The sequence below is a fragment of the Elephas maximus genome, chromosome 21 (genome assembly GCF_024166365.1).
Source record: "Elephas maximus indicus isolate mEleMax1 chromosome 21, mEleMax1 primary haplotype, whole genome shotgun sequence".
NCBI classification, from domain to species: Eukaryota; Metazoa; Chordata; class Mammalia; order Proboscidea; family Elephantidae; genus Elephas; species Elephas maximus.
The window spans coordinates 5,265,490-5,553,847 of NC_064839.1; the positions used below are offsets into that span (position 1 = coordinate 5,265,490).

At 42.4% G+C, this 288,358-nt stretch overlaps 3 protein-coding genes and 1 long non-coding RNA gene across 5 annotated transcripts; 1 reads left to right on the top strand and 3 right to left on the bottom strand.

Annotated features, from left to right (window-relative positions):
- Positions 1-47,200: 47,200 nt before the first annotated feature.
- Positions 47,201-65,115, top strand: LOC126065188 (uncharacterized). Its single transcript, XM_049865018.1, has 3 exons — positions 47,201-51,981; positions 55,063-55,572; positions 62,718-65,115. Exon 3 carries the CDS (start codon positions 63,882-63,884, stop codon positions 64,800-64,802), a length of 921 nt encoding a protein of 306 aa, XP_049720975.1. The 5' UTR covers positions 47,201-51,981; positions 55,063-55,572; positions 62,718-63,881; the 3' UTR covers positions 64,803-65,115.
- Positions 52,076-54,847, bottom strand: LOC126065189 (uncharacterized). The gene is made up of 3 exons (XR_007514751.1): positions 54,777-54,847; positions 53,390-53,921; positions 52,076-52,136 (listed from the first exon to the last, which is right to left on the bottom strand). It is a non-coding gene; the product is annotated as an uncharacterized LOC126065189 (long non-coding RNA).
- Positions 65,116-65,179: 64 nt separating the features above from the next.
- Positions 65,180-163,479, bottom strand: LOC126065066 (bromodomain-containing protein 7-like). Its single transcript, XM_049864734.1, is given in 18 exon segments — positions 65,180-65,883; positions 66,053-66,196; positions 66,705-66,816; positions 68,814-68,870; positions 70,150-70,261; positions 72,323-72,458; positions 72,856-72,894; positions 72,897-72,962; positions 99,607-99,682; positions 100,365-100,488; positions 101,485-101,660; positions 107,768-107,878; positions 118,297-118,441; positions 124,435-124,492; positions 125,602-125,731; positions 162,562-162,836; positions 162,880-163,067; positions 163,166-163,479. Coding segments are annotated over 18 exon segments (2,451 nt in total). The 3' UTR covers positions 65,180-65,695.
- A 36,303-nt stretch (positions 163,480-199,782) lies between these two features.
- TENT4B (terminal nucleotidyltransferase 4B) lies at positions 199,783-258,313 on the bottom strand. 2 transcript variants are annotated; one of them, XM_049864049.1, is made up of 12 exons: positions 257,673-258,313; positions 217,697-217,820; positions 214,392-214,438; positions 212,875-212,995; positions 211,684-211,791; positions 209,119-209,247; positions 208,130-208,343; positions 206,721-206,847; positions 206,518-206,621; positions 206,227-206,273; positions 204,027-204,191; positions 199,783-202,827 (listed from the first exon to the last, which is right to left on the bottom strand). In XM_049864049.1, exons 1-12 carry the CDS (start codon positions 258,275-258,277, stop codon positions 202,651-202,653), a joined length of 1,968 nt encoding a protein of 655 aa, XP_049720006.1. In that variant the 5' UTR covers positions 258,278-258,313; the 3' UTR covers positions 199,783-202,650. The 2 variants fall into 2 exon arrangements, with proteins under 2 accessions (XP_049720006.1, XP_049720004.1); XM_049864047.1 differs by having other exon boundaries at positions 206,227-206,414.
- Between the last annotated feature and the right edge of the window lie 30,045 nt (positions 258,314-288,358).

A 288,358-nucleotide genomic window follows, 5' to 3' on the forward strand; every position in this document is an offset into this window, starting at 1 on the left:
ACACTAAACACTAAACCCCAACCCCTAGCCCTAACCCGTAGCCCTAACCTTACCCCAACCCTAACCCTAAACCCTAACCCAAAAAAAACCCTAAACCTAACCCTGACACTAACTCCTAACCCTGACCCTGACCATAAACCCTAACCCTGACCATGACCCTAAACCTGACCCTGACCCTAAACACTGACCCTGACACTAAACACTTACCCTGACCCTAAACTCTAACACCAAACTCTAAAACCTAACCTTAACCCCTAAACCCGATCCCTAACCATAACCCTAACACTAAACTAAACCCTAAACCCTAACCCAGACCCTAACCTGTGTAGGGACTGAGGAGGTGGGAGGGACTAGGCTGGGCCCTGTGAAGGGAGTCAGGAGGTGGGAGAGACCATGCAGGGCCCTGTATAGGGAGTGAGAGACCAGGCAGGGCACTGTACAGGGAGCAAGATGGTGGGACAAAACAGACAGAAACCTGTGTAGGGAGTGAAGAGCTGAGAGACCAGAGACCTTTGTACGAATTGAGGAGGTGGGTGAGACCAGGCAGGGCCCTGTGTAGGGACTGAGGAGGTGGGAGATACCAGGCGGGGCCCTGAGTAGGGAGTGAGGAGATGGAAGAGACCAGGCAAGGACAGGTGTAGGAAGTGAGGAGGCGGGAGGGACCAGGAAGGGCCCTGTGTAGGGAGTGAGGATGTGGAAGAGAACAGGCAGAGAACTGTGCAGGGAGTAAGGAGGTGGGACAGACCAGGCAGAGACCTTTACAAGGATGGAGGAGGTGGGAGAAAACAGGCAGGGCCCTGAGTAGGGAGTGAGGAGGCGGGAGAGGCCAGGCAGGGACCTGTGTAGGGAGTTAGGCATTAGGAGAGACCAGGCACAGCCCTGTGTAGGGAGTGAGGAGGTGGGAGAGACCAGGCATAGACCTGCATAGGGAGTGACGAGGTGAGAGAGACCAGATAGGATGCTGTGTAAAGAGTGAGGATGTAGGAGAGACTAGGCAGGGCCCTGTGTAGGAGGTGAGGAGGTAGGAGAGACCAAGAAGGGAGCTGTGTAAAGAGTGAGGATGTAGGAGAGGCCAGGCAGAGACCTGTGTAGGTAGTGAGGAGATGCGAGAGAATAGGCAGAAACCTGTGTAGGGAGTGAGAAGATGGTAGACAGCAGGCAGGGCCCTGTGTAGGGAGTGAAAAGGTGTGAGAACCATTTAGAGACCTGCATAGGGAATGAGGAGTTGGGAGAGACCAGGCAGGGCCCTCTGTAGGGAGTGACTTGGCCAGAGATCAGGAATGTCCCTGTGTGGAGTAATGATATGGGAGAGACCAGGCAGGGCCCTGTGCAGGGAGTTAGGATGTGGGAGAGACCAGGAAGGTCCCTGTGTAGGGAGTGAGGATGTGGGAGACAAAAGGCAGAAACCTGTGTAGGGAGTAAGGAGGTGGGACAGAACAGATAGAGACCTTTATAGGGATTGAAGAGGTGGGAGAGACCAGGCAGGGCAGTGTGTAGGGGGTGAGGAGGTGGGAGAAACAAGGCAGGGCCCTGTGTAGGGAGTGAGGAGGTGGGAGAAAGCAGGCAGACACCTGTGTAGGGAGTGAGGAGCTGTGTACGGAGAGTGAGGAGGTTGGAGGGAATAGGCAGGGCCCTGCGTAGGCAGTAAGGAGGTGAGAGAGGCCAGTCAGGGCCCTGTATAAGGATTGAAGAGGTGGCAGATGATGCAGGGCCCTGTTTAGGGAGTGAGGAGGTGGGAGAGAACAGACAGAGACATATGTAGGGAGTAAGCAGATTTTTTTAAGCAGAAGGGAGACACCAGGCAGTGCCCTCTGTAGGGAGTGAGGAGGAGGGACAGACCAGGCAGGGCCCTGTGTAGGGAGCAAGGAGGTAGAAGAGAACTGGCAGGGCCCTGGGTAAGCAGTGAGGAGGTGGGAGAAACCAGGCAGACACCTGTGTAGGGAGTGAGGAGCTGGGGGCGACCTGTGTATGGAGTGAGGAGGTTGGAGAGAACAGGCAGAGCCCTGTGTAGGCAGTCAGGAGGTGAGAGAGGCCAGTCAGGGCCCTGTATAAGGATTGAAGAGGTGGCAGATGAGGCAGGACCCTGTTTAGGGAGTGAGGAGGTGGGAGAGGAGGCAGGGCCATGTACAGGGACTGAGGATATGGAAGATAAAAGGCAGAGACCTGTGTAGGGAGCGAGGAGGTGGCAGAGACCAGGCAGGGTCCTGTGTAGGTCCTGAGGAGGTGGAGAGACCAGGCAAGGTCCTGTGTAGGGAGAGAGGATGCAGGAGAGAACAGGCAGAGACTTGTGTAGGGATTGAGGAGGTGGGAGAGACCGGGCAAAGATCTGTAAAGGGATTGAGGAGGTGGGAAAGACCTGGCAGGGCCCTGTGTAGGGAGTGAGTATCTTGGAGAGAAGAGGCAGAGACCTGTGTAGGGATTGAGAAGGTGGAGAGACAAGGCAGGGCCCTGTGTAGGCAGTAAGGAGGTGAGAGAGGCCAGTCAGGGCGCTGTATAAGGACTGATGAGGCAGGGCCCTGTGTAGGGAGTGAGGAGGTGAGAGAGACCAACCAGATACTTCAGTAGGGAGTCAGGAGGTGGGAGAGATCAGGCAGAGCCCTGTGTAGGAAGTGAGGAGGTGGGAGAGACCATGCAGGTAGCTGTATAGGGAGGGAGCAGGTGGGAGAGACAAGGCAGGGCCCTGTGTAGTGAGTGAGGATGTGGGAGAGACCAGGCAGGTCTCTGTGGAGGGAGTAAGGAGCTGGAGAGACAAGGCAGTGGCTTGTTTAGGGAGTGAGCAGGTGCTAGAGAACATCGGGGCCCTGTGTAGTGAGTGAGGAGGAGGGAGAAAACAGGCTAACACCTGTGTATGTAGTAAGGAGGTGGGAAAGACCACCCAGAGACCTGTGTAGGAATTGAGGAATGGGAGAGAACACGCAGGGACTGTGTAGGGAGTGAGGAGGTAGGAGAGACCAGGCAGGGCCCTGTGTAGGGAGCGAAGAGGCGGGAGAACCAGGCAGAGTCCTGCACAGGGAGTGAGAAGGTGGGAGAGACGAGGAGGAGCCCTGCTTAGGGAGAGAGGAGGTGGGATTGACTAGGCAGGACCCTGTGTAGGGTGTGAGGAGGCGGGAGGTTCCGGGCAGGGCCCGAGTAAGGATTGAGGAAGTGGGAGAGAACAGGCAGGGCCCTGTGTAGGGATTGAAGAGGTGGGAGAGAACAGGCAGAGACCCTTGTAGGGACTGAGGAGGTGGGAGAAACCATGCAGAGACCTGTGTAGAGATGGAGAAGGTGGGAGGGACCAGTTAGGGCCCTGTGTATGTAGTCAGGATGTGAGAGAGAGGAGGCAGGGCCCTGTGTGCATTGAGGATGTGGGAGAGGCCAGACAGGGCTCTGTTTAGGGAGTGAGGAGGTGGGAGAGGCCAGGCAGGGACCTGTGTAGGGAGTTAGGCTTTAGGACAGACCAGGCAGAGCCCTGTGTAGGGTTTGAGGAGGTTGGAAAGACCAGGCAGAGCCCTGTGTATAGAGAAGATGGGAGACACCAGACAGCGCCCTGTGTAGGGAGTGAAGAAGAGGGAGAACCAGGCAGAGTCCTGCTTAGGGAGTGAGGAGATGGGAGAGACCAGGCAGAGCCCCGTATAGGGAGTGAGGATGTGGGAGAGATCAGGCAGGGCCCTGTGTAAGGAGTGATGAGGTGGGAGAGACCAAGCAGGACCCTGTGCAGGGTGTGAGGGAGAGGGAGCATCCAGAAAGGGCCCTGTGCAGGGAGTGAGGTGTTGGGAGAGACCACACAGGTCCTGTGTAGGGAGTGAGAATGTGCCAGAGACCAGGCAGGGCCCTGGGTAGGGAGTGAGGAGATGAGAGAGACCATAAGGGCCCTGTTTAGGGAGTGAGGAGGTGGGAGAGGCAAGGCAGAGCCCTGTGTAGGGAGTTAGGCATTAGGAGAGACCAGGCAGGGCTGTGTCTAGGGAGTGAGGAGGTGAGAGAGACCAGGCAGAGACCTGCACAGGGAGTGAGGAGGTGAGAGAGACCAAGTAGAATGCTGTGTAAAGAGTGAGGATGTAGGAGAGACTAGGCAGGGCCCTGTTTGGGAGTAAGGAGGTGGAGAGACCAGGCAGGGTCCTGTGTAGGGAGTGAGGAGGTGGGAGAGATCATCAGGGCCCTGTAAAGGGAGTGAGGAGGTGGGAGAGACCACCCAGATACCTGTATAGGGACGGACGAGGTGGGAGAGAACAGACAGAGTCCTGTGTAGGGAGTGAGGAGGTGGGAGAGACCAGGCAGGGCCCAGTGAAGAGAGTGAGGAGGTGGGAGGTAAGAGCCAGAAAACAGTGTAGGGAGTGAGGAGCTGGGAGAGATAAGGCTGGACCCTGTGTAGGGAGTGAGGATGAGGAACAAGCCAGGCAGGGTCCTGTGTAGGCAGTAAAGAGTTGAAAAGACCAGTCAGGGCCCTGTGTAAGGAATGAGGAGGTGGGATAGAACAAGCAGGGCCCTTAAAGGAGTGAGAATTTGGGAGAGACCAGGCAGGGCCCTGTGCTAGGGGCAAGGAGGTGGGAGGGAGCAGTCAGAGTCCTGTGCAGTGAGTGAGGAGGTGGGAGAGACCAGGCAGGGCCCTGTCTACAGAGTGAGTAGGTGGGAGAGAACAGGCAGGGCTCTGTGTAAATAGTGATGAGTTGGGATAGACCTGACAGGGCCCTATGTAGGGAGTGAGGAGGTTGGAGAGACCAAGCAGGGACCTGTGTAGGGAGTGAGGAAGTGGGAGAGGCCAGGCAGAGACCTGTGTAGGGAGTGAGGAGGTGGGAGAGAATAGGCAGAAACCTGTGTAGGGAGTGAGATGAGAAGATGGTAGACAGCAGGCAGGGCCCTGTGTAGGGTGTGAAGAGGTGGGAGAACCATTCAGAGACCTGCATAGGGAGTGAGGATTTCGGAGGACCAGCAGGTCTCTCTCTAGGGAATGAGTTGGTCAGAGATCAGACATGTCCCTGTATGGAGTAAGGATATGGGAGAGACCAGGCAGGGCCCTGTGCAGGGAGTTAGGAGGTGGGAGAGAACAGGCAGAGAAGAGTGTACGGAGTGAGGAGGTGGGACAGACCAGGCAGGGTCCTGTGTAGGGAGTAAGGAGGTGATAGAGACCAGGCAGGACCCTGTGGAGAGAGTGAGGAGGTGGGAGAGACCAGGCAGGGCCCTGTGGAGGGAGTAAGGAGGTGGAGAGACCAGGCAGTGGCTTGTTTAGGGAGTGACCAGGTGCGAGAGAACATCAGGGCCCTTTGTAGTAAGTGAGGAGGAGGGAGAAAACAGGCTAACACCTGTGTATGTAGTAAGGAGGTGGGAAAGACTACCCAGAGACCTGGGTAGGGATTGAGGACTGGGAGAGAACAGGCAGAGAACTGTGTAGGGATTGAGGACTGGGAGAGAACAGGCAGAGAACTGTGTAGGGAGTGAGGAGGTAAGAGAGACCAGGCAGGGCCCTGTGTAGGGAGCGAAGAGGTGGGAGAACCAGGCAGAGTCCTGCATAGGGAGTGAGAAGGTGGGAGAGGAGAGGCAGAGCCCTGGGTAGGGAGTGAGGAGGTGGGATTGACTAGGAAGGACCCTGTGTAGGGTGTGAGGAGGTGGAAGATTCCAGGCAGGGCCCTTTGTAGGGAGTAAGGTGTTGGGAGAGACCGGGCAGAGTCCTGTGTAGGGAGTGAGGATGTGGGAGACACCAGGCAGGGCCCTGTGTAGGGCCTGAAAAAAAAAAGGGGGGGGGGCCTGAGGAGGTTAGAAATACCAGGCAGGGCCCTGAGTAGGGAGAGAGGAGGTGGGAGAGAACACACAGGGCCTTGTATACAGAGTGAGGAGTTGGGAAAGACCAATCAGATACTTGAGTAGGGAGTCAGGAGGTGGGAAATATCAGGCAGAGCCCTGTGTAGGAAGTGAGGAGGTGGGAGAGACCATGCAGGGAGCTGTATAGGGAGGGAGCATGTGGGAGAGACAAGGCAGAGTCCTGTGTAGCGAGTAAGGAGGCAATTGAGACCAGGGAGGGCCCTGTGTAGGGAGTGAGGAGGTGGGAGAGGCCAGGCAGGCCCTGTGTAGGGAGTGAGGATGTGGGAGAGAACAGACAGGGCCCTGTGGAGGGAGTCAAGAAGTGGAGAGACCAGGCAGTGGCTTGTTTAGGGAGTTGGCAGGTGCAAGAGAACTCAGGACCCTGTGTAGAGAGTCAGGAGGAGGGAGAAAACAGGCGAACATCTGTGTATGTAGTAAAGAGGTGGGAAAGACCACCCAGAGACCTGTGTAGGGATTGAGGAATGGGAGAGAACAGGCGGAGAACTGTGTAGGGAGTGAGGAGGTAGGAGAGACCAGGCAGGGCCCTGTGCAGGGAGTGAGGAGGTGGGATTGACTAGGCAGGACCCTGTGTAGGGTGTGAGGAGGCGGGAGACTCCAGGCAGAACCCTTTGTAGGGAGTGAGATGTTGGGAGAGACCAGGCAGAGTCCTGTGTAGGGAGTGAGGATGTGGGAGACACCAGGAAGGGCCCTGTGTAGGGCCTGAAAAGGAGGTTACAAATACCAGGCAGGGCCCTGAGTAGGGAGTGAGGAGGTGGAAGAGAACAGACAGAGCCCTGTCTAGGGATTGAAGAGGTGGGAGAGAACAGGGAGAGACCCTTGAAGGGAATGAAGAGGTGGGAGAAACCATGCAGAGACCTGTGTAGGGATGGAGAAGGTGGGAGGGACCAGTTAGGGCCCTGTGTATGTAGTCAGGATGTGAGAGAGAGGAGGCAGAGCCCTGTGTGCACTGAGGATGTGGGAGAGGCCAGACAGGGCTGTGTCTAGGGAGTGAGGAGGTGGGAGAGGCCAGGCAGGGTCCTGTTCAGGGAGTGAGGAGGTGTCAGAGATCATCAGGGCCCTGTAAAGGGAGTGAGGAGGTGGGAGAGACCACCAAGATACCTGTGTAGGGACTGAGGAGATGGGAGAGAACAGGCACAGCCATGTGTAGGGAGTGAGGAGGTGGAAGAGACCAGCCAGGGCCCAGTGAAGGGAGTGAGGAGGTGGGAAGTAAGAGACAGAAAACAGTGTAGGAAGTGAGGAGGTGGGAGAGATAAGGCTGGACCCTGGGTAGGGAGTGAGGATGAGGGAGAACCCAGGCAGGGCCCTGAGTAAAGAGTTGAAGAGACCAGGCAGGGCCGTGTTTAGGGAGTCAGGAGGTGGGAGAGACCATCATGGCCCTGTTTAGAGAGTGAGGAGGTGGGAGAGACTCCCAGGGCAATGTGCAGGGAGTGAGGAGGTGGGATCGAACAGGCAGGGCCCTTGTAAGGAGTGAGATTTTGGGAGAGACCAGGCAGGGCCCTGTGCTAGGAGAGAGGAGGTGGGATGGAGCAGTCAGAGTCCTGTGCAGTGAGTGAGGAGATGGCAGAGACCAGGCAGGGCCCTGTGTACAGAGTGAGCAGGTGGGAGAGAACAGGCAGGGCTCTGTGTAAGGAGTGATGAGTTGGGAGAGACCAGGCAAGGCCCTGTGTAGGGAGTGAGGAGGTGGGAGAGACCGTGAAGAGACCTGTGTAGGCATGGAGAAGGTGGGAGGGACCATGAAATGTCCTGTGTATGTAGTCAGGATGTGAGAGAGAGGAGGCAGAGCCTTGTGTGCATTGAGGATGTGGGAGAGGCCAGGCAGGGCTCTGTCTAGGGAGTGAGGAGGTGGGAGAGGCCAGGCTGGGCCCTGTGTAAGAAGTGAGTAGGTGGGAGAGTACAAGCAGGGCTCTGTGTAAGGACTGATGAGTTGGGAGTGACCAGACAGGGCCCTGTGTAGGGAGTGAGGAGGTGGGAGAGAATAGGCAGAAACCTATGTAGGGAGTGAGAAGATGGTAGACAGCAGGTGGGGCCCTGTGTAGGGAGTGAAGAGGTGGGAGAACCATTCAGAGACCTGCATGGGGAGTGAGGAGTTGGGAGAGACCAGGCAGGGCCCTCTGTAGGGAGTGAGTTGGCCAGAGAACAGGCATGTCCCTGAATGGGGTAAGGATATGGGAGAAACCAGGCAGGGCCCTGTGCAGGGAGTTAGGAGGTGGGAGAGAACAGGCAGAGAAGAGTGTATGGAGTGAGGAGGTGGGACAGACCAGGCAGAGCCCTGTGTAGGGAGTGAGGAGGTAGGAAAGACCAAGCAGGGCCCTGTGTATAGAGAAGATGGGAGACACCAGACAGGGCCCTGTGTAGGGAGTTAAGAAGAGGGAGAACCAGGCAGAGTCCTGCTTAGCGAGTGAGCATGTGGGAGAGATCAGGCAGGGCCCTGTGTAAGGAGTGATGAGGTGGGAGAGACCAAGCAGAACCCTGTGCAGGGTGTGAGGGAGAGGGAGCATCCAGGCAGGGCCCTGTGTAGGGAGTGAGGTGTTGGGAGAGACCACGCAGGTCCTGTGTAGGGAGTGAGAATGTGCCAGAGACCAGGCAAGGCCCTGGGTAGGGAGTGAGGAGATGAGTAAGACCAGGCAGGGCCCTGTGTAGGGAGGGAGGAGGTTGGAAATACCAGGCAAGACCCTGTGTAGGGAGTGAGGAGGTGGGAGAGAACATGCAGAGACCCTTGTAGGGAATGGGGAGGTGGGAGAAACCATGCAGTGCCCTATGCAGGGACGGAGGAGGTGGGAGAGACCAGGCAGGGCCCTGTGTAGTTAGTCAGGTTGTAAGAGAGACCAGGCAGGGCCCTGTATAGGGATTGAGAGACCAGGCAGGGCCCTGTGTAGGAACTGAGGTGGTGGGAGAGAACAGACAGAGACCTATGCATTGAGTGAAGAGGAGAGACCAGACAGAGACCTTTGTAGGGATTGAGGAGGTGGGAGAGACCAGGCAGGGCCTGTGTAGGACGTGAGGAGGTTGGAGATACCAGGCAGAGCCCTGAGTAAGGAGTGAGAAATGGGAGAGACCAGGCAGGGGCAGGTGTAGGGAGTGAGGAGTATGGAGAGACCAGGAAGGTCCCTGTGTAGGAAGTGAGGATGTGGGAGATAAACGGCAGAAACCTGTGTAGGGAGTAAGGAGGTGGGACAGAACAGGCAGAGACCTTGATAGGGATTGAAGAGGTGGGAGAGACCAGGCAGGGCAGTGTGTAGGGGGTGAGGAGCTGGAAGATACCAGGCAGGGCCCTGTGTAGGGAGTGAGGAGGTGGGCAAAACCAGGCAGACAGCTGTGTAGGGAGTGAGGAGCTGGGAGTGACCTGTGTATGGAGTGAGGAGGTTGGAGAGAACAGGCAGAGCCCTGTGTAGGCAGTCAGGAGGTGAGAGAGGCCAGTTCAGGCCCTGTATAAGGACTGAAGAGGTGGCAGATGAGGCAGGGCGCTTTTTAGGGAGTGAGGAGGTGGGAGAGACCAGGCAGGGCCCTGTCTAGGGAATGAGGAGTTGGAAGAGACCAGGCAGAGACCTGTGTACTGAGTCAGGAGGTGGGAAAGAACAGGCAGGACTCTGTTTAGCATGTGAGAGGGTGAGAGAGAATAGGCAGAAACTTGTGTAGGGAGTGAGAAGATGGAAGGCAGCAGGCAGGGCCCTGTGTAGGGAGTGAAGAGGTGGGAGAACCATTCAGAGACCTGAATAGGAAGCAAGGAGTTGGGAGAAACCAGGCAGGGCTCTGTGTAGGGAGTGAGGAGGCAAGAGATCAGGCAAGTCCCTTTGTATGGAGTAAGGATGTGGGAGAGACCAGGCAGGGCCCTGTGCAGGGAGAGAGGAGGTAGGAGAGAACAGGCAGAGAACTGTGTAGGGAGTGAGGAGGTAGGAGAGACCAGGCAGGGCCTGGTGTAGGGAGTGAGGAGGTAGGAGAGAACAGGCAGGACCTGGTGTAGGGAGTGAGGAGGTAGGAGAGAACAGGCAGGGCCTGGTGTAGGGAGTGAGGAGGTAGGAGAGAACAGGCAGGGCCTGGTGTAGGGAGTGAGGAGGTAGGAGAGAACAGGCAGGGCCTGGTGTAGGGAGTGAGGAGGTAAGAGAGACCAGGCAGGGCCTGGTGTAGGGAGTGAGGAGGTAGGAGAGACCAGGCAGGGCCCTGTGCAGGGAGTGAGGAGGTAGGAGAGAACAGGCAGGGCCCGGTGTAGGGAGTGAGGAGGTAGGAGAGAACAGGCAGGGCCCGGTGTAGGGAGTGAGGAGGTAGGAGAGACCAGGCAGGGCCTGGTGTAGGGAGTGAGGAGGTAGGAGAGACCAGGCAGGGCCTGGTGTAGGGAGTGAGGAGGTAGGAGAGACCAGGCAGGGCCTGGTGTAGGGAGTGAGGAAGTGGGAAAGAACAGGCAGAAACCTGTGTATGGAGTGAGAAGACGGGAGACACTAGACAGGGCCCTGTGTAGGGAGTGAAGAGGTGGGAGAGACAAGGCAGGGCTCTGTGTAAGGAGTATGAGGTGGGAGCGACTAGGCAGGACCCTGCTAGGGCGTATTGATATTGTAAGGGTTAGGTTTAGGGTTAGGGTAGGGGTAAGGTTAGGGTTAAGGCTAGGTTTACTGTAAAGGGTAGGGCCAGGTTAGGGTTAGGATTAGGTTTAGAGTTAGAGTTAGTGCTAGGGTTTAGGGTTAGGTTCAGGTTTAGACTTATTGTTAGGTTTAGGGTTAGGGTAGAGTTAAGGTTAGGGTTAAGTTTAGGGTTAGGGTAAGGGTTAGGTTTAGGTCAGGGTTAGGTTTAGGATGAGGGATAGGGTTAGGATTAGGGAAAGGGTTAGGGGTTCGTGTGAGGGTTAGTGTTACATTTACAGTTAAGTTGATGTTTTAGAGTGTTACTGTCAGGGTTAGAGTTAGAGTTAGGGTTAGGTTTAGGGTTAGGGCGAGAGTTAGGGCATAGTTTAGGGTTAGGTTTAGTTTTAGGGTTAGGGTTAGGCTCTGGTTTAGGGTGAAGTTTAGGTTAAGGATGAGGGTTAGGGTTAGGGTTCGTGGTTTGGGTTAAGGTTAGGTTTAGGGTTAGGGTTAGGATTAGTGTTCCGTTTAGGGTTAGGGTTAGGGTGAAGTTTAGTTAAGGGTGAGGGTTGAGCTTAGGGTTAGCATTAGGGGTTAGGGTTAGGGTTAAGGTTAGGATTAAGTTTAGGCTTAAGTTTAAGTTTAGAGTTAGGGTTAGTGTAAGTGTTAGGGTTAAGTCATGGTTAGTTTTAGGACTGGGTTAAGGTTAGAGATAGGGTTAGGTTAAGGGTTGGGATTCGGTTTAGATGTTCGGGTGAGGGTTAGTGCTAGGTTTCCATTTATGCTGAGTGTGTAGGGTAAGTTTTAGGGTTAAGATTAGGGTTAGAGTTAGAGTTAGGTTCAGGGTTAGGATTAAGTTTAGGGTTAGGGTTAGGTTTATGGTTAGGGTTAGGGTTAGGGGGAGATTTTGTGTTATGTTTAGTTTTAGGGTTAGGGTTAGGGTGAAGTTTATGTTAAGCGTGAGGTTAAGGGTTAGGGGTTAGGGTACAAGTTAGGGTCAGGGTTAGGGTTAAGTTTAGGGTTAGGGTTAGGTTTATGGTTAGGATTAGGGATAGGGTCAGGGTTGGGGGAGATTTAGTGTTATGTTTAGTTTTAGGATTAGGGTTACAATGAATTTTATGTTAAGCGAGAGGGTTAGGGTTAGGGATTAGGGTTCAGGTTTGAATCAGGGTTAGGGTTAGGTTTCAGGTTTAGGTTTAGGGTTAGGGTTAAGTTTAATGTTAGTGTTAGTTTTGCTTAGGGTTAGGGTTTGAATGAAGTTAGGGTAGGCTTAGCGTTATGGTTAGGGTGAAATTTTGGTTCAGAGTGATGGTTCGGCTTCGGGTTAGGGTTAGGGTTAGGGTCAGTGGTTAGGGTTAGGTTTAGGGTTAAGGTTAGGTTTAGGCTAAGGATTAGGGTTAGAGTTAGGGTTAGGGTTTAGTGTTTCAGTTAGGTTTAGGGTAGGGTTATAATTAGGGTTAAGTTTAGGGTTAGGGTAAGATTTGGAGTTACATTTACAGTTAAGGTGAGGGTTTTGGGTAAGTGTTACGGTTAAGGTTAGGGTTAGAGTTAGTGTTAGGGGTTAGGGTTAGGTTTAAGTTTATGGTAGGCTTAAAGATAGGGTTAAGCTTAGGTTAGGATTAGGGTCAGGGTTAGGATTAGAATTAGGTTTAGGGCGAGGGTTAGGGTCAGAGTTATTGTAAGGGTTAGGTTTAGGGTTGCAGGTGGGCCAAGGTTAAGGTCAGGGTTAGGTTTAGGGGTAGGGTTAGGGTTAAAGTTAGGGTTAGCTTTAGGTTAGGGATAGGGTGAAGTTCAGCATAGGGTGAGGGTTAGGGTTGTGGCTAAGGTTTGGGTTTGTTTTCAGGTTTGTGTTAAGGTTATGTTTAGGGTTAAGTTTAGGGGTTGTGTTTAGTTTTAGTGTTAGTGTTAGATTTTAGGTTAGTGTTTAGTGTTATGGTTAGGGTTAGGGTTATGGTTGTGTTAGGCATTGTGGTTGGGGTGAGGGTTAGGTTTAGGGTTAGGGTTGGGTACGTTTAGGATTATGGATATGGTAAGGTGTTAGAGGTTAGAGGTGTAGTTTAGGGTTTGGATTTGGGTTTGTGTGAGGGTTCCGGTTAGGCTTTGTGGTTCTGGTCATGGTTAGGTTTTGTTTAGGGTTAGGGTTAGGTTTATGATTAGGTTTCGGTTAGTGTTAGAGTTAGGGTTAAGGTTTTTGTTAGGCTTTGGTGTTGGGGTTAGGGTTTGGGTTAGGGTTAGGTTTATTGTTAGGGTCCGGGGTTTCAGGTTAGTGTTAGGGTTAGGGTTACAGATAGCAATAGGGTTAGGGTTGTGGGATAAGGTTAGGGTTTAGGGTGAGGGTTACCGTTAGTTTTATAGTTAAGGTGAGGCTTTAGGGTAAGTGTTATGATTAGGGTTAGAGTTAGAGTTAGGGTTAGGTTTACGGTTAGGGTTAGGTGTAGGGTAAGATTTAGGTTTAGGTCCAAGTTGAGGGTTAGAGTTAGTGTTCTATTTAGGGTCAAGGTTAGAGTTAGGGTTAGGGTTAGGATGAGGGATAGGTTTAGAGTTATGGAAAGGGTTAGGGGTTCGTGTGAGGGTTAGTGTTAGGTTTACATTAAGCTGATGTTTTAGGGTGTTACGGTTAGGGTTAGAGTTAGGGTTAGGTTTAGGTTTAGTGTGAGGTCTAGAGTTAGGGGAGAGTTAAGGGTTAGGTTTAGTTTTAGGGTTAGGGTTAGGCTTAGGTTTAAGTTGAAGTTTAGGTTAAGGATGAGGGTTTGGTTTAGGATTAGGCGTTTGGGTTAAGGTTAGGGTTCGGTTTAGGGTTAGGCTTAGTGATAGGGTTAGGTGTTTGGGTTAATGTTAGGGTCAGGTTTAAGGTTAGGCCTAGGGCTAGGGCTAGGGTGAAGTTTATGGGTGAGGGTTGTGCTTAGGTTTAGCATTAGGGGTTACGGTTAGGGTTAAAGTTAGGAGTAAGTGTAGGGTTAAAGTTAGTTTTAGAGTGAGGGTTAGGGTTGGTTTTTGGGTTAAGTCATGATTAGGGTTAGGGCTAGGTTAAGGTTAGAGATAGGGTTAGGTTAAGGGTTGGGTTAGGTTTAGATGTTAGGGTGAGGGTTAGTGCTAGGTTTCCATTTAAGCTGAGAGTGTAGGGTAAGTTTTAGGGTTAGGATTAGAGTTAGAGTTAGGGTCATGGTTAGGGTTAAGTTTAGGGTTAGGGTTAGGTTTATGGTTAGGATTAGGGTTAGGGTCAGGGTTAGGGGGAGATTTAGTGTTATTTATTTATTTATTTTAGTTTTAGCGTTAGGGTTTGAGTGAAGTTTATGTTAAGCGAGAGGGTTAGGGTTAGGGGTTAGGGTTCAAGTTAGGGTCAGGGTTAGGGTTAGGGTTAGGGTTAGGTTTAGGTTTGGGGTTAGGGTTAGGTTTATTGTTAGTGTTAGTTTTGCTTAGGGTTAGGGTTTGAATGAATTTAGTGTTGGTTTAGGGTTATGGTTAGGGTGAAATTTTGGTTAAGGGTGAGGGTTCGACTTAGGGTTAGGGTTAGAGTTAGGGTCAGTGGTTAGGGTTAAGTTTAGGTTTAGGGTTAGAGTTAGGTTTAGGGTTAGTTTTAGTTTTGGTTAGGATTAGGCTTTGAATGAAGTTAGGGTAGGTTTAGGGTTATGGTTAGGGTGAAATTTTGTTTAAGGGTGAGGGTTCGGTTTAGGGTTAGGGTTAGGTTTAGAGTTAGGATTAGTGGTTAGGGTTAGGTTTAGGGTTAAGGTTACGTTTAGGCTAAGGATTAGGGTTAGAGTTAGGGTTAGGTGTTAGTGTTTCAGTTAGGTTTAGCATAGGGTTATATTTAGGGTTAAGTTTCGGTTTAGGGTAAGAGTTAGAGTTAACATTTACAGTTAAGGTGAGGGTTTTGGGTAAGTGTTATGGTTAGGGTTAGGGTTAGGGCTACGGTTAGGGTTAGAGTTCGGGTTGGGGTTAGGGTTAGGTTTAATTTCATGGTAGGGTAAATTTAGGGTGATGGTTAGTTTAGGGTTAGGGTCAGGGTTAGGATTAGGTTTAGGGCGAGGGGTAGGGTCAGAGTTATTGTAAGGGTTAGATTTAGGGTTTCAGGTTTGCCAAGGTTAAGGTTAGGGTTAGGTTTAGGGGTAGAGTTAGGGTTAAAGTTAGCATTAGCTTTAGGTTAGGGATAGGGTGAAGTTTAAGGTAGAGTGAGGGTTGGGGTTAGGGCTAGGGTTAGGGTTAGGGTTAGGGTTAGGGTTAGGGTTAGGGTTAGGGTTGTGGCTAAGATTTTCTTTAGTTTCTGGTTACTTGAAGTTTATGTTTAGGGTTCGGGTTAAGTTTACGGGTTCTGCTTTGTTTTAGGGTTTGGGTTAGATTTTAGGTTAAGGTTAAGTTTAGTGTTACGGTTAGGGTTAGGGTTACGGTTTGTATTAGGCGTTGTTGGGGTGAGGGTTAAGTTTAGGGTTAGTTTTGGGTAGGGTTAGGATTATGATTATGGTAAGGTGTTAGGAGTTAGAGGTGTAGTTTAGGGTTAGGGTTTGGGTGAGTGTTCTGGTTAGGCATTGTGGTTCTGGTCATGGTTAGGTTTGGTTTAGGGTTAGGGTTAAGTTTATGATTAGGTTTCGGGTTAATGTTAGAGTTAGGGTTAAGTTTTGGGTTAGGCTTTGGTGTAAGGGGTTAGGGTTTGTGTTAGGGTTAGGGTTATCGTTAGTGCTCTGGGGTTTCAGGTTAGTGTTAGTGTTAGGGTGAGGGATTGCTTTAGGGTTATGGTTGGGGAAACGGTTAGGGCTTAGGGTGAAGGTTACAGTTAGTTTTACAGTTAAGGTGAGGGTTTAGGGTAAGTGTTCTGACTAGCGTTAGACATAGAGTTAGGGCTAGGTTTATGGTTAGGTTTAGGTGTAGGGTAAGATTTAGGTTTAGGTTCAGGTTTAGGGTTAGAGTTAGTGTTCTATTTAGGGTCCAGGTTAGAGTTAGGGTTAGGATTAGGCCTAGGGTTAGGATTAGGTTAAGGGTATGGTTCAGGTCTATTGGAAGGCTTAGGTTTAGAGTTACAGGTGGACTAGCGTTATGGTTAGAGTTAGGTTTAAGGTTAGGGTTTGGGTTAGGTTGGGGTTAGGGTTTGGATGAAGTTTAGGATAGGGTGAGGGTTATTTTTATGGTTTGGGCTAGAGTTTGGGTTTGTGTTCAGGTTAGTGTTAAGGTTTGGTTTAGGGTTTAGGTTAGTGTTAGGGGTTAGTTAAGGGCTAGGATTAGGTTTAGGTTTAGGGTTAGTGTGAAGTTTAGGTTAAGGGTGAGGGTTAGGACAAGGTTTACGATTAGGGTTAGGATTATAGTTAGTGTTAGAGGCTAGGTTTAGGGTGTTAGGGTTAGGTTTATGGTTAGGGTAGGGTTAAGTTTAGGGTTAGGGTTAGGGTAGGGATAACTTTAGGTTTAGGGTTGGGGATACAGTTCGGGGTTAGGGTGAGGGTTGGGGTTATGGGGAGGGTTAGGTTTATAGTTAAGTTGAGGGTTTAGGGTAATTGTTATGCTTAGTGTTAGAGTTAGGGTTAGGGTGAAGTTTCAGTTAATAGTGAGGGTTACCTCTAAGGTTAGAGTTAGGGTAATGTTAGTGTTAGCGTTAGGGTTAGGTAGGGGTAAGGTTAGGGTTAAGGCTAGGTTTACGGTAAAGGGTAGGGCTAGTTTAGGTTTAGGGTTAGGTTTAGAGTTAGAGTTAGTGCTAGGGTTTACTGTTAGGGTTAGGGTCAGGTTGAGAGTTATTGTTAGGTTTAGGATTAGGGTTAGGGTAGAGTTAAGGTTAAGGTTAAGTTTAGGGTTAGGGTAAGGGTTAGGTTTAGGTCAGGGTTACGGTTAGGATGAGGGATAGGGTTAAAGTTAGGGAAAGGGTTGGGGGTTCGTGTGAGGGTTAGTGTTAGCTTTACATTCAGCTGATGTTTTAGGGTGTTATGGTTAGGGTTAGGGTTAGCATTAGGGTTATGGTTAGGGTTAGGTTTAGGGTTAGGGCTAGAGTTGGGGATAGTTTAGGGTTAGGTTTTGTTTTAGGGTTAGGGTTAGGCTTAGGTTTACGGTGAAGTTTAGGTTAAGGATGATGGTTAGGGTTAGGGTTTGGTGGTTGTGTTAAGTTTAGGGTTAGGTTTAGGGTTAAGCTTAGTGTTAGGGTTAAGTTTAGCTGTTTGTGTTAATGTTAGGGTCAGGTTTAGGGTTAGGTTTAGGGTTAAGGTTAGTGTTCAGTTTAGGGTTAGGGTTAGGGTGATGTTTAAGTTAAGGGTGAGGTTTGAGCTTAGGGTTAGCATTAGGGGTGAGGGTTAGGGATAAGGTTAGGATTAAGTTTAGGGTTAAGGTTAGGTTTAGAGTTAGGGTTAGTGTTAGGTTTAAGTCATGGTTAGGTTTAGGGCTAGGTTAAGGTTAGAGATAGGGTTAGGTTAAGGGTTGGGGTTAGGTTGAGATGTTAGGGTGAAGGTTACTGCTAGGTTTCCATTTAAGCTGAGTGTGTAGGGTAATTTTAGGGTTAGGATTAGGCTAGAGTTAGAGTTAGGGTCAGGGTTAGAGTCAAGTTTATGGTTAGGGTTAGGTTTTTGGTTAAGATTAGGGTTAGGGTCAGGGTTAAGGTGAGATTTAGTGTTATGTTTAGTTTTAGGGTTAGGGTGAAGTTTATGTTAAGGGAGAGGATTAGGTTAGGGGTTAGGGTTCAGGTTAGCGTCAGGGTTAGGGTTAGGTTTATGTTTAAGGTTAGGGTTAGGTGTAAGGTAAGATTTAGATTTAGGTCCAAGTCGAGGGTTAGAGTTAGTGTTCTATTTAGGGTCAAGGTTAGAGTTAGGGTTAGGGTTAGGTTTAGGTCTAGGGTTAGGATTAGGATTAGGTCTAGTGTTAGAATTAGGATTAAGTTTAGTGTTAGTTTCAGGGCTATTGTAAGTGTTCGGTCTAGGGTTACAGATGGACTAGCGTTATTCTTAGAGTTAGGTTTAAGGTTAGGGTTTGGCTTAGGTTTAGGTTTAAGGTTAAAGTTAGGGTTAGGGTTTGGATGAAGTTTAGGATAGGGTGAGGGTTATTTTTATAGTTAGGGCTAGAGTTTGGGTTTGTGTTCAGTTTAGTGTTAAGGTTAGGTTTAGGGTTCGGGTTCGGGTTAGGGGTTATGTTTAGGGTTAGTGTTAGGTTAGGTTTAGGGTTAGTGTGACGTTTAGGTTAAGGGTGAGGGTTATGATAAGGGTTAGGATTATAGATGGTGTTAGACGTTAGGTTCAGGGTGTTAGGGTTAGGTTTATGGTTAGGGTAGGGTTAAATTTAGGGTTAATATTAGGGTTAGGGTTAGTTTAGGGTTATTGTTCGTATTAGGGTTAGGGTTAGGGATAAGGTTGGGGATACCGTTAGGTTTAGGGTTGGGGATATGGTTAAGGGTTAGGGTGAGGGTTAGGCTTAGGTTTACAGTTAAGGTGAGGGTTTAGGGTAATTGTTATGTTTAGAGTTAGAGTTAGGCTTAGAGTTAGGGTGAAGTTCAGTTAATAGTCAGAGTTAGGGTTAAGGTTAGAGTAGGGTTAAAGTTAGTGTTAGGGTTAGGAATAGGGTTCAGGTAGGGGTAAGGTTAGGGTTAAGGCTAGGTTTACAGTAAAGGGTAAGGCTAGGTTAGGGTTAGGTTTAGTGTTAGAGTTAGTGCTACGGTTCAGGATTACGGTTAGGGCAGGTTTAGAGTTATTGTTAGAGTTAGGGTTAGAGTTAGGTTAGAGTTAAGGTTAGGGTTAAGTTTAGGGTTAGAGTAAGGGTTAGGTTTAGGTCAGGGTTAGGGCTAGGATGAGGGTATAGGTTTAGGTTTAGGGAAAGGGTTAGGGGTTCGTGTGAGGGTTAGTGTTAGGTTTACAGTTAAGCGGATGTTTTAGGGTGTTACAGTTAGGGTTAGGGCTAGAGTTAGGTTTAGGTTTAGGGTTAGGCTAGAGTTAGGGGATAGCTTAGGGTTAGGTTTAGTTTTAGGGTTAGGGTTAGGCTAAGGTTTAGGGTGAAGTTTAGGTTAAGGATGAGGGTTATGGTTAAGGTTAAGTGTTTGGGTTAAGGTTAGGGTTTGGTTTAGGGTTAGGCTTAGTGTTAGGTTTAGGGTTAGGTGTTTGGGTTAATGTTAGGGTCAAGTTTAGGGTTAGGTTTAGGGTTAGGGTTCGGTTTAGCGTTAGGGCTAGGGCTAGGGTGAAGTTTAAGTTAAGGGTGAGGGTTGAGCTTAGGGTTAGCGTTAGCCGTTAGGGTTAGTGTTAAGGTAAGGATTAAGTTGAGGGTTAAGGTGAGGTTTAGAGTTAGGGTTAGGGTTATTGTTAGGGTTAAGTCATGGTTAGGTTTTGGGCTAGGTGAATGTTAGAGATAGGGTTTGGTTAAGGGTTGGGGTTAGGTTTAGATGTTAGTGTGAGGGTTAGTGCTAGGTTTCCATTTAAGCTGAGTGTGTAGGGTAAGTTTTAAGGTTAGGATTAGAGTTAGAGTTAGTGTCAGGTTTAGGGTTAAGTTTATGGTTAGGGTTATGTCTATGGTTAGGATAAGGGTTAGGGTCAGGGTTGGGGGAGATTTAGTGTTATGTTTAGTTTTAGGGTTAGGGTTAGGGTGAAGTTTATTTTAAGCGAGAGGGTTAGGGTTAGGGGTTAGGGTTCAGGTTAGGGTCAGGGTTAAGTTTAGGGTTAGGTTTAGGGTTAGGGTTAGGTTTAGTGTTAGTATTAGTTTTGCTTAGGGTTAGGGTTTGAATGAAGTTAGGGTAGGTTTAGGGTTTTGGCTAGTGTGAAATTTTGGTTAAGGGTGAGAGTTCAGCTTCGGGTTAGGGTTAGGGGTTAGTGTTTCAGTTAGGTTTAGAGTGGAGTTATAATTAGGGTTAAGTTTAGGGTTAGGGTAAGAGTTAGAGTTACGTTTACAGTTAAGGTGAGGGTTTTGGGTATTGTTATGGTTAGGGTTAGTGTTAGTGTTAGGGTAGGTTTGATTTTATTGTAGGCTTAAAGTTAGGGTTAAGGTTCGGTTGGGGTTAGGGTCAGGGTTAGGATTAGAATTAGGTTTAGGGCGAGGGTTAGGGTCAGAGTTATTGTAAGGGTTAGGTTTAGGGTTACAGGTGGGACAAGGTTAAGGTTAGGGTGAGGTTTAGAGGTAGGGTTAGGGTTAAAGTTAGGGTTAGCTTTAGGTTAGGGATAGGGTGAAGTTTAAGACAGGGTGACGGTTAGGGTTAGGGTTATGGCTGAGGTTTGGGTTTGTTTTCAGGTTAGTGTTAAGGTTATGTTTAGGGTTAGGGTTAAGTTTAGGGGTTGTGTTTAGTTTTAGGGTTAGTGTTAGATTTTAGGTTAGGGTTAAATTTAGTGTTACAATTAGGGTTAGGGTTATAGTTGTGTTAGGCGTTGTGGTTGGGGTGAGGGTTAGGTTTAGGGTTAGTGTTGGGTAGGGTTAGGATTATGGTTATGGTAAGGTGTTAGGGGTTAGAGCTGTAGTTTATGGTTAGGGTTTGGGGGAGGGTTGCGGTTAGGCATTGTGGTTCTGGTCATAGTTAGGTTTGGTTTAGGGTTAGGGTTAGGTTTATGATTAGGTTTCGGGTTAGTGTTAGAGTTAGGGTTAAGGTTTGGGTTAGGCTTTGGTGTTGCGGTTAGGGTTTGGGTTAGGGTTAGGGTTATCGTTAGGGCTCAGGGGTTTCAGGTTAGGGTTTGGGTTAGGGATAGCTTTAGGGTTTTGGTTGTGGGAAATGGTTAGGGGTTAGGGTGAGGGTTACGGTTAGTTTTACAGTTATGTGCGGGTTTAGGGTAAGTGTTATGACTAGGGTTAGACATAGAGTTAGGGCTTGTTTTACAGTTAGGGTTAGGTGTAGGGTAAGATTTAGGATTAGGTTCAGGTTTAGGGTTAGAGTTAGTGTTCTTTTACGGTCAAGGTTAGAGTTCGGGTTAGGATTAGGTCTAGGGTTAGGATGAGGTTAAGGGTAAGGTTCAGGTCTATTGGAAGGCTTAGGTTTAGAGTTAAAGGTGGACTAGCATTATGGTTTGAGTTACGTTTAAGTTTAGGGTTTGAATTAGCTTTAGGTTTGGGGTTAAGGTTAGGGTTAGGGTTTGGATGAAGTTTAGGATATGGTGAGGGTTAGTGTTATGTTAGGTTTAGGGTTCAGGTTAGTGTTAGGGGTTAGTTAAGGGTTAGGGTTAGGTTTAGATTTAGTGTTAGTGTGATGTTTAGGTTAAGGGTGAGGGTTAGGATAAGGTTTACGATTAGGGTTAGGATGATAGTGTTAGAGGCTAGGTTTAGGGTGTTAGGGTTAGGTTTATGGTAGGGTAGGGTTAAGTTTAGGGTTAGGGTTGGGGTTAGGGTTAGGGTTAGGGATAGCTTTAGGTTTAGGACTAGGGATACGGTTCGGGGTTAGGGTGTGGGTTGGGGTTAGGGTGAGGGTTAGGTTTACAGTTAAGGTGAGGGTTTAGGGTAAATGTTATGCTTAGTGTCAGTTAGGGTTAGGGTTAGGGGAAGTTTCAGTTAATAGTGAGGGTTACTGCTCAGTTTAGAGTTTGGGTACAGTTAGTGTTAGGGTTAGGGTTAGGTTCGGGGTCAGGTTAGGGTTAAGGCTAGGTTTACAGTAAAGGGTAGGGCTAGGTTGGGGTTAGGGTTAGGTTTAGAGTTAGAGTGAGTGCTAGAGTTTACTGTTAGGGTTAGGGTCAGGTTTAGAGTTATTGTTAGTGTTAGGGTTAGGGTTAGGGTTAGGGTAGAGTTAAGGTTAAGGTTAAGTTAAGGGTTCGGGTTAGGGTTAGGTGTTTGGGTTAAGGTTAGGTTTAGGTTTAGGGTTAGACTTAGTGTTAGGTTTAGGGTTAGTTGTTTGGTCAATGTTACGGTCAGGTTTAGGGTTAGGTTTAGGGTTAGGGTTTGATTTAGGGTTGCGGTAGGGCTAGGGTGAAGTTTAAGTTAAGGGTGAGGGTTGAGCTTAGGGTTAGCGTTAGCGGTTAGGGTTAAGGTTAGGATCAAGTTTAGGTTTAAGGTTAGGTTTAGAGTTAGGATTAGGGTTAGTGTTAGGGTTAAGTCATGGTTAGGTTTAGGGCTAGGTTAAGGTTAGAGATAGGGTTCGGTTAAGGGTTGGGGTTAGGTTTAGATGTTAGTGTGAGAGTTAGTGCTAGGTTTCCATTTAAGCTGAGTGTGTAGGGTAAGTTTTCGGGTTAGGATTCGGGTTAGAGTTAGAGTTAGGTTCAGGGTTAGGGTTAAGTTTAGGGTTAGGTTTAGGTTTATGGTTGGGGTCAGGATTGGGGGAGATTTAGTGTTATGTTTAGTTTTAGGGTTAGGGTTAGGGTGAAGTTTGTTTCAGCGAGACGGTTAGGGTGAGGGGTTAGGGTTCAGGTTAGGGTCAGGGTTAAGTTTAGGGTTAGATTTAGGTTTAGGGTTAGGGTTAGGTTTAGTGTTAGTGTTAGTTTTGCTTAGGTTTAGGGTTTGAATGAAGTAGGGTAGGTTTAGGGTTATGGTTAGGGTGAAATTTTGGTTAAAGGTGAGGTTTCGGTTTAGGGTTAGGGTTAGAGTTAGGGTTAGTGGTTAGGGTTAGGCATAGGGTTAAGGTTAGTTTTAGGCTAAGGGTTAGTTTTAGAGTTAGGGTTAGGGGTTAGTGTTTTGGTTAGGTTTAGGGTAGGGTTATAATTAGGGTTAAGTTTACGGTTAGGGTAAGAGTTAGAGTTACGTGTACAGTTGAGGTGAGGGTTTTGCGTAAGTGTTAGGGTTAGGGCTTGGTTAGGGTTAGAGTTAGGTTTAAGGGTTAGGGTTAGGTTTAAGTTTATGGTAGGCTTAAAGTTAAGGTTAAGGTTCGGTTAGGGAAAGGGTCAGGGTTATAATTAGGATTAGGATTAGGGTGAGGGTTTGGGTCAGCGTTATTTTAAGCGTTAGGTTTAGGGTTACAGGTTTGCTCAGGTTAAGGTTAGGGTTAGATTTATGAGTAGGGTTAGGGTTAAAGTTAGGGTTAGATTTAGGCTTGGGGATATGGTTAAGGGCTAGGGTGACAGTTAGGGTTAGGTTTACAGTTAAGGTGAGGGTTTAGGTTAATTGTTATGGTTAGGGTTAGAGTTAGAGTTAGGGTTAGGGTTAGGATGAAGTTTCAATTAATAGTGAGGGTTAGGCTTAAGGATAGAGTTAGGGTTAAGGTCAGTGTTAGGGATAGGTTAGGTTTAGGGATAGGGTATGGTTATGGTTAGGGTTAAGGCTAGGTTTAAGGTAAAGGTTAGGGTTAGGGTTAGAGTTAGTGCTAGGGTTTAGGGTAAGGGTTAGGGTCAGGTTTAGAGTTATTGCTGGGTTTAGGGTTAGGGTTAGGGTAGAGTTACAGTTAGGGTTAAGTTTAATATTAGGGTAAGGGTTAGGTTTAGGTCAGGGTTAGGGTTAGTATTAGGGATAGAGTTACGGTTGTGGAAAGGGTTAGGGGTTCCTGTGAGGGTTAGTGTTAGGTTCACAGTTAAGCTGATGTTTTAGAGTATTACGGTTAGGGTTAGGGTTAGATTTAGGGTTAGTTCTAGGTTTCAGTTTAGGGCTAGAGTCAGGGGATAGTTTATGGTTAATTAATTTTAGGATTAGGGTTAGGTTTAGGTTTAGGGTGAATTTTAGGTTAAGGATGAGTGTTAAGTTTAGTGTTAGGGTTAGGTGTTTGGGTTAATGTTAGGGTCAGGATTAGGGTTAGGTTTAGGGTTAGGCTTAGGGTTGAGTTCAGCGTTAGGTTTAGGGTGAAGTTTAAGTCAAGGGTGAGGGTTGAACTTAGGGTTAGTGTTAGGGGTTAGGGTTAGGGTTAAACGTAGGATTAGGTTTAGGGTTAAGGTTAGGTTTAGGGTTAGGGTTATGGTAAGTGTTAGGGTTAAGTCATGGTTAGGTTTAGGGGTATGTTCAGGTGAGAGATAGGGTTAGGCTAAGGGTTGGGGTTAGGTTTAGATGTTAGGGTGAAGGTTAGTTGTAGGTTTCCATTTAAGCTGAGTGTGTAGGGTTAGGTTTAGGGTTGGAGATACTTTTAAGGTTTAGGGTGAGGGTTAGGCTTCGGTTTACAGTTAAGGTTGAGGGTTGAGGGTGATTGTTACGGTTAGGGTTAGAGTTAGAGTTAGGCTTAGGGTTAGGGTGAAGTTTCAGTTAATAGTCAGTTATAGGGTAAATATTAGAGTAGGGTTAAGGTTAGTGTTAGTGTTAGGTATAGGGTTAGGGTTCAGGTAGGGGTAAGGCTAGGTTTAAGGCTAGGTTTATGGTAAAGGGTAGGGCTAGGTTAGGATTAGGTTTAGAGTTAAAGTTAGTGCTAGGGTTTAGGGTTAGGGTTAGGGTCAGGTTTAGAGTTATTGTTAGGGTTAGGGTTATGGTAGAGTTAAGGTTAGGGTTAAGTTTAGGGTTAGAGTAAAGGTCAGGTTTAGGTCAGGGTTAGGGCTAGGATGAGGGATGGGTTTAGGGTAAGGGAAAAGGTTAGGGGTTCATGTGAGGGTTATTGTTAGGTTTACAGCTAAGCTGATGTTTTAGGGTGTTATGGTTAGGGTTAGAGTTAGAGTTAGTTTTAGGCTTAGGCTAGAGTTAGGGTAGAGTTTAGGGTTAGGTTTAGTTTTAGGGTTAGGGTCAGGCTTAGGTTTAGGGTGAAGTTTAGGTTAAGGATGAGCGTTAGGGTTAGGTGTTTGGGTTAAGGTTAGTGTTAGGGTTAGGGTTAGGCTTAGTGTTAGGGTTAGGTGTTTGGGTGAATGGTAGGGTCAGGTTTAGGGTTAGAGTTAGTGTTCGGTTTAGTGTTAGGGTTAGGTTGAAGTTTAAGTGAAGGGTGATGGTTGAGCTTAGGGTTAGCTTTAGGGGTTAAGGTTATGATTAAGTTAGCGTTAAGGTTAGGTTTAGCGTTAGGGTTAGGGTAAGTGTTTGGGTTACATCATGTTTAGGTTTAGGGGTATTTTCATGTTAAAGACAGGGTTAGGTTAAGGGTTGGTGTTAGGTTTAGATGTTAGGGTGAGGGGTAGTGCTAGGTTTCCATTTAAGCTGAGTGTGTAGGGTAAGTTTTAGGGTTAGAGTTGTAGTTAGGGTCAGGGTTAGGGTAAAGTTTAGGGTTAGGGTTAAGTTTATGATTAGGAATAGGGTTAGGGTCAGGGTTGGGGGAGATTTAGGTTTATGTTTAGTTCTAGGGTTAGGGTTAGGGTGAAGTTTATGTTAAGCGTGACGGTTAGGGTTAGTGGTTAGGGTTCAGTATAGGGTCAGGATTAGGGTTAGGTTTAGGTTTAGGGTTAGGGTTAGGTTTAGTGTTAGTGTTAATTTTGCTTAGGTTTAGGCTTTGAATGAAGTAGGGTAGGTTTAGGGTTATGGTTAGGGTTAGGGTTTGGATGAAGTTTAGGATATGGTAAGGGTTAGTGTTACTGTTAGTTTTAGGGTTCAGGTTAGTGTTAGGGGTTAGTTAAGGGTTAGGTTTAGGTTTAGTGTTAGTGTGATGTTTAGATTAAGGGTGAAGGTTCGGATAAATTTTACGATTAGTGTTAGGATTATAGTTAGTGTCAGAGGCTAGGTTTAGGGTGTTAGGATTAGGTTTATGGTAGGGTAGGGTGAAGTTTAGAGTTAGGGTTAGGGTTAGGGTTAGGGATAGCTTTAGTTTTAGGGTTGGGAATACGGTTCGGGGTTAGGGTGAGGGTTGGGGTTAGAGTGAAGTTTAGATTTACAGTTAAGGTGAGGGTTTAGGGTCATTGTTATGCTTAGTGTTAGAGTTTGGGTTAGGGTTAGGGGAAGTTTCAGTTAATAGTGAGGATTACTGCTAAATTTAGAGTTAGGGTAAGGTTAGTGTTAGGCTTAGGGTTAGGGTCGGGGTCAGGTTCGGGTCAAGGCTAGGTTGACGGTAAAGGGTAGAGGTAGGTTGGGGTTAGGGCTGGGTTTAGAGTTAGAATTAGTGCTAGGGTTTACTGTTAGGGTTAGGGTCAGGTTTAGAGTTATTGTTAGGGTTAGGGCTAGGGTAGAGTTAATTTTTAAGTTAAGTTTAGGGTTAGGGTAAGGGTTAGGTTTAGGTCAGGGTTAGGGTTAGGATGAAGGATAGGGTTAAAGTTAGGGAAAGGGTTAGGGGTTCATGTGAGGGTTAGTGTTAGGTTTACAGTTAAGCTGATGTTTTAGGGTGTTACTTTTAGTGTTAGTTTTAGAGTTAGGGTTACGGTTAGGGTTAGGTTTAGAGTTAGGGCTAGAGTTAGGGGATAGTTAAGCATGAGGCTTAGTTTTAGGGTTACGGTTATGCTTAGGCTTAGGTTTAGGGTGAAGTTTAGTTTAAGGATGAGGGTTAGGGTTAGGGTTAGGTGTTTGGGTTAAGGTTAGGGTTAGGTTTAGGATTAGACTTCATGTTAGGTTTAGGGTTAGTTGTTTGGGTCAATGTTAGGGCCAGGTTTAGGTTTAGGGTTAGGGTTCGGTTTAGGGTTAGTGCTAGGGCTAGGGTGAAGTTGAAATTAAGGGTGAGGGTTGAGCTTAGGGTTAGCATTAGCAGTTAGGGTTAGCGTTAAGGTTAGGGTTAAGTTTAGGGTTAAGGTTAGGTTTAGATTTAGGATTAGGGTTAGTGTTAGGGTTAAGTCATGGTTAGGTTTAGGGTTAGGTTAAGGTTAGAGATAGGGTTAGGTTAAGGGTTGGGGTTAGGTGTAGATGTTAGTGTGAGGGTTAGTGCTAGGTTTCCATTTAAGCTGAGTGTGTAGGGTAAGTTTTCGGGTTAGGATTAGGGTTAGAGTTAGGCTCAGGGTTAGGGTTAAGTTTAAGGTTAGGGTTAGGGTGAAGTTTATTTAAGCGAGACAGTTAGGGTTAGGAGTTAGTTTTCAGGTTAAGGTCAGGGTTAAGTTTAGGGTTAGGGTTAGGTTTCGTGTTAGTTTTGCTTAGGGTTAGTGTTTGAATGAAGTTAGGGTAGCTTTAGGGTTATGATTAGGGTGAAATTTTACTTAAGGGTGAGGGTTCGGCTTAGGGTTAGGGTTAGGGGTTAGTGTTTCAGTTAGGTTTAGGGTAGAGTTAAAATTAGGGTTAAGTTTAGGGTTAGGGTAAGAGTTAGAGTTACGTTTACAGTTAAGGTGAGGGTTTTGGGTAAGTGTTACGGTTAGGGTTAGGGTTAGTGTTAGGGTTAGGTTTAATTTTATTGTAGGCTTAAAATTAGGTTTAAGGTTAGGTTAGGGTTAGGGTCAGGGTTAGGATTAGAATTAGGTTTAGGGCGAGGGTTAGGGTCGGAGTTATTGTAAGGGTTAGGTTTAGGATTACATGTGGGCCAAGGTTAAGGTTAGGGTTAGGTTTATGGGTAGGGTTAGGGTTAAAGTTAGGGTTCGCTTTAGGTTAGGGATAGGGTGAAGTTTAAGATAGGTTGATGGTTAGGATTAGGGTTATGGCTAAGGTTTGGGTTAGTTTTCAGGTTAGTGTTAAGGTTATGTTTAGGGTTAGGGTTAAGTTTAGGGTTTGTGTTTTGTTTTACGGTTAGTGTTAGATTTTAGGTTAGGGTTAAGTTTAGTGTTACGGTTAGGGTTAGGGTTATGGTTGTGTTAGGCGTTGTGGATGGGGTGAGGGTTGGGTTTAAGGTTAGGTTTGGGTAGGGTTAGGATTATGGTTATGGTAAGGTGTTAGGGGTTAGAGCTGTAGTTTAGGGTTAGGGTTTGGGGGAGGGTTCCGGTTAGGCATTGTGGTTCTGGTCATGGTTAGGTTTGGTTTAGGTTTTGGGTTAGGTTTATGATTAGGTTTCGGGTTAGTGTTAGAGTTAGGGTTAAGGTTTGGGTTAGGCTTTGGTGTTGGTTGGGTTAGGGTTATCGTTAGGGCTCAGGGGTTTCAGATTAGGGTTAGGGTTCGGGATAGCATTAGGTTTAGGTTTTGTGGGATATGGTTAGGGGTTAGGGTGAGGGTTATGGTTAGTTTTACAGTTAAGGTGAGGGTTTAGGGTAAGTGTTACGATTAGGGTTAGAGTTAGAGTTAGGGTTAGGTTTAGGGTTAGGGTTAGGTGTATGCTAAGATTTAGGTTAAGGTCCAAGTTGAGGTTTAGAGTTAATGTTCTATTTAGGGTCAAGGTTAGAGTTAGCGTTAGGGTTAGGATTAGGTCTAGGGTTAGGATTAGGATTAAGTTTAGGGTTAGGTTCAGGACTATTGTAAGTGTTCGGTCTAGGCTTACAGATGGACTAGAATTCTTGGTAGAATTAGGTTTAAGGTTCAAGTTTGGGTTAGGTTTAGGTTAAGGTTAGAGTTAGGGTTTGGATGAAGTTTAGGATAGGTTGCGGGTTATTTTTATGGTTAGGGCTAGAGTTTGGGTTTGTGTTCAGGTTAGTGTTAAGGTTAGGTTAAGGGTTTGGGTTAGGGTTAGGGGTTATGTTTAGGGTTAGCGTTAGGTTAGGTTTAGGGTGAGTGTGAAGTTTAGGTTAAGGGTGAGAGTTATGATAAGGGTTAGGATTATAGATGGTATTAGACTTTAGCTTTAGGGTGTTAGGGTTAGTTTTATGGTTAGGGTAGGGTTAAGTTTAGGGTTAACATTAGGGTTAGGGTTAGATTAAGGTTACTGTTTGTATTAGGGTTAGAGTTAGGAATAAAGTTTGGCATAGCGTTAGGTTTAGGGTTGGGGATACGGTTAAGGGTTAGGGTGAGGGTTAGACTTATTTTTATAGTTAAAGTGAGGTTTTAGGATAATTGTTATGGTTAGGGTTAGAGTTAGAGCTAGGCTTAGTGTTAGGGTGAAGTTTCAGTTAATAGTCAGGGATAGGGTAAATATTAGAGTAGGGTTAAGGTCAGTGTTAGGGTTAGGTATAGGGTTAGGGTTCGGGTAGGGGTAAGGCTAGGTTTAAGGCTAGGTTTACAGTAAAGGGTAGGGCTAGGTTAGGGTTAGTTTTAGAGTTAGAGTTAGTGCTAGGGCTTACTGTTAGGGTTAGGGTCAGGTTTAGAGTTATTGTTAGGGTTAGGGCTCGGGTAGAGTTAAGGTTAAGGTTAAGTTTAGGGTTAGAGTAAGGGTTAGGTTTAGGTCAGGGTTAGGGCTAGGATGAGGGCTAGGGTTAGGATTAGGGAAAGGGTTAGGGGTTCGTGTGAGGGTTAGTGCTAGGTTTATAGTTAAGCTGATGTTTTAGGGTGTTACGGTTATGGTTAGAGTTAGAGTTAGTTTTAGGCTTGGGCTAGACTTAGGGTATAGTTTAGGGTTAGGTATAGTTTAAGGTTAGGGTCAGGCTTAGGTTTAGGGTGAAGTTTAGGTTAAGGATGAGGGTTAAGTTTAGGGTTAGGCTTAGTGTTAGAGGTAGGTGTTTCGGTGAATGGTAGGATCAATTCAAGTTTAGTGTTAGTGTTCCGTTTAGGGTTAGGGTTAGGGTGAAGTTTAAGTTAAGGGTGAGGGTTGAGCTTAGAGTTAGCGTTAGGGGTTAGGGTTAGGGTTAAGGTTAGGATTAAGTTTAGGGTTAAGGTTAGGTTTAGAGTTAGGTTTAGGGTAAGTGTTCGGTTAAGTCATGTTTAGGTTTAGGGGTAGGTTCAGGTTAAAGACAGGGTTAGGTTAAGGGTTGGTGTGAGGTTTAGATGTTAGGGTGAGGGTTAGTGCTAGGTTTCCATTTAAGCTGAGTGTGTAGGGTCAGTTTTAGGGTTAGAGTTGGAGTTAGGGGCAGGGTTAGGGTTAAGTTTAGGGTTAGGGTTAGGTTTATGGTTAGGAATAGGGTTAGGGTCAGGGTTGGGGGAGATTTAGTGTTACGTTTAGTTTTAGGGTTAGGGTGAAGTTTATGTTAAACGTGACGGTTATGATTAGTGGTTAGGGTTCAGTTTAGGGTCAGGATTAGGGTTTGGTTTAGGTTTAGGGTTAGGATTAGGTTTAGTGTTAGTGTTAGTTTTGCTTAGGTTTAGGGTTTGAATGAAGTAGGGTAGGTTTAGGGTTATGGTTAGAGTGAAATTTTGGTTAAGGGTGCGGGTTCAGTTTAGGGTTAGGGTTAGCGTTAGGGTTAGGCTTAGGGTTAAGGTTAATTTTAGGCTAAGGATTAGGGTTAGAGTTAGGGTTAGGGGTTAGTGTTTTGGTTAGGTTTAGGGTAGGGTTATAATTAGGGTTAAGTTTAGGGTTAGGCTAAGAGTTAGAGTTACGTTTACAGTTAAGGTGAGGGTTTTGCATAAGTGTTACAGTTAGGGTTAGGGTTAGGTTTAGGGTTAGGGTTAGAGTTAGGTTTAGGGGTTAGGGTTAGGTTTAAGTTTATGGTAGGCTTAAAGTTAGGGTTAAGGTTAGGTTAGGGTAAGGGTCAGGGTTATAATTAGGATTAGGCTTAGGGCGAAGGTTTGGGTCAGAGTTATTGTAAGGGTTAGGTTTAGGGTTACAGGTTTGCTCAGGATAAGGTTAGGATTAGGTTTATGGGTAGGGTTAGGGTTAAAGTTAGGGTTAGGTTTAGGGCTGGGGATATGGTTAAGGGCTAGGGTGACCGTTGGGTTTAGGTTTACAGTTAAGGTGAGGGTTTAGGTTAATTATTATGGTTAGGGTTAGCATTAGATTTAGGGTTAGGGTTAGGATGAAGTTTCAGTTAATAGTGAGGGTTAGGGTTAAGGTTAGAGTTAGGGTTAAGGTCAGTGTTAGGGTTAGGTTAAGTTTAGGGTTAGGGGAGGGTTAAGGTTAGGGTTAAGGCTAGGTTTAAGGTCAAGGTTAGGGTTAGGGTTAGAGTTAGAGTTAGTGCTAGGGTTTAGGGTTAGGGTTAGGGTCAGGTTTAGAGTTATTGCTAGGTTTAGGTTGAGGGTTAGAGTAGAGTTAGAGTTAGGGTTAAGTTTAGAATTAGGGTAAGGGTTAGGTTTAGGTCTGGGTTAGGGTTAAGATTAGGCATAGGGTTACGGTTGTGGAAAGGGTTAGGGGTTCCTCTGAGGGTTAGTGTTAGGTTCACAGTTAAGCTGATGTTTTAGAGTATTACGGTTAGGGTTAGGGTTAGATTTAGGGTTAGTTCTAGGTTTCGGTTTAGGGCTAGAGTCAGGGGATAGTTTATGGTTAATTAATTTTAGGATTAGGGTTAGGTTTAGGTTTAGGGTGAATTTTAGGTTAAGGATGAGTGTTAAGTTTAGTGTTAGGGTTAGGTGTTTGGGTTAATGTTAGGGTCAGGATTAGGGTTAGGTTTAGGGTTAGGCTTAGGGTTGAGTTCAGGGTTAGGTTTAGGGTGAAGTTTAAGTCAAGGGTGAGGGTTTAACTTAGGGTTAGTGTTAGGGGTTAGGGTTAAACGTAGGATTAGGTTTAGGGTTAAGGTTAGGTTTAGGGTTAGGGTAAGTGTTAGGGTTAAGTCATGGTTAGGTTTAGGGGTATGTTAAGGTGAGAGATAGGGTTAGGCTAAGGGTTGGGGTTAGGTTTAGATGTTAGGGTGAAGGTTAGTTGTAGGTTTCCATTTAAGCTGAGTGTGTAGGGTTAGGTTTAGGGTTGGGGATACTTTTAAGGGTTAGAGTGAGGATTAGGCTTCGGTTTACAGTTAAGGTGAGGGTTGAGGGTGATTGTTACGGTTAGGGTTAGAGTTAGAGTTAGGCTTAGGGTTAGGGTGAAGTTTCAGTTAATAGTCAGGGATAGGGTAAATATTAGAGTAGGGTTAAGGTTAGTGTTAGGGTTAGGTATAGGGTTAGGGTTTGGGTAGGGATAAGGCTAGGTTTAAGGCTAGGTTTGCGGTAAAGGGTAGGGCTAGGTTAGGGTTAGATTTAGAGTTAGAGTTAGTGCTGGGGATTAGGGTTAGGGTCAGGTTTAGAGTTATTGTTAGGGTTAGGGTTATGGTAGAGTTAAGGTTAGGGTTAAGTTTAGGGTTAGAGTAAAGGTTAGGTTTAGGTCAGGGTTAGGGCTAGGATGAGGGATAGGCTTAGGGTTAGGGAAAGGATTAGGGATTCGTGTGAGGGTTAGTGTTAGGTTTACAGTTAATCTGATGTTTTAGGGTGTTACGGTTAGGGTTAGGGTTAGAGTTAGAGTTAGTTTTAGACTTAGGCTGGACTTAGGGTATAGTTTAGGGTTAGGTTTAGTTTTAGGGTTAGGGTCAGGCTGAGGTTTAGGGTGAAGTTTAGGTTAAGGATGAGGGTTAGGGTTAGGTGTTTGGGTTAAGGTTAGTGTTAGGGTTAGGCTTAGTGTTAGGGTTAGGTGTTTGGGTGAATGGTAGGGTCAGGTTTAGGGTTAGGGTTAGTGTTCAGTTTAGTATTAGGGTTAAGTTGATGTTTAAGTTAAGGGTGAGTGTTGAGCTTAGGGTTAGCACTCGAGGTTAGGTTTAGGGTTAAGGTTAGGATTAAGTTTAGGGTTAAGGTTAGGTTTAGAGGTAGGGTTAGGGTAAGTGTTTGGATTAAGTCATTTTTAAGTTTAGGGGTAGGTTCAGGTTAAAGACAGGGTTAGGTTAGTGGTTGGTGTTAGGTTTAGATGTTAGGGTGAGGGTTAGTGCTAGGTTTCCATTTAAGCTGAGTATGTGGGGTAAGTTTGAGGGTTACGATTAGGGTTAGAGTTAGATTTAGGGTCAGGGTTAGGGTTAGGGTGTGGGGCAGATTTAGTGTTATGTTTAGTTTTAGGGTTAGGGTGAAATTTATGTTAAGCGTGAGGGTTAGGATTAAGGTTAGGGGTTAGGGTTCAGGTTAGGGTATGGTCAGGGTTAGGGTTAGGTTTACGTTTAGGGCTAGTTTTAGTGTGAGGTTGAGGATTAGTTTTAGTTTTGCTTAGGGTTAGGGTTTGAATGAAGTTAGAGTAGTTTTAGGGTTATGGTTAGGGTGAGATGTTGGTTAAGGGTGAGGGTTCGGTTTAGGGTTATGGTTAGAGTTAGTGTTAGTGGTTAGGATTAGGTTAAGGGTTAAGTTTAGGTTTAGGCTAAGGATTAGGGTTAGAGTTAGGGTTAGGTGTTAGTGTTTTGGTTAGGTTTAAGGAAGGGTTCTATTTAGCATTAAGTTTAGGGTTAGGGTAATTTTTAGAGTTACATTTACAGTGAAGGTGAGGGTTTTGGGTAAGTGTTACAGTTAGGGTTAGGGTTTGGGTTAGGGCTAGGGTTAGGGTTAGAGTTAGGGTTAGGTGTTAGGGTTAGGTTTAAGTTTATGGTAGGTTTAAAGTTAGGGTTAAGGTTACGTTAGGGTCAGGGTTAGTATTAGGATTAGGTTTAGGGCGAGGTTCAGGGTCAGAGTTATTGTAAGAGTTAGGTTTAGGGTTATGGATAGGGTGAAATTTTGGTTAAGGGTGAGGGTTCGGTTTAGGGTTAAGGTTAGAGTTAGTGTTAGTGGTTAGGGTTAGGTTTAGTGTTAAGGTTAGGTTTAGGCTAAGGATTAGGTTTCGAGTTAGGGTTAGGGTTTAGTGTTTCGGTTAGGTTTAGGGTAGGGTTATATTTAGGGTTAGGGTAAGAGTTAGAGTTCCGTTTACAGTTAAGGTGAGGGTTTTGGGTAAGTGTTACGGTTAGGGTTAGTGTTAGGTTTAGGGCTAGGGTTAGGGTTAGAGTTAGGGTTAGGGGTTATGGTTAGGTTTAAGTTTATGGTAGGTTTAAGGTTAGGATTAAGGTTAGGTTAGGTTTAGGGTCAGGGTTAAGAATAGGATTAGGTTTAGGGCGAGGGTTAGGGTCAGAGTTATTGTAAGGGTTAGGTTTAGGGTTACAGGTGGGCCAAGGTTAAGGTTAGGGTTCGGTTTAGGGGTAGGATTAAGGTTAAAGTTAGGATTAGCTTTAGGTTACGGATAGGGTGAAGTTTAAGATAGGGTGAGGGTTAGGGTTAGGGTTATGGCTAAGGTTTGGGTTAGTTTTCAGGTTATGTTTAGCGTTAGGGTTAAGGTTACGGGTTCTGTTTAATTTTAGGGTTAGGGTTAGATTTTAAGTTAGGGTTAAGTTTAGTGTTACGGTTAGGGTTAGGGTTACAGTTTGTGTTAGGTGTTGCGGTTGGGTGAGGGTTAGGTTTAGGGTTAGGGTTGGGTAGGGTTAGGATTATGGTTATGGTAAGGTGTTCGGGGTTAGAGGTGTAGTTTAGTGTTAGGCTTTGAGTGAGGGTTCCAGTTAGGCATTGTGGTTTTGGTCATTGTTATGTTTGGTTTAGGGTTCAATATGTGATTAGGTTTAGAGAGTTAGGGTTAAGGTTTGGGTTAGGCTTTGGTGTTCGGGTTTAGGGTTTGGGTTAGGGTTATCGTTAGGTCTTAGGGGTTCAGGTTAGTGTTAGGGTTAGGTTTAGGGACAGCATCAGGGTTAGGGTTGGGGCATACGGTTAGGGGTTAGGGTGAGTGTTACGGTTAGTTTTGAATTTAAGGTGAGGATTTAGAGTAAGTGGTATGATTAGGTCAAAATTAGAGTTAGGGTTAGGTTTAGGGTTAGGGTTAGGTGTAGGGTAAGATTTAGGTTTATTTTCATGTTTAGGGTTAGATATAGTGTTCTATTTAGGGTCCAGGTTAGAGTTAGGTTTAGGATTAGGTCTAGGGTTAGGATTAGGATTAGTTTTAGGGTTAGGTTCAGTGCTATTGTAAGCGTTAGGTATAGGGTTACAGGTGGCATAGCGTTATGGTTAGAGTTAGGTTTAAGGTTAGGGTTTGGCTTAGGTTTAGGTTTAGGGTTAAGGTTAGGGTTTGGATGAAGTTGAGGATAGGGTGAGGGTTATTTTTAGGGTTAGGGCTAGAGTTTGGGTTTGTGTTCAGATTAGTGTTAAGGTCAGGTTTAGGGTTCGGGTTAGGGTTTATGTTTAGGGTTAGGGTTAGTTTTAGGTTTAGGGTTAGTGTGAAGTTTAGGTTAAGGTTGAAGGTTAGGATAAGGGTTAGGATTAGGGTTAGGATTATAGTTAGTGTTAGAGGTTAGGTTTATTTAGGGTGTTTAGGGTTAGGTTTATGGTTAGGATAGGGTTAAGTTTAGGGTTAAGTTAGGGTTAGGGTTAGATTAAGGTAACTGTGCGTGTTAGGGTTAGGGATAAGTTTAGGGATAGCGTTAGGTTTAGGGTTGGGGATACGGTTAGGGGGTAGGGTGAAGGTTAGAGTAAGGGTTAGGGTTAGGGTGAGCATTTAGGGTAAGTGTTATGGTTAGAGTTAGGTTTAGGGTTAGAGTTATGGTTAGAGTGAAGTTTCAGTTAATAGTGAGGGTTAGGGTAAGAGTTAGGATTAAGTTTAGAGTTAGGGTTAAGGTTAGAGTTAGGGTTAGGTTAAGGGTTAGGGTTAGGGTAGGGGTAAGGTTAGGGTTAAGGCCAGGTTTACATTTTAGGGTAGGGCTGGTTTAGGGTTTAGAGTTAGGGTTAGTGCTAGGGTTTAGGGTTAGGGTTATGGTCAGGTTTAGAGTTACTGTTAGTTTTAGGGTTAGGGTTAGGGTAGAGTTAAGTTTAGGGTTAAGTTTAGGGTTAGTGTAAGGGTTAGGTTTAGGTCAGGGTTAGGGTTAGAATGAGGGATAGCGTTAGGGTTAGGGAAATGGTTAGGGGTTCGTGTGAGGGTTAGTGTTAGGTTCACAGTTAAGCTGATGTTTTAGGGTTAGGGTTAGGGTTAGGGTTAGTGTGAAGTTTAGGTTAAGGTTGAAGTTTAGGATAAGGGTTAGGAGTAGGGTTAGTATTATAGTTAGTGTAAGAGGTTAGGTTTAGCATGTTAGGTTTAGGTTTATGGTTAGGGTATTTTCCAGGTTAGGGTTAATGTTTGGGTTAGGGTTAGATTAGGGTTACTGTTCGTGTTAGGGTTAGGGATAAGGTTAGGGATAGCATTAGGTTTAGGGTTTGGATTATGGTTAGGGTTTCAGGTGAGGGTTAGGGTTAGGTTTACAGTTAAGGTGAGGGTTTAGGGTAAGTGTTAAGTTTACAGTTAGAGTTAGGGTTAGGGTTCGGGTGAAGTTTCAGTTAATAGTGAGGGTTAGGATAAGTGTTAGGGTTAGAGTTAGGGTTAAGGTTAGTGTTAGGGCTAGGTTTAGGGTTAGAGTAAGGGTAACTTTAGGGTTAAATCTAAATTTATGGTAAAGGTTTGGGCTAGGTTAGTGTTAGGGTTATGTTTAGAGTTATTGTTAGGTTTAGGGCTAGGGTTAGGGTTAAGGTTAGGATTAAGTTTAGGGTTAGGGTAAGGGTTAGGTTTAGGTTTAGGGTTAGGGTTATGGTTAAGGTTAGGGTTGAGGCATTCATGTGGGGAAAGACATGAGTTTGCCAGGCTTTCACTACAAACTGCTTTTACCCTCGTCCTCACTGTGCGCAAAAAACTGACACTGACGTGTATTCAAGTGGGGAAAGACATGGCTTTGCTAGGATTTCACTATGCACTGTGTTTTCCCTGGGCATCACTGTGCTCACAGTATCTCTTCAGGGCAACACTCAATAGGATTTACTCTGCCAGGAGAAATTACTGCTTTGCAGTTTGTGCTAGGAAACCTTGCCTTCGCAAGTGAGAGTTGACCGAGTTCAAGCAGGAAGGATAATACAAAAGGCCTGTTTCTCCCTGGGTTCCTTTGCAGTCTCTTCAAGCTAAAACTATATAGTTTTCCTCTGGAAGGATAAATCCACTGCAATGTAGTTTTTCAGAAGAAGCCTTGCCTTTCTTAGAGCAAATGAGGATTTCGTTGCAGGAGAGATGAGGTAAAGAAAAGTTTCTCTGGTACTGCCTGCTTTGCTCAGAGGAATGGATGAAGTCAGGGAGTTTTCCCTTTCACTGAGAAACATGCAGGCTGCTGTTGCCTCTGCGCTGTCTTATTCGGAAAACAGTCTGTAGTTACACACTTTGAACTGTGGAAAGGCACAGGGGTTTGTTAGGATTTCACAAGGCGCTTTGTTTTCCCTGGGCAAAAACAAGCTTTCACAATAGCTTAAGGCTAACACTGCATACTCCCTCCACTTCCAGAACACTGCTACCGCAAGGGAGTTTTCCGGAAAAAACCTTCCCTTCGTGAACAACATGTTTGTCGAGCTTATTGCAGGAAAGGGAAACCAAATGACAGTTTTCTCATTCTAACTGCTTTCCTCAGAGGAATGGATGAAGTCAGAGTGTTCTTTCTTTCACTGAGATACACAAAATCTGATGTTGCCTCTGAGCTCCGTTCTTGGCAAATAACTGAAATTGACATGCATTCAAGTGGGGAAAGGCATGGGTTTGCTAGGATTTCACTATGCACTGTGTTTTCCCTGGGCCTCACTGTGCTCACAGTATCTCTTCAGTGGAACACTACACAGGAATTACTCTGCCAGGAAAGAGGTCGCTGCTTTGCAGTTTGTGTTAGGAAACCTTGCCTTCCCAAGTGCAAATTGACCCAGTTCAGGCAGGAAAGAGAATACAAAAGGCCTTTTCTCCCTGGGTGTTTTCACAATCTCTTAAAGCTAAGACTATGTAGTTGCTCCTCTGGAAGGATAAATCCACTGTGATGTAGTTTTTCAGAAGAAGCCTTGCGTTTGCAAGAGCAAATGAGGATTTCATTGCAGGAAAGAGGAAGGAAAAAAAGTTTCTCTCCTTATGCCTGCTTTGCTCAGAGGACTGGATGAAGTCAGGGAGTTCTCCCTTTCACTGAGAAACACACAGGCTGCTGTTGCCTGTGCGCTCTCTTATTTGGAAAAGAGTCTGTAGTTACACACTTTGAACTGTGGAAAGGCACCGGGGTTTGTTAGGATTTCACCAGGTGCTTTGTTTTCCCTGGGCAAAAACGAGCCTTCACAATAGCTTAACGCTAACAGTGTATACTCGTTCCACTTCCAGAACAGGGCTATGGCAAGGGAGTTCTCCAGAGGAAACCTTCCGTTCGCGAAGGGCAGATTTGCCGAGCTCATTGCACAAAAGCAAAACCAAATGACGGTTTTCTCATTCTAACTTCTTTCGTCAGAGGTATGAATGAAGTCAGAGTGTTCTTTCTTTCACTGAGATACACAAAATCTGATGTTGCCTCTGAGCTCCGCTCTTGGCAAGTAACTGACACTGACATGCACTCAAGTGGGGAAAGACATGGGTTTGCTAGGATTTTACTATGCACTGTGTTTTCCCTGAGCCTCACTGTGGTCACAGTATCTCTTCAGGGCAACACTACATAGGATTTACTCTGCCAGGAGAGAGGTTACTGCTTTGCAGTTTGTGCTAGGAAACCTTGCCTTCGCCAGTGCGAATGATACTCATTCCACTTCCAGAACAGGGCTACCACAAGGGAGTTCTCCGGAGGAAACCTTCCCTTCACGAAGGGTAGATTTGCTTAGCTTATTGCATGAAAGCGAAACCAAATGAAGGTTTACTCATTATAACTGCTTTCGTTAGAGGAATGATTGAAGTCAGAGTGTTCTTTCTTTCACTGGGAAACACAAAATGTGATGTTGCCTCTAAGCTCTGTTCCCTTCAAATAACTGAAAGTGAGATGCATTCAAGTGGCGAAAGACATGGATCTGTTAGGTTTTCACTATGCACTGTGTTTTCCCTAGGCCTCACTGTGTTCGCAGTATCTGTTCAGGGCAACACTACATAGTATTTACTGTGCAAGAAGAGAGGTTACTGCTTTGCAGTTTGTGTTAGGAAACCTTGCGTTTTCACATGCAAACTTAAGGAGTTCAGGCAGGAAAGAGAATACAAAAGGCCTTTCCCTCCCTGGGTGCTTTCACAATCTCTTAAAGCTAATACTATGTAGTTGCTCCTCTGGAAGGATAAATCTACTGCGATGTAGTTTTTCAGAAGAAGCCTTGCATTTGTAAGAGCAAATTTTGAATTCATTGCAGGAATGAAAGGAAAAAACAGTTTCTCTCATTACGCTTTGCTCAGAGGACTGGATGAAGTCAGGGAGTTCTCCCTTTCACTGAGAAACATGCAGGCTGCTGTTGCCTCTGCACTCTCTTATTTGGGAGTCTGTAGTTACACACTTTGAACTGTGAAAAGGCACTGGGGTTTGTTAGGATTTCATGAGGCAATTTGTTTCCCTGGGTAAAAATGTGCCTTCACAATATCTGAAGGCTAACACTTTATTCTTGTTCCACTTCAAGAAAAGGGCTACCACAATGGAGTTTTTCTGAGGAAACCTTGCATTTGCAAGGGCCAGATTTTCTGAGCTCTTTTGCGAGAAACAGAAAGCAAATGGCGTTTTTCTCATTCTGACTGCTTTGGTGAGAGGACTGGATGAAGTCAGAGAGTTCTTTCTTCAGCTGTGAAACATACAGGGTGATGTTGCCCCTGTGCTCTCTTACTTGCAGAAGAGTGTGTAGTTACACACTTTGAGCTGTGGAAAGGCTCTTGGGTTTGTTAGGATTTCACCATAGATTTTTTTCCCCTGGGCAATGAACTGCTTTCACAATCTCTGAACGCTGACACTAAATACTTTTTCCACTTCAGCTACGGGGGTACCACAATGGAGTTTTCCTGAGGAAAGTTTGCTTTTGCAAGGGCCAGATTTTCTGAGCTCATTGCAGGAAAGAGAAAAGAATAGACAGTCTCTCACAATACCTGCTTTTCTGAGAGGAGTGGCTGACGTCATGGAATTCTTTCTCTCACTGAGAAATATGTGGACTGATGTTGCCTGTGCGCTCTCTTATTTGGAAAAAAGTGTACAGTTATATACTTTGAACTGTGGAAAGACACTTGGGTTTGTTAGGATTTCACCATGCACTTTGTTTTTCCTGGGCAGCAACGTGCTTTCACAGTCTCTTAAAGGTAACTCTACTTTCTCGTTCCACTTCCAGAACTGGGTACCACAATGTAGCTTTCCTGAGGAAACCTTGCGTTTGCTAGGGCCAGACTTGTGAAGCTCATTGCAGGAAAGAGAAACCAAATAATGATTTTCTCCTTCCGACTGCTTTTGCCAGAGGTCTGGATGAAGTCAGAAAATTGTTTGTTTCACTGAGAAACACAAAAGCTGATGTTGCCTCTTAGCTGTGTTCTTTGCGAATAATCTAAATTGACACGCATTCAAGTGGGGAAAGACAGGGGGTTGCTAGGATTTTCCCTGGGCCTTCAGTGTACTCTCATTATATCTTCACCGCAATACTACCTATTAGTTTCTCTGCAAGGAGAGAGGTTACTGGTTTGCACTTTGTGCTAGGAAACCTTGCTTTTGCAAGTGCAAATATATGAAGTTCAGGCAGGAAAGAGAATACAGAAAGCCTTTGTCTCTCTGGGCTTCAGGGTGCTTTCACAATCTCTTAACGCTAACACTATGAAGTTACTTCTTTGCAAGGATAACACTACCATGTGTAGTTTTTCAGAAGAAACCTTGTATTCGCAAGAGCCAATTACCGAGTTCGTTGCAGGAAAGAGTAATGAAAAGACAGTTTCTGTCATTATGCCTGCTTTGCTCAGAGCACTGGATGAAGTCAGGGAGTTCTTCCTTTCACTGAGAAACATGCAGGCTGATGTTGCCTGTGCGCTCTCTTAGTTGGAACAGATTCGAGTTACACACTTTAAACTGTGGAAAGGCACTTGGGTCTGTTAGGATTTCACCATGCACATAGTTTTTCCTGGGCATCAACCTGCTTTCACAATCTCTTAGCCATAACACTACATACTTGTTCCTCTTCAAGAACAGTGCTAGAGCAGTGTAGTTTCCTCGAGGAAACCCTGTGTTTGCAAGGGCCAGATCTGAAGTAGTGAAAATGCATTTTCTTTAGTGTTTTAATATTAGGGAGAATATATTTTCTCATTTGTTTTAATATAACTGTATAAGCTGTAATTAATCTCCAGTCCTTGGAAAATGGTGCAGGCTCTGTTCAAAATACAGCTGAACAGCCTCTTCCGCTCTTAAACATAAACACCCTAATACCTTACAACATATTTTCCCCTATTCGAAATAGGCGATTGAGAGCTTGACATGGCTAACGCCTTTATGATGCTCTAAGTAATCTCTAAACGTTTTTTTAATTGCACCAGCTGCACCGGTCTCCTCCAAAGGGGTGCGGAGCTATCTCAGCTCCTGTGGCCTTGGTCTCTCTTCCCCTTTGTTTGTTCTCTTGAGAAATGGCCTTAGGCCTGGAAACCAACAAGAAGGCTTTCTTTCTTGCTCCCTATCTCAGCCATGGTGGACTTGGCAAAGCAGCCCACTAGCCAAGAAGTGCTTATGAGAGCTTTTCAGCCTGTTATAAATATGCTGATTAGAGTCCAAGGTGCCTGACATGTTTAGTTTAATAATGATTTTGTATAATTCTTTTATGATGTATAAGACAGTCTGTGGACTATGTGCTGAAAACCTTAGGTAAGCCTGATCTTTCCTGTATTAAACCCTCCCGTAAACCCTTTAGGACAGACAGAATTTGGGAGACATTCAACCCCCTCTGTCTCTTGAATACCAGTAGTCAATAAAGCCGTCTTACTGTTCACCTCTTCCTGCCTCAGTAGTGGCTTTGCGGCAGGTGGCTTGAACCCGGGATTTGCAATAAGAAATTCTGGTGCCCAACGTGGGGCTGTTTTTGCTGCTTGAGATGTGGCTGCCCCAGACAAGGCTCAGACTGGCGAATTAACACTTAAGTGGCCCCTGGAGGGTTTTTTTTCCTCCGAAGGGAAATATTGCCTGATCCCTATTCTCGCCTCGGCACTGCTGGTCCCTAACAGCAGAGAAACCAGGTAAGCAGGGAACAAGACAGTCTAAGGGAAAAACCCCGGGGCGAGTCTACGATTCCTATCCCTGTTGCACTCAGGGCCAGGGCAGATAGAGCAACCCCAGCAGGGGCTTAGACTCTTGGTTTCTGAAGCTAGTGTTGCTTCAGATGACTGACCCTCTGAGTAGGCTCACATAAGGGACTCCTGGTGGTTCTAGAGTCTTGGTTTTGGGTTTTGGTGTGTAAACAAGGCAGTCAAGATTGCCTCTGTCATCCTAGGGATTGTCTGAGAGGTTGAGGCTGCCAAGGGTGAGCATGAGTCTGGCCAAGTAGCTGAGTGTGTATATGTGTGATCTGTGTGCATACCAGTAGAATTGTCCATGTGAAACTGAAGAGATCTCGTGTCATCTTTGTCGTTATGCTAACCCCTATTTATACAAAACCTGTTGTCAAATTCGTGAATATTTTTAGTCCCAGTTCTTTGATTGTGACAATTGGTCCAATAGGTCATCGGAAGTCTACTATGCCCAAGGCGCCTTAGACCAGCTTCTAAGAGATAAGGGGGCTTCTGGCTGAATTAAGCTTAATTAGAAAAAAGTAGACTTCCAGGTAGACCATGCAATTCACCATGATCAGGTTCAAAAGAGAAGAATCGACCCATCAATAACTACTAAACATTTGCAAAGAACCCAACATCGGGCAGGCGGGGGCGGGGGGTGGACTCATAAATCCCTCCTGAGGTGCATCCTAACAATCTAGAAAAGGTAGAACCATGAACTCGTGATTAATAATAAAAATAATAAACTTTTTATACAATAATGTTTGACATAAATATCAGCTAAAAAATCAGGAACATTGGCCACAGTATGGTTCCTTGATTTTTGGTATTTTTTTTAGCTTAATTTATTTTGTAAAAGACAAAAAATGAGCTGAAGTTCCCTATGTTCAAGCTTTCATATCACTACATCAATATAAGCCCCTCTAACCAAGTTCTTTTTCAAGGTGAAGAGGAGCCAAAAGTGCTTCCCGATTCTTCCAGAAAGGACCCCTTGCTGGAAGGATGGACTCTGGTTTCGGCTACGGCTCCCCCTCCTCCTTATTGTGGCAGTGATGCCACTGCTGGGAGAGGATGGGGCAGAGGAGGAGAATACACACTTTCCACCAGAGTTGGGACTGGACTCTAGTATGGGTCCATCTTGGGGAACAAAAGGGAGAGACACGGAAGAGACGGACAGTGGAGATGCGGCTTCCGGTATGGTTTCCCCTTCTTGTACCCGACAGGGTACAGTTTTCGGTGAGGGAGCCCCCAAAAACCAGGCAGGGCAATATCCCTTGAGAAAAGTTCCAGCCAGAGTAAACACTGAGGGGCGACCACAAAGACAGATGCTAGTTGCCTTTAAGGTCTTCAGTAGTAAAGACCAACCAACAAAAACAAAAAGATTGGATGAGAAGGTGATGGGGTGGGGGGGGGTAGGGCTAGAGGAGAAGAGAATGAGTGAGAGAGAGAGAGACATGTATAACTGGAGAGAATTCTAAAAAGTAAGGGTGTGAGAAGAGAGACAGAGAATGTGAAGAACAGTGTGGAACCAAGAACAAAGGAATACTGATTTGTACAAGATCTGAGGAAAATTAACCAAATAGTAGAAAATGTACATCCAGGAGTCCCAGATCCCTACAACCTCCTTGTCACCATACCCAGCCAATATAAATGGTTTTCAGTGCTAGATCTGAAAGATGCATTCTTTCACATCCTCTTACATCCTGGGTCTCAACAACTATTTGCTTTTGAATGGGCTGATGCAGCTACTGGGGCGAAAGAACATCTTACATGACAAGTTCTCATCCAGGCACTTAAAAATTCTCCCACTATTTTTAGAAAAATTTGACAAGAGATTTCAGGTTATAAAAGCTGAATAGAGGTTTGATTTTATAATATGTTCATGAAATTTTGGTGGCTAGTAAAACTAAAGAAGACTCTAACCAAAATACTGTATTAGTTTCAAATCACTTGGCAGAGTGCAAGTACTGGGTATCAGAGAAAAAGACACAAATTTTTCTCCCACAAGTTTAATATTTGAGACTCCAGATTTCTCAGTGAGACCTTCTCCCAGATTGAAAGGAAGCAATCATGATGGTGACAGCCCAAAAGCCACAGCTAAGAGGATTCCTGAGGATGGCTGGGTTTTGTCAAATCTGAATCCTCAGGTTTAGAGTCTTGGCAAAACACTTTTATGAAGCCCTGAAAGGGGGAAGAAAGAGAATGCTAACAAGCTTTTAAAATATCAAACGTACTTTGATGACGGCCCCAGCTTTGGCACTGGTTGATTTACAAGTCTTTTGAACTGTTTGCACAGGAGAAAGAGATCGCTATGAGAGTTCTGACGCAGACTTTGGGCTTCGCCAGGCGCCCCGTGACATACTTCTCAAAGCAATTAGACACCATGACTAGGAGATGGAGACCGCGTTTTGGGGCAGTGGCCGCAACCTGCGACTTACTCCAACCTCCGACTTACTCCAGAAGCTGAAAAATTCACACTCGGCCAAAAAAAAAAAAAGACTGTGAATACCCCAACACCCCAACACAGTTCTTCCTCTCTTAAAACAAAAGGGGTGGAGGGCTTCTGGCTTAAGGCGCGCCCTTGAGGCTCCGAGAGCGGGGCGGGAGCGACAGAGCAGCAGTCCTCGGCGGGCCTTGTCTGCTTCTCCGGCGGTGGCGAGAAGCGCCCTGGGAGGGAGCCGAGAAATGGCCCCCCGGAGGTGGACAGTGGGCTGCGACAGCGGCGACCGGCTAGAGCGCCAAGAGCTGCTGCTGCGCCATGGTGAGCTGCTGGCGCTGCGTGGCCACCTAAAGAAAGCGCTAGAGACATAGCGGCACTGTGCTGTGGCCCCTCTGACAGGCCGAGCACCTCCGCACCTTGATAGACCCACTAGTTGGAGCGCGCCCCGCCTGGGCGCCCACACTGGTGCCGCCGAGCTCCTGAACTGCCTGGGCTGCCCGGCTTCCTGATTGAACTGGTGACCATGCTCTGTGGCCACAGCTACTGCCGCCTCTGCTGGGCCCGCCTGCTGGCTGCTGTCGCAAGACCAGCGTCCTCCTCAACCACCTAATAGAAAAGTAGTTTCCCAGCCCGAGAGAGATGGCCTGGGCGGCCGGCCGGTTTAAAGAGCTACTACAACAGGGGCTCTACTGAAAGGGCCTGACCACCAAGTATTTCTCCAGTGCCTCGCCCTTAATAAAGATTTTACAGCTGGAAGCTCAATAAAAGTTAATAATAATAGAAAAAAGATTTTAAAGCTGTAAAACTAAGATTTAAAAGGATTTTATGTGATTTATTAACCCCTAAAAAAAAAAAAAAAAAAAAGAGGCCTGATAAGTCTTCCTAGTGTTCATTGCCATCTATTAAAAACCTTTTGTTTATAACACAGTATCAGCTCTGCATGAAAGCACGCATTATGGGAGGGACGTGAATTCTGGAATGAATTCAGCAAATAGCCACAGGACCAAAGATCCTCAAGACAGTATGTGAGGTCACTAAAAGATGACTGTTGTGTGTTAAAAACAAACCAAAGACAGTGCCACACCCAGGGGAGCAGAAGATCCAACACAGAGGAACAAACATGGGAGAAGATTGGCAAGTGGATTTTACGGTGATGCTTCGAGCACCTGGAAACTTCAGGTATATATTAGTGTTCGTAGACACGTACTCTGGGTGGGTAGAGAATTTTCCTTGCCAGACTGAACATGCTCGACAAATGACTAAGGCATTACTTAGATTATTCCCCGATTTGGTTTGCCACTCTCAATTCAGAGTGATAATTGGGGAGCTTTTGTGGCCCAAGTAAATCAAAAACTTAACAAGGCCTTAGACATCAACTGGAAGCTGCACTCGGCGTGGAGGCCACAACCTACTGGAAAGACTGAAAAGACGAGCCATACTTTAAAAGGGATGTTGCTAAACTTTGCCAAAAAACCCACTCCACTTGGTTACAGGTATTACCAATTGCCCTGCCTAGGATTCGGGAGGCCCCTCGAAGTGGGCTTAAGTCCTTATGAACTTACACATGGGAGGCCATTCCTGAAACAGTCAACTTTTCCCACCTCCGTCATGATGGAAGTCGAAAAGAGAAATTGGGTCCGGTCCTTAGGAGTAGTTGTTAAGTACTATTAACAAATATGCTTCTTCTCGTTTGTCCTTCCCCTCCGATGTGCCTCTTCGTAGGTTCAAGCCAGGAGATTGGGTCTTGTTAAAGGTTTGGAAGGATCAACATCCAGAAGATCAACTGGCCCCCATCTGGCTGGGACCATATGAAGTCCTTCTAACTACTCACCCCTCTCTGAAACTGGCCGGAGTAACTGCATGGGTGCATCATACTACAGTAAAACCGGCCCCGCCTCCTCGAGAAGAACCTAGCAAAAAGACTGAAGAATCCTCATATACCTGCACCCCAGTTCAAGACCTAAAGTACAGATTCTCAAAGATTTAAACATGACTCTAATCCTTATTCTTTTTCTATTCCAGTTCGGACTTGCCTCAGCCACGGAAGAGTCAAGCCAGGGTCCTACTATTCTCCAGTCGAGAGGCACCTTGACTTTACAAGTGGGACACACCCTGACTCTCCCTTGTATTAGCTCTTCTTTAACCCCTGTAGGTCCTATTAAGAGGATTCGGGAATCTCCAGGGGAAGAGCAGTCTGTAGTTTGGAGATCGACTGGAGATTTCCTCAAGTTTCCCTTATGGCTGATACTACTCAGTTTAAAAATCGTGATATTTCTATTATTATTCAGCATGTTACTCTGTCTAATGCAGGGACATATTTCTGTGTAAAATATAAGAAAGGATCCCCCATGGATATTGAAATCTGCTGGGGACAGGGGACTCATGTGATTATTATTGGGAAAAAAGAATCATCTCACCTCCCAGATGGCTGGGACTGGTCATCTAATGGTCTAGTTACCATGTCCACCAAGCTGTGGCTAAGGGAGGGAATCTCAGCAGTTGCTGGGTGTGCCACCATTTGTCAGCATCTAGTGCCCCCCTAAGTCCTGTGACTGCTCCAGTTTTCAGCTACGATAAAATTATGTCTGAGGGTGTGTTAACGGATCATGCTCCCTGAGCACGCACCTATAAGGGCAAGATTAGTGCAGTATCCTTTTTCTGTCCCTTGCTTCTTCCTCTCTAATCTGTATAACCATAGTGAAAAAGGAAATTGGGGATTGAAGTCCCAAGTACCCTGAGTACAAATAGATCAACAAATTTTCAGAAAATTTCATCTTCTCTCTTCATGCAATGGCTCTCTTGTCAACCACTATTTGTTACATTTTAATTCAAGCATTCCAGATGTCCCGAATGAAGTTTTGTCTTTTTGTGCCCCACTAGGTTATACTTTTCTATGTGGGGGCAAGCCATACCCCAATAGCGAGTCACCCAACTCATTTGACTCGCCCTGGACTTGGGCCATCCAGTGCTTAAATGGGATCCACTTCATTGGCCAGTGCACCTTAGGGTTCCTAGTCTTTCCCACCCAAGTCCATTCCACCACCAGCATTCCACATCCATCAAGGAAAAAGCGATATGTTTTCTCCGTAAATCCTGTTACATTAAAAACCCAGGATGATGGATATAACCCAGTGTAAGTGGTTTCTGAGGACCATAATTCCCGGACTAGGAATGTATCATATGGAAATGTCTATTGAAAACCTTTCAGATCCAACCCATTTATTAGCCCTGGGTACTGACAGAGCCCTAAAGGCCCAACAAGCCTCCTTAAATTCCCTGGCAGGCGTGGTCTTAGACAACAGGATTGCATTGGGCTTCTTGTTGGCAAAATCAGGGGGTGTTTGTGCCATAATTAAGAAGACTCGTTGTACCTGGATTAACACTTCAGGGGAAGTGGACGTTGAATTAAAAGTGTTGCATAAAATTGCTGAGTGGACAGATGCCCCAGCACGGCCCAGTGGACCATGGGATTGGATTTTGAATCTGTTCCCATCCATAAGACCCTGGTTGGTCCCTCTTGTCACCTTGGGAATTATAATTTTAATAGTGTGTATTTGTGTTCCATGTTTTCTAAAAATCTTTCTCAAAGGAACTAGGACCACCTTAAAGGCGGGGAATATATTTACCCTAGTTGGCCGAGAGAATTCTCCAGTCAACCAAGGAGATGCTCACCATTTGGTTCACTTAGATGCTATTGCCTCTCATGCTAACTCTACTTCTAACCCCCACCCTAAATAAATATTCCCCGACTTCATGCCCCTCTTCAGCAGGAAGCAGCCAGATTGAGCGACGCCCTGTTTCCCAAGATTGTGAAACTTTCAGAAAAAGGGGGGATTGAAGTAGTGAAAATGCATTTTCTTTAGTGTTTTAATATTAGGGAGAATATATTTTCTCATTTGTTTTAATATAGCTGTATAAGCTGTAATTAATCCCTAGTCCTTGGAAAATGATTCAGGCTCTGTTCAAAATATAGCTGAGCAGCCTGTTCTGCTCTTAAAAATAACAAACACCCTAATATCTTACAACATATTTTCCCCTATTCGAAATAGGTGATTGAGAGCTTGACATGAGTAACACAATAATGATGCTCTAAGTAATCTCCAAATGTTTTTTTTAATTGTGCCAGGTGCACCAGTTTCTTCCAAAGAGGTGAGGAGCTATCTCAGCTCCTGTGGCCTTGGTCTCTCTTCTCCTTTGTTTTCTTGAGAAATGGCCTTCGGCCTGGAAGCCAACAAGAAGGCTTTCGTTCTTGCTCCCTATCTCAGGCCACAGTGGACTTGGCAAAACAGCCCCACTAGCCGAGAGGTGCTTATGAGAGCTTTTTCAGCCTGTTATAAATATGCTGATTAGAGTCCAAGGTGCCTGACATTTTTTATCTTTAGTTTAATACAGAGTTTTTATAGTTGTTTTGTGACCTATAAGGCCATCTGTGGACTACATGCTCAAAACATTCGGTAACCCTCCCATCAACCCTTTAGGGCAGACAGAATTTGGGGGGAATTTAACCCCCTCTGTACCTTGAATACAGGTATTCAATAAAGCCTTTTTACTGCTTACCTCCTCCTGTCTCAGTATTGGCTTTGCAGCAGGTGGCTCGAACCCACAATTTGCGGTAACAAATTTGTCGAGCTCATTGCAGGGAAGAGAAACCAAATGATGGTTTTCTCATTCTGACTGCTTTCGTCAAAGGACTGGAGGAAGTCAGAGAGTGCTTTCTTTCACTGATAAACATGCAGGCTGATGTTGCCTCTGTGCTCTCTTACCTGGAACAGAGTGTGTAGTTACACACTTTGAACTGAGGAAAGGCAATTGGCTTTGTTAGGATTTCACTATGCACTTTGTTTTCCCTGGGCAACAATGTGCTTTCACAATCCCTTAGCGCTAACACTACATACCTGTCCCCATTCAAGAACAGCGCTACTGCAATGGAGTTTTCCTGGGGAAACCTTGCATTTGCAAGGATCAAATTTGCTGAGCTCATTGCAGGGAAGAGAAACCAAATGCCGGTTTTCTCATTCTGACTGCTTTCGTCAGAGGACTGGATGAAATCAGGGAGTTCTTCCTTTCACTGAGAAACATGCAGGGTGATGTTGCCTCTGAGCTTTCCTATTTGGAAAAGAGTGTGTAGTTACACACTTCGAACTGCGGAAAGGCACTTGGGCTTGTTAGGATTTCACCAGGCACGTTGTTTTCCCTGGACAACAATGTGCTTTCACCATCCCTTAACCCCAGCACTGCATACTTGTTCCTCTTCAAGTACAGGGCTACCTCAGTGGAGTTTTCCTGAGGAAACCTTGCATTTGCTAGGGCCAGATTTGCCGAGCTCATTGCAGGAAAGAGAAACCAAATGACGGTTTTCTCATTCTGACTGCTTTCGTCAGCGGACTGGATGAAGTCAGAGAGTTCCTTCTTTCACTGAGAAACATGCAAGCTGATGTCGCCTCTGAGCTTTGCTCTTTGGAAATAATGTAAAGTGACATGCATTCAAACTGCGGAAAGACACGGGTTTGCTAGGACTTCACTATGCACTGTGTTTTCCTTGGGCCTCAGTGTGTTTTCAGTATCTCTTCACGGTAACACTACGTAGCTGTTTCTCTGCAAGGAGAGAGGTTACTGTTTTGCAGTTTGGCTTAGGAAACCTTGCGTTTGCAAGTGCGAAGTTACCGAGTTCTTGCAGGAAAGAGAATACAAAAGACAGTTTTCTCCCTGGCCTTCAGAGTGCTTTTACGGTCGCTGAAGCCTAACACTAGGAGCTTGTTACTCTGCAGGAACACCACCACCGCGGTGACGTGATGAGGAAACCACGCATTTGCAAGAGCCAAAGTTACCGAGCTCCTTGCAGGAAAAGAAACCAATGGATATTTTCTCTCCTTCTGCCTGAGTTTTTCAGAAGACTGGATGAAATCAGAGAGTACTTTCTCTTACTGGGAAACATGCACACTGATGTTGCCTCTGCATTCTCTTAGGTGGAAAGAATGGGATGTTACGCCCATTGAGCTAAAGTCAGACACTTGAGTTTTCTAGGGTTTCAACGTGCACTTTGTTTCATCCGGGTGTGGATGTGCTTTCCCAATCTCTTGACGCTAACAGCACGTAGTTGTTCCTCTGAAGGTTACAGGGGCTATCGTCATGCAGTTCTTCTGAGGAGACCTTGTGTTCGCAAGAGCCTAAGTTACCGAGTTCACTGCATGAAAGAGAAACCCAAAGAGTGCTTCTCTCTTTCTGCCTGCTTTTGTCAGAGAACTGGTTGGAATCAGGGAGCTCTTTCTCTTCCTGAAAGTCATGCAGTCTGATGTTGCCTCCGCATTCTCTTAGATGAAAGAGAATAGAAAGTGAATCCCATGGAAGTGCGTGCAGACACTTGGGCTTTCTAGGATTTCAGTACGCACTTTGTTTTACCTGGGTGTGAATGTGCATTAATGATCTCTTAATTAGGACACTCTGCAGTTTGTTCTGTGCAAGTATTTGGGCTATAGGGATGCAGCTTGGCTGAGTAAAGCTTGTGTTTGCAAGAATCAAAGTTACTGAATTCATTGCATGAAAGAGAAATGAAAATACAGTTTCTCTCATCCCAGTTGATTAAGTCAGGATGTTTGATTAAGTCAGAGGATTTTCTCTCATATTGAAAAACATGCAAGATAATGTTTCCTCTGCAGTCTCTTAGTTGGTAAAGAATATAAACTTACTCTTTTAAATACGTGCAGACACTAGGCTTGTCTAGGTTTTCAACATGCACTTTGTTTTATCCGGGCGTGAATGTGCATTAAAAATCTCTGAAGGAGAACACCATGCAGTTTGTTCTGTGCTATAGCAATGTAGTTTTGCCGAGTAAACCTTGTGTTTGCAAGAGGCAGAGTTATCAAATTCATTGCCTGAAAGAGAAACCAATATACAGTTTCTTTCATTCTTCCTGATTAAGTCAGAGAATTTGATGGTCAGAAAGTTTATTTTCTTACTGAAAAACATGCAAGGTAATGTTGCCTCTGCATTCTCTTAGTTGGAAAATGTAAAGCTACACCCACTGAAATACGTGCAGGCAGTTGGGTTTTGTAGGATTTCACTATGCACTTTGTTTTACCTTGGCGTGAATGTGCAGTCACAATCTCTTAACGAGAACACCATGCAGTTTGTTCTGTGCAAATATTCAGGCTATAGCGGTGGAGTTTTGCTAAGCAAAAGTTGTGTTTGCAAGATCTAAAGTTCCTGGATAAATTGCCTATAGGGAAACGAAAATACAGTTCCTCTCATCCAATTTGATATAAGTCAGGAGGTTTGATTAAGTCACAGGATGTCCCTCATATTGAAAAACATGCAAGCCAATGTTATGTGTGCAGCCTCTTAGTTGGAAAATGAAAAAGTTACTCTCATTCAAATACGTACAGACACGTGGGTTTTATAGGATTTCAATATGCACTTTGATTAGATCAGAGGCTTTTTTTTCTCTTATTGAAAAAACCTGCAAGCTAATGCTGTATCTGCAGAGTCTTAGTTGCAAAAGCATGTAAAGTTACTCCCATTCAAATGTGTGCAGTCCCTTGTTTTCTTGGATTCTGCTTGATTAAGTTTGGCCTATTTGATTAGTTCAAAGGGTTTTTTTTCTCTTATTAGAAAATCTGCAACCTAATGTTTACTCAGCAAAACTACATCACTATAGCCACGTACTTGCCCAGGAAAGACGACATTCTGTCCTCAAGAGAGTTTTAATGCACATTCACATCCGAGAAAAACAACAAGTGTATATTGAAAACATATAAAACCCAAGTCCTTGCACATATTTGAATGGGAGTGTCTTTATTTTCTTTTCCAACTAAGAGACTGCAGAGGCGACGTTAGCTTGCATAGTTTTCTATGAGAGAAAAAACCCTCTGACTTAATCGAATCCTCTGACTTAAGTAGAATGAGAGAAACTGTATTTTGGTTTCTCTTTCATGCAACGAATTTGGCAACTTTCCCTCTTGCGAACACGAAGGTTACTCAACAGCAATTAACAGTAGCCACAAAGCAGTTAAGTAAAATGATAAGAAATGGTAGTTAAGCAAGAACTTTTTATTTATATCATTAACATAATTTCAGTTTTTTGATTTATAATTTAAGATACTGTGACCTTTAATGCATGTACTTTGAATTTCTCTAATTTTGATGAACTGCTGTAACATTGTAGGAAGGAACTGCCATTACATTTTTAACAAAAGCAGGTACGTAATGACATCCATACCAATTTCTCCTTGAGTTTCTGGATAAAAAGTCTCACAGGTTGTGTACTCAGCTGACTCAACTGGAATGTCCCAATATTCTGTACACTTCTTTTATGTGCTTCCCCTCTCTCTGGATCTGTGGAGTTTGTCCCAGGCAGCAATACTGAATCCATTAAAAAAAAAAAAAAAGACTAGAGCATGCTATGATTTCAACCTACCAAAACCATCAAGGAATGTCTGGATACTTAAAAACAAAAAACTCAAACCAGTTGCTGCCCAGTGGATTCCGACTCATGGTGACCCCATGTGTTACAGAGTAGAACTCTGCTCCATGGCCTTTTCTTGGCAAAGGGTGAGTCTTTATGGAAGCAGATCTCCAGGCCTTCCTTTCCTGGGATCTGGGCGAGGTGGGGTTCGAACCACCAAACTTTAGGCTAGTCATCAAGTGCAAACCACTTACATAGGTCTTGCTAATGTATTATATGAGAAGCAAAGAACGAAACACATGGAAACCCTAGAAAATGCACTGTTCTGTGCTCGCTATTGGAGGAAAGTGTCTGATAGGAGCTGCAGCCCAGCTCCTTCTCCTGCAGTCTGGGCAGTGAAAAGTGAGTGTCTTCCTCATTGCCCACTCAGAGCCGGTTTCGTCCTGAAGCGGCGGCGGACCCCTCCCTGGGGCGGAAGGTCCTGGGGGAAGGAAAGCTCCTGCTCTCACCATGGGAGGGCACCCAGGTCAGTTCGGCCAAGCATCGGGCTGTTCCCAGGCTGGGGGTGCTGGGTGGGTTTGCAAGCGCCCTCTCGCGGCCAGCCACCACCTCACTGAAATTCAGCGTCAGGTGATTCTAAGCCATGGAAGTTGAAACTGAAGTGGGGTCACCATCTGGCGCCTTGATGGGAACAGTGGAGACAAGAAGGCAGGAGCTAAATATTCAAAAGCCCACTAAGAGCTAGAACAACCTGGAGCGAGGAAACAGGCAGACAGCGGAGGGGCCCAGAGAGGTTGGGCATTCTTTGGCCTGGACTTTGACCTGTGAGTTCCACACACCCACCCCCCTACCTCACCTGATTAGGGTAAATGAGGAAATATTTAAGGGGTGCCAAGAAACTCGGTGGTCAGGATTAATGGCACTTTAATGAAATGTACTTTAAAAAACAATCTATGAGGACAAAATATCAAAATTTTAGAGATATCCGGCCAGCCAACGCCTCCTGTCCAGCCCTCCTCTGGTCCACCGGGTCAACTGGTGCCTTTGAGGGTCAGCCTGAGCTCAGTCGCTACACCCAGGTTCCCCGGGCTTCCCCAAAACGTCTGCAACTCCACCCGCCCCCTCACTTTGCACCTTGGTTCTGTGTCTTGCACCTCCTGCCCCTGCTCTCTCGTCCTGTTTGCCCTCCACTCAGCATATGCATGAACAAACTTCCCCAAAACCCCACAACTGGCTCAGCCTGCACCACCTTCCCTTTCCCCCTGCGCCTCCTCCCATCTCCATCCGCACCCTATCGCTGCCAGCGCCCCCTTCCGTCCGCACCTCCTCCCTGTTCTGTCCTCACCCCACGGACCCTCTCACTCCTGCCTCTGTGCCCAGCGTGTGATCTTAGGCAGAGGTTCGGCGACCACCACATAGCTGGAGAAGGCTGGACCTCTTCTGGCTTGGAGTCTGAGCTGCCTCCCCACCAGGCCAGGTAAAGTTTAAAGGGAGTCAATAAGCTCGGTCCACCCATTTTTTTTTACCCATTCCAGGCAGAATGGCTCCTGTATGCTTTTGTGGCATTTTGTTGCTGAGCTCCAGTTATGGAATGGAGTTTTTCGGACTTTTTGTACAAAAAAAAAAAAAAACTGTCTTGGAAGAAGTACAGCCAGAATGCTACTTAGAAGCAAGGATGGTGAGACTTGTTTCCAGTATGCTGGACATGCTATCAGGAAGTACTAGTCCCTGGAGAAGAACATCATGCTTGGTAAAGTAAAGGGTCAGCTAAAAACAGGAAGGCCCCCCTCACCTGGTGGCTGCAACAGTGGGTTCCAACATAACGATTATGAGGATGGCACATGACCCAGCAGTGGTTTTGTTGTACATAGGGTGGCTATGAGCTGAAACCAACTCTACTGCACCTAACAATGTTTATATAAATGGAATCATACCACTTGAATCTCTTTGATTGTGTGGAGCACATGTCAGTAGTATCTTCCTTTGGTGGCTGAGAAGTTTGCTTGCTGAAAGTGCAGAGTACTTGAAGCATTTACTGATGAAGAACGAAGACCACAGCCTTCAGTATGCATTACATCTCAACAAAAAGAAAAATAAGTCCTCACAACTGGACCAATACACAGCACCATGACAAAAAAAAATATATATATATATATTTTATCATGATAACCGGGGAAAATATTGAAGCTGTCAAGGGTTTCATTTTACTCAGATCCACAATCAACACCATGTAAGCAGCAGTCAAGAAATCAAAGGAGGCATTGCATTGGGCAGATTTGCTGCAAAAGTCCTCTTTAAAGTGTTGAAAAGCGAAGGAGAGCTTGAAGACTAAGGTGCGCCTGACCCAAGCCATGGTGTTTTCAATTGCCTCCTATGCATGTGAAAGCTGGACGATGAGTAAAGAAGACTGAAGAATTGCCACCTTTGAATTGTGGTGTTGGAGAAGAATGTTGAATATACCACAGACTGCCAAAAGAACAAACAAATCTGTCTTGGAAGAAGTACAACCAGAATGCTCCTTAGAAAGGAGGATGGGGAGACTAGTCTCATATACTTTGGACATGTTGTCAGGAGGGATCCTGAAGTAGTGAAAATGTTTTTTCTTGAGTGTTTTAATATTAGGGAGAATATATTTTCTCATTTGTTTTAATATAGCTGTATAAAAAAAATAAGCTGTGATTAATCTCTAGTCCTTGGAAAATGGTGCAGACTCTGTTCAAAATATAGCTGAGCAGCCTGTTCTGCTCTTAAACATAACGAACACCCTAATAACTTACAACGTATTTTCCCTTATTTGAAATAGGCGATTGAGAGCTTGACATGGCTAACGCCATAATGATGCTCTAAGTAATCTCTAAACATTTTTTAATTGCACCAGCTACACCGATCCCCTCCAAAGGGGTGCGGAGCTATCTCAGCTCCTATGGCCTTGATGTCTCCTTTCTTTGTTCTCTTGAGAAATGGCCTTCAGCCTGCAAACCAGCAAGAATGTTTGCTTTCTTGCTCCCTATCTCAGCCACGGTGGACTTGGCAAAACAGGCCCCACTAGCGGAGAGATTCTTAGGAGAGTTTTTCAGCCTGTTATAAATATACTGATGAGAGTCCAAGGTGCCTGACATCTTTATCTTTAGTTTAATAAAGAGTTTTTGTAGTTCTTTAGTGATGTATAAGACCATCTGTGGACTATGTGCTCAAAACATTAGGTAACCCTGATCTTTCCCGTATAAAACCCTCCCATCAACCCTTTAGGGCAGACAGAATTTGGGAGAAATTCAACCCCCTCTGTCTCTTGAATACTGGTATTCAATAAAGCCTTCTTACCTCCCTCCTGTCTCAGTATTGGCCTTGCGGCAGGCGGCTCGAACCCGCAATTTGCGGTAACAATCCGTCCCTGGAGAAGGACATCATGCTTGGTAGAGGGTCAGCAGCAAAAAAGAGGAAAACCCTCAATGAGATGTATTCATGCAGTGGCTGTAACAATGGGCTTAAGCACAACAAGGATTTGTGAGGATGGCGCCTGTAGTGTCCCCTTCTGTTGTACATGGGGTGGGTATGAGTGGACCCTGCTTGGTGCCAACTAATAACAACATTGTTTATCACTCACCAGGTGGGTTGGTGTATTTTTGCTTCCAGTTCTGGCTGTTTTGAATGATGCCCTGGAACCCGGCGCCTACCCACAACCTCCGACCCCACTCACCCTGGGTCTACTCACAAGCCTTCAGACCCCGCCCATCCGGCGCCTATGCTCGACCTCTGACTTTGCGCACCGGACGCCTAGGGGTCTTGGAACTCATCGCGCCCCTCTCGCTGGAGGGGCTCCCTGCGTGGCCGGAAGGGGAACGTCCGCCCTACTCTCGGAAGGGGCTGTGGGTGGCTGTTCCGTGAGACCGCACATGGGCGGTAACGTGCCACAATGGACCCCAAGCTCAGGGTAGCCCCTCTCGCTTCTGCTCCGTGAAAACCTGGGTGACAACGCAGAGACGGAACCGCCGTGGGAGCAATCTGTCTGCAACGTGGCGCCCAGGCCAGGGAGTGCCGCCCAGTGTAATCAGCTCGCTGTGCAGTTCCCAGCCCAGGAGGCCACACGCGGCCACCCATCGGGCCACCGCCCTCCCAGGTGGGTACCGCGACCCCAGGTGGAAGCCACGCACAGGTGGCCTGAGAAACGGGCAGGGTCCTGAGGACGCTGGGCGGCCGCCCATCCAGGTGAGCAGACAGCCCCTGGGGAGTAGGCACCTGTGGCTCGAGGGGCTTGGAACATGGAGACGGAGATGTCCGCGCTGGCCCACCACATCCATTGATGTCTTTGTGTGGTAGCCTAAGCTCACTAGCCACCCCCGGGCCCCTGGGAGTCTGCTGCAGCCCCACTTCTGCCGGCCCCTCGGTTTGCACCCTGGTTCTGTGTCTCGCAGCTCCTGCACCTGCTGTGTCCTGTTGTTTGCCCTCTGCTAAGGGTTCTCATGAACAAGCTTTCCTGAAGCCCCACACCTGGCTCAGCCTGCACTCGCTTCCGGCCCTGAGTTTGTGTCCAGCATGTGACCTTATCCAGACAGTTTTGCCACCAGTATATTAAAGAGCAAGTTGGTATCTTGGCGCTAACAGGCACCTAGAACTTTCATGCTTTCTTTTTCTTCCTATGTCAGATTTCAGGCTGGAACTCTAGTATAATTGCCTGTGCTGGAGATGTTGACTTCAACAAGAGGTGGTAGGTGGAAATGGAAAGGGAGACATTTTACCATTTAAGGTATGGATATTAATATTAACGTGTCCCCCCTCTGCCCCTCTTGAGAGTGTCTCATCTACCACCGCACTAATTGATTCTTGTGATTTTGGCCTCCAAAAATAAAGCCACTGGGGAAGGTTTACACATTCAGTTTCAATAGGAGGGACAGAAATAGGCATGGTCTGCACAGAGCTTTGTGTCGACCACCCCCACCCCCCAGAGAGAAGCAGGGAGTTCCCGGGTGGTGCAAATGGTGATGCGCTCAGCTGCTAAATGAGAAGTTGGCAGTCAAATTCATCCAGAGGTGTCTTGGAAGAAAAACCTGGTGATGTACGTCTGAAAAATCAGTCATGGAAAACCCTATGGAGCACAGTTCTGCTTTGACACACATGGAGTGGCCATAAGATGGAGTGGACTCCACAGTGACTGATTTAGAGGGAAGCAAGCCCATTGGGGAAACCCTAGTGGTGTAGTGTTTAAGTGCTATGGCTGCTAACCAGAAGATCGGCAGTTGGAATCCACCAAGCGCTCCTTGGAAACTTTATGGGGCAATTCTACTCTGTCTTATAGGGTCGCTATGAGTTGGAATCGACTGGATGGCAACGGGTTTGGGTTTTTGTTTTTTTTTTTTTTTTGAGCCCATTGGAGGGGATATCTGCCCTGAGACCAGTAATCTCTGTACTTTCGTGGGAAAGCCATTAGCAAGAATGAACATGGCCGATGAGTTCAGAACACAGCATCTCCTTGAAGCCCTTTAGTGGGAAGTGTGCTGTCACTTGTGTGCATAGCAAAAAGTGTGTCAAGGCTGGAAGGAACTCACCTTGTTTCAGGCCTAACTTTACCAGTTTCCATTGAGTGAAGCCAGCAAGGAAGCAGGGGCCAGAAAGGGAAGGTGCAGTGTTTGAAGCAGAACACAGCACAGCATATATCCTCTGAGAAGAGGAAGGTGGATGATGTCTGGAGTGTTAAGATTAAGGCTAGAATCAGGGTTAGGGTCAAGGCCATGTCAGGGTGAGAGTCAATGCCAGGGTTAGGGTTTTACCATTGGGATAAGGGTCAGAGTTGTAGGGTCAGGGTGAAGGTACAAGGTAAAACTCCACTCAGTTCTCTTTGTGAGTATGTGTTGGCAGTGTTCTCACCTTCCTGTGTTTGGGGGGCTTCTCCCTTGAGGACTGAAAAAGAAACCAGTTGTTGACAGTGCCGAATTAAGGGGTGGGCTATATAGGCAGCTGCCTGGGGTGAGAGGCTTCATGGGATACCAAATCAATATGTATCAAAAATGACTTTGAGTAAAATATTATCAAAGCAAGTATATATCAAATAGTTATCCTAAGTTGATATAGATGTTCCCAAAGTGCGTGTTGCTGCGCAGTGGCATAAATAGGTTGCACAAAACCCTGCTGCCTAAATGGCCTGGTGGTGTCAGTCCTCCGCTAACTTTATAAAGGGGAGGAGAGAGAATCAAGGTCAACATCAGCCCCAGGCTGATTCATATGAGGTGGAGGCAGACACACCTCCTCTTTCTGCCATCTTTACCAATTCTGACACCAGCCCTCCCTCCCGCGGCACTCTCTACTTCTCCGCTGGGTTCGAGAATTCATTGCAGTGGCCACACGGAGCTCATAGGCAGTACTGACAATTATGGGATTTATTAGGTAAGTAACAGGTTACAGTCCAGGCTCAGGAACACTCAGCGTACAGTTCTTCCATCAGGACAGCCTCTTTTCAGCTGTGCTGGCCGGCATACCTCTCTCTGGCCCTTGGCCTCTGCCTCGCTCAAGCAAGTGTTACAAAGCTCCTTTAGCCCCTGCCAATCAGTCCCCAGAGGCACCCCAGGCACTCAGCTTTCTTTTTCCATGGGCTGGGAAGCTCACTGCATGGTCTCCTGTCAGTCTCTTCTGCTACCTCTTCTCACTGTAACTCAGGGTTACAGCTTGCTCTCTCTCTCTGGTTCCAGGAGCTTCTCAGTGCAGGTATCCTAGGTCCAAAGGCCACACTCTGCACTCCTGGCTGTTCTTCCCTGGTAGTTGTACAATCCTCCCTTTCCCACCGCCAAGGTGGCTTATTTCAAGCCTAGCAGGATGGCAAAGCTGACCAGCCCTCTTGGTGGGCTACAATCACTTGGGTGGGGATTTGTCCTCGTGAAGTCATTGGACAAACACTCTGATATTTAAACAAATTAAATTTATTGAAGGAATGAGTTGTGGGAGAGCATGAATTCAGCTGGCTTACAGGCCTTTCAGGCAAAACAAAGAGATAGTTAACAAAACAAGGAGATGGCTTCGCATCAAAGCAATGGCAGGAAAGGAGGTGAGATTTGCAAGGTTGGCAATTAACTGTGAAACTTTATCGGTTTTTAGTCTCACATAAATATCTCATACTTGATACAATTTAACTAAGGAAGTATTTCTAAAGTAAAAAACAAACAATTTTGACATGAAAATTTAGTGATATGGAAGTTTAGTGATGTGTTTGCAGCTGGTCCAGCTTAACTGGAAGCTTTGAATACAGAACTGATCTTTAGTTAGGAAAGTCTAAATAAATTCTGCTTATTTAGCTGACAGGAAAGAAATAATGCTTAGGTGTTTGCTGGGGAACTTAAGTTCCAAAGGACAAGCTCCATTCCTGGCTCTTCTTGATGGTAGTGAAGCCTCCCTTCTGACGTGGTATTATATTAGCTCCCTTTAAGCATAGCTGGATGGCAAAACTGACCAGTCCCCTCATTATGGTTCCATAAATCTTCCTTTGCATGGTCCCACCCCCCACCCCTGCAAGGGTTCCATGCACCTTATTTGCATTATTAGCAAGCTGTCCAATCTTGGTGGGCCACAGGCACCTTATTTGCATAGTCCCACCCAATCATTTTATGAGGGCTAGGAGACCATGGCTAGAAGGACCATATATTAGTAATTCACTACACTGTACCTGCTTATTTAAACTAATTACTATTTTAATATATTGCAAAAAGTTCACCACTATGCTAGTATGAAAACTTCCGTTTCTTCACCATTTATCGTGATGCTGTTTATGGGCCCGGTTTTGAAGATTTTTGTTTTCTTCGTATGAGTATATGTGCACATTATGAACAGATGCTGTCTTAGTTACCTAGTGCTGGTATAACAGAAATACCACAAGTGGATGGCTTCAACAGAGTTTTCTCTCATAGTCTAGTAGGCTAGAAGTCCAGATTCAGGGCATCAGCCCCAGGGGAAGGCTTTCTCTCTCTGTTGGCTGTGGAGGATGGTCCTTGTCATCAATCTGGCACTGGACTAGGAGCTTCTCAGCACAGAGACCCCGGGTCCAGAGGACACGCTCTGCTCCTGGCACTACTTTCTTGGTGTATGAGGTCCCCCGTCTCTCTGCTTGCTTCTGTCTTTTATATTTCAAAAGAAATTGACTTAAAACCCAACCTAATCTTGTAAATTGAGTCTTGCCCCATTAACATCATACAAGTAGGATTTACAACCCATAGGACAATTGCATCAGATGACAAAATGGTGGATAATCACACAATACTGGGAATCATGGACTGGCCAAGTTGACACAGATTTTGGGGGACACAATCAATCCATAAGAGATGCTAATAACTGTAATTCTAATCTAACACCCTGGCAACTCTGTATATGTCTACGAGGTCCAGTTGGTTGATTGTGGCATTTAGATCTTCCGTGTCTTTACTGAGCTTCTTTCTGGATGTCCTCTCCTTCACCGAAAGTCTCCTACTATTATTGTGGAGCCGTCCATCTCACTTTTCAATGCTGATAGAGTTTATGTATCTTGCAGCCCTGTCATTGGGTGCCTAAAAATTTAATATGGTTATATCTTCTTGGTGTATTGTCCCTTTAATCATTATATAGTGTCCTTCCTTATCTTTTCTGATGGCTTTAACTTTAAAGTCCATTTTGTCAGAAATTAATATTGCCACTCCTGCTCTTTTTTGATTGTTGTTTGCTTGATATATTTTTTTCCATCCTTTGAGTTTTAGTTTGTTTGTGTCTCTAAGTCTAAGGTGTGTCTCTTGTAGGCAGCATATAGATGGATCTTGTTTTTTAATCCATTCTGCCACTCTCTGCCTCTCTATTGGTGCATTTAGTCCTTTTACATTCAGGGTAATTATGGATAGGTATGAATTTTGTGCTATCATTCTGATGCCTTTTTTTGTGTGTTGACAGTTTCTTTTTCCCACTTGATTTTATGTGCTGAGTAGATTTTCTTTATATATTGTCCTTTCCTCATATTTGTTGTCGTTGATTTTGTGTCTGCTGAGTCTATTTTTCCCTTGTATTTTATTTTGATGAGTAGGATAGTTTGTCTCCTTTGTGGTTACCTTATTTACCCCCGTTTTTCTAAATTTGTAACTTTTATTTCTTTGTATCACCGTATCTTCCTCTCCATATGGAAGGTGTATGATTACATTTCTTAGTCCCTCTTTATTATTTTAATGTCGTCTTCTTTTATATAATAACATTGCCATTACCCTGTGCTGGGCTTTTTTTTTTTTTTTTTAACTTGCTTGTTTCTTTTTATTTTGATTTCTCTGTCTGGGTTGACTTCTGGTTGCTCTGACCACTGTTCTAGTCTTGGGTCGATACCTCATACTATTGATTTCCTAACCAACAATCTCCCTTTAGTATTTCTTGTAGTTTTGGTTTGGTTTTTACGAATTCCCTAAATTTGGGTTTATCTGGAAATGTCTTAATTTCACCTTCATATTTAAGAGACAGTTTTCATGGATATATGATTCTTGGCAGGCATTTTTTTTCCTTCAATTTTTTAAATATGTCATCCCATTGCCTTCTTGCCTGCATGGTTTCTGCCGAGTAGTCTGAGCTTATTCTTATTGGCTCTCCTTTGTAAGTGACTTTCTTTTATCCCTCGCTGCTCTTATAATTGTCTCTTTATCTTTGGTTTTGGCAAGCGTGATTATGTCTTGGTGACTTTCTTTTAACATTTACCTTACGTGGAGTTCGATGAGCATCTTGGATAGATACCTCCTCATCTTTCACAATATCAGGGAAGTTTTCTGCCAACAAATCTTCAACAACTTTCTCTGTATTTTCTGTTATCCCTCCCTGTTCTGGTACTCCAATCACTTGTAGGTTATTTCTCTTTGATAGAGTCCCACAGGGCTCTTAAGCTTTCTTTTTTTTTTAATTTTTATCTGATTTTTCTTCAAATATATTAGTGCCAAGTGATTTATCTTTGAGTTCAGAAATTCTAGCTTCTACTTGCTCACTTGTGCTCCTCTATTATCTAATTCTATAATTTTGTTAATCTGAATTTCTGATTGCTGTCTGTCTATGGATTTTTCCAGCTTATTAAACTTTTCATTATGTTCCTGAATAATCTTTCTAATTTCTTCAGTTGCTTTATTTGTGTGTTTCTTGGCTTGTTCTGCGTATTGCCTCATTTCCTTCCTGATGTCTTGAAGGGTTCTATATATTAAACTTTTGTATTCTGCATCTGGTAATTCCAGGAATGCACTTTCATCTAGAAGATCCCTGGATTCTTTGTTTTGAGAGCCTGTTCAGGTGATCATGGTCTGTTTCTTTATGTGACTGTTTTCTCCAAGCCATCTATAAGTTATTGTATTAGTTTATGCTTGCTTACTGTGTTTTAGCTGCTTGCCTTGTTTTGTTTTGGTATACCCCTATGGGTACCTTGAGTGAGCTGGCTTGATTATTTTCGCCTTTGGAGCTGTGGTGTCCTGTCCCCAGCTGGCTAGAGCTGTTTTCAGGTATATCAGTCTAGGAGTCCATTCAGTTTTCTTGTATGAATTCAGCTCAGGTTTCCAGGTAGCTGATTTCAAGTGTGTGGTACAGGCTCTGTCCTACAGTCTTAGAGTGGCAGCGGTGATTGGCGTCTCTAGTGGTTTCTGATTATAGCAGGGGGTCATGCTCTGAACAAAGCAGGGGGCTGAGAACCGACCCCCAAGTGTCTCTGAGGAAAATACATCTCTGTTCCCTAGAGTGTGCTGGTGGGTGGGTTCTGTAGAGGGACCATGGGCACCCAATGTTTTTGGTTGTAAGGACTGGGAGGTACCAGTTATCTTTGGACCCCTGTCGTGGGTGGCTGGGTGACCTGAGTGGAGCTACTAGTCCTTAGGTCCCTGATGTGGGTAGGTGAGGACCTTGTTTAGTAGGCAAAGCAATGTCAAACGTCAAACACCCATCTCTCCACCGCACAGCTGAAATGATTGGACTTTGCCTACAAGGGCCTATTCTCCTGAAATAGGCCCACACAGGTCCATGCAGAAGGGAAAGGTATTCAAGGTCCACAGATGCTTTATGCCTGGACAGGGACCGCTTGTGTCCTGAGCTCCCCCGGTTAATGGAGCTAGCAAATTATCTTTTCCCCCCAATTGCAAAGCTTTTCCTTCCCCAAGGCCGGGAAGATGGCTCTACGTGCTCACCAGGGTCTATCTGCGGCACAGGGATTCCAGCTGCTGAAGCTGGCTTGGGGGTGGGGGTGGGGGTGGGGGACGCAGTAAAATATACACAAGTACTTAGCTTTCGCCAAGTATGCACCGTTCTCCTCAGGTTCCAGAGGTGTGAGTGGGCTGTGTGGCTGCTTCTCCCTGAGGAAACTGCAGCCGAACGCGAGTACCTGCCCACCGCCACCGCTGTCGCCCTGGGAATGGTGCCTGAGGGCTCTCCGAGATTCAGGTCTGGCAACTCCTCTCCACTTCTGAACGGCCTCTTCTTCCCCCTGCCCCTCAGTTCTTGTCTAAGCCTGCCTTTGATGCTCAGGGCTCCCAGCTTGTCACAAATATACTCGTTTCACTTGGTTTTTAGGGTCTTTGTTGTAAAGAGGGCTCGACGGAAGCGTCTGCCTATTCTGCCATCTTGGCTCCGCCTCCTAGGCATAGGTTTTTAAAAGATTATTAGGTCATCTTTAACTCTCCTGAGACAATCAGTTTTCCTTCACTCTATTTGTTCTTATTAATTTTCAAATTCCAAACAGTCACACTGACAATCACAATGAAAGAGGTTCCTGCTTGGGCGTTTTATAGGTGGGCTCTACACAATCCTAGCAGGGTCTGTTACTTAATTTGTTTACCAGTCTAGGCTATATACATCTCAGATTTTTATCCCTGTTTTTTATTTTAGACTACACAGTTTATATACTGAACCAGACTCAGCAGTCCAATTACTGGTTATAGAAGGGGACCACGTGTCTCCTGGTCTCCTACTTAATTAAACTGGCTGGGCACTTGACCTTTGTATTCCAGATAAAAGTAGATCAGGATTACTTCAGTGGGTAAGGCTGAGACACAGGTGACCTTTGGGAAACAGTATATTGAAATGTAAACGTTCCTTTAAGCTCAGTAACTGACCTACTCAAGGATGTTTTACTTTATCTTACTTGGTTTATCCCTTTTCTACAGTGTCAAACAACCCTCTCAAAAAAGGCAGAAAAAAAAAAAGATAAGTTAATGCCATGAAACAGTTTTTGCTTTTTTTTGACCACCTAATCCTATACAAGGACATCATTTCCATCAGGTACTTAAGGGGCTGAACCATAGTAGTAAACTCTAAAATTACTTTAAATATGTTCCTTTGTTCTTCAAGGTGTAGTGGAGAAATCTCACTGGATAGGGACATTTAAAAAAAGTTTCTTAGTTACGGTCAGTGAACCCTAAGGCTCATCACTACTCGGAAAGCACTTGGCCAGGCCGGGTCTGCTCCCACTTTCTGCTGGGTATGGCAATAGCCCGAGCCACACACTGCTTCCTCACGGAGGCCCTTACTGCTGGGTATGGCAATAGCCCGAGCCACACACACTGCTTCCTCACGGAGGCCCTTACTGCTGGGTATGGCAATAGCCAGAGCCACACTGCTTCCTCATGGAGGCCCTTACTGCTGGGTATGGCAAGAGCCCGAGCCACACTGCTTCCTCACGGAGGCCCTTACTGCTGGGTATGGCAATGGCCAGAGCCACACTGCTTCCTCACGGAGGCCCTTACTGCTGGGTATGGCAATGGCCAGAGCCACACTGCTTCCTCACGGAGGCCCTTACTGCTGGGTATGGCAATGGCCAGAGCCACACTGCTTCCTCACGGAGGCCCTTACTGCTGGGTATGGCAATGGCCAGAGCCACACTGCTTCCTCACGGAGGCCCTTACTGCTGGGTATGGCAAGGGCCAGAGCCACACTGCTTCCTCACGGAGGCCCTTACTGCTGGGTATGGCAAGAGCCCGAGCCACACTGCTTCCTCACGGAGGCCCTTACTGCTGGGTATGGCAAGAGCCAGAGCCACACTGCTTCCTCACGGAGGCCCTTACTGCTGGGTATGGCAAGAGCCAGAGCCACACTGCTTCCTCACGGAGGCCCTTACTGCTGGGTATGGCAAGAGCCCGAGCCACACTGCTTCCTCACGGAGGCCCTTACTGCTGGGTATGGCAAGAGCCCGAGCCACACTGCTTCCTCACGGAGGCCCTTACTGCTCGGTATGGCAGTAGCCCGAGCCACACACACTGCTTCCTCACGGAGGCCCTTACTGCTGGGTATGGCAAGGGCCAGAGCCACACTGCTTCCTCATGGAGGCCCTTACTGCTGGGTATGGCAATAGCCCGAGCCACACTGCTTCCTCACGGAGGCCCTTACTGCTGGGTATGGCAATAGCCCGAGCCACACTGCTTCCTCACGGAGGCCCTTACTGCTGGGTATGGCAATAGCCCGAGCCACACTGCTTCCTCACGGAGGCCCTTACTGCTGGGTATGGCAATAGCCAGAGCCACACTGCTTCCTCACGGAGGCCCTTACTGGGATGAACCACCAACATGAGATCTGTTAAGTTAGGTTATAATTCTTTAAGCAGTGTAGCAAATGTGGGATTTCAGTTATTTTGGGGACTTCTTTAATTAATGGTTCCCAAAAAAAGCAAGTGTCTTTTTTTTGTTTGTTTTTAGCTTCTCTCAATTTTATCACTATAGCCTCAGATTCAGCCCAGGCAAAGGTCATGGGGCTAACTTAGCAGACACGTACAATGTAACTCAGAGTCCCAGATTCAGCTTTATTACTTAATAGAAGTCCAATCTCTGGAACATTAAAATTATTCCAAAGTTTGATTAAAAACGCATTTTACAAATATTTAATATCCTCTAAAAAGCATTTCCAAGTTAAGAATGAAAAAAATATATGTATGTACATTATATATAATCAAATCCAGTTAGCTTCAAATCCCATCAGGTCCACTTTCGGCAACATCAGTCTTGTTAAGGTCTTCAAAATCTTAAAGAAAATGACATACTGACTGACTTCCACTTTATTCAGCATTTTTTTTTCTTTTAATTAAAAAAGGGAAGTGAAGTTAAAGCTAGCGTCCAGAAGAATAAGTGCTAATCAAGCCCTTAACACTGAATGTGGCTGTCACTGTAGCTATTGTTGTGAAGGTGGTAAATCTATTAATTCTTTAGACAAGATGGAAAGAAAACACAAAGTAGTTAATACATTAAAAGCACACAAAGACAAAACCTTTTCCACTGCTCTCTGAAGGGGGAAGGCTGACGTTCCTTCTACTCACAACAGTGCTCCACTCCCAGAAAGACAGGGCACATACCTTCTGTTAAATCTACAAAGTTGTTTTCTACGCTGGGGGAAGGAATGGAAATCCCCACTGCTTTTCGAACTCCATACATGCTGACAATATCACCAGGAGTAACTTGCTATGCAAGTTCTTTAAGATTATTGGTCATCTGTTCAGCTAAAAAGAAAAAATACCAAAATAAAAAAAGTACCGAAATGATTCTTTCAGATGATTTTTAAAAAATCAAAAGAATGGTAAACGTATAAATGCATTCTACATTTTTCACTACCTGGAGGTTTTCACTTTAAGCACCCCCAACTCTCCTTGTACCTAAGGTGCCACATACCGAGGTGCATTTCTCTGTATGAGGGACCCAAGAGACAGATCATGTTGGGAGGGGGTCTCGTGCTCAGACGTTCATTCTGGGCTTCCTGGAGCTCCCTAAGCAATTTCGTGGTCTCGTCAAGTTTCCTCTGGAACACTTCAGCTTCTGTGTGGTAAGCAAAAGAACACACTAAGGAAAACATGGACATACTTATGTTTGAGCCTGTGCAGTACACTGAGTCCTAGTCTCTGGGGCTTTGCTATTTATTGACAGGTCTTTTCTCCTCAAAGGAGTTGTTGCCACAGGCCCTCGAGTTGATTCTGACTCACAGCGACCCAGTGACAGAGCAGAACTGCCCCATAGGGTTTTCTTGGCTGTAAGCTTTAAGGAAGCAGATCACCAGGTCTCCCTCCCATGGAGCATCTGGGTGGGTTCGAGCTGCCAACCTTTTGGTTAGCAGCCAAGCGCTTAACTGTTGCGCCACCAGAGTTCTTTCTCAAAGGAGAAATCCCCCTTTGAAATAACTACCATGGGTATGCTTTACTATTCATTTAAGCATTAACCAAGATTTTGCTGTAATGAATGGCTACATCAGTCTATACTAATGTGACATTAAGCCTTGACTCCCTGTGTTGTGTGGCGTTTCCATCAAACCCCTTGGAGAAGCTCTCACCTTCGGAGTAAAAAACATCAACTGGCATGCCAAAGTTTGTGACTGCTTTCAGTGCTATGAGCCTGTCCTGGTTACTGTAGTCCAAATGCCCTGCCAGCTCTGTTTCTGTAACCTGCTTTAAAAAAAATAATAATTTGAACTTGCAAAGACACTACTAACTAGAAATTAGTAAGACAGGCAAAGTTATCCCGCCTATTTACTTTGGAGTCATAATTTGGATGCCTACAAAAAAATATCTACCCAGAATACCCTTTTAAAATGTTATTTCAAATCCTGGCAAAAAAGTATCCTTCCATAAACCCATACTTCTCTGTGAAGTAATGATACCTTGTATGTAATTTGCATCATTTGTTTTCTATGGCAACCATACAAAGAGAAAGATCAACACAAGCCTTGTTGCTGCCTGAACTGTGAAGAGCATTTGGTGATTCTGACAATGCCCTGTTTCTGAGACGACAAAGTCCTATGTTTCAGCCCACCCATTTGTGTTCTGTAGTAAATCTTTACCATACGATGCTTCCTGGACGGCCTCTAGGCCCCAAAGCTAGGCTGTCAGTGTTGCATGGGAGAAACAAAATCCTAAAAAGGGTGGAGTTTTATTTTTGGAACCACAGGACTCAGTTTCCACAACTGCAACACTGCCTTTTAGGAACAGATGAACCCAGATAAACAACACAAAATTAACGCCTCCAATGTATATACTATGGTATTGCTCTCCAAGCAGAATCAATCTGAACACCTGATTTCTTACCTACATATGGGCTACAAGTATGTGGTAAGGAAAAGCTGTATAACTGTACAACTTGGCACCAGCATATATTTATGGTTTGCAATTTCAGCTGGGCCCTGAACCCTACGCTACGCTCTTTTACTTCTGACCCAACTTCCTATTCTCAAACGTTCTTTCACTCTTGCCCCCTCACTAAGCACATGACCTTGCTTTGCTGCCTCTTTCTTAGAAAATGACATGGTTGTGTAAATTCCTTTACCTGATCTCCTATCTCCAATTTCTCTTTCCCCTCAGTTAAAGCACTTAAGTCTCTCCAACCTTAAATGCCTCTCTAACCCAGTTTTCCTCCATTCATTTTGCTCCCTGAAATGACACTTGCTGGTCTTCTTTTAACTGGGTTTCTATGCAGCATCTGACACTGCTCAACTGTCTCTCCTCCTGGCTATCATTCTTTCATGGTTCTCCAGACTGAACTACTGGTCTCCTCCAAAGTCTGTCCTCTTGACCTTTCCCCAGTCCATATGTCTCCCTGACAGTCTCCGTGCTAATGACTGAAATAAAATTCCACTTTTAAGTCGACAACTTCCAGGTCCACATCCACAACCCAGATCCTGGAGATACTTCTCAAATCCCACTTACCACATCTGAAACAGAATGTACTTTCTTTCCCTACCACCAGGTGTGCTCTTTCTCCTGTACTCCCTATATAAGCTAATGATACTATTATTTAACCCCACGTACCAGGTCCTGTCAAGTTCTACTGTAGTTCCGAAATCTTCTTCTCTTCTTTTACGCTGTCATGCTAGTCATTTTTTTTTTTTTTTTTGCTTAGACAAGTCCCAGAGCTTCTCACTAGTCCTCCTTCCTCCAGACTCTCTCCTCCACAGTTTATCATAGCACCGTATCTTCTAGGATAAAATCCTAACTTCTTAGCACTGCAAACAAGACTCTTCATCATTTGGTCCTCATTACCTTTCCTTCTTCCTCTCCAAAGGCAGCCCTTGGCCACCCACTTCCTGAGCTCTATGCACACCCTGCTCTCTGATATACTATGTCACGACACACGCAGCTCTGCCACTTGAAATGTCTGGCCCTATCTGATTGGATAATGCCTACTCCTCCTTCAAGACCCCGTCCATAAGGCATCTCCTCTGTGAAGAACCTATGTAACGTCAGGTGTTTCTCCAACCTGTGTTTCCACAGGAGATACACTACACTTGCATGATATCCTTATTTCCAGGCTTGTCTACTGCACTAGCAGCTACTGAGATCCCCAGGAGCAAAAACACGTGCCTTTTATCTCTGGAGGTACGCAATAAATATTTTTCTTTTATAACTTATTCTCTATTTACATTTTGTATGAAGAATAACATAATCACCTCCATGTCATTTGTTGTGTCAAATGTCCTGGTCTGTCCTTCATCTTCAGGTGATGACTAGAAGTATAAAGAAAAACAACACCTTATTAAAACATACGAAAAGAAAATAGGCAAATACCAAATTTCATGGTAAGAGAAAAGGAACACGAATATAAATTATTGGAAAATGAGTTAAAGACAATTACTGGCATTTTGACAGTGTTTTGAGTCAGGGGTACCTATTTTACTGATATTTTTATTTGTGATCAAAAGTTACACACATTTTTAAAAGGTATCTGATAACTAATAAAATGGAGTCTGTTTTCAACAAGTGCAGTGCATCTGCTACGACAGGATGGAAGGAACTCTAGAGACTGCTCTGCATTAACAGAGGCAATACTCTCTGAAAAAAGATGATCATTCTAAAATATTCGATACTACAAAGAATGTGAAGTTTTCCATAATCCTGTTCTTCAAAAATAATGGATATAATAAACAATAGACATATGTATCATGGACATCAATCAATAATGATCCTTTTGTCTTTTTTGGAAAGGTGTACTGTGATTTATTTAACCAATTCCGAATTTTTTTTAATTATAAACAAACGTTACAAGGATATCCTTATATATATATCTCCTATTCTTATTCTCTAGGACAAATTCCAAGAAGAGAAAATGCTTGCTCAAAGGGCAGAGAAACTTTTATTACCCAAATGAAGGATATTCAGTTTTGGTTAAAGACAATTAACTCAGATTGTTGGGCAGGATGTATTTTTGAACTGACGTCTAGGTTCACACAGTTTAGGGGAAGAAAGCAGGTGCGTGTGCTAAGATTTCACAGCAGTTATCACTGAATTCTTAGGTCCTGACTTCAGCTCTGCTGATAGATCACCCAAGGAATGACAACCATACGTGCAGCTGTGGGGAGGACACAGCCACTACAGCCACTATTAAGAGTTATGACCTGTTCTAAGATGTATCAATGGGTCTCAACCCACCTGGAGCAAAGGAGAATGAAGAACACCAAAGACACAAGGTAATTATGAGCCCAAGAGATAGAAAGGACCACATAAACCAGACACTGCATCAACCTGAAGCCAGAAGAAGTAGATGGTTCCCAGTTACAACCGATGACTGCCCTGACAGGGAGCGCAATGGAGAACCCCTGAGGAAGCAGGAGAGCAGTGGAATGCAGACCCCCAATTCTCATAAGGAGACTAGACTTAATGGTCTGACTGAGACCAGGGGAACAGAGTTCAGCTGTTATATGGTTAATCCCATAGTTGCATAACACTGAGTGACTGATGTTTAACAGCCAATAAAAAATTAGCCTGTTTCTTTAGCAGGGCTCTTACCATCTCCAACTCTTGAAGGGTTCTAGAATGCCCTCCTTTTGTTAAAGCATCCAATAAACTATCTTCCATAACATATGGATAATCTTGACAGGCGGCCAAAAACTCATGGATGCTGAAAGAGAGTGATGGCAAAGTCACTTTCATATAAATCATCTCCATTGGGTTAATCTTTCTACATAGTCAAATATTTTCATTGGATGTTCTTAGTTTATACACCATAATATAAAACTTTTTGTCTAGGTATGACATTTTACTTATTTACCAGTGATAACTTATCACCCTGAGAGAATTACACAGTATCAAGAACACAGTGAAAGCGAAACGTTCCTCGGGATTCTCCAAAGAAAACTAATGATGAAAGGGTCCAAAGCTCAGTCCCCAGAGCTGCTCACCCCTTTACGTTTCCTACCCACAGTGATCTCATTTCCCTCAGTCCTTCCGTTGTGTACTAAAAGACCCTCCAAGGGACACCTCCAGTTTGGACGATACATCTTTGACAGCTCCATTTGGATGTCTAGTAGGCATCTCAAACTTAAAATGTCCTAAGCTGACTTATTGGATCTTCTTCCCAAAGCAGCTCCTTCCAAAATCTTCCCCTTCTAATAGCAGCTTCATCTTTCTAGGCTGAAACTCCTGGAGTCATCTTTGGCCTCTCTCTTTTACACCCCACTTCAACCAGTGAGGAAATTCTATTGGATCTACTGGCTTCTCAACACTTCAGGTGCTACTCCCACAGTCCCTGCCGTCTAGATGATGACAGCAGTCTCCCTGATTTGCAGACTCCTCTTCACACAACAGCCAGAATGATTCTTTTTAAATTATAAGCCAGATTGATTCACTACTCTGTTCAAAATCCACCAGTAGGTTCCCATCTCAGAAGAAAACGCCAAGTCCTCACAACTATCTACCCCAACTGTTACTTCTCTGTAACTTTTACCTTCACTTGCTCTGCTCCTTACAGATCCATCTCCTTGCTGTTCCTTGAAAGTGTCAGGCAGGCTCCCACCTCAGGGCTTTTGCATTGCTTGTTTCCTCACCTTCAGTTTTTGCTCAACTTTCACCTTCTTGGCAAAGTTTTCCCTGACCACCCTACTTAAAATCACACCCCTCTCCCAATCACGGTGCTCCCTTATCTTCCTTTGCTGCTTTACCTTTCTCCAAAGTACTCATTACCACCCGAGAGGAGGACTTTGTCAGTGTCGCTCCCTTGTGGAACCGCCAGCGTCTAGAAGAATGCCCAGCAGCGTGGACACACAATGCCTATTTGTGGAACTCACAGACAAATACTGGGGAACGAATTTGTTCACGCTAGTGAGAACACGTCTGAAGGATATAAATTCCTCGATCTTCAACCACACTCCATCTGACTTAGGGGCCCCTGTCTGGTTCTAATCTAATCAAAACAAAACACTACACATATATGAAAGTGACCAGATTTCCCCTTTGTCAGAAAACCGGGGAATGATTATAGACTAAAATTCTCTCTTGCACATAATGAAGTTGACAAACTACCAGTGCAGTGCCAAGAAGGAATAACCCAAGCTCAATGTCCCACTCTGAGCCAGAGGCCTGACAAAATCAGGCTGATACCTCACTCTGCTGATGGGACGCAAAGTGTCCAGCATTCTAAACTGGAACACAGAAAGAATCTTCCCCCAGAAACACGTAATAAGGGATGGTTGAGTGTGAGTGCACCAGTCTGTTTGGCATGTAATGGGCCAGAAAAACTTATATGTGAGTTGCCTTAGGAATCGAGTCATCCACCACATCCTACCTCATATCAAAAGTGACCGATTTTGGGAACACAACTCATTGACACAGAAATGTTACAGCAGATCGGATGATACTTTGACATTTTGAAATAACAGGCTCCTGAGCACTAGTATAAACTGAAGTATGCAGCATCTTTAAAAAAATATTTTTGTAAGAATTAAAATACTACAGATGCCAACATCAGAACATACTGGGGAGATATGCTCTCTCTTTATTATACTCAGTTTCTACTAAAGAGTAATGATAACTAAGGATCTATTTAACACCTGTCAGTTTTGGAGGGAAAAAACTGAACACATCTTCCGCCACTTGGATAACTCTGTAAGTCTATCCACAAATCACATACATACATTGTTATTTTAGAAGAATGTGGTACTCAGAATATTAACTGGAGACTCACCCAAAACCACTCAGAAGATCACAGTCTTCACCATAGGTTGAGTAGATTAAATCAGAATCATCCTTGCTGATATTTGCAAATGTGGAGTCATAATGTGGGGCGTAAGAACTATAGGGTCCATAATTTAAGTATAACACTGTTGATAAAAAATTAAATACTACAACACAATTCAACTTAGACATCCATCTATTTTCTTGCTTTATTAAAAGATCATTGTATTCCAACTTTACTACTTCATCAACTGGTACACATAACTAAGACATTTCCCCAGCTACTTGTGAAGTCACAACTCAAGGGAATTTTTCCCCGCAGAGGGGAGAGAGGAGAAAAAAAAATGGCCAATGTTGACTCATTTTGAAAACTAATGCCCAATTTTTCAGTTTCTTAAAAAAAAAAAAAAAAAAAAGGTTAACTGATGTTGTGAAAACACCACCAAGAAATCTAGTGGATGATGCAATGAAAGGTGACTATGCTTCCTTTCCCTAGCTCCTGGAAATAGAGACGAAACATGAACTACTAGGCCCAAACCTTACCTGGAGTTACTGTATTCCTTTTATCCTCTTTGAACCCTGCAAAGTATTCACTCCAGACTGAAGTCTTCCAGTGCTCGTTCCCAGTTTTACAGGGCAGTAACCTGGATCTAGAGCATAAGACCACACACAGTGAAGGAGGCATGGTGGTGTAACCATGTGCTACTCTGCAGAGTGCTTTCACCTACACTGCGTCATATCACCCACATGACCCGGGGAAGCGGCTGGCAGCCATTACTATATCCATTTTTAAGATAAGAAAATCTGAGCTTAGAAAGGCAGGAATATAGCTAAGACCAAAGTCATTACACTCCACTGGTTCCTGGAATTCCTTAAAACCATGTGGCACTGAAGACTTTTGTAGAATGAGGCTGAATTTCCAGGGATAGATTTTCTCTTGCCTTTAGCGATAATTAACCTTGATTTAAAATTTAAACTCAATTGAGGACATTCTCTAAAATTATTAAGATATGTTTTTCCTTGATCAAGAATTGGCTGCACTTACTGAGACTTCACGTAAAAAATAAGTGTTTTATTAAAAAGAAAATTTAAAAGCTAGGCTTTCTAAAGGTAAGATGATGGAAGGAAATCAGTAGAAAAGGTTAGTAAAAGCCTGAATAAGGGAAAATACCTGGATGAGAAGTAACAAGAATTCAAAATACATTAAGGATAAATTAGTATCTATTAGAGGCATACTTTAAAGCAATGAGGAATAGCCTCTAAAAATGTGATCTCTGCAGACCAGGAATGTATTTCTATAATAATAGTGGGAATATGTGAAATAAGCAGAACTGAGGTGGGCACCTCAGAGGAAGGAAAAGGATGCTACCAGGAAAAAAACATCTCTAGCAATATCCAACAGAAGGCATGTTTTCTCTCCTGAAGGTAAGTCCTGCTTTTTGTAACATGATCACCCCTAGAGCAGAAATACTATCATAGATAATCAGTGTGATGAAACAGTTTGTAAGAAACATCAAACATCTAAATCAGATTTTTCTTTCCTGGTAAGCAGTCTAGAATTTGATTTCTTAATGGTACAGCTCCACCAGAAGATGAACAAGGATTCTCCCACCTTAACGTAGTAAATGGCCCACAAGGGGAATGGCTGTGAGTGTGAGGAGTCAAGTCAGCTTTGGCCACATCCAACCATGCTTAGAGGAGCTGGACACTCAGGCCAAGAGCAGAGACCAGACCCTGGGTACTGAGAAAGAGCAGAAACTAGGGTGTCTCCTAAATCAAGTTAGTTGCATCACCTATCACCAAATTTTCATCACAGCTATACTAGAAAAAGCAATGTTCTTGATCCTATAGCATTTTCTTTGAAAGTGAGAAAGACTTGAAGCACTTATTAATGATCAAAGACTACACCCTATAATGTGGATTATACCTCAACATAAAACAAAAATCTTCACAACTGAACCAATAACATGTAAATGGAGAACATCATGTAAATGGAGAAAATACTGAAGTTGTCAAGGATCTCATCTCACTTGAATCTACAATAAACACCCATGGAAGCAGCAGTCAAGCAAATCAAACGACCTATTGCATTGGGCAAATCTGCCGCAGAAGGCCTCTTTAAAGTGTTAAAAAGAAAAGATATCACTTTGAGGACTAAGATGTACCTGACCCAAGCCATACTATTTTCAGTCACCCCATATGCATGCACAAGTTGGAGGAAAGATTGAAGAATTATGGTGCTAGCGAAGAATACTGAATATACCATGAACTGCCAGAAGAAAAACAAGTCTGTCTTGGAAGAAGTACAGCCAGAATCCTTCTTGGAGTGGAGGATGGTGAGACTTTGTCTTGTCTTACATACTTTGGACATGTTATTATGAGGAACCAGTCCCTGAAGGACATCATGCTTGGTAAAGTAGAAGGTCAGCAAAAAAAGAGGAAGACCCTCAACAAGATGTACTGACACAGTGGTTGCAACACAGCTTGGTTGGAGATACCGTGAGTGACGTCCCCAGGTCTGTGCCACCTTCACTGAGGGGCTCCCTCAGTGCCATTTTATTTATTTACTGATAAATTGTTTTCTCTTTTTTTTTTTTGGTCTTTCTTTTCCTTCTGTTTTGTTTTTTTTTTTGTTGTTGTTGTTGTTATTCTCTTCTTCCTCAACCTGCCTTGCTTTCCTCTCCCAACCACCCAGCCCAGCAAGCAGACCCCATATTCTTGGCAGGCTGTACTGTACCGCTCAGCTGGAGAGCCTCTTGCACACGGCCTCCCCGGGTCTGCACTGTTTCCACAGACGAGCTCCTTCAGCAAGGTATTTTATATTTTTCTTTATCTTGCCCCTTCTCCTTTTACTTCTCCCTCCCATCTAGGCCCTTTGCTGCTTCTGCCCCTTCCTGATGGGCCTTGCCGTGCCACCTGATAGGAGAGACATCAGTACGCTGCCACCCTAATTCTGCCCCACCCCCAATGGACATCACAACTACACTTGTTTTTATTCTTTTTATTTTCTTAATTGATTATCGTTTTCTTCTCTCTCTCCCGTATCTTTTCCTTTCTCCTGTCCACCTAGCCCCGTGTGCCACTCACACTTCTTCTCAATAGGTCAAGCCACACCGCTTGGCTAGAGAGCCACTAGCACACAGCCTTTCCAAGTCTGCCCCACCCCCACCCGCCAAATCCTACCGCACCAACATTTTATTTACTTTTTCATTATTTTTTTTACTTCATTTTTTGCCCTTTTTTTCCCCTTCTTTCTCTTCTTTCATCCAGCCATTTAGCTCTGCACATTTCAGGTTCTCCTTAACCTCCTACTATCTGCACCGTGCGCCAAGTGCCATGCTAATACTAATTAGTGCAATACTAATGGCAGATAAAAGACTTTAAAACAAAATCCACCATAAAAGGCACAGAAGAACACTACATAATGATTAAAGGGACAATCCACCATGAAGACACAACCATAATAAATATTCTACACACCGAATAACAGGGCTCCAAAATACATAAAACAAACTCTAACAGCACTGAAAAGAGAAACAGATAGTTCCACAATAATAGGAGACTTAAATGCACTACTCTCAGTAAAGGACAGAACATCCAGAAAAAAACTGAACAAAGATACAGATGCTCTAAGGCCACTATCAACCAACTTGACCCCACAGACATATCCAGAACACTCTATCCAACAGCAGCAAAGTACACATCCTTTTCCAACACACATGGAACATTCTCTAGATTAGACCACAAAGTAACCCTCAACAAAATCCAAAACACTGAGATAATACAAAGTATCTTCTCTGATCACAATGCCATCGAAGTAGAAATTAACAGGAAGCGCAAGGAAAAAAAATCAGATACATGGAAACTGAGTAACACCCTGCTTAAAAATCACTGGATAATAGAAGAAATCAAAGACAGAATAAAAAAATTCCTACAATCAAATATGAGAATGAAAACATATCATACCAAAGCCTTTGGGACACAGCACAGATAGTGCTCAGAGGTCAATTTATAGCAATAGATGCACATATCAAAAAAAGGACAAAATCAAAACATTAGCTACACAACTCAAACAAAAAGGAAGAGGACAACAAAAGAAGCCCACAGCCACCAGAAGAAAGGAAATAATAATAAAGATCAGAGCAGAAATAAATAAACAATAGAAAAACAATAAAAAGAAACAACAAAACCAAAAGTTGGCTCTTAGAAAAAATCAACAACATTGACAAACCATTGGCCAAAATGACAAAAAAAAAAAAAAAAAAAAAACAGGAGATGATGCAAATAACCCAAAAAAGAAATGAAATGAGGGACAGTACAATGGACCCAACTGAAATAAAAAGGATTATAACAAAGTACTATGAAAAACTATACTCTAACAAATATGAAAACCTAGAGGAAATGGACAAATTTCTACAAACACACTATCTACCCAAACTAACACAAACTGAAGTTGAAAATCTGAATAGGCCCATAAGAAGAGAAAAGGTAATAAAAAAGTAATTAAAAAAAAAAAAAAAACTCCCAACAACAACAACAAAAAATGCTGGCCCATATGGCTTCATTGGAGAATTCTACCAAACACTCACAAAAGAGCTTAACACCAGTTCTACTTAAACTATTCAGAACACAGAAATGGAAGGGATACTTTGGAATTCATTCTATGAAGCCAGCATAACCCTATTAACAAAAGCAAAGACACCACAAGAAAGAAAATGATAGACCAATATCTCTCATGAATACAGATGCAAAAATTCTACAAGAAAATTCTAGCCAGTAGGAGGCGGAGCCAAGATGGCAGAATAGACAGATGCTTCCATCGAGCCCTCTTTACAACAAAGACCCGAAAAAACAAGTGAAACGAGTATATTTGTGACAAGCTGGGAGCCCTGAGCATCAATGGCAAGCTTAGACAAGAACTGAGGGGCACAGGAAGGAAGAAATCGTTCAGAAGCAGAGAAGAGTTGCCGGACCTGAATAGCAAGGAGCCCTCGGCACCATTCCTGGAGCAGCGGCGGCGGGCTGGTCCTAGCATTCAGCCGCAGTTTCCTCAGGAAGAAGCAGCCAGCCACGCAGCCCACTCACACCTCCGGAACCTGAGGAGAAGGGCGCTCTCGGCAAAAGCTAAGTACTTGAGTATATTTTACCGCGCCACCTCCCCACCCCCAAGCCAGCTTCAGCAGCTAAATCCCTAGGCCTGAGGTAGACTCTGCTGAGCACCTGGAGCCATCCTCCTGGCCTTGGGGAAGGAAAAAATTTGTAACTGGGGTGAAAAGATAATTTGCTAGCTCCATTAACTGGGGGAGCTCAGGACACAAGTGGCTCCTGTTCAGGCATAAACCGTCCATGCACCTTGAGCACCTTTCCCGTCTACATGGACCTGTGTGGACCTATTTCGGGAGAATAGGCCTTTGTTGCCAAACTCCATCCATTTCAGCTGTGTGGTGGAGAGGTGGATGTTTGATGTTTGACATTGCTTTGCCTATTAAACAAGGTCCTCACCTACCCACATCAGGGACCTAAGGACTGCTGGCTCCACTTGGGTCGCCCAGCTACCCACAACAGGGGTTCAGGGATAACTGGTACCTCCCAGTCCTTACAACAAACACTTTGGGTGCCCATGCTCCCTCTGCAGAGCCCACCCACCAGCATGCTTTAGGGAACAGAGACGCATTTTCCTCAGAGACACATGAGGTCGGTTCTCAGCCCCCTGCCTTCTTCAGAGCTCGACCCCCTGCTGCAATCAGATACGGATATATACGCCAATCACCCCTGCCACTCTAAGACTGTAGGACAGAGCCTGTACCACACACTTGAAATCAGCTACCTGGAAACCTGAGCTGAATTCATACAAGAAAACTGAATGGACTCCTAGACTGATATACCTGAAAACAGCTCTAGCCAGCTGGGGACAGGACACCACAGCTCCAAAGGCGAAAATAATCAAGCCAGCTCACTCAAGGTACCCATAGGGGTATACCAAAACAAAACAAGGCAAGCAGCTAAAACACAGTAAGCAAGCATAAACTAATACAATAACTTATAGATGGCTTGGAGAAAACAGTCAATATCAAGTCACATAAAGAAACAGACCATGATCACCTGAACAGGCTCTCAAAACAAAGAATCCAGGGATCTTCTAGATGAAAGTGCATTCCTGGAATTACCAGATGCAGAATACAAAAGTTTAATATACAGAACCCTTCAAGACATTAGGAAGGAAATGAGGCAATACACAGAACAAGCCAAGGAACACACAAATAAAGCAACTGAAGAAATCAGAAAGATTATTCAGGAACATAATGAAAAGTTTAATAAGCTGGAAAAATCCATAGACAGCAATCAGAAATTCAGAAGATTAACAATAAAATTACAGAATTAGATAACTCAATAGAAAGTCAGAGGAGCAGAAGTGAGCAAGTAGAAGCTAGAATTTCTGAACTCGAAGATAAATCACTTGGCACTAATATATTTGAAGAAAAATCTGATAAAAGAATTAAAAAAAAGAAACCTTAAGAATCACGTGGGACTCTATCAAGAGAAGTAATCTACAAGTGATTGGAGTACCAGAACAGGGAGGGATAACAGAAAATACAAAGAAGATTGTTGAGGATTTGTTGGCAGAAAACTTCCTTGATATTGTGAAAGATGAGAAGATATCTATCCAAGATGCTCATCGAACTCCACATAAGGTAAATGTTAAAAGAAAGTCACCAAGACATAGTATAATCAAGCTTGCCAAAACCAAATATAAAGAGACAATTATAAGAACAGTGAGGAATAAAAGAAGTCACCTACGAGGGACAGCCAATAAGAATAAGCTCAGACTACTCGGCAGAAACCATGCAGGCAAGAAGGCAATGGGATGACATATTTAAAAAATTGAAGGAAAAAAAATGCCTGCCAAGAATCATATATCCATGAAAACTGTCTCTTAAATATGAAGGTGAAATTAAGACATTTCCAGATAAACCCAAATTTAGGGAATTCGTAAAAACCAAACCAAAACTACAAGAAATACTAAAGGGAGATTGTTGGTTAGGAAATCAATAGTATGAGGTATCGACCCAAGACTAGAACAGTGGTCAGAGCAACCAGAAGTCAACCCAGACAGAGAAATCAAAATAAAAAGAAACAAGCAAGTTAAAAAAAAAAAAAAAAAGCCCAGCACAGGGTAATGGCAATGTTATTATATAAAAGAAGACGACATTAAAATAATAAAGAGGGACTAAGAAATGTAATCATACACCTTCCATATGGAGAGGAAGATACGGTGATACAAAGAAATAAAAGTTACAAATTTAGAAAAACGGGGGTAAATAAGGTAACCACAAAGGAGACAAACTATCCTACTCATCAAAATAAAATACAAGGGAAAAATAGACTCAGCAGACACAAAATCAACGACAACAAATATGAGGAAAGGACAATATATAAAGAAAATCTACTCAGCACATAAAATCAAGTGGGAAAAAGAAACTGTCAACACACAAAAAAAGGCATCAGAATGATAGCACAAAATTCATACCTATCCATAATTACCCTGAATGTAAAAGGACTAAATGCACCAATAGAGAGGCAGAGAGTGGCAGAATGGATTAAAAAACAAGATCCATCTATATGCTGCCTACAAGAGACACACCTTAGACTTAGAGACACAAACAAACTAAAACTCAAAGGATGGAAAAAAATATATCAAGCAAACAACAATCAAAAAAGAGCAGGAGTGGCAATATTAATTTCTGACAAAATGGACTTTAAAGTTAAAGCCATCAGAAAAGATAAGGAAGGACACTATATAATGATTAAAGGGACAATACACCAAGAAGATATAACCATATTAAATTTTTAGGCACCCAATGACAGGGCTGCAAGATACATAAACTCTATCAGCATTGAAAAGTGAGATGGACGGCTCCACAATAATAGTAGGAGACTTTCGGTGAAGGAGAGGACATCCAGAAAGAAGCTCAGTAAAGACACGGAAGATCTAAATGCCACAATCAACCAACTGGACCTCGTAGACATATACAGAGTTGCCAGGGTGTTAGATTAGAATTACAGTTATTAGCATCTCTTATGGATTGATTGTGTCCCCCAAAATCTGTGTCAACTTGGCCAGTCCATGATTCCCAGTATTGTGTGATTATCCACCATTTTGTCATCTGATGCAATTGTCCTATGGGTTGTAAATCCTACTTGTATGATGTTAATGGGGCAAGACTCAATTTACAAGATTAGGTTGGGTTTTAAGTCAATTTCTTTTGAAATATAAAAGACAGAAGCAAGCAGAGAGACGGGGGACCTCATACACCAAGAAAGTAGTGCCAGGAGCAGAGCGTGTCCTCTGGACCCGGGGTCTCTGTGCTGAGAAGCTCCTAGTCCAGTGCCAGATTGATGACAAGGACCATCCTCCACAGCCAACAGAGAGAGAAAGCCTTCCCCTGGGGCTGATGCCCTGAATCTGGACTTCTAGCCTACTAGACTATGAGAGAAAACTCTGTTGAAGCCATCCACTTGTGGTATTTCTGTTATACCAGCACTAGGTAACTAAGACAGCATCTGTTCATAATGTGCACATATACTCATACGAAGAAAACAAAAATCTTCAAAACCGGGCCCATAAACAGCATCACGATAAATGGTGAAGAAACGGAAGTTTTCATACTAGCATAGTGGTGAACTTTTTGCAATATATTAAAATAGTAATTAGTTTAAATAAGCAGGTACAGTGTAGTGAATTACTAATATATGGTCCTTCTAGCCATGGTCTCCTAGCCCTCATAAAATGATTGGGTGGGACTATGCAAATAAGGTGCCTGTGGCCCACCAAGATTGGACAGCTTGCTAATAATGCAAATAAGGTGCATGGAACCCTTGCAGGGGTGGGGGGTGGGACCATGCAAAGGAAGATTTATGGAACCATAATGAGGGGACTGGTCAGTTTTGCCATCCAGCTATGCTTAAAGGGAGCTAATATAATACCACGTCAGAAGGGAGGCTTCACTACCATCAAGAAGAGCCAGGAATGGAGCTTGTCCTTTGGAACTTAAGTTCCCCAGCAAACACCTAAGCATTATTTCTTTCCTGTCAGCTAAATAAGCAGAATTTATTTAGACTTTCCTAACTAAAGATCAGTTCTGTATTCAAAGCTTCCAGTTAAGCTGGACCAGCTGCAAACACATCACTAAACTTCCATATCACTAAATTTTCATGTCAAAATTGTTTGTTTTTTACTTTAGAAATACTTCCTTAGTTAAATTGTATCAAGTATGAGATATTTATGTGAGACTAAAAACCGATAAAGTTTCACAGTTAATTGCCAACCTTGCAAATCTCACCTCCTTTCCTGCCATTGCTTTGATGCGAAGCCATCTCCTTGTTTTGTTAACTATCTCTTTGTTTTGCCTGAAAGGCCTGTAAGCCAGCTGAATTCATGCTCTCCCACAACTCATTCCTTCAATAAATTTAATTTGTTTAAATATCAGAGTGTTTGTCCAATGACTTCACGAGGACAAATCCCCACCCAAGTGATTGTAGCCCACCAAGAGGGCTGGTCAGCTTTGCCATCCTGCTAGGCTTGAAATAAGCCACCTTGGCGGTGGGAAAGGGAGGATTGTACAACTACCAGGGAAGAACAGCCAGGAGTGCAGAGTGTGGCCTTTGGACCTAGGATACCTGCACTGAGAAGCTCCTGGAACCAGAGAGAGAGAGCAAGCTGTAACCCTGAGTTACAGTGAGAAGAGGTAGCAGAAGAGACTGGCAGGAGACCATGCAGTGAGCTTCCCAGCCCATGGAAAAAGAAAGCTGAGTGCCTGGGGTGCCTCTGGGGACTGATTGGCAGGGGCTAAAGGAGCTTTGTAACACTTGCTTGAGCGAGGCAGAGGCCAAGGGCCAGAGAGAGGTATGCCGGCCAGCACAGCTGAAAAGAGGCTGTCCTGATGGAAGAACTGTACGCTGAGTGTTCCTGAGCCTGGACTGTAACCTGTTACTTACCTAATAAATCCCATAATTGTCAGTACTGCCTATGAGCTCCGTGTGGCCACTGCAATGAATTCTCGAACCCAGCGGAGAAGTAGAGAGTGCCGCGGGAGGGAGGGCTGGTGTCAGAATTGGTAAAGATGGCAGAAAGAGGAGGTGTGTCTGCCTCCACCTCATATGAATCAGCCTGGGGCTGATGTTGACCTTGATTCTCTCTCCTCCCCTTTATAAAGTTAGCGGAGGACTGACACCACCAGGCCATTTAGGCAGCAGGGTTTTGTGCAACCTATTTATGCCACTGCGCAGCAACACGCACTTTGGGAACATCTATATCAACTTAGGATAACTATTTGATATATACTTGCTTTGATAATATTTTACTCAAAGTCATTTTTGATACATATTGATTTGGTATCCCATGAAGCCTCTCACCCCAGGCAGCTGCCTATATAGCCCACCCCTTAATTCGGCACTGTCAACAACTGGTTTCTTTTTCAGTCCTCAAGGGAGAAGCCCCCCAAACACAGGAAGGTGAGAACACTGCCAACACATACTCACAAAGAGAACTGAGTGGAGTTTTACCTTGTACCTTCACCCTGACCCTACAACTCTGACCCTTATCCCAATGGTAAAACCCTAACCCTGGCATTGACTCTCACCCTGACATGGCCTTGACCCTAACCCTGATTCTAGCCTTAATCTTAACACTCCAGACATCATCCACCTTCCTCTTCTCAGAGGATATATGCTGTGCTGTGTTCTGCTTCAAACACTGCACCTTCCCTTTCTGGCCCCTGCTTCCTTGCTGGCTTCACTCAATGGAAACTGGTAAAGTTAGGCCTGAAACAAGGTGAGTTCCTTCCAGCCTTGACACACTTTTTGCTATGCACACAAGTGACAGCACACTTCCCACTAAAGGGCTTCAAGGAGATGCTGTGTTCTGAACTCATCGGCCATGTTCATTCTTGCTAATGGCTTTCCCACGAAAGTACAGAGATTACTGGTCTCAGGGCAGATATCCCCTCCAATGGGCTCAAAAAAAAAAAAAAAAAAAAACCCAAACCCGTTGCCATCCAGTCGATTCCAACTCATAGCGACCCTATAAGACAGAGTAGAATTGCCCCATAAAGTTTCCAAGGAGCGCTTGGTGGATTCCAACTGCCGATCTTCTGGTTAGCAGCCATAGCACTTAAACACTACACCACTAGGGTTTCCCCAATGGGCTTGCTTCCCTCTAAATCAGTCACTGTGGAGTCCACTCCATCTTATGGCCACTCCATGTGTGTCAAAGCAGAACTGTGCTCCATAGGGTTTTCCATGACTGATTTTTCAGACGTACATCACCAGGTTTTTCTTCCAAGACACCTCTGGATGAATTTGACTGCCAACTTCTCATTTAGCAGCTGAGCGCATCACCATTTGCACCACCCGGGAACTCCCTGCTTCTCTCTGGGGGGTGGGGGTGGTCGACACAAAGCTCTGTGCAGACCATGCCTATTTCTGTCCCTCCTATTGAAACTGAATGTGTAAACCTTCCCCAGTGGCTTTATTTTTGGAGGCCAAAATCACAAGAATCAATTAGTGCGGTGGTAGATGAGACACTCTCAAGAGGGGCAGAGGGGGGACACGTTAATATTAATATCCATACCTTAAATGGTAAAATGTCTCCCTTTCCATTTCCACCTACCACCTCTTGTTGAAGTCAACATCTCCAGCACAGGCAATTATACTAGAGTTCCAGCCTGAAATCTGACATAGGAAGAAAAAGAAAGCATGAAAGTTCTAGGTGCCTGTTAGCGCCAAGATACCAACTTGCTCTTTAATATACTGGTGGCAAAACTGTCTGGATAAGGTCACATGCTGGACACAAACTCAGGGCCGGAAGCGAGTGCAGGCTGAGCCAGGTGTGGGGCTTCAGGAAAGCTTGTTCATGAGAACCCTTAGCAGAGGGCAAACAACAGGACACAGCAGGTGCAGGAGCTGCGAGACACAGAACCAGGGTGCAAACCGAGGGGCCGGCAGAAGTGGGGCTGCAGCAGACTCCCAGGGGCCCGGGGGTGGCTAGTGAGCTTAGGCTACCACACAAAGACATCAATGGATGTGGTGGGCCAGCGCGGACATCTCCGTCTCCATGTTCCAAGCCCCTCGAGCCACAGGTGCCTACTCCCCAGGGGCTGTCTGCTCACCTGGATGGGCGGCCGCCCAGCGTCCTCAGGACCCTGCCCGTTTCTCAGGCCACCTGTGCGTGGCTTCCACCTGGGGTCGCGGTACCCACCTGGGAGGGCGGTGGCCCGATGGGTGGCCGCGTGTGGCCTCCTGGGCTGGGAACTGCACAGCGAGCTGATTACACTGGGCGGCACTCCCTGGCCTGGGCGCCACGTTGCAGACAGATTGCTCCCACGGCGGTTCCGTCTCTGCGTTGTCACCCAGGTTTTCACGGAGCAGAAGCGAGAGGGGCTACCCTGAGCTTGGGGTCCATTGTGGCACGTTACCGCCCATGTGCGGTCTCACGGAACAGCCACCCACAGCCCCTTCCGAGAGTAGGGCGGACGTTCCCCTTCCGGCCACGCAGGGAGCCCCTCCAGCGAGAGGGGCGCGATGAGTTCCAAGACCCCTAAGCGTCCGGTGCGCAAAGTCAGAGGTCGAGCATAGGCGCCGGATGGGCGGGGTCTGAAGGCTTGTGAGTAGACCCAGGGTGAGTGGGGTCGGAGGTTGTGGGTAGGCGCCGGGTTCCAGGGCATCATTCAAAACAGCCAGAACTGGAAGCAAAAATACACCAACCCACCTGGTGAGTGATAAACAATGTTGTTATTAGTTGGCACCAAGCAGGGTCCACTCATACCCACCCCATGTACAACAGAAGGAGACACTACAGGCGCCATCCTCACAAATCCTTGTTGTGCTTAAGCCCATTGTTACAGCCACTGCATGAATACATCTCATTGAGGGTTTTCCTCTTTTTTGCTGCTGACCCTCTACCAAGCATGATGTCCTTCTCCAGGGACGGATTGTTACCGCAAATTGCGGGTTCGAGCCGCCTGCCGCAAGGCCAATACTGAGACAGGAGGGAGGTAAGAAGGCTTTATTGAATACCAGTATTCAAGAGACAGAGGGGGTTGAATTTCTCCCAAATTCTGTCTGCCCTAAAGGGTTGATGGGAGGGTTTTATACGGGAAAGATCAGGGTTACCTAATGTTTTGAGCACATAGTCCACAGATGGTCTTATACATCACTAAAGAACTACAAAAACTCTTTATTAAACTAAAGATAAAGATGTCAGGCACCTTGGACTCTCATCAGTATATTTATAACAGGCTGAAAAACTCTCCTAAGAATCTCTCCGCTAGTGGGGCCTGTTTTGCCAAGTCCACCGTGGCTGAGATAGGGAGCAAGAAAGCAAACATTCTTGCTGGTTTGCAGGCTGAAGGCCATTTCTCAAGAGAACAAAGAAAGGAGACATCAAGGCCATAGGAGCTGAGATAGCTCCGCACCCCTTTGGAGGGGATCGGTGTAGCTGGTGCAATTAAAAAATGTTTAGAGATTACTTAGAGCATCATTATGGCGTTAGCCATGTCAAGCTCTCAATCGCCTATTTCAAATAAGGGAAAATACGTTGTAAGTTATTAGGGTGTTCGTTATGTTTAAGAGCAGAACAGGCTGCTCAGCTATATTTTGAACAGAGTCTGCACCATTTTCCAAGGACTAGAGATTAATCACAGCTTATTTTTTTTATACAGCTATATTAAAACAAATGAGAAAATATATTCTCCCTAATATTAAAACACTCAAGAAAAAACATTTTCACTACTTCAGGATCCCTCCTGACAACATGTCCAAAGTATATGAGACTAGTCTCCCCATCCTCCTTTCTAAGGAGCATTCTGGTTGTACTTCTTCCAAGACAGATTTGTTTGTTCTTTTGGCAGTCTGTGGTATATTCAACATTCTTCTCCAACACCACAATTCAAAGGTGGCAATTCTTCAGTCTTCTTTACTCATCGTCCAGCTTTCACATGCATAGGAGGCAATTGAAAACACCATGGCTTGGGTCAGGCGCACCTTAGTCTTCAAGCTCTCCTTCGCTTTTCAACACTTTAAAGAGGACTTTTGCAGCAAATCTGCCCAATGCAATGCCTCCTTTGATTTCTTGACTGCTGCTTACATGGTGTTGATTGTGGATCTGAGTAAAATGAAACCCTTGACAGCTTCAATATTTTCCCCGGTTATCATGATAAAATATATATATATATATTTTTTTTTGTCATGGTGCTGTGTATTGGTCCAGTTGTGAGGACTTATTTTTCTTTTTGTTGAGATGTAATGCATACTGAAGGCTGTGGTCTTCGTTCTTCATCAGTAAATGCTTCAAGTACTCTGCACTTTCAGCAAGCAAACTTCTCAGCCACCAAAGGAAGATACTACTGACATGTGCTCCACACAATCAAAGAGATTCAAGTGGTATGATTCCATTTATATAAACATTGTTAGGTGCAGTAGAGTTGGTTTCAGCTCATAGCCACCCTATGTACAACAAAACCACTGCTGGGTCATGTGCCATCCTCATAATCGTTATGTTGGAACCCACTGTTGCAGCCACCAGGTGAGGGGGGCCTTCCTGTTTTTAGCTGACCCTTTACTTTACCAAGCATGATGTTCTTCTCCAGGGACTAGTACTTCCTGATAGCATGTCCAGCATACTGGAAACAAGTCTCACCATCCTTGCTTCTAAGTAGCATTCTGGCTGTACTTCTTCCAAGACAGTTTTTTTTTTTTTTTGTACAAAAAGTCCGAAAAACTCCATTCCATAACTGGAGCTCAGCAACAAAATGCCACAAAAGCATACAGGAGCCATTCTGCCTGGAATGGGTAAAAAAAAATGGGTGGACCGAGCTTATTGACTCCCTTTAAACTTTACCTGGCCTGGTGGGGAGGCAGCTCAGACTCCAAGCCAGAAGAGGTCCAGCCTTCTCCAGCTATGTGGTGGTCGCCGAACCTCTGCCTAAGATCACACGCTGGGCACAGAGGCAGGAGTGAGAGGGTCCGTGGGGTGAGGACAGAACAGGGAGGAGGTGCGGACGGAAGGGGGCGCTGGCAGCGATAGGGTGCGGATGGAGATGGGAGGAGGCGCAGGGGGAAAGGGAAGGTGGTGCAGGCTGAGCCAGTTGTGGGGTTTTGGGGAAGTTTGTTCATGCATATGCTGAGTGGAGGGCAAACAGGACGAGAGAGCAGGGGCAGGAGGTGCAAGACACAGAACCAAGGTGCAAAGTGAGGGGGCGGGTGGAGTTGCAGACGTTTTGGGGAAGCCCGGGGAACCTGGGTGTAGCGACTGAGCTCAGGCTGACCCTCAAAGGCACCAGTTGACCCGGTGGACCAGAGGAGGGCTGGACAGGAGGCGTTGGCTGGCCGGATATCTCTAAAATTTTGATATTTTGTCCTCATAGATTGTTTTTTAAAGTACATTTCATTAAAGTGCCATTAATCCTGACCACCGAGTTTCTTGGCACCCCTTAAATATTTCCTCATTTACCCTAATCAGGTGAGGTAGGGGGGTGGGTGTGTGGAACTCACAGGTCAAAGTCCAGGCCAAAGAATGCCCAACCTCTCTGGGCCCCTCCGCTGTCTGCCTGTTTCCTCGCTCCAGGTTGTTCTAGCTCTTAGTGGGCTTTTGAATATTTAGCTCCTGCCTTCTTGTCTCCACTGTTCCCATCAAGGCGCCAGATGGTGACCCCACTTCAGTTTCAACTTCCATGGCTTAGAATCACCTGACGCTGAATTTCAGTGATGTGGTGGCTGGCCGCGAGAGGGCGCTTGCAAACCCACCCAGCACCCCCAGCCTGGGAACAGCCCGATGCTTGGCCGAACTGACCTGGGTGCCCTCCCATGGTGAGAGCAGGAGCTTTCCTTCCCCCAGGACCTTCCGCCCCAGGGAGGGGTCCGCCGCCGCTTCAGGACGAAACCGGCTCTGAGTGGGCAATGAGGAAGACACTCACTTTTCACTGCCCAGACTGCAGGAGAAGGAGCTGGGCTGCAGCTCCTATCAGACACTTTCCTCCAATAGCGAGCACAGAACAGTGCATTTTCTAGGGTTTCCATGTGTTTCGTTCTTTGCTTCTCATATAATACATTAGCAAGACCTATGTAAGTGGTTTGCACTTGATGACTAGCCTAAAGTTTGGTGGTTCGAACCCCACCTCGCCCAGATCCCAGGAAAGGAAGGCCTGGAGATCTGCTTCCATAAAGACTCACCCTTTGCCAAGAAAAGGCCATGGAGCAGAGTTCTACTCTGTAACACATGGGGTCACCATGAGTCGGAATCCACTGGGCAGCAACTGGTTTGAGTTTTTTGTTTTTAAGTATCCAGACATTCCTTGATGGTTTTGGTAGGTTGAAATCATAGCATGCTCTAGTCTTTTTTTTTTTTTTTAATGGATTCAGTATTGCTGCCTGGGACAAACTCCACAGATCCAGAGAGAGGGGAAGCACATAAAAGAAGTGTACAGAATATTGGGACATTCCAGTTGAGTCAGCTGAGTACACAACCTGTGAGACTTTTTATCCAGAAACTCAAGGAGAAATTGGTATGGATGTCATTACGTACCTGCTTTTGTTAAAAATGTAATGGCAGTTCCTTCCTACAATGTTACAGCAGTTCATCAAAATTAGAGAAATTCAAAGTACATGCATTAAAGGTCACAGTATCTTAAATTATAAATCAAAAAACTGAAATTATGTTAATGATATAAATAAAAAGTTCTTGCTTAACTACCATTTCTTATCATTTTACTTAACTGCTTTGTGGCTACTGTTAATTGCTGTTGAGTAACCTTCGTGTTCGCAAGAGGGAAAGTTGCCAAATTCGTTGCATGAAAGAGAAACCAAAATACAGTTTCTCTCATTCTACTTAAGTCAGAGGATTCGATTAAGTCAGAGGGTTTTTTCTCTCATAGAAAACTATGCAAGCTAACGTCGCCTCTGCAGTCTCTTAGTTGGAAAAGAAAATAAAGACACTCCCATTCAAATATGTGCAAGGACTTGGGTTTTATATGTTTTCAATATACACTTGTTGTTTTTCTCGGATGTGAATGTGCATTAAAACTCTCTTGAGGACAGAATGTCGTCTTTCCTGGGCAAGTACGTGGCTATAGTGATGTAGTTTTGCTGAGTAAACATTAGGTTGCAGATTTTCTAATAAGAGAAAAAAAACCCTTTGAACTAATCAAATAGGCCAAACTTAATCAAGCAGAATCCAAGAAAACAAGGGACTGCACACATTTGAATGGGAGTAACTTTACATGCTTTTGCAACTAAGACTCTGCAGATACAGCATTAGCTTGCAGGTTTTTTCAATAAGAGAAAAAAAAGCCTCTGATCTAATCAAAGTGCATATTGAAATCCTATAAAACCCACGTGTCTGTACGTATTTGAATGAGAGTAACTTTTTCATTTTCCAACTAAGAGGCTGCACACATAACATTGGCTTGCATGTTTTTCAATATGAGGGACATCCTGTGACTTAATCAAACCTCCTGACTTATATCAAATTGGATGAGAGGAACTGTATTTTCGTTTCCCTATAGGCAATTTATCCAGGAACTTTAGATCTTGCAAACACAACTTTTGCTTAGCAAAACTCCACCGCTATAGCCTGAATATTTGCACAGAACAAACTGCATGGTGTTCTCGTTAAGAGATTGTGACTGCACATTCACGCCAAGGTAAAACAAAGTGCATAGTGAAATCCTACAAAACCCAACTGCCTGCACGTATTTCAGTGGGTGTAGCTTTACATTTTCCAACTAAGAGAATGCAGAGGCAACATTACCTTGCATGTTTTTCAGTAAGAAAATAAACTTTCTGACCATCAAATTCTCTGACTTAATCAGGAAGAATGAAAGAAACTGTATATTGGTTTCTCTTTCAGGCAATGAATTTGATAACTCTGCCTCTTGCAAACACAAGGTTTACTCGGCAAAACTACATTGCTATAGCACAGAACAAACTGCATGGTGTTCTCCTTCAGAGATTTTTAATGCACATTCACGCCCGGATAAAACAAAGTGCATGTTGAAAACCTAGACAAGCCTAGTGTCTGCACGTATTTAAAAGAGTAAGTTTATATTCTTTACCAACTAAGAGACTGCAGAGGAAACATTATCTTGCATGTTTTTCAATATGAGAGAAAATCCTCTGACTTAATCAAACATCCTGACTTAATCAACTGGGATGAGAGAAACTGTATTTTCATTTCTCTTTCATGCAATGAATTCAGTAACTTTGATTCTTGCAAACACAAGCTTTACTCAGCCAAGCTGCATCCCTATAGCCCAAATACTTGCACAGAACAAACTGCAGAGTGTCCTAATTAAGAGATCATTAATGCACATTCACACCCAGGTAAAACAAAGTGCGTACTGAAATCCTAGAAAGCCCAAGTGTCTGCACGCACTTCCATGGGATTCACTTTCTATTCTCTTTCATCTAAGAGAATGCGGAGGCAACATCAGACTGCATGACTTTCAGGAAGAGAAAGAGCTCCCTGATTCCAACCAGTTCTCTGACAAAAGCAGGCAGAAAGAGAGAAGCACTCTTTGGGTTTCTCTTTCATGCAGTGAACTCGGTAACTTAGGCTCTTGCGAACACAAGGTCTCCTCAGAAGAACTGCATGACGATAGCCCCTGTAACCTTCAGAGGAACAACTACGTGCTGTTAGCGTCAAGAGATTGGGAAAGCACATCCACACCCGGATGAAACAAAGTGCACGTTGAAACCCTAGAAAACTCAAGTGTCTGACTTTAGCTCAATGGGCGTAACATCCCATTCTTTCCACCTAAGAGAATGCAGAGGCAACATCAGTGTGCATGTTTCCCAGTAAGAGAAAGTACTCTCTGATTTCATCCAGTCTTCTGAAAAACTCAGGCAGAAGGAGAGAAAATATCCATTGGTTTCTTTTCCTGCAAGGAGCTCGGTAACTTTGGCTCTTGCAAATGCGCGGTTTCCTCATCACGTCACCGCGGTGGTGGTGTTCCTGCAGAGTAACAAGCTCCTAGTGTTAGGCTTCAGCGACCGTAAAAGCACTCTGAAGGCCAGGGAGAAAACTGTCTTTTGTATTCTCTTTCCTGCAAGAACCCGGTAACTTCGCACTTGCAAACGCAAGGTTTCCTAAGCCAAACTGCAAAACAGTAACCTCTCTCCTTGCAGAGAAACAGCTACGTAGTGTTACCGTGAAGAGATACTGAAAACACACTGAGGCCCAAGGAAAACACAGTGCATAGTGAAGTCCTAGCAAACCCGTGTCTTTCCGCAGTTTGAATGCATGTCACTTTACATTATTTCCAAAGAGCAAAGCTCAGAGGCGACATCAGCTTGCATGTTTCTCAGTGAAAGAAGGAACTCTCTGACTTCATCCAGTCCGCTGACGAAAGCAGTCAGAATGAGAAAACCGTCATTTGGTTTCTCTTTCCTGCAATGAGCTCGGCAAATCTGGCCCTAGCAAATGCAAGGTTTCCTCAGGAAAACTCCACTGAGGTAGCCCTGTACTTGAAGAGGAACAAGTATGCAGTGCTGGGGTTAAGGGATGGTGAAAGCACATTGTTGTCCAGGGAAAACAACGTGCCTGGTGAAATCCTAACAAGCCCAAGTGCCTTTCCGCAGTTCGAAGTGTGTAACTACACACTCTTTTCCAAGTAGGAAAGCTCAGAGGCAACATCACCCTGCATGTTTCTCAGTGAAAGGAAGAACTCCCTGATTTCATCCAGTCCTCTGACGAAAGCAGTCAGAATGAGAAAACCGGCATTTGGTTTCTCTTCCCTGCAATGAGCTCAGCAAATTTGATCCTTGCAAATGCAAGGTTTCCCCAGGAAAACTCCATTGCAGTAGCGCTGTTCTTGAATGGGGACAGGTATGTAGTGTTAGCGCTAAGGGATTGTGAAAGCACATTGTTGCCCAGGGAAAACAAAGTGCATAGTGAAATCCTAACAAAGCCAATTGCCTTTCCTCAGTTCAAAGTGTGTAACTACACACTCTGTTCCAGGTAAGAGAGCACAGAGGCAACATCAGCCTGCATGTTTATCAGTGAAAGAAAGCACTCTCTGACTTCCTCCAGTCCTTTGACGAAAGCAGTCAGAATGAGAAAACCATCATTTGGTTTCTCTTCCCTGCAATGAGCTCGACAAATTTGTTACCGCAAATTGTGGGTTCGAGCCACCTGCTGCAAAGCCAATACTGAGACAGGAGGAGGTAAGCAGTAAAAAGGCTTTATTGAATACCTGTATTCAAGGTACAGAGGGGGTTAAATTCCCCCCAAATTCTGTCTGCCCTAAAGGGTTGATGGGAGGGTTACCGAATGTTTTGAGCATGTAGTCCACAGATGGCCTTATAGGTCACAAAACAACTATAAAAACTCTGTATTAAACTAAAGATAAAAAATGTCAGGCACCTTGGACTCTAATCAGCATATTTATAACAGGCTGAAAAAGCTCTCATAAGCACCTCTCGGCTAGTGGGGCTGTTTTGCCAAGTCCACTGTGGCCTGAGATAGGGAGCAAGAACGAAAGCCTTCTTGTTGGCTTCCAGGCCGAAGGCCATTTCTCAAGAAAACAAAGGAGAAGAGAGACCAAGGCCACAGGAGCTGAGATAGCTCCGCACCTCTTTGGAAGAAACTGGTGCACCTGGCACAATTAAAAAAAACATTTGGAGATTACTTAGAGCATCATTATTGTGTTACTCATGTCAAGCTCTCAATCACCTATTTCGAATAGGGGAAAATATGTTGTAAGATATTAGGGTGTTTGTTATTTTTAAGAGCAGAACAGGCTGCTCAGCTATATTTTGAACAGAGCCTGAATCATTTTCCAAGGACTAGGGATTAATTACAGCTTATACAGCTATATTAAAACAAATGAGAAAATATATTCTCCCTAATATTAAAACACTAAAGAAAATGCATTTTCACTACTTCAATCCCCCCTTTTTCTGAAAGTTTCACAATCTTGGGAAACAGGGCGTCGCTCAATCTGGCTGCTTCCTGCTGAAGAGGGGCATGAAGTCGGGGAATATTTATTTAGGGTGGGGGTTAGAAGTAGAGTTAGCATGAGAGGCAACAGCATCTAAGTGTACCAAATGGTGAGCATCTCCTTGGTTGACTGGAGAATTCTCTCGGCCAACTAGGGTAAATATATTCCCCGCCTTTAAGGTGGTCCTAGTTCCTTTGAGAAAGATTTTTAGAAAACATGGTATCTCTATTTCCAGATGACATGATCTTATACACAGAAAACCCTAAGGAATCCTCCAGAAAACTACTGAAACTAATAGAAGAGTTCAGCAGAGTATCGGGATATAAGATAAACATACAAAAATCAGTTGGATTCCCCTACACCAACAAAAAGAACATTGAAGAGGAAATCACCAAATCAATGCCATTTACAGCAGCCCCCAAGAAGATAAAATACTTAGGAATAAATCTTACCAGAGATGTAAAAGACTTACTCAAAGAAAACTACAGTACACTTCTGCAAGAAACCAAGAGACTTATATAAGTGGAAGAACATACCTTGCTCATGGATAGAAAGACTTAACATTATAAAAATGTCTATTCTACCAAAAGCGATCTATACATTTAATGCAATTCTGATCCAAATCCCAACGACATTCTTTAATGAGATAGAGAAACAAGTCACCAACTTCATATGGAAGGGAAAGAGGCCCCGGATCAATAAGGCATTACTGAAAAAGAAGAACAAAGTGGGAGGCCTTACTTTACCTGATTTTAGAACCTATTATACCACCACAGTAGTCAAAACAGCCTGGTACTGGTACAACAACAGATACATGGACCAATGGAACAGAATTGAGAATCCAGACATAAATCCATCCACATATGAGCTGCTATTTGACAAAGGCCCCAAAACAGTTAAATGGGTGAAAAGACAGTCTTTTCAACAAATGGTGCTGGCATAACTGGATATCCATCTGCAAAAAAAAATGAAACAAGACCCATACCTCACTCCATGCACGAAAACTAACTCAAAATGGATCAAAGACCTAAATATAAAATCTAAAACAATAAAGATCATTAATGAAAAAATAGGGACAACGTTAGGAGCCCTGATACATTACATAAACAGCATACAAAACATTATAAAGAATGTAGAAGAAAAACTAGATAACTGGGAGCTCCTAAAAATCAAACACTTACGCTCATCAAAAGACTTCACCAAAGAGTAAAAAGACTACCTACAGACTGGGAAAAAGTTTTTAGCTATGACATTTCTGATCGGCGCCTGATCTCTAAAATCTACATGATACTGCAAAAACTCAACTGCAAAAAAGACAAATAACCCAATTAAAAAATGGGCAAAAGATATGAATAGACACTTCACTAAAGGAGACATTCAGGTAGCTAACGGATATATGAGGAAATGTTCACAACCATTAGCCATTAGAGAAATGCAGATCAAAACTACAATGAGATTTCATCTCACTCCAACAAGGCCTGCAATAATCCAAAAAACACAAAATAATAAATGTTGGAGAGGCTGTGGCGAGACTGGAACACTTCTACACTGCTGGTGGGAATGTCAAATGGTAGAACCACTTTGGAAATCGATTTGGCAGTTCCTTAAAAAGTTAGAAATAAAACTACCATACGATCCAGCAATCCCACTCCTTGGAATATATCCTAGAGAAATAAGAGCCTTTACACAAACATATATATGCACACCCCTGTTTACAATAGCAAAAAGATGGAAGCAACCAAGGTGCCCTTCAACGGATGGACGGATAAATAAATTATGGTATATTCACACAATGGAATACTACACATCGATAAAGAACAGTGAGGATCTGTGAAACATTTCATAACATGGAGGAACCTGGAAGGCATTATGCTGAGTGAAATTAGTCAGGTGCAAAAGGACAAATATTGTATAAGACCACTATTATAAGAACTTGAGAAACAGTTTAAACTGAGAACAAAATATTCTTTTGTGGTTACGAGAGGGGGAAGGAAGGGAAAATGGGAGAGGGGTATTCACTAGTTAGTAGATAAGAACTACTTTTGGTGATGGGAAAGATAGCACATAATACAGGGGAGGTCAGCACAATTGGACTAAACCAAAAGCCAGCAGTTTCGTGAATAAACTCAATGCTTCGAAGGCCAATGTAGCAGGGGCAGGGGTCTGGGGACCATGGTTTCAGGGGACATCTAAGTCAATTGGCATAATAAAATCTATTAACAAAACATTCTGCATTCCACTTTGAAGAGTGGTGTCTGGGGTCTTAAACGTTAGCAAGCATCGATCTAAGATGCATCAATTGGTCTCAACCCACCTGGATCAAAGGAGAATGAAGAACACCAAGGGCACAAGGCACGATTAGGAGCCCAAGAGACAGAGAGGGCCACATGAACTGGCAACTACATCATCCTGAGACCAGAAGAACTAGATGGTGCCTGGCTACAACCGATGACTGCCCTGACAGGGAACACAACAGAGAACCCCTGAGGGAGCAGGAGAGCAGTGGGATGCAGACCCCAAATTCTCATAAGGCCAGACTTAATGGTCTGACTGAGACTGGAAGGACCCCAGTGGTCATAGCACCCAGACCTTCTGTTGCCCCAGGACAGGAACCATTCTCAAAGCCAACTCTTCAGACATGGATTGGACTGGACAATGGGTTGGAGAGGGATGCTGGTGAGGAGTGAGCTTCTTGGATCAGGTGGACACTTGAGACTATGTTGGCATCTCCTGCCTGGAGGGGAGATGAGAGGGTGGAGGGGGTTAGAAGCTGGCGAAAAGGACACAAAAAGAAAGAGTGGAGAGAGAGAGCAGGCTGTCTCATTAGGGCGAGAGTAATTGGGAGCGTGTAGCAAGGTGTATATGGGTTTTTGTGTGAGAGACTGACTTGATTTGTAAACTTTCACTTAAAGCACAATAAAAATTAAAAAAAAAAAATTCTAGCCAATAGAATTCAGCATCATATTTAAAAAAAAAAAAAGTCCATGACCAAGTGGGTGGGATTCATACCAGGTATGCAAGGATGGTTCAATATTAGAAAACCAATCAACATAATCCACCACATAAATAAAAGAATCACATGATCATCTCAATCAATGCAGAAAAGGCATTTGACAAAGTCCAACACCCATTCCTGATAAAAACTCTCAATAAAATAGATAGAGAAATTCCTGAACATAATAAAGGGCATCTATATAAAACCAACAGCCGACATTATTCTTAATGGAGTGAGGCTAAAATCATTCCCCTTGAGAACAGGAACAAGACAAGAATGCCTTTAATCTGCACTTCTGGAAGTTCTATCTGGAGCAATAAGGCAAGAAAAAGAAATAAAGGCCATTGGAATTGGTAAGGAAATAGTAAAGCTGTCCCTATTTGCAGATGATCTGATACTATATATAGAAAACCCAAATACTCCACGAGAAAACTACTGGAACTAATAGATTCAGCAGAATAGCAAGGTTCAACATAAACATACGAAAATAAGTTGTATGCCTATACACCAATAAACAGAACTACAAAAAACATATCAAGAAAACAATAACATTTATAACAGCCCCTAAAAAATAAAATACTTAAGAATAAATCTAACCAAGGATATAAAAGATCTATACAAAGAAAACTACAAAACACTACTGCAAGAAACCAAAAGAGATCTACATAAATGGAAAAAAACATGCCATGCTCATGGATAGGTAGACTCAATATTGTGAATATGTCAATTCTAACCAAAGCAATCTATAAATACAATGCAATCCTGACCCAAATACAAACAGCATTCCTTAAAGAGATGGAAAAACTAATTATTAACTTTATATGGAAAGGAAAGAGGCCTCGGATAAGTAAAGCACTATTGAAGAAGAATAAAGTAGGAGGACTCGCACTGCCCGGCCTCAGAGCCCACTATATAGCTACAGTAGTCAAAACAGCCCGGTATTAGTATAAAGACACACTGACCAATGAAACAGAACTGAGAACCCCGATGTAAATGCATCAACCTCTGGTCACCTGATCTTCGACAAAGGCCCAATGTCTATCAAATGGGGAAAAGACAATCTTTTTAACAGATGGTGCTGGCAAAACTGGATGTCCATCTGCAAAAAAATGCAACAGTAACTATACCTCACACCATACACAAAAACTAATTCACAATGGATCAGAGACCTAAATATAAAACCAAAAACTATAAAGGTCACAGAAATAAAAATAGGGTCAACACTAAACGCTGAGTAACTATACCTCACACAATACACAAAAACTAATTCACAACGGATCAGAGACCTAAATATAAAACCAAAAACTATAAAGGTCACAGAAATAAAAACAGGGTCAACGCTAAACGCTGAGTAACTATACCTCACACAATACACAAAAACTAATTCACAATGGATCAGAGACCTAAATATAAAACCAAAAACTATAAAGGTCACAGAAATAAAAATAGGGTCAACGCTAAATGCTGTAATACACAGCAGTAACAAGATATAAATCATAACTAACAGTACACAAAAACCAGATAAGCTAGATAACTGAGATCTAAAAATTAAACACTCAGGCTCATCAAAAGACTTCATCAAAAGAGTAAAAAGAGAATCTACAGACTGGGGAAAAATTTTTGGCTATGACAAATCTGACAAAGGCTTAATCTCTAAAATCTATAGGAAAATCCAACACCTCTACAACAAAAAGACAAATAATCCAATTAAAAAATGGGCAAAGGATATGAACAGACACTTCACCAAGGAAGATATTCAAACGGCTAACAGATACATGAGGAAATGCTCGCGATCACTAACCATTAGAGAAATGCAAATCAAAAGCACAATGAGACACCACCTCACCCCGACATTACTGGCACAAATCAAAAAAACAGAAAATAACAAATGCTAGAGAGGCCATAGGCAGACTGGAACACTTATGCACTGCTGGTGGGAATGCAAAATGGTACAACCATTTTGGAAAAGGATACGGTGCTTCCTTAAAAAGCTAGAAATAGAAATACCATATGATCCAGCAATCTCACTCCTAGGAATATATCCTAGAGAAATAAGAGCCATCAAACGAATAGACATATGCACACCCGTGTTCACTGCAGAACTGTGCACCGTAGCAAAAAGATGGAAACAACCTATGTGCCCATCAACAGATGAATGGACAAACTATGGTACATACACACAATGGAATACACAGCAATAAAGAATAACGATGAATCTGCGAAGCATCTCACAACATGGATGAATCTGGAGGGCATTATGCTGAGTGAAATATGTTAATCACAAAAGTCCAAATATTATATGAGACCACTACTGTAAAAACTCATGATAAGGTTTACACACAAAAAGAAACAATCTTTGATGGTCATGGTGGGGGGGGGACACTAAATAGACAATAGATCAGTGGTAACTTGGGTGAAGGGTAAGACAGTACACAATACTGGGGAAGCCAGCACAACTTGTACAAGGCAAGGCCATGGAAGTTTCATAGACACATCCAAACTCCCTGAGGGACCAAATTACTGGGCTGAGGGCTGTGGGAACCATGGTCTAGGGGAACAACCAGCTCAACTGGCATAACATAGTTTATAAAGAAAACGTTCTATATTCTAGTTTGGTGAATAGCGTTTAGGGTCTTAAAAGCTTGTGACGGCCATCCATCTAAGATAGTCCAATGGTCTTACCCTGTCTAGAGAAAGGGAGGAAGAAGAAAACCAAAGATGCAAGAGAAAAGATTAATTCGAAGGACTAATGGACCACAACTTCCACAGCCTCCACCAGACTGCATCCAGCACAACTAGATGGTGCCCACTTGCTACCACCGACTGCTCTGACAGGGATCACAACAGAGGGTCGCAAACACAGCTGGAGAAAAATGTAGAAAAAAATTCTAACCCATAAAAAAAAAAAAGACCAGACTTACTGGTCTGACAGACACTGGAGAAACCCTTATAGCTCAGTAATGAAGTCACATCTGAGGCTCACCCTTCAGCCACAGATTAGACGGGCCCATAAAACAAAACAAGACTAAATGGGCACACCAGCCCAGGCGGAAGGAAGAGAAGGCAGGAGGGGACAGGAAAGCTAGTAACGGGGAACACAAGGTCGAGAAGGGGAGGGCACTGACATATCACAAGGTTGGCAACCAATGTCACATGTGTATTTATTAATGAGAAAATTGTTTGCTCTGTAAACCTTCATCTAAAGTACAATAAAAAAAAAAAATTTGTTTTTAATGTCTTAATCCAGGTTACAGCTCTTTGTCCAACAGTGTCAAGTTCATGAACAGTCTCGCTCTGGGAATCTACCTCCTACAACAGGATCCACAGGCTGGAGAAGCCCCAATGTTGTTGTCCCGTCTGGCTTTCTTCTTTCAAATTCACACTGCAAGGACCCAAAGTATTCGAATTGACTAAACTGTTTTATAAATACCATATATATCTGTAACACACTAGAAAGTCTTACTTTAGTTTAATTAAGCTAATATTACATCATCATCATTAAACTCAAACATTAACTTTCACACCTGTCTCCATGTATACAGGCGCTGATGACAGGCAAAGAAGTGCAGGTTAAGAAAATCTCAGAACTTTCAAGTAACTACAGGGGTCCTTAAGGGCAACTAGTTCTGCCCATTCTATCAATAAAGCAGGATACCGCAGACCCAGGAAAAGGAATGACTTGTCCAAAGACAAATATTAACCCACTTGGTTTTAAAACGAATGTGCTAAACAATGTGATTTCAAAAACCAGAGAATAGATGCTTTCTTTTAAGTATATGGTTCATTTCCCAAGTTAGCACATATTAACTTCACATTAAAAAAAAAAAAAAAAAAAATCCAGTAATAGAGGTAAGATTAATCAGGTACTTTACAAATAAATGTACTATTAATCTTTCTTCGTGAGTATCATGCTGATGAAAAGCACCATGTTAGATATGGATTAAAAAAACAAATGCATGGATGTGCACAAGCAAATTAAAAACTAAGCAATTCACAGTTATCTGAGTAAGAGCTAACAGACTGAAGGTCAGCAGGTAGTAAAGGGAAAGGAAAAGCTGCATCACCTGACTATTAACAAGCCACCCGGTCAGCTTTCCTCCAGACTCCTTAACGATGAGGTCAATCTGCTCCTGCTCTCTTTCTAAATTATTGCTTTTATATTTATCTTCACTCATATTTTTGTCTTTCCTGAAAACACACATGAATACCAAGTGGTAAAAGAAAAATAAGATCAAAATATTCAAATGAGTACAGCTAAAAGTAGAGACACTTGTACTACTGTCACTAACTAAAACTGTTCAATGGACTGGTAAGGGGCCCCTAATAATATATAAACTGAAAGACAAACGTAATACATTATTTAGTCCCTCCTCTCTTAAACTGCCCAGTTTTATCTGCCTTAATATTTTTCTGGGTACATTCATGAAAATGAATTCCACTGCTAACATATTTTGAAGGAGGAGGGGGGCACACAATTTTTTTTTTTTTAATTTATAAATCTTAGGAACAGAAGAAACTTGCTATCACACAAAAAGATTTACATGGATTTTGTTACTTCGCAAAAGTAAATTATGACAGCAGAAATCTCGAACTGCTAACTAATTCCTTCCCCAAAACCTGACGGCACACGGCTCAGCAGTCAGGGCTGGTAGTCAGCAGTGTGCAGCACGAGGCTGTCATCCATTCATACTGGCTGCTGCCTGGTTTATCGCTGCCCCCACCAGCAGACGTCTAGGGGAAAACACACACCCATGCCAGGGGCTGCCAGCTATTCAGGAAGGAGTTTTAACCACTCTTATGTTTATATACTATCTCAACTTCTTTAATGAGATGAGGTAAAGAAAAGCTGAACATTTTTACTTAAAATACTTCTATTTCATAAACTCAATGACAACAAATCCCTAAACATAGTTTATTGGTCTTAAAGCTACTTTAACAGGAATCCATATCCAAAACTTTTTTCTGAACTGAGTTTGGACAATTTCATATAGTGCTTCGTCTGACAAGAAGGATACCACATTATCAACATGGAGTGTCAGGATAGCTATCGCCATGCCCAAAAAACCCCTGCTGACAGACCAGGATGCGCTCTTCCCCAGTCAAGCCCGGATCAGTGGAGTTAGTATTTTTCCCCTTACCACCTTGAAAAAGATAGTTTAACCTGAGTGCTTCAAAGAATTTTACTTTTTGTCTTCCTTGTTGGGGCTTTTGAAAGCCTGGGCTTCAGCATCTCCAGAGTCTTCCTTCTCCCATGGCCAGAAGCCACTGCCCTCCCCACGCTGTGAGGCTTCTGTTTGATCTTTCTGCTTTTGAGTTTTCTGCAAGTCTGCCATGCTCTGCTTCAGACTCTGAATTCTTTCCTAAGGATATTCAAGAATATTCTTTTTGTATGCTTACCATTAACTTTTAAAGTAAAGCATTATTTTTTCCACAAGAGTTTGCACTTATCCTGTCATTAACTAAGGAAGAAAACAAATATAATCACATCAAGAGGGCATTACATTTAGAAACCAGGATGATAAAATCTATCCCTTCAATTCAGGTAATTTCCAATTCAGAGGATGTTTTATAACTCTATAATGTCATCAGAAAGCTTATAAAAGAGAAAGAGTGAATTAAGACCAAGTATTCTTTGAAGTTTAAAAAGTAAAACAGTTTAATATTAAAACTTTATATTTAACAGAATGGCTCTTTTGAAATTTAAGAATTATTGGGTAGATTAAAACCTAGAGCCTGTGAATATGTGAAATGTCCTTATATTCTGGTATCCTGGGGTAATTACTGAACACTTTGCCGTTTTTCTCTTTGTGTGGAAACAACGTATCTTGAGGAGGATAAGAAGTTGCTAGCATAGTTCCAATATCATTAATATCACATGCAAGCAAAATTTTGCTGAAGATCATTCAAAAACAGCTGCAGCAGTGTATCGACAGGGAACTGCCAGAAATTCAGGCCGGTTTCAGAACAGGACGTGGAACCAGGGATATCACTGCTGATGTCAGGTGGATCCTGGCTGAAAGCAGAGAATACCAGAAGGATGTTTACCTGTGTTTTACTGACTATGTGAAGGCATCTGACTGTGTGGATCATAACAAATTATGGATAACATTGTGGAGAATGGGAATTGCAGAACACTTAATTGTGCTCAGGAGGAATGTTTACATAGATCAAGAGGCAGTTGTTCTGACAGGACAAGGGGATACTGATAGGTTTAAAGTCAGGAAAGGTGTGCATCAGGGTTGTATCCTTTCACCATACCTATTCAAGCTGTATGCTGAGCAAATAACCTGAGAAACTGGACTCTGAAGAAGAACAGGCCATCAGGATTGGAGGAAGACTCATTAACAACCTTCATTATGCAGATGACACAACCTTGCTTGCTGAAAGTGAAAACGACTTGAAGAACTTACTAATGAAGATCAAAGACCACAGCCTTCAGTATGGATTGCACCTCAACATAAAATAAAAATCCTCACAAGTGGACCAATGAGCAATATCATGATAAACGGAGAAAAGACTGAAGTTGTCAAGGATTTCATTTTACTTGAATCCACAATCAACACCCATGGAAGCAGGACTCAGGAAATCAAAAGATGCACTGCATTGGGTAAATCTGCTGCAAAGACCTCTTTAAAGTGTTGAAGAGCAAAGATGTCACCTTGAAGGTGAGCCTGACCCAAATCATGGTATTTTCAATCACATCATATGCATGTGAAAGCTGGACAATGAATGAGGAAGACCAAAGAAGAACTGACGCCTTTGAATTGTGGTGTTGGTGAAGAATACTGAACATAGCATGGACTGCCAAAAGAACCAACAAATCTGTCTTGGAAGAAGTACAGCCAGAATGGTCCTTAGAAACAAGGATGGCGAAACTGCGTCTTAAATACTTTGGACGTGTTGTCAGGAGGGATCAGTCCCTGGAGAAGGACATCACGCTTGGCAAAGTACAGGCTCAGCCAAAAAGAGGAAGACCCTCAACAAGGTGGATTGACACAGTGGCTGCAACAATGAGCTCAAGCATAACAATTGTAACGATGGCACAGAACCGGGTGTTTCGTTCTGTTGTGCACAGGGTCGCTATGAGTCGGAACCGACTCGACGGCACGTAACAACAACAACAACAGCATAGCTCCTTCCTCAGAGCGCGTAATGTTTAGTAACCAAAGAAGTCTTGTTTCTGTTTTGTGAAACATGTGCTCAATTTTCCCCTGTAGTGATAAGCTGGCGAATTTTCATCGTGGTTAAGGGCTTGAGGTTTCTGGACCAATTTTTAAGAGGCACATTTGTTCCTACTTACTAGTCTGCCTTTTACCTCTGAGAGTTGTCGCTGGGTATACGTGGAGTGCAGTGCAGCGTCCTCAGCAGGGGTGGATTATACCAGATCATCTGTAGTGGACAATTTCACATTGTTTCACTATATCAAGGATTCTCCTTCTGGTATGGCCAGCATCTCTCTCTCTCTCAAGCCCACAGCACCTTCCTACAGAATCAAAGCCACTTTGCAAATTACAATCCCCGACAGGAACAGATTACTCAGTAAGTAAGGTAAGCACAGGCGTACTTACGAATCTGCAACGTCAGCCTCAAGAGAAGCTGGATCTGATATTTTAGTTTGGAGTAATGTTAAAATTGTTAAAGTAATATATTTTGTTTAGACAAAGATATGGGTAGAAAAGAAAAACATTATTAACTTATCTAGAGAGGAACAGAGTTAACAGGTTTAACATTTTAGTATTTTTCTAAGCAGTAAACATATCAGCAAATTGGAATTACACTGAGTATTTGGTAACAAAAGCATTTTTATCAGTTAATAAATTATAAGCATTTTCCTTCCATATCATTAATACTCTCTGAAGTGCTTTTAATAACCATATAGTATTTCATCCTATGTATGTGCCATAATCTAACTAATATCTTACTGTTGAACATTTATGTTATTTCCTAGCTTCCACCATTACAAATAAAAGTCTCGTGAACGTTATCGTAAATAAGCCATTCCAGGAATCTCTGATTATCTCTTTAGGGTAAATTCCTAGAAGTGGAAACATTAGGTTAAAGGGAACGAGCATTTTAAGGCTTTTGATACTTATTGCCAAACTGCCTTCCAGAAAGGGTTATATCAATTTATATCAGTATTTGAAAGTTTCATCAGTGTTTGAAAATTTCTCTGAATTCTGACCATATTGGATAGTATCATTAAAAAATTTGCCGATTTTATTTTTAAAAACATCTTATTTTAATACATACTTAAAAATATTAGTGAGTTAGATATTTCTGTAAATGTTTACTGACCATTTGTGCTTCCCCTGTGCTATCATCTGTACTATGTCTTGTTCATCTTTGTATCCCTAGTGCTATGTTGGCACATTGTCTTTGTGTGCCATTAAGTCGATTCCGACTCATAGCAACCCTACAGGACAGAGTAGAATTGCTCCATAGGGTTTCCTACGCTGTACTCTTTATGGGAGCAGATGGCCCAGGTCTTTCCTCCCGCGGAGCCGCTGGTGGGTTTGAATCGCCAACTTTCGGTTAGTAGTTGAGTGCTTAACCACTGCACCACCAGGGTCCTTGGCACACAGTAGGTACTCAGTAAATGTTCGTTAAATGAGTAGGCTTAGATCACAAGGGTTTCAGTAACCTTTTTATTCCCATTCTAGAATTTATAAACCAGAATCTACATTAAGAACATTCAGGAATTTTTTTTTTTAATAACATGCACAAAATTAAATAATTCAATTAGAGAGATTTTTGAAATTTAGAAACAAGTCAACGGAAAAACCTGAGTTTAATTTTACTTTCAATATAATTTTTTTTTCTTTTTTGGTAATTAAAACTTCTCCTAATCAGCATACCACTTATCGATCATCGATTTTACAATATTAAATGACTAAAAGTGCTTGGTTCTTTGCCATTAATAGTGAACACTTACTGGGTGCTTACTCACACCAGGCATAACTTCATGAGATAAACGAAAACCCATTTCTGTCCAGTTGGTAAATACTATTATTATCCCCATTTTATGGGTCATGAAAAAGGCTGAGAAAAGTTACATGGCCTGCCTAAGATCACCAGCATTAGTCTGATTCTGAAGCCACTGTGCTATCTACAGCACGGTTTGTTAAATGCAGCATTCTACTCAAGTCCTTATTTAGTAGCTCAAAAGAGTTAATCGACACACGTCCATTGTTTATAAGGATAATACCTCTAGTAACAGTCACTATTTGGGTGTAACTGAAAAATGACAGATGACTGCTCTAAAAACTTTACACTGAACACTCAAAACCAGTTATAATTTAAAAGACGCCATTCACGCAAGAGTGTGCTGGGCTCTCTCGGGTGCATTGCTGTTATTAACTCAGAGGTCTAAACTTAAACACTTTACGGTCACTGTTGTAAAGATCCCTCCCATCTAGGATGGAGAGAACAGTCAACAGGAAGCGGTAACACAGGATGGGTAGGGCTTCTCAGCAGGAAGAGTTCTGGGGAAAAAAAAGGAAAACAAGAAAAAGAAAAGGGAAAGTGGAGAAGAAAGTTTTTTTTCTGGGCCACCTCCAGTAAAAATCAATGAGATAGTGGAATCTTCCGCATTTATATTAGCTACGTTATTTAAAGACAAAAACATACTGGTAAATCAAAGTTGTTAATTGGATATGCTAAAAACCCACTGCTGTTGACGTGATTCCAACTCATAGCAACCCTATAGGTCAGAGTAGAACTGCCCCATAGGGTTTCCAAGGAGCGCCTGGTGGACTTGAACTGGCAACCTTTTGGTTAGCAGCCGTAACTCTTAACCACTACAGCACCAGGGTTTCCTTGGATATGTTAGGTCTACATAAATTAACCTCTTTCCCAAAAATACAATGTACGTATTTTGGAGTGACAAAAGACTGCACTTGTTGGATGTACTTTCCCTTCACGCACAACAACAACAACAAGCATTTGCATGTTTTTAAACCTGGAATGTGGCTTGGATTTGGATTCTGAGTCTTCCCATAAAGAGTGGGATAAACATTTTAGAGTCCTTTTTCCTCTGCAAATTTTGCCAAAAGATGGGTACCTGGATTGTACTAGTTTCCCAAGTCTTAAGGAAAGAGTATGAACTGATGTTGTCTAAATATCAGGCGTATAAGAATGTTTTTCTCTCCCCAGTTAAACAGATTCAAGAATCTTTCAGAGCCAAGCAGATACTCAGGCTAAGCCATTTCTTTAAACACAGAACTGTAATACAGTGAATCACCACAAAAAGAATCACTAAATTGAAAAATCATATGTAACTAAACATGACTCATTTTTACCATCCTTTAACTCTTCTGGGTCTAAGCTCAAGCTCTTAATTCTCATTCCTTTCTCCTCCCTGTGTCTGACACCCACTCATCTCTTTTCCTTTGCAAAATCCCTCTATTTTGCTGTCCTTTTTAATAGTCTCTTCCCTAGCCTCCTCTTATCTGGAATTGGAACATTGCTGCTAGAAATTTTCTTGGGGATCACAGGTGAAACCTTTCTTCTTTACAGATGAGAATGCTGAGGCCTAGGGCGGCTAAGACCCTGCCCAAGACCCACGAGTTAGAAGGGAACCCAGTCTTCTGACTTTCTACCATGGCCCCAGGATTACCCTCGATTAGTTTTTCTACATGTACTCTCTTATTAACGTGGTTCATCCTACTCAGAGCTGTGAGAAACACCTCAAAAAATGCTCCTTACCTTGTGAGTTGTTCTTTTTTCTCAGCAGATCCAGCGATCACCTCAGTTTACCCTTCAAGATCTTTCATCAGCCATCACTCTGGGATGACACTTGTAATTTTTTGGCCACTATCTACCATATTGTTTTGGGTAAGTCATCATGTTTAAGCTCTTTCATGCCACGTGATTAACATTGTATTCTGGGGCTCTGTACATGTTTCTCCCACCTCAAATGCCTTACCAAGCACCAATTCTTGTCCTTTAAGGAAGATTCTGCTCTTATGAAGAGGTTGCTTCAAGACAGTCCCAAAATATTTCTCATTTGTGTATTTTGTCTTGCTACTAAAAGGAGTTCCTGTGTTTCACCAAGAAGCATAGAACTGCCCAGAACACTAGATTCCACCAGTACAAAGGGAAACGGAGGGCTTTTATCCTAAAAGATCTCCTAATCCACCCAGTCTTATCGTGGAAGTCAGGCTGATTTTCCTTCCACAGTAGAATTTTGCTGCCTACACCAAAAACAAGTCTATATGGTGAACATCAATTCAAGGGTCTCTAAAGAAATAATTACAAATGTCAATATTTAATTGTATCAATGCCAAATAAGAATCTTCCTGCTTTAATCTTCTCTTTATTAAAATTTTTTCATTAGTATTTTCTACTATAATATGATCTATTAGTAAAATAAAATCAGTATTGTATTAGATCTGTATCACAATGACCAAAAAACATAGGGACATAGATTTTATAATAATTATTGTTTATGACAAAGAGTTTCCTTTACCTGGCCAAGAATTCTCATCCCTGAGTGTAACAGTTTCTTTGCAGCTTTATAATAAATGGTCTCCGGCTTGTTGAAAATCATGGCATTAGTACACATTAGTTTGAAATTATCCTGTAGAGAGAATATTAAAGAGAAAAATACATTAAAAAAAAATAGAGTAACTCTTCAAGTTTTAAAACATATAGATCCTCTAAAACTTAAAAGGACTTTTTCTTCAACTGTTCACTAAGGAATACTACATAATAGCAATTTATAATAAAAAAAATTTAAGACTCACCAATGAAACAAATATTGCTAAATTAATTTAAATATGCTACAACATTCTTTTCCAAGAATTTAAATATTTTATAGTAACTGTACATAAACTTTAGATTTCAGAATAAAAATTTTAAATGAGCTTCTTCAGCATAACCTTACTGCACACACAAAGAATTAGAAGAAAATGTTTCTACTTTACACATAATAGAACAATCTCAGATGAGGAGCTACTGTAATTTAAAAAATTATTCTTAGTTTAAAACATTTTAAATTTCCATTTCAGAATTAAATATTTTATTTCAGTTCTTGAGTGAAAATTGGAAACAGTGCTAAATTATCACAATATTTCCTGTCAGATTCAAATGAACTAAACAAAAATGTTAAAATATTTAGTCATTTTAAGTATCTGAATACATAAGCTAACATCATCATAAGCTAAACATAATTGGCAGAATGCTGCAAAATCACGGCAATATGAAAGAAAACATATAACCTCAAGGAGTTAAAACATGTAAGCAGAATAACCAAATTATGAAAACTGTATTTTTGGTTTAAATTTCAAAGATGCACATGTACTGGAGAACTCAATCCCATTACATTTTTTCTCGGTTAAGACATTTTCATATTATACAAATGTGAGTAATGATGCCAAAGCCTTGCTAAGTTAAAATGATCAAAAATCAACAAAAAGGATTCCCCTCCCCCAAACAATCCAAAACAAACACATGCAAAATTCACTGTTTACTAATCAGTGATGAGAACTAGAACACTGAAATGGAATGAAAATAGGGAGACGGAATTCTACTTCAAGATATACAAGGAGACAGATGGCTATGCATTCATACTAAATAACCACTGAGCCAGAGAGTACTGGGCTAGAATGACCACAGACCTGATCTGTGAAGGTGATTTACAGACTGCTTAAAACTTAACTGTAACATGTGAGGCTTCACTGAGCTTTTGCGTAACGGTACTTGGTCATTCAAAAAGATGAATGACTATTCTGCACACACTTTACACAAATTTTTCACTTTAGCAGTCTAATGAGCTGACTAACCTAATACATACTACTTCAGGCTGTTGAACTTCCCCCAGGAAAAAAAAGATAATGCAGAAAACTTCAAGGAGTCAAAAATGTTCTTTCATTTCAACTGATAAACCTTAGCCTCCTTTGCTCAAAAATACAAGGGAGGAGGCGGGGCCAAGACGGCGGACTAGGTGGACCCTACCGCGGATCCCTCTTGCAACAAAGACTCGGAAAAACAAGTGAATCGATCACATATATAACAATCTACGAACCCTGAACAACAAACACAGATTTAGAGACGGAGAATGAACAAATACGGGGAGGCAGCGATTGTTTTCAGAGCCTGGAGCCAGTGTACCAGTGAGGTGACCTTCAGCGCCCGATTTGAGGCAGAGCCCAGGCAGGCAGACGGCACAAACGAGGGGCCCAGCCCTGACCCCCGAACTCATTCCGGGAGGGGGCCCAGCCAGTTTGCGCGGGCAGCGTGGCGGCGCAGCCGGTGGAAAAAGTCCCTAGGAGGCAGTGACTGGTCTTGGAGCGGGGAGAGCAGCGTCCCAGCCGGGGAACAGTCCCGCTGGGATTTTGGAGTCCCCGGGAACGGCATAAGCACACGGAGCTGCTCCACCCCCCTGAACTAACCCCGGGAGGGGGCCCAGCCAGTTCGCGTGGGCACAGTGACAGGTCTTGGAGCGGGGAGAGCAGCGTCCCAGCTGCGGAACCGTCCCCCCGGGATTTTGGCAGGGCACGGGCGCGGCATAAGCACGGGGACCAGCTCCACCCCCCTGAACTGACCCCGGGGGCGGCCCAGCCGGTTCACGCGGGCGGCGTGGCGTCGCAGCCCGTGGGAGAAGTCCCAGGGAGGCAGTGACTGGTCTTGGAGCAGGGAGAGCAGCATCCCAGCTGGGGAACCGTCCCGCCGAGATTTTGGCGGGCCGCAGGCACGGCATAAGCGCGGGGAGCAGCTCCACTCCCCTGAACTGACCCGGGGGGGGCTCAGCCAGTTTGCGCGGGCGGTGTGGCAACGCAGCCGGTGGGAGAAGTCCCCGGGAGACAGTGATGGGTCTTGGAGTGGGGAGAGCGGCGTCCCAGCCGGGAGGCACGGTCACGGCGCAGGCGTGGAGGGCTGCTCCACCCCCCTGAACTAGCCCCGGGGGCGTGCCCAGCCGGATTGCGCGGACGGCGTGGCGACGCGGCCGGTGGGGGAGGTCCCCGGGGGGCAGCGACTGGTCTTGGAGCAGGGAGAGCGGCGTCCCAGCTGGGACACGCGGTCGTGGCGCAGGCGCGGGGAGCTGCTCCGCTCGCCTGAACTGAACCCGGGGGGGGCCCAGCCAGGTCGCGGGAGCGGCGCGGCGACGCGGCTGGTGGGACGTGGAGTCCCCGGGAGGCAGCGACTGATTTTGGAGTTGGGAGTGCACCGTCCCAGTAGGGCAACCTTGACGTTGGGCATGGGGCTGACAGCGGAGGATCTGACCGTGACTCCAGCGGGCCAGACCCCCCGGGGGCAACCTCCACACAGCCAGCACATATAGGCGACGCGCCCCGTGGAAATCTCAGATATAAGAGTCATTCCAAGCAAGACAAGCAACTGTGGCTATATCCTGAGGTGCTACTCTCCTATCTCTCTGATCCCTCACCCACCCTCCCTAGGCGGCTTCATTAACATCCGAATAGCCTGAGCCAGAGGGAGAACTCTGATAGGGATTTGACTGCATTTTTTTTTTAGCGGATTTTGTGGAAAAACTAGTTTCCCAGTGATGGCTCGGAGACAGCAGTCCATATCAAACCACATAAACAAGCAGACCATGACAGCTTCTCCAACCCCCCAAACAAAAGAATCAAAATCTTTCCCAAATGAAGATACAATCCTGGAATTATCAGATACAGAATATAAAAAACTAATTTACAGAATGCTTCGAGACATCACAAACGAAATAAGGCAAACTGCAGAAAAAGCCAAGAACACACCGATAAAACTGTTGAAGAACTCAAAAAGATTATTCAAGAACATAGTGGAAAAATTAATAAGTTGCAAGAATCCATAGAGAGACAGCATATAGAAATTCAAAAGATTAACAATAAAATTACAGAATTAGACAACGCAAGAGGAAGTCAGAGGAGCAGACTCGAGCAATTAGAATGCAGACCGGGAAATCTGGAGGACCAGGGAATCAACACCAACATAGCTGAAAAAAAATCAGATAAAAGAATTAAAAAAAATGAAGAAACCCTAAGAATCATGTGGGACTCTATCAAGAAGGATAACTTGTGGGTGATTGGAGTCCCTGAACAGGGAGGGCGGACAGAAAACACAGAGAAAATAGTTGAAGGACTCCTGACAAAAAACTTCCCTGACATCATGAAAGACGAAAGGATATCTATCCAAGATGCTCATCGAACCCCATTTAAGATTGATCCAAAAAGAAAAACACCAAGACATATTATCATCAAACTCGCCAAAACCAAAGATAAACAGAAAATTTTAAAAGCAGCCGGGGAGAAAAGAAAGGTTTCCTTCAAGGGAGAATCAGTAAGTTCAGACTACTCAGCAGAAACCATGCAGGCAAGAAGGGAATGGGACGACATATACAGAACACTGAAGGAGAAAAACTGCCAGCCAAGGATCATATATCCAGCAAAACTCTCTCTGAAATATGAAGGCGAAATTAAGATATTTACAGATAAACACAAGTTTAGAGAATTTGCAAAAACCAAACCAAAGCTACAAGAAATACTAAAGGATATTGTTTGGTCAGAGAACCAATAAGATCAGATATTAGCACAACACAAGGTCACAAAACAGAACGTCCTGATATCAACTCAAATAGGGAAATCACAAAAACAAATTAAGATTAATTAAAAAAAAATACACATAACAGGGAATCATGGAAATCAATAGGTAAAAGATCACAATAATCAAAAAGAGGGACTAAATACAGGAGGCATTGAACTGCCAGATGGAGAGTGATACAAGGCGATATAGAACGATACAAGTTAGGTTTTTACTTAGAAAAATAGGGGTAAATAATAAGGTAACCACAAAAAGGTATAACTCCATAACTCAAGATAAAAGCCAAGAAAAACGTAATGACTCAACAAACATAAAGTCAAACACTATGAAAATGAGGATCTCACAATTTACTAAGAAAAACGTCTCAGCACAAAAAAGTAGGTGGAAAAACGAAATTGCCAACAACACACATGAAAAGGCATCAAAATGACAGCACTAAAAACTTATTTATCTATAATTACGCTGAATGTAAATGGACTAAATGCACCAATAAAGAGAGAGTCACGGACTGGATGAAGAAACACGATCCGTCTATATGCTGCCTACAAGAGACACACCTTAGACTTAGAGACACAAACAAACTAAAACTCAAAGGATGGAAAAAAATATATCAAGCAAACAAAACAATAAGCAAAAAAGAAGAGGAGTGGCAATATTAATTTCTGACAAAATAGACTTTAGACTTAAATCCACCACAAAGGATAAAGAAGGACACTATATAATGATAAAAGGGACAATTGATCAGGAAGACATAACCATATTAAATATTTATGCACCCAATGACAGGGCTGCAAGATACATAAATCAAATTTTAACAGAAGTGAAAAGTGAGATAGACACCTCCACAATTATAGTAGGAGACTTCAACACACCACTTTCGGAGAAGGACAGGACATCCAGTAAGAAGCTCAATAGAGACATGGAAGACCTACTTACAAGAATCAACCAACTTGACCTCATTGACTTATACACAACTCTCCACCCAACTGCTGCAAAGTATACTTTTTTTCCTAGCGCACATGGAACATTCTCTAGAATAGACCACATATTAGGTCATAAAACAAACCTTTGCAGAGTCCAAAACATCGAAATACTACAAAGTATCTTCTCAGACCACAAGGCAATAAAACTAGAAATCAATAAGAGAAAAACTAGGGAAAAGAAATCAAATACTTGGAAAATGAACAATACCCTCCTGAAAAAAGACTGGGTTATAGAAGACATCAAGGAGGGAATAAGGAAATTCATAGAATGCAACGAGAATGAAAATACTTCCTATCAAAACCTCTGGGACACAGCAAAAGCAGTGCTCAGAGGCCAATTTATATCGATAAATGCACACATACAAAAAGAAGAGCCAAAAGCAGAGAACTGTCCCTACAACTTGAACAAATAGAAAGTGAGCAACAAAAGAATCCATCAGGCACCAGAAGAAAACAAATAATAAAAATTAGAGCTGAACTAAATGAATTAGAGAACAGAAAAACAATTGAAAGACTTAACAAAGCCAAAAGCTGGTTCTTTGAAAAAATTAACAAAATTGATAAACCATTGGCTAGACTGACTAAAGAAATACAGGAAAGGAAACAAATAACCCGAATAAGAAACGAGAAGGACCACATCACAACAGAACCAAAAGAAATTAAAAGAATCATTTCAGATTACTACGAAAAATTGTACTCTAACAAATTTGAAAACCTAGAAGAAATGGATGAATTCTTGGAAAAACACTACCTACCTAAACTAACACATTCAGAAGTAGAACAACTAAATAGACCCATAACAAAAAAAGAGAATGAAACGGTAATCAAAAAACTTCCAACAAAAAAAAGCCCTGGCCCGGACGGCTTCACTGAAGAGTTCTGCCAAACTTTCAGAGAAGAGTTAACACCACTACTACTGAAGGTATTTCAAAGCATAGAAAATGACGGAATACTACCCAACTCATTCTATGAAGCCACCATCTCCCTGATAACAAAACCAGGTAAAGACATTACAAAAAAAGAAAATTATAGACCTATATCCCTCATGAACATAGATGCAAAAATCCTCAACAAAATTCTAGCCAATAGAATCCAACAACACATCAAAAAAATAATTCACCCTGATCAAGTGGGATTTATACCAGGTATGCAAGGCTGGTTTAATATCAGAAAAACCATTAATGTAATCCATCACATAAATAAAACAAAAGACAAAAACCACATGATCTTATCAATTGATGCAGAAAAGGCATTTGACGAAGTCCAACACCCATTTATGATAAAAACTCTTACCAAAATAGGAATTGAAGGAAAATTCCTCAACATAATAAAGGGCATCTATGCAAAGCCAACAGCCAATATCACTCTAAATGGAGAGAACCTGAAAGCATTTCTCTTGAAAACGGGAACCAGACAAGGATGCCCTTTATCACCGCTCTTATTCAACATCGTACTTGAAGTCCTAGCCAGGACAATTAGGCTAGACAAAGAAATAAAGGGCATCCGGATTGGCAAGGAGGAAGTAAAGTTATCACTATTTGCAGATGACGTGATCAGAAAACCCTAAGAAATCCTCCAGAAAACTACTGAAACTAATAGAAGAGTTTGGCAGAGTCTCAGGTTATAAAATAAACATACAAAAATCACTTGGATTCCTCTACATCAACAAAAAGAACACCGAAGAGGAAATAACCAAATCAATACCATTCACAGTAGCCCCCAAGAAGATAAAATACTTAGGAATAAATCTTACCAAGGATGTAAAAGACCTATACAAAGAAAACTACAAAGCTCTACTACAAGAAATTCAAAAGGACATACTTAAGTGGAAAAACATACCTTGCTCATGGATAGGAAGACTTAACATAGTAAAAATGCCTGTTCTACCAAAAGCCATCTATACATACAATGTACTTCCGATCCAAATTCCAATGTCATTTTTTACGGTGATAGAGAAACAAATCACCAACTTCATATGGAAGGGAAAGAAGCCCCGGATAAGCAAAGCATTACTGAAAAAGAAGAAGAAAGTGGGAGGCCTCACTCTACCTGATTTCAGAACCTATTATACAGCCACAGTAGTCAAAACAGCCTGGTACTGGTACAACAACAGGCACATAGACCAATGGAACAGAATTGAGAACCCAGATATAAATCCATCCACGTATGAGCAACTGATATTTGACAGAGGCCCAGTGTCAGTTAATTGGGGAAAAGATAGTCTTTTTAACAAATGGTGCGAGCATAACTGGATATCCATTTGTGAAAGAATGCAACAGGACCCATACCTCACACCATGCACAAAAACTAACTCCAAGTGGATCAAAGACCTAAACATAAAGACTAAAACGATAAAGATCATGGAAGAAAAAATTGGGACAACCCTAGGAGCCCTAATACAAGGCATAAACAGAATACAAAACATTACCAAAAATGACGAAGAGAAACCAGATAACTGGGAGCTCCTAAAAATCAAACACCTATGCTCATCTAAAGACTTCACCAAAAGAGTAAAAAGACCACCTACAGACTGGGAAAGAATTTTCAGCTATGACATCTCAGACCAGCACCTGATCTCTAAAATCTACATGATTCTGTCAAAACTCAACCCCAAAAAGACAAACAACCCAATCAAGAAGTGGGCAAAGGATATGAACACACATTTCACTAAAGAAGATATTCAGGCAGCCAACAGATACATGAGAAAATGCTCTTGATCATTAGCCATTAGAGAAATGCAAATTGAAACTACGATGAGATTCCATCTCACAGCAACAAGGCTGGCATTAATCCAAAAAACACAAAATAATAAATGTTGGAGAGGCTGTGGAGAGATTGGAACTGTTATACACTGCTGGTGGGAATGTAAAATGGTACAACCACTTTGGAAATCTATCTGGCGTTATCTTAAACAGTTAGAAATAGAACTATCATACAACCCAGAAATCCCACTCCTCGGAATATACCCTAGAGATACAAGAGCCTTCATACAAACAGATATATGCACACCCATGTTTATTGCAGCTCTGTTTACAATAGCAAAAAGTTGGAAGCAACCAAGGTGTCCATCAACGGATGAATGGGTAAATAAATTGTGGTATATTCACACAATGGAATACTACGCATCGATAAAGAACAGTGACGAATCTGTGAAACATTTCATAACATGGAGGAACCTGGAAGGCATTATGCTGAGCGAAATTAGTCAGAGGCAAAAGGACAAATATTGTATAAGACCACTATTATAAGATCTTGAGAAATAGTATAAACTGAGAAGAACACATACTTTTGTGGTTACGAGGGGGGAGGGAGGGAAGGAGGGAGGGAGAGGGTTTTTTATTGATTAATCAGTAGATAAGAACTGCTTTGGGTGAAGGGAAAGACAACACTCAATACATGGAAGGTCAGCTCAATTGGACTGGACCAAAAGCAAAGAAGTTCCCGGGATAAAATGAATGCTTCAAAGGTCAGCGGAGCAAGGGCGGGGGTCTGGGGAACATGGTTTGCGGGGACTTCTAAGTCAATTGGCAAAATAATTCTATTATGAAAACATTCTGCATCCCACTTTGAAATGTGGCGTCTGGGGTCTTAAATGCTAACAAGCGGCCATCTAAGATGCATCCATTGGTCTCAACCCACCTGGAGCAAAGGAAAAAGAAGAACACCAAGGTCACACGACAACTAAGAGCCCAAGAGACAGAAAGGGCCACATGAACCAGAGACCTACATCATCCTGAGACCAGAAGAACTAGTTGGTGCCCAGCCACAGTCGATGACTGCCCTGACAGGGAGCACAACAGAGAACTCCTGAGGGAGCGGGAGATCAGTGGGATGCAGACCCCAAATTCTCATAAAAAGACCATACTTAATGGTCTGACTGAGACTAGAGGAATCCTGGCGGCCATGGTCCCCAGACCTTCTGTTGGCCCAGGACAGGAACCATCCCCAAAGACAACTCATCAGACATGAAAGGGACTGGTCAGCGGGTGGAAGAGAGATGCTGATGAAGAGTGAGCTAATTATATCAGGTGGACACTTGAGAGCGTGTTGGCAACTCTTGTCTGGAGCGGGGATGGGAGGCTAGAGAGAGAGGGAAGCTGGCAAAATTGTCACGAAAGGAGAGACTGAAAGGGCTGACTCAATAGGGGGAGAGCAAGTGGGAGTACGGAGTAAGATGTATGTAAACTTATATGTGACAGACTGATTGGATTTGTAAATGTTCACTTGAAGCTTAATAAATGTTAATAATAAAAAAAAAAAAAAAAAATACAAGGGACACACTTCTCTCTCTTGTCATCCTAAGAGAAAGATCATAGGACAACCCTTCTCAAGAGAAAAAAAAATTTTTTGAAATATTTTTCCATTAAGCAAAAATAAGGTCAGAAGCATGTTGGGAAAACAAAACAGTTCTAGCTAAATTTTCAATAGAAAAAAAGCTGGGGCAAGTTTCCGAATCTCTGAATACAAGAGCCTATAATTCATGTTTTTCAGAGCAAGAGAAATATTATCTACACATTTAAATTGATGGTGATAGAATTAAATACTGGTGTTTTTCATAAATCTCAGCTGATCTACACAGGGTGAAAAAAAGAGACAAAGCAAAGATAATGTTTAGAGTCTTATCTTCCTTCTGCACATAATTAGGGCCCAGCCTTTAGGTCAAGTGAATTCTACAATGTTCATGTGGAAAAAATAAAGGTAAAATAGATTATTACCTAGAGCCAGCTAAGTTTGTACTGATACAAAACAGATTTTAAAGACAGTTTGTTTTCCATGGAAAAATAAAATGAAGAAAAGTGTACTCCTCGTATCCATATATATCAAGACTCTTAAAAGAGGGGGGGAAAAAATTAACATTAGGAATGTACATTATCTTGGGGCTCATACATTCTTTACTGTTGATTTTTTTTTTTTCCTTCTCCTTCTTAAAACTGAAGAAAATATGTGCAAAAATTATAGTCTAAGTGAACTCAGGGAGCAACTGACTTACATTAAACTAGAAAATGTCTTTAAATTGCTGTTTAGTATTTTGGACAAGCCAATTAGTTCTCTATTTTAGAATATACACACACCTGGTATATCTAGAAAAAGAAATTCTACTCTAATTATACTTTCATTAAAGTATCAATTTTACCTGTATTGATAAGAAGTTAAAAATCTATTTTGGAATACATATGAAACTCAAAATTTCACTAAAGATGGCTTATTTAACCTGGTTTTCTATCCCTGAGCTCATAAAAAGTTTTCTAAAAGAGAAAAACACAAAGATTTTGGATATTAAAATAAATTTAATTCTTTGCAAAATAAAAGGTCAATCTGAAAAATTCTGAATACCAGACCTCCAGACTATACCAGGATTTTGTATGTGGAGGATTCAAGAGTTTGACTAACAAATGAGTAAAGACGTGAGAGTTTTATTTTGTATTAGAGCTCAGTATATTTCTCCAATCGAAATCTAAATAATTATAATTACCTTCAGTTCTTCTATGGACTGGTAGTTGTTGCTCTTGATCTTTTCTTTCATGGAACTAAAACCCACTGGGTGTTTAATGATCATGGAGTAGCCGGGAGCAATAAGATCAGTCACAGGAAATGAAAAGAAAGCACCTGGGTCTTTTCTGTGAAGATATGAAAAAAGCAATCTTTATTTTATTTCTACTACAAACAAATCTACTGGTGTAGGAGCAGATGCTGGAGAAAAACTCTTTAGATGTAAAAAGAATTTGTAGTTTGCTAACACGTTTTTCACTGAAAACCGAAGGAAAAATTGTAAAGACTAATAACTATTTAATAGCAAGGTTAAGATGTTTTACGCACTAAGACAGAACTTTTCCTTTTAAATATATAACCTAATTAATTATTAGCACATCCTACAGATGTGAAAATGAAGCAGAACAACCTGGACTAACAACCAATGTCTTGGCCTTTGGGAGATTAGTACGGCATATTGTTACTAACCATGGGAGAAAAAGCTGAAATGATTACTATGAACGCATATCTGCAATTTCCATGTTAATTACCAAAAGGCTTGGACTCTGGATGGGCCACAGAATTACTGCATCCATGTGTATATGTGTACTTTCTCAATCAATGGATACAACTTCTATTGCATGCATGCACATGTGTGTGCTCAAAAAACTGACACTGAGAAAGGTCTTCATAATACCGTAAATTTGAGAACTTTCTATTATAGTTTTCAACTCTGGCTGCACATTAGAATCATCAGAAGAACTTAAAAAAAAAATTCCTATGTGTGTGTGCTGGGGGGGAGGCCCACCCCAGACCCATTAAGTCAGAATACAAGGTCCTGAAGGTTTACCCCCAAGTTTTCTTCTGAGAGTTTTATATTTAGGTCATCGATCCCTTTTGAGTCCATTTTCATATGTGATATGACGTAGGGATCCAACTTCTGCCTTCTGTATGTGGAAATCCAATTGTCTCAGTACCATCTACTAAAGAGGTTATTCTTTCCTCATTGAATGGATCTGGCACCCATGTCGAAAATCAACTGGCTATAGCTATATGGGTTTATTTTTGGACTCTCAATTTTATTCCACTGGTCTATATGTATATCTTTATACCAGTACCACAGTTTGGATTACTATGAAATTGAGAAGTGTGAGTTGTATTACTTCATTTTTTCTCAAGACTGTTTTGGCTATTTGGGGCCCTTTGTAATTCCATACAAATTTAAGTACCTGCTTTTCCATTGCTGCAAAAAAGGCTATTGGAATTTTGACAGGAATTGCATTAAATCTGTAGATGGCAGCATTAACATTCCAATGTTAAGTTTTCAAGTCCATGAACATGAGATGTCTTTCCATTTATTTGTTGTTAGCGGCACTCAAATTGGCTCTGGCTCATGGCAACCTTATGCGTAACAGAACTAAATGCTGCCCAGTGCTGTGCCCCCTTCATGACTCTTGGTATTTTGAGTCCGTTGTTGTGACTAGTGTGTCAATCCATCTCACTGAGGGTTACCCTTGTTTTTGCTGACCTTCTACTTTATCAAACACAATGTCCTTTTTTAGCAATTGGTCTGATGCGTCCAAAGTAAGTAAGCCAAAGTCTCACCATCTTTTCTTCTAAGGAGCATTCTGGCTGTATTTCTTCTAAGACTGACTTGTTCATTCTTTTGATAGTTGTTATGGACTGAACTGTGTCCCCCGCAAAATGTGCATCAACTTAGCTAGGCCGTGATTCCCAGTATTGTGTGTCCTCCATTTTGTGATCTGATGTGATTACCCTATGTGTTGGGAATCCTAGCTTCTATGCCTGTGGTTATGATCCTATTTGAGTGAGTGTCCATTATGTTAATGAGGCAGGACACAATCTACAGAATTACATTGTATCTTGAGTCAACAAATACAAAAGGAAGAAGTGAAGAGAGAGGGGAGGGACCTCCTACTGCCAAGAGAGAAGAGCCGGGAGCAGAGCATGTCCTTTGGACCTGGGATCCCTGTGCTGAGAAGCTCCTAGACCAGGGCAAGACTGATGACAAGGACCTTCCCCCCTCCTGAGCAAACAGAGAGAGGAAGCCTTCCCCTGGAATTGGCGCCCTGAATTCAGATTCTAGCCTCCTAAACTATGACAGAATAAATTTCTGTTGGCCAAAACCATCCATTTGTGGAATTTCTTCAGTTCCTTCAGCTTGAGAAATGCTGATTGTGCCCATTCCTTTTTGGCTTTCTAACTCCAAGTCTTTGCACATTTTCTCCTAACTTTATCTAGTCTTCTCAAATTACCCTTTGAAATCTTCTCTTCAGTTCTTTTACTTCATCATTTCTTGTAACCTCTTACTTTCTTCATGTATGATGCCCTTAATGTGTTCCTACAACTTCTTGGTCTTTATTAGTGTGTAGTATGTCCAATCAGGTGACATGTATTCAACGTTGTACTCTGGCTCTCCTGGACTTGCTTTGATTTTCTGAAACCTGAACTTGCACAAAAGCAACTGATGGTCTGTTATCACAGTCAGCCCCTAGCTTTGTCTTGACTGGTAACACTGAGCTTCTCCATCGTCTCTTTCCACAGACGTATGGTCTTTATAGGAGTCTTGGAGGCACAGTGGTCAAAGTGCTGGACTGCTAACCAAAGGGTCTATGGTTCTAAACCACCAGCAGTTCCACAGGAGAAAGATGTGTCAGTCTGTTTCTGCACAGATTTAGTCTTGGAAACCCTATGCAGTTGCTATGAGTCAGAATCAACTCAATAGCAAGGGGTTGGTATTTTTGGTACCGTATTTTTATAAAAACAACATGTGCCCTCTGTGTTTGTTTGTAGGCTGTGTCCTCCCCCCAACCCCCACCCCGCAAAGCACCCTCACAAGCACTGTCCTGTCAATTCTCTTCCACATGTTGCTTTAAAAAAATGAGCATAGTGCACTTTCAAGAACACCTCGAGCGGGGAGGGCGCTGCCAGCAAACAAATGCAGAAGGTGTGCATTATCCGTGTAAAAATACAGTAATCCATCCAGTGAGGTCCACGTGTATAGTCGGGTCTTTTTAAATTTCTTTCGGCAATCTTCAGCACACAATTCTGTCATCTCCTTGGTTAAAATTTATACCTAGGTATCCCTTAAAGATGCTATTGTAAATGGAATTGTTTTCTTAATTTCCTTTTCAGGCTGTTCATTGCTGATGTATAGAAACACAACAGATTTTTGTGTTAATTCTGTAACCTGCGATTTTGTTGAATTTTGTTTATAGCTCAAGTAACTTTCTTGTTGATTCTTTGGGATTTTCTGGATACAGAATGATGTCATCTGTAAGTAGAGATAACTGATTTGGATACATTCTTCTCTCTTTTTGTTGCTTAATTTGCTCTCCCTAGACATTGCAATACAATTTCGATTAAAAAAAAAAAACATGCTGTCAAGTCGATTCCAACTCGTTGACAACCACATGTGTGCAAAGTGTGACTGCACTCCATAGGGTTTTCAAAGGCTGTGACCTTTAGGAAACAGATCACCAAGCATTTCTTCTGAGGCGCCTCTGGGTGGGTCTGAACTGCCAGTTTTTTGGTTAGCAGATAAGCGCTTAACCATTTGCGCCACCCAGGGACTCAAAATGTTGATAGCAGTGGTGAAAGTCAGTATCCTTGTCTTGTTTCTGATCTTAGAAAGCTTTTGCTTTTTCACCATTATGTATAACTTTGAGTTTTTCATAAATGTGCTTTATCATTTTGAGAAATTTCCCTTCTATTTCTATTTTACTGAGTGTTTTCGTCATGAACCAGCAGCAACTTTTAAAATGTATTTACCATATACCAGGCCCCATGTAAGTAAGCACTTGGCGTATTTTATATCTAAACCTCACAAAAGCCATCAAGGTGGTAGTACCCTCAATTACAGATAAGTGCACTGAGGCTTAGAGAGGTTAAATCATTTGTTCTAGGTCGTAACGCTAATAAGGGATAGAGATGGAATCTGAACTCGAATCTGCCTGAATCTACCTTTATTCTTCCCAGCAGGATGCCTGAGCAGGGACACTAAAAAATGATGAGAATGACCAAAAATATCCAATCTGGAACTTATATATCCATATTCATTCTGTTCATGAAACTACCATGAATGACAACACTAATAATCTCTGGAAATCCTCTTTTGCAACCATCTGTCCGAGTAAATTATCAACTATACCTCACAAAATGAGTCCCATCATCTAGTTTTATGGCTGAAAATGGTTTTACCAAACTTGATCAATTACATTCCTTACCAGTCTTAGCTCTCTGAGATTCACAAATAAAAACTCACACAATCATTAAAACTGAAAACCAAACCCACTGCCATCGAGCTGATCACAGCTCATAGCGACCTTGGAGGACAAAGCAGAACTGCCCCATAGAGTTTCCGAGCAGCGCCTGATGGATTCAAACTGCTGACCTTTTGGTTAGCAGCCGTAACCACTACACCACCAGGGTTTCCTAAGGCTATTCAAAACCCAATTTCAGGTTCCAATTCCCAAAATCTTCTAAGCAATGTCAACACTCTTGGACTAAGATATAAATTTTAAAGTAGATTTCTCTTAAAGTGACAGCATTAAACTACATTTCAAATTTATATTACAAGAAATTAAACTGAAAGGGAAACAAAGCACTTTACAGTCATACCTTTTAATTGAGATGAAATGCTGAATACCCACACATTCACTCCTTTGAGACAAGTAATGAATAATTCATTCAAGTGTAAAGACTACAGCTCAAACTCTATAACACCAAAAAAGAAAAGAGGCTCGTAACTTCTGACCTTAAATGCAAAGCTGAATAGCTACTGAATACAGTGAATTTTATCTTGAAAAATTATTTATGATGTGCTCTGGGGCTGATATATAAGTACAACACAGGGAGAACAAAGTTCACTATTGGAATGTATGCCTCGGTTAGAATTGAAAATTCAAATTCTGAGTAAAGGGGGTATCAAAATAAATTATTTGAATAGATTGAGTTATTCTTTTCCCTTTTGCGAACTTAACATCGGTTTAATCTAGACACTGAGGTTTTTAGAATAAATTTCTGTATTTAAAAAATCCTATTTATGGTACTTTGTTTCTTCTCCTAGACTTAAATAACTGCTGAAGACTCACGGCAGGACAGGCACTGCACGAGTAGACAGAGAGTACTTCAGTCCATTAGCGGCAGGACAGGCACTGCAGGAGTAGACAGAGAGTACTTCAGTCCATTAGCGGCAGGACAGGCACTGCAGGAGTAGACAGAGAGTACTTCCGTCTATTAGCGGCAGGACAGGCACTGCAGGAGTAGACAGAGAGTACTTCCGTCTATTAGTGGCAGGACAGGCACTGCAGGAGTAGACAGAGAGTACTTCAGTCTATTAGTAGCAGAATAGGCACTGCAGGAGTAGACAGAGAGTACTTCAGTCTATTACTGGCAGAACAGGCACTGCATGGGTAGAGAGAGAGTACTTCAGTCTATTAGCGGCAGGACAGGCACTGCACGGGTAGACAGAGAGTACTTCAGTCTATTAACGGCAGGACAGGCACTGCACAGGTAGACAGAGAGTACTTCAGTCTATTAGTAGCAGAACAGGCACTGCAGGAGTAGACAGAGAGTACTTCAGTCTATTACTGGCAGAACAGGCACTGCACGGGTAGACAGAGAGTACTTCAGTCTATTAACGGCAGGACAGGCACTGCACAGGTAGACAGAGAGTACTTCAGTCTATTAGCGGCAGGACAGGCACTGCAGGAGTAGACAGTACTTCCGTCTATTAGTGGCAGGACAGGCACTGCACGGGTAGACAGAGAGTACTTCAGTCTATTAGCAAAACCAGAAATATCAGTATTGTTTATTCCTGGTTTACAGCTTTAACACCAGAAATTACTTTAGATCAAAATGAAAGTTGGCATTAACAGTATCATATAACAGCCTTCAAGATGCCAATTAGAACAAACCAAATGAGAATATCTAAAAGTCGGCTTCTTGGAGTACTTCCATTGCCAGACAAAATATTTACCCTCCACTTTAAAAATCAAGTACATTTGGATCTAGGTCACAAAATCTGGCTTTAAGTAGTCAAAAAAAGAGAAGTGGTTTGGATCCTATACATCTTACCATTTCAATTTCCACGTTATGAAAATGCTGGCAAAACATTTACCTCTGCAATTGTCTCGTCAGTTGATTCAATGCTTCTTGAAGGGGTGTCTGTTCTACTTCTAAAGCAAAGAAGAAAGGAAAGGGTGTTGTTAAATGGAAGGTTCTAGAGAGTACCATGCTTAGTTTTCTTTCTGTATGGTTGCTCTCATATCCATTATTAAACATCTGGTACAGAATTGCAAACAGAACTTGAAGCACTTACTGATGAAGATCAAAGACTACAACCTTCAGTATGATTACACCTCAACATAAAGAAAACAAAAATCCTCACAACTGGACCAATAAGCAACATGATGATAAACAGAGAAAACAATGAAGTTGTCAGTGATTTCATTTTACTTGGATGCACAATCAATGCCCATGAAAGGAAAGGTCTGGAAATCAAATGACATATTGCATTGGGTAAATCTGCTACAAAAGAACTCTTTAAAGTGTCAAAAGGCCAAAATGTCACTTTGAGAACTCAGGTGTGTTTGACTCAAGCTATGGTATTTTCAACTGTCTCATATGCATGAGAAAGCGGGACAGTGGGATAAGGAAGACAGAAGAAGAACTGATGCTTTGAATTATGGAACTGGTGAAGAATATTGACTATAGCATGGACTGCTAGAAGAACAAACAAATCTGTCTTGGAGGAAGTATAGCCAGAATGCTCCTTTGGAGCCAAGGATGGCAAGACTTCATCTCACGTACTGTGGACATGTTATCAGGAGGAACCAGTTCCTGGAGATGGACATCATGCTTGGTAGAGGGTCAGAGAAAAAGAGGAAGGCCCGCAACAAGATGGACTGACATGGTGACCGCAACAACGAGCTCAAACACAGCAACGATTGTGAGTGCAGCGCAGGACTGGGCAGTGTTTTGTTCTGCTGTGTACAGGATTACTATGAGTAGGAAACGACCAGACAGCACCTAACAACAAGAACAGAAATTCCATTTATTTTTGCTAAGTTGAGGTTTGAGAATATCTATTTGAAATTGAAGCTAATTACTATTCCTTATGCAGTGAGATACATATAAAAAAAATTAAAAACAAAACAAAAAACTCCAATTAAAAGCTTCTACACTTTTAACTGAGAAGCTAAAATCCAGTCACTCTCCCTGGCTATGCCCCTTAAAACATTTTCAGCTTCCTCATTCAGGGCAGTTAATTCACAGATATTCCAGCCTTCTTGTTTGGCTAAAGAGCTTGTGAGAGGCTTCTCAGGGGGTAGGTCTAGTCTTACAGGGGCCTCACACTGGAGGTCGTTTTCTGCTTCGTTCTCCACATGGTCTCGATCTCGCTTCCTTTTATCTTCCTAAAGGGAACAAAGGGAGATAACTTAGCAATCTTTCAGAATCAATACTTACATATGTACAAATCGTTTTAATTTCAGGGGAAAAGATAAGATCTATTGAAAAGAATATAGATTCTTAATAATGAAATTTTAGTGTACTTCACTGTCATCTACTGGTAAAAGAAAAGAATAACATGTTCGTAAAGAAAAAAAAAGGATTCCTATATGCCAGAAATAATCGGTTAGAAAAATAATATTAATCATAAGTATTTTACATATATATTTATATACACACACATATTAGAATACGTATAATACTTACATACAATATAACACATCCCGGAGTAAATCTAACGAAAGATGCCCAAGACCTTTATGGGAAAAATTACAAAGCATTACAGAAAGCCATTGTTAGTGAGACATGAGTCAATCTACAGGATTAGGTTGTATCTTGAATCAATCTCTTGACACATAAAAGAGAGAATTGAGCAGAGAGGAGAGCGACCTCATGCCACCAAGAAAAGAGCGCCAAGAACGGAGCGTATCCTTTGGACCTGGGGTCCCTGCAGTCAGAAGCTTCTGGACCAGGGGAAGATTAATGATCAGGACCTTCCTCCAGAACTGAGAGAAAAGGCCTTCTCCTGGAGGCAGTGCCCTGAATTTAGACATCTAGCCTCCTAAACTGTGAGACAATAAATTTCTGTTTGTTAAGGCCATCCACTTGTGGTATTTCTGTTATTGCAGCCATAGTAGAAAACCTGAATAAGGGACAGATACACCATGTTTATGAAATAAAAGACAGTCAATTCTCTCCAAATTAATTGATAAATTTAATGTAATGCCATTCAAAATTGTAAAACTCTGACAAGCTGAAGAGAACAGTCGGAACAGTTTTGAAGAAGGTCACAGTGGGATGATTTGTCTTACCAGATATTATATACTTGTATAAAGTAATAATAATTAAGATGACATGGATTGGACAAACGGATAAACAGAGCAAGAGAAGAGAGCAGAGAACCCAGACACAAACCAGTGCACATAAAAAATCCTGCAAATCAATGAAAAAAGGGTGATTTGGGACAACTGGTTAGCTATGTGGAAAAGAAAATTAGATTTCTACATCGTACCATACACAAAAATAAATTCCAGATAGATTACAGACTTAAATGTACAAAGCAAAGCTTTAAACTTCAACAAAAGTGGAGAACCTTTATAACCCAAGAGTAGGGAAAGTTTTCCTGAAATAAGGCACAAAAAAATCATAAAAAAAATTTTTGATAAAATTGACATTAAAATTACAAACTTTGGTACCTCAAACAAAGAAAAATCCAAAAACAACAAAACACAAAGCTAAAAGACTAGCTACAGGCTAAGAAAAAGTACTTGAAACACAAATAACTCATAAAGTGTTGGCAAAGATTACAAAACAGCATCTATAAATACATGTAAAAACATAGACACAAAAATCCTCAACAAAATTCTAGCCAATACAATTCAACAACATATCAAAAAAATAATCCACCATGACCAAGTGCGATTTATACCAGGTACGGGTGACGCAAGGCTGGTGTAATATTAGAAAAACCATTAACGTAATCCACCATATTACATGATCTTATCAATTGATGCAGAAAAGGCATTTGACAAAGTCCAACACCCATTTATGATAAAAACTCTTACCAAAATAGGAATTGAAGGAAAATTCCTCAACATAATAAAGGGCATCTATACAAAGCCAACAGCCAACATCACTCTAAATGGAGAGAACCTGAAAGCATTTCCCTTGAGAACGGGAACCAGGCAAGGATGCCCTTTATCACTGCTCTTATTCAACATTGTGCTACAAGTCCTAGCCAGAGCAATTAGACTAGACAAAGAAATAAAGGGCATCTGGATTGGCAAGGAGGAAGTAAAATCATCTCTATTTGCAGATGACATGATCTTATACACAGAAAACCCTAAGGAATCCTCCAGAAAACTACTGAAACTAATAGAAGAGTTTGGCAGAGTCTCAGGTTATAAGATAAACATACAAAAATCACTTGGATTCCTCTACATCAACAAAAAGAACATTAAAGAGAAAATAACTAAATCAATACCATTCACAGTGGCCCCCAAGAAGATAAAATACTTAGGAATAATTCTTACCAAACATGTAAAAGACCTATACAAAGAAAACTACAAAGCACTACTACAAGAAATTCAAAAGGACATACTTAAGTGGAAAAACATACCTTGCTCATGGATAGGAAGACTTAACATAGTAAAAATGCCTGTTCTACCAAAAGCCATCTATACATACAATGCACTTCCGATCCAAATTCCAATGTCATTTTTTAAGGTGATAGAGAAACAAATCACCAACTTCATATGGAAGGGAAAGAAGCCCCGGATAAGCAAAGCATTACTGAAAAAGAAGAAGAAAGTGGGAGGCCTCACTCTACCTGATTTCAGAACCTATTATACAGCCACAGTAGTCAAAACAGCCTGGTACTGGTACAACAACAGACACAAAGACCAATGGAACAGAATTGAGAACCCAGATATAAATCCATCCATGTATGAGCAGCTGATATTTGACAAAGGACCAGTGTCAGTTAATTGGGGAAAAGATAGTCTTTTTAACAAATGGTGCTGGCATAACTGGATATCCATTTGCAAAAAAATGAAACAGGACCCATACCTCACACCATGCACAAAAACTAACTCCAAGGGGATCAAAGACCTAAACATAAAGACTAAAACGATAAAGATCATGGAAGAAAAAACAGGGACAACATTAGGAGCCCTAATACAAGGCATAAACAGAATACAAAACATTACCAAAAATGATGAAGAGAAACCAGATAACTGGGAGCTCCACCTATGCTCATCTAAAGACTTCACCAAAAGAATAAAAAGACCACCTACAGACTGGGAAAGAATTTTCAGCTATGACATCTCCGACCAGCGCCTGATCTCTAAAATCTATATGATTCTGTCAAAACTCAACCCCAAAAAGACAAACAACCCAATCAAGAAGTTGGCAACGGATATGAACACACACTTCACTAAAGAAGATATTCAGGCAGCTAACAGATACATGAGAAAATGCTCTCGATCATTAGCCATTAGAGAAATGCAAATTAAAACTACGATGAGATTCCATCTCACTCCAGTAAGGCTGGCATTAATCCAAAAAACACAAAATAATAAATGTTGGAGAGGCTGCAGAGAGATTGGAACTGTTATACACTGCTGGTGGGAATGTAAAATGGTACAACCACTTTGGAAATCTATCTGGCGTTATCTTAAACAGTTAGAAATAGAACTACCATACAACCCAGAAATCCCACTCCTCGGAATATACCCTAGAGTAATTAGAGCCTTTACACGAACAGATATATGCACACCCATGTTTACTGCAGCTCTGTTTACAATAGCAAAAAGCTGGGAGCAACCAAGGTGTCCATCAACGGATGAATGGGTAAATAAATTGTGGTATATTCACACAATGGAATACTACGCATTGATAAAGAACAGTGACGAATCTGTGAAACATTTCATAACATGGAGGAACCTGGAAGGCATTATGCTGAGAGGCAAAAGGACAAATATTGTAAAAGACCACTATTATAAGATCTTGAGAAATAGTATAAACTGAGAAGAACACATACTTTTGTGTTTACGAGAGGGGGAGGGAGGGAGGGTGGGAGAGGGGTTTTTTACTGATTAATTAGTAGATAAGAACTGCTTTAGGTGAAGGGAAGGACAATACTCAATACATGGAAGGTCAGCTCAACTGGACTGGACCAAAAGCAAAGAAGTTTCCGGGATAAACTGAATGCTTCAAAGGTCAGCGGAGGAAGGGCGGGGGTTTGGGGACCATGGTTTAAGGGGACTCCTAAGTCAATTGGCAAAATAATTCTATTATGAAAACATTCTGCATCCCACTTTGAAATGTGGCGTCTGGGGTCTTAAATGCTGACAAGCGGCCATCTAAGATGCATCAATTGGTCTCAACCCATCTGGATCAAAGGAGAATGAAGAACACCAAGGTCACACGATAACTAAGAGCCCAAGAGACAGAAAGGGCCACATGAACCAGAGATCTACATACATCATCCTGAGACCAGAAGAACTAGTTGGTGCCCGGCCACAATCGATGACTGCCCTGACAGGGAGCACAACAGAGAACCCCTGAGGGAGCAGGAGATCAGTGGGATGCAGACCCCAAATTCTCACAAAAAGACCATACTTAATGGTCTGACTGAGACTAGAGGAATCCCGGCGGTCATGGTCCCCGAACCTTCTGTTGGCCCAGGACAGGAACCATCCCCGAAGACAACTCATCAGACATGAAAGGGACTGGACAGTGGGTAGGAGAGAGATGCTGATGAAGACTGAGCTAATTATATCAGGTGGACACTTGAGACTGTGTTGGCATCTCCTGTCTGGAGGGGGGATGGGAGGATAGAGAGAGTTCGAAGCTGGCAAAATTGTCACGAAAAGAGAGACTGGAAGGGCTGACTCATTAGGGGGAGAGCAAGTGGGAGTACGGAGTAAGGTGTATATAAACTTATATGTGACAGTCTGACTTGATTTGTAAACGTTCACTTGAAGCTCAATAAAAGTTAATTAAAAAAAAAAAAAAAGATTGACTCAAGATACAACCTAATCCTGTAAATTGTGTCCTGCATCATTAACACAACTGCCTCTAATCCTGCCTCATTAACATTGTAGAGGTTAGGATTTAGAACACATAGGATAATCACATCAGATCACAAAACAGTGGACAACCACGCAATACTGGGAATATGGCCCCGCCAAGTTGACATACATTTTTGGGAGACACAATTCAATCCATATCAACAGGTAATTCACAAAGAAGAAAGCTGCTCAAGCTTCCTAGAACTCTGGGAATTATAAAATTCAAAAACTACCAGGCATTTCACATCTCTCTAATCGGCAAAAATTCAAATGTCTACAAATGCCAAGTTTTGATAAAAATTTAGAAATCGGACTCTCATGCCTTACAGGTAGGTGAGTAAATAGGTACAACCATTAGCAGAGCAATTAGCAATTGTGCTCATGAGGAACCCGTACATGGATCAAGAAGCAGTTATTTGAACAGAACAAGGGGATACTGCGTGGTTTAAGATTGGAAAAGGTGTGTGACAGGGTTGTATCCTTTCACCTTACTCAATCTGTATGCGGAACAAATAATCCGAGAAGCTGGACTGTATGAAGAACGAAGCATCAGAACTGAAGGAATACCCATTAACAATATGTATATCACAAAACCTTACTTGCTGAAAATGAAGACGGCCTGAAGCATTTACCGATAAAGGTCAGATTACAGCTTTCAGTATGGATTATGCTTGAACATGAAGAAAATTAAAACCTTCACAACTAGACCAATAAACACCATCATGATAAACAGAGAAAAAATTTTGAGTTGTCAACAACTGCATCCTGTTTGGATCAACAATCAATGTCTATGGAAGCACCAATCAAGATAACGAATGACATACTGTGCTGGGCAAATCTGCATAAGACCTCTTTAAAGTTTCAAAAAGCAAAGATGTCACTTTGATGACTAAGGTGTGTCTGACCCAAGCCATGGTCTTTTCAACTGCCTTCTATGCATACAAAAGCTGAACAGCAAAAAACGAAGACAGAAAAACTGATGCATTCAAGTTATGGTGTTGGTAAAAAATACTGACTGTACTATGGACTGCCAAAAGAATGAACGAAATCAGTTTAGAAGGAATACAAGCAGAATGCTCCTTCAGAGTGAGGATGGCGAGCCCTCAGCTCACTTATTTTGGACAGCAACAAAGACCAATTACTAGAAAAGGACATCATATTTGGTAAAGTAGAGAGTCAGTGGAAACAAGGGAAACCCTCAGTGAGACAAACTGACCCAACAGCCACAACAACGGGCTCAAACACGCCAGCAATCATGAAGATGGCATGGGACGTGGCAACATTTCGTCCTGTTACACATGAGATCGCCATGAGTCAGAGCCAACTCAACCCTGCTGCTCAGCTATTCCTCACCTGGGCATATATCCTGGAGATAACATAGTATACATGTACAAGAGTATCTGTTGCAGCACTGTTTTAAATAGTAAAAAATCAGGAACAACGTTAATATCTCCCGGAAAAAAAAAAAAAAAAAACCACTGCCATTGAGTCAATTCCGTACTAATTAATAAATTATGGTATATCCACATACCAGATAAAATGCACAAGCTAAAGTTACACTACTATCAACATGAATAACATTCAGAAACGTAATGTCTAAGAGAAAAAGTTAGAGTCATTCTGTTACAAGATGTTATGTAAAGTTTGAAAATGTGCAGACTGGTATTGTCTATAGATACATGCAAAGCAGTAAAATTAAAAATATATATATATGTGTATGATGCACATCAAATTCAGGATAGTGGTTCTCTAGAGAGTAAGAGAGAGGAATGGGATCCCAAAAAGTTATACAGGAGACTTCATCTTTATCCATACTCTCATTTCTTGAACAGAAAAATAAACAAAATCAAACAAGCAAAATGTTGACATGCTAAAGTTGGACAGTTGGTATCCAGGTGGTAGCTTTATTATTTTCTATACTTAGCATTTTTAAAAATTAAATTTTGAAGTAAAATTGGCTAAAAATGCCCATTTTAAGCTCTTGAGAGTCAAGCTATATGAGTTTGAATCACATAGGATCTTATCAGCTCAAAAAATGATTTTCTTGGCCTCTGTCCTACTTTCTGGAAATGCTGGTAACATAGTAAAGTACTAAGGCTGCTAACCAAGAGGTCGGCAGTTTGAATCCACCAGACGCTCTTGGGAAACTCTATGGGGCAGTTCTACTCTGTCCTATAGGGTCGCTATGAGTTGGAATCAACTCGACGGCAATGGATTGGGTTTGGTTTGGTCCTCCTTTCTTGTTCTAGTATCTAGACTAGTAGTTCCCAAACTATGGCCCCCAGGCCAGCATCCTCTTAGAATCTGTTAGAAATGCAACTTCTCAGGTTCCATTTTGGTTTTCAAGTTTTAGTGTGTCAGAGTCACCTGAAGGTCTTGTGAAAACACAGATGGCTGGGCCACACCCCCAGAATTACTGTTGGGGTGGAGCCTGAGAATTTGCATTTCTAACAAGTTTGTAAGTCATACTGGTGCTGCTGCTGGTTCAGGGATCACACTTGGAGAATGGCTGATATAGAGCTTTATACACCTTATTCAGAGTACAAAGCACCTAATACAAATATATATGATTGGTTTAAAGGCTCCAGAAAAAAAAAGTTCTAAACTGTACCCGAAGCGCACTTGATCTGGTACCATTAGTGTAGGTTGTTTGGTGTCTGTTTTTTAGATGTTATGACATATTCTGTAGCAGTAATTCTAACTTTGAAAAATTTTATCTTTTGCACAGAAAAGCCGGCGTGAATCTTTTGTAGGCTGGCAGGTTTAAAACATCTGTTCTATGGGAAAAGACTCCAGAGATACAGATCCCTGCCTCTGAAATGTGAAACATAAAGACAAGACAGCTCGAAAAGGCAGTAAGCATTTCTCCCAAGTGGAAAGAACTAGGACCCTAGTGCCAGTGAACCCCTAGAGCAGGGGTCACCAAACTTCATTTGTAGAAGGCCAGAGAGTAAATATTTTAGGTTTTGTGGCCCATAAGGTCCGTCACAGCTACTAAACTTTGGTGTTATACTATGAAAGCAGCTACAGACAATATGTAAATGAATGGGTATGGCTGGGTTCCAACGAACTTTATTTACAAAAACAGATGCCGCTCCCAAGAGACAGAAAGGGCCACATAAACCAGAGACTACATCAGCCTGAGACCAGAAGAACTAGACTTGGCTACAAATGATGACTGCCCTGACAGGGAACACAACAGAGAACCCCTGAGGGAGCAGGAGAGCAGTGGGATGCAGACCTCAAATTGTCGTAAAAGGACGAGACTTTATGGTCTGACTGAGACTAGAAAGAGCCCGGAGGTCATGGTTCCCAGACCTTCTGTTAGCTCAAGACAGGAACCATTCCCAGAGTGAACTCTTCAGGCAGGGATTGGAGTGGACTATGGGATAGAGAATGATTCTGGTGAAGAGTCGGCTTCTTGGATCAAATAGACGCATGAGACTATGTAGGCAGCTCCTGTCTGGAGGGGAGATGAAAGGGTGGAGGGGGTCAGAAGCTGGCCGAATGGACACAAAATTAGAGAGTGGAGAGAAGGAGTGTGCTGTCTCATTGGGGGGAGGGCAAATAGGAATATACAGCAATTTTTGTATGAAAGACTGGCTTGATTTGTAAACTTTCACTGAAAGCACAATAAAAAAAAAAAACTTAATGACAAGCAAAATTAAAAAAAAAACAGATGGCATTAGCCATACTTTGCCAACCCTTGCTCTAGAGGCTCAAGTTCTAGATCCAGCTTCATCCTTAACATACCCTGTAACCTCAAGCAAATTTTTTATTCTCACCAGGGCTCTTTACCACCTTCAAGATGGGGATCTGACTGTTGATTCCATTTTACAGCCACTGAGAAGGTCAAATGAGGTCATAAAATAGAAAAGGTGAAAAGTATCAAAGGAAGGCGGAGTGTCTCTCAACTACCATGTTACAGATTGAACCGTGTCCCCCCAAAATAAGTGTTGTAAATCTTAACCCCTATATCTGTGGTTATAACCCCATTTGGAAATGGTTTTCTTTGTTATGCTAATGAGGTGATTTCAGTGTAGAGTGTGTCTTACCTCAATCTTTTCTGAGATACAAAAGCAGATAAAGCAAGCAGCAGAAGAGCAGAGTGGGTGCCATGCCATATGATCACCAAGGAACAGCAACTGAAAAGAGACAAGGATCTTCCCCCAGAGCCCACAGAGAGACAGGGAGAGAGCCTTCCCCTAGAGCCCACAGAGAGAGTGAGTGCCTTCCCCCAGAGTGGACAGAGACAGAGAGCCTTCCCCTAGGGCCCACAGAGAGAGAGAGAGCACCTTCCCCTAGAGCCCACAGAGAGAGAGAGAGAGAGTCTTCCCCCAGAGCGGGGGGCGGCGGGGGACCTTCCCTTAGAGCCGACAGAGAAAGAAAGCACCTTCCCCAAGGGCGGACAGAGAGAGCCTTTCCCCAAAGCTGACACACAGAGAGAGAGTGCCTTCCCCTAGAGCCTACAGCATGAATTCAGACTTCTAGTCTCCTAAACTGTGAGACCCCTCATGTGTCTGTCAGTTTGTCATACTGTGGGGGCTTGTGTGTCGCTATGATGCTGGAAGCTATGCCAACGGTATTCAGACACCCATGGAGGACAGGTTTCAGCTGAGCTTCCAGATTAAGACAGACTAAAAAGAAAGACCTGGCAGTCTACTTCTGAAAAGCATTAGCCAGTGCAAACCTTATGAATAGCCGCGGAACCTTGTCTGATATAGTGCTGGAAGATGAGCCCCCCGGGTTGGAAGGTGCTCAAAAGGTCCCTGGGGAAGAACTGCCTCCTCAAAGTAGAGTCGACCTTAATGATGTGGACGGAGTAAAGCTTTTGGGACCTTCATTTGCTGATGTGGCACGACTCAAAATGAGAAGAAACAGCTGCAAACATTCATTAACAATCGGAACATGGAATGTACAAATTATGAATCTAGGAAAATTGGAAATCGTCAAAAATGAAATGGAATGCATAAACATCAATATCCTAGGCATTAGTGAGCTGAAATGGACCGGTTTTGGCCATTTTGAATCGGACAATCATATAGTCTACTATGCTGGGAATGACAACTTGAAGAAGAATGATGTTGCATTCATCATCAAAAAGAACATTTCAAGATCTATCCTGAAGTACAACACTGTCAGTTACAGGATAATATCCACATGCCTACAAGGAAGACCAGTTAATATGACTATTATACAAATCTACGCACCAACCACTAGGGCCAAAGATGAAGAAACAGAAGATTTTTATTAGCTGCTACAGTCTGAAATTGAGCAAACATGCAATCAAGATGCATTGATAATTACTGGCAATTGGAACGCAGAAGTTGGAAACAAAGAAGGATCAGTAGTTGAAAAATATGGCTTTGGTGATAGAAACAATGCTGGAGATCGAATGATAGAATTTTGCAAGACGAATGACTTCTTCATTGCAAATACCTTTTCACCAACTTAAATGGCAGCTATACACATGGACCTCACCAGAAGGAACACACAGAAATCAAACTGACTACATCTGTGGAAAGAGACAGTGGAAAAGTTCAGTATCATCAGTCAGAACAAGGAAAGGGGCCGACTGTGGAACAGACCACCAATTGCTCATATGCAAGTTCAGGCTGAAACTGAAGAAAATCAGAGCAAGTCCACGAGAGCCAAAATATGATCCTGAGTACATCCCACCTGAATTTAGAGACCATCTGAAGAACAGATTTGATGCACTGAACACTAGTGACTGAAGACCAGACGAGTTGTGGAAGGACATCAGACATGAAGAAAGCAAGATGTCATTGAAAAGACAGGAAAGAAAGAAAAGACCAGGATGGATGTCAATGGGGACTCTGAAACTGGCTCTCGAACGTCGAGCAGCTACAGCAAAAAGATGAAGTAAAAGAACTGAACAGAAGATTTCAAAGGGCGCCTCCAGAAGACAAAGTAAAGTATTATAATGACATCTGCAAAGAGCTGGAGATGGAAAACCAAAAGGGAAGAACATGCTCAGTGTTTCTCAAGCTGAAAGAACTGAAGAAAAAATTCAAGCCTCGAGTTGCAATAGTGAAGGATTCTATGGGAGAAATATTAAACGACGCAGGAAGCAGCAAAAGAAGACGGAAGGAATATACAGAGTCATTATACCAAAAAGAATTGGTCGATATTCAACCATTTCAAGAGGTGCCATATGATCAGGAACCGATGGTACGGAATGAAGAAGTCCAAGCTGCACTGAAGGCATTGATGAAAAACAAGGATCCAGGAATTGATGGAATATCAATTGAGATGTTTCAACAAACAGATGCAGCGCTGGCGGTGCTCACTCATCTATGCCAAGAAATTTGGAAGACAGCTTCCTGGCCAACTGACTGGAAGAGATCCATATTTATGCCTATTCCCAAGAAAGGTGATCCAACTGAATGTGGAAATTATAGAACAATATCATTAATATCACACGCAAGCAAAATTTTCTGAAGATCATTCAAAAACAGCTGCAGCAGTATATTGACGGGGAACTGCCAGAAATTCAGGCTGGTTTCAGAAGAGGACCTGGAACCGGGATATCATTGCTGATGTCAGATGGATCCTGGCTGAAAGCAGAGAATACCAGAAGGATGTTTACCAGTGTTTTATTGACTACGCAAAGGCATTCAACTGTGTGGATCATAACAAATTGTGGATAACATTGCGAAGAATGGGAATTCCAGAACACTTAATTGTGCTCATAAGGAACCTTTACATAGATCAAGAGGCAGTTGTTAGGACAGAACAAGGGGACACTGACTGGTTTAAAGTCAGGAAAGGTGTGCGTCAGGGTTGTATCCTCTCACCATACCTATTGAATCTGAACGCTGAGCAAAAAATATGAGAAGCTGGACTATATGAAGAAGAATGGGGCATCAGGATTGGAGGAAGACTCATTAACAACCTTCGTTATGCAGATGACACAACCTTGCTTGCTGAAAGTGAAGAGGACTTGAAGCACTTACTAATGAAGATCAAAGACCACAGCCTTCAGTATGGATTGCACCTCAACATAAAGAAAACAAAAATCCTCACAACTGGACCAATGAGCAACATCAGGGTAAATGGAGAAAAGATTGAAGTTGTCAAGGATTTCATTTTACTTGGATCCATAATCAACATCCATGGAAGCAGCACTCAGGAAATCAAAAGATGCATTGCATTGGGTAAATCTGCTGCAAAAGACCGCTTTCAAGTGTTGAAGAGCAAAAACGTCACCTTGAAGACTAAGGTGCACCTGACCCAAGCCATGGTATTTTCGATCGCATCATACGCACGTGAAAGCTGGACAATGAATAAGGAAGACCGAAGAAGAACTGACACCTTTGAATTGTGGTGTTGGCGGAGAATACTGAATATACCATGGACTGCCAAAAGAACAAACAAATCTGTCTTGGAAGAAGTACAACCAGAATGCTCCTTAGAAGCAAGGACGGCAAGACGGCCTCTTACATACTTTGAACATATTGTCAGGAGGCATCAGTCCCTGGAGAAGGACATCATGCTTGGCAGAGTACAGGGTCAGTGGAAAAGAGAAAGACCCTCAATGAGGTGGACTGACACACTGGCTGCAGGAATGAGCTCAAGGATAACAAGGATTGTAAGGATGGCTCAGGACCAGGCAGTGCTTCGTTCTGTTGTGCACAGGGTCGCTATGAGTCAGAACCGACTCAACGGCACCTAACAACAACATAAAAAAACAACAACATACTGTGAGAAAATAAAATTCTGTTTGTTAAGGTCAATCACTTGTAGTATTTCTGTTATAACAGCACTAGATAAGATATACCCCTACCTAAAATTTTTTTTTTTTTTTACATTAGTGTGGTCTAAAGTAACCACTTAATTATTCAATATGGCAAAAGAATATAGGTTCTCCCTGCTATCCAAAAGTACAGCGTTCCTATGAAACCTTTCATTAATCGAAATGGCGTAAAGTGAAAAAGCAATTACCATTAATTTATATGGGAAAAATTTTTGAGTGTTCCCAGCCCCCCAAAATAACCTACCAAATCATATCAAATGACACATAAAACCTAAAATAACACTAACATATTGGAAACCCTGGTGGCACAATGGTTATATGCTACGGCTGCTAACCGAAAGGTCAGCAGTTAGCATCTGCCAGGCGCTTCTTGGAAATTCTATGGGGCAGTTCTACCGTCCTACAGGGTCGCTGTGAGTTGGAATCAACTCGACGGCACTGGGTTTGGTTTTCGTGGTTTTAGAGTAAAAGCAGGAATGATATGATAAATACACAGCCTATATAGAGTAGAAATAATGCTGCTCGGGACACGGTGCCTCTTCAACAGCAAAACAAACGCTGAACACTATTTCTGGTTTTCGCCTTTTTTCATAAAAGAAAAAATCCTCTTTGGATTTCTTTTGGTTAGCGAAAACAGGTACTAAGGTAGGTCTTTGGGAAAAGTGAAGTGGCATAAGGCAAACTATCGAAAGGGGGAGATACCTGTTTGGCCCTCTGGTCTACGGAGTCCAAAACAGAAAGGAAAAATAAAAACATATATTTGGAAACGGCCCTAAACTGAATGGAGATGTGGTAACATATTACTGCCAGACGAGGGAAGCAGGAGCCCTAGGTTCTAGTTCACAAGCTATCCCATTTTTAGTCTTGGTTTCTCATCTAGAAGACAAAGAGGCTTTGATATCGTTTCTCTTTCCACCCAAAACTCTGGTTCCAATCTTTTTTCTTTTTTATGATTTACAATATAGAACTCTATTATAAATGTCATTTATTAATGTTGTTGTTAGGTGCCGTCAACTCAGTTCTAACTCACAGGAACCCCATGTACAACAAAACAAAGCACTGCTCTGTCCTACACCATCCTCACAATCTTTGTTATGCTTGAGCCCATTGTTGCAGTCACTGTGTCAATCCATCTCGTTGGGGGTCTTCCTCTTTTTAGCTGACCCTCTACTTTACCTAGCATGATGTCCCTCTCCAGGGACTGGTCCCTACTGACAACATGTCCTACTGATAACATTATGTGAGACATAATCTCGCCATTCTTGCTTTTAAGGAGCATTCTGCTTGTACTTCTTTCAAGACAGATTTGTTCGTTCTTTTGGCAGTCCTTAGTATATTCAATAGTCTTCACCAACACCATAATTCAAAGGCATCAATTCTTCAGTCTTCCTTATTTATTATCCAGCTTTCGTGTGCATATGAGGTGACTGAAAACACCATGGCTTGGATCACGTGCACCTTGGTCTTCAAGACGACATCCTTCCTTTTTAACACTTTAAAGAGATCTTTTGCAGCAGATTTGCCACTTACTAATACACATACGTAAAACCACAAGTTAACGGAGTTCCGGCTAATGGTGTACTCTTGTTAGTTACATACAGAAAACCAAACAAAAATATAGCCAAGAAGGGTCTAAGTTTATAAAATGGGTGCACATACTGGCTCTGCCACGTATTAGCTATGAGGTCATGGATAAGTTACACAATCTTCTGTAGTCCAAAACAGACCACAAAACATACCCCAGATGATTATCTTGAGAATTCAATAAGACAGTGTATGTGAAATTTTAGTGTAGTATCTAGCACGCAGTGGACACTAACAGATTCAGGCAGTCAATAAGTAAGTGAGGTTCACTGTGTGGATGTTCACTGGTAGATGAAAGACAAAGTCCCTGCCCTTATGAAGCTCACAGTGCTGCGTAACAGCAGAGACAGACACCGAACAACTAAAAAAAACCCAAAAAACAAAAACAGATTTCGAGGAGAGAATAACTGTTGAGGGAATCTAATTTAGACTGGGGAAGTGAGAGAAGGCTTCTATGGGAAGTAACACCTAGGCTGAGATCTGAAGGAGAGAGAATTTAGCCAGGTTGGGAGCGTGGGTAGGAATAGCATGCCCAATAGACAAAATACCTCGTGTGCATGAAGGTCTGAGGCAGGAGGAAGAAACAATGGCTATCTCCATAACTATAACCGCACTGTACTTTTTTCAGAGTAGATTCCAGTTTTGCTGAAATTTGTCTATGACATGATGCTAAGTTATTTTATTAATTTGTGAATAATATTCCTGAAGCAAATCTATGCTCATATTATTATTACTAAAACACTCATGGTACTATAGTATAGACAAAGTTGCCTCTTTTGCTGGAACTCCTTATAGGCAAGGGCCCATGTCTTATTCAGCTCTGTACTCCCAAGCTGAACAATGCCTAGCACATTACGGTTGCTATATATTTGCAGAATTTATGAATCACATGAGGCAGCATGAAAACATGCGGATTAACAGCTGAAGTCCTTAGTAATAAATTGTTGTTGTCAGTAATAAGTACCGTCCTTTAGACTGGCTACTTTTGGAGGCTATAAAAAAACTAAAACCAAACCCGTTGCCATCGAGATGATTCCAACTCATAGCGACCATATAGGACAGAGTAGACAGCCTTGTAGGGTTTCCAAGGAGCAGCTAGTGGATTCGAACTGTTGTAAACCACTGTGCCACCAGAGCCCTATATATGTATTCTAATAATGCTTTCAATGTGTAAAACAATTTCTGAACTCCCTTTTAACAAATGACTTAAGATCTCACTGAAAAAATCCATTTTATTACTTTGAAGCTACACTTCATTTTAGTCCTAGGCTGAATCACCTATTCACCACTGGTTCGGTGCTACATGACTTTTAGCTATGTCCAAAATCAAATATACTGCCAAAGATATACCTCTTTGATGCCCTTTTTGATTTCAAGCATGTACAAAGAGTCTTAAAAATAGTAAGAAATCTTTGAATAAGTGTACACACTCTCCAAAAGGAAACTACTTTGAAGAATGTGTTACTAGCAAGCTTTTAAAATTTTGCATTATGTACTTTGGTGATATGTACCCTATGTATACAGGAACAACCTGGAGGAGCAGAAAATATCCAAGTAGCTGTGAAAGGCTTTACCGTGAATCAAAAGCCACGTAGAAAAACCATTATGTGAAAAAAAAAAAAAAAAACCACAAGCACTCTCCCCCAATCCAAAAAAAAGCCTGTAATTTTTTAAAGGTGCCTTAATTAAATGATTTTCTTCTTTTGTGTAGGAAGGCCCTGGCCATACTAGTCAAAAATGCCCCAGCAGGTTGATCAGCAGTGTTTCTCCCTGTACAGCGGTGGTATTTAACGCCAACAGAGCATTAAGGTACAACATGCCTTGGTTTCAACCAGACCATAATCTACAGACCACCCCTATGAAAGTGTGTTGCTTTAATTATTGTTTCTTAAACATCTGAATACAAACCAGTTGGCAAGAAATTTGGGTGCTGGCATAACTCTTATTATATAACTTCGCCCTTTTCTAAAGATTCAGCCTTGTGTTTTCGAGCTACACATTCCCACATAACACAAAAAATAGCTCAAAAAAAAAAAATACTCATACCATTTGATCCAGTATCATGCACAAGAGGACAACTGAGTGAAACTACGATGCAACAGGTAAAATTCCGTGTGGGCCATTAAGCTCATAAAATGATGATCTATAGGAATTAAAAAAACCTACTGCCGTCAAGCCAATTCCAACACAAAGCGACCCTGCAGGACAGAGTAGAACTGCCCCATAGTTTTCAAGGAGCACCTGGTGGATTCGAACTGCCAGCCCTTTGGTTAGCAGCTATAGCACTTAACTACTACGTCACCAGGGTTATTTCGTAAACGCTTCTGTAAGTATTGGAGAACCCGTTAAAAGATTAGTGTTTATAAAATCATTTTAAGTGAAATAACAACACCATGATTCTATCATGACTACTACAAAACTACATATATATTTTACAAATAAAAATCACTACTTATTATGTATTACATGCTAGGTTCTATGCTAAGTGCTTTATGTATGTTAGCTCACTTTGCTTCTGACCATACTCCTATGAGACTGTTATTACCATCTCTATTTTTTAGATGACAAAACTAAGGTTAAGTAACTTGCCTAAGGTCACACAGTCAGTTCCAGAACAAGAACTCAAATCCTGTCCTTATGGAGTCTTTAGTCTGGAATGTTAAAATGGACACCAAATCTCCACTCTCTTCACAGTATATAGAAGAATAAAGTTAAGAGGCAAAGTTCTAGTTCTGAGGCTCCTGAGATTACTTGGAGCTGGAAAGAATCATAGAACACTTTACCTAGAAAGTAGTATCTGAACTGGGCTTCAGAAATCAGAAGACAGTGATGGTACACTCTGTTCAATCAACATGGGGTCAACTATATGCTCTGAGGAAAACAGCCCTATTATGGTACTATAGTAAAAATACTCTCCATATTGTACAGTTATATTTGCACTTTACTGTAAAGGATCATATGTATGAAGACCCTAAATATTATACTTTATGGGCTACTTTAGGTATTTTCAAAGGTGATGTGACAACCTGATGTTCGCTTCCATGCTGACTTTAGAAGCTGACCCCTCACAGAATGCTATGCCACAGCACAGATTTGAGGTAAGGAAGTCTGTATACCGGGTAGAGGATTAAGAATGAAGAGCAAGGAGGTGAGTAAGTGTGAGGGTGTGCACAGGAGACAAAGTAGGTCTCTTTCTAAGCACAGAAGACATAAAGGGGGGTATCATGGATTGAATTCTGTCCCCCCAAAAATATGTGTCAACTTGACTAGGCCATGATTCCCAGTATTGTGTGGTTGTCCTCCATTTTGTGATCTAATTATCCTCCATTTTGTGATTACACCCTTGCTCAAGTCACACCTTTTATCTTACAAGAGATGAAAAGAGAGAAAAGCGAGCAGAGGAGACGGAACTCACTATGACCAAGAAAGAAAAGCCGGGAGCAGGGTGTGTCCTTTGGACCTGGGGTCCTTGCACTGAGAACCTCCTAGACCCAGGGGAAAGACAGATGCCAAAACACACGGAGATGTCCAAGAAACCAGGAAGCAAAAGATGAAGAGACAAGGACTTTCCTCCAGAGCTGACAGAGAAACCCTTCCCCTAGAGCTAGCACTGTGAATTTGGACTTCCAGCTTCCTAAACTGTGAGAAAACAAATTTGTTAAACACATTCACTTGTGTATTTGTTACAGCAGCACTAGATAGCTAAGACGGAGTACAGGATAAGATCTGAAAGGCAGTTGAGATGGCAGGGTAGGGAGTGTGAACTTTAATACTCGGGTGGTGGGAAGTCAAAAAGTTTCTGAGAGAAGGAATGATAAAAGTTGAGCCTTAGTGATATTAATCAGATAACAGTGCCTAAAAAATACTGAAGACAATTAAAAAAAAGGACTGAACAATGCAGAAGCTGTGTTAAGAAAACCTACTGAGAAGGCTTTACACTGAAATAGCTCACGTGAGAAGTCTAAATTCCTTCACTGAAATTCAAACTTTTTCTTCTGAAAAATGAAATCCTAACCCAAATTATGTTTTCACAGTTTTGTAAGTTAACTTCAGGTTTAGATGTTCAAAGAAGTTAGGCCAGTCCCACTGCCTGGGATGTTATCAGAGTAAAATGAGAAAACAGTAGTCATTTTTTAAAAATCAAAAGCATTACTATTACTTATAATGTGGAGGTCAAGTAAAACTTTTAATGAAATTAAAAATCATTATTCATATACAACATATTCCAACACCTACTTTATTAAAGCACTATAGGTACCAAGCAGGATTCAAAACAAAACCTGTTACCGTTAAGTCAATTCCAACTCAAAGTGACGGTACAGGACACAGAACTGCCCTTTTAAGTTTCCAAGGCTATAATCTTCATGGAAGCAGACTGCCACATCTTTCTCCCGCAGAGTGGCCTGTGGGTTCGAACCACTAACCTTTTGGTTAGCAGCCGATTGCTTAGCCGCTATGCAAGGAAGATACATACTCGTAAAAATCAAAGTTCTTTATGTATACTCTTTTAATCCTCACAAATAACTCTATGAGGTAGGTACACTTGGTATCTCATTTTATTGCTGAGTTAACTGAGGCACAGAGTGGCTAAGAAAGCAGTGGAATATGAGATAGCTTATGATGAGGGGAGAAATGAATGGCTATAATCGTATTAAGCAAAATGGGAATTCTGTCAAAATGCATTTCGTTGACTGGTGTGGTATGACATCTGCCACACACAGGATCTCCGGGCTGTTAGAACTTACCTGGCTTGGCAAAACACCCTCCTCCCTTCTTTCTCACTCTGCTGTTCCAATGCAGATGGCCTCATGAGGTGGTCCTCTTAATTAGAGGAGATGATCTTCCCAAAAAAGGGCTCTGACTAAGGGCATGTGAGCAGTGTTCCTCCCCTGATAGAAGGGCTATTTATTCAGGTATTCATTCAATAAATATTTACCAGACACCTAGTAAATACGCCAGACTCTGTACTAGGCTGAGATAACAAAGATAAGTATACTTCTGGCCCTAAGGAAGCTTGGAGCTGGGCTGGGGAATCAGATGCAAAGGGATAAATAAACTTCATGGCCTGCTACATTCTAACAGAGGTCTGAGTAAAGTGTTCTGTGAGTCAGAGGAAAGTGTTTCTCATTCTGCCTTAGAGAGCTGGGGAAAGTATCACAGAGGTAGCAGCTAAAGTGTGGTAGACACTGCTGCATACTTCCCCAAAACTTTATCTTCTCCTTATCTTCCTAAGTAACAGATTCCTGATTTTTAGCAGGGTTCACTTTGTCCCCGACCCCAACTAAAAGAGGACCATCTCTCAGCGGCCAGGATGTGATTAAGTTCTGGCTAATTAAGTTTTTTTTTTTTAATTAAGTAGAAGCAAAACTTGAAATACAATTTAGAAAATATTTTAAAAAGGAAAGGGCATCCTTTCCTTATGCCCCTCTTCCTCCTGTATGGAACTGAGAGATGACAGTCACCAGCCCTCAGAACCATACATAATCTAGACCTTCCCAGGTCAACAAGTGTCACGTAGCTGACTCCCCCAAAGAAGAGAACAGAGGCAACTGCTGTTCCTAAAAGTCGCTGGAGATCCAGAACACAGCTCAGAGGTGAGTCTCTTTCTGAAGTCACCCTCGCCAGACAGCACTAGCAAAAAGAAGCCATTCTCTCTACCCCAGGTCTGGCCTGGAAAAAGGAGATGGCCAGAACAGCCTCTACAGAACCAGTGACACCCCAGAGAATCCGGAAATAGCCATGGTCGCTAGCCCTGAGTATTGGAGAAGCAGAATCTTGGGAAAATTCATTTTACCTGTTTCTACTTCACCTTTGGTCAAACGAAAACCATCTACCTACTTGGCCTACTCTGCAGGGTTTTATGGCCAAATGAGACTGAAGATGAAAGCGCATCTTAATTTGCAATGGCATCAAAATGTATTGGTGGCTCATGATAATTACAGCCATGGTGAGGAAAGGGCAGAACGCCTGGAACACAGAGGACACCTTCTAGGAACCCTCCTGAAGATATCCTTTTAAAGTGCACAAAGATGAGCACACAGTGAAGCATGCTGCAGCACTACCTGTAACAGTTGCAGGAAATATTAAATAAAACTAAGCTTGGGGGCCAACTCAACAGCAGTTGGCAACAACAATAATACACCCTACTACGCAGTCATTAAGAAGAATGAGATAATTGATAAAACAAGAAATGAACATGAGTATATCAGTTAGTGTTACAGCGGTAACCACCAGAACTAAAACCAGAACTGGTTAAATAAAAGTTATTAACTCCACTTCTAGTTAAACAAGACGATGGTAGGAACAGAAGGTGCAGAAGAAACAACAGAGGATGAAAGGTATCAACAAACGTGGGAGATGAAAGGCAGCTGGAGGGGTTTGCAGAACAGGAAAAACACCTTCTGCCTTAAAAGAGGGATACCTATGAGAAGAGTCAAATCCCAGAACCCTAGAAAAGCTCATAAGGAATCAGACAGGCTCCAGACCCAAAGATCAGACAAAAGGAGAGAGAATCTGGAATGAAAGCAGAGGACTAGATGGTAAGACTTCTAGCCCACAACTCCCCCCAAGCCACCTTCACTTGGCTCCAGAAATACTCGCGGCCAGTTGAAACTCTTCTCCTAGGAGGGAAGGATTTTTATCTGGAGAAACTGAAGAGCTCAGAAAAAATATCTGTGAGGTACAGACATTTGGGGGTTCCCCACCAAAATGATCAGGTTCCTATTTAGTCACCCTACAGTAAAGTCCATCAGCAGGCAAAGTGTGTACAGGCGCAAAACATTTAACCAGCTTTTTTGTGCTGCATGTTTAAAAACAAACAGAATACAAAGGATCATGAACCAACCAAAGTATGATTTTAACGCAAAAGGAAAAGACCTGTGATGGTTACGATTGTGTGTCAACTTGGCTGGGCCATAATTCTCAGTGTTTTGGCATTGTATAATATTGTCATCACTTCCCTGTTGAAATCCATTATGTGATCACCCCCAAGATGAAATCTGCCGAGTGGTACCAGTGAGGGCAGGGCCTGTAGCAGCTCACTGCCCCCTCAGCCTTCATCTCTCCGCCCTCTGCCACCTACTTCCTTCCTGCTCACCTTGCCAAGGTTTTTGGCTTGTTCTGGATCAAGCAACTGCCTCTTGTCTGACCTCCAGTTCTTGGGACTTGAGCTAGTAGCTCACCTGCTGATCTTGCGTTGGCCAGACCCTGCAGCTACATGAATCAGGAGAAACCTTTCAGTCTTGCCTGCAATCTTGGAATTCCTCAACCTTCACGCCTGTGAGCGGGAGCCCTGCTATCTGACCTGCTGATCTTGGGTTTGCCAGCTTCTGCAGCTCTGTGAATTGGGAGAGGCCTCTATCCTAATTCACAGACTTGGGACGTTCCAACCACTACAATCACGTGAGCTGTTTCCTTGATATAAATCTCTCTCTATATATTTACATGCTTCACTGGTTTTGTTTCTCTCGAGAACCCAGCCTAAGACAAGACCAAACAAACTGAAGAACTTGGGGGAAATGCAAGGAGCAAAATAAATTGTTAAAAAAGAAAGAAAAGCAAAAAACATTCAACTAGACAGGCAGGGCCTAGATGGCGGAGTAGCCAGATGCTTCCCGTGGTCCCTCTTACGACAAAGACCTGAAAAAACAAGTGAATTGATTACATACAACAATCTAGGAGCCATGAACATCAAAGGAAAGTTGAGGAATCAGACTGAATAGCAGGGAGAAGGAGAGATGATTCAGAAGCAGCAAGTAGTTCCCAGACCTGACTCAGCGGGAACCAGCACCCCACAGGCTAGATTGGCTGGGGTGCAGGGTGAGGGAAGCAGTGGCACTTGGGATGTGTTTTCCATATCAGGAGAGACTGAGCAGCGAAGGGTCTACTCAAGCCTCCAGAACCAGTGAAAAGTGGCACTCGATCAGCAAAGGATAAATGCATGCATCTAACCTACCATGGGAATCAAAAAACACCTCTTTGGGAAAAAACCTCTCTCCCATTTACTTGCCCCCTCCCCACTCTGCACTAGGTCCCAGGCCAACTTCAGAGGCTGTCATGTCCCCTGGGCCAGAAGTGGGTCCCATCACGTGCCCTAAGCCATTCTACTGGCCTTGGAGAGAGAACCAATTAACAAACAGGAAAAAATAATTGGCCAGCTCCCCTAAACCAGGAACTTAGGGCAGGCACAGCCCTTTCGCCTAGGTACAGGCATATGGAGCCCACAGACTTTGAATACCTTTCACCCCTGCATAGACCTGTGTGGGCCCATTTCAACAGCATAGGCCCTCATTAGCACAGTAGAACAGGGTATATACCTGAAGCCTAACTTCAACTGTATCAGCTATATGGTAGAGTGGCAGGTTGGGGACATTTGACACCTCTCTGCCTATTAAGCAGGGTCCTCACCTACCCATATCAATGCCCTGACAACTGGTGGCTCCATCCATGCCACCTAGTGACCCAAGACAGGGGTCCAAGAATAAGTAGTGCCTCTCAGTCCTTACAACCAACAGCATTGGGTACCCATAGTCTGGCTGCAATACCCACCCACCTACGTGCTCTAGGGAACAGGAACATACTTTCATCCCAGATACCCAGAAGCAGCCATCACCCCGCTGCCTTGCTCACCACATGACCCCCCACTGCGGCCAGATACCTGTGCCTATACCAATCACCCCTGTCTGTCTAGGACCATAGGTGAGAGCCTGCACCACACACTTGCTGATTGAGTACCTGGACATCTTAGCTGAATCTATACAAGAGAAATAAACAGACTCCTGGGCTCACAAACCTAGTAATACCTCTAACCACCTGGTGACAGGATGTTAGAGCTTCAAAAGGGCCAATAATCATACTAACTCATACGAACAGCCTATTTGGGCATATCAAAACAAAACAAGAAGCTAGGACACAGAAACCAAATGTAAACTAAGTAAATATAACAACTTATTGATGGCTCAGAGACCACAGTCAATGTCAAATCACATAAACAGGCAGACCATGGAGGCTTCAGCAAGCTCCCAAAACAAAGATTCAGGAAATCTTCCAGAGGAAAAGAACTTCTTGGAATTACCAGGGGTAGAATACAAAAGATTAATATACAGAACTCTTGAAGGAGATCAGGCAAAACGCAGAAAAACCAAGAAACACACAGACAAAGCAATTGAGGAACTTAAGAAGATTATAGAAGAGCATAATGACATATTTAATAGGCTGCAAAAATTCACAGAGATAGCAAACAGAAATCCAGAAGGTTAACAACAAAATTTCAAAATTAGATAACTCAATAAAAATCATAGGAGCAGAATTGAGGCAATGGAAATCAGGATTCATGAGTCTAAAGACAAAGCACTTGACATCAACTTATTTGAGGAAAAATCAGATAAAAGAATTTAAAAAAATGAAGACACCCTAAAAATTATGTGGGAGTCTATCAAGAGGAATAACCCACGAATGATTGGAGTACCAGAACGGGGGAGATAACAGAAAACAGAGAATTGTTGAAGAGCTGTTGACAGAAAACTTCCCTGATATGAAAGATGAGAAGATATCTAGCCAAGATGCTCACTGAACCCCACACAAGGTAGACCCCCCCAAAAGTCACCAAGACATATAATCAAACTTGCCAAAACCAAAGATAAAAAAGAGAATTTTAAGAGCAGCTAGGGATAAACAAAAAGTCATCTACAAAGGAGAGGCAATAAGACTAAGCTTAGAATACTCAACAGAAACCATGCAGACAAGAAGGCAATGGGAAGACATACACAAAGTCTTGAAGGAAAAAAAATTGCCAGCCAAGAATTACATATACAGCAAAATTGTCCCTCCAAATATAAAGATGAAATTAGGGCATTTCCAGATAAAGAGAAGTTTAGGGCATTTGTAAAAACCAAAACAAAATTACAAGAAATACTAAAGGGAAGCCTCCAGTTACAAAATCAACAACATCAGATAACAACCCAAGACTACAACACAGGACAGAGCAACCAGATATCAACCCAGATAGGGAAGGCACAAAAATAAATCAAAGCTAAAACACTCAAAAAGGGAAACAGAGACATCAATATGTAAAAGATGAGACATTAAAACAAAAAAACAGGCAGTAAAAAATGTAGTCACACATCTTTCATATGGAGAGAAAGTCAAAGTGATATAAAGAAATAAAAGATTGGTTTAAACATAGAAAAATAGGGGTAAACATTAAGGTAACCACAAAGGAAACTAACAACCATCCCATCAAAATAAAATACAAGAAAAACATTAAAACTCAGCAAATACAAAATCAACAACAATGAAAAAGATGAAAAGAAAATACATAAAGAAAAATGACTCAGCACAGAAAATTAAAGGGAACAAAGAAACTGTCGACAACACACACACACGCAAAAGACATCAAAATGACAGCACTAAACACATAAAAAAAAAAAAAAACCTACCAATAATTACACTGAATGTAAATGGGCTCAATGTACCAATGAAGACACAGAGAGTGGCAGAATGGATAAAAAAACACGATCCATCTATATACTGCCTACAAGAGACACACCTTAGACTTAAAAGACACAAACGAAATAAAACTCAAAGGATGGAAAAAAATACATCAAGCAAACAACAATTGAAAAAGAGCAGGAGTGGCAATATTAATTTCTGACAAAATAGACTTTCAAGTTAAATCCACCACAAAGGATAAGGAAAGACACTATGCAATGATTAAAGGGCCAATACAACAAGAGGACATAACCATAATAAATATTTACTCATCTAATGACATACAAAAAAAAATTTTTTTAATGACATGGCTCCAAAATACATAAAACAAACTCTAACAGCATTGAAAAGAGAGAGAGACAACTCAACAATAATAGTAGGAGACTTCAGCACACCAATTTCAGTGAAGGACAGAGCATCCAGAAAAAAAGCTCAATAAAGACATGGAAGATCTATATGCCACAATCAACCAACTTGACCTCACAGACATATAAAGAACATTCCACCCAACAGAAGCCACGTATGCTTTTTTTTTCCAGTGCACATGGAACATTCTCCAGAACAGACCACATATTAGGCCATAAAGCAAGCCTTAACAGAATCCAAAGCATCAAAATGTTATAAATCATCTTTTCTGACCATAAAGCCATAAAAGTAGAAATCAGTAACAGAAAAAGCAGGGAAAAAAAAATCAAACACATGGAAACTGAACAACACTTTGCTGAAAAACTACTTGGTTATAGAAGAAATTAAGGATGGAATAAAGAAATTCATAGAATCAAATGAGAATGAAAACACTTCCTACTAGAACCTTTGGGACACAACAAAAGCAGTGCTCAGTGGTTGATTTATAGCAATAAATGCACACATCCAAAAAGAACAAAGGTCACAAATCAAAACATTAGCCCTGCAACTCAAATCAACAGAAAGAGGGCAGCAAAAGAAACCCTCAGTCACCAGAAGAAACCAAATAATCAAAATCGAAAGAGTCAACAAGATTGAAACCTTCTTCTTTGAAAGAACAACAAAATCGATAAACCACTGGCCAAACTGACAAAACAAAAACAGGAGAGGAAGCAAATAACCTAAATGACAAATGAGATGGGCGATATCACAACAGACCCACTGATATTAAAAGAATCATAAGAGGATACTATGAAAAGTTGAACTCTAAAAAACTTGAAAACCTAGAGGAAATGGACAAATTTCAAGGAACACACTACTGAGGTGGAGCCAATTTGGCAGAATAGACAGACGCTTCCTGCAAGCCCTCTTTGCAACAAAGACCCAAAAAAACAAGTGAAAGGAGTATATTTGTGAAAAGCTGGGAGCCCTGAGCTTCAAAGGCAAACTTAGAAAACAAACTGAGGGGCAGGGGGAGGAAGAGACCGTTCACACACAGAGAGGAGTTACCAGACCTGAATCGCGGGGAACCCTCAAGCACCACTCCCGGAGCGCGGAGGCGGAGGGCTGGTATTAGCATTCGGCCGCAGTTTCCTCAGGGAGAAGCAGCCAGCCACACACCCTACTCACACCTCCGGAACCTGAGGAGAACATCGCTTTTGGCAAGAGCCAAGTACTCGCGTGTATTTTAACCCGCCCCCGCCCCCCATCCACAAACTGGCTTCAGTGCCTGAATTCCCTGGGCCTGAGACAGGCCCTGTTGAACACGTACAGCCATCCTCCCAGCCTGGGGAAGGAAAAAATTTGCATTTAGGGGAAAACATAATTTCCTAGCTCCACTAACCAGGGAAGCTCAGGACAGAAGCAGCACCTGTCCAGGTATAAACCGTCCGTGGACTTTCAGCACCTTTCCCTTCTGCATGGACCTGTGTGGGCCTATTTCGGGAGAATAGGCCCTTGTTGATAGACTCCAAACATTTCAGCTGTGCGGCGGAGAGGTGAGTGTTTGATGTTTGACCCTGCTTTGACTATTAAACAAGGTCCTTACCTACCCACATCAGGGACCTAAGGACTGGTAGCTCCACTCAGGTCACCCAGTCACCCGCAACCGAGGTCCAAAGATAAGTGGTACCTCCCAGTCCTTACAACCAAAAACCTTGGGTGCCCGTGGTCCGTCTGCAGAACACACCCACCTGCACACTCTAGGGAACAGGGACACGCTTTCCTCAGAGACACTCAGGGGTGGGTTCTCAGCCCCCTGCCTTGTTCAGAGCGTGACCCCCTACTACAATCAGATACCGGTATATACGCCAATTACCCCTGCCCCTCAGACTGTAGGACGCAGCCTTTACCACACACTTGATCATCAGCTACCTGGAAACCTGAGCTGAATTCATACAAGAAAACTGAATGGACTCCTAGACCGATGTACCTGATAACACCTCTAGCCATCTGGGGACAGGACATCAGAGCTCCAAAGGCAAAAATAATCAAACTAGCTCACTCAAGCAACCCACAGGGGTATACCAAAACAAAACAAGAAGCTACGACACAGTAAGCAAGCATAAACTAATACAATAACTTATAGATGGCTCAGAGACAACAGTCAATACCAAGTCACATAAAGAAACAAACCATGATCACCTCAACAGGATCACAAAACAAAGAATCCAGGGATCTTCTAGATGAAAGTGCATTCCTGGAATTACCAGATCCAGAATACAAAAGTTTAATACACAGAACCCTTCAAGACATCAGGAAGGAAATGAGGCAATATGCAGAACAAGCCAAGGAACACACAGATAAAGCAACTGAAGAAATCAGAAAGATTATTCAGGAACATAATGAAAAGTTTAATAAGCTGGAAAAATCCATAGACAGACAGCAATCAGAAATTCAGAAGATTAACAATAAACTTACAGAATTAGATAACTTCAACAGAAAGTCAAAGGAGCAGAATTGAGCAAGTGGAAGCTAGAATTTCTAAACTCGGAGATAAATCACTTGGCACTGATATATTTGAAGAAAAATCAGATAAAGAATTTTAAAAAATGAACAAACCTTAAGAATCGTGTGGAACTCTATCAAGAGAAATAGTCTATGAGTGATTGGAGTACCAGAACAGGGAGGGATAACAGAAAATACAGAGAAAGTTGTTGAAGATTTGTTGGCAGAAAACTTCCCTGATATTGTGAAAGATGAGGAGGTATCTATCTAAGATGCTCATCGAACTCCACATAAGGTATATCTTAAAAGAAAGTCACCAAGACATAGTATAATCAAACTTGCCAAAACCAAAGATAAAGAGACAATTATAAGAGCAGCGAGGGATAAACGAAAAGTCACCTATAAAGGAGAGCCAATAAGAATAAACTCGGACTACTCGGCAGAAACCATGCAGGCAAGAAGGCAATGGGATGACATATCTAAAAAATTGAAGGAAAAAAATTGCCTGCCAAGAATCATATATCCATCAAAACTGTCTCTTAAATATGAAGGTGAAATTAAGACATTTCCAGATAAACACAAGTTGAGTGAATTTGTAAAAACCAAACCAAAACTACAAGAAATACTAAAGGGAGTTCTTTGGTTAGAAAATCAATAATATCAGGTATCAACCCAAGACTAGAACACTGGGCAGAGCAACCAGAAGTCAACCCAGACAGGGAAATCCAAAAAAAACAAAGCAAGATTATTAAAAAAACAAAACAAAAGCCCAAAACAGGGTAACAGCGATATTATTATATAAAAGAAAACAACATTAAAATAGTAAAGAGGGACTAAGAAATGTAATCATCCACCTTCCATATGGAGAGGAAGATATGGTGATACAAAAAAATAAAAGTTAGTTTTAAATTTAGAAAAATAGGGGTAAATAATAAGGTAACCACAAAGGAGACAAACTATCCTACTCATCAAAATAAAATACAAGAATGAAATACAGACTCAGCAGACACAAAATCAACAACAATATGAGGAAAGGACAATATATAAAGAAAATCTACTCAGCATATAAAATCAAGTGGGAAAAAGAAACTGTCAACACACAAAAAAAGAAGTCAAAATGACAGCACTAAATTCATACCTATCCATAACTACCCTGAATGTAAATGGGCTAAATGCAACAATAAAGAGACAGAGACTGGAAGAATGGATTAAAAAACAAGATCCGACTATACGCTGCCTACAAGAGACCCACCTTAGACTTAGAGACACAAACAAACTAAAACTCAAAGGATGGAAAAAAATATATCAAGCAAACAACAATCAAAAAAGAGCAGGAGTGGCAACATTAATTTCTGACAAAATAGACTTTAAAGTTAAATCCATCAGAAAGGATAAGGAAGGACACTATATAATGAGCAAAGGGTCAATACACCAGGAGGACATAACCATAATAAATATTTACTCATCTAATGACATGGCTCCAAAATACATAAAAACAAAGTCTGACAGCATTGAAAAGAGAGAGACAGCTCCACAATAATAGTAGACTTCAGCATACCACTTTCAGTGAAGGACAGAAGATCCAGAAAAAAGCTCAATAAAGACACGAAGATCTAAATGCCACAATCAACCAGCTCGACCTCACAGACATATACAGAACACTCCACCCAACAGCAACCAAGTATACTTTCTTTTCTACTGCACGTGGCACATTCTCTAGAATAGACCATATATTAGGTCATAAAGCAAGCCTTAGCAGAATCCAAAACATGGAAATATTACAAAGCATCTTCTCTGACCATAAGGCCATAAAAATGGAAATCAGTAACAGGAAAAGAGGAAAAACAAATCAAACACTTGGAAACTGAACAATACTTTGCTCGACTATACAAGACATTAAGGATGGAATAAAGAAATTCAGAGAATCTGATGAGAATGAAAACACTTCCTATCAGAACCTTTGGGACACAGCAAAAGCGGTGCTAAGGGGCCAAATGATATCAATAAATGCACACATATTAAAAGAACAAAGGGCCAAAATCAAAGAACTATCCCTACAACTTGAACAAATAGAAAGAGAGCAACAAAAGAAACCCACAGGCTCCAGAAGAAAACAAATAGTAAACATTAGAGCTGAACTAAACGGAACAGAAAAACAACTGAAAGAATTAACAAGACCAAAAGGAGGTTTTTTGAGAAAATCAACAAAACTGATGAACCACCGGCCGAACTGACAAAAGAAAAACAGAAGAGGAAGCAAATAACCCAAATAAGAAATGAGATGGGTGATATTACAACAGACCCAACTGAAATTAAAACAATCATATCAGATTACTATGAAAAATTGTACTCTAACAAATTTGAAAATCTAGAAGAAATGGATGAATTCCTAGAAACACACTACCTACCTAAACTAACACAAACAGAAGGAGAACAACTAAATAGGCCCATAAGAAAAGAAGAGATTGAAAAGGTAATCAGAAACTCCCAACAACAACAACAACAAAAAAAAACTGGTCCCCATGGCTTCACTGCAGAGTTCTACCAAACTTTCAGAGAAGAGTTAACACCACTACTACTTAAGGTATTTCAGAGCATAGCAAAGGACGGAATACTACCAAACTCATTCTACAAAGCCACCATATCCCTGATACCAAAACCAGGTAAAGACACCACAAGAAAAGAAAATTATACAACTATATCCCACATGAATGTAGATGCAAATTATCCTCAACAAAATTCTAGCCAATAGAATTCAACAACATATCAAAAAAAGAATTCACCTTGACCAAATGGGATTCATATCAGGTATGCAGGGATGGTTCAACGTTAGAAAAACAATTCATGTAATCCATCGCATAAATAAAACAAAAGACAAGAATCACATGATTTTATCAATTGATGCAGAAAAGACATTTGACAAAGTTCAACACTCATTCGTGATAAAAACTTACAGCAAAATAGGAATAGAAGGAAAATTCCTCAACATAATAAAGAGCATTTACACAAAGCCAACAGCCAACATCACCCTAAATGGAGAGAGCCTGAAAGCATTCCCATTGAGATGGGGAACCAGACAAGGATGCCTTTTATCACCACTCTCATTCAACATTCTGCTGGAGGTCCTAGCCAGAGCAATTGGGCTTAAGAAATAAAGGGCATCCAGATTGGCAAGGAAGAAGTAAAAGTATCTCCATTTGCAGATGACATGATCTGATACACAGGAAACCCTAAGGAATCCTCCAGAGAACTACTGAAACTAATAGAAGAGTTCAGCAGAGTATCGGGATACAAGATAAACAAGAAAATACAGTTGGATTCCTCTACACCAACAAAAAGAACATAGAAGAGGAAATCACCAAATCAATGCCATTTACAGTAGCCCCCAAGAAGATAAAATACTTAGGAATAAGTCTTACCAGAGATGTAAAAGACTTACTCAAAGAAAACTACAGTACACTTCTGCAAGAAACCAAGAGAGACTTACATAACTGGAAAAACATACCTTGCTCATGGATAGGAAGACTCAACATTATAAAAATGTCTATTCTATCAAAAGTGATCTATACATTTAATGCAATTCCAATCCAAATCCCAATGACATTCTTTAATGAGATGGAAAAACAAATCACCAACTTCATATAGAAGTGAAAGAGGCCCCGGATAAATAAGGCATTACTGAAGAACAAGAACAAAGTGGGAGGCCTTACTTTACCTGATTTTAGAACCTATTATACCACCACAGTAGTCAAAACAGCCTGGTACTGGTACAACAACAGATACATGGACCAATGGAACAGAATTGAGAATCCAGACATAAATCCATCCACATATGAGCAGCTGATATTTGACAAAGGCCCCTAAATAGGTAAATGGGGGAAAAGACAGTCTTTCAAACAAATGGTGCAGGCATAACTGGATATCCATCTGCCAAAAAATGAAACAAGACCCATACCTCATTCCATGCACAAAAACTAACTCAAAATGGATCAAAGACCTAAATATAAAATCTAAAAGAATAAAGATCATGGAAGAAAAAACAGGGACAACATTAGGACCCCTAATACATGGCACAAACAGTACACAAAACATTATAAAGAATGTAGAAGAAAAACTAGATAACTGGGAGCTCCTAAAAATCAAATACCTATGATCATCCAAAGAGTTCATCAAAAGAGTAAAAAGACTACCTACAGACTGGGAAAAAGTTTTTAGCTAGCTATGGCATTTCTGATCAGTGCCTGATCTCTAAAATCTACATGATACTGTAAAAACTCAACTACAAAAAGACAAATAACCCAATTAAAAAATGGGCAAAAGATATGAATAGACACTTCACTAAAGAGGACATTCAGGTAGCTAATAGATATATGAGGAAACGTTCACGGTCATTAGCCATCGGAGAAATGCAGATCAAAACTACAATGAGATTCATCTCGCTCCAAGGCTGGCATTGATCCAAAAAACAGAAAATAATAAATGTTGGAGAGGCTGTGGAGAGACTGGAACACTTATACACTGCTGGTGGGAATGTAAAATGGTACAACCACTTTGGAAATCGATTTGGCAGTTCCTTAAAAAGTTAGAAATAAAACTACCATACGATCCAGCAATCCCACTCCTTGGAATATATCCTAGAGAAATGAGAGCCTTTACACGAACAGATATATGCACACCCATGTTTACTGAGCACTGTTTACAACAGCAAAAAGATGGAAGCAACCAAGGTGCCCCTCAAGAGATGAATGGATAAATAAATTATGGTATATTCACACAATGGAATACTATGCATCGACAAAGAACAGTGAGGAATCTGTGATACATTTCATAACATGGAGGCTCCTGTAAGGCATTACGCTGAGTGAAATTAGTCAGTTGCAAAAGGTCAAATATTGTATAAGACCACTATCATAAGAACTTGAGAAATAGTTCAAACTGAGAAGAAAACATTCTTCTGTGGTTACGAAAGGAGGGAGGGAGGGTGGGAGAGGAGCATTCACTAATTAGATAGTAGATAAGAACTACTTTAGGTGAAGGGAAAGACAAGGGAGGTCAGCACAATTGTACTAAACCAAAAGCAAAGACGTTTCCTGAATAAACAGAATGCTTCGAAGGCCAGCGTAGCAGGGGCAGGGGTCGGGGGACCATGGTTTCAGGGGACATCTAAGTCAATTGGCATAATAAAATCTATTAACAAAACATTTGCATCCGACTTTGAAGAGTGGCATCTGGAGTCTTAAACGCCAGCAAGCATCCATCTAAGATGCATCAGTTGGTCTCAACCCACCTGGATCAAAGGAGAATGAAGAACACCAAGGACACAAGGCGATTAGGAGCCCAAGAGACAGAAAGGGCCACATGAACCAAAGACTGCATCATCCTGAGACCAGAAGAACTAGATGGTCCCCGACTACAACTGATGACTGCCCTGACAAGGAACACAACAGAGAACGCCTGAGGGAGCAGGACAGCTGTGGGATGCAGACCCCAAATTCTCATAAGGCCAGACTTAATGGTCTGACTGAGACTGGAAGGACCCTGGTAGTCATGGCCCCCAGACCTTCTGTTGCCCCAGGACAGGAACCATTCCCGAAGCCAACTCTTCAAACATGGATTGGAGTGGACAATGGGTTGGAGAGGGATGCTGGTGAGGAGTGAGCTTCTTGGATCAGGTGAACACCTGAGACTATGTTGGCATCTCCTGCCTGGCGGGAAGATGAGAGGGTGGAGGGGGTTAGATGTTGGCGAAATGGACACGAAAAGAGAGAGTAGAGGGAGAGAGCGGGCTGTCTCATTAGGGGGAGAGTAATTGGCAGTATGTAGCAAGGTGTATATGGGTTTTTGTGTGAGACTGACTTGATTTGTAAACTTTCACTTAAAGCACAATAAAAATTATAGAAAAAAATTTCAAGAGAGCAAGTACTGGTCATATACAATGGACTGAGAGAATGAGAATAGCAAGAAACTTCTCAACAGTAAATCCGGCAGCGAAAGGATGATAGAGCAACACCTTCAAAGCCCCAAGCCCTATATTGAATAATATATTCAATATACAAGTCCACTTTAAATCAAATTATCCATCAGGTACAAGGGACTAACGATTTTCAAAAATGTAAGAACTTACAAAAACCTACCTCTGATGCATGTTTTCTTAGGAAGTTCCTGGAGTTCAGACTTAACGAGAACAAGGGAGTCAAAAAAAAAAAAGACATGAGAGTCAGGAAGCAGGCAAAGAAGAGTCGTGGGAAGCCCAGAGAGCAGCTAGTTCAGAAGAGAGGAGGAAGAGACAGAGCTACAACACAGATGTCTTTAGAAAAAAAGGAAGCGTTTAACCTTGTGAAAACAAAACTCCGCTAGGTTTTATAAATCTGTTAGTTTGGGAACAGAAAACAAAACAAATGAAAGTCATTAACTCACTGGCCAAGATCAGATCTGTATTTGTTTACTGTGTTTGTCTCCACAGAGAACAATAATTAAAACTGAACACTGCATATTAATTTAACCAACAATTATAATGTAACTACAGAGGACAATGAAGAGAAACTGGGGCATGTGTAGCAGTATAGTATGTACAGGAAGGCATATATGAATACATGATTGTACATGTAAAAGTGTAGGCATACGTATATACGTGCTTATGTGTACCGCATGTAATTTCAAATATAAAACAAAGCACATAGGGAACAATTACATATAAACAGAGAATGTACATGCGGACCTTGCTAGATGGAATACAGAGGAATCAAACTGACTACATCTGTGCAAAGACAGGATAAAAAAGCTTAATATTATCAGTCAAAACAAGGCCAGTGGCCAACTGCAGAACAGACCATCAAACTGCTCACACAGAAGTTGAAGTTGAAGAAAATTAAAACAAGTCCAGTAAAGTCCAAGTATGACCCTGATGATCCCACCTGAATTTAGATACCATCTCAAAAACAGATTTGAAGCACTGAACGCTAATGACCAAAGACAAGGCAGGTTGAGGGATGACATCAAGAACACCATACGTGGAGAATGCAAAAGGTCACTTAAAAGAAAGAAAATGTCAAAATGGATGCCAGAAGAGACTCTGAAACTTGCACTTGAATGCAGAGTAGCTAAAGCAAATGGAAGAAATGATGAAGTACAAGAGCTGAGCAGAAGATTTCAAAGGGTGGTTCAAGAAGACAAAGTAAAATATTATAACGAAATGTGCAAAGACCTGGAGTTAGAAAAACAAAAGGGAAGAATACGCTCAGCATTTTTCAAGCTAAAAGAACCCTCGAGTTGCAATTTTGAAGGATTCTATGGACAAAATCTTGAACAATGCAGGAAGCATCAAAAGATGGAAGGAATACACACAATCACTGTACCAAAAAGAATTGGTCGACATGCAGCCATTTCAGGAGGCACCATGTGATCAAGTACTGATGGTGCTGAAGGAAGAAGTCCAAGCTGCACTAAAGCATTGGTGAAAAACAAGGCTCCAGGAAATGACAGAATACCAATTGACATGTTTCAACAAACAGATGCAGCACCAGAAGTGATCACTTGTCTATGCCAGGAAATTTGGAAGACAGCTACCTGGCCAACTGACTGGACCAAAAACACCGCCATGGAGTCAATTCTGACTCACAGTGAACCTATGGAACAGAGAACTGCCCCATAGGGTTTCCAAGGCTGTAATCTTTACAGAAGCAAACTGCCACATCTTTCTCCCTTGGAGCAGCTGGTAAGATCAAACAACCAACCTTTCAGTTAGCAGCCGAGCGCTTTAACCACTGTGTTACCAGGGCTCCTTAACCGTCTGGAAGAGATTCATATTTGTGACCATTCCAAAGAAAGGTTATCCAAAAGAATGAGGAAATTGTCAAACATTATCATTAATACTACACAGAAGTAAAATTTTGCTGACAGGGAACCGCCAGAAATTCAAACCAGACTCAGGAGAGGACATGGAACAAGGGATATCATTACTGAGGCCAGATGGATTTTGGCTGAAAGCAGAGAATGCCAGAAAGAAGTTTATCTGTGTTCTATGGACTATGCAAAGGTTTTCGGCTGTGTGGATCATAACAAATTATGGATAACGTTGCAAAGAACGGGAATTCCGGAACACTTAACTATGCTCATGCGGAACCTGTACACAGACCGAGAGGCAGTTGTTCAAACAGAACAAGGGGAAACCACGTGGTTTAAAATCAGGAAACGTGTGCTTTAGGGTTGTATCCTTTCACCACACTTATTCAATCCGTATGCTGAGCAAATAATCTGAGAAGCTGGATTATATGTAAAAGAAAGGGGCATAAGGATTGGAGGAAGAGACATTAACCTGCGATACACAGATGACATAATCTTGCTTGCTGAAAGCAGAGAGGACGTGAAGCACTTACTAGTGAAGATCAAAGACTACAGCCATCAGTATGGATTATATCTCAATATAAAGAAAACAAAAATTTTCACAACTGCACCAAGAAGCAAAATCATGATAAATGGAGAAAAGATTAAAGTTGTCAAGGATTTCATTTTACTTGGATCCATAATTAACAGCCATGGAAGCAGCAGTCAGGAAACCAAAGGGTGCACTGCACTGGGTAAATCTGCTGCAAAGGACCTCTTTAAAAGTGTTGAAAAGCAAAGACGTCCCTTTGAGGACTAAGGTGTGCCTGACCCACGTCATGATATTTTCAATCGCCTCATATGCATGCAAAAGCTGGACAATGAATAAGGAAGACCAAGGAAGAATGGATGCCTTTGAATTACATGTTGGCAAAGAATACTGAATACACCATGAACTGCAAGAAGAATGAACAAGTCTGTCTTGGAAGAAATGCAGCCACGGTACTCCTTGGAAGCAAGAATTTGAGACGTTGTCTCCTGTACTCTGGACATGTTATCAAGAGGAATCAGTCCCTGGACAAGGACATCATGCTTGGTAAAGTAGGGTCAGTGAAAAAGAGGAAGACCGGCAATGAGATGGATTGGCACAGCGGCTGCAACAACAGGCTTACACACAGCAACGACCGTGAAGATGGCGCAGGACCAGACAGTGATTCATTCTGTTCCACACAGGGTCCCTATGATTCGGCACTGACTCGACAGCGCCTGACAACAACATATACGGCATTACAGCATTTACTTCAGAATAAAAGCTGAACTCAAACAGATTCCATTCCTTTCCAAAATTACCATTTTTGACAAACCTGGAACACAGGTTTTCCTGAACATAATCCCTACCCTTCTTAGGTGGAAAACGCATTCTTTGAAGCACCTCCTGGAAATCAGGACTTAGCCACTTACTCACCTTATGTGTGAGTACAAGTGCCTAAAAGTATAATTAAATAATGATGTTTTGAGACTCAGATGAATCACGTTTCTCCCCCACCTTGCTCCTCCTCAGAACAAGTCAGATTTTACAGGTGTTTCCGCATCTCATTGGACACAGAGAAAAGAGTCTGGTAGCCCGGCGATGGACCTTTACCTTGACTCGTCTCCGTTTTCTCCCTTTCTCTTCCCCTGGAACCTGCTTCTCTCCTTTCTTTCTCTTTTTCCGCGTTCTGTCCTTGTGTTTGTCATGGGCGTTTTTATCTTCGAAGAGGCTTGAGTCGTGCCCCGAGCTGCCCGTGGAGAGTTCGGTGACCTCGCTCCCTCCCACTCTGAGGACCAGCTTCAGGGGCTTCTCCGCGAACTCCGGAAGGAACGGGCCTCGGTCAGGGGCCGGCCGGGCGGCACCCACAGTGCGCGGCGACCAGGATCAGGGAGGGGAGGCGGCCGCCCTACAAAGCTGAACGAGCGGCACCGGCCAAGCGGCCGCGGCGGCACCGCCCCGAGCGCTCCCGGGCCTCTCCCGGCCGTCCCACACCTCCCAGCAAGAGGCCCGCCCGCGGCCCGGGGGACCCGAGCTCGAATCCCGCCCCGCCTGGGTTCGGCGCCGCCTCGGCAAAGCGGGTCTGCCGCGTGGGGAGCGGCCCCGGTCCACCCTGGGCGCTGGAGGGTCGTGTGGAAAGAACAAAACCCCACCGAGCCCGCCGGCCCAGCCCAGCCCTCCCCTTCGTAGAGGTGTTTGTCCGACTTGAGCTTCTCGCCCATGTCCGTCCGGGCCCCGGCGCCAGCCCCGCCGCCTCAGGCCCAGGCCGTGCGGCGCCGCTTCTGGTCCGGCCCAGGCGAGCGGAGTCCGGGAGCGGGACCCGCGAGACCCAACGCCGCGAGGCAGGGAAGCCGTGCGCGCCGAGGGGCGCGAGGCTCCTCGGGAGAAGACGGGGCGCGAGACCCGGGCGGAACCCCAGAGCGGCTGCGGGCCAGCGAGCAGACGGCGCAGAGGCGGGAGAGAGGGCCCCTCGTGCACAGGGTGCGGCCGGCTGCGCGTGGCGGCCCCTGGAGGCCGGAGGTGGCGCTGCATCCTGTGCATCTGAGGTGGAGTCTAGGCCAGAGGCGGAGTCTGGACAAGGGACCAGGCCAAGGCCGGAGCTGGGGTCCACCGCCCCAAATGAGGAGTGTTGACACCCACCACCATCTTCTTTCCCTCGGTCTCCCTGTCTGCATCTCCCTCTTTCTCCCTCTCCCTCTCCCTCTCTTCCTTTCTCTATCCCTTTCTTCTTTTTTTAAAAAAGTTACCCTCCTTCCTTCCTTGTTTCCTACCTTTCTCCCCACTTTCCTTTGCTTCTATTTCTTCCGTTTAATAATATTTATTGGATCCGACACTGGGACCCGGATCCAGCAAACCCAGCACACTGGGAACTGAAAGATTTTAATCTTGAAAAAAATCCTTATGTGCTGTCTTAGCCTGGGTTCTCCAGAGAAGCAAAACCAGCACAGTGCATACATAGAGATACCAAAAAAAAAAAAACCAAACCCAGTGCTGTTGAGTCTATTCCAACTCATAGCGACCCCATAGGACGGAGTAGAACTGCCCCATAGAGTTTCCAAGGAGCACCTGGAAGATTCAAACTGCAGACCCTTTGGTTAGCAGCCGTAGCACTTAACCACTATGCCACCAGGGGTTCCATATATATATATATGTATGTATGTGTATACACACACTGCACTGGTGTATATATATATATTGTGTATGTATGTGTATATGTATATATATGAACTCTATGGGGCAGTTCTACTCAGTCCTATAGGGTCGCTATGAGTCGGAATAGACTCGATGGCACTGGGTTTTGGTTTTGGGCACATACATAAAAAAAAAAAAAAACCCACATGTATATATACATATATACACCCATTTTAGAGGCTGTAAAGTCCCAAGTCCGTGGGTCAGGCCAGAGGCTTCTCCTGACTCACATAACCCAGGTGCTGGTAAATCCAAGATCAGGAAGTCAAATAGGAGGCCTCTGCTTCACAGGCTGTGGATGCCAGCAAGTCCCATGATAGGCAGGTAAGACAGCAGGTAAGCCGCTATCTCAAGTCCTGAGAACCAGAGGTCAGATGAGCAGGAGCCAGCTGTAGGATCCAGAGTGAGCAAAAGCCAGCAAGCTTTACCAAAAATCCACCTATATTGGATGCACGCCACACCCCCTAGGAAAATCTCTGTCAACTGATCAGCTACTCACAACAGATCTCATCATGGAGGTGATCACGTTAGATAAGATCTCATTATGGAAGTGATTACATCATTCAAAAACTGCCAAACTCCTCTGGGATCTTAAATGCTAGCAAGCAGCCATCTAAGATGCATCAATTGGTCTCAACCCACCTGGAGCAAAGGACAATGAAGAACACTAAAGACATATGGTAAGATGAGTTCCAATTCATCCATTTCTGTATTCCCAGCACCAGTGGTGTGCTTGGGATAGGAAGCATCAAAAAATGCTAGTTGAGCTGAACTATATTGTGACATGCAGATTCTAATGTGACATCCAAAGATCCTCATCTCCTGGTATTCATGTCCTCATCTTGAGTGTGGACTGGTCTAGCAACTTGTTTCTAAGAAGATGGCAAAGGTGACTGAATGTCACTTCTGTGATTGGGTTACATAAGATTGCAATTCCCATCTTGCTAGCAGACTCTCTACTACCTTCTTGGTTTACATGCTTTGATGATGCAACTGCCATGTTGGAGAGGCCCATGAAGCAAGGAACTGTGGGCAGGCTTCAGCTAATACCCATCTAGGAGCTGAGTCTCTCATCTCAACAACCCTTGAGGAGCTGAATTCTGCCAACAATCACCTGAGCTTCAAAGCAGACCTTTCCTCAGTGGGAGCCTTCAGATGAGACCAAGGCCCTGGCCTATACCTTGATTGTAGCCTTGTGAGAAACCCTGAAGCACAGGACGTAGCTAAGCCACACCCAGACTGTTAATCCACAGACACTGGGAGATAATAAATATGTGTTATTTTTAGCCACTAAATTTTGGGAAATTTTGCTACACAACAATAGATAGCTAGTACACATATCAATCCCAAACAGGAATTTTCTGAGCCTGCTATGTATTGCTCTAAGAAGGACTAAAGTGACGGCAACACAGCTACTGTCTTCTGAGCAATTGCCTGTGAAGGGCACTGGGCTAAAACATTGCACCCATTATCCTCTTTCAACCTTACTCTAAGCTGGTAATATTAGTCCTGTTATCCTTATTCCAGAGATGAGGAAACTAAGACTTGGAGAAGTCAGTGGTTTATCCAAGGCCACACAGCTTGCCAATCTGGGATTTGAAACCATGTCTGTCTGCCTCCAAAACCCATACTCTAACCATGCTGCCACACTGCTATTTGAAAAAAGGGTCAGATAATTTCCAATGTCCTTTTGTGCATATTTGGAATTGTGATGGTTAAGATTTTGTGTCAGCTTGGCTGAGCCATGATTCTCAGTGTTTTGGCAGATGTAAAATGTTGTGCTCACTTCCCTGTTGAAATCTGATATGTGATCGCCCCCGTGATGGAATCTGCTAAGTGGTACCGGCGGGGGCGGGGGCTGTGGCAACTTACCACCACCTCAGCCTTCATCTCTCCACCCTCTGCAGCCTACTTCCTCCCTGCTCACCTTGCCAAGGTTTTGGGCTTGTTCTGGATCCAGCAGCTATCTCTTGTCTGAACTCCAGTTCTTGGGACTTGAGCTAGCAGCTTATCTGTCGATCTTCACAGCCTGCGAAGAAGAGTCCTGCTCCCCGACCTGCTGATCGTGGGTTCACCAGCCCCTGCAGCTATGTGAATCAGGAGAATCCTTGCAGACTTGCCTGCCAATCTTCGGACTCACCGACCTTCACAGCCTGTAAGCGGGAGCCCTGCTCTTCAACGTGCCAATCTTGGGTCCACCAGCTTCTGCAGCTGTGTGAACTGGGAGAGGCCTCTATTCTAATCCACGAACTTGGGACAATCTACAATCACGTGAACTGTTTCCTTGCTATAAATCTCTCTCTGGATATATTTATATGCTTTACTGGTTTTGCTTCTCCAGAGAACTCAGCCTAAGACAGGAATAGTGCTAGATTAAAACAAATCAGAGAAGAGGATGCACGTGCTTGTATAAACTTGTACAAGTAAATGCTTGTACATTGAAAGGGATTGCGGTGCAATGGGTTTCTCTTATATACGGCCTTTCTGGCCTTGGGTTTATAATTCTGCCAAAGGTGATCGGCTGGACCACAATCTTGCAGGGGATAAGTCAGTATACTATGCAAATAGGGTCCATAAAACCACCCAAAGGATTAAGTGACCTTTCAGGAATTGGTCAATTACTATGCAAATTGTGTGATTGTGGTCTACTGGGGGGATTGGTCAGTTTGTGGTTGTAATCGTTAGGGTCGTGTGTCAACTTGGCTGGGCCGAGATTCTCACTGGTTTGGCAGTTATGATGTAGTTTGGCAGTAGTGTAATAATGTTATCACCTTCATGATAATATTTGATATAATGGGATCACCTCTATGATGGGATCTGCTGTGAGTAGCCAATCAGTTGAAGGGAAGTTCCCTTGGGGGTGTGGCCTGCATCAAATGTAGGTGGGCTTTTTGGCAAGGCTTATGGGATTTTGCTCACTCTGGATCCTGTAGCTGTGTCCTGTTCATCTGACCTCCAGTTCTTGGGACTTGAGCCAGCAGCTTACCTGCCATCTTGCCTGCCAGTCTTGGGACTCATCAATCTTTGCAGCCTGTGGGCAAGAACTCTGCTGTCTGACCTGCTGATCTTGGGTTTGCCAGGCCCTGTGACTACATGAATCAGGAGGAGCCTCTATCCTGACCCACTGACTTCGGACATTCCAGGCTCTACAACCACATGAACCATTTCCTTGATATAAATCTCTCTCTCTCTCTCTATGTATATGCTTTACTGGTTTTACTTCTCTAAAGATCCCAAACTAAGACACTAGGAAAATAGTAAATCAAAAGCAATACCACATTCTTGGGGGGATTGCAGAGATTACTGCCACCATCAGGGACTTGAAGGATGCAGGGGTGGTGATTCCCACACATCCCCAATCAACTTGCCTATTTGGCCTGTGCGAAAAACAGATCGATCTTGGAGAATGACAGTGGATTATCGAAAACTTAACCAGGTGATGACTCCAATTGCAGCTGCTGTTCCAGATGTGGTTTCATTGCTTGAGCAAATTAATACACCTCCTGGAACCTGGTAGGCAGCTGTTGATCTGGCCAATGCCTTTTTCTCCATACCTGTTTTAAACGAACACCAGAAGCAGTTTGCCTTTAGCTGGCAAGGCCAACAATAAACCTTCAGTGCATTCAGGGCTGTATCACCTCTCTAGCCCTATGTCATAATTTAGTTTGCAGGGACCTTGATCACCTTTCCCTTCTGTCAGACATCACACTGGTCCATTACATTGATGACATTATGCTGATTGGACCTAGCAAGGAAGAAACGTCGATGACTCTGGACTTATTGTAAAACATTTGTGTGCAAGAGGGTGGGAAATTAATTCCACAAAAATTCAGGTGCCTTCCACCTCAGTGAAATTTCTAGGGGTTCAGTAATGTGGGGCATGTCGAGATATTCCTTCTAAAGTGAAGGATAAGTTATTGCATCTGGCCCCTCCCACAACTAGTGGGCCTCTTTGGATTTTGGAGTCAACATGGCCCTCATTTGGGTGTGCTACTCTAGCCTATTTATCAACTGACTCAAATTGCTGCTAGTTTTCAGTGGAGCCCAGAACAAGAGAAGGCTCTACAACAGGTTCAGGCTGCCATGCAAGTGGTTCTACCACTTGGGTTATATGATCTGGCTGATCCCACGGTGCTTGAAGTGTCAGTGGCAGATAGAGATGCTGTTTGGAACCTTTGGTAGGCCCCTACTGGTGAATCACAGTGCAGGCCCTTACGATTTTAGAGCAAAGCCTAGCCATCCTCTGCAGATAACTGTTCTCCTTTTGATAAACAGCTTTTGGCTTCTTATTGGGTATTAGTAGAGACTGAGTGTTTAATCATGGGCCAACAAGTCACCATGCAGCCTGAGCTGACCATCATAAACTGAGTGTTGTCTGACCCACAGAGTCATAAAGTCAAATGTGCACAGCAGCACTCCATCATGAAACGGAAGTGGTATATTCAAGAATCAGACCAGAGCGGACCTGAAGGCACAAGTAGGTGCATGAGGAAGTGACCCAAATGCCCATGGTCTCAATCCTGTCACTTCACTTTCCATTTCCCAGTCTGCACCTATGGGCTCATGGGGAGTTCTTTATGATCAGTTGACTGAAGAAGAGAAAACTCATGCCTGGTTGACAGATGGTTCTATGCAATACACAGACACAACTCTTAAAATGGACAGTGGCAAGCACCACAGCCCCTTTCTGGGACCTCCCTGAGGAACGATGATGAAGGGATATCCTCCCAATGGACAGAACTTTGACCGGTGTACCTGGTTGTTCACTTTGCTTAGAATGAGAAGTGGCCAGATGTGTGCCGCAGATCAAGGGACTCAGTTCACAGCAAATGAACTGTGGCAATGAGCCCATGCTCATGGAATTCACTGCTCTTAGCATGGTGTTACCATCATCCTGAAGCAGCTGGCTTGATAGAACAATGGAATTGCCTCCTAAAGACACAATTATAGTGTCAGCTACACGGCACTCCCTTGCAGGTTTGGGGCAATGTTCTCCAGGAGGCTATATATGCTCTAAACCAGCAACCAATACGTGGTGTTGTTTCTCCCGTAGCCGGGACTCAAGGATCCAGGAATCAAGGGGTGGCACCACTCACCAATACCCCTAGTGGCCCACTGGACAAAATTTTTGCTTCATGTACCCATGACCTTATGCTCTGTGGCTCTAGAGGTCTAAATTCCAAAGGGACGAATGTTCCCACCAGGAGACTCATACCACTGAAGTGGAAGTTAAGAATGCTGCTTGGCCACTTTAGGCTCCTCATGCCTCTGGATCAACAGGCAAAGGAGGAAATTACTGTATTGGCTGGTGTGATTGATCCTGATTACCAACGGGAAATCAGATTGATATTACATAATACAGGTAAAGAGGAGTATGACTGGAATACAGGACATCTTTTAAGGTGTCTCTTAGCACTACCGTGCCCTGTGATTAAAGTCAATGAAAAACTTCAGCAACCTAGTTCCGACATGACTACTAATGGTCCGGACCCTTCAGGAATGAAATTTGGGTCACTACACAAAGCAAAGAACCACAACCAGCTGAGGTGGTTGCTGAGGGCAAAGGGAATACAGAATGGGCAGTGGTTCTAAATACCAGTCACCATCATGTGACCAGTTGCAGAAATGAGGATTTTAATTGTCATGAGTATTTCTTCCTTGTATGTGTGCATCAAATATTTTTGTTTTCTTAACTTAAAAAATATAAGATGTAAACAGGACTAGTGCATTTTTAGTTGTACACATGTTGGTTGTATCATGTTAGGTGCAAGTATGACTTTGTAATTGTCTTTATTTAGAGATTGCACATGGTTTAAGGAGATGTGTACAGGTGCCAAGTTGACAAGGGGTGGACTGTGATGTTAAGGTTGCGTGTCAGTTTGGCTGGGGTATGATTCTCAGTGGTTTGGCAGTTATGTAATGATATAGTTTGGCAATTATGTAATGTAGTTGGGCAGTTAATGTAATGATGTAGTTATCCTCAGTTTTGTGATATAATGTAATCACTTTCATGATGTGATCTGATGTAATCAGGCAATCAGTTCTTCAGGGGTGTGGCCTGCATTCAATATATATGGATATTCTGGCAAAGTTTGCTGGCTTTTGCTCCCTCTAGATCCTGCATCTGGCTCATCATCATCTGACCTCTGGTTCTTGGGACTTGAGCAAGTGGCCTGCCATATTGCCTGCCATCTTGGGAATTCATCAGCCTCCACAGCCTGTGAACGAGCAGCCGTCTTGGGTTCATCAGTCCCTGTAGCTATGTGAATCAGGAGAAGCCTCCAGCGTAATTCCTGACCCATAGACTTGGGACTTTCCAGCCAGAGGTGGGGGAAGCACTGAGCAGAAGAGGCACGTGGTAGGGCTCTGGACACTGCTGGGAGCCTCCTGGCCTGAGCTTATTAGTCTCAGATAGCGAAGAAAATGTTTTGCATCCATTTAACCCTCCCAGCAATCTACAGGCCCTGGGCACTGCCATCAGTGCCATTCTACAGATAAGGAGACTGAAGGACAGAAATATAATTAGCCCAAGGAATGCGGGCTACCAGGGAGGTCCCTAGTCCAGCCCCACCCATTCTTACCTCCCAAATAGCCCACCCTCCTACCCAAAGCAGGACGAGGCAAAGGGGAGCCCCAAACACAGCTAGATGACACCAGTAATGACCAATGTATCCACTTAGGAAGCAGTTCCTCTGTGCTAGGCACAGTATGAGCATCATCATCCTTAAAACTACCTGATGCAGTGGGTACCACAAACAACCCCATTTTACAGATCAAGAAACAGAGGCGCAGTCTCACACACTGCTAGAAGGAGGCAGAGTAGGGCTTCAACAAAGGCCATCAGACCAGAGCACTATCCGGCTCTCCCCAGAGATAGGGGGCTGGACCCGAAGACTTCCAGAAGATCCCTGCTTCTCTGGCTGGTGTTCAGCTATGGAGGTCTCACTCCCTGATCCAAACTCACTCCCAGTTCTTGTCTACATTAAGGAAAAAAAGTTACCATCGAAAACCGTTGCCATTTAGTTGACTCCTACTCATGGCGATGCTATGTGTGTCAGAGTAGAACTGTGCTCCATAGGAGTTTTCATGGCTGATTTTTTAGAAGTAGATCACCAGGACCAACCCACCAACCTTTCAGTTAGCAGCTGAGCATGTTAACCATTAGCACCATCAATTTCAAGCACAGTGAACACCTAAAAGGTCCACTTCCCTCACCTTGAGCACAGCCCGATGAAACGCTAGAATTGGCTGCCGTGATATAGGCATCCAGCATGACCAGTCCTCCTGCTCTCTCAGAGGGACCAGACATTTCCCAGGCAGGTTAAGTAGTACCCTCCACCTGGGCAACGGGACGTGGGAAGCTGCCACCACCTCAGTGTGAATGTGCCCAGGTACTCTTACTCCAGGGACAAGGCCGAAGGACCTGCCACCACTGCATCTCTCCATCACCCCTAGCAATGGTGGGATGGCAAAGCCTGGAAATCTGCCTCCCAGCTGAGGCAAGGCTCAGCCACACACTATGAGAATGGATGGCCCACTGGGCTTGAGAGCCCTGACTTGGTCCAGCCATGCCAAAGGCCTCGTCCCACCCTACTTCTCCCCCGCAGTGGGCACAGAGAAAGGGTCCAAGCACAGGGAGAACCAGGTTCCTTCAGAGGAGCCTGAGTTCCTCACCCCACCAGTGAGAACCCCCCCCACCCCATTAACCCTCCAGCCCCAGCTGGGGCCCTTGTGCTCAGCTTTGGGCCTCACCAAAGATGAGGTCCAGTGTCCTGAGCCCTGCTCCAGACTTCAACACAGTGGTTCTCCTCTAGAGTGGAAACTCCTGGGGACAAACCCACCATGTGACCCAGGACAGAACACCACCCCTCTGGGCTCAGCTTTCTCCTCTGGCAACTGGGGGTGAATGGCACCTACCGCATAGGGCAGTGGGGGGGGGTGAGAATGGGCTATGTAAGTAGTTTCGAACTGTAAGGGAGGTGCACATCCCTTAAGTAACATCAAGCCGGATCTTTGCCAAAGCCTGTAACACCAACCCACACTCCTGTAGCTCTCGCAACACAGACTCCTGCTCCCAAGACCAGCTTCTGGCAAAGAAGTCCTGCAAGGCCACGACTCACCCCCTACCTCTGGAAATGGGGTACTAGTAAACAGCCACTTCTAATAAGACACCACTGGAGAGTTTTCCCCCAGAAAGTTCACACCTTCCTTCTGACAGGCACAGAGCCTGGAACACAGACAGCCTCCTTCCTCCATACCCACCTCAGGAGCCACAGGAAAAACCTGGGAAACCCAGGGCCCGAGTGGGAAGACACAACCCAGTTAGAAGCAAAGAGGACTAAGAAAGGTTCCCAGATATTAGCCTCCCCATGTTCTGTGCTGCCAGTCACTTTAAACTTCCCCTGAAATCCAATCACTTTTCACTTAAATATATCATTTAGCGTTGTCTGAGGCAGTAATCCTGGTGGAGTAGTGGTTAAGTGCTACGTAACCAAAGGGTGGGCAGTTAGAATCCGCCACAAGCTCCCTGGAAACTTTATGGGGCAGTTCTACTCTGTTCTGTAAGGTCACTATGAGTCGGACTCGACGGCACTGGTATTTTTTTCTGGAGGCAGTAACACACCCATGAAGTCACAGATTTACTGCTCTATTTACACACTTGTTAGGTGCCTTTGAGTTGCTTCCAATTTGTAGTGACCTCATATATAACAGTGCAAAATGATGCCCGGTCCTGGGTCGTCCTCACCATCATTGCTACACTTGAGCCCACTGTTGCAGCCACTGTGTCAGTCCATCTTGTTGAGGGGCTTCCTATTTTTCACTGGCCCTCTACCTTACCAAGCATGGTGTCCTTCTCCAGGGACTGATCCCTCCTGATAACATGTCCAAAGTATGTGAGATGAAGTCTCATCATCCTTGCTTCTAAGGAGCATTCTGGCTGTACTTCTTCCTAGACAGATTTATTCGTTCTTCTGGCATATTCAATATTCTTCGCCAACATCATAATTCAAAGGCATCAATTCTTCTTTGGTCTTCCTTATTCATTGCCCGGATTTGCATGCATTTGAGGCAACAGAAAATACCACGGCTTGGGTCAGATGCACTGTCTGGACTGAATCGTATCCTACCAAAATATGTGTCAACTTGTTTAGGCCATGATTCCCAGTATTGTGTGGTTGTCTTCCATTTTGTGATTAATATACTTTTCCTCTGTGTTGTAAATCCTAATTCCTGCCTCTGGTTAATGAGGCAAGATTAGATTATATTAAGGAGAGTTAGGGTGGGATGTAACACCCTTTCTCAGATCATATCCCTGATTTAATGTAGTTTCCCTGGGGTGGGGGCTGCACCACCTTTTATCTCACAAGAGATAAAAGGAAAGGGAAGCGAGCAGAGAGTTGGGGACCTTATACCACCAAGAAAGCAGTACCAGGAGCAGAGCCTGTCCTTTGGACCTGGGGCCCCTGTGCCTGAGAAGCTCCTCAGCCAGAGGAAGATTGATGACAAGAACCTTCCTCCAGAGTCAACAGAGAGAGAAAGCCTTTCCCTGGAGCTGATGGACTTGTAGCCTACTAGTCTACTAGACTGTGAGAAAATTAATTTCTCTTTGTTAAAGCCATCCATTTATGGTATTTCTGTTATAGCAGCACTAGATGACTAAGACACACATCTTAGTCCTTAAAGTGACATCTTTGCGTTTTCACACTTTAAAGAGGTTTTTTGCAGCAGATTTGCCCAATGCAAAGTGTTTGATTTCTTGACTGCTGCTTCCATGGGCATCGATTATGGATTCAAGTAAAATAAAATCCTTGACACTTCGATCTTTTTTCCATTTATCATGATGTTGCTTATTGGTCCAGTTGTGAGGATTTTTGTTTTATTTATATTGAGGTGTAATCCATACTGAAGGCTGTGTTCTTTGATTATCATCAGTGTTTTCTCTAAAACACATTCAAACAAATACAGTAAAAATTACAAAATCTGAATCTGTATAAGGTGGAAACATGTTATAAAAGGAAAACTCAAATATTTTCCACTAAAAGAGAGCTATGGAAAAGTTGTAAGACCACCCTGTCCAAGGTGAAAAACTTGCAATACCCAGAAAAACAAGGCAGTTCTGTCAAGTTCCAGCTCTGACTGTACTTTAAATGTTGAACACGTTCATTCGTGTACAGGCTAAAACCACCTGAAGGTCCCAGGCCATACTTCATGAAACTCTGAGTCCAGCCCAGCTCCCACCCCTGTGGTTCACAGCCTCCAAGAGAAGAGGTGCCAGCCCATGATTACACAGCTGTTTGAGGCAGAACCACCTCAGCCCCACATCCAGGCCCTCTGCTTCCCTCCACCTTCCCTCCCCCCATGCCCCAGGGCTGGCCAGGAGGAAGCCCCCACTCTCTGCTAACCCTGCCCCTGCCCCAAAGTGGTGACCCAGAAAAGAGGCACCTGCTTTGTCCTATGTACGTGGACACGTGTTTTGGTGAGCAAACAAAGACTTAAAAGGACCCACTCCAGACAATCCACACCGGTTCCAGGGAACATGGACTGGATAGGGCTGAAGGGAAAGGAGACTGTTGCATTTTTTTGAGACGTCTTTGTTTTCTGTCTCTTGGATACATGTCACTTTCAGAGTTTCTGTTTGTTGATTTTCTTAATCTGATAAAGTAAGGTCAATTGCCTGCCGTTCCCTCACTAATTTTTTACTTTCAGTAAGAAAAGTGAAGTGTACTTGCAAATGCAAAATTACAACCTTGGAAAGAAATATGGACATTTGAGTTTGTAGTTTATTGAATTCTAGGTGGAAGGAGCCAAATGACCAACACGGCACGTTCTTGTCAGTCTGGGGAACACCAGTGACAAACTGTCTCTGGTCCCTGGATGAGGAGCTGCCCCACCAGCCCCTGGCTGTCTGCACACAGGCTCCAAGAGCACTCCCAATCCCAGCCCAGACCCTGCCCAGCTCACGGCCAGGCCAAGACCACCAGGGTGAGCTCACGTCCATACCCTGGAGGTGGGGGTCTGCCCAGTTTAGGCCCCTCAGGTGGACATCCTATCCCTGCACCCCTCTTTACCTAGCTCTCCTCCAGGGTGCTTGGGAAACAGGCCAGTGATTGCACACACAGGAAGGTGGCTGGGCCCTCCACCTGCCCCTCCTTGGGCAATGTCTAGGCTCCTTCCACCAACTACCTAATGAGAGTGAGTCACTTCGGGGACCCACAACTTCCTGCTGTGTCCGTGGTGGCAGCAGAATGGCTCACACCAAACCCTCTGCTCAGGACCTCTTGGGGTGCACGGCCCCTCCCCCAGCCACAGTGGAGCCCTCAACAGGAGTGGGGAAAGCTGCCATGCCAGATGCCCACTCCAGTGTCTTCATGGAAACTTGAATCTTTAAGCTGGAACAATTTTGAAACACACACGCAAGCACCAAAAATCTCCATTAGAAGTCCCAAGATGACTATTCCAAGGTGAGGGAGTAAATGCATTCTTAATGAGCAATTAGAAGCAGGCAGCCGGGCAGAGGGGCCCCAGCCTGGCTCTTTACCTCTTCACCTCCCTGGGCCTCATCCATCCCTGAGAGGCTCTGAGTAGAGGATCAGCAGACCCTCAGGGTAGCCTAAGAGGTCAAAGGTCTTCCAGCCCAGCCCCTTGTCTGTCTGGTTCACACCTGCCCCCATGCTGGGGCCAAGGCAGGGGGTGGCAGCAAGGCCCATTCCACACAGCCAGAGAGCCCCCAGAGAACACCAGCATCCCTGGGCACCAGGCAGCCTGAAACCAAGCCGCAGCTCCTCTTCTGCTTTGACAGATCAACAGGACTGTTGGAGCTCAGTGGTGAGGCAGAACGCTGGGAAGGGCTGCAAAGCAGGAACACACTAGCCCAGCCGGGGATGGCACCTTCTGTCCCCAGTCCATCCTTCCGAGCACGCCACTTGGGTTCCTGGAGTCATTTTCTACTTTTTCGGAAACGATTCTATGGCAACTTTTTTTTTTCTTTTTAATGTTGACAAGGATGTGTCCCTCCCTCCCCCACATACACACAGGTCCAACACCCCTCTTCCGGGCTTTCTAGCCCCTACCCTTCCCTGTCACAGCACCATTTGCTGTGGTGTGACCATGGGTTGTTGGTTTGTCTCCCTCAGATGACTTCCCCGGAGAGGGCAGAGATGGCAGCCATGCCACTCAGAGCTGGGTCCCTGCCCCCAGCACAGAGCTAGGCAGGGTTGTGCTAGGCACTATGAGAGGTGGGGCTTGGAAGGTGCTGGGGAGGACCAGCCTCTGCCCCAAAGGTCTCTGGGCTGCTCCAGAGCCCACAGATGGTATTCGGGGACTTCACTGTGGGGCCTGGCCATCAGTAACCCCTCCTTTCAACAATCATCTCTGTCACCCTGTCATTGGTGTGTGGTCCTTACACAAGTCTGTGACCAATGTTCCTGACAGACAGAGATGGAGAAAGTGAGTGAAACATGATGCCTGCATCAGAGATCCCCTTATCCCCGTCTCTGCTGCAGGCATTTCAGCTGCGTTGCTTCATAGCATACTCAGTCCTCAAATCCTCCCAAGAAAACTTATTGCTGTTGAGTCAATATGAACTCATAGGAACCCCATAGGGCAGAGTAGAACTGTCCCATAGGGTTTCCTAGGCTGTACATCATTACGGACGCAAACTGCCATATCTTTCTCCCACGGAGCGGCTGATGGGTTTGAACTGTTGACCTTTTGGTTAGCAATGCCTCACAAGTGTTAGTCAGCATCAGAATCACCTAGAGGCCTGGTTAAAACCCAGATTGCTGGGTCCCACTCCAAGTTTCTGATTCAGCAGGTATTGTTGTAAGGATGAGAATGTTTTTTATGTGTGTGCTAAAATATATATAACATAAAAATTGCCATTTTAACTACAACAGAAACTGAACCCCCCAGAAAAACCCACGGCCACTGAGTCTGACTCATGGTGACCCCGTGTGTTACAGAGCAGAACTGTTCCACAGGACTTCCTTGGCTGTGAGCTTTATGGAAGCAGATTACCAGGCCTTTCCTCCTTGGCACCACTGGGTAGGTGGTGCCAACCTTGAAATTAATAGTCAAGTGCAAACTGTTTGCACCACCCAAGGACCTTCACAGCAGAGCTAAGACTCACTTATTTCAGCATACTCGACCTTTCTGTTTACCAGCTATGGAAACTGCAGCCACGTGGGGCACCACGCAAGTGCCCTGAGCTTGGAGCTTGTCATTAGTCCTATCACAACTTCTTTGCTCATCACTACATGGGGCAGTGTTAGTCCAACCAGATGGTCTTTGTTGCCTCCCCCTCAGGGGCTTCCTCCTTTCCCTTACTTCTTTCAGTAGTACCTGGCACAGAACAGCTTCTCAGTGAGTACTGTGGGCAGGCAATATACTTAATAATTTTTTATTAAAAAAAAGGATGTATATTCTCAGTAGAAAATGAAACAATCCAAGGAAAAGGAGAATTACAACTGTCCTACTACCTTCTCCTTCTTTCCATTCTCTGGTGTGACCAATTTTAAACCCTTAGGATATAGTCTTTCTACGCTCTTCTCCTCTGCCAATCAAATTTTACAGTAGAAAACTGGCCAGAAAAGATGATGAGTAAAACTCATGATCTACTCTTACTACTTCCTAAAACCCACTAAACCAGCAGTAAAAGAATTTAAGACCCATGAGAATGGAGAAAATGAAAGAAGAGCAATAGGAATTTGGAAGGTGAAAAGTAGACACGAGAAAGAGAATCCTAAACTGGCAGTTGGAAAAACTAAGACTCAATCCCAGTTATACTGGGTAAGCTCCAGAAACAAGAAATTGGAAGTGCCAGGTCCCTCAGGAAGTGGGGGTATGGTAGAGCTACAATAAAGAAGGGAGGTTGAAAATCTAAGCAGCTAAGAGCACCAATCTCCCCATCTCAACCACCACTGCCACACAACCAAGTACCCTTCCCCAGCCCAGCAGGATCCTGGAGACTTTTGCTCTGAAAAAGAGTAAAAGAGGGAGTCTCCAGATTGAGGAACACAAAACCCAGCTGAGGGAAGGGCTACCTAAACTGAAAATGGAGATTTTAAAGGTACATTTATACCAAAAGCTCACACACACACAATTTCCTGCCAGTCCTCTCTCCTACGCAGCTCTGAGGATGAAGGAAGCCAGACACTTATTCCTAGGCTAGAGGTGGAGGAATTTTCTGGGAAATCCCACCAGCCAAGTCCTAAAGATCCTTGTCTCTGATCAAGCCTGCTCACCCCAGGGACACACGGAGCTGACAAGTCGCATTGATTCACACAGAGCTTCCCACCAGCTTTTTAGTCCCCAATTCTGAAATACGTGCAGCCAACCAGAAATCTGAAGATGAAGAAAGCGTTTAACCCAAAAAAGAATCTAAACCAACCAAAAGAAAAAAAAACACATACAGAAAAATAGTTAAAAGAGACAATGTAGGGAGACAAAATTAACTATAATTTTCTGAGATTCAAAAAATATATTGCTGGGTCAAAGACCTAAATATAAAACCTGATACCATCAGTATGTTCTGAAAGTCACAAAGCTTGCTAATAAAAAAAAGCAACTCCCTTTCAAACTTTCAGAACAATAACCAAAAGAGGCCAACTGTCAAGTATTAATTTTGCTCCAGAACCTTGAGCCCAAAAGTCAGGAAAGGGCTCATTAACATCGTGAAAATCACTCCTCTTAGGGAGAGTGTTAACAGGATAATGAAACAAGCTAACATTACAATGAGACTAGGAGTGCATTACACTTGCATAGTATGTTAGAAAATGTAGAAACCTATAGTTGTATGATTTGTTAAGAACTCACTCCTTCCTCGGAGTATAAAAGATCTGACCTGTGTAACCCAAGACAGGCAGAATCTGAGGACTGCATTCCTCTGTGCTTCAGCTTGTGCACAAGCTGGGAATAAATTCTTTCTTTGTTCCTCACCCTGGTGTTGTCTTTATTGGTGAAAGTTGCACCAGGCGCAAACATAGAACTTAAGCTGGGTAACAATTTTTGGTGACCTAGAAGGATGTTCTGATTTGCCTGAACTCACCCAGTTCCTGAGAGCACCTTCAATCAAAAGAAGTCAACTGTCCATCCCAGCGCACACTGGACAGATTCTCCGGGGGACGGAACCTGGGTCCTTGAGGTTGGAGCTGATCTTGTACGCTTGGCAATTCTCACTGTGAGGAAAAAGAGATCATGGTGCCCCAGGAAGAGGGAGAAGATTCCCTAGGTGAGTAAGAGATAAATCCAGTTGTGACAGAGAAGGGGTATAGAGAAGGTAACGCTTAGCCTGTGAAACTCCTTCTGTTGTTCACTAAGCAAAGGTATTCTTCCTGTGAACAAATGGGTAATCAACCAAGTATTCCGGAGTGTAGCCCCCTGGGTTGTATACTTAACAATTGGCCTTACTTTGGGAGCAATCCAATGAAAAAGTTCAGAATGAAGTCCCTGTGTAATACAGCCCGGCCACAGCACAAACTGGGAGATGGAGAAATCTGGCTTGAAAATGGATCCTTATAACACTGTACTGCAGTTAGACTTGTTTTCCATAAGAGAGGGGAAGTGGGATGAAAAAATATATGTTCAAGCTTTTATGACGCGGCAAAACAAGAATTTACAGAAACAGCATAAAGTTATGGTGGCAAAAGAAATTAAACAGAAAATTTTAGATCTTGGCACTGAGAAGGAACCAACTATTGTCCCCAGACTTCTGAGGCCACCTGTAAACTCTGTGAGCTCCAGGAGCGGGCTCAGGTACAGAAGTTCTATCCCTGCCGCACACCTGGAACGGTACTCCCTTTGGCCCAGGGATTGCAGGCAGGCCGGCAGGACTTTTCTCTTTGAGACAAGTTCCCCTACCAAGAAGAAAGCAAGCAGTAGGAGGAGAAACTCCAATGGAACGGGTTCACAGCCCCTTTACTACCTCAAAAAAAAAAAAAAAAACAAACCTCAGACTTGTTTAATTGGAAAAACAGTTTGTATGCTGTCATGGATTGAATTGTGTCCCCCCAAAATATGTGTCAACTTGGCTGGGCCACGATTTCCAATATTGTGTGATTCTCCACCATTTTTTCATATGATGTGATCTTTCTGTGTATTGTAAATCCTACCTGGAATCAGTGGCAGTTATGTTGATAAGGCCGGACTCAATCTACAAGATTAGGTTGTGTCTTAAGTCAGTCTTTTTTGAGATATAAAAGAAAGAAGCAAGCAGAGAGACATGGGAACCTCATATCACCAAGAAACAAGAGCCAGGAGAATGGTGCATCCTTTGGACCCAGGGGCCCTGTGCTGAGGAGCAACTCGATGAGGGAGGATTGATGACAAGCAACTTCCTCCAGAGCCAACAAAGAGAGAAAGCCTTCCCCTGAAGCTGGCACTCTGAATTCAGACTTTTAGCCTCCTAGACTGTGAGAGAATACATTTCCCTTTGTTAAAGCCATCCACTTGTGGTATTTCTGTTATAGCAGCACTAGATGACTAAATACCTGCTTATAGGGAAAATCCCAAGAGAATGCATGATCTGTTTGCCTCTATCTTTAAGACCCATTTCCCACCTGGGCAGATTCTCAGGCTCTGTGTGATAGTCTCCTGACCTTGGAAGAAAGGCGAATGGTCTTAGGCAAAGCTAGAGAAGAAGCTGACAGACTCCATCAGCAAAATGTAAATAACCACCTTCCCCTCAAAGAGGCAGTGCCCTTCGAGGAGCCCATTTGGAATCCAAACACTCCAGAAGGGCTGGCTTGCCTATCCCATTTTAGAGATTGCTTGCAGGGTTAAAGAATGGAGTCACCAAACAGAGGAATTTGAACAAGATCTATGAAGTAAGACAGGAATCGGAGGAAGACCCCTCTGCTTTTCTTGAACCAATTTTTGCTGTGTTTAGGCAATTTACTGACTTAGATCCTGAGGCCCCTGAGAATGCATGTATGGTTAATATGAGTTTTATTGGGCAAAGGGCCCCAGATATCAGGAAAAAGCTTCAGAAATTTGAAGAAAGAATAGGGATGGGAATATCACAGTTGGTAGAAAGAGCTTTGGAGACGTACTTGAACTGGAACTGTGTGCAAGAAAAGAAAGTCAAAAGATGAAAACTCAGGCTTCTATGGTGGCTGCTGCCCTGAGAACAGATAGACAGCCACACAGGTGGCCTCAAGGAGGAGAAAAGCCAGGAGGGAGGTCATGGTTAGGAAAGTATCAACGTACCTGGTGCAAGCAGGAGGGACGTTGGAAAAGAAAACGCTGCAAAAGAAGAGGGAGAGAAGTTCAGGTCCAATCCCACCCGAGGGAAAAGAAGTCCACGAGAGTCTTCCTAGAAACCCACATTGCCCCTGAAGATTTGGACTGAAGGGAATGGGGGGGCTGAACAATTGATTCATGTCTCACCCGAAGAGCTCCCGGTTACAGTAAATTTAGGGGGAGAAATGATAGAATTTCTTTTGGATACTGGAGAAACCCATTCTGTTTTGAACACTTTAAAGGTGCTCTCTTTCAGGAAAAGGTTTCAATTGTTAGGATAATGGGAAAAAAAGGTGACTAGGAGGTTCATTCAACCTATGGACTGTTCAGGAGGGGAGATACATTTGAATCCTACCTTTCTCTATACGCCAGAGTGCCCTGTCTCCCTGCTAGGAAGGCACTTGCTCGCTGAAATAAAAGCTCAGAGGCATTTTGAACTACGAAAGCTTACTCCGTTTATCCCTCTTGAACAAGGCCAGAGGCTTCAAGCTTTACTCTTGGCCCTTAAAGCTGCAGTAGCACCAATTCCCGAGAACATTAAAACCACCATGGTTCCATGGGTATGGGCCAGAGTGAGACCTAGCAGGGGATAGACTGTAATACCAATCTGTGTAGATTTCCTGGCGGGAGTCAGACCTCCAAAGTTAAAACAATATCAGCTTTGACTGGAAGGAAGAAAAAGCCTTCAGCCTTTGATTTCCTGATTCTCTCACTATGGACCGATCAGAACATGTCACTCTGGCCATAATACTCTCATCCTGCCAGGAGGAAAACCAGACAAAAGAATGTAGATTTGCACAAGACTTGAGAGCCATCAATCAAACAGTAGTAACAGTGCACCCAGTGGTACCTAACCCTTATGCCTTGTTGACCACTCTACCAGCTGAATGTTTATGGTTTACTACTTTAGATTTGAAAGATGCCTTTTCCTGTTTTTTTTTTTTTTTTTTTCTTTTCTTGGACAACGGGAGTAAACAATTATTTGTTTTTGAATGGGCTCAAAGAACAGTTCTGTTGGACTGTACTGCCTCAAGGTTTCAAAAGGAACTCGAAGCAGCAACAGAATGGGGAGCCAACGAAAGTTGCAATAAATAGAAGTGCACAAAACAAGGACAAGTTGTAGTTCCCAAACAAATGCTGTATCAAGTCCTTAAAAGAGATAATGACTCTTCCCTCTAAGATATGAGGCTATGTATGACTGAGGGACCAAACACATCCCAGGAATCAGACTAAGTTCCATGATACTACAGGTGATTAGGGGATGTCTGATTTATGCCAAAAATAACCCTAAAATCCAAAGGCCTCCTTTGCCTGAAGTGCAAGAAAGGAGCTAGGGCCCCAGTGAGTATTGGCAAGTAGACTTTGCTGAGATGCCTCACACCTTTGGAGGATACAAATACCTCTTGGTGTTCATTGATACCTTCTCAGGACAGCCAGAAGCTTTTCCTTGTCACACCAGTAAAGCCAAAGAGGTTGTAAAAAGACTCATTCAGGACATTGTCCCTCAGTTTGGACTACCTTATGGGACCGGGAGTGACAATGGGCCTCATTTTATTGCAGGAGTTACTCAAAACGTAGCCAAAGACTTGGGTGAAAGCTTCAATTTGGAGACCACAATCCAGTAGAAAAGTTGAGAGAATGAATCAAACATTAAAAAGACAATTAACAAAAATATGTGGGGGCCCTGGTGGCACAGCGGTTAAGAGCTACAGCTGCTAACCAAAAGGTCTGCAGTTTGAGTCATTCAGCAGCTCCTTGGAAACCCCATGGGTCAATTCTCCCCTGTCCTATATGGTCACTATGAGTCAGAATCGACTTGATGGCAACGGGTTTTTTTATGTCAAGAAGTAAATATGACTTGGGATAGAGTCTTGCCAATGGCCCTTCTAAGAGTGCACCCAGCGGTAAGATCAAGCTAAAGTCCCTTTGAAATGTTATTTGGAAAACTCTTCCCCAGTAACCCTGGGTATGGAGATCATGTAGTTGTAATAGGTGATAAGAATGTTCAGGGTTATTTGTGTTCCTTGTCTGCCGTTGTCTTTTCTATCCATAGATACACTTGCCATTGGGCAAAGTATCCATCAGCAGTCCCAGCTTATCCATTTCAGCCTGGTAATTCAGTGCTCCTCGCACCTAGAAAGATGAACCTCTATAGCCACGGTAGAAGAAGGGACCCTAACAGGTGTTGCTGACCACCCACACTGCAGTCAAACTTGAAGAAGTTAAACCCTGGATTCATCACACACAGATTAAGGCATGCCCTTAGCAAGATCCTTTGCCTCCTCTAGAACCCGTCTCCAACAGGTGGACAAGCAAGCCCTTGCAGGACTTAAGTGGTGCGATTGCTGAACAATGAGTGGTGCCTTAGGGTCCTGATTTTAGTTGGTTAGCATTGTGGTTACCCAATCTAGGGTGGCTAAAATCCTTATTTGTCTTAATAGTTTTAATAATGATCGTAGGTTTCTTCTTCTGTTGTTACATGCAATGCACCCGTGCCTGTATGTCCTGATTAAAAAGGTCAACCTTTCAAGCCTATGTTCCGTATTTGCCTTCTCCCTTAGAATATGCTAAACGGTTACAAGTTCGGGCCAACAAATGGTGAAGCTATAACGGTTACTTAGACCAAGTCCGCATAGCTTCAAAGGGAAGATTGATACCATCAGTACGTCCTGAAAGAGCCTAGTTTACACAAAGCTTGCTAAGAACAAAACAGCAACACCCCGTTAAACTTTCAGAGCAATAAGCACCAGAGGCAAACTGTCAAATATTATCAACCCTTGCACTGAACCTTGAGCTCAAAGGTCAGAAAAGCACCCGTTAATATAATGAAAATTACTTCCCTAGGTGGAGACTTAACAAGATGAGACAAGCTAAAATTAGAATGAAATTAGGACTATATTGTGCTTGTGTAGTTATGTTGAGAAAATGTAGCTGTATAATTTGTTAAGAACTTCCTCCTTCCTCAGATATGAAAGATCTGACCTGTGTAACCCAAGACAGGCAGAATCTGAGGACTGCATTCCTCTGCCTCAGCTTGTGCACAAGCTGGGAACCAATTCTTTGTTCCTCACCCTGGTGTTGTCTTTATTAGTGACAGTCTCACCGGGCCAGAACCCAGAACTTAAGCTGAGTAACCTAAAACGATAAAGATCATGGAAGATAAAATAGGGACAATGCTTGCTGTTGTTAGGAGCCACTGAGTCGATCCTGACTCATAGTGACCTTACATACATCGGGAACAAAACAGAGCTCAGTCCTGTGCCATCCTCACATTCATTTTTATGCTTGAGCCCATTATTACAACCACTGTGTCAATCCATCTTGTTGAGGGTCTTCCTCTTTTTGACTGTCCCTCTAATTTACCAAGCATGATGTCATTCTCAAATACTGGTCCCTCCTGATAACATGTCTGAAGTACATGAGACAAAGTCTCACTATTCTCAATTCCAGGGAGAATTCTGGCTGTACATCCTCCAAGATCTGTTTGTTCTTCTGGCAGTCCATGGTATATTCAATATTCTTCAACAACTCCATAATTCAAAGGTGTCAACTCTTCTTCAGTCTTCCTTATTCATTGTCCGTCTTTCCTTGGAATGGGCACAAATACGGATCTCTTCCACTTAGTTGGCCAGGCAGCTGTCCTCAAAATTTCTTCAGCCCATTATTCCAACATCACTATTCAAAGGCATCAATTCTTCTTCAGGCTTCCTTATTCAATGTCCAGCTTTCAGATGCATATGAGGCGACTGAAAACACTAGGTGCACCTTAGCCTTCAAGGTGACATCTTTGCTTTTCAACAATTTAAAGAGGTCTTTTGCAGCCTATTTGCCCAATGCAATGTGTCTTTTGGTTTCTTGACTGTTGCTTCCATGAGTGCTAATTGTGGATGCAAGTAAAATGAAATCCTTGGCAATTTCAATCTTCTCTTCGTTTATTACGATGTTGCTTATTGGTGCAGTTGTGAGGATTTTTGTTTTCTTTATGTTGAGATGTAATCCAAACTGAAGGCTGTGGTCTGTGAGCTTCATCAAAACGTGCTTTAAGGCCTCTTCACTTTCAGCAAACAAGATTGTGTCATCTGTATAATGCAGGCTGTTAATGATTCATCCTGCAATTCTGATGCCCTGTTCTTCATATAGTCCAGGTTCTCGGAGTATTTGCCCAGCATACAGATTGAAAAAGTATCGTGAAAGGATACAACTCTAATGCATACCTCTTCTGACTTTAAACCACACAGTATACCCTGTTCCATTCAAACTACTGCTTCTTGGTCTATGTACAGGTTCTGCATGAGCACAATTAAGTGTTCTGAAATTTCCATTCTTCGCAGTGTTATCCATAATTTGTTGTGATCTGCACAATTTTGCCTAGTCAATAAAACACAAGCAAACATCTTTCTGGTATTCTGGTATTCTCAGCTCTCTGCCAGGATCCATCTGACATCAGCAGTGATATCCCTGGTTCCACATCCTCTTCTGAATCCGGCTTGAATTTCTGGCAGTTCCCTGTTGCTATACTGCTGCAACTGTTTTTGAATGATATTCAGCAGAATTTTACTTGCATGTGATATTAATGATATCGTTTGCAAATTTCCACGTTCAATTGGATCATCTTTCTTGGGAATAGGCATAAATGTGTTTCTCTTCCAGGCGGTCGGCTAAGTAGCTGTCTTCCAAATTTCTTAGCATGGATGAGTGAGCACTTCCAGCACTGCATCCATTTGTTAAAACTTTTCAATTGGTACTCCATCAATTCCCAGAGCCTTGTTTTTCGCCAATGCCTTCAGTGCAGCTTGGACTTCTTCCTTCAGTATTGTTTGTTCCTTATCATGTGCCACCTCCTGAAATGGATGAATGTCAACCAATTCTTTTTGGTATAGTGACTCTGTATATTCTTTCCATCTTCTTTTGATGCTTCCTGCGTTGTTTAATGTTTTCCCCATAGAATCCTTCAATATTGCAACATGAGGCTTGAATTTTTTCTTCAGTTCTTTCAGCTTGAGGAATGCTGAGCATGTTCTTCCCTTTTGTTTTCCTATCTTCAGGTCTTTGCACATGTCATTATAATACTCTACTTAGTCTTCTTGAGCCATCCTTTGAAATCTTCCTTTCAGCTCTTTGAATCCATCATTTCTTCCTTTTGCTTTAGCTACTGGACATTCAAGAGCAAGTTTCACAGTCTCTTCTGACATCCATTTTGGTCTTTTCTTTTTTTCCTGTCTTTTTAATGACCTCTTACTTTCTTCGTGTATGATGTCCTTGATGTCATTCCACAACTGGTTTGAGCTTCAGTAATTAGTGTTCAATGTAACAAATCTATTCTTGATATGATCTCTAAATTCAGGTGGGATATATTCAAGGTTGTACTTTAGTTCTCATGGACTTGTTCTAATTTTCTTCAGTTTCACCTTGAACTTGCATATGAGCAACTGATGATCTGTTCCACAATTGGCCCCTGGCCTTGTTCTGACTGATGATATTGAGCTTTTGCATTGTCTCTTTCCACAGTTGTAGTCAATTTGATTCCTATGCATTCCATCTGGCGAGGTCTATTTCATTTTTGATGACTTCCAATTTTCCTAGAGTCATACTTTGTTCTGATTATTAATGGATGTGTGCAGCTGTTTCTTCTCATTTTGAATCATGCCACATCAGTAAATGAAGATCCGGAAAGCTTTATTGCATTCACGCCATTAAGGTCAACTTTACTTTGAGGAAGCAGCTCTTCCCTAGTTGTATTTTGAGTGCCTTCCAACCTGAAGGGCTCATTTTCTGGCACTAGGTCAGTTAATGTTCTACCGTTATTCATAAGGTTTTTTACTGGCCAAATTTTTCAGAAGTAGACCACCAAGTCCTTCGCCCAAGTCCTTCTTCCTAGTCTGTCTTACTCTGGGAGCTCTGCTGAAACTTGTCCTCCAAGAGTGACCCTGCTCGTATTTGAAACACTAGCAGCAAACTTCCAGTATCACAGCAACATGCAAGCCACCACAGTATGACAGATTGACAGACACGAGGTGGGGGACAATGCTAGGGGCTCTAACACATGGCATTATAGAATATGAACTATAACTAACAATGCATAAGCAACAGAAGAGAAACTAGATATCTGCAAGCTCCTAAAAATTAAACACTGTCATCAAAAGATTCCACCAAAAGACTACAAAGAGAATCTACAGAATGGGAAAAAGTTTTGGGCTATGACATATCTGACAAAGGTCTAATCTCTAAAATCTATAAAAAACTTCAACACGTCAACAACAAAAAGACAAATAATCCAATTTAAAAATGGGCATAGGATATCCAAAGAAGACATTCAGACAGTTAACCGATACATGAGGAAATGGTGGTGATCATTAGCTGTTGTTGTTGTCGTTAGGTGCCATCGAGTCAGTTCCAAATGATAGCGACCCCATGCACAACAGAAGGAAACACTGCCCGGTCCTGCCCCATCCTCACAATTATTGCTATGCTTGAGCGCATTGTTGCAGCCACTGTGTCAATTCATCTCGTTGAGGGTCTTCCTCTTCTTTGCTGACCCTGTACCTTCCCAAGCTTGATGTCCTTCTCCAGGGACTGATCCCTCCTGATAACATGTCCAAAGTATGTGAGACGTAGTCTCACCATCCTTGCTTCTAAGGAGCTTTCTGGTTGTATTTCTTCCAAGACAGATTTGTTCTTTCTTCTGGCAGTCCACAGTATATTCAATATTCTTCGCCAACATCACAATTCAAAGGCATCAGTTCTTCTTCAGTCTTCCTTATTCATTGTCCAGCTTTCACATGCATATGAGGCGTTTGAAAATACCATGGCTTGGGTCAGGCACACCTGAGTCCTCAAGGTGATTTCTTTGCTTTTGAAAAATTTAAAGAGGTCTTTTGCAGCAGATTTGCCCAATGCAATGTGTCTTGATTTCTTGACTTCTGCTTCCATGGGTGTTGCTTGTGGGTCCAAGTAAAATGAAATCCTTGACAACTTCAATCTCTTCTCCGTTTATCATGATGTTGGTTATTGGTCCGGGTTGTGAGGATTTTTGTTTTATGTTGAAGTATAATCCATACTGAAGGCTGTGGTCTTTGATCTTCATCAATAACTGCATCAAGTCCTCTTCACTTCCAGCAAGGAAGGCTGTATCTTCTGCATAACACAGGTTGTTAATGATTCTCCCTCCAATCCTGATGCCCCGTTCTTCATATAGTCTGGCTTCTCAGATTATTTGCTCAGCATACAGATTGAATAAGTATGGTGAAATGATACAACCCTTTCCTGACTTTAAAGCAGGCAGTATCCCCCTGTTCTGTTTGAAGGACTTCCTCTTGATCCATGTACAGATTCCTCATGAGCACAATTAAGTGTTCCAGAATTCCCATTCTCTGCAACATTATCCATAATTTGTTATGATCCACACAGTCAAATGCCTTAGCATAGTCAATAAAACACAGGTAAACAACTTTCTGGTATTCTCTGCTTTCAGCCAGGATCCATCTGACATCAGCAATGATATCCCTGGTACTGCATCTTCTTCTAAATCCAGCTTGAATTTCTGGCAGTTCCCTGTCGCTGTACTGCTGCAGCCGCTTTTGAATGATATTCAGCAAAGTTTTGCTTGCGTGTGATATTAATGCTATTGTTCAATAATTTCTGCATTTGGTTGGATCACCTTTCTTGAGAATAGGCATAAATATGGATCTCTTCCAGTCGGTTGGCCAGGTAGCTGTCTTCCAAATTTCTTGGCATAAATGAGTGAGCACTTCCAGGGCTGCATCTCTTTGTTGAAACATCTCAACTGGTATTCTGTCAATTTCTGGAGGCTTGTTTTTTGCCAATGCCTTCAGTGCAACTTGGACTTCTTCCTTTGGTACCATTGGCTCCTGATCATATGCTACCTCTCGAAATGGTTGAATATCACCAATTATTTTTGGTATAGTGACTCTGTGTATGTTTTCCACGTTCTTTGATGCTTCCCAAGTCATTTAATATTTTCCCTGTAGAACCCTTCAATATTGCAACTCAAAAAAAAAAAAAAAAAACCAAACAAAAAAACCTTTGCTGTAGCGTCAATTCCAACTCACAGCGACCCTATAGGTCAGAATAGAACCGCCCCATAGTTTCCAAGGAGCACCTGGTGGGTTTGAATTGCTGACCTTTTGGTTAGCAGCCGTAGCACTTAACCACTATGCTACCAGGGATTCCTATTGCAATTTGAGGCTCGAATTTTTTCTTCAGCTCTTGCAGCTTGAGAAATGCCGAGCATGTTCTTCCCTTTTGGTTTTCTATCTCCAGCTCTTTGCATATGTCCTCATAATAGTTTTCTTTGGCTTCTTGAGCTGCCCTTTGAAATCTTCAATTTAGCTCTCTTACTTCATCATTTCTTCCTTTTGCTTTAGCTACATGACGTTCAAGAGCAAGTTTCAGAGTCTCTTCTGACATCCATTTTGGTCTTTTCTTTCTTTCCTGTCTTTTTAACTACGTTTTGCTTTCCTCATGTATGATGTCCTTGATGTCATTTCACAACTCATCTGGTCTTCGGTCTTTAGCATTCAATGTGTCAGATCTATTCTTGAGATGGTCTCTAAATTCAGGTGGGATATACTTCAAGGTCGTACTTTGGCTCCCGTGGACTTATGTTGAGGAAAAAAGGTATTTGCAATGAAGAAGTCATTGGTCTTGCAAAATTCAATCACGCAATCTCCAGCATCATTTCTATCACCAAGGCCATATTTTCCAACTACCAAGCCTTCTTTGTTTCCAACTTTTGCACTCTAATCACCAGTAATTATCAATGCATCCTGATTGCACGTTTGACCAATTTCAGATTGCAGAAACTGGTAATAATCTTCAATTTCTTCATCTTTAGCTTTAGTGGTGTATATATTTGAATAATAGTTGTACTAACGGGTCTTCCTTGTAGGCATATGGACATTATCCTATCACTGACAGCATTGTACTTCAGCATAGATCTTGAAATGTTCTTTTCGACGATGAATGCAACGTTGTTCCTCTTCAAGTTGTCATTCCTGGCATAGTAGTCCACATGATTGTCTGATTCAAAATGTTGGAGAGGCTGTGGGGAGATTGGAACTCTTATGCAGTGCTGGTGGGGATGCAAAATGGTACAACCACTATGGAAAAAAATATGGCACCTCCTTAAAAAGCTTGAAACACAAATGCCACATGATCCAACAATCCCACTCCTAGGAATATATCCTAGAGAAATAAGAGCCATCATACAAATAGACATATACATACCCATGTTCAATGCAGCATTATTCACAATAGCAAAAAGATAGAAACAACTTAAGTGCCCATCAACAGACGAATGGATAAACAAATTATGGTGCATACACACAATATAATACTACACAGGGATACAGAACAATGATGAATCCGTGAAATATCTCACAACACGGATGAATCTGGGGGTATTATGCTAAGTAAAATAAGTCAGTTGCAAAAGGGCAAATATTGTATGAGTCCACTATTATAAAAACCCAAGAAAAGGTTTACACTCAGGAAAAAAAAAATCTTTGATGGTAACGAGGGAGGACAGGGGTGGGGAGGGGAAATCACTAACTAGATAGTAGACAAGTATTAACTTTGGTGAAGGGAAAGACAACACACAGTATATGGGAAGTCAGCACAGCTTGACCAAGACAAAGTCATAGAAGCATTCTACGCATACCTAAACACCTTGAGGGAAAGAGTTGCTGGGGCTGAGGGCTGGGGACCACGGTCTTGGGGAACATCTAGGTCAATTGGGATAACAGTTCATAAAATGTTCTACATCCTACTTTGGCGAGTAGCACCTGGTGTCTTAACAGCTTGTGAGCAGCCATCTAAAATGTATCTATTGGTCCCATCACATTTGGAGCAAAGGAGAATGAAGAAAGCCAGAGAAAATGGAAGGAAGGGAAATAAAATTAAGAATTCAAGATTTTCCAGAACTGAAGGACATGTAGTGCCAGATGGAAAGAGCTTGCCCCATCAAGTGCTCAGTACAATGTATGAAAACAGGTCCACCTATTTCACATAAAACAGTGAAATTTCTCCAAATAAGTTTCAAAAGGAAAAAAAAGTCACAATGTCGTCAGACTTCTTACCTCAGAGTGATGAAACAATGTTTTCAAATTTTGAAGGAAAAGTGTTTTCCAGTCCAGAATTCTATATCCAGCTAAACTATCAATTGAGTATAAAGAACAAAGGCATTTTCAGACATTTTCTGCCTGCGTGTGTGCATGTGTGTGTGTGTGTGTGTGTGTGTGTTTTGGAAGGGCAAACCCCCAAATATTAATAATATTTATTTCTGGATGGTACAATTTTTTGTTTTCTGTATCTACTTTTTTTTTTTTTTTTTAACATTTTATTGTGGTTTAGGTGAAAGTTTACGGAGCAAATTAGTTTCCCATTCAACAATTTATACATGGATTTTTTTTTTTTTTTGTAACATTGGTTGCAATTCCCTCAGTATGTCAGCACTGTCCCCACTTCCACTCTGTGTTCCCAATTTCCATTTGCCCAATTTTCCTGCCCCTTCCTGACTTCTGAACTTTACCTTTGAGCAAATGCTACCCTTTTAGTCTCAAATAGTTGAATGTTCTAGCAACACATTCCTCACCAGCGTTATTGCTCACTTTATAAACCGCCTATTATTTGGCTTAGTGGTTATCTCTGGAAGTGGGTTCAGTTCCTAGTTTGAAGTGTGTCTGAGGGGCATAGTCTTGGGGGATGTGTGCTCTTTTTCAGGAAGATACTGGGGGGTGTGTACCAGTGAAAAAAGGGACTTTATCAAGAAAGAAGGAAATACGGGCTACAGAGAACACAAGCTGCAACACGGGAGGGGTGGAGATGAAGGGAGATACCAGGACAGCCATGCACCAGACACAGCTGGTCTGTACTCCCGGAGATGCTTCTGAGAAGATATCTGATGCACCTGAGCATTGGTAGAGGCTTAGGAAATTGACAGAGTTTTTGGGTGAATTAGAGAAGTATATGGACAATTTAAAAATCAGAAAAAAAATAGCCAACAAACTCCATGAGAAAACAAAAAAAGTTGTGCAGAAAAAGAACCATTTTATTACACAGCTCCGTAGGAGGAATAGCATTTACACACTCATGATACTCAACATAAACATTAACTTTGAGTTAAACAAAACTCAGCGTAACTCTATTTGGAGTCTGGGGCACAGAAAGAATTCAGGGGTTGTGGGAAGTCAACAGATAAGTTCAAGAATTAAAAACTAAGAAGTGGCAATAGAAGCATATTATTTAAAGACTTAGAAGTAAGCACTGCCCCCCAAAGTTTGAAGTGGCTGCCTAGGAAGAGGGGGAAAGTGGAGGAAGGGGATGCAGGACTATGACAGAACTGCTGCCCTGCCCCCGTCCGCCAGCCCCCATCCACCTGCCCTTGTCCACTTTCTTGGCAGGCCCAGCCCAGTTTCCCAGCACCCTTCCACCCTCCTGTGTCCTGCCCAGCTGCCTCATACACCTCTATTTTGAGACAGGCTTTTCCTGTGCTGCCTTTGTTGCTTACCTTCTGTCCTCCTGTGGCGCTGTCTTGAGTACTTATCACAGCCGACACGTGGAACCCTGACTGGGTTTTAAAAAGCAAAGATGCATGGTGTAATCCACCCTACAACTATTTTAAACATTGCTCGTACAAAGCCACATTCCTGAAGTTACCTGCCAGAATGATTTAACTATAAAAGTGGTTTGTAAACTAAATTAAGAATTGACACGCCATTTAAATAGGTCTTTGGATACTTTTAATAACCCTCTCCTTGCCTTTCCTTTTAATGTTGGCATGACCATATATACATTTTTTTTTTTTTTATCTAGTCTCATCTGTGCTTGGGATGGGCTCCTCTTCAACAATAACAAAAAATTTTAATCCCATGTTTTCAAAAAAGATTTAGTCACTTGCTTTAAAACACACACACACACTCTTATGCTACTTTCCGAATGAATTATTTAATAGATTATTAGTTTCTTTGGGTCATTTAATGGATTTTTTTTAGACAAGTAAGAAGATAAAGCATTTCACTTAGAAAAAATTCCCAACCTAAAAGTCAAAGAAGGTGCATTGCTGAGTTAAACCTTTACGTATAGAACATTTGATAACAGACTTTTCTGAACACCAGTGAGTAGAAAGTACAGCAGAAATTCTACCATCATGTAATGAGAGCCTAAGAAGGCCTAAGATGCTTCAAGGAAAATACCGCCTAAAAAACAAACAAAAACCAATATTGCTATGCTCCTAATCACCACCCGTCTGTCAGTTTGTTGTACTGTGGTGGCTTGCACGTTGCTATGACACTGGAAGCTATGCCACCACTATTTCAAATACCAGCAGGGTCACCCGTGGCGGACCGGTTTCGGCAGAGCTGCCAGACTAAGACAGACTAGGAAGAAAGTCCTCAAGACTTACTTCTGAGAAAATTGGCCAGTGAAAACCTTATGAACAGCAGTGGAACAAGAACCAGGCAGTGTTTCGGTTGTACACAGGGTCGCTATGAGTTGGAACCAACCCGACGGAGCCCTGACGGTGCAGTGGTTAAGCATCTGACTAACCAAAAGGTGGCAATTCAAATCCACCGGTTGCTCCTGGGAAACCCTATGGGGTAGTTCTAGTCTGTCCTATAGGATAGTTATGAGTCGGAATTGACCTGACGACAATAGGTTTTTGTTTTTTTTCCGATGGCATCTGACAACAACAGCGCCTGACAACAACAGCGCTCCTGAGCCTAAGAAGGATCACCATCTGGAACCTCCCATAGCTACCTTTCATTCTCTGCTTTTCTTTTTCCCCCAAAATATCCGAGGCAACTCTGCCTTCTCTGCCCCAAATAACTGGATTTCCTCACTAGAGTAACCTCCTTTTGCCCACGGTATGATTCCTTCTACTTTAAGGCAGATAACTTACTTTTAGGGGAAGTTTTAGTTGCTGATGCCGCAGCTATTGAAGGGTCTTAAAAAGATTGAGTTTTGGGGACTTGTGGTAAATGATTAACATAACTGATTTTTTTTTCCATCAGTTTTGCTAAGATCAAAAAAAATTCTGAAGCAGAAATAAAATACAGGAAAAGTAGTAGGGCAGTAAGTTTCAGAGGACCGTGTTGTTAAACACGTTTGAATTAAGCTAACGAAAATATCGAAAGATGAAGCATTCATCAAAGCAACTCATGAAAATTCACCTAAAAGAATATAAAGCTGGGAAAACATTCCCAATAAACTCAGTTCAGAAGAAAAGTGCCATCAAACAGCAATGCTTTATAGAACCCCTATTCCAGTAAGCTGAAAAATACTCAGCACTTCATGAAAGTTTGTTTATAAGTGCCTTGGGGAATCTGATATGTTATTTTACTATGGCAATTTGCAAGCAAAACTCAGCATAATGAAAAGGAATGAAACAGATCTCTACGTGTACCACTATGGAAAGATCTCTGTGGCGGGGAGTCGTAGACTACTACAGTATGATCCCATTTATGTTAAAGGGGAAACCAGATACGTGTATACTTACATTTACGTATGTAAATGCACAGAATGAAACCTAGAAGGATGCATTCTAAAATTCACCTGGCTAGCTCTGAGGAGTGAAGTGAGATCAGGAGTGAAGGGGGACTGTATCTTTTTATTTAGATACTTAATATCGACATTTCTCCACAAAAGACATATCCATATGCTACTTGTGAAATTAAGTAAACTCACTGTCTGGGTAGACGGACAAAATTGTTCTGTATATTCAGCTGATTCTCCAATTTACCATTTGAGAAACTTTAGGCATGCTATTTAAAAGGCTTATACTCTTCTTTTTTCTTTTCTTTTTTTCTTTTAACGAGAACATCCAAAACATGTTTCAGAATGGAACAGAAGAAATCAGGCTGGTTTTACAAGTCAGTTGTCTACATACTGCTGAACAACTAACTCTTCACTCTAAGTCCAGTGATTGTTGTCGTTAGGTGCCGTCAAATCAGTTCCGACTCATAGCGACTCTACGCACAACAAAACAAAACACTGCCTGGTCCTGCACCATCCTTACAATTGTTGCTATATTTGAGCTCATTGTTGCAGCCACTGTGTCAATCCATCGCATTGAGGGTCTTCCTCTTTTTCACCGACCCTCTACTTTAACAAGCATGACGTCTTTCTCCAGGGACAGGTCTCGCCTGATAACATGTCCGAAGTACGTGAGACGAAATCTATCTTTTCTTCTAAGGAGCATTATGGCTCTACTTCTTTCAAGACAGACTTGTTCATCTGCAGCCCATGGTGTGTTCAATATTATTTGCCAACAGCATACTTTGAAGGTATCAATTCTTCAGTTTTCCTTATTCATTGCCTAACTTTTTCATGCATGTGAGGAGATTGAAAATACCGTGGTTTAGGTCAGGTGCACCTTAGTCCTCAAGGTGACATCTTTGCTTTTTAACACTTTAAAGAGGTCTCTTGCAGCAGATTTGCCCAATGCAATGCGTTGTTTGATTTCTTGACTGCCGTTTCCGTGGGCATTGATTGTGGATCCAAGTAAAATGAAGTCCTTGAGGACGCCAATATTTCCTCTATTTATCATGATGCTGCTTATTGGTCCAGTTGTTGAGGATTTTTGTTTTCTTTGTGTTAAGATGCAATCCATACTGAAGGCTGTAGTCTGATCATCAGTTAAATGCTTCAAGGCCTCTTCATTTTCAGCAAACAAGGTTGTGTCATCTACATATTGCAGCTTGTAAATCCAGTGATTATCTGGATATTACACAGCATTTTCTTCACTACCATTGAGACAGGTCCCATGCAGGCGCAACCAATGCAAGCCAAAGGAGGGCATAGTATTCTGAAAATATGCTTTGCTTGCACTTTGGTTATGAACAGTGCTTGTCTCTTTTTGGTGCAGCAAACATTTTCATTACCCTGTTTTAACAGTCTGTGTGACTTGTTGCTCCACCTCACCTAGGGTAAACAATTCCAACGTCTCAGTGCTGTGAGCAGAACCTCACCTAGGGTAAACAATTCCAACGTCTCAGTGCTGTGAGCAGAACCCTTGACGTTAAAGCAAAGGATAAAACTGGGATGGTATTTGCAAATAATCAAACTCTAGGGAGTCAGTTTCCATGAGCCTTGGAATGGCTGTGGGGAGGCAAACTGAAATCGTTATCTAGGACCCAAGTAGAAAACAGTATCCGAAAGCATCTCCCACTTCACTGCTGGCGTGAAAAAGGGTGAAAACCCAGTTCACAGAAATGCTGCTTATGCACAAGAAAATCTCCCACCGGTCTAACCAGAGCTGTCTTCAGAAATGGAGGATAAATTAGTAGGAAAAAAAAAAAAGAACTAGCCATTCAAGTTTTACCCGAAGTCTCACACCAGCGTCTTAAAGATAAATGAAAGCACAAAGGCTTTACTGAATTGCAGGTCATGAATAAAAACCGAATGGTAAGCACTGGGGGCAAAAGGGAATAAGAATGCAATTTATAAAATTTTCAAGGCAAACAACTGACATCTTTGAAGAAATTGTTTTTAGCTTTAAAAAGCTTCCAGATGCACAATTCATCCATAATATTCATAACTGGCGCCCAGTTATAAGGCCTCAGGAACTGTCGAGATCTCATAAATCGTTTGTATCAAATCTCTTTTTCTCATAAATTCCTTAGTGCCTCTGAAGCAGTAACTAGACAAGATTGGGAAGCTTTCAGGATGGTTCAAACCTCCAGCACCTCACAGGAGTCCACATTTCTTAACCCAGAAGGCAATGCTAATCAGAGGGAAATAAATGAAAAAGTTATTAAAAACAAACACTGGTTTCATCAAACTTTCTAAACATGTCTATCTATATAGTATATCCCACTAAAAATGTTTATGTCAGCAGTCCTTTACACTTTACATCTGGAAAGAAACTACAATTGCTGCCCCCTCACTTTTCCCCTTTAACACCGGGTGTTAAGACAGTGCTTTTTAGTAGTCAGAAAAGTGTGAAGGCTGATGCTTGTAATAACAACCCTTTGGTTTATATAAGGATTACAGGAGTTTTAAAAACTTTAAAAAAAAATGTGATTCATGAAAATTTCAATATATAAAAATCAGAGAGAGGTCTTAAAATTCAGAGGTTAAGTTTAGGGACAAAGTGATACATTATAACAAATTTCAACTAAGTGCAAAATAATGAAATTATCTTAAGGAATAGCTCAACTGCGCATAACCCAAACTGAAAGGTGAAGATAAATTTAAACTCAAAGAATATGCCTGATAACCAATAGCCTCATTGTCTTTAAAAGCTCGGGCTAGCTAACGATAAAAGGCAAGTACCAGCTTCTGCGGCTGCTTCTCCTCGCCTTCCCCTCTTCTCCCTTATCTACCCACTCCACCATTCAGGTAATGGCCAGCTTTTTTACTTCAGAATCTTTCTCACTTGAGCTGTATGCATTTTGTTTCTGTAGTATCTTTAACAGGGTCACTATGAATCAGAATCGACTTGACGGAAATGGGTTTAGTTTTGGGGGGCTTTTAGTATCTTTAAGATAAAACAACACTCCTAAATAATTCGGCTAAACTGTGTCCTCAGTGGAGACCTTCCCTGCTATCATCAGGCCACATGACAGCTGATGCAATGAAAAGTATCCAGGCCTCGGAACTAAAGGACTTAAGTTAAAACGTAAAAATAAAGGTGATGTACAAATACCAACAAAAGCTTTCACCAAAATATGCAAATTAGGAGAATACCTGATTTCCACACTATCACCTATTGGTATCGATACGGCTAAAATGTCTCTCAGTAAATTCAGGAGATAACTCAAGCTAATAATAACCCAAGGAGACCTGCTATCTTCATCACCCTGGTTTGCCCATCTTTCAGGCTAGTAGACTATTATAAACTAGGTTAAACTTAGTAAGGCACATACTTAATCAGAAAATATAAAAGGCAAAGGCTGAAAAAAACAAAAACCTGAGATAGAGTAAAACAAACATTATCACTTTATTAACTAAAAACTTCCTTAAATAAATATTTAATTCTGGATATCAAACAAATCAGCAGACCTCATAAACAATTTTTCTGATAAATAATTTTATCAAGTCAATTTATACATTTCTTTAGCTCATTCTCTTTGATGAAAAAAAATTGTTGCTTAAAATGTGAAGTCAAGGCAGCTCACAAGGTGGTCAAGAAAAAGGCTTCTGGGCTATGCCGAGTTTGTGAGCCATGCCAATAATTTCCATAGTAACATCTGGCTTATTTCTTAAATATGTACGTTAAATATCAAGTAGCATATTAGAATTTGTTCTCTAACAGTTATTCCATCCATACGTGTTTTCACAAAATGGCAAGCTAGCTAAAGTCTTCAAGTTTAGAATCTCTGGCAAGGTGAAGACAACACCTCCAAGGAATTACTGACACAAATCTTTGTCCCCACTTGAATGCTGTATCATTTTCTAAATATTTCACTAGATCAGCTATGTCACTGATGAGAATTACTAAAAAGAGTGACTATTAAATATAACTTTTTATTCAATTAAATTTAATAGAGCCATTTATAGAATACGTTGCTCATAAAATACTTCGTGAGACGTTGCTTTCCACTAATTAAGACAACTTAATGAGCTGGGCGAGTAAGAACTAATGGATAAGAACAAATCTTTTGATCGTTAATTTTAACATTTCAATATTTATATCACAGCAAAGTTGGGAATTTTTTTTTATAGTTTACCACTGAATTTTGAGAAGTTAATTGAGAAGCGACCAAGTCCCTATGAACATTCCTAGTTAGTGACTGAAACACTAAAAAATAAATCAACAGCATGTTATAGCTGAAGGAATTGATCAGTTTCAAATTATAAATCAATATTAAAATAAAATTGAGATGTACTCATGAATGATAAAAATATCGGCAAACCATCAATAATACCAGATAATGATGATTTCTAAAGAGCAACCTTGACAACTACATTCTAGTCATTGGGGAGGTCTCTGCAATGAACACATGTCACCACAACAGGGTCCTGCAGTTCACAGGAGCCACGCTCTCTTCTGACCCGCCTGCATTTCTGGAAACCTTGAACACTACTCCACAGGTTATGGCAAACACAACTCACACTTACCATGACATGGGGGAGGGAATAAGAAGAAAACACACGGAAAGAGGAGACTCCACAGGGAAAAGACAAGTAACGTTTCTCCCTACTGCCTGTGTTTTACTCTGTGAAAACTTTATTCAGGAGTATCTAGAGCCAAAACAGGTAACCAAATATTAATGAGAGGCTCGAAATGCAAGCAAAGGTAAAACACACTCAAAATAGGGCAAAAAATATATGATCAACTGTTGAACAGATGGGAGGGCAACTATATATAAAAACAGTAGATCTCATAGATCAGAGCTAGATTTGAAAACCAAATGCAACATCTCCAAACAAAACAAAGACACTAAAAAACCAGGCACCTTCATCAACACCTTAAAACTGGAGGGGAAAAAAGGCATTTACATTTTATCATCAAAATATAACCATTCACGTTTTGTGCTGACACCTCTTTGATCCATCAGCACCTCTAAAAACCAGTAATTTTTTTTTTTAATTACTTTTTAAAGTGCTTTGACCCTGACCAGGTACAGATACATCACTGCCAAAGAAATGTCACACAGTGAGGCAGAATGTGTAAACCCTGTCCTCCAAGTACTGGCAAAGGAAGGTCATGATTCATGGATGTGGATGGACTGCAATAGCTAAATGAAACGTTTCTGATATAGTCACAAAAGCTTTAGAGAAAGTATTGAAACTCAAAAAAGAAATAAGACAGGAGTCAAATACAGAGATGAAATGTACAAAACAAATGAGCAGGCAAACTAAAAGTTCTTGAAAGTATTTTACTTCAGATTGAAAAACGAACAGCTTCCACACTGTTCATCGCAAGATACACAGTATTCACGAATACAATGCTGGTCATTTGAGGAAATGTACACACCTCAATTTCTCCTTCATGCTTTTTCTTTTAGAAAGATACTGTTTACCAAAAAGAAACTTCAGCAGTACAGGAAAAACTATTTTCCCAATAAATTTACGAAAACCTAAGATTCCCAATGGAATCAAGATTATCTTCCCGCTACCACCACCTTAATATAATCACATGCTTATTGGAACACTAATATCTGCCCCCTAAGATTACATTTACTTTCAACAATGAGGGTGATTCTTAAAAAAAACTTCAGTGTGGTCAATGTAACATGGATCTCTGCAAGTATTAAGTGTCTGAAATAGGCAGCTAATACTGGATTTAATATTATTTTATAAATAATTGTTCCCTTAGCAGTAAACATAAGTCTACACATTCACAACAGTCCTAGGAAATAAATACTGTGATTATGCACAATGTTATGACAAACTAGGTTCGAAAAACAAAAGCTCAACATCTTGATAAAAATTCTGATCAGAATAAAATGTGACTCCAAAATTTAAAACATTGTCAAAATAACATCACATTTAAAATCTCCCACAGTTTACATGAGTATTATGAGTTTCCAGTTCTGGGACACATTTTTTGTGAATTAAAATACGAACGTAATGAAAATGTTAATTTCAATGATGACATCAGTTTTGGTCTTACTTTAACATTATTTAATAAAAAGTTCCACTAAGTGTCCATAAATGGTCTGATTGGTCTTATTATTTCATAAATGCATATAAAAGAAATTTCTAAAAGCCAATAGTAAAATAAATATATGTGTATGTGTGTATATATATATTAATTTTATCTCAGAAATGGCTGCATTTAACAGAGCCACACACGCTGATGCTAAACATAAGAGCTTTCACCTTGAAAAGAAAGCATTTTCAGAAATGTCACTTCTATTCTATTCTATCAAATATTCCCAACTGAGTTTCAAACTCAACATATGATGAATAACAGAATTACAGATCTCATTTGCACTCAAAGCTGGTCACGACCAAAATTTACAGTATGATTGAAACAAGTCAATGTTTAAAAAAGTTTTAATTCAAGATAACAATTCCATGAAAGGAGAGGGTCAAGAATGGGATGACAAGAAGTATTCGGTCTTAATAAGGCAATACAAAATAGATCCATTATCAAAGACCATTTAATTTTTAAAGATAAACAATACCAAAAACATAAAGTGGAGTATAAGAAAATAGTTTTTTGTAAGTATGATTTAATTAAAGCTGTTTACAGTTATTCTCTCCCACAGCAGTTACGCGTGACTTTAAAGAGGACTAAGATGAGGCAAACAGCACAGGCAGCAGACAGGCCAGAGCAGCCGGCATGCACATATCTGGGGGGGCGGAGGCCTCACTGCAACAGGGACTGGACGAGACTTGGGTTTTTTTTTTTTCCCCCCTATTAGGAAGGAAAAAAAAAAAAAAGACTGCAAAGGAAAGGAACACAAAGTCATGTGACTGCCCACTGCCCAGGGCGACAGCACTGGAGGAGACAGGGGCAAGTTAATTCCTAGAGATGACAGGGGGTTGTCAGTGTTTGCACAAAGGTACATAGGACACCTTTTTTTACAAAATAAAATAAACGTCATTTGCCACCATAAACCTTTTCTTTAGAGAGGAAAAATTTTTGCAGTACGAGGTTTTCTATTAAGTCATTCCAACGCTGAGGAAACAAACTGAGTCATAGAACTAATCATTTCCTTATATATGGATGTTAAGATGACAATTCAGATTATTTTTCAAACTAATCCTGAGAAAAATCTGTTTACAATTTAAACAGTAATGTTATGTAAAAAGTATTAACAAATCCACTATTACAAATATCAATTTCCTATATGGTCTTCTATATATACACACAATAAAATGGTAAATATATGCAAAATATTTAAAAAACAAAACAAAACAAAAACAAAAACATGCACAGATCACTTTCCCCGTTGGACTCCGGACTCCCTGTGCGGTATCTTCGTCGTCCTTCCCCACCCCACTCTCTGAAACTGTTCTTTGTTTCTGTCACCCACACTGAATACTATTCCCTATAACTCTGCTTAAAGCCAATGAGAAATATATTTATTTTACATTCAAGCTTTAAATCTTAAAATGACCCTGTTGTAGCATATGACTTATCACATGAGCAGCCTTTTTTTTCCCCCCTTTTTTGCTTGCTTTTTGCTTTTGTAGTTGTCAGACTTCATGATCCATTCTGTGGCGAGCTGGGAAAAAACGCAGTTGCTAAATCAACGTCTGAACAGCGTAAGGCTCCCGAAAGTCTCCCAGGAGTCCCTATCCAACTGTCCTGAGCATGAGATCACTGCACACAGACGACAGTCCCTCGTACAATGCCGACTATCTGCAAAGGTCTGAGAGGGGGGCATCCCGCTTGTGTTTCCTCTTTTTGCCATGGTAATACTGATTATTTGATTTGCCTTGATGCTGTTTGTTTGTCATCAAGGAACCATGGCTGGTTTGAGTTGTACCTTGGAAGCCTTTGCTGGAAGAACGAAAGAGCCTTGCTGATCCATGCTGCAGAAAGGAAAGCGGTCAAAAAAACATCAGTATGGCAGACGAAACAAAGTACTCTTCCAAGACCTGAATTCAGGGAGAGCTTTCAAAACTAGGAATATGCTGGCCAGGAAGTTCCTGTACTGACCACTGATCTGTCAACAGGCAGACAAAGATGTTACACACAAATACGACTTGCGGGAAAAATGAGCTTCACTCTCTCAAGCTCTAACACTTTCCATTATTTTTTCATGGACATCTTGAAAAACACAGGTCACCACCTCACCTTCCTAACAGAGTATACAGTATGTGAACCTTTTGGCAAACAATCTATCGGCCGATATGCCACACAATAAATGGCCCTTCTGAAGGTGCTGCTAGGGCGTGCAGGTGTGCTGTCAGCTCCCATTGTTACAGCTGGCTGTTTCTGGAGCTTTCTCCTGACATTAGTCTCTTGTAGGCCCTGTCAGTTCAACTGCTATTGCTAAATGAGCCTGAGTTTGGTGTACATGACTAAGGCTGTATATGTAAAGTGCGCTCTGTAAGTCAAGTCAGACATGAGGAGACTGATTTATTCCACTGCCATGAAAGAGGCCATTGCCTAGGGTCCCCACTGTATTCAGGTGAGATGGCCTTAGACCAGAGCCCTGTATCAAATGGCTTCTTCCCTTCATTCCCATTCATTACTCCTGCTTACATAATAACCTTGGGCAACTGAAAAACTTAAAATACATTATCTCTGTAGCGTTTTTAAATCAAAGCCAATGCACATCAAGTGACCACGACTGACAGATGTCTGATCACGTCAACACAGATGACTACGTACTAAACACTAAAATAGAAAAAAGGACAGGTTGTCCCCAGAGATGCACAAAACTGCCATAGTCATGCAAAAACTTCATGTGAGCCTACAGCAAGCATAACGGACACCTTTCCATAGCTTGATGTGATTTTTGATGCTGCATCTGTACTAAGGTGGGTTGGCTGGGGCATCATGAAGGACCGGCCTCTACAGTCCCACCAAGGTTTATGTTACAATAGTGTCTCTTAAAGACCCTCAGGACATCCTGTTACTGGAAGCATTGTCATGCTTTGGAACCTCTCAGAGCAAAACAGGCTTGCTCTTAAACCTCTCATGTATGTTATTCACATATAAGAAATTCTAGATGTTTCATATTAAATGCTAAATGCTAACAATTAAAAACACAAATTCTGCACACCTGAGATTTGTTGGTGCTGTTGGAAGTGTTAGTGGCTTGGGTGCTCTGCATCTTCCCGACAGCCTGAGAGGACTCCAAGGCCACATCCTGTGACCCCACCCGGTTCCCAGTGGACGGACGGCAGAGCAGCTGTTTCGGGGTTTTGCATGGTGTCGCGTCGGAATCCTAACACAAGTTACATGAGTTATAAAATGATATATTAATACTCTAGATTCTCAATATTAAGAAAGGAAAACAATTTCCGCTAAGTACTCTCTGGACTAAATTTAAACATCTGGAAGTTAAAGGAAGCACATGGAGATATTCACAAAATTAATTGCTTAAGAAAAATTTTCCTCCAAACATTTAAAGTGACTTATTTTGTCAGAGGCATCTGTTCATTGTCAAGTCTGCTGCCCACGTCTGAGCTTGTTAATCAATCCTGAAGGAGCTCATAGAGGTGCAAGTTTATTTGCATTTTTGGTTCCAGAAAATGAACCACGATATAACAGAAAGAGCGTGGTAAAGAGTGGGGAACCGAGGTCTCAGTCCCTGGCTCAATGTCTTCAGTTGAACACAAAACGATTGGTTTAAGGGGCCCAATCTCTGAGAGTCTGTGATTACCTGTCAGTGGTCCCTCCAGTCAAACAGCATGTGGACATGGGCGTCCCAGAGACAACGGGCTGAGCTCCACCTGCTCTGGGCTGCTCCAGGCCGTGGCCGGGATCGTGCTACTTCTCAGGTCCCCACCCTTCGCCCTCGCACTCTCCTGGCATCTGAGTCACATACTCTCAGTCCCTATTCCTCCCTCCCTCGAGGCTGGCTCTGTTCTGCCCCCTGTGTCTGTGACATCGAGCTCAGCTTTCTGTCCTCCACAACACTGCTCTGGGAACCAAAATGGAATACAGGGAGACCCCACATCTGAGGGTTTATCACTCCATGATGGTAGATGGTCATCGCTAACAAAATTATGTCCCTTACCTATTTGGATTACTTTTTGTCATACGCTTAAGTCAAAATTCAAATAATGGGTAAGCCCATTTTAGATTTCAATTAACCAAAAACCCACTGCCATTGAGTTGATTCCAACTCATAGGACAGAGTAGAACTGCCCCATAGACTTTCCAAGGAGCGCCTGGCAGATTCGAACTGCCAACCTCTTGGTTAATAGTCATAGCACTTAACCACTACACCACCAGGGTTTCCGATTTCAAATAAGTAAACTCAAAATTAGCCTTGATGAAGAAAAGTAACTGTAGATGCAACTGACACTTCAAATTCAATCACGAGAGAGACAGAAAGTAGATCAGTGGTTGCCAGGGGATGGGGCGGGGCGGGAGGTGGTGGTAAGTTGAGAGGGACTGCGAACAGGTTCAGGGTTTTATGAGGGTGACGGAAATGTCTGGGAATTTGATAGCGATGGTGGTTGCACAATGCTGTGAACAAACGAAAAGCCACTAAACTGTATACTTTAAAATAGTGAATTTTATGTTATGTGAATTATATCTTCATTTCAAAATCCAATCAGGAAGCTCATTATTCTGAGTGGAAGAAGCCTTCCACACAAGGATATGTACTATATGACCGTTTCTACAAAATTCTGCAACAGGCGAACTCATCTACAGCCTTAGAAAACAGTAACAGTGTGCGTCCCTGAGGGTAGGACTGCGGCTTGACTAGGAAGGATCACCAGCGAGTTCCATGGGTGACAGTAATATTCTGCACCTTGTTACAGCTTTGGGTGACACATGCACATACATCTGATAAAACTCAGTGAATGTAAAGATTTGTCTATTTCCTTACATGGCAATTTAAAAATTTTCAAAAGAAAACTATAAACAATTATTGAGCTCTAGCTAATGGTATGAAAGCTGCAGAATTTTGGAGGACGTGCACTAATGTGCACAATTTACTTTAAAATGTATCGGAGGATAAAATGAATTAATGGATAGGAGGATGGACAGACGGTTAGGTAAGCAAGTGAAACGTTAATGGAATCAAGTGCTGGGTATATGGATCTTCACTAAAATTCTTTTGCATTTGCTGTATGTTTGAAAACTTTCATAATAAAATGCTGGGAAAAAGTACAAACATGAATGTTATTAAAACTGCCCAGTAACAAAAAAGAAAATGAGTTAGCCTCATACCTCTAGACAGAGTTAAGCCAGCAACAGAACACCTGAACTTACAGGCTTAGAAAAGCCATGTTTTTAATACTTACTACATCACTCGAGCTGGACTGCGTGGCAGAAGAGGAAGACACTGGACCTGATGAAGAGTTTGAAGAGTGTTTACTAAGAGATTCCGAAGTTTTACTTCTACATTTTCCAAGGGCTTCATTTTCTTCAGATAGATTATTATTACATTTATCTAACTGCTGAGTATCTACTATCAAGGTAACACCATTTCCTGAAAAAGTGGCAAAAGATTGGAAAACGTTTCTTCCCATTAAACACACACAACATAGAAAGGCTCTAATACTCGGTCAATCGACGAATTAAAAAAATCTTACCATTGCACGAAGGCTCAGGCCTATTCTGCAAGCCCCACTGCTTTGATATCCAATCTCTGTACGTGGCAACTTCATCCGTTACTCTAATTATTCGACCTAATATGCTGCATGGGTTTAAAAAAAGGTGGGGGAGAGTGTCACATTAATCTGAGGCTCAGAAGCCGTAACGAGTCTTGACACAACAGGCTGATTTCAAGGTTTACCTCTCGGTTTCGTTGTTGGGATAGTACTTCGCTATTGGCGATACAGCGTGACTCAAAACAACGTAGGCATAATCAAAGGCCTGCTTCACTTGCATGGCTCCATAGGAACTCCTTCCAACATCATTACCTTAAAAGAAACGTACACATAAAATAGTCAGCCTTCTAAAAAATGAAAGCTATTAATAAAAAAAAAAAAAAAAAGGAAGTTTGACCACTACTTAATTGGAACTAAAGGCACAGGAACCTCTTCATTTATAAAATGGAAGTGCAGCCTCCAGCAGGGGTGCTGACAGCTATCCCTGAGAGCTGCATCCAGAAGCTGGGCTGTCAGTTCTCCCAGCGCTCCCCGGTCTCTGAACATGTCTAGCATGCAGTCAGTACTTTACTATGGCATATGAATTGCCTAAAATGTATTTTAGCCTAACAAGGACTGTCCTGTACATAAATAGTCATGCAAACAAAAAAATAGCTGCCTGTTCTCTCCTAAGAGTGAAACCAACATAAATTAGATACCTCTGTTGTGCTTCTATTAGCTATATAGCTGTTTCTCCCACTAAATTATGAGCTCCTAAATAAAAAGCAAGGCCGTGTCCCATCTGAAAAATCATAGTGTCCTTTGCATGATACTACTGCCCAGAGCAGGCTCCCAGTGAGCATTTCCTGAGTGAATAAACACACCGAACTGTTCACGTGCTCAGACAGCCCAAAATGCCAGAGCAGGGCTCCCAGACAACGAGCATCCCTCTTAACTCCCTTTCCTGACTCACTTTCGGAGCTTATATATTAAAGGAGATGACTAAAAGCATTTCCACCGAAGTCTGACAATGCAGAGTCTAAGTATTTTACAACTATATCAGAATAAAAAATGTCCAGAAAAACTAAGATGCAAGCCAGCAAACACAACTTCATGAGAATACAGAAGGCATTTCTTTTCCTCTCCTATTAACTTTCAAGCCAACATTAAATTGGAAAAGGATGGGAGACTATATAAAAATAAAGAGAAAAGAAGTGGTTCAAAAGGAAAATAGTCTCCTTGAACCCTTTTGCTCATGAATCCAGAGATATGTCACTGTGCTCACTGAAGCTAAGGACTTCAAAATCACATTAAGGTCCTAGCTGACAACTGGTGGGATCATGGGCAATGAGGACACAGAAAGAAGAAAAGAAGCCATCACAAACCCACCCAGGACCTAGTCTCTTTTGCTTTTGAGACTCAAATGGATTCTACTCCCACTGGGAAACGTATAAGGTGTTTTTCTGGTGTGTGTGTGTGCATTTGTCTGTTGATGGAAAAGAACAACTACAATTTGAAGTTACTCCTTCATTACCCATCTAGAGAGAGTTCAAAGTACAGTGAGATGTTGGAAATGCCCTCTCTGCACGCCCACCGATTTACCTAATTTCAATACCTGGCTGTAAAGGGTCTTCGATATAAAGCATTGACGGCCTGTAGCCATCCAGCATGTTTTTCTGCACCTCATCTTTGGCCACGTATGAACCACCATCCTTTATCCGGATGCCAGTCTTTAAATAATTGAAGTGTCGTCCATATAATTCAAAAAATTCTATTAAGAGAACACCATAGTTTGTGTTGGGGATGCAAGCATCTTCCCTGGGATGTAACTAAAAACAGAAAAAAGGAAGAAATCATATTGGATTTTCTGTATATTACCAAAATGGAAGGGGATACAAATGACATCCTAACTCATAAGTAATATTATCATCATTTTAGCTTAGCTGAGCAGAGCAGCCAAAAGGTATTGGGGTAATAGCTGTTTCCAAGCAGCCAGGAGGAACAGGGTAACAGTGGGCTGTAGTGCTGTTGAAAAAAACACTAAAGCCCCATGGGTGTGAAACTGGTGGGGATGGTTTCTCAGGATGGATTTTACAGCTGCCCCAGGATGCTGATGTAGCTCTTGGCCCAACACATCAGGGAAGGGGTTCTGATTCCTGAACAGAGTCAGGCGGTTGGCCACACTGTGCCCCATAAATACACTCGCTTACCATACTAAAATGTCTAGCTCAGACAGCAAGTCTCAATTCCAGTTAAACTTACAAGGTTAGTTGCTTAGGAGACACTCTTATTTTTTGGCATTTATACCACTATTAACATTTACAGAAAGTAAACCATATCTTTGCATGCATGTTAAAATTTGCAGTGAAAAGTCTCAAAAGTATTAGAATATATAGGATTAAAAACGAAACCATTTTTCTCAAGAATTTTAAAACACTTATTTACAAATTATTTTTTTAAAGTTAGTAACTTTTTTAAAAGGGAAAAGCCATAAGTAATCAAGAAAAGCATTCCAGTTAGAGCTTGATTTAAACTTTTGCCAAAATGTTTTCCCAATTTATTTGTCTTCTAGTGTACCTAGCATGGTATACTAATACAACTTACCTGAAGGAAACTGACTGCCATTAAAAATAGACTATAAGAACCAATTCCACCTGTAAATACTTCATTAAGGTCCCTCTGTAATAAGAATTGTTTCAACACTAAAACCAAGTATGGTAATACAGGATATTTCTGAAAAAGAAATAAAATTGTATTTTTGATGAATTTCCATATTAGTAATAGCTTTAGGCATTAATAGGACCATAAACTGATCCTTGCATTCTAAAATAAATATTCTAAATCCTTGCATTCTAAAATAACTTGGTAGAGATATGCAGTATATGTAATTTTCTATTTTAAGAGTAAGCTATAAAAAAGCAAACTTAAACTAAGTGAGGGTTTTCTACCTCACATCAAAAATCTAGAACACACATACATAAATAAAACCACCCAAGCACTCACTACAGGATGGAAAACACTCATTAACACTCATTTATGAACATTACCATGTGATACTCACTCATAAACAGGCAACAGAACCAGCGTAAGGACAAAGTCTCCTAACACTCTGAAGCACTACCTCAGTGGGATTTTAAAGAATCACTTTTGTTTTAGGTGGCAGAGACCAGGGTCCTTTATTCTGTTTTGCCCCAGACCAGGAGCAGTTCTGCCTGCTGTCCTCCATGTGGGCAGACGACCACATACAGACCGACCTTCCACGTTTTACAGAGAAGGAGGCAATGATATTGAGGAGAATGGCAGAGTGGGCAGGTGTGAGTCTGCCTTGCTTATGCAGGTGTTCTTTAACTTCTCACTACAAGCCAGGCTCTAAGCTAGAACACTGAGGTAAACAAAGCAGATGCAAGCACCTAGAAAAAAGTCTTACCAGCCATTACCCAGGGTGGTGAAATTACTAGTGATTTCTATTTTCTTCTTTACACTTATTTCCTATAGTGAACACACACTGCTTCCATAAGAAAGAAAAAAGTTTCTATTTCCACAAGTCACATCAAAGTAAGGAAGCATGGGAAAGAGAAGCAAAAGTATGGAGAAATAAGCATTTTTAAACACGGCTGAAGGTGGAATAGAAAGAGCCTCTTTAAAGGACAGCTAGGCAAATGCTCAACAGAGTTTTATCTGCATATTCCCTTTAGTCCCGAAACTCCACTCCCAGGAATCTTCCTACGTTTTTGCAAGCATAAAGAAAATCGCAGTATGAAAGATGTTCACTAAAGCAGTGTTTTGTAACAGCAAAAACACTGGACCGGCCTAAGTATATATCAGTGGGGAACTGCTAAATAAATTACCATACATCCTTAGAAAGGACCACTGTGTAGCCAGCAAAAAGAATGAAGTAAATCTGTACGTGCTGATATGAAAAAGCCTCCAAAATATTAAGTTAAAAAAACAAGGTATAAGATCATGTGCAGGAGTCCTTGGTGGCACAAACATTAAGTCCTTGACTGTAGCCAAAAGGCTGGTAGTTCAAACCCACCCAGAGGCACCTAGAAGACAAGCCTGGTGATCTGTTTCCAAAAGGTCACAGCCTGAAAACCCCAGGAAGCACGGTTCTACTCTACACACACGGGGTCACCGCGAGTCGGAACTAACAAGAAGACAACGTGTGTACAATGTGCTATACTTTCTGTGATTAAACATTTCAAAACAAGGATAAGTAGATAAGTAGACAAGCCAAAAATTAAAAAAAAAAAAAAATACCGATGGTGGTAAATTCTAGAAAGGCAATCTAAGCATCTAAGTCGTGAGGGTGACTAGTTTTTCTCTATCCCTTTATATTATTAAATTTTTATCAAGCATATTATTTTCAATAAAAAAAGTTTCTTTTCTGGGAAAAAGAATATTTATACATACACATAAGGCCACCAAAAGAGTGGGATTATGGATAATATTTCTTTTCCTGTTTTTCTGTACTCTGCACATTCATACAATGACTATAATGTTTACTACATGAGAAAGTAGTAAAAATTTTTTCTTACAAAAAAAGAAAGAGAAAGAGAGAAACTGTAGCACACTGCCAAAAAAAGACTGTGAATGGTTAGAAAAGATACTCTACATTAAGACAGAGCACTTAACATTCTTAGTTTGGGGGAAAAAGGCTGACAACTGTGTTTATATGAAACGTTCTGAAGACAGTATTGGTAAATCCTTCCCTATCTTGGAAAAAAACATAACAAGTGAAATAGGCTTAAATCTTGTCAAGAGAAAAGTAAGGAAGCCTGCAGGAGCCATCTTACAGACAGGTGATTTAGGACTAAAATCTAGAAAAGGCTCCCGAGGGAAGTTCTCAAAGCTGACAGACAGGAGCCAACTGTGTGGCACTGAGTTCGGGCCTCATCTCCTTAAGAGGAAGGGTCTAAAGCAGAGGACTTCTCAAAAAGCTTTCTCGACCCTTAATTCTCACTCAAGGTCACACTATAAATTAATTACCGATTATGACAAGCAGATTCAAGGAAAGTAATCTATTGCATGGAAAGTAAGACACATTTGTCAGCGATACGCAAATAAAAATCATTTAGCAAACTATACCAGAATAGCATCATGACAGAATCTCAGAACAGAGCCACAGTTCTCATCATTCCACCATACAAACACTCCAAGTCCTCTGACCTTGGTAAAGTCTTTGATGAGGTCAGCAGCTCTCACACCGTTCTGTACATTAAAGCTGATATCAACTTTCACTTCAGTGAAAGAATCTGTTAATTTAATAATAGGTACCTAGAAAGAGAAGAACGGTAAATTTAAAACACTTCAAATTAAATGACAAAAACAGGATAAAAAGCTACTAGGCTTGAGGTCTAGACTGAGCACTCTGAATGCTACACACCCCAGTTAACCTGGTGCTACAGATATTTTACATTACCTTAGCATTTAACCTCAAAAACAATATACTTAAATTTCTATTAATTGAAGATTTTGAAATCAGGTAACAAAAACCTTTCTCAACATTTTATACTTTAGAAAACAGTGTTTCCAACTCAGTCTAAGATCAAGAATTAAGAACACCAGGCACTAAATATTTCGTATCACAAACCAATGGAATCTAAGTCACACTTCATAACTCATTTGATTTACTAGTCAGTTGTGCAAATAGCCGAAAGAGCAAACTAATGAGAGAAGATGAAGTGTAAGAATTATCCTCAAATAAAAAAATGATAGGATAATTTTTATACTAGGAATTCTTTAAAAAAAAAAAAAAAAAATGCTGTACTTGCAACATGCATTAGAAAATGCAGGCCAGCAAAATCTGTGTTAGGGACTGGGTCTCCAAATTAACAGCTTTTTTATAAAAAATAATACTGGTGTTTTGCTATAAGAAAACCTAATACGCAAAAACCCAAACTTCTAAAACAAATGTATTTACTTCTGTAATGAGTTTCCACAAAGGTTCTTTAATGGTCATTCCAGATATGGTTAAAAACTGACTTTATTTTCAAAATCCCAATTACACACAATTTTTCACAAGCACAAAATAAAATAGAATAACAACATCTTCTGTGTCACTATAAACTAACAGAAATACATTATTTTTATTTACACTCTGAATTTTTAAAAATCTCTGCAATAAGTATTATGTATAATAAAATCAAGTATTATTTTTTGAAGAAATGTCCAACAAGAACAAGTCAATTTGTTTCACAAACAGAACTTTTTATGTACAAGCACTGTGACATCAACAAAAATGGAAGAATCATTCATTCAAAATCCAACTGTGTTTACAAAATCAAAGTTTAATTTTAATTTTTTAAGTTTCCTGGGTGAAGAACTACAGATTTGAAGATGAAACGCTGAAGCACTCACAGTTGCTTTGTCTAGAACTTTCACAGAATCCTCATCTGCCACTTTATGTTTCCGAAGAGCCTCTTCCAGGGTCCAGAGGGGCAGGTTCTCCCACTTCCCAAACACCACAAGATCAATGTCGCTGAACGCAGAAGACACAAAAGTTGTTTGAAGAAGCAAGACAGTGTACTTGTTTTAGCTTACATTCAAGCTAAGAGCAATGAAAACCGACATTCCCCCCTGCCCAGCGAAGACCAAGTGCATCGGTGATAACTCTACTCAGAGGGGAGGCGAGAGGCATTGATTTTAGCTGCCTCCTCCTCCCAGCCAGTTCTCAGAATTCAGGTATCAGAGAACAAATAAAGTGACTTTGAAAGAAAGAAAGCTTCAGGAAGTACTAGTTAATGTTTCCTTTTCATCAAGGTTTCTGAAACTAAACTTAAGGTTTTCCTACCTGAGATTGTGACTTGAAAATATTGTTAAGTCTGAAAAGCAAGATGCAATGTTTCTACCACGCTATCATTTGTGTAAAAAAGGAAGAACACACAGACACATTTCCTTTTACAGGCACAGAATCTCTCCGGAAAGAAATTCAAAAAACTGGTAACAGTGGCTTCTTCTAAAGAGGTGAATTGGGGGGCACAGGTGGAATGGAAACTTTTCATTACATTTATTTTTATGATTTTTCATATCTGAACTACTGAATTTTTTTAGAGTGACTCAGGGTTTTGCTGAAGCTCAGAACCTACACAAAGAAATATACTAATGGGATCCAAGTTGAACGTTATATGGCTTTAGGGCCACGGACAGCAGTGGGAAACTGCTAGGACCCACCTGCTTCAACACATTTATTAAAAAAACAAAAAAGTTAAAGTGGAGGAAAGCAAACCAAGTCACATTCAGAATGTTTTTCCCTCTTAAAGCAGAGCTGCCCCTCAGGGTCTCCAAGGCTATAAATCTTCATGGAAGCAGATGGCCACATCCTTCTCCCACTGAGCAGCTGGTGGGCTCGAACTACCAACCCTTCCGTTAGCAGCCGAGTGCTTAACCACTGTGCCACCAGGGCTCCCATCTTTAAAAGACCAAGACCTTCCTAGAAGAAAGTTTTGTACCCTGAATTTCTGGGTCAGGATGATGAACAGTATTTAGTAGTATGCGTTCTTAATAAAAAATGAGACCTCTACCCAGCTCTGCAGCAGACAGGTCTCTTACCAAGGTGCTACATTGACACCTGTGCTAAAGGGCTTAGGTATGAAGTGAAGCAGTTCTCTGCAAGGTAACCAGTTGCTAAAATTAGAGGCTAATAATAGGTTCCACTGCTACACGCTACCGTTCACGCTCATCTGTATCATCCAAGTCTTGGTAAGATGATCTAATGCTATAGGCTGGCTCAAGATAATGCATATAAAATACAGGTAAATGAATTTTTGTTTCATGAAGTGTGGTTGTTCTGTTTCTACTTTTACACATTCAACAATCAAAATGAATACGCCCTAGAAAAATGTACAATCCCTTGAAAGTATCACAAATGTACTAACCTAGTAGGTAAATAGAGGCCAGTTTTAAAACTTCCAAATATCTGGACCTGAAAAAGAAAAAGAAGTTATTTTATTAAGGTATCAGATGAAAGCCAACAAATGAGGGCGAACTATGGGGTTTTGCTACCCTCTAGTGGTAATTTTCAGTACTACAAAAGCATTTTTTATGACCATGCTTTCAAAGTGGGATTCTGTGTCTCACAGGCACACACAACATGGTTGAAACTTTCAGGTTCAAATATGAGACATATAGACTGAAATAGAAAGATTTCAAAAGTAATATTCAACTCACCAATGTTCCCTTATAATCCAGAGACATTCTTTTTGAGCTGATCACATCTGCCTCTAAAGCCCTCATTCACAAAGTAAGATAAAACCGTGCCTTGCCACATTACAATCACAAATCCTTAATCTTTCCTCTCTAAGCAGGAGCCTTCTTACAGATGACTAAGTTCGGGTTAGATGACCCCAACTACGGGACAAGCACCGGCCTGTAGGCTGAGTCCACACGAGACACTGGGTGCTGACATTCCACCACCATGCTGTGGCACAAAACCTGGACACAGCCCGTCTCATCCATGGAGGACAGTGAAGGTTGGGGCAGGCGTGTGTGCAGATGGACACAAAGACCAGGACTGGGAATTCTGCAATAATGGACGAGCAATGTAAAAAGCTCAGCCTCTGAGGAGAGACGGACCAGGGACCGAGTTATAGCCTCGTGTTCCTCATCTGTAAAAACACAAGGATAAAGTGCTCCATACTAGAACAATGCAGATTATTTAGGTCTGGGTTTCTCAACTTCAGCACTACTGACATCTGAGCCAGATAATTCTTTGTTATGCAAGTTTCCCTGTGCGTGGTTCAGCAGGATCCCTGGCCTCTACACACCTGATGCCAGGAGCACCTCCCCAGTCATGACAACCAAAAATGTCTCCGAAAAACCAAGCCCGTTGCCGTCAAGTTAATTCTGACTCATAGCAACCCTAAATGACAGAGTAGAACGGTCCCACAGAATTTCCATGGCTGTAATCTTTACAACAGCAGATCGACGGGTCTTTTCTCCTGCAGAGTGGCTGGTAGGTACAAAGCACTGACCTTAAAGGTTAGCGGCCAAGAGTTTAACCACTGTGCCACCAAGGCCAAACATCCCCTGGGGGGCAAAATCACTACCAGTTGAGAGGCATTGACTTAGATCACATAGGAAAAGTAAGGTGACATAAAGTCATCGCTCAATACAACACTAGTGTCTTCCCTTTGTTTCTTTACTTGAAACTTCCTTGTTCGATCAATTGGGCAAAAACACTTCCTGGCTTCCGCTTCCCTACCCCATGACCCCATGACAGAGTCTAAGGAAACACTAAATAATACAAAGTAAAAGATCCTAATAAGTACTTCTCTGAATGCACTGAACTTTAGAATACACCCTCCAAGGAGCTCTGAAAAGTGAAACATTAACTTACTGCCAACAACAAAGACCACAAAGCAGAGTTACTAAGCCTGGGCAAACTGTTTTTTTTTTTTTGCTTTTGATGAAGGTTTACAGAACAAACTAGCTTGTCATTAAACAGTTAGTACACATATTGTTTTGTGACATTGGTTACCAACTCCACGACATATCAACTCTCCCCTTCTCAACCTTGGGCTCCCTATTACGAGCTTTCCTGTCCCCTCCTGCCTTCCTGTCTCTGCCCCTGGGCTGCCGTGTCTTGGGCAAACATTTTGTTCACTGGGTAGGAGCTACAATGGGAGATAAGGAATGGTCAGAGAGAGAGAAAAATAGCAGCTTCATGATAGGGGTAGAAGAGACTTACGCCTGCACTCGCCTAAGAAAATGAATGTTGCTTGACAAAAGAAATTCCCACTTGGCATTTTCATTCGGCTATAAGCAATTAATATTTGTTTAGACTGACGGGCTGGAACAAAACTGTAATGAGTTTTGATCTATTACATCCCATAACAGACTACTACAATGAGGTCTGGTTTGCCTTGCTTCTTATTATACTAACAATTCCTAAGAACAGTTGATTTTAATAGCTGCTGCTTAGCACTGCAAAAAAAGTTTGTCCACAGCTTGACCAAGACAAAGGTACAGAAGCTTCCTAGACACATCCAAACACCTTGAGGGATCGAGTTACTGAGGCTGAGGGGTGGGGACTGTCACTGGCCTAACAGAGTTCCTAAAGAGAATGTTCTACATCCTCTTCAGTGAGCAGCGTCTGCGGTCTTAACAGCTTGGGAGTGGTCATCTAAAATACATCACTGGTCCCATCACGTTCGGAGCAAAGGAGAATGAAGAAAACCAAAGACACAAGGAAAATATTCGTCAAAAAGACTAACGGACCGCATGAACCACAGCCTTCACCAGCCTAAGCCCCGAAGAGCTAGATAACACCCAGCTACCGCCACCAACTGCTCTGACAGGATCACAATACAGGGTTCCAGACAGAGCGGGAGAAAAATGTGGAACAAAATTCAAATTCACAATAAAAAGACCAGACTACTGGTCTGACAGAGACTGGAGGAACCCCTGAGACGATGGCCCCCAGATGCCCTGTTAACTCAGAATGGAAGCCACTCCCAAAGGCCACCTTTCAGCCAGATTAGACAGACCTATTTTTTTTTTATAAAACAAACAATAACACATGTGAGGAACATGCTTCTCACGTTCAATCAAGTATACGAAACCAAATAGGCAGCACGTGCCCAAATGCACAGATGAGAAGGCAGGAAGTGACAGGAACTAGAAAAACGGACACAGGGAACCAGGGGTGGAAAGTGAAAAAGGTAGCATGCTGACACATTGAGGGGATTACAAACAATGCTACAAAACAATTTGTAGATAAATTTTTGAATGAGAAACTAATTTGTGCTATAAACTTTCACCTAAAACACAATTTAAAAAAAGAAAGCCAGAGGTCCAAGTGGTAAAGGGACTTCTCCAAGGTCACAAAGTCTAATGGTAAGGAAGCTGGGATCAAAATCCAGGTCTCCTAGTATCTTGCTGGCAGGATTTTATTAAGTTAGGTCTTTTGGAACTACATCTAGTGATGGCCCAGCAGACAGAAAGGCCTCAATAATATTACTGTTGTTGGAAAAAAAAGTTTATCATTTGATTCAACGAAATAATCAGGGAACTCAAGTTCTAAAGGCTGCAGAAACTTGTTCACCTTTAAAATGTAATTGAACTTCAGTCTCCAGATACACATCCCCTTGCACGCGAGGACCCTGGACAAGATGCCAGCAGTCCTCTCCCACCCCGGGGACAAGGGGCTGACTGAGCGCCCAGCTCCCAGGCAGGTACTCACATCGGCGCTGGGCCAGAGCTCCTTGATCACACTCTCGATCCTGTTCACCACCTCCATCCGCATCTTCTCCTCCTCCGGTCTCGGAGACATGTACTCATAAAAATCACTAATTTCTTCATGCAGGCTGAAGAAAAAGGAGTAAAAGTTATTAAAATGGGGAGGACCAATGTAAGGAGACATCACCATCTTAAATAACCTTATCTAATTAAGTCATATAATTCAGCCGATGACTTTATATTCATAGATTGTTACCTTAATTTTAATATCACAACTCATGCTTAACTAAAACGAGAATGTTCAGAATTTGATTAAATAATAATAATAATAAAATAATAAAGAATTCCAAGAAGTCATACTGGGAGTATGTTAGGAGCCGTGACAGCATTTATCAATCTGCCCCTGAAGAACACTTGCTGGGAGCTGATGAAAAAAAGACCTGGCCCTGCCTACACGTTTGATCCAATGGACGCAAACACAGGAAAGATACTGAATCCAGGTGACACAAGCAAGCTCCCTGCAGAAGGGACTGGCCACCTTCCTGCTCTGTGAATCCACTCCTTCTTAGAGTGAGCAAAACAGTGCATCTTTTGTTCTGTAAATCAAGTGTCTAGTGAACAAGTCAGCCTGTGAATATCAGCAGAGTCTTGAAAAGAATTGGCAGCAGACAAAGGCTCCAAGAAGGCACTAGAGCCTTCCAAGAGGCTTCGAGGTACTAGGCACACAGGCAGCAGCGAGCGACCTGCACGTCTGTGGCTAAGGAGGAGTGGAAGAAGCGTCCCATAAGAAGGCAAGCATCAAGTGACTAGGCTCTGAAGGACAGGCTGAGATCAGAGTTTAACCTGTGGCAACAGGGAACTGTTTCAGTGTTTCTGAGAGGGGCTAGGGAAAGACTGACTTAAAAAAATGCAGCATTTTGCTGAGTCAAATTAGTCAGTTGCAAAAGGACAAACATTGTATAAGACCACTATTATAAGAACTTGAGAAATAGTTTAAACTGAGAGGAAAACATTCTTTTGTGGTTACCAGAGAGGGGAGGGAGGGAGGGACGGTGGGAGGGAATATTCACTAGATAGTAGATAAGAACTACTTTAGGTGAAGGGAAAGGCAACACACAATACAGGGGAGGTCAGCACAACTGGACTAAACCAAAAGCAAAGACGTTTCCTGAATAAACTGAATGCTTCGAAGGCCAGTGTAGCAGGGACGGGGGTTTGGGGACCCTGGTTTCAGGGGACATCTAAGTCAACTGGCATAATAAAATCTATTAAGAAAACATTCTGCATCCCACTTTGAAGAGTGGCATCTGGGGTCTTAAACGCTAGCAAGCAGCCATCGAAGATGCATCAATTGGTCTCAACCCACCTGGATCAAAGGAGAATGAAGAACACCAAGGACACAAGGTGATTACGAGCCCAAGAGACAGAAAGGGCCACAGGAACCAGAGACTACATCATCCTGAGACCAGAAGAACTAGATGGTGCCCGGCTACAACCAATGACTGCCCTGACAGGGAACACAACACAGAACCCCTGAGGGAGCACGAGAGCAGTGGATGCAGACCCCAAATTCTCGTAAAAAGACTAGACTTTATGGTCTGACTTGAGACTAGAAGGACCCTAATGGTCATTGGTTCCCAGACCCTCTGTTGGCCCAGGACAGGAACCATTCCTGAAGCCAACTCTTCAGACGTGTATTGGACTGGACAATGGGTTGGAGAGGGATGCTGGTGAGGAGTGAGCTTCTTGGATCAGGTGGACACTTGAGACTATGTTGGCATCTCCTGCCTGGAGGGGAGATGAGAGGGTGGAGGGGGTTAGAAGCTGGCGAAAAAGACATGAAAAGAGAGAGTAGAGGGAGAGAGCGGGCTGTCTCATTAGGGGGAGAGTAATTGGGAATCTGTAGGAAGGTGTATATGGGTTTTTGTGTGAGAGACTGACTTGATTTGTAAATTTTCACTTAAAGCACAATACAATTTAAAAAAAAAAAAAAGAACTACCTTTGGGAGTGGACAGTCAATGTGCAGGAATGCTTACGCTGCATAGTCTTACAGTATCTCACAGTCCGTCACAGCTGTGACAGACCAGGAGACAGGTGCTAAGAGAAATGGGTGCCAAGCTCCAAGGGCTCAGCCCAGGCAAGAAGGTGCCCACACCCATTCAGGGAACAGAGCAGGTAAGGGGAGTCACAGGAAGCTGAAAACTGGGAGACCAGACATGGTTTTGAAGAAGGGGAAAAAATGGCTAAACCTCATTTTCTATTTGCTTTGTAGTACTTTAAAGTGTGACTGATTAGACAATCAACAGCTTTTGCCTCTTCTGTTTTATTTTCTGAGTGAAAAAAAAAAGACCTGAGTTCCAGACCCAAGCATTCCCTCCGGCAAGTAACTGTAGCAGTTTTTCAGCCTCAGCACCCTCAAAGGGAATGCAGGGGTTGGCAACCAGGAGTCTATTCAGCAGCTTAGTTTCAAAACCTGGGCATTTTGGTAAGGAGTGACTTATAACAGCATCCTACCTATTTGATGTGCAATGGCTGCAGGACAACTGGATTTTAAAATCCAGAGAGTTCTACAGGTAAATCCAGAAAGCATCCCAGAGAGTCAAGTATTCCTGGGTATGCTTCTGGATACCTTAGGCTCTTCCACTTCTAATATGTTTAACTTCCTCAGGTTTTAACATATTCCCTAAAGTCATTTCCGTCTGCTTCTTAAAGATGAGAGCTGAAACAGAACAGCTATTTGAACCTACACCTGACCCTGGACTTCTGCACCATGATGAGGATGCAGTCCTGTCTGCTGTGAGGATGAGGACCACAGACAAACAGAAAACAAGTGGGTTTCTTCTTATCTAACCAGACTGTTTGTTATGAGCTACTGGGGTTTATTTGTAGTTCTAAACAATGTCACTGTAGAACATTTCCATCTTAACCAATGAAAAAAAAACCCTTCTTAATCTGGCTATTGCCTACTCTACAAAAGCCCACGTTCACATTTTCTAATTTGAATACACACAAAAAATATTTAGTTCAACTTCCAGTTAATCTTTAAGTAGTAAGAAATTGTTATGCAATAAGAAAAAGAATTTATTCTCTAAATGGAGTGCCTAGATTCAAGGTACTAGGAGGAAACTTGGCTAGCCACACATGATCCTCACCGTGAGTCATTTCCATCTAACGACGAAAAGAAGTACGGATTTAAAATAATTTTGTGTTGTGTGTATGCATATTTTCTGTGTCTTATTGACCATACAAAGCCATTTGACCATGTGCATCATAACTGGATAACACTGCAAAGAATGGGAATTCCAGAACACTTAATTGTGCTCATGAAGAAACTGTCCTTAGACCAAGAGGCAGTCCTTCAAAGAGAACAAGGAGATGCTGTGTGGTTTAAAATCAGGAAGGGTGTGTGCCAGGGTTGTATTGTATCACCATACTTATCCAATCTGTATGCTGATCAAATAATCAGAGAAACTGGGCTACGCTTAAGAAGAATGCGGCATCAGGACTGGTGGAAGACTCAATAACAACCTACGATACGCAGATGATACAACCTTGCTTGCTGAAAGCGAAGAGGACTTGAAGCACTTACTGATAAAGATCAAAGACCACAGCCTTCAGTATGGATTATACCTCAAATAAAGAAAACAAAAATCCTCATATCTGGACCACTAAGCAGCATCATGATAAACAGAGAAAATATTGAAGTTGTCAGTGATTTCATTTTACTTGGATCTACAATCAATGCCCATGGAAGCAGAAGTCAAGAAATTAAGTGATGTATTGCATTGGACAAATCTTCTGCAAAAGACCTCTTTAAACTGTTGAAACGCAAAGACATCACTTTGAGGCCTAAGGTACACACCTGACCCAAGCCACAGTCTTTTCAATTGCCTCACATGCACATGAAAGCTGAACAATGAATAAGGAAGACCAAGAAGAACTGATGCTTTGAATTATGGTGCTGGCAAAGAATATTGAATATACCATGGACTGCCAGAAGAATGAACAAGTTTCTCTTGAAGAAGTACAGCCAGGGTGCTCCTTGGAAGCGAGGATGGAGAAACTTTGTCTCACATACTTTGGATATGTTATCAGGAGGGATCAGTCCATAGAGAAGAACACAATGCTTGGTAAAGTGGAGGGTCAGTGAAAAAGAGGAAGGCCTTCAACGAGGTGGAATGACACAGTGGCTGCAACAATGAGCTCAAACACAGCAACGACTGTGAAGATGGCACAGGATGGGGCAGTGTTTTGTTCTTGTGTACATAGGGTCACTAAGAGTAGGAACAGACTTGACAGCACCTAACAATAACAATAATTAAAGCAAAAAATTACTTGAGTGCAGGAGGGCCCAGCTCAGGTCTGCAGGGTCATCCTCTTACTCACACCAAACACAAACATCACTATCTAGCTCACCTTTATGTAACTACCCAGTGCCGTTGTTTGGAAAATGCTTTAAGAACAAATAAAACAATCTTGGTATGTTTAGAAAATAAACTTCCAGTACAGATTTCTAAATACTTTGGAGGGTTCTATCCCTGTGAACTGCATAACCTTAATGGCACCAAACCAAACCTGTTGCTGTCGTGTCAATTCCAACTCACAGTGACCCTAGAGGACAGAGTAGAACTGCCCCAGGAAGTCGCAGGTAGATTCCAACTGCCTATCTTTTGGTTAGCAGCCAAGCTCTTAACCACTGTGTCACTAGGGCTCCCTCGCTGGCACAGTGCCATCCATATCAAAGTACTCAAAAATGTTAAAAGAATTTAATTCCATTTTCTGAGTGACCACTACATGCCTGGCACACATTTGAGTTACATACAAAAACCAAAACAAAACCCCTTGCCTTCGAGTCAATGTTGACCCATAGTGACACTATAGAACAAAGTAGAACTGCCCCATTGGGTTTGCAAAGCTGTAATCTTTACAGAAGCAGACAGCCACATCTGTTTCCCATGGAGCTGCCGATGGGTTCAAACCTCCAACCTTTTGGTTAGCAGCCAAGCAACTAATTAACCATTGTGCCACCAGGGCTCATTGTCAGTTACACGATGGCCTAATAAAGGCTGGAAACCAGAGATATTTTATAAGGTCCCCTTGACATGTTAATGTAACTTTATGCATCTGAAATCATCCAACTACACAGAGAAAACCAAGGTCTGGATCTCAACTAAAAACAATTAATTAGTAGGTATTGCTGAAGGATGACAACGAGTGGGATGCCTTGCCTCTTACATTTGTCATTCCTGCATAGTAGACCATATGATTGTCTGATCCAAAATGGCCAATACCAGTTAATTTCAGCTCGCTAATGCCTAGGATGTGGATTTTTATGTGTTCCATTTCATTTTTGATGACTTCCAATTCTCCTAGACTAATACTTTGTAATTCCACGTTCTGATTATTAACGGACGTTTGCAGTTGTTTCTTCTCATTTTAAGTCAAACCACATCAGCAAATGAAGGTCTCAAAAGCTTTACTCCATCCACATCTTTAAGGTCAACTCTACTTTGAGGAGGCAGTTCTTTCCCAGTTGTATTTGGAGTGCCTTCTAACTGAAGGGGCTATCTTCTGGCATTCTATCACACAATGTTCTGCTGCTATTCATTAGGTTTTCACTGGCCAATTTTTTCAGAAGGAGACCGCCAGGACATTCTTTCTAGTCTGTCTTAGTCTGAAAGCTTTGTTGAAACTTGTCCACCAAGGGCAACCCTGATGGTATTTGAAACACCGGTGGCACAGCTTCCAGCATCACAGCAACACGCAAGCCACCACACTATGACAAACTGAGAAGCGTGCGGTCAAGCTGAAAGAACTGAAGAAAAAATCCAGGCAATGTTGAAGAATTCTATAGGCAAAATATCGAACCACGATGGTACTGAAGAAAGAGTTCCAAGCTGCACTGAAAGCACTGGGAAAAACAAGGCTGCCGGAATTGATGGAATACCAATTGAGCTGTGTCAACAAATGGATGCAGCGCTGGAAGTGCTCACTCATCTATGCCAAGAAATTTAGAAGACAGCTACCTGACCAACCAACTGGAAGGGACCCATATTTGTGCCCATTCCAAAGAAAGGTGATCCAACAGAACGTGGAAATTATCTAACAAGGTCATTAGTATCACACACAAGTGAAAGTTTGCTAAAGATCATTCAAAAATGATTGCAGCAGTACATGGACAGAGAACTACCAGAAATTCAAGCTGGATTCAGACGAGTATGTGGAAGGAAGGATATCATTGCTGATGTCCGATGGATCCTGGCTGAAAGCACAGAATGCCATAAAGATGTTTATCTGTGTTTTATTGACTATGCAAAGGCATTCGGCGTATGGATCATAACAAATTATGGGTAACATTGCAAAGAACTGGAATTCCAGAACACTTAATTGTGCTCATGAGGAACCTTTACATAGACCAAGAGGCAATTGTTAGAACGAGGGGATACTGTGTGGTTTAAAGTCAAAAAAGGTATGCGTCAGGGTTGTATCCTTTCATCATGCTTATTCAATCTGTATGCTGAGCAAATAATCCAAGGAGCTGGACTATATGAAGAACAGAGAATCAGGATTGGAGGAAGATTCATTAACAACCTGGGATATACAGATGACACAGCTCTGCTTGCTGTTAAAGGAACAGAACTTGAAGCACTTCCTGATGAAGCTCAAAGACTACAGCTATCAGTATGGATTATACCTCAACATAAAGAAAACAAAAATTCTCACAACTGGACCAATCAGTAACATCATGATAAAAGGAGAAAACGCTGAAGTTGTCAAGGATTTCATTTCTCTTGGATCTACAATCAATGCCCACGGAAGCAGCAGTCAGAAAAAACAATGTATTACACCGGGCCAGTCTTGTGTAAAAGATCTCTTTAAAGGGCTGAAAAGGAAAGATGTCGCCTTGAGGACTAAGGTGCGCCTGATCCAAGCCATGATATTTTCCATTGCCTCATATGCAGGCGAAAGTTAGACAACGAATGAGGAAGACCCAAGAAGAATTGAGACCTTTGAATTACAGAGTTGGCAAAGAATACTGAATATACCATGGACTGCCAGAAGGGTCACTACGAGTCTGAAACAACTTAATCGTGCTCATGATGAACCTGTACATAGATCAAGAAGGCAGTCGTTCGAACAGAACAAGGGGATACTGCATGGTTTAAAGTCAGGAAATGTGTGTGTCAGGGCTGTATCCTTTCATGACACTTTTTCAATCTGTATGCTAAGCAAATAATCCAAGAAGCTGGACTATATGAAGAAGAACAGGGCATTAATTTTTAACCACCTCTCTCCCCTTCTTTCCAGCCTCTGGCAATATTTCCGTGAGGGAACTAAGATACTAAGAGTGTTCACTACATCATTATTTGGAATACTAAAAAAGGTAGAAAAAGCCTCAGTGTTCCTCAACAGTATCCAATGAAACAATGACCCAATCATCTAACAGAATATAAAAACCAAAAACCAAACCCAGTGCTGTTGAGTCGATTCCGACTCATCGCAACCCTATATATGACCCATTAAGAAGAATGAGGTAAAGCTTAAGCTGACAAAGAAAGGCCTGATAAGTTTAAAAGCAAAAGCACAAAATGATCCACTTTGTGTATATTACGGGTGATATTATGTTTCCACCTGTGTTACAAAGTTCTGGGAGGACAACCATACACTGCTAAGGGCACTGCCTCAGGGACAAGGCCTTCTGCTCAGTGGATAGCTGGCAGGAGTTAGAGACTTTTCATTCTGTACCTTTCTGTACTGTCATAATTTTTTTTAAACCACGAGCACATATTTGTCTACTTTATTATCTGCTTGATGAGATTACAGATGATTTGTCTTCCTTACATTTTTCCATATTAAAAACAATATTTTATATAAAAACCTATGTACATATGTATGCGTGTGTACGTGTACATTCATGCACGTATGTATATATACATTCTCCACAGAACAGGACCTACACACTATACTGTTAACAATGAGAAAATCTGAGGATTAAAACAAATTTTTAGGAGAAGGGCTCACTTTATAACAATGTATACACATCTACTTAGTCGATCTTGTAAATACATGTTAATTACCATTGTACGTTTTTACAAGGAAAAACATTCATTAAAATTTACTTTTAAAAGAAGAAAAACTCAAATTACTCTAATAGTCTTGCCTTGCAAAAAAAGGTTACAGAGCTTACAGTTCTGAGCTGAGAACCTGAGCAATTCTAAAAGCTTGGTGCTCGAGCTGTGGGTGGCACTGACACCTGGGGAACCAGAGCACCCCCAAGCCCAGGCCTGCACACATCACAATGTTATGCAAAGTGAGTTCAGGCCCAAAGCAACGTGTGTAGTGAGTTTCTGTTAGTATCTGACTCAACCTTTCTAAGAATTTATATACTTAGACATGGATACATTCACCAAATTTCTATGAAGATACATAAAATCCTGCTGGCAGTGGTTTACTCTGGGGAGTGGGACTGATGTAGGAGGTGGCAGTGATTTATACCCTCTTGTACAGTTTGCTTTTTTCAAATGCATGCAGGCACCAAGAGAAGTGAGTAAGAGCAAGCCCTAGAGCCATCACAGTGCATTCCAGGGACATCTTCAGCAGACTCTAGAACTGGTTTTTACTAAGAGACCATCACACATGCATCCGTGCTCCTGTGTTAGTTCAACTGCCAGCCAGACACCTGTCCCTAGATGTCACCTCAAACTCAACAAGTCAGTCCAAAATGAAACTCCTTCACTTTTCTCCCAAACCTCTTCTTTCCCCTTGTATTTTCCAGCCCGAGTTACTATTTTCCGAAATGGAATCTTGAGAGTCCTCCCTGGTTGATCTCTCTGAAGCTAATAGGTCTCCAAATCGTGTCCACTATCTCTGTGTGTGTGTGTGTATACACACACACACACACATATATATACACATTCATCTTCCAAATCATACCCTACCTTGCCTCATAGCTCAAGTCCTTAGACCTCTCAGTAGGACGCTGCAGTAGTCTCCAGACTAGCCTCCCTGCCAGCAGCTCTCCCTTCCTCCATTCCATCTTACGTTGCCAGGGTCCCCTTCCTCCACCATTAGTGTCACTTCCAAACTCTTCATGAGAGCATTACCAAATTTGTCAGCCTCACATCTGTTCTCTCTTCTCTGCAGCCAGCCCCACAGAACTGTGCCCTGAACATGCCCCCCAAAACAAAGAAACCAAACCCGTTGCCATCGAGTTGATTCCCACTCATAGTGACCCTACAGGACAGAGGAGAACTACCCCATAGGGTTTCCAAGGAGCACCTGGTGGATTTGAACCACTGACCTTTTGGTTAGCAGCCGTAGGTCTTAACCACTGTGCCACCAGGGTTTCCAAATAGGCCACACCTTTCCAGAGAGCTCAAATATCACCACCTCTGTAAAGTTCCCAGAAGCCAAATCACTTCAGACCTCCTTAGTGCTCCTGGACCACTCCTGTCCTACCTCTTGCAGAACTGTTAATCATAAAGAAGTACCTGCACGCAGGCCTCCCCGCTCAGCATCCACTCTCCCGGAGCAAGAAACCTGGCTCATTCAGCTCTCTGCCCCTAGACTCCTGACACAGGCCTGGTACTCAGCACAGAGAAGCCCTTCTTTAGGAAGGGACCCTCAGTTCACAGGAGTACATCTACCCACCCCCAAGGCCACAGGGTCAAAAAGGGAAATTGCATTCCTTAACCTGAGCTCTGCACCAGGATCCAAGGAAAGGGATGCTCACACACGATGGCTGAGAGCTGACAGAACAGAAGGGAGGGCAACTGGGCTCCGGAACTGTGGGCCGGAGATGCCCTGTGACCAGGCAATTCCAGCTCTCAGAAAACAGCCCAAGGAAACAAGTCAGCCTGAGCGTAAAGATGTGGCTGTAAGAAAATACTTATGATAAATATGAAACTTCTTTAAAAGCCAGAGTTTGTAAGTATTTCAAGAATCAAATACCTTGTCAACTTCTTTATATTTAAAGTCTGCACAAAGTGCCTAACTTCCTGCTGTACTGGTAAAAATTCAGTGAGGTCACTTGAAGGTCACCAGCACCAAAGCTGAAAAGAAAAAGCCCTGTCCTGCCTCTATTTGACAGAAGACAGGGAAACGCATTCACACCCCAAATAATAATTCTCACTAGAACCTAAGATTAAAAAAAAAAAAGAGCAAGAGAAACTACGGATACAGATGTCCACACAGCTTGCTTCTTTGCAGGACTCGAGGCTGCTGCTCACAGTAAGGAATGTCCTATTTGCTGAGACACTGGGAGTGAAGGTGCAGAGGACAGGAACCTGTGTGTGTGTCCTAGATTACAGCGTTCCCATTTTCTACTTCTTTTAAGAGGTGCTCAAACCTGCTTTCCTAGAAATTAGAGCATTCCTTTTAAATACCATCACCTGCAGCTGTTCAATTTCTGGACTATAGTTTTATTGGGCTAGCTTTTCAGAGGATAGTTTTTCATTTGATTTCCTCTCTGTCTCATCCCCTTGTACTGCTAGGAAGAGAGAGAACGAAAACCATCTGACTTCTCCCCGCAAGCCTCTAACATCTGCCACCAAACCTGCCACTACTTTCAATCAATTATAAGGTAAACAAAATAAGAGAAAAAAAAATATTGCCAAAAGGTAGCTTTATCTAATTGTAGTCACTAATTTTTTCTATGTCCAGTAAAAATCCTCTACTTCTGGTGAAACGGAAATGAAAAGAGAAGAGTGGAGGGAAAGAGCGGATTGTTTCATTAGGGGGAGAGTAATTGGGAGTATGTAGCAAGGTGTATATAAGTTTTTATTTGAGAGACTGACTTGATTTGTAAACTTTCACTTAAAGCAATAAAAATTATTAAAAAAAAAAAAAATCCTCTACTTCCCCACCACTCTGAGGAGATCTACTCAAATCTGGGTAAAGCTGGGAAGTCTAAAGGAGAATGGTTGGTAGTATCCCCAACTAGGATCAAATAGCCTAAGCCAGGAGCTTAGTTAATAAATTTACTCCCCACATAATTCACTCAAATACTTGCTGAGTGAAAAAAAACAAACAAGGCTGAATCTCTCCTCATCGGTTGCTGTTAGTTCCTGTGGAGTAGCCTCTGACTCACAGCAGCCCCTGTGTGCAGAGCAGAACTGCTCCACAGGGTTTTCAGAAGCAGATGCCGGGCCTGTCTTCTGAGGTGCCTCTGGGTGGATCTGAACTGTCAGACTTTTGGTTAGTAGTCGAGCACTTAACCATTTGCTCCACCTGCAACTCCCTTTCCTTATCTACCAGATCCAGATGCCAATAAGAATAGTTCATTCTACAGAAATACGTTATATTCTTAAATATAATAGTGAAATATGGAGGTGTTTTAACTCATACAAGACTAAAAACAATTATTAGTTTATTTTTGGTGGAGGGGCTGGTGTTAAAGAGCCAACAGGCACTGGTTTTAAAACACACAACCATGTTAACAACAGTTCCTGTGTCTGAGTACTGTTAAAAGCAGCACAGAATCAACTCACGGTACCTCATTTTCAAGGACAACTACATATGGAAATCTAGATATCCAAAACATAATGGGGGTGATTATTTGCTTAATAACTTATATTAAACAGGGCAAACTTCCAATGCATATTTTAAATAATTTAACTATCAATAGTGATTACCTTGGGTGATGGAACTGGGAACAAGGCTAACTTGGAAAAAGGCTTTCACCATTTACTTTGGTTTTATTCTGTGCCAATGAGATTTTTTTGGATGTTGGTATTATTTATGTAATTTTTAAAAGGTTAAGCAAAAAAAAAAAAACAAAAAACAAAGCCTGATTCTGAAAGATTCCCTTTACACACACACCAAAACATAACATACACAGGTTTGCAAGGCTTGTATGTAGGATGGCGACATTTCTTCTCACATACCCCGGGAGAAGGACATCATGTTTGGTAAAGTAGAGAGTCAGCGAAAAAGAGGAAGACCCTCAAGAAGATGGATTGACACAGTGGCTGCAACAATGGGCTCACGCATAGCAACGATTGTGAGGATGGTGTAGGACTGGGCAGTGTTTTGTTCTGTTGTACGTGGGGTCGCTATGAGTTGGAACCAACTCAACGGCACCTAACGACAACAACAACATAGGTTTACTTCGTGAGGTCTTATACTTTTTCAAAATTAACAAAAAGTAAACTCTGGAGGAAAAATATCATTTCACAGCTGTTTGGAAAAGTACACAGAAAAAAAAAAACCCATATTTCCATTCCCTTTAACAGTGGCAAACATAACTGGGGCTGACTATGCAACAGATATAACACACTCACTAAACGCTTATCGCAAAATGCTTTACCACATAGAGCATTGTGGAACCTGAGGAAACACACTGGCCATATCACGGCCATTCTGCATGACATCTGATAGTATAAAATGAATTTTTAATATTATTATGCATTAAATATTACTGCATATTATTCCAGTATATGAATATTCCATCATTTATTCTACCAATCCCTTATCGTTGAGCATTTAGGCTGCTTCCAATTTTTCACTATTATAGCTAACATCATAACACATACTTTGTATACAAATCTGTAATCAACTCTAATTTTTCTTAGAATAAATTGTGAGAAGTGAAATCCCTGGGTGAAAGCGTATGAGCATTTAAAGCTTTTGAAAAACATTCCCAAAATGCCCTCCAGCCATGTGGGTACTGATACATTCTCCCCAATCTCCATACCCCTAGAGTGCTTTGTTTTTACTCTTTAATTCCTAGTAAAGTTGGAGATTTTCTCCACGTTTATTGGACATTTGTATCCCTTCTTTTTCAATTCATTTTGATAACCGTATGATGGAATTTAATACAGCAGTTTAAAGGGCATGAGCTGGAATCAGAACTCTGGGTCACCACTTACTGGGTATGCCTGTCTAGGTACTTTACCTCTTCAAACCTCAGCTTCACCACCTATAAAATGAGGATAACAATACTACCCATCTTGAAGAGTTTCTGCAGGGATTAAACAACGGCATGGAAAGGGCTTGCCATGGGGCACACTGTTTACTTAGCACAATTTTTTTTTTCGGTATTTTTTTTTTTTCATTGTGCTTTAAGTCAAAGTTTACAATTCAAGTCAGTTTCTCATACAAAAACTTTTAGACACGTTGTTATGTGACCCTAGTTGTTCTCCCTGCAATGTGGCAGCACACTCCTTCTCTCTACCCTGTATTTCCTGTGTCCATTCAACGAACTCCTGTCCCCCTCTGCCTTCTCGTCTCGCCTCCGGACAGGAGCTGCACACATAGTCTCATGTGTCTACTTGAGCTCAGAAACACATTCCTCACCAGTATCATTTTATGTCTCATAGTCCAGTCTAAACTGTCTGAAGATTTGGCTTTGGGAATGGTTTTAGTTTTGGGCTAACAGAGAGTCTGGGGTCCATGACCTCTGGGGGCCCTCCAGTTTCAGTCAGACCATTAAGTCTGCATCCTACTTTTCTCCTGCTCCATCAGGGATTCTCTGTTGTGTTCCCTGTCAGAGCAGTCACTGGCGATAGCTCACATAGTAAATCCTTAATAAATATCAGCTATCACTAATTATCATTAACAAATATTTACTGAATGCCTACAAAGTATCAGGCACTGTGCTTGGCACTAAAATACTATACTGAACAAGACAGACATGTCATGAAGCTAATAGCCTACTGAGAATTGACCGTTTTCATCTTTTTACACTTTCCTGTGTTGGAGTATTTTTTTTTAAAATAATATTTTGTGTTTTCAGTGAAGGTTTACACAGCAGTGTCGGTTCCCATTCAACAATTCCTACACAAATTGTTCAGTGACATTGGTCACCTTCTTCACAATGAGTGAACATTCTCGTTATTTCCATTCTGGTTACTCCATTTCTATTAACCTAGTTTCCTGCCCCCTTAAGACTCTCATATTTGTTTTAAAGTAATTGTTGACCATTTGGTCTCATATAGGTGATTTTTTTTTTTTAAAGAGCACATACTTACAGGCAATATTTGCAGTATTTTCATATTTGTTCATTAGCATTCTTTATATATTGTGACTATTAACCTTTTGCCATAGGCAGCGAAGAGCCCTGGTAGTGTAATCGTTAAGTATTTGGCTGCTGGCCGGCAGTTTGAATCCACCAGCCGCTTCGCAGGAGAAAGATGTGGCAGTCTGCTTCTGTAAAGATTTACGGCCTTGGAAATCCTATGAGGCAGTTCTACTCTGTCCTATAGGGTCACTATGAGTCAGAATCTACTTGACGGCAGTGGGTAAAGGTAGCAAATACTCTTTCCCCAGTTCAGTCTTCAACGTGCCACGTCTTACGTCTAGGAATCTTTGCCTAAAAGGGACAAACAGCTAGTTGGATGTAACTGCAAGAAGAAAGGGCAACTCACATACACCTTCAATGCTGGGATCCTTAGGAGGTGGTGGAGAAGGTGATAACCTAAGGGAAGCAGCTGTCTCTTAGCCCTGGCCAACTGTTGCCATGGAGGGATGCAAGCCCAGCACTGCCAGCGCTTCCCATTTGTCAAAATAAGCCAGAAATCTAGACTTGTAGGTAAAATCTTGATTTTAAGATTCTGGCTCAATTTTTTAAAGATAAATAAGACAAAACATAATGTCTCTGCAGGTCTGATCCAACCACTTGGCGGTCAGTGTGCAATCTCTGCTTTTCGATCACCCTCTGCTCTGTTTCAAGAGGCTTTTTTACCTTCAGATGAGAAAAATATCTGGCTGTATTTTCTTCTAGTTATTTAATGTCTTTTCTTCTTCTTCTTCTTCTTCTTCCAACTTAACTATCACTTATTCAATTGGAATTTAACTGATTATGGTGAAAAGCAGGGATCTTTTTTCTTCTTTTTCCCTCTATCTCAAATAGTTAACCAAGTGTCCAGTATCCTTTATTGAATATTCTATCCTTTCCTCAATGACTGAGTATACATTTGCTATTCCAGTCTGCCCTGCTCTCCCCCGTAATTCTACCACAGCATCCCCTTTCCTTGGGGACAGTCCCAGCTCCCACCGTTGCATGTAATTCTGTGAGGCCTCACAGCACAGACAGCTGGGGATCCTGGCTAGACAGGGACAGGCATGGGTGGGCCCTAGTTAGTGCAGTGCCCCATGGTCATGGCTTACATGGTGTCTTTCCCTAGGACTCTACATACTGACACTGAGGAAGGTCATTCTCTTCCAGGACCTTGAGCTGCAAAAGTAGAAGCCTGGAACTATCAACAACTACACCTCCCTTTCCTCCAGCTGCACAAAGGGGAGAATGGAGCCAACTCTGAGAAAGAATTAAGTCAGGGAGAGATAGGCATTTGAGCCTCCTCTGGTGTCAATGAAGCAAGTATCACCCCTGGGCATCCCAGGTATGTGGGGGAAAAATGACTTTGTCTGGTTTTTGCTTAAGCCAATGTGATTTTCTTTCCCTTCTACTTGAAAGAATCCTGGTATACACACAGCCTTTGATTATCTATTAAATGGTTATGCAGAGCTGGGTCAGGTCCTTGGCTTTCTTTTCACATTTACTTCTATTTATGTCAATTCTTGGGCTCAAGTTACCCTTTCAAATTCTTTTATAAATAAATCTATAAATAGTTGCTAGTACAAAACCAATCCTCCCCAAACTCATCTTTCATTTTCAAAATGTTCTTGGCTATTCTTGCCTGTCTATTCTTCCAGGTGCTCTTTAGAATCATTTTAGTAAGTCACTCTCCTACCTCCCCCGCAAAAAAGTAAAAAGTCAGTGGAATTTTTATTTGAATTACCTTAATCAATAAATTAATGAGCTGAATTGACATCTTCAAGTCTATTATGACAAGTTTTTATTTTCTTTACATTTCTGGCTTTGTTTCTAAATTATTTGGGGGGTTTTGTTGTTCCAGCGAGTGAAATTTCCTTTTGTTTTGTTTTTAATTATAATGTCTGACTTGTATGGAAAAACTATTAACTTTTATATGTTTATAGCCAGCCAGCCAATTTTCTTGCCCTATTTCATTGTCTAGCAGTAATAACATAAGGTCAAATAGTATTTGTGAGGGCAGGCATCCTTTTCTTTTTCCTGATTTAATGAGAATTGTCGCTGGTGTTTCATATGATGTCACATATTGGTTTTAAAGTACCGCTCTTTATCACATTAAGGTATCTGTATGATATCCTTAGTTTACTAAAGTTGTACTCTCCTTTTTAACAGAGAAATTTCATTTAAGGCTTTGCTTAATGAAGTCATTTTCAGCTAGCATTTGTTACACTTTTTGTCAGAATAAAGCAACACAGCAACTTCTTCCTATCATGATGAAATGATGATTATTAATATATTCTAAGTGCGTGACTTCCCCCAAACCCATACTCTAAGTATGTGGTTTCCTTCACAAACAAGCCAATAATATCACAGCAACAACAAAAATATGTTTAAAGTCAGGCAGAAACCCACTATCCTAATAAATCAACTTTTTTTTTTTTTTTTAGTATTTCTGACTATGCAACTTTCTTAACCCAATAAAAAGCAAACAAAGCGAAACAGAAACAATACATTTGACACTTTTATTGAGGAGCTGTTCAGGAGATCATAGAAAAAAATATTTTCTGGATATGCACAAAATTTAAAGCATTGTAAATATTCTATAATTCTGCGATTATAAAAATTCTCTGGGCCCTGTGCTGTGTTTCATTTTGTTACTGAATTTATTTTAAGTACATATGTCTCAGCCGGAATCGACTCGACGGCACTGGGTTTGGTTTTTGATTTTTTGATGTCTCATTTACCACCTCACCTCTCAAAATCTGCTCTTTATAGAAGTCACTATCAGGCACATTCACGGGTAATGCACTGTGAAGTTCTTCTACACGATTTCTTCCACTCTGAAGTAAAAACCAAAAAAAAAAAAAACACCCAAACCCACTGCCATCGAGTCAATTCAGACTGATAATTACTATTTCAAGAGTATTTCTGATATGTCTATATAGGGTAAAACAGCACTTTTTCAAAATAATGCTTACTCAGCAACCTTGTAAAGACTCCCACTAAATTTATCCTTATCCTTGAAAACAGTAAAAGGCCCTTAAGACCTATGGACAAAATAAGACATCTATGAGATAAGTCTACCAAGTTAAAAACAAAAATGGTTTTCAAAGTACTGTGAATATTTTGAAAATTTTACAGAGGGTCCCATAACAATAATAAAACAATGGCTCATTTAGCCTTTGCTAACAGAAAATGAAATAAGTACTGCAAAGCTTTCCTCTTTAACGATGGAAAAAGTATGCACGAAAACTTTAATGATGATAAAAGTATGTGATAGTGCCAGCCAGACATAATTTAAAGCCCTCTTTTTGTTTTTATAACTTAGGGCCATTGTCATATATACCAACAACTGTCCAGTACCATTCAGAGCAGCTTGGGGCCTGAATCTGGGCTCTGCTGTTTCTGTTACCAGCTCATTCTTACAGTGTCATTCTGACTTCATTCCCGTTTGCTCTTTCAGTTTCTATTCAGCTTAACACAAGCATTCAAGGAAAGTAAACTTGCCGAGAGCCTAAGGGTTCCTCCAAAAGAATCAAGCTCACAGTTTGGGTGCTGGGCTTCCAGAATTAAAATGATGTGACAGGGACCTTCTACACCTGCTCAGCTGTGCTGTGCAGGGAGACTGCTTTCTGACATAAGACATTTCTGCAATGCCTCACCTTGACAAAGCATCCAACTTCTCTATAGTACTTCATATTTTTCAAAGAGCTCTTACCTACTCTATGAGTCGTAATTGACTCAACGGCATTGGGTTTTTGTGTTCTTACCTATTCTCTAATCCAAACATCCACGACAATTCGGTGAGGTAGTTCAGGCAGAAGTTACTTTCTAGTTAAAATAATTTTTTAAACAGATAATTGATTTCCCTAAGATCATACAGAAAATCAACTGCAGAACCAAATCTGCAAAACAGGTCTCCTCACTTGAAATATGTCAACCATTAAGACCACAGAAGTAAAATTACTTGGAAATGGATAATGGTGATGGCTGCAAAAATATGGTGAATGCAACTGTCATTGAATTATACACTTGAAGATGGTTAAAATGGCAAAATTTCTGTTATATTAAATTCACTGTGGTAGAATATATATGACAAGAAATGGCAACAGTTCAATTAGGTATCATGTAACTAAACAGCAGAAATGTATTACTAAAGAACTAGGTCCTATCTGACTTCCAATCATGGCAATATGTTATTTCACATAAATGTTATTAGTCAGATGAAAAGAAATAGCAAATAGAGCATTTTCTTAATAAATATGATTCTCTAGTTATTTCCTGAAACAAATTCAGAAAACTGTGATTTTTTAAAATACAGCTGGAATTCAAGTAGGGCATTACTTCATATCACCTACAGAAGAGGAATTGTTTGATTTTGGGCGTTAGATGTAGTTCACAGAAATAAGAAATGCACCCCGCACTGGAATAAGACAGGGAGGGACTTCCTGCCAGGAGGCAGGCAAGGACCTCAGTTCATTTAGCCCCAGACCTGTGTGAAAAATGCATCTGGAAAAAGTTACCTTCAAACAGAAACAAATGCCAAAAGGCATTTAAAATCAAAGAAAACATGAAGGCTTTCTTCCCAGCTTTATCTCACCATAACGCACTTCTAATACTTTAAAATCAAATTGGCACAGTCTCGCACCTTAAATAAGGACAACACAGTTGAAAATTTAGCAGTGAGTAGACAAGGTACCCCAGGGTCACGTAAACAAAACAAAACAAAACTAACACAGTAAAAACCAATTTGACAGATTTTTGGCAATAAAATTATTTTTAAACAATATACCATGATAATTTAGGAGCAGGGATTAGCTATACGAATGCAGATGTTTGTGTACAAAATGGTCAAACACTGCACTGCTAGCTGAAAGGTTGGTGGTTTGAACCCACCCAGAGGCATCTTGGAAGACAGGCCTGGCAATCTGCTTCCAAAAGGTCATAGCTTTGAAAACCCTGTGGAGTACAGGTCTACTCTGCACACATGGGTTGTTCACCAGGACTCAGAACTGACTCAATGGCAACTAACAACAAGAAGAAGATAAAGAATACACACTTTTATTTTGGTTGAATTCAACAGAAAAAGTAGTGAGGATACAAGCACTAAAAATAAGCGATAAGAAAAACTGAAATTACAATGCAATTAAGAAAAAGGGATGGCACACAAGCTAAGGGATCCTAATTAACATCATCTGGAAAGGCAGAGACACTATAGAGAGTAGACAACAGTGAGATGCTTTCTAAATGCTTACTATTAAAAAAAAAAACAAAAAACAAAATACCAAACTCACTGCCATCAAGTCGATTCTGACTCATAGGACAGAGTAGAACTGCCTCATGGGGTTTCCCAGGAGTGGCTAGTGGATTCGAACTGCTGATCTTGTGGTTAGCAGCCTGAGCTCTTAGCCACTGTGCCACCAGGGCTCCTACTATAGAAAAAAGGCACAAACAAGTTCCTGCTGCTAAACTATAATGCTAGCATCTCTATCTGAACTATTTAAACTTGAGGGTAAAAATTAAATTTATGAGCATATGAAATAAAGCAATCTTCCTCAAACGCTGAGGAATGCGTCTCAAACAGGGTCTGTAGACACATTTCCGGGTCCATACATTCTCTATAAGAGTTTTTTAATCGTGTTTTCATTTCAAAAATTAATCTAAAAACATTACCATAAACCTATTCTGGATCATCCAGATGTTTCCCTGGAAAAAAAACTGCCCAGGGATTTCCTGGCCCACCTGTGCTGTTATGTTTACTGTCAGGCTGAGGTCAAACAATAGGATTTTAACTGGTCTTGTGCTAACAGTCTAGAACAGAGTAAGACCTGATGTGTGCATAATACGTACGTGCCAAGTGAAGGCCACACGGCCTGCCTGCAAGGTTTTACAGTTTTCAGAACAGAGAAAAGTGGTGAGAGGGCTGAGTCATCACTCGGTAAGGTAATAAAGGCATTCCCAAAGCCACCCAGTCTGCCACAGCAGGCAATACACACTCACACTGAGTGTAGCAAGCTGAATAAAACATGACATGTCCCATAAAATTAACTTTAATTGTACTGGCTTTATCATTTCATCTGTATTTAATTTGCACATTTGTTTTGATTTTCGAATCTTTAAGAAATCTATACGTGTATGCATTCTTAAGTAACTGTCCGGGCTTGAATTCTGTTCCCCCCAAAACGTGTCTATCAGTTTGGCGGGGCCATGATTCCTGGTATTGTGTGATTTTCCTGTATGTTGCAAATCCTGCCTCTATGATGTTAATGAGGGAGGATGGGGTCAACCTAAAGGTTGGATTGTGTCTTGAGGCAATCTCTTGGGATATAAAAGAGAGAAGTGAGCAGAGAGACAAAGGGACCTCATACCACCAAGAAAGCAGTGCCAGGAGCAGAGCGCAGGCTTTGGACCTGGGGGGTCCCTGCGCAGAGGATCTCATAGTCTGGGGTAAGTTTGATGAGAAGGCCGACAAAGAGAGAAAGCCTTCCCCTGGAGCTGAAACCCTGAATTTGGACTTTTAGCCTACTTTACTGTGAGAAGGTAAACTTCTCTGTTAATGCCATCCACTTGTGGTATTTCTGTTATAGCAGCACTAAATAACTAAGACAGTAACACTATAATAAAAATAACTTAAGCTAACACTAGGTATCTGCAAAGATTTTTTGTGTAGAGCTCAATCTGAGAAGCACTTAAATGATGTAGAAACATAAAAACAGGGACAAAAAGGACCCACACGTGCTTCGTGCTTCTCGAGAGTGAGAGGGGATGCCTCTGGGAAAGGAGGGAGCGGCAGGTCTGTCTTCCTAGGTGCCTCTGGGTGGGTTTGAACCACTGGCCTTTTAGTTAGCAGTCAAGAATTGAACCATTTGGGTCACCCAGAGAACCCATGGAACAGTTCTACTCTGCACACACAGGGTTGCCATGAGTCAGAACCGACTTGATGGCAACTAACAAGTGGAAAGTGTACAAAAGGGCCTTTAAGTGTATCTGAAAAGTTGTATTCCTTAAGTAAGAAAGGAGGGACAAAAGAAAGGAAGGGAGGGAGAGAAAGGGAGAAGAAACTCAAGCGAATTTGTTAAATCCAGGTAATAGATACTCAGGGGTCCATTATGTTATTCTGTATCCTTTCTACATGTTTGAAAGAGTTAATAGTAACATTTGGAATGACTGCAACTCAAAAGTTTACATAATGAGAAATTAAAACTTCCCTTGGTCATTCTACACATGAACGGACAGACAGCCCACTGACAGGGGAGCTGCCCTCAGGAGCACCAGTGACTTCCCCTCCTTCTTCTCCCCCCACAGATCAAGACGCCATTGGCAGGCCATAAGGGTAGCCAGTCAGCATTCACAAGCTAGACGTACTCTCAGTCTAAGACCATAACTGGTTCTACAATTTTTGCTTGCCTCCAAAATTGCAAGTAAAGAAAACACATTAATTCCCATTAGAAGTAATGTAAAAACTGCAGCATTTCTATCAATGTACAAGTCAATTCATATCAAGCCAGTATTATGGATAATATTGGTACATAATTACTTACTGTAGTTAACTGAACATTGTCGTTCATAAAATGTAAAAATTCCCAAAGCAGCCAGGCACTTGGAAGCAAATGCAACTTGGAGCTTCTATTTTGCCAGTTATACCAAGACTATACAAATAATATCACAGTGCAAATAATCCTAGAGCCATTTTCTCTCTCTCACACATGCACACAAAGACTACGTCTTTTTTTTCAAGCCAGAACACTACTTCCATGTAAGTACTTCGGAGGTGCAAACGGTTAACACACTTGCCACTAACTGAAAGGCTGGAGGTTTACGTCTACCCAGAGGCACCTTGGAAGAAAGGCCTGATGATCAATTTCCAAAAAATCAGCCACTGAAAATCCTACCGAGCACAGCTCTACTCTGACACATATGAGTTTGCCATGAGTCAGAATTGACTCAAGGCCAACTGGTTTAATCTGGTATCTCAAAATGACACTGAGAACCATGATGTTCCTAGCAGCATTATTCACCAGCCAAAAGGTGAAAACAGCCCAATGGACACACAAAATGTGGTATAAACATACAATGGAATGTTATTCAGCCATAAAGAAGGAATACAATACTGATTCATGCTACAACGTGGATAACCTTGAAAACATTATGCCAAGTGGATGAAGCCAGACACGAAAGGCCACACATACTGTGTAATTCCATTCACACGAAATGTCCAGAACAGACAAGTTGATAGAGACAGAAAACAGATTAGTGGTTGCCTAGGACTGGAGGGTTTTGCGGGGGAAATGGGGAGTAACTGCTACTTGGTACAGCATTTCATTTTGGAGTAATAAAAATGTCCTAAAATTTATTTTGGTGGTAGCTGCACAACTCCGTGAATACACTAAAAACCACTGGAACTGTACATTTTACATGAGTGAATTGTATGGTACGTGAATTGTATCTCAGTAAACCTGTTATTGGAGCACTGGTGGTGTAGTGGTTAAGAGCTCGGCTGCTAACCCAAAAGGTTGGCAGCTCAAATCCACCAGCTGCTCCTTGGAAACACTACAGGGCAGTTCCACTCTGCCCTATAGGGTTGCTGTGATTCGGAATAGACTCAACAGCAATGGGTTTGCCTTTTTTTTTTTTTTAAACTGTTATTAAAAACAAAAAAAGTGGGAAACCTTCAGTTACAGCCGTCAAACACATTATGCCTGAACTTCGTAGTCTGTATGCAACCAAAAACCATTCCTAGGAACAGGGGACTGTAACCCAACAAAAAAAGGCTTGTCACATCAGGGGAATGAATGACATAAAACAACACGACATTTTAGTTAGCATGTGGTACCAAGTTAACAGGCAAGTTCTGTTATCCTTTTTAAAATACTGAAACCACCTGGAAACCATATCAGGCCCCAAACGAGGTCTAGCAATCCCAGGGTCACCACTGATCTAAATCATTAAGAACTTTCACTGTAAGACCAGTCTAATCCTAGAGTCCCTAGTGGCTTCTCCACATGTCACTGGAGAATCTATGAATCGGGATCTACCAAACTCAGCTCCCTCCCTCCTGGGCACTGCTGGTTTCATGGGATCACCTTTAGGTATCCAAACAAGGTCAAAAAAAAAAAAACAGAAAGCATGTTCATGATGAACTTCCTGACCAATGGGCGAATATCATACTTCCTTAAATTTGCCCTTACTGTCTCACTCATTCATGGAAAGTTACGGAGATCTGAACAATTCTTTGGCAGATCCTTCTCCAGTGGAAGACATAACCATTCACTTCTGGAACTGCTGAAATGTTTCACCTGATCCTGATCCTGTTCCTGTGCATGTGATCTTCTGGCCAAGGACAAAAGGCCAATTTTCTATATCAGTGGTGCCAGATACACTATTACCTCACTTTCAGATTAAAAAAGTGTTAAGTATAATGAGAAAAATTGAATACTAACACACTAATGAAATGTTAAAGTAGAATGACAATACAACTAACACATTCACACATACCTCAAAACACACATACACACCAACAAACCATTAGGCAAAAATCTTACAACCACTAAAGCCAGACAAAAAAATAAAATAAAATGATAAAAGCCAATCTACTTGGGGGTGGAGGGAAGAAGAGAGGTAACAATTTCATGCATTCCTGTCAACTACTCACAATCTTTCTGGCAATATATCATGGGAAACCCAGCAATCTTAGTTTGAGGAATACAGATCAACACATTAGCCAAAAAGTAAACATGTTGTATGATTCTAGCACTTTATTTACAACAGAGAATAAAAAGCAACTTAGATGTCCAAATAGGGGGAATCCTTAAGTAAACCTTAGTGCATTCATTCATTCATACAGGAAAATATACTTACAAAAAAAAAAAGCTACACGTATACCCATTGCCCTCAAGTTATTCCAACTCATAGTGACCCTACAGGACAGAGTAGAACTTCCCCTTAGGGTTTCCAAGAAGCAGTCGGTGGAGTCAAACTGTGACCTTTTGGTTTGCAGCTGAGCTCTTAACCTCTGTACCCCCTGGGCTGTTACATGTGCAGACTATGTAAATACATGGAAAAGGCTAAGTAAAATGTAAACCAAGAGAAGCTAAGACCTTTCAAGTTGATAAAAATTACTAACAAAAAAAAATTAATGTTTCAAAGACTTCCCCAGAAATGGCTCCTGCAAATGCTCAAGGAAGATGAAGCCACACCATGACCTAGAGACTGTTCAGCTTATCTCCTTGGAGGTTTCCTTCACAGAGGCCACATTGCTTTGCTTTACACAGCTGCTACCATGCTTGCTACAGTTTTTATATGTAAACAGTGGCTTTTTAGATAAATATTTGATGGGGGGGCAATATCACTTGACAGATTTACTTCCAGGAGAATGCTTCCAATAAGGCTGGATGGGTTACATTAGAATGAAGACATTAACGTTACAGAATATTAGCACAAGATGAAGAAATACAATCCAAGTTTAATTTCAAGGAAAAGCAAACATGTTACTCCAGATTGTTAAAGCTTTGAGAGCTTGGTCTCCTGAGCAGAAGCTCACAGGTCACTAAGTCCATCGCGGTTTTCTTCAGCTACTGCAAACAGTAAGCAAAGGCTAGGTATGCTGCCTGGGAAGGGCTCCTTGCCAAGCCTAGCCACTGACCAAAGGCCAAGTATAGTTCACTACAGGGAAGAATTAACTTCCCTTTCCAAACACACAGCACTGGTCATCCCAAAGCCCACATCAGCTTACTGCAGCTCATCTTGTTTCTCTTCACTTAAGGATGTCTGCTCATTAACAGAGCCAGTCAGAAGTTACATGCCCTTTCTCACTCAAAAAGCTGGATTGTAACACAATGTAAGTGAGGTTAGCACTGCTGGACTAAACCAAAAGCAAAGAAGTTTCCTGAATAAGCTGAATGCTTCAAAGTCCAGCGTAAGAGGGGCAGGAATTTGGGGACCATGGTTTTAGGGGACATCGAAGTCAACTGGCATAATAAAATCTATTAAGAAAACATTCTGCATTCCACTTTGGAGAGTAGTGCCTGGGTCTTAAACACCAGCAAGCAGCCATCTAAGCTGCATCAATTGGTCTCAACCCACCCAGACCAAAGGAGAATGAAGAACACCAAGGGTACAGGTAATTGCGAGTCCAAGAGACAGAAACCGCAAAAAAAAATAAATAAATAAATAAAATAAAAACCCATTGCCATCCAGTCTATTCCGACTTCTAGTGACCCTATAGGACAGAGTATAACTGGCCGATAGAGTTTCCAAGGAGCACGTGGCAGATTCGAACTGGCAACCTCTTAGTTAGCAGCCATAGCATTAACCATTACTCCACCAGGGTTTCCTAAGAGACAGAAAGGGCCACATAAACCAAAGACTACATCAGCCTGAGACCAGAAGAGCTAGATGACTGCCCTGACAGGGAACACAACACAGAACCCCTGAGGGAGCAGGAGAGCAATGGGATGCAGACCCCAAATTCTCGTAAAAAGGCCAGACTTAATGGTCTGACTGAGACTAGAAGGACCCCAGTGGTCATGGCCCCCAGACCTTCATTGGACCAGGAAAGGAACCACTCCCAAAGCCGACTCTTCAGACAGGGATTGGATTGGACAATGGGTTGTAGAGGGATGCTGGTAAGGAGTGAGCTTCTTGGGTCAGGTGGACACTTGAGACTATGTTGGCATCTCCTCCCTGGAGGGGAGATGAGAGGGTAGAGGGGATTAGAAACTGGTGAAATGGACAGGAAAAGAGAAGAGTGGAGGGAGGAAGCAGGCTGTCTCATTAAGGGGAGTGCAATTGGGAATATGTAGCAAGGTGTGTGTAAGCTTTTGTGTGAGAGACTGACTTGATTTGTAAATTTTCACTTAAAGCACAAAAAAAATTAAAAAAAAAAAAAGCTGGATTGTAAACACACAAAATGCCCTTCTACCCATGATCATAATGATACTAAAAAACAAAATCACTCACTGATCACTCCTGGAAGATGCTCATCAACCACTTACTCTGTTTCCCCTATAAGAACTGTACACTCACAATAAACAAATAGCTGAGAAGGGAGACTGTTTCAGCTAATAACTGACAAAGGATCAAGACAGCCGGGATATCACAAGTCTACAATCCTAACTGCAAATTAATATATACAGGCAATAGTCATTAATGGCTACTGATATTACAAAAAGACATTCAGACATTACATGTCCACTGATGAAAATACACATCACCACCTATGACGTATTCTCAGCCCTCCCCACAAAAAAAAAAATCTAAATAAGCCTATAGATCTAACTACAAATTTACAGAAAATACAAGGAAACAAAGGACTGCGTTAAACTGATACCACAGGAACACGATCAGCAAAATCCAGACGGTAGGAAAGTCTATAAGAAAAATAATCTGGTTTCCTCAAGCAAATAGATAAATAAAAACCTGATGCCATCAAGTCGATTTCGACTTACAGTGATCCTATAGACAAAGCAGAACTGCCCCCTGGGGTTTCCAGGGCTGTAATCTTTAAGGAAGCACACTGCTGCATCTTTCTCCCACAGAGAGACTGGTGGGTTTCAAACTGCTGACATTTCAGTTAGCAGCCAAGTGCTTAACCTCTGCCCTACCAGGGCTCCTTCAAAAAATAAACAGGAGGGAAAAACAGATGGCAGAGAAACTTACAGGTTAAACGATTTAAAAGGCATTCCAATCAATAGCAATGTAAGAGCCTCATTTAGATTCTGATTTGAACAAATTGTTAAAAAAACAATAATTATGGGACAATTGGAGAAAAACAACATTGGATATTTAAGACTAATAATAGCATTGTGATTATAATTTTTTTTTAAGTTCTTACCTAGAGACACATACATACATATTTATAGATGAAATGACGTGACATTTGGAGTGCACTGGGCTGGGGCTGAAGGAAGTTTGGCCATGACTTGATAACTGGTGGAGCTGTGTTGACAAGTCCATGGAGGTCCATTATTCTACTCCCTCTACTTACATATTATGTTTGAAATTGTCCATAGTAAAGAAGGTTTTAAAAGCTGAATTGGAGTAACTTCAGATCTCAAAATTCCTTTGCAAGATGTCAACTATCATAAGTTATTAAATTTTGTTCACCATCTATCTCAATTATGCTAAAACCAAACCAAACCTGTTGCTGTCGAGTCAATTTTGACTCACAGCAACCCTACAGGACATATCAGAACTGCCCCACGGGTTTCCAGGGGCCCTGGTGGTGCAGTGGTTAAGCGTTTGGCTGTTAACCAAAAAGTTGGCAGCTCGAATCCACCAGGTGCTCCTTGGAAACCCTACAGGGCAGTTCTACTGTCCTATGGGGTTGTTATGAGTCAGAATCGACTCAAAGGCAATGCGTCAATGGGTCACAGGGTTTCTAACGGGTCCAAAGGATGCAGACTGGCGCTGCTTTCTTGGTGGTATGAGGTCTCCCTGTCTCTCTGCCCACTTCCCTCTTTTGTATCCCAAAAGTGATTGGCTTAAAACACTATCTAATCTTAGAGATCTCATCAATATAACTGCCGCTAACCTATTTCATTAACATCATAGTGATAAGATTCACAACACATGCGGAAAACACATCAGATGACAAAACGGTAGACAATCATACTGGGAACACTGGGAATCATGACCTAGCCAAGTTGACAGATATTTTTGAGGGACACAATTCAATCCCTGACAGCAGCGAGCTCTTAATCACTGTGCCACCAGGGCTCCTCAATTATGCTAAATACTATATATTCTATATGTCTCTTTGGAGCTTATGATTTTAAAACAATACAATCAGCTTTTCCTTTCTAACCTCCCAAAACTTAATCTTTCAAAACCTAGCAGAAATCTGTACCCTTTGGAAAGTTTGTTCTTACTTCACTAGTCAAAAGCAACCTCTCCACCTTAAGCATGTTCACCCAACCAGATCATAATTTTCTAGAAGGCCAGGAATATGTTCTACTGTCTCTGTTTCCCACAGAGAGCCAAGCACAGTGCTTTGCACAAAAAAATTTGTGGGTGAGTCTCATCCATTCAGAGGCCAGATGCAAAAACAAGTGATACAATACCATGATACAGAAAGCATGTTTTAAATTCTATAGGTCATGCTGGGTGCCTTCAGTGGATTCTGACTCTTAGCAACCCCATGGGATAGAGCAGAAATGCCCCATAGGGTTTTCTAGGCTGTAATCTTCAGGGAAGCAGATCACCAGGTCTTTCTCCCACAGAGCCGCTGCACTGAAACCACCCACCAGCCTTTTGCTTAGCTGTGCCACCAGGGTAGATCATAACAAATGGATAAATAAACTGTGGTAGATCCATACGATAGAATCCTACTCTGCATTAATAAGTAACAAAGTACGGATACATACAAACAATATGATTGAATCTGTGAAACATCATGCTAAGAGAAAGACCTAAGGCACAACAGACTACATACTACATACAATTCCATTTATACGAACTCTAGAAAAGGCAAAAATGGTTATTGGAGCCAGGGATGGAGGAAGAGGACTACCGGTAATGGGGCATAAGGATAATTTTGGGGGTGATGGAAATGTTCTCCATCATCTTCCTGTCTCTCGATTATTGTGGTGGTTACACAGCTGTACACATTTACCAAATCATCTAACTGAATAATTAAAACAAGTGAATCTTAGTACACGTAAAATATAGTCTAATAAAACTTTTAAAAATCATCAACAAAATTAATACATATACACATATACATACATACACACACAATAAAACAGACCAAGACTTAGTATAGTTAAAGTGTTCTTACAAATTATAAAGAAAAAGATAAACATCTCCAAAAGAAAAATGGGCAAGGAAAACAAGCAACTGAGAAGGAAAATAGCCAATGAATATGAAGATACATGTAAATTAAACCCATAAAATAATATTTTTCACTTATAAAACTGACAAATGTTTTATTTTGTATTCGTTTTTGTTTTTAACTGTAATACTTAGCATTGGTGAGGGTTTAGAGAAAACTGCGACTGCCATTCACTGCTGACTTTAAGGATGAACGGGCCCAAACTTTCTACAGGGTAATTTGACAAAAGCCTTAAATATACAACCCCCCCCCCAAATTAAAACTTTATTCTTAAGAAATAATCACACGCCCAGACCATTCAATGGGTGAAAAATTGTTTTCTCAAGAAATGGCACTGGGACAACTGGGTATCCACGTGCAAAAACTGAAGTTGGACCCCTACCTCACACCATACAGAAAAATTAACTCAAAGTGGATCAAAGACCTAAATATAAGAGTTTAAACTACAAAACTTTTAAAAGAAAAGATTGGTGTAAATTTTCATGATTTTGGACTAGGCAGTCGTTTTGTAGATGAGACACCTAAAGCACAAGCAACAAAAGAAAAAATAGACAAGCCAAGCTTCATAAAACATAAAAATAAAAAGCCTTCCCTGCTTCAAAGCACACTATCAAGAAAGTGTAAGATAAGGACACCAGTCGACATGGCCCCCAGACCTTCTGTTGGCCCAGGACAGGAACCACTCCCAAAGCCAACTCTTCAGGCAGGGATTGGACTGGACAATGGGTTGGAGAGGGATGCTGGTGAGGAGTGAGCTTCTTGGATCAGGTGGACACTTGAGACTATGCTGGCATCTCCTCCCTGGAGGGGAGATGAGAGGGTAGACGGGGTTAGAAGCTGGCGAAACGGACATGAAAAGAGAGAGTGGGGGGAGGGGGAGCGGGCAGTCTCATTAGGGGGAGAGTAATTGGGAGTATGTAGCAAGGTTTATAAAAGCTTTTGTGTGACTGACTTGATTTGTAAACTTTCACTTAAAGCACAATAAAAATTAAAAAAAAAAAGAAAGTGAAAGATAATCCAAAGAATGGGAATAAATGCAGGCAAATCACGTATATAATAAGTGCAGGTATTTGGAATAAATAAAGGAACTCTTACAAACCAATAATAAAGACAAATAAGTCAAATTTTAAACAGTCAAAGGATTTGAACAGACACAAATGGCCAAATGACAATGAAAGATGATCAATGTCATTAGTCTTAAAAAAAGAAAAAAAAAAGTTGCCATAGGAAAAAAAAAAAATTTTTTTTTTTTTTTTTTTTTTTAGAGTCGGTCCCAATTCATATCAACACCACGTGTGTCTGAGTGGAATTGTGCTCCACAGGACTTTCAATGGCTGATTTTTAGGAAGCAGATTGCCGGGCCTCTCTTCTGAGGCACCTCTGGGTGGACTCAAACCTCCAACCTTTAGGTTAGCAACTCAATGTATTAACCATTTGCACCAACCAGGGAGTCCTTATTAGTCATTCCCAACAAATGGGGGAAATGCAAATCAAAACCACAGTTAAGATACCACCTCACACCCACTGACTGGGACAGCCATAATAAAAAAAGACAAACAATAACAAGTGTTGGCAAGGATGTAGAGAAACCGGAACCCTCATGCACTGCTGGTGGGAAGGTAAAATGGTGCAACCACTATGAAGAACGGTCTGGCAAATTCCTCATACTGTTATCATATGATACAGTAATTCCACTCCTAGGTATTTACCCAAGAGAACGGAAAACAGACGTTCAAACAAAAACCTGTACATGATGTTCATAGCAGCATTGTTCCTAATAGCCAAAAAGTGAAAACAATTCAAATGTCCATCAACTGATGAATGGATAAACAAAATATGGCATTATCTATACAAAGGATTACTCCACCACAAAAAGAAATGAAGTACTGATACATGCCACAACATATATGAGCTTCAAAAAAACTGATGCTAAGGGAAAGAAGTCGGACACTAAGGCCACATATTGTATGACTTCATTTATATGAAACGTCCAGAACAGGCAAATACACACAGACAGAAAGTAGATTAGCGGTTCCAAGGGGCCGACAGGTGGCGGGGGGGCAGGGGAGAGGCGCCAGTGAGCCACTGTTAATGGGTACAGGGTTCCTTTTTGGGGTGATAAAAATATTCTAGAGTTAGATAGTTCTGATTGTTGCACAATCTGTGACTGTATTAAAACCACTGAATTGTACCTTTTTAAAATGTGAATTTTACAGTATAAGAATTATATCTGGACAAAAAGAACTGGGAAAAGGAAATAAATCTTGGTTGAGACAAAGGCTATGCTAAAAGCAAGTCTTTTATATAAAAACAAAAGACAGAACAAACTTAACAGCCAACAACAGAGGACTAGCGAAATACATTACGGTACAGTCAGTCAATAACATACCATACACACACGTAGTAGGTACGGAGTTACGTTAAAGCTAATGGCTGTAGAAATATATTGGATATGAAAATATATTTGTAATATTAATCAATTTCTTTAAAAATGACTTTTAAAAAAGTATATCCACAATATTCTGATACCCCTCTCCCAAAGAAGGAAAAAACAATCTAAGGATAAAAATTTCTTTAAATTGGAAAAATAATTCAAAAGTATACCCACAGTAGGAGCCCATATTGACAAAAAGAAAAAAGGAAATAATGCATAAACACGTAAAAGTATTTACACAGACGTTAATAGCTGTTATAGCCTGGTATCGGTATTACAGACTTTTTTTTTCCTTCCTTTGGTTTAGCTATTATTTTCTTGTTTTTTGTTTTTTTTTTTTTACAATTAGCATTTCTTATTTAAAAAAAAACCAAACCAAACCCAGTGCCATCGAGTGGATTCCGACTCACAGCGACCCTATAGGACAGAGGAGAACTGCCCCAAAGAGTTTCCAAGGAGCGCCTGGCGGATTCGAACTGCCGACCCTTTGGTTAGCAGCTGCAGCACTTAACCACTACGTCACCAGGGTTTCCACATTTCTTATTAGCCCTGTAAAATATACTTAGATTTTTAAACTAACAAGTATTCGTAAGGAACAATGGGGTCAGCACCACATTACAAACAAGAAAATCAAGGGTGAATAACTGAGTTCAAGGAATAAAGACATCAAAATGCCAAAGCTCATCAGACCAAACACTTTCTCAAATCCAAGTTACTGGGCATTAACCTTGAAAACTCCACATCTACAATCCTAATGGATTCTTATTTTGACTTGGATAGAATTTTACGATACTTGATGGTGCTAAAACGTATGTTATTTTGATAGAATCAAAACAGTAACTGCAAGAAGCCAGTAAGGGAAAAATGAGAAACCAGCTTCTAATTCTTGATCCAAAAACATAGTTTATTCTAGGATAGATGTGAAAATTAAGCTTTTATTCTATACAATATGAAGGCAGTATTTAGACATAAAAATACCATTAAAAAAATTTTACCACTACCACCAACAAACCAATATTAACCACAATATTGATTTCCCAAAATATAGCCTAGCCAACAGAAAAGAGAGTGGATTCATAACATACAGAAGGACAAAACTCTCACTTTTAAAATGAACTCAGTAGTATACTTTTGTATGCTTTTAGAAAATGAGATTAAAGCTCATGTTAACCAAATTCTAAGAAAAAGCAACACATAAAAGAAACACTGCAAAGTACTTAAAAAAAAAAAGTTAAAATGATACCTCTAAGATAAAACCAAAGTAAAAACTGAAAATTTAAGGCCCTTTTTAATCACAATTTTATTTAGAGGTTTCCGATTTAGAACATTTCCAATACTGCCAAGAAGTTTTTAAAACAAAAATTTAAGTTAAAATTAAGTGAAGTTATCTATGAGAAGATTAACGTGATAAAGGCACAATGAGCTATAACAATGAGCTATAGCTAGAACGGCTAACATAAAATAAAAATAGCGGTAATTCCAAACGATGGCAAGGATGCTGAGAAACTGGGTCTCTCTCACATTGCTGGGAGGAAAGTACTACGGTACAGCCACTCTGGAAAATAGTTTAGCAGATTCTTTTTAAAACTAAATACAAGCTTACCATACAATTCAGCCCTCTTGGGAATTTATCCCAGAAACCTTACATTCACATAAAAACATGTACGTCAATATTTACAGCAGCTTTATTTCGTAATAGGCAAAAGCTGGAAACAACCTGTGTCTTTCAAGGGGTGAATGGTTAAACTACAGTACATCCATACCATGGAATACTACTCAACAGTAAAAAGCAATGAACTATTGATACATGTAAAAACTCGGATGGATCTCAAGGAATTAAGGTAAGAGAAAAAAGATTTCAAAGTTACATACTGTATGATTCTACTTATATAACATTCGCAAAACCAAAAACCAAAACCAAACCCAGTGCCTTTGAGTCAATTCCGACTCATAGCGACCCTATAGGACAGAGTAGAACTGCCCCATAGAGTTTCCAAGGAGCGCCTGGTGGATTTGAACTGCTGACCCTTTGGTTAGCAGCCGTAGCACTTAACCACTACACCACCAGCGTCTCCTAACATTGTCAACATGACAAAATTATAGACATGGAGAACAGATTACTGGTTGCTAGGGGTTAGGGACAAACGGGGTGTGCGCGTGTGTGTGCGCGCCATGTAGTAAAGGTGTAGCATGAGGGATCTTTAAGGTGATAGAATCTTCATTGTGGTGGTGGTGGTGGTTACGTGAATTTACGCGTGATAAGATTACATACAACTACACACATACACACACACACAACTGAATGCCTGTAAAACCGGTGAATCTGAATAAAGCTACAGGTTGTAACAACGTCAACTTCTTGGTTTTGTTATTAAGTTACAGTTATGTAAGATGTTACCATTGGGTGAAGCTGGGTGAAGGGTACATGGGACCTTTCTGTATTATTCTTTACAACTATAATTATTTCAAAATAAAAAGTTAAGTGAAATTAGATGGGGCCCGGTACAAGGTTAATATGATAGTAAATGCCTAAGGGTTTGGCATAGCACTTGCGACATGGTAATAAAGTCTACCATTCTGTTGGGCACTTCCATTAATTCAACTAATTTGAAAATACAGGTCCCTGCACAAAATATATACAACTATTTCAGCAGAAAGCATGACTTGAGCTAGAACTTCTGAGTTTAGTTTCCAGATACAACAAGTCCCTTGTGCCCATGGCAAGATTTTTTCAGATTTAAAGTTGTTCAAGTGAGTAAGGAGCCAGGGCACAATATAAATGGCACCAAATTCAGTTTTTTCCAAAATCTTTAATCCAAATTTCTACATGGGCCAAAGCCACATGAAAATATACAACAGTCTCTTACATCAAGTAACTTAATCAAACGGAAATACAGTCGTACATCGCTTAACATCCACGACATGTTCTGTAAAGTAGAACATTATGTGATTTGGATGTTGTACAAACAGAAAATTGGACGCTGCTGCCTACGAGTCGAAGCATACACTGTAATACAGTAAACTTATTTGTAAGTAGGGTAAGTTCACACTAAAGTAATAATACAAAGTAGAGTACACACATAAGCCAGTAACACAGGCGTTCATTACGACTACCAAGATACCTGTAATTCTAGATCATATATGTACTGTACCATCACACGCCTGGCAGCACAATCGCTTTGTATACACGAGACATGAGATACACATGTTGTATGCGGGAAGCTGCTGAGTCTGCCTTGTCTGGACCCATGGACACATACGCAGCTGGACGTTGCCCAAACGAATGTTACACGGTGCGTGGCCGTAAACTTATCGCCTGCTGTTTGATTCCAAATTAATGAAAAGTCTAGCTCAAGACCATCCCCAACTTCAATAGATATTCTCTTACAAAAAAATAATTCCATGTAATCTTAAAAATGGTGAAATGAATGTGAAACCTTTATGGTGTTCTGCAGCAGTTGAGTCCCTAAAAAATACTCTGAGGGGTGGAAAGAACATTCTACTGCCGTCCTCTGAATTCCTCAAGCAGGCTCTGAGCTGTCCAGCCAGCTCTGCAGGAAAGAGCAAAGAGAGGTGTCTCAGACCAGCTGCTGGGAGCTGGACCCTAATTCTTCAAAAGTGTCCTCTTACACCTCTAGCCCCTTCAAGATTATTCTATAGCTATGTGAGTCCAAGAGAATAATACAGCTCTCTAGTGTTTTAGGTCTGATCCTGAAATAGTTTCCTCCACTAAATGCTACTCAGACTGATTCAAATGAACCAAAAAAAAAAAACCAAACTCACTGCCATCCAGTCAATTCTGACTCACAGTGACCCTACAGGACAGAGTAGAATAGCCAAGGAGTGGCTGGTGGATTCAAGCTGCTGACCTTTTGATCAGCAGCTGAGCCCTTAACCACTGCGCCACCAGGGCTTTGATTCCACTGAAGAGAGAATGAAAAGCTGGGTGAAATCAATCACATAACAGCCTACTTTTCTACTTTTCCACAGAAAGGGACTTCAATTTTTGTCCACTTCAGAGGTTATAAGACTATCTAGCCATTGTCGTCATGTCTACACCATTCCTGTTAAAGACAGGTTGCCTGAGAACCAAGAAATGAGACAACTATCTGACCAGACCCCCAACCAACAGGAAAGCACTTGAGTTCTCTCTTCCTACAGACCCTTCCAATTCCTCACACTGGGATTACTGGTAGCAGTCTCACGGAAAAAGTCAAGATGTAAGGGCATCTAGCATACAGGACCAGAAATTTTTCTACCACAGGCATCCCCTGCGTGCTTATACTTCTTTAGTATCCGTTCCCCATCCTTCCTCTCTGCAGTACACTAAACCTTTTGTGTGAACACACAGTAGACTCCAGACGGGTCTACTCACTCACGGTCTCCATTTGCTGTTCAACAGCTAACTACGAAATGGAGGCTAAAGAAGGTTCCACAAACTGAAATGCCAATGTTTCTAACAGTGACTATATTCACCAGTCACAGGTTTTGCACAAAAGACGGAAGTTGTGCCATGAAAGTAACTTTGTTGAACACAGTATACGGAATTTTGGGAGATTCTCAAATACCAATCACTGTTACCACAGAATCTACACTGTAGATAACCTAATGTCTTCTTAATAGGACATTTCAGTACCCAAATTACAGAATATGCAATAACCTAAAGGTCCAAGTTCACTAAAGAATTACTGTGGGCTACATTTGCAAATGCACAAAAATTAAACTTAGGAGGAAGCACTTGGAATAGGCCTGTCAATTCTTTCATACTCAGCCTATGTTAATCTGTTCCATGGCTTTGTAGCCCAGCTGGAATATCAATCCCACCAACCCTCTTGGAGAGAAATAAGCCGGAATACCAATCCCATCGATCCTCTCGCAGAGAAATAAGCTGGAATACCAATTCCATCGATCCTCTTGCAGAGAAATAAGCCATAATGCCAGTGCTAAGGAAAAGCATGAGCATCTTAGGTTTACTGCGCTATAATGAACAATGTGCACGAGGTAACGGTGCAAAAAGAAGGATGTTGCCCTCTTCCATAAAGAGCAGATCTCAGCCCTCAAACTTCAAGTCCCCTCCAGACGTTTCCACGTAAGCCTCGCCTTATCTTTTGACCCAAAATAGCAGTCTCTCTAGCCTTTACTTTCAATAGTAGCACCAACATTTCTCCAGTCACTCAAGTTCAAAGCTGTAGTGTGACAACTGACCCACAAAGGGAGTCAAAATCCCTGTTCCGCCTCGCCTTGCATACCTCTCACATTCACTCTTCCTCCCCATCTCCATTCCTATACCCTCATTCAAGAAATTATTCCTGAAACCCAAGTTTCCCAATGAGGTTTTCTTGACATCCCACAGCCAAATTCAGCGTCCAAAACATTTGGGCAAGTCACCCGAAGTCTTGAAAAAATATCTATGGATCTGGCAATGGGGCCAACACAAACTGATCCTCATGGGCTCAGACAAGCACCTTCCACAAGTTTCTGGACACCAGGGCTCAGGACCAAGGTTCTCTGTGTTTGTTACTTTTTGTCATACCTTTCTTTTCCGTGGTAATCGTCAAATCCTTGAAAAGAAAATGGTGTCTGGCTCATTTTCACAGACAATGAGAAGGAGCTGGGCAGGCTGCAATCTACACCACAGCCAGCCTTGGAGGAGAATGAATCCCAAAAAATGGGTTAAGTGGGAGCAACTTAAAAAAAATAAAAAGAGGAAAAATGGACCAACTCCCTGGGCTTATGTGTCCACGAGGAAGAAGGCTGAGATGTTGAGCCCAGGGGAGTTTAATTTTGAAAGAGGACTGTGAAGACTTCAGGATGAAATTCAAATATCTTACTCCATATTAAAGAAATTTCCATCTAGTGAATAAGAGGGAGCATATATATAAAAGGAAAATTAAGCACAAGCTAGCTATATCAAGCACATGAAGCCAAATGCCTCAAGAGTTCAGAGGAAGAACCAAAAAATTAAGAACTCAGTGAACAGGAAATGCAGGATTTTTAACTGAATCTTCAATGAATGTTCAGACCGTTCAGTGAATAAGCTGACAACCCATTTGGCTGAAGCAGAGAACACCAAGAGATAAGAGAGGTGCAAGAGAGCATATGTATATTGTTGTCTTCGGTCTCATTTACTTTTCCTGTGCTTTTGCCTTACCTTCCTATCTAGACTGTCAGTTCAGAGGCCAGGAACCATTATAATTTAACCTATTAGTTAAATGTCAGCCACATCCTAAGAGCTCAGAAAAAGTTGGTAACAATTTTTCTATATTTAATCTCAGAATAGCTTGTAGCATTGATGCATTCTGAATTAAGATTTTTTTTAAATATCGGTATTAAAAATGGCAAGACTTCCTGAACATTAAGAAATCAGGATCCACAAATCAAAACAAGAATTTTTAAGCACACAGACACTCTTACGAAAACACTCTAAGAACTTAATATATTTTTCAAAACTGGAAGGTCCTCAGAATTGAATTTTTTTTTTAGACTTTGAACTGCTGGGATCATCTAGAGAAGGCAAAAGAATGGAAAGTCAGACGGAGTGACAAGCAGTTTTAAAACAGGTTTACAATCAGTTTTTAAACAGTAATCCCTCTGGTAAATGAAAATTCCTCTCCTTAATCCCTTTGAGGGCAATATAATATTTGAATCAAGAACAAGTACATTTTGCTTCTACATAGGTTCAAATGTGAACCTTTTACTCTTACTGTACCCTCTACATTAAAAAGCAAGCGGCAGAAAGGGCAGGGGCAGCCGGCATTTTGGATGTAAACCGTGTATTTTCTAGGCACATAAGCAAAGAGGCTTCAGTAAGACGCAATCAGGGAACTTCAAGGTTTTAGCTGACAAGGTTTACTTAAGTGGAGCCTGTTCCTGTGAAAAGAAACTACCAGAATCCCTCAATATCAATTTGCTTGTCACTAAACTTGACTTGGAAATGCTAACAGGATGGAACCACAGGCCTTTTATTAAACCATGATGACCATGGAGAGCGCCCTTGAAGTTTAGCCACAGAGAATTCAACCTTATAGGGTTCCTCTCTACAAAGTGAGGGCAGGTCTGACATGTGCTCCAGCACGGGCCCTAAAATGCTCAACTGCATTTTCCATAAAAGGTGGGAGTTGTAACAGTAGCCTACTGCGGACACCAGCCCACTAGAAGATGGGACCCACCAACTCAGTTTACTCAAGCCTTCAAAAGGGTCCACAGAACCACCTCTCCTTGCCAAAGCAGGGCAGAACTGAATGGGTGAACTTAAGAGAAAAAGGCTCCCCACGGGATTACTAACAGTGATTTCATGTGCCTGCTACAGCCCCAATACAAAACAGGATCTGAAAAAAATGCAAAGCAATTTGAAAGTCCCATTCTCCATACATCAAAAAAAAAAAAAAAAAAAAAAAAAACCACACACACAACCCAAAAGCTTTATTTTACACAAGAAAGACTCAGCACAGAGAGGCTTCCAGAAGTGGAATCTAGCTGGAAACACTCCCTGCTTATGCACATAACTCACTAGAGGTCAGGTAAGATTCCGTTTTGTAAGAGCTGAACTTTAAACACAAAATCACCAGTGGTGCAACATTCACTTATTAGCATAAAGTCACCCCCTAAAATGAAAAGCACTGGCTGTCCTGCCAAGATGACAACTTTACAGTGAGAAGCTGGGGCTGTGGACCATGAACTTCTGGAAAGTTCTGTCAGGGCCTCAGAAGCCTGAGCTCACCACGTCCACCAGCCTAAACTTAGCTGTCATCCCATTCTTCCCTCCCTATAGACAGGGCATCCCTAATACAGAAAATTAAAAAAAAAGATGGGCCAAAGGGTCAACAGCAGGCAATACCTTACAGGGCTGACAGGATTCCTGTTTGGGATTGGGGGAAGGGGAGGAACATTCTAGAAGCACCTTCAGATCCTGTACATCAAAAGACACTAAAACACAAATGTTCTCAGGGAACGAAATGACGTGCCTGTGTGAAGGATCTCATCTTGGGGTGTGATGATGGGGAGGATGGCTGGATGGCTGGATGGCTGCAGGGGAGACGCAGAAGGTGCATCTGACTAAGGGAGATGGGAGGAAAGTGGGCATGGCTTAGAGGGGTCGGGAAGGAACGCTGGTTAAGAGGCAGGGGAAGGTGTGGATGACTAAGGGAGGTGGGAGAGGGTGGGGACGGCTCAGGGGGAGTGGGGAAGAAGTGGACAGCTGAGGACGGCGGGGAAGGGATGGGCGGCTGGGGTGAGGGGATGGGGGGCTGGGGGTGAGGGGATGGGTGGCTGGGGGTGCGGGGATGGCCGGCTGAGGTGCGGGGATGGGTGGCTGGGGGTGCGGGGATGGGTGGCTGGGGGTGCGGGGATGGGTGGCTGGGGGTGCGGGGATGGGTGGCTGGGGGGTGCGGGGATGGCCGGCTGGGGTGCGGGGATGGGTGGCTGAGGGTGCGGGGATGGGTGGCTGAGGGTGCGGGGATGGGTGGCTGAGGGTGAGGGGGTGGGTGGCTGAGGGTGAGGGGATGGGTGGCTGAGGAGATGGGTGGCTGAGGGTGCGGGAATGGGGGGCTGAGGGGATGGGTGGCTGAGGGTGCGGGGATGGCCCTCAACCCCCCGTGGAGCGGCAGCCCAGGCAGGCCGTAGGGCGTGCCCTCCCCGGTCTCCGCCCTCACCCCGTCTGTGGGCGTGTGCCCGGCGGAGCGTGTGCACGGGCCCGGCCACAGGCCGCAAGGCCCCCACTCACCCCACGACTCCCTGGTTGTAGTTCCTCCGCTTCCACGGGGTCCCGCTGTACACGCCCCCGCTGCCGTCCGCCCGGCCGCCCCCCGGGGCCCGCGCTCCGCTGGGCTGCAGCAGGCTGTAGTTGAGTCCGTAGGTGCTGGCCTTGTTGTCGCGCTTCCTCTTGTTGCTGCTGCCCGAGGCCGGGTCGGCGGGCTCGGCGCTGGGGGCGGCGGCCGAGGGGTGCGGGGACGAGGACCCGGGGGGGGACGAGGGCGCCGCGGGGCCGGAGGCAGCCCGGCGGGCCCAGGCCGCGGGCTGGTGGTGGTTGTTGTTGTTGTTGGTCGTCTCCAGGGGCAGGAAGTCCCGCTGCTCGGCCGGCACCGCGTGGCCGCCCAGCAGGCGCTCCCCGGAGCGGTACATGCCGGCCGGGGCCGGGGCCGCGCCGCCCGAGCTGCCGGTGCTGCTGCCGCTGCCGCCGGGGGCCGTGCCGCCGCCGCCGCCGCTGCTGTGACAGTGGTGGTTGAAGTAGAGGTTCCTCAGCCCCTGGGTCGTCTCCCAGATCTGCATCCACAGACTGTTGGACGGTCCGAGCTGCTCTGGCTGGAACCAGGCGATCCTCGGATCCATCAAACGGCGGCGGCCGCTGCCCCCGCCCCGCCGGCCGCCCGCCCGCCCGCCCGCAGGGCCGCCGCCGCCGCCTCAGGCGCACGCCGGGCCTCGGCGGCCGCTGCCGCTGGGGCTGCTCCGGGCCGGCGGCGTCCTCCCGCTCGGGGGCTCCGCGGGCCCTCCCCCTCCCTCTGCCCCTCCGCCGAGCCCCTGTCACCGGGGTCCCCGTGCAAATGGCGGCGAGCGACGGCTCCGGAGAAGGCCAGCGGCAGCGGCAGCGGCGGCGGCAGCGGCGGCGGCGGCGAGACGCGCCTGCTCCGTAGCGTCCTCGCGGCTCGGGCCCGGGGCGGGGCCTACGGCGGCCCCGCCCCTCGCCCCGCCCCGTCCCCGCGCTCTCCGCGCCGCGCAGCGCGCTCCCGCCGGAGGTCGCGCCGTGCGTCACACTGGCCGGGGCGCGGAGTGTGGGGCCTGCAACCGCCCGGCCCAACCGTCCCCGCGCCGACGGGGGCGCACGTGGCACCCCTGGGCGACTGGTCCCCGTGGGCGAGGCCGGACGGAGTCGCCGCCAGCCCCGCAGGGAAGAGGTTGTAGGAGGCGCTGCCTGGCCATTGTCCCTTCCCCCACCCTGCGTCCCAGGAGGACCCCTCCCGAGATCTCGCCTCCAGCCTCGTTTTCTAAAACCCTTTCTCTGCAGGGGTCGGGGCTTTGTTGGGTAGATGGGGACACACCCGCCGAGGGGAGAAAGTGCGCCCACCCCGCTGGGGCATGTGCCTGGAACTCTGCCTGGGCGCAGGGCTGCGCACTTCCTCCGCGGCCAGGCCGTCGGCTGCCTGCGTCGGGCGCCTTTTGCTGGGCGCTGCAGCGCCGGGGCCAGAGGGAAGGAGCGCCGCAGGCCTGGCACAGGGTCCCCGTTTGCCCCAAGACCGGAGACACTTGCGCCCACCTGCCCAGGTGGACGCGCACCTTCGTTCCCCTGAGAGAGGCCAGTACCCGAGTGTGTAAGGCACACACTCAAAACCTACTTTACACAGACACGCACACACTCCCAGACGCACAGGTGCGCACGCACAGAGAAACAGACACACGCTGCTGAGCGTGTGAGGAAACTTCGCTTGCCTTAAGGTGCACCTGCAACCTTTGAAAGCCCTCCTTAGTCCAGAATTCACTTGAAATAAACTCCAAACCTCCTAAGCGTCAGAGAAGGACCAAATCGTTGGCGTCAGCAGAGATTTTCCCCAAGGTGGTTATTTGCATATCCTTCCAATCCCTGTGGTAAAAGACTAAGGGAAAGGGAATTTTAAGTATTATAAATCATCAAGGAAAAAAAAAAAAACGTGAGTACATTTCATGTGTGTACTCTGAGGTTGGTCCAAAGTCCAGAACACCACCCTGAAGCCCGATTTTGGCTTTTTATTTTGGGAATAAAAATATCCTGGAAAATTTTTTGGCAAATGATGAAAAATTACTTAATCAAAGAAGGAATCATTGCTCTACCTTTTTTCTTTTCTTTTTCGGTACCTTCTTTCTTGCTGAGAGAATAACATGGCCATAAATATGGAAAACATACAAAAACACTTTAGAATTTTGGTTCATTCTATTTGTTGTCCTTGCTTTACTACAAACCAGTGTAAAAGTCTTTTCTGAGTGAAATTTGCTATAAACTAAGAATTACATAGCCAGGAAAACGGGTAGTGGTATTTTTTATAGTGTTTACACCAATAAATTAACAAAAAAATTTTTTTTGTATAGAAATAGCTTTCTTTTCATGACTAGTATTTTTTAATTCAAACAAGAAAAATGGAAAGGCCAAAAAAGTAGAAGTTATCAAGATCCCACCATCCAGAAATACCCACTGTGAAGACTTTGTTAAACATTCTTCCAAAAATCTCTCTATGCTCATACACGTGTCAATCATAGTTATATATTCAGTCTTTTAAAACATTTCTTCGGCATTATGCTGAGTGAAATTTGTTGCGAAAGGACAAATATTGTATAAGACCACTATTGTAAGAACTTAAGAAATAGTTTAAACAGAAAATAAAATATTCTTTGATGGTTATGAGAAGGGGGAGGGAGGAAGGGTAGGAGAGGGGTATTCACTAATTAGATAGTAGATAAGAACCACTTTAGGTGAAGGGAAAGAACACACAATACAGGCGAGGTCAGCAAAACTGGACTAAACCAAAAGCAAAGAAGTTTCTGGAATAAACTGAATGCTTCGAAGGCCAGTGTAGCAGGATGGGGGTTTGGGGACCATGGTTTTAGGGGACACCTAAGTCAATTGGCATAATAAAATCTATTAAGGAAACATTCTGCATCCCACTTTGGAGAGCGGCATCTGGGGTCTTAAACACTAGCAAGCAGCCATCTAAGATGCATCAATTGGTCTCAACCCACCTGGACCAAAGGAGAATGAAGAACACCAAGGACACAAGGTAATTACAAGCCCAAGAGACAGAAAGGGCCATATAAAGCAGAGACTACATCAGCCTGAGACCAGAAGAACTAGATGGTGCCCAGCTACAATCAATGACTGCCCTAACGGCAAACACAACAGAGAACCCCTGAGGGAGCAGGAGAGCAGTGGGATGCAGACCCCAAATTCTCATAAAAAGACCAGACTTAATGGTGTGACTGAGACTAGAAGGACCCCAGTGGTCATGGTCCCCAGACCTGTTGGCCCAGGAGAGAAACCATTCCCAAAGCCAACTCTTCAGACAGGGATTGGACTGGACAATGGGATGGAGAGGGATGCTGGTGAGGAGCCAGCTTCTTGGATCAGGTGGACACTTGAGACTATGTTGGCATCTCCTGCCTGGAGGATAGATAAGAGGGTGGGGGGGGGGTGGTTAGAAGGGGGCAAAATGGAAATGGACACGAAAAGAGAGAGTTGAGGGAGGGAGCAGGCTGTCTCATTAAGGGGAGAGCAATTGGGAGTATGGAGTATGTAGCAAGGTATATATAAGTTTTTGCATGAGAGACTGACTTGATTTGTAAACTTTCACTTAAAGCACAATAAAAATTAAAAAAAAAAAAACATTTCTTCAGATGTCTAAGAACAAATTAAGTACCACAGATATCTAAGAGCAAAAAAAAAAAAAAGTATTCAAACTTAGTACATGCTAGAAAGTAACATTCCTTATATTTGAGTATTATTTCTTCAGCCAAACTTTAAGAATTAATAACATATTAGCAAAATGTTCAAATGAGTTAATATACATTAAAATACTTTGTAAACTGTAAAGTGTGGCTGAAAGGCCAGGCATCACTGCTCATATCCACAGCAGGGAATGCTAGCCAGTGTTCCCTGTAACACATCCATGTTTTAAGGCATTCATTCAGTACATCTTGGTTGAGTGTTTAGCATCCATACAGATCTGAGCTAATTAGAGGAGATGAACAAGTAACCAAAACTTTTGGCTGCCTTCCATGAATTTACTCTCTGGTTAGGGTGGCAAAAAGAGGTAAATATCTGAAGTTAAATTGCAGTTCATTTAGTTAATTCAACAAATACATCTTGAACACTTACTGTGTGCCAGATGCCAAAGATACAATACTGATGAGGTCCCTGCTGTCACGGACCTTACGTTCTAGTGGGCAAAGCAAACATAAGGTCAGACAGCAGTAAGTGCTCAGAAGAAATAGAAAGTAGGCTAAAGGAATAGTGACAGGATGCTATTTTTAAATGGACTAATCAGGGAAGGCTGCTCTGAAGAAGTGACATTTGAGCAGGGACCTAAATTAAGTGAGAGAGTGGGCTGTGGCCATCTAGGAAAAGATCAGGCAGAGAACCAGTAGGTGCAAAGGTACCAGAGCAGGAACACGCTCTGTGTGCAAGATAAGGCAGTGTGGGTGCTGAAAGCGTGCCATGGTACAGAACCACCAAGTACAGGATCTCCTCTAGAAGGCACCTAAAAAACCAGTCATCCAAAGTAAAACATTTGGGAGCTTCATGTATGCAAAAATGTATATTCACCTTCTCCAACAAATTTGAAATGTTTTGCCTCAAAGTAATCCACTACTGCACCCAAAGAAATAGACTACTCTAATTTCAGTGATCGGTTTTAGAAATTACTCAACCTTTTCATTTTGCTATTGGAACAAAAGCACAGACATCCCATTCTTCAAAACTATCTGTGTTAAACTGTTGAGTAAAAAATACAACTATCACAAACCCAGATATTTTCCTCCAGAATCTAGTGTCCTGTTCAGTCTCCACCTTCTTGTTGTTAGGGGGAGAAAGTGTTAAGCTGATGGTCTCAATTTGCAAGATTTACTGAAACCAAGGTCCTGCAGAGAAATGTTGAGTAGAAAAATGAGAAGAAAGCAAGTTACCAAAGAATCAGGAAAATTAAATGTTCTCATTGATGTAGTAGCTTGAATAAAACACAAGGGGAATCACATAGACAAACTATGTCATTAACAATTGTCATTGTAATTAAATCCTAGACAGTATGTGATTCAATAGCTCCACTCTGGAGTTAACAAGAACCATGGTTAAAAATCATATAATTATTAGTATCTTCAGTGTTTAGGTTATGAAGCATTTGCTCCAGGTATTAATAATCTTAGACACAGGTCCCATTTATAAATTTTCCCTTTTTTTTGCAAAAGATATACACCATTGTGTCATGTTATTCTTCTTCGGCAAGAATACAATTTGAATTATGGCATCAGTGAAGAATATTGAATATACCATGGACTGCCAGAAGAACAAACAAATCTGTCTTGGAAGAAGTACAGCCAGAATGCTCCTTAGAAGCAAGGATGGCGAGACTGCGTCTTACATACTTTGGACATGTTGTCAGGAGGGATCAGTCCCTGGAGAAGGACATCATGCTTGGTAAAGTAGAGGGTCAGCAAATAAGAGGAAGCCTCTCAACGAGATGGATTGACACCATGGCTGCAACAATGGGCTCAAACATACCTACTGTTGTGAGAATGGCACACGACCTGGCAACATTTAGTTCTGTTGTACGTAAGGTCACTGTGAGGCAGAACCACCTCAAAGGCTGCTAACAACCCAAAAACAACAATATGAATACAAACTTGATTCAAAGCAGGGAAATATTTTTCTTTTAATTTTTTTTTTTAATGTTCTTTAGATGAAGGTTTACAAAACAAACTAGCTTTTCACTAATAGTTAGCACACATGCTGTTTTATGACATTGGTTAACAACCTCATGACATGTCAACACTCTTCCTTCTTGACCTTGGGTTCCCTATTACCAGCTTTCCTGTGCGCTCCTGCCTTCTAGTCCTTGCCCCTGGGCTATTGTGCCCACTTATTCTCGTTTTGTTTTATGGGCCTGTCTAATCTTTGGATGAAGGATGAACCTTAGGAGTGACTTCATTACTGAGATAAAATGGGGCCATTTTTGGGGCCATACTCTCAGGTTTTCTCCAGTTTCTGTCAGGCCAGTAAGTCTGTTTTGTTTTGTTTTCCTTTCCATTGTACTTTAGATGAAGGTTTACAGAACAAACTAGTTTCTCATCAAACAGTACACATATCATTCCATGACATTGGTTAACAACCCCATGACATGTCAACACTCTCCCTTCTCAACCCTGGGTTCCCTATTACCAGCTTTCCAGTTCCCTCCTGCCTTCCCGTCCCTGCCCCAGGGCTGGTGTGCCCCTTTAGTCTTGTTTTGTCCCATGTGTTTGTTCAGTCTTTGGCTGAAGGATGAATCCCCAGAGTGAACTCATTACTGAGCTGAAAGGGTGTCCAGGGGCCATACTCTCACTGTTTCTCCAGTCTCTGTCAGGCCAGTAAGTCTGGCCTTTTTTTGCGTGAGTTAGAATTTCTTTCTACATTTTTCTTCAGCTCTGTCTGGGACCCTCTATTGTGATCTCTGTCAGAGCAATCAGTAGTGGTAGCCAGGCACCATCTAGTTGTACTGGACTCAGCCTGGTAGAGGCCATGGTAGTTGTGGCCCATAAGCCCTTTGGACTAATCTTTCCCCTTGTCTTTAGTTTTCTTCATTCTCCCTTGCTCCTGAAGAGGTGAGACCAATGGCTCGCAGGCTTTTAAGGCCCCAGACTCTACTCACCAAAGTAGAATGTAGAGGGACCATAGTTTCAGGGGACATCTAGGTCAATTGGCACAACAAAATGTATTAAGAAAACATTCTACATCCCATTTTGGTGAGAGGCATTGAGGTCTTAAACGCTCCCACCTGGAGCAAGGGAGCATGAAGAATACCAAAGACATATAGTAAAGATGAGCCCAAGAGACAGAAAGGGCCAAATAAACCAGAGACTCAATTAGCCTGAGACCAGAAGAACTAGGTGGTGCCTGGCTACCACCAAGCACTGCCCTGACAAGGAACATGATAGAGAATCTCTGGTGGAGCAGGAGAACAGTGGCATACAGGTCTCAAATTCTCTTAAAAAGACCAGTCTGAATGATCTGACTGAGAATGGAGGGACCCTGGAGCACAGACCCTTTGTTAGCCCAAGATTGGAACCATTCCCAAAGCCAACTCTCCAGACAGGGATTGGACTGGACTATAAAATAGACAATGATACTGGTTAGGTGTGAACTTCTTGGCTCAAGCAGACACATGAGACTATGTGGGCAACTCCTGTCTGGAGGCGAGATGAGAAAGAAGAAGGGGACAGGAGTCTGTTGAATGGACATGGGGAATACAGGGTAGAGGAGAGGAATGTGCGGTCTCATTAGGAGGAGAGCAGCTAGGAGTACATAGTACATAGCAAGGTGGGTATAACTTTTTGTGTGATAGACTGACTTGTAAACTTTCACTTAAAGCACAATAAATAAATAAATTAAAAATAAAAAGAGAATGTAGAACATTTTCTTTATAAACAATGTTATGCCAGTTGAGCTAGATGTTCCTCGAGACCATGGTGCCCACAGCCCTCAGCCCAGTAATTTGCTCCTTCAGGGAGTTCGGATGTGTCTGTGGAGCTCCCGTGACCTTGCCTTGGACAAGATGTGCTGGCTCCATAAAAAATATATATATATACATATATATATATATATTTTATAGGGGAATATTTTTCAATGAGACTTCAAAATAGGCAATGTGGAAGCCTGTATCTTGTTCAAAAGAGTCAAAGCTTCTTTCATTCCTACTGTTCTAGAAACAAAATTACTCAGGTTGAGTGCCATTCTGGGATCTTTGGGCGAGAGTGTGTATGTGTGCGTGAAGAGCTTTACTGATACATAATTTGCATATTATAAAACTCACTTGTTTTAAGTGCACAATTCAATGATTTTTAGTAAATTTACAGAGTTGTGCAACCCTTGCCACAATCCAATTTTAGAACATTTCCACCACCCCCCAAAAATCTTTAAAGCCCATTTGCAGTCAATCCCTTTTCTCAACCCAGCTCCAGGCAACCAGTAACCTACTTTCTGTCTCAATCGGTTTGCCTTTTCTGATTAATCTGTTTTTGAGTGGTGTCTCTATAGAACTTGACCATGGCGAGAGCTAAACCCCCCATGGAGCATTGCTTGCCTGGCCTAATGACAGTTGAAAAACACTACCAGAGTGGGTGCATTTTCTCATCATTTTTGACCAATGTATTAAAAAAAAAAATTTTTTTTTTTTTTATTAGATGTCCAGACATTTTTCAGATGCAAGTTTCAACAAGTCCATTAAAGCATGGACTTTCCTACCATCTTTGCTATTTGTAAGAAAAGTAGCACACTTGGCCGGGGGCATGCAAAGCAGGGATGGTCCCTGGCCAGACACACTCTGAAGAGAAAGCCCAGAAACCCAGCAAAGATCCAACACCCAAATAAGGCTGTGCATGTTACCATTTCTTTTTAAGTCATCACTGCCAGGCAGCCACCAGGGAAAGTGGCCTTGTCTTAGAAGGTGCTCACCCCCAACTGCTTTTCTCAGCTGTCATTAAACAGACCAATCAGAGAAATTGTTTCTAAAGACAAACCAATCAGTTGCCGTTGAGTTGACTCCAACTCATGGTGACCCCGTGTATGTCACAGTAGAATTGTGCTCCATAAGATTTTCAATGGCTGATTTTTCAGAGGTAGATCACCAGGCCTTTCCTTCAAGGTAAGGAGTGCTGTTGGCACAATGGTCAGCTGCTAACCCAAAAGGTAAGTGGCTCAAGTCCACCATCTGTTCTGCAGGAAAAAGATACGACAGTCTGCTTCCATAAAGATTTACAGCCTTGGGAACCCTACACGGCAGTCCTACTCTGTCCTATAGGGTTGCTATAAGTCAGAATCAGCTCCACAGCAGTGGGCTTGTTTTTTCTTTTTTTCCCCTTCAAGGTGCCTCTAGGTGGACTCAAACCTCCAACCTTTTGGTTTGCAGCAATTGTGTTAACCATTTGCATCACCCAGGGACTCCTCTAAAGACAAAAAATGCTTACTAAAAGAAGAATTGATGCTTTTGAATTGTGGTGTTGGCGAAGAATATTGAATATACCATGGGCTGCCAAAAGAACGAGCAAATCTGTCTTGGAGGAAGTGCAATCAGAATGCTCCTTAGAAGCAAGGATGGCGAGACTGTGTCTTACATACTTCGGACACGTTGTCAGAAGGGATCAGTCCCTGGAGAAGGACATCATGCTTGGCAAAATACAGGGTCAGGAGAAAAGATGAAGACCCTCAATGAGGTGGATTGACAACAGTGGCTGCAACAATGACCTAAAGCATAAAAACAATTGTAAGGATGGCTCGGGACCGGGCAGTGTTTTGTTCTATTGTGCATAGCATCGCTATGAGTCAGAATCAACTCGATGGCATCTAACAACAACACCCCAGAATATACTCTTTTCAGAATGTATGTAACTTGAAATGCAGTCAAGCCTCCTTCCCAGAGTCACTTAGTCATGAAGGAAGTTTCCAAAGTCCATGTGGAGACTCTGATGTTACTGTTGTTCATTCTGAGAACACCATTGGCTTTATGCCTAGGGGACAAGTATGATCTTCCCCCCAACAAAACTGTTCTTCTTTCATTCAAATAACCACCATACCTTCCCTATTTTACCTCCAGAATACATCTTAAACTCATTCATTTCTCTCTGCTTCCACCCAGTGCCATCATCTCTTGCCTAGGCTACTGCAAGTTCTTTCCAAATGTCAGTCTTCTAATGTTTCCCTTTAAACCCTTCAATCCAACCACCTCACAGCACCCAGGGTCAATTTTTTTTTTTAAAGCAAATTTAAATTTACCTATGTCACTCTCCTCAATATGTGTAATAAAATCATACTCTAGATTTTTTTCTGTCAAAACCTATTCATCTCACTGTCTTCCACATCTCAGTGAATGGGGACTATGTTCTTCATGTAGCTCTTACCAAAATCCTTGGTATCACCTTAATGCCCTCCTTTCCATCCCACCATGCATTGAATGCCGCCTACTTTCCAGAAAACACACCGGTACCACTTCTGTCCAAACCACCATTGTTTCTTGCCAGGATTATTAAAACGGCCTATTAACTGGTCTTCCTCCTCCCACCCATGCCTTCGGTCTAGTCTCACCCCCGGAACAAAGTGATGCTTTGCAAAGATAAGACAGACAGTGTTTTTCCTCTGCCCCACACTTTCCAATGGCTCTGCATCTCACTCAGGGATCCTTAACGCATCCGCAAGGCCTTACACAATCTGACCCCACTTCATCACTGGCCCCATATCCTACTACCTGATCACTCTGCTCTCCCTGCTCTGGTCTCCTCACAGCTCCAGAACTCTCCAGCATGATCACAAGGAAGGGCCTGTGCACTTGTTAGACTTGTGCTGCAGCCCTGTTCTTCCAGCTTTATGTGTGGTCCACTCCCTCATGTCCTTCAGGTCTCTGCTTGTATGTTGCTGCACCCCCTCTCCAGAAAGACGAATTCTTTGACTGCCTTCTTCTACAACAATTCTTCCCTTTTGCCCCATGCCTCCAGGTTTAGGCTTCTGTTTTAGCACCTCTTGCCAACACCCAACACATAGTCATTTATCTGTTTGTTGTCTGTGTCCTCCCTCTAGAATGTAAGCTCCATGGCAGCAGAGTCTTGGTTTGTGTAACAGAAACTCTAAGATGACCCCCACTTCCTGGTGCTCATATCTTTGTGTAATTCTGTCCCTTTGAGTGCGGGTGGGAAATGCGACTTGCTTCCAACCAATAGAATATGGCAAAGAGGGTGTGATGTCACGCCAATGCTCGTGCTACAATATGTAAGACTCCATCTTGCTAGCCATATTGCTCTCACCCTATTGCTGGCTTGAAGAAGCAAGCTGCCAGGTTGTGAGCTGCCTGTGGGCAGATTCTAGGAACTGAGGGCCTCTGGTCAACAGCCAGTAAAAAATTGAAGCTTTCAGTCCTATAACCACAGTAAAATGAGTTCAGCCAACAACCAGAGTAAGCTTGGAAGCATACTCTTCTCTAGTTGAGCCTTCAGATGAGAACACGGTCCTGTTGCCACATTTATTGCAGCTTCATAAGAACCTGAAACAAAGAGCTCAGCTAAACTAAAGACACAAGGGAAGGATTAGTCCAAAGCACTAATGGACCACATCTACCACAGCCTCCACCAGACTGAGTCCAGGAGTACTAGATGATGCCTGGCTACCACCATGACTGCTCTGACAGGGATCACAATAGAGGTTCCCAGACAGAGCTGGAGAAAAATGTAGAACAAAATTCTAACTCACACGCCAAAAAAACCAGGCTTACTGGCCTGACAGATACTGGAGAAACCCCGGGAGTATGGCCCCAAGACACCCTTTTAGCTCAGTAATGAAGTTACTCCTGAGATTCACCCTTTAGCCAAAGATTAGACAGGCCCATAAAACAAAAAGGAGACTAAAGGGGCACATCAGCCCAGGGGCAAACGCTACAAGGCAGGAGGGGACAGGAAAGCTGATAATAGGGAACCCAAAGTTGAGAAGGGAGGCTATTGACATCTCATGGGGTTGTTAACCAATGTCATAAAATAGTATGTGTACTGTTCAATGAGAAGCTAGTTTGTTCTGTAAATCTTCATCTAAAGTACAAAAAAAAAAAAAGAACTCAGCTAAGCAGTACCCAGACTCTGACCCACAGAAACTGTGAGATAATAAGTATGGGTTGCTTTAAGCTACTAAGTTTGTGCTAACTTGTTACGCAGTGATAAAAAACTAACACCATTTCCTTGTTCATGCTCTATCCTGAATGCTTAGAACAGGGTCCAGTATACCAGGTGCTCAGTAAATATCTGCTGAATGAATATGTTTTGAATTTATATGTTATATGAATATGTTTGTTATTGAAAACAAAATAGAACAAGCAAAGTGAATAATGCTACCAGTTTGTGCGTATGTGGCGGCGGGGAGGGGAGGGGTGGGAGGGAGGAAAGGACTGTGTGTGCATCTGCATAAATATATAATATCTATGGAAGTATATGCAAGAAACTAACAGAAGTCTGGTGAGGCAAACTTAGGAGTCAGGAAATTCATGAAGGAGGGATACTTTCATTTCACTTTACACTCTTTTGAATTTTTTTTTACTCTATCAGTGTATTACTGTGTTGAGGGTCCCCAAAACCACCTTATGTCCAATAATTTGCTAGGACTCCTCACAGGACCTGGTAAAGCTATTTTACTCAGAGTTGTTACCATTTATTACAATTAAAATCAGCAAAGGAAAAAGGTGCACGGGGTGGAGTCCAGGAAAAACCAGGCACAAGTTTCCAGCAGTCCTCTCCCACTGGAGTCACAAAAACAGAGCTTGAATCTCCCAGCAACAATGTGTAACAACATGGTTGAAGTGTTGCCAACCAGGGAAGCTCACCTGAGCCTTGGTGTCCAGGATTATACTGGGGGTAAGCCTCAAAGTCACAAAGTCACAGAGAGTCACTGTACCAAAAACAATTGGTTGACGTCCAGCCATTGCAGGAGGTAGCATATGATCAGGAACCGATGGTACTGAAGGAAGAAGTCTAGGCTGCCCTGGCAAAAAACAAGGCTCCAGGAATTGACAGAATATCCGTTGAGATGTTTCAACAAACAGATGCAATCATGAAGCACCCACTCGTCTATGCTAAGAAATTTGGAAGACAGCTACCTGGCCAATTGACTAGAAGACATCCATACTTGTGCCTATTCCAAAGAAAGATGTCTTAGTTTTCTAACGCTGCTGAAAGAGAAATACCACAAGTGGATGGCTTTAACAGATGGAAATTTATTCTCTCACAGTCTAAAAGGCTGGAAGCCCAAATTCAGGGTGCCAGCTCCAGCGGAAGGCTTTTTTTCTCTGGGGGAAGGTCCTTGTCATCAATCTTCCCCAGTTGTGAAGCTTCCCAGCACAGAGACCCCAAGTCCAAAGGATGCACTATTATCATGGCTCTTGTTTCTTGGTGGTATAACTTCCCCCGTCTCTCTGCTCGCTTCTCTCTTTTATATCTCAAAAGAGATTGACACAACGTAATCTTATAGATTGAGTCCTGCCTCATTAACATAACTGCCTCTAATCCCACCTTATTAAAATCTTAGAGGTAGAATTTACAACACAGGATAATCACATCAGATGACAAAATGGTAGAAAATCACACAATACTGGGAATCATGGCCTAGCCATACTGACACATATTTTGGGGGGGACACTATTCAATCCATGACAAAAAGTGACCCAACAGAACGCAGAAATTTTCAAACTATATCATTAATATCACAGGCAAGTAAAATTTTGCTGAAGATAATATAAAAATTGTTGCAGCAGTACATTGACAGGAAACTGCCAGAAATACAAGCTGGATTCAGGAGAGCATGTGAAATGAAGGATATCAACTCTGAGGTCAGATGGATCTTGGCTGAAAGCAGAGAATACCAGAAAGATGTTTACCTCTGTTTTATTGGCTATACAAAGGCATTCATTCACCTGTGTGGATCATAACAAATTATGTGTAACATTGCGAAGAATGGGAATTCCAGAACACCTAAATGTGCTCACGTAGAATCTGTACATAGGCCAAGAGGCAGTCATTCAAATGGAACAAGGAGACGTTGCATGATTTAAAATTAGGAAAGGTGTGTCAGGGTTGTATCCTTCCACCACACTTATTCAACATATAGGTTGAGCAAATAATCCGAGAAGCTGGACTATATGAGAAAGAACGCTGCACCAGGATTAGGGGAAGATTCATTAACAACCTGCAATATGCAGACGACACAACCTTGCTTGCTGAAAGTGAAGGGGTCTCAAAGCACTTATTGGTGAAGGTCAAAGACTACAGCCTTCAGAATGGATTATACCTCAACATAAAGAAAACAAAAATCCCCACAAGTGGACCGAGAAGCATGATTATGATTATGATAGGGGGAGAAAATATTGCAGTTGTCAAGGATTTCATTTTACTTGGATCCACAATCAATGCCCATGGAAGCAGCAGTAAAGAAATCAAACAACCTACTGCATTGGGCAAATCTGCTGCAAAAGACCCCTTTAAAGTGTTGAAAAGGGAAGATGTCACTTTGAGGACTAAGGTGTGCCTGACCCAAGCCAAGGTGTTTTCAATTGCCTCATATGCATGTGAAAGCTGGACAACTAAGAAGGAAGACCAAAGAAGAATTGATGTGTTTGAATTACAGTGTCGGGAAGGAATACTGAATATACTCCACGTACCTAACAACAAGCCACAAAGGTGTGTAGTACCCATCTGACTGACTTAGCTACTCAGTCTCCAGCCCCCAGAGGTCAAACTGTAACATTGTGGCCCAAACAAAACATAGGTTTTCACTATAAATCACATTGTTAGCATGACCTATTTGGTGTGGCCTAACACCTCAGGTACACAGAGATGCTCCTATCCGGCAGGATACTCCAGTGGCTCAGAGTCCTCTCTCAGGAGCCAGATCAAGAGTCAATCCTGAGGACCTTGGGAATGTGTAGGGTTCAGGCAGCCCAGGCCTGTTGAGTTAGCCCTTTATTGCACAATCGCTTTAAAAACATATATGCGCACATTAAAACAAAACAGCCCCGTAACTTGAAATTCTAAAGGTTTCCAAAGTGAGATCACTTCACCTAGTGCTCTGCCTTCTCTTCCAAGCAATGCCCTACTCTAGCTTTGCTTCCACCCTGATCCTCTCCAGGATTCTTTTTGTGAACATTTTTACCAAAATAGTTACAGATCATGCCTTAACTGTCTCACAAATAAACAGGGAAGCAAATTTTATTTCCAAACACGTGTAAGTCAAGCCACCAGGGCCTATTCTAAAGTAAAATCTGAGAAAAAGGACACCAACCCTTTTTCATTGTTATTGCATAACCAGACTAGCAGGTATTTCATTTGAGAAGAATTTGAATAATATAAGTTACCCTGGACTCTTGCGATGATCCAATAATAGTCTCTGAAAAGTGGACAAAATAATGGGAAAAAGGCAATTTCCACATTTGTTTGTCTGATGATAAAACCAAATGAAAATATGCAGGGTGAGGGCAAACGGATGGAACCCATTACATAGTAAGGAAAACAGAGTAAACGAGAACAGCATGGAGCTCTGGGAGACCACACACCATGTGCAGAAATAGAAGCTGCCAGATTACCATTTACAAACAAGCCTACAAACTGTTAGCATCATTCTAGTGAAACAGTTTCAAATTTGTAGCCTCTGATCTGTTTTGAAACTAGCCTCTGTAGCCAACTTAAAACATATCAAATTCACTCCATTTAAAGCTATACAGAATACTTTAAACACAACCAGTGGAATTTTCTTATGTTCACACCTTATCACCCTTAGAAATTAGTGAGGGACCATGACACAGCAACACAAGATTATTCACCCTATTCAAAGTTCTAAAACTGGACCTGAAAAATACCACCATAATTCATATTCAATGACTAATCAACACCTGTGACTGGCTAAAAGCAGTGAGCTATATCACCTCTGCCCAGCTTCTTAAATCATATTTAGTTTTGTGTGAATGTGCATGCGTGTGTGTGAATGTGCATGCGTGTGTGTGTAAAACATTCCACTTTCTCCCAGGTAACACTAAGACTACATCTGCTCCATCCTTCAATCTGTTCAAGCAACACATCTTGGCAATGAGGCAACAAGTTTACGGCTTTGAATCCTATGAAGGTCAAAAGCCGTCATCAGTCTCTTGGCCAAAATAATATCCTTCCCCCAAAATATTTGGATATTTGACCAAATTGTTGTCTTTGCCATTCATTCAGTCAATCAGTTTTTAACACTGGAGTATAAAGAGGCATAATTTGTTTACAGTCTGATGGTCCGTGGGAGTGTGGGTGTGTTTTCTATTCAATGTATTTCATTGATGTCAAATTCATTTTCAACTGGCTGGAATATAAGCACCTGGAGGACAGGCATGGAGGATGCACAACTCATATGCGGAACCTGGAACAGAGTATCCTGGGGACACATCCTTAGACTCCTAACTGATGAGACTAAGGAAACAAAAATAATCAAGAACAATCTACCTAAACATAATTAAAGAATTAAAAAAATGCACATCCTTTCATGCCTACTTCTAACAGTGAGGTGAACACATGTAATAATCACATCTTTGTAAAACTGTTCATATCTATTTCACATCATGACCAGGCAGTGGGGAAAACTTGACTCCAGTGGGTCTTGTGTTTATTTATAAAATGATATAATCTATAGCTAATTTTTCTAAATCACCATAAATATTTTAGAGTAAAAATATTTTACTGCCAAATATGAGAAAGCCAGAAATCACGGTCTTTTTCCTTTACATTTTTTGTTAACCATTTCAACCCATGAGATACGCAAGAAGTGAAAGAAAGGAAAAGAACAGAGAACAAGAAAATGACTTGAAATGTCCCTGTGGAATTGGACAAGTTCTCAACTAGTATCACACAAAGGGTTTCCATGGATGAAGAGAAAGAGTCAAGAGTGAACTCATTAAATACTCTCAAAATATTTGGGAAAATCCAAACTTCAATCTCTCATTAATATTAGATACCTAGCTTGTGTGCAGAGCCCTGGTGGTGCAGTGGTTAAGAGCTTGGTTGCTAACCAAAAGGCTGGCAGTTCAAATCCACCAGCCACTCCTTGGAAACCCTCTGGGGCAATTCTACTTTGTCTTATAGGGTCCATATGAGTCAGAATCGACTCAACAGCAATGGGTTTGGTTTTTTTGGTTTTTATTCTGTGTATTAGTCTGACAAAGATTAAATAATGGGATCATACCCAGTGCTAGGGAGGGTATGAAAGCAATAAGACTTGTTCACTGTATGTGGAAATGTAAAGCGGAACAAGATTTTTGGAGGCCAATATGTGTCCTATATAGCCCATTAAAAACCTACATGCCCTTTGACCCAGCAAACCCAATTTTAGTAATTTATTTTAGATATATGCTCTTACATGCTCTCAAAGTTTCTAAATAAGAAGCTTATCTTGCACTGTATGCAGTAGTCAAGAACTGTAAACAACCCACCAATAGGAAACAAGTTAAACGAAAGAAGGTACCTCCAATCAGTAAAATGTCACTCTGCCACTGTTAAAATAAGTGAGCTGGCACTGCACCTGTGGACATGAGAACTCACTAGAATATATCATTCAGTAGAAAAGGCATGGTACAGGGCAGAGTGCAGACCGTGATCCAATTTCTGTTTGTTTGTTTTTTCCTTTTAATGTATAAGCACCAAAGTTTTCTGGAAGGATTCACAAGAAACCGTTGGCAGTTGTCACCTCTAAGCAGTGGACATGGAGGATGGGAAGGTTTCTTCCTTACACTTTTGAATACTGTTTGTCCTCTGCCCATCCTCACCCCTAGGTGTAGATATTACTTGCCTAATAACACTTTTTTAATTTTTTTTTTTTTTAAGAAAAAGAATCTATGCATAGCCATGACTGTTTTCTGACCATGCCTAACAAGTTCCTGGAGCTGTGGGCAGATGGACAAGAGAGTCTTTGCATTATGTCACAGTGAGTGTCTGGCTGAAGGTGTTCAATTCACGACATTCATGTCTGAATGTTACTTTTTATTGGGTTTAAATATTTATACACCATGAAAAAGCTACATAGGACAAAATCTTGAAAGGTCTTTTGGCACAGTCTCTCATTATTTCTCTTAATTAAAGAAGTAATTTGGGTTTAACAATGTATTTTGTCTAGCGGGCTATTAAGATACCCTGTATAAAATGGACACTCCAATGTTCTTGCTGGTGAATTGAACTGTTTCAGTATATCTCAGATGGATACAAGTATTCTCTTGAAAACACTAATACCTTTAGACAAGATAGAAAGCAATAAGTATCAATTATCCTAATTTCAGAGAGGTATACTCAAAAAGTAACTATTGAACTCCTACTAAGGACACTGAGGATATTGCAGTGAACAAAATACACAAAACATAACCCCTGCCTTTAAAGAGCTAACTATCCAGTAGAGGAGACAAACAACAGGCAACAAAAATAAAAATTTTATATGTATATTAAAGGTCCCTAGGTAGCCCAAGCAGTTTGTGATTGGCTGCAAACCTGTAGGCTGATAGCTCAGATCCACCCTGGCAATCTGCTTCTGTAAAGATTACAGCCAAGAAAACTCTATGGAGCTCAGTTTTAGTCATTAACAAGAGGTCACCGTGAATCGGAATCACCTCAAGGGCAACAGATTTGGTATTGATATATACATACAAAGAGAGAGACAGAAACACACAGAGAGAGAACTAGTGGTGCAGTGGTTAAGCACTCCACTGCTAACGGAAAGCTGCTCCTTGGGACAAAGATGTGACAATCTGCTTCCATAAAGATTACGGCTTGGAAACCCTATGGAGCAGTTCTACCCAATCTATAGGATCGCTAGGAGTCAGAATCAACTTGCCAGCAATGGGGGTATGTGTGGGTGTGTATGCGTGTGTGTGTGTGTGTGTATGCTATTGTTAGGTGCTGCCGAGTTTGTTTGGACTCATAGTGACCCTGTGTACGACAGAACAAAACACTACCCTCTCCTGTGCCATCCTCACAATGGTTTTTATGCTTAAGCCCACTATTACAGCCACTGTGTCAATCCGTCTCATTCAGGGTCTTCATTTTTTTCAGTGACCCTCTACTTTACCAAGCATGATGTCCATCTTCAGGGACTGGTCCCTCCTAAAAACATGTCCAAAGTAAGTGAGACTAAGTCGCACCATCCTTGCTTCTAAGGAGCTTTTTTTTTTTTTTTAATTTGATTGTGCTTTCAGTGAAAGTTTACATATCAAGTCAGTCTCTCATACAAAAATTTATATACACCTGGTGGCATAGTGATTAAGTGCTACAGCTGCTAACCAAAGGGTCAGCAGTTCAAATCCACCAGGTGCTCCTTGGAAACTCTATGGGGCAGTTCTACTCTGTCCTATAGGTTCCCTATAAGTCAGAATCGACTCAACAACACTGGGTTTGGTTTTCCTATATACTCCTAGTTGCTCTCCCCCTAGTGAGACAGCACACTCCTTCCCTCCATTCTCTCTTTTCATGTCCATTCGGCCAGCTTCTGCCCCCTCTGCCCTCTCATCTCCCCTCCAGACAGGAGATGCCCACATAGTCTCATGTGTCTACTTGGTCCAAGAAGCTCACTCTTCACGAGTATCATTTTCTATCCCATAGTCTAGTCCAATCCCTGTCTGAAGAGTTGGCTTTGGGAATGGTTACTGTCTTGGGCTAACAGAATGTCTGGAAACCATGACCTCCAGGGTCCTTCTAGTCTCAGTCAGACCATTAAGTCTGGTCTTTTTACGAGAATTTGGGGTCTGCATCCCACTGCTTTCCTGCTCCTTCAGGGGTTCTCTGTCATGTTCCCTGTGAGGGCAGTCATCAGTTGTAGCTGGGCACCATCTAGTTCTTCTGGTCTCAGGATGATGTAGTCTCAGGTTTATGAGGCCCTTCCTTTCACTTGGGCTCATAATTACCTTGTGTCTTTGGTGTTCCTCATTCTCCAGGTGGGTTGAGACCAATTGATGTATCTTAAATGGCCACTTGCTAGCGTGTAAGACCCCAGACACCACTCTCTAAGGTGGGATACAGAATGTTTTCTTAATAGATTTTATTATGCCAATTGACTTAGATGTCCCCTGAAACCATGGTTCCCAACTCCCCACCCCTGATACACTGGCCTTCGAAGCATTCCGTTTATTCAGCAAACTTCTTTGCTTTTGCTTTAGTCCAGTTGTGCTAACCTCTCCTATATTGTGTGTTGTCTTTCCCTTCATCTAAAATAGTTCTTATTGACTATCTAATCAGTGAAAACCCCCCTCTCTCTCTCCTTCCCCACTCTCATAACCATCAAAGAATATTTTCTTCTCTGTTTAAACCTTTACTCAAGTTCTTATAATAGTGGTCTTATACAATATTTGTCCTTTTGCAACTGACTAATTTCACTCAGCATAATGCCTTCCATATTCCTCCATGTTATGAAATGTTTCATGGATTCACCATTGTTCTTTATCAATGAGTAGTATTCCATTGTATGAATATACCATAATTTATTCATCCATTCATCCACTGATGGGCACCTTGGTTGCTTCCATCTTTTTGCTATTGTAAACAGTGCTGCAATGAACATGGGTGTGCATATATCTGTTCGTGTAAAGGCTCTTATTTCTCTAGGATATATCCGAAGGAGTGGGATTGCTAGATCGTAAGGTAGTTCTATTTCTAGTTTTTTTAAAGAAGTGCCAAGTCGATTTCCAAAGTGGTTGTACCATTTTACATTCCCACCAGCAGTGTAGAAGTATTCCAATCTCTCTACAATCTTTCCAAAATTTATTATTTTGTGTTTTTTTGGATTAATGCCAGCCTTGTTGGAGTGAGATGGAATCTTGTTGTAGTTTTGATTTGCATTTCTCTAATGGCTAACAATCGTAAGCATGTCCTCATGTATCTGTTAGCTACCTGAACGTCTTCTTTAGTGAAGTGGCTGTTCATATCCTCTGCCCATTTTTGAATTGGGTTATTTGCCTTTTTGTAGTTGAGTTTTTGCAGTATCACGTAGATTTTAGGGATCAGATGCTGATCAGAAATGTCATAGCTAAAAACTTTTTCCCAGTCTGTAGGTAATCTTTTTACTCTTTTGGTGAAGTCTTTGGACAAGCACGGGTGTTTGATTTTTAAGAGCTCTCAGTTATCTAGTTTCTCTTCTGCATTGCTAGTAATGTTTTGTATACTGTTTATGCCATGTATTAGGGCTCCTAGCATTGTCCCTATTTTTTCTTCCACGATCTTTATCATTTTAGATTTTATACTTAGGTCTTTGATCCATTTTGAGTTAGTTTTTGTGGATGGTGTGAGGTATGGGTCTTGTTTCATTTTTTTGCAGATGGATATCCAGTTATGCCAGCACCATTTGTTAAAGAGACTATCTTTTCCCCATTTAGCTGACTCTGGGCCTTTGTCAAATATCAGCTACTCATTTGTGGATGGATTTATGTCTGGATTCTCAATCCTGTTCCACTGGTCTTTGTATCTGTTGTTGCACCAGTACCAGGCTGTTTTGACTACTGTGGGAGTATAATAGGTTCTAAAATCAGGTAGAGTGAGGCCTCCCACTTTGTTCTTCTTCTTGAGTAATGCTTTACTTATCCTGAGCCTCTTTCCCTTCCATATGAAGTCGGTTTCTCCATCTCATTAAAAAATGTCATTGGAATTTGGATTGGAATTGCATTGTATCTATAGATTTCTTTTGGTAGAATAGACATTTTTACAATGTTAAGTCCTTCTATCCATGAGCAAGTATGTTTTTCCACTTATGTAGGCCTCTTTTGGTTTCTTGCAGTAGTGTCTTGTAGTTTTCTTTGTATAAGTCTTTCACATCTCTGATAAGATTTATTCCTAAGTATTTTATCTTCTTGGGGGCTACTGTAAATGGTATTGATTTGGTGATTTCCTCTTCGATGTTCTTTTCATTGGTGTAGAGGAATCCAACTGATTTTTGTATGTTTATCTTGTATCCTGATACTCTGCTGAACTCTTTTATTAGTTTCAGTAGTTTTCTTGAGGATTCTTCAGGGTTTTCTGTGTATAAGAGCATGTCATCTGCAAATACAGATACTTGTACTTCTTCCTTGCCAATCTGGATGCCCTTTCTTTCTTTATCTAGCCTCATTGTTCTGGCTAGGACCTCCAGCACAATGTTGAAAAGAGTGGTGATAAAGGGCATCCTTGTCTGGTTCCTGATCTCTAAGAAGCATTCTGACTACACTTTTCCAAGACAGGTTTGTTCATTCTTCTGGTAGTTCATGGTCTATTCAATACTCCTTACCAATACTGTAATTCAAACACATCAATTCTTCTTCTTTCTTCCTTATTCATTGTCCAGCTTTCACATAAATATGAGGCAACTGAAAACACCATGGCTTGGGTCAGCCAAGTCTTCCTATAATCCTAATGCCATGTTCTTCTTCATATAGTCCAACTTCTTGGATTATTTGCTCAGCATACAGATTGAATAAGTATGGTAAAAGGATACAACACTAACACACACCCTGCCGACTTTAAACCATGCAGTGTCTCCCCATTCTGTTCAAATGACTGTCCTTGGTCAATGCATAGGTTCCACAAGAGCACAATAAAGTCTTCTAAAATTCCCATTCTTTGCAATGTTTCCATAATTTACTATGATCTACACAGTCGAATGCCTTTGCATAGTCAATAAAACACAGGTAATATCTTTCTCCACCACTCATGTGCCAGTGTCATACTGTGGTGGCTTGTATGTTGCTGTGATGCTGTAGGCTATGCCATTGGTATTTCAAATACCAGTAGGGTGACCCATGGTGGATAGGTTTCAGCGGGATTTCCAGACTAATACAGACTAGGAAGAAGGATCTGGCAGCCCACCTCTGAAAAAACTGGCCAGTAAAAACATTATGTACAGCAACAGAACACTGTCTGATATAGTGCCAAAAGATGAGTTCCTTGAAGCAGGAGATCAGTGGGATGCAGACCCCAAATTCTCATAAAAAGACCAGACTTAATGGTCTGACTGAGACTACAGGAATCCCGGCGGTCATGGTCCCCAAACCTTCTGTTGGCCCAGGACAGGAACCATTCCCGAAGACAACTCATCAGACCTGGAAGGGACTGGAAAATGGGTTGGAGAGAGATGCTGACAAAGAGTGAGCTACTTCTATCAGGTGGACACTTGAGACTGTGTTGGCATCTCCTGTCTGGAGGGGGGATGGGAGGATAGAGAGACTTGGAAGCTGGCAAAATTGTCACGAAAGGAGAGACTGGAAGGGCTGACTCATTAGGGGGAGAGAAAGTGGGAGTACGGAGTAAGGTGTATATAAACTTATATGTGACAGTTTGACTTGATTTGTAAATGTTCACTTGAAGCTCAATTAAAAAAAAAAAAAAAAAGATGAGTTCCTTGAGTTGGAAAAAAAAAAAAGGCACTCAAAATACCACCAGGGAAGAGCTGTCTCCTCAAAGTAGAGTCGACTTTTGTGACATGGATGGAGTAAAGCTTTCGAGACCTTCATTTGCTGATGTGGCAAGACTCAAAATGAGAAGAAACAACTACAAATACCCATTAATAACCAGAACGTGGAATGTACAAAGTATGAATCTAGGAAAATTGGAAGTCACCAAAAATGAAATGGAATTCATAAAGATCAATATCCTAGACATTAGTGACCTGAAATGGACTGGTATTGGCCATTTTTAATCAGGCAATCATATGGTCAACTCTGCTGGGAATGACAAATTGAAGAGGAACGGTGTCACATTGATCGTAAAAAAAAAAAAAAATTCAAGATCTATCCTGAAGTACAACGCTATCAGTGATAGGAAAATACCCATATGACTACAAACAACAAACAAAACCAGTTGCCATCAAGAACCACCCCATACGGTTTCCAAGGAGAGGCTGGTTGGATTTGCACTGCCAACCTTTTGATTAGAAGCTGAGCTCTTAACCACTGTGGCCCCATGGCTCCTATGACTACAAGGAAGACCAATTTATACAACTATTTTTCAATTTTATGCACCAATCTTAACGTCCAAGATGAATAATTTGAAGATTTTACCAACTTCTACAGTGTGAAATTGATCAAACATGCAACCAAGATGCTTTGATAATTACTGGCGATTGGACCTCAAAAGTTGGAAACAAAAAAGAAGGATTGGTAGCTGGAAAGTATGGCCTTGCTGATAGAAATGACACCAGAGATTGCATGATACAATTTTGCAAGACCAACAACTTCTTGATTGCAAATATCTATTTTCAACAACATAAGCATTGACCATACACATGGACCATGCAAGATGGAATACACAGGAATCAAATCAACTACATATGTGGAAAGAGTCGATGGAGAAACTCAATGTCATCAGACAGAATAAGGCCAAGGACCGACTGTGGAACAGACCATCAACTGCTCATATGCAAGTTCAGGTTGAAGTTGAAGAAAATTAGAGCAGGTCCACGAGAGCCAAAATATGGCCTTGAGTATATCCCACCTGAATTTAGAGACATCTCAAGAACAGGTTTGTTGCATTGAACACTAATGACTGAAGACCAGACACAACTGTGGAATGACATCCAGGACATCATACATGAAGAAAGCAAAAGGTCATTGCCTTAGTCATCTAGTGCTGCTATAACAGAAATACCACAAGTGGATGGCTGCAACAAACAGAAGTTTATTCTTGCACAATCTAGTAGGCTAGAATTCCATATTCAGTTCATCAGCTCTAGGGGAAAGTTTTCTCTCTCTCTGTCTGCTCTGGATGAAGGTCCTTGTCATCAATCTTCCCCTGGAGTAGGAGCTTCTCAGCACAGGGACCCTGGATCCAAAGGATGCGCTATTCTCATGGCTGTTGCCTCTTGGTCCCCATTTCTCTCTGCTTGCTTCTGTCTTTTATATCTCAAAAGAGATGGGCTTAAAACACAATCTAATCTTGTAGATCTCATCAATATAACTGCCACTAATCCATCTCATTAACATTATAGTGATAGAATTTACAACACATAGGAAAATCTCATCAGATGACAAAATGGTGGACAATCCCAGAATACTGGAAGCCATGGCATAGCCAAATTGATACACAATTCAATCCACGACAGTCATTAAAAAGATAAGAAAGAAAACCCAAAATGGATGTCAGAAGAGACTCTGAAACTTGCTCTTGAGCGTACAGTAGCTAAAGCGAATGGAAGAAATGATGAAGTAAAAGAGCTGAAGAGAAGATCTCAAAGGGTAGCTTGAGAAGACAAAGTGAAGTATAATAATGAAATGCGCAAAGACTTGGAGTCAGAAAACCAAAAAGGAAGAACACTCAGCATCTCTCGAGCTGAGAAAACTGAAGAAAAAATCCAAGCCTTAAGTTGCAATATTGAAAGCTTCTATGAGGAAAATAACAAAAGACACTGGAATCATCAAAAGAAGATGGAAAGAATACACAGAGTCACTGTACCAAAAAGATTTGGTTGACGTTCACCTATTTCAGGAGGTAGCATATGATCAAGAACCAATGGTACCGAAGGAAGAAGTTCATGCTGTACTGAAGGCATTGGCAAAAAACAAGGCTCCAGGAATTGACAGAATATCAACTGAGATGTTTCAACAAACTGATGAAGGGCTGGAGATGCTCATTCGTCTATGCCAAGAAATTTGGAAGATGGCTAGCTACCTGGCCAACCACTGGAAGAGATCCATATTTGTGCCCATTCCAAAGAAAGGTGATCCAATAGAATGCGGAAATTATTGAACAATATAATTAGTATCACACAAAAGTAAAATATTGCTGAAGCTTGTTCAAAAGCAGTTGAGCAGTACATCGACAAGGAACTGCCAGAAATTCAAGCTGGATTCAGAAGAGGACGTGGAATGAGGGATATCATTGCTGATGTCAGATAAATCTTGGCTAAAAGCAGAGAATACCAGAAAGATGTTTACCTGTGTTTTATTGACTATGTATGGATCATAACAAATTACAGAGAACACTGAGAATAATGAGAATTCCAGAATACTGAATTGTGCTCATATGGAACCTGCACATAGACCAAGAAGCAGTCGTTCGAACAGAACAGGGGATACTGCGTGGTTTAAGGTCAGGAAAGGTGTTCATCAGGGTTGTATCTTTTCGCAACATTTATTCAACCTGTATGCTGAGCAAATAAGCTGAGAAACTGGATTAAATGAAGAAGAACCTGGCATCAGAATTGGAGGAAGACTCATCAATAACCTGTGATATGCAGATAACACAACCTTGCTTGCTATTAATAAAGAGGACTTGAAGCACTTACTGATGAAGATGAAAGACTACAAACTTCAGTATGGATTGTACTTCAACAGAAAGAAAACAAAAATCCCCACAAGTGGACTGATAAGCAATGTCATCAAAAAAGAGAAAATATTGAAGTTGTTGAGGATTTCAATTTACTTGGACGCACAATGCCCATAGAAGCAGCAATCAAAAACCAAATGATATGTTTGTTGCATTGGGCAAATCTGCTGCAAAAGATTTCTTTAGGGTGTTTAAAAGCAAAAAAAATAAAATAAAATAAAAAAATTTCAGGATTAAGGTTTGTCTGACCCAAGCTATTAGTGTTCAATGTGTTGAATCTATTCTTGAGATGGTCTCTAAATTCAGATGGGATATACTCAAGGCTGTATTTTGGCTCTCATGGGCTTGCTCCAATTTTCTTCAGCTTTGATTTGAACTTGCATATGAGAAACTGATGATCTGTTCTGCAGTTGGCCCCGGGCCTTGTTATGACTGATGATACTGAGCTTTTCCATCATCTCTTTCCACAGATGTAGTTCATACGATTCCTGTCTATTCCATCTGGAGAGGTCCATGTGTATAGTTATCTATGTATGTGCATCTTAGTTCTTGTATTTATTAATATAATTACATACACACAAACTTAGATGCACCTACTTACATACCTATAGGAGAACATTAGCATCTTTCAGTTTTCTGTAACTTCCTTTTTGCTCAACAATCTTAGGGTTCTCTTAATGTTAGTAAAAGTAGATCTACTACTTTCCTACTTTTTAACTCCACACAGCATTCCACAGTGTGACGATACTGCAGTTATTTAGCCACATCTCCACAGGGGGGTAGTAGGTAGTTTGCAATGTTTTGCTCTCATAAACACTTGGAAGACCATTGCAGAAGCTCATGTCATTCTATATCTTAAAAGCAGATCTTTTGACAAAACTAGACAATGACATCACAAGAAAACAAAACTACAGGCCTTATGAATATAGCTGAAAAATTCTCAACAGAATACTAGGAAACAAAATTCATCAGTATATTAAAGATTATATACTGTAACCAAGCAGATTTATCATAAGGATGTAAGGGTGACTCAACATAGGAAAATCAGCCAATGTAACAGAAGAAAAAATTAATAGAATAAATAAAGAAAAACACACAAGCACACATGATCATTTCAATTAATAAAGTCTTTGACAAAATCCAGTACTCTTCATGATAAAAATACTCAACAAACTAGAAACAGAAGGGAGCTTCATCAACATAATAGAAGACATAAATGAAAAAACACCCATGGCTAGTATCACATTCAATGGTGAAAGATTGAAAGCTTTCCCCGTTACATCAGGAAAAAGACAAGGATGCTCACTCTAGGCTCTTCTATTCAACATTGTATTGTAAATTCTAACCAGAACAATCAGGCAATAAAAAAATAAAAGGCATTCAAATAGGAAAAGAAGAAAAACTATCTGTGTTCATAGATGACATGATCTTACATAGAAAAAATCTTAAACAATCCACGAAAAACTATTAGAATTAATATTAGCAAAGTTGCAGGATTCAAGATCAATACACAAAAGTAAGTTGTATTTCTGTACACTACCAATGAACAATCCAAAAAGGAAATTAAGGAACCAACTTCACTTACAAGAACATCAAAAAGACTAAAATACTTAAGAATAAATTTAATTGAGGAGGTGCAAGATTTATACACTAAAGCCTACAAAACTCTGTTGAAAGAAATTAAAGAAGACCTAAATAAATGAAAAGACAGCTCACGTTCATGCATTAAGACTTAATATTAGTAAGGCGTCAACATTACCCAAAGCAATCTACAGGTTCAATGCAATCCCTATGACTTTTCTTTCAGAAATGGAAAAGTCAATTCTGAATTCATACAGAACTGCAAGTCACAAACTCTTGACAAAGAACAAAGTAGGAGGGGTTCACATGTTGCGATTTCAAAACATACTATAAAGCTACAGTGATCAAAACAGTGTGGTACTGACATAAGCCCATGTCATCCCATATCTCTTAAAAGCAGGTTTTTTGACGAAGCTGGAAAATCACATCACAAGAAAACAAAACTACAGACCATATATATCTATATTCTTATGCCAGCACCACACTGTTTTGATGTATTTTTTAATTTCTAAAGCACAGCTCAAATGGGTCTTGTCTTGGTTTGCGTTCCAGCCGAAGCAAACACTGAGTCAAGTGTTCAAGTAGAAGTGGTTTATTTGGGAGGTTGGTGAGACAGGGAAGGGAAGGTATCAAGAAAGGGTTTGTTTACAAGTAGGGTACCACTGTGAGTGAGGGGGCAATGGTGGTTCAACGGCAGCATTCTCACCTTCCATGAGGGAGACCAGGTTCGATTCCCAGCCGGTGCATGTCATGCACAGCCACCACCTGTCACTGGAGGCTTGTGTGTTGCTACGATGCTGAGCAGGTTTCAGCAGAGCTACCAGACGAAGGTAGACTAGGAAGAAAGGCCTGGCAATCTACTTCCAAAAATTAGCCAATGGAAACCTGTGGATCACAACAGTCCAATCCCATCGTGCATGAGTTAGGGGCGACTCTACGGCAGCTAACGACACCGCCGCTGTGGGTAACTAAAGCATAACCTCACTGAAGACCTCGGGGAGACCACGTAGAACATGGACCTCAGCATCATCCCACCCAAGGGGCAGGAGAGGCATTTATACACTTTCATCTCCTAGTCATCATCGATGGAGGAATGGCGAGTGGTACGTCCATTCCCTGTGCTTCTGTCATGCTGGGGCATAGGAGGAGCTGGTGGCCAAACAAAGCCCACAGGCAAGGAAATGGCAGCTGAAAGTCAGGCTGGTATGCCCCCAAGTGGTAAGGATGAGGGCAGATAGGCAGGACCCCAACAGCATCTGCCAAATCTCTCTTCCTGAATCTCCTAAGTGGGATTAATTGCCTCTTTTTTCCTGTTTCCTTCAGGATTATTCAGCTGCTCACATCATTATGCACCCCACAGAGGCTCACTGGCCTCTCACCCTCAGGAGCAGCCCTGCAAACTCCTGGAAGGCAAGAAGAACAGTGTCTTCCTCACCTCCAGCACCAGCAGGGAGAGAGCGGTGAGTGCTGAGTGATGTGCGGTTTCCAGATTCCTACCTGTCCCTAGCCAGTTGCCATTGAGTCAATTCTGACCCATGGCAACCCATGTGTGTCAGAGTGGAACTGGGCTCCATAGAATTTTCAATGGCTGATTTTTCAGAAGTGGATTGCCAGGCCTTTCTTCCAAGGTGTTTCTGGGTGGACTCAAACTGTGAAGTTTTTGGTTAGCAGCTGAGGTAACCATCTGCACCAGCCAGGGACTCTGCTTCTCTCCAAAGTCCTTTTTAAAGTAATGAGAAAATCTGGAACACAAAGGATCGTCCCTCTGAGGTTCCTGGTTATTTTTCTTTCCAAATGTAAAGAGAAGGTATCTGAGCAATTTAATTAAAAAATATATATTTTAAATAAGTGTATATGCCAAGTGGTGATAAGTACTGAAAAAGAAAATTATAGCAAAGTAAGGGGATAGAGAGTGTGCGTGGGGTGTGCTATTTTAGATGAGGGAGTGGGAAGATCTCTGACGAAGGGGCTTTTAGTTTCCTAGGGCCCATGTAACAAGGTACCACAAAGCAGCAGTCTTTAGATAACAGACATTTATCATCTCACAGTTATGGAGGCTAGTGGTCTGACTTCAGGGTGTCAGCAAGGCTATGTTCTCTCCCAAGACTCTAGAGGAAGATTCTTTATCTTTCTCTGCTCTGGTAGCCCCAGGCTTTCTGTGGCATGTAGACTTATCTTCACATGGCTGTATTTCCTCTGTCTCTGTGTCTCTTTTCCTCTTTTATGAGGGTACCACTCAGATTGGATTAGGACCCACCCTACTCTGGTAGGACCTCACATTAACTGACAACATCTGCAAAGACCCTATTTCCAAACAAGGTTCTAGTTAAGACTTCAATGTATCTTTTTTTGGGGACACAATTCAATCCATAACAAGGGTGTGAATATATATACATGTATGTATATATACGTTTATGTATAAACCAAACCAAATCCAGTGCCGTCGAGTAGATTCCAACTTACAGCGACCCTGTAGGACAGAGTAGAACTGCCCCATAGAGTTTCAAAGGAGCGCCTGGCGGATTTGAACTGCCAACCCTTTGGTTAACCACTTAACCACTACGCCACCAGGGTTTCCATATATATGTATATATATACGTACATACACAAACACATGTATATACATCCGAAAAACCAAACCCGTTGTCACTGAGTCGATTCCAACTCATAGCGACCCCCCCCCCACCAAAATCCAAAGCTGTTGCCTCTCAGTCAATTCTGACTAATAGTGACCCTATAGGACAGAGTGGAACTGCACCATTGAGTTTCCAAGGCTCAGTCTTTATGGAAGCAGACTGCTACATCTTTCTCCCATGGAGCGGCTGCTGGTTTCAAACTGCCAATCTTTTGGTTAGCAGCCAAACACTTTGACCACTGTGCTACCAGGGCTCCTTCTATATACATGCATACATATATATGATACTTCCTACCCTTCAGTAATTCATGTTCTAGGATATTACTTGCAGCATTGTTTACAGTAGCAAAGACTAGAAACAATCTAGACATTTAAGAAGATTGTATAGCATTTAATATGTATCACTGCTTTGTTTTACAAATATTAACTCATTGAGCCCATCAATAACAAACCTATAGAGTTGATACTATCATCACCTCCTTTTTCAGACAAGAAAACTGAGGCACAGGAATTAAATAACTTTTCCAAGTTAACCCTCCACTCTTCCTCCCTAATACATGTTCTTAAGGATTTCATTTTCCAATTGCTCTTAGCATAAAGATGTAACATCTTACAAAGTTCTGGTGGTCTGACCCCTGCCTGCCTCACCGGTCACACCTTGCAACACATTT

Excerpts from the sequence above, each read along its gene's own strand:
- LOC126065188 (XM_049865018.1), top strand. The coding sequence starts at position 63,882 with ATGGCAATAGCCCGAGCCACACACTGCTTCCTCACGGAGGCCCTTACT.
- TENT4B (XM_049864047.1), bottom strand. The coding sequence starts at position 258,277 with ATGGATCCGAGGATCGCCTGGTTCCAGCCAGAGCAGCTCGGACCGTCC. Across the intron at positions 217,821-257,672 it reads TACAACCAGGGAGTCGTGGG|CCTGCATGAAGAAATTAGTG; the intron begins GTGAGTGGGGGC and ends CTTTTTCTTCAG. Across the intron at positions 208,344-209,118 it reads TGGCAGTCAGTTTCCTTCAG|TTACATCCCAGGGAAGATGC; the intron begins GTAAGTTGTATT and ends TTCTGTTTTTAG.